Source organism: Dipodomys merriami, unplaced genomic scaffold (genome assembly GCF_024711535.1).
Source record: "Dipodomys merriami isolate MVZ:Mamm:240054 unplaced genomic scaffold, mDipMer1.0.p SCAF_17, whole genome shotgun sequence".
NCBI lineage: Eukaryota > Metazoa > Chordata > Mammalia > Rodentia > Heteromyidae > Dipodomys > Dipodomys merriami.
In genome coordinates, this window is record NW_027203048.1 from 31,245,973 (window position 1) to 31,489,765 (window position 243,793).

The 243,793-nt window shown below is 42.3% G+C and overlaps 1 protein-coding gene and 1 long non-coding RNA gene across 5 annotated transcripts; one reads left to right on the forward strand and one right to left on the reverse strand.

Annotated features, from left to right (window-relative positions):
- Positions 1-35,360: 35,360 nt before the first annotated feature.
- On the forward strand, positions 35,361-223,911 carry Sptbn1 (spectrin beta, non-erythrocytic 1). Of its 4 annotated transcripts, XM_070025627.1 has the most exons (36): positions 35,362-35,557; positions 85,504-85,698; positions 153,319-153,470; positions 164,951-165,124; positions 168,531-168,622; positions 170,093-170,173; positions 170,485-170,600; positions 173,870-173,982; positions 174,674-174,861; positions 176,851-176,968; positions 178,190-178,348; positions 178,991-179,293; positions 180,904-181,057; positions 181,723-182,593; positions 182,693-182,830; positions 183,874-184,630; positions 185,465-185,667; positions 191,368-191,458; positions 196,062-196,208; positions 197,307-197,570; positions 199,131-199,355; positions 200,144-200,233; positions 200,407-200,688; positions 201,526-201,656; positions 202,798-203,002; positions 203,333-203,707; positions 207,603-207,847; positions 209,332-209,470; positions 210,521-210,605; positions 212,450-212,646; positions 213,945-214,057; positions 214,703-214,766; positions 219,461-219,699; positions 220,691-220,864; positions 221,892-221,934; positions 222,580-223,911. In XM_070025627.1, exons 2-36 carry the CDS (start codon positions 85,551-85,553, stop codon positions 222,796-222,798), a joined length of 7,095 nt encoding a protein of 2,364 aa, XP_069881728.1. In that variant the 5' UTR covers positions 35,362-35,557; positions 85,504-85,550; the 3' UTR covers positions 222,799-223,911. The 4 variants fall into 4 exon arrangements, 3 of the variants coding, with proteins under 3 accessions (XP_069881730.1, XP_069881728.1, XP_069881729.1); XM_070025628.1 differs by lacking the exons at positions 35,362-35,557; positions 85,504-85,698 and adding an exon at positions 113,797-114,130; XM_070025629.1 differs by lacking the exons at positions 219,461-219,699; positions 220,691-220,864; positions 221,892-221,934; positions 222,580-223,911 and adding an exon at positions 216,231-217,096 and having other exon boundaries at positions 35,361-35,557.
- Positions 140,179-153,321, reverse strand: LOC138829289 (uncharacterized). Its single transcript, XR_011372529.1, has 4 exons — positions 153,236-153,321; positions 147,878-148,002; positions 142,843-142,987; positions 140,179-140,277 (listed from the first exon to the last, which is right to left on the reverse strand). It is a non-coding gene; the product is annotated as an uncharacterized lncRNA (long non-coding RNA).
- Positions 223,912-243,793: the final 19,882 nt, after the last annotated feature.

The window sequence follows — 243,793 nt, forward strand, 5'->3', positions numbered from 1 at the left end:
AGTTTTCTGGTGGTTAACTGGATATGAGTCTCATGGATTTTTCTTGCCTGGGCTGGCTTTAAACTCCATCCCCAGATAGCAGCCTCCTGAGTAGCTAAGTTTATAGGCATGAGCCACTAGTGCCTGGCAGAGTCAGTAGTTTTAATATCTTCACAAAGTTGTACAACTCTCACCAAGACCTAATTCCAGAATATTTTTGTCCCCCTAGAAAGAAATCAGTTAGCAGTCACTCTAAATCACCATAGCCTTTGATGTGAATCTATCTCTATAGAACTGTTTCTTTGTGGGGAGGTGTGCCTGGGTGGGAGTCCATTGGAACTCTGAGCCTTCTACTTGGTAGGCAAGTACTCTACCTCCATCCCTTTTCTGTACTGGTTATGTTTGAAATAGAGTCTAGCTTCTTTTTTCCAAGCATACATGTGAAACATGATCCTCCTCCTTTTCACTTCCTTCCATAGCTGACATGTCAGGTGTACTCCACCATGCCCAACTTCTTCCCTTGAGAAAGGGTCTTTTCTGTCCTTACTGGCCTGGCACTTTATCTCAGCACACCAGGTAGTTAGGAGCACAGGAATAAACCACCATCCCAGGCCAGAATTGTCTATTTTTCATTTTCCCCTTCCAACCTCCCCCAGCCTGGGGAAGCAAGGCTAATACCTTATTTATTGTTCTGGCCCCAGTAGGGAAGCTGGCCCTTGGCAGAGTGCAGCTGACAGAACCCTGTAAAAGGTATAGACATAACAAAGGGGAATTAAACACAGACTCTTGTGAAACTGGAGAATCCGCTTTGCAGCATGTGTAGCTTCTTGCTCTGTGGGGTTCTGCAGGCCCATCCATCCTAACTTGAGTCCTTCCTCCCCATGGTAAGGCAAATGTCAACTTGGCTCCCACTCCAGCTTCCCTCGTTGACGTCTAGGGGTCCTTCCACAGCAGGAAGGGAGGGGGCCGGAAGTATCCCCACTCAGTAACACGCACGGAGGAAATCTGGTGCTGCATTTAGTTTTTCCACTGAGGAACTTAGAGAAGCCATTGTTCCTGTGGCCGCCTTCGCTGGGCTCATTATTTCTCTTCCTCACAGGTCTTATCTCTGGCAGGACACCGTTTTGTTCTTTCCTAAGAACATTTAAGTATAAAAGCTGTGGTTCTCTGTGGAAATGACCACAGATGATTTTCCGTGCCATTTGCACTTGTGCTTTCTCTGACCAGCTAAGGTCTGTGCCCTTTCATTTTCTGCAACCACGACACATCCTTTTGAGCAGCCTGAGTGGTTACAGAATCTTACCTCACTGTTCAGGAACAAACTACAGAAATGATTCATCGAGGCATACTTCCAAGCGAAGATGAGGATGAACTCTAGCACTGTGCTGAAAGCACAGACATGGAGAAACTCCGTGACGCAGGAGGAGAGGCACAGGCCAGGAGGCAGGGTCTCAGCTTCTCTTTAACCTCTCTGGTTCCTCTCCTTGTTGAGGTTGGAATGGAAAGAAGTCACAGCAGTTCCTTCTAGATTTAATTTCTACAGTTGCTCTAAATTAATAAGGGGAGGGGCTGGGAAGGTGGCTCAGTGGTAGAGTGCTTGCCTTGCATGCATGAGGCCCTGGGTTCCATTCCTCAGCACCACATAAGCAGAAAAAGCCAGAAGTGGCGCTGTGGCTCAAGTGGTAGAGCTCTAGCCTTGAGCTGAAGAGCTGAGGGACAGTACCCAGGCCCAGAGTTCAAGCCCCATGACCGACAAAATTAATTAATTGATTAATTGAGGGGAGAAACATGGCCTTACTGTTACAGACATATTGGGTGTCAGAGTCCTGGTGAAGGGCCCAAAAAGCAGGGGAGGAAGGAAATGGAGGAAGACAAGGGATGGAGTGGAAAAGACTGAAGGAAAGCAAAGGGAGAGGAGGAAGGGTACAGAAGAGAGAGGAGGAAGGAAACAGGAGAGAAAGAGAGAAGAAAGGAAAGGGGAATAGGGGCCAGAAGAGGGGGCAAATGGACCGGAGAAGAGGGGAAGAGAATGAAGTAGAGGGCACAGGAGTGGGGAGGGGACAGGAGGATTGGCAAACTGGTGTGACTTCAGTGGAAAAAGGAAACAGGGCTCCCATGTCTGACATCCTACCACAGGGCTATTTCCATAGCCAAGGAAGGCTATGGGGTTTGTCTTCAATGAGAATCAGTAAGTTTCTGTGTCCTCCCTGTGTGCTGAATGAGTACGTTCCCTTTTCTTCAAGTCACTTTGAGGCTGGAGGCTTTGAGGGATGTGAGGAAAAGCCATTCACCCAACATCTTACACTAGCCAATCATGCACACAGTTCAGACTCAGCCCTGCTTCCAAGACCCATGTTCTGAGACTCTACTAGCCTGGGAAGAGACAATACAGAGAAGTGAGGGAAGGAAAGGTTTCAGAGTGGTTACCTTTCCACAAAGGTAATTTTAAAAAACCCACAGGTCATAAACTTGGTCAATGAAATCCACCTACTATTAAAAAAAAAGTGGAAAAAGTAGTCTGAGTGAAGTACAACTTGTTCAGTTCAAGTGAACAGACTTAAGATAAAGTCTCAGAAGCATTCTTGGCACAACAGGCCTCCCCGCCAGGGTGATACTTCTTCTGCACTGTGATGGCAGTTAACTCTTACTGTCTTACTTTTTAATAGTGACTTGGATTTAGCAACAATGCTTTATATTTTATAGCATATTCAAAGATTTGAAGCATGCTCACATTCATCCTTTTACTATGACAATAAAGAAGAGGAAAGAGGAGAAGGAGCTCAAGTAAGGTTTTTGTTTTGTTTTGTTTTTGTGTTAATCCTAGGGCTTGAACTCTAGGAGCTTTCCTTGTGCTTTGGTTGTTGGGGTTTTTTTTCCCCCTTCCAGACTAGCGATCTACCACTTGAGCCATAACTCCACTTCTGACTTTTTGGATAGTTAATTGGAGATACGAGTCTCAAAGGCTGTCCTGCACAGGATTGGCTTCAAACTGCAATCCTCAGATCTCAGCCTCCTGAGTAGGTAGAATTGCAGTCAATTAAAGATTTTTGAGCCATACCTCAGTTTGATTGCCACACTTGTCACTTAATAGTTTTATGACCTTTGACTGGCTACTTAACTAAGTCTCAATCTTCTCTCCTTTTAGATGAGGGTTAATAGAAATATGTATCTTGTAGGTAGTGGTAAGCATCCAAAGAGATAAAACATGTTAAGCCCTCCACATACTAAGTGCTCAAGAAATATTTAACAGATGTTTAACAATTTATATATATATATATATATGTATGTATATATGTAGAGAAAAGTTACTATAAGGCTTTTAGAGATTCTTAATGTGCTCAAATTCCAAAACAGATTCAACTAGGTTCTATCTACCTAATCAATGTAGACTAATTTAGTTTCTATAGAAGAGTTTTGATTTCCGATTGCTAAGGTTAGTAAATGATAGATTCCTTGCCCCCTTCCCCCGCTTTTTTTTTGTCAGTTGTGGGCCTGAACTCTGAGCCTGGGTGCTGTCCCTCAGCTCTTCAACTCAAGGCTAGCACTCTACCACTTGAGCCATAGCGCCACTTCCAGCTTTTTCTGCTTATGTGGTGCTGAGGAATCAAACCTAGGGCCTCGTGCATGCAAGCAAGCACTCTACCACTGAACCACCTTCCCAGCTCAGATATCAGAAAAACTATCCAATATTTGAAAACAGGCAGAAAAGACCACTAGCTCTTCCTTCAAAGCAGCAGTATTGAGCTTGTCTGTTGATTCTACAACTCTTATGGATGGGGAGATTGACTTGAAATTTTTCTCTATAAAACAATTTCTGTCCAATAGAGCAGATGAGCACAAAAATTATAGTTTAATGTCTTTTGTACAATATTCAGTTTTGTATCTAACTCATCAATCTTGTAATATTTCTTTATTAAATTTAACCCACATATACATATCTCAAATGCTCTTTGGACCAGTTTTAAAATCTTGATGTTCTCATCAATAAATAAGATATTCCTATTTTATTTGCCTGAAATCTGATTTTTCCCCTTTTGGAAATTACACTTTCATATATCACATGGTAATACAGGAAGAACTCTGAAATATCAAGAGATTTCCACTTGTTCAGAGCTCAGAACAGAATAAAATTATCTCAAATTCAAGTCCAATATCTTTGTTGTATCTTATACCTCTTATACAAAATAGAATAGCAACAATAATTTCTAATGTAATAAGAACAGAAGGCTACTCTTCTGGAAGGCTCTGGAAGTTTCCAGGCTATCTTCACATCAATCATTCAGTTGGAGAGGAATGTGAGAAATCTCCTATGGATCTCCTTTGCAAAGACCTGCTTCTCTAAATATGTTTCTCATAACCTTAGAGGAAAAGGAGGAACTCTTTAAAAATAGCAATGGTCTAAAAGGTGGGGGGGGGACAGCGGGGGGTGGGGAGGAAGGCTGGGTAGGTGTCTCTGTGGTAGAGTGCTTGCCTTGCATGCATGAGGCCCTGGGTTCCATTCCTCAGCACTACATAAGCAGAAAAAGCCGGAAGTGGTGCTGTGGCTCAAGTGGTAGAGTGCTAGCCTTGAGCTAAGAGCTGAGGAACAGCGCCCAGGCCCAGAGTTCAGGCCCACGACTGACAAAAAAGGGGGGGGGGGAGGGGGGTAAGGAATCTATCATTTACTAACCTTAGTAATGGGAAATCCAAACTAAATATAAAAATAAATTTAGTCTACATTGATTAGGTAGATGGAACCTGGGTTGAATCTGTTTTGGGATTTGAGCACACTAAGAATCTCTAAAAGCCTTATATTAACTTTTCTCTACATGAAAAGAAAGAGAATTTCTTCAGAGCTGCAGAGAGGTTAAGATAGAAACCTGTGCTACAAGGCTGAACTCACTGTTACGTTTTAAATGAGTCAAGTATCTAAAACTAGCATGTTGTTTAGAGTCCTGGGCACAGGCTATTCTAGAAAAAGAAAACTGAAGCACAGATCTGAGTCTACCTCAAACAATAAATATGGGTGTGGAACTAGGGTTTAGTTAGGCAGAGCTTGTAATTACGTTTGTACTTAACACAACTGTTATTATTGAAATAATAGCATAAATGAAGAGAGGGATTTGTGTTAAGAAACTACCAACACTTGGTTTTGGCATAGTTGGCTCTTCATTTTACATTTCCCTGGATTTCATTCATTCTTTCCACTTGCTTTTTCTCATCGCTTTTGCTGACTGCTTAAACTCAATTCCTCAGTGTATAAATGTTGGATTCACACAGAGTCCAACATTTCTTAGCCCTTTTTTTCTTGCCTTGTTTAAATGTCATCCATAGTCTGATGCTTCCCAAATTTTATCTATATCATCAGAAGTAATTGCATTTCCATTTGGATGTCAAGGATCAACTTAAATTTCATAGTCAAGACAAATGATTCTATCCCCTCATTCCAGGTCCTTAGTCCCTGAAGCTAAATTCTATATGTGGGCCTTTTCCCATACTGCTCTGGGGCCTCAACACTCTTCCTTATCTTTTCAGGGACAGCTCCCCTTAGTGATCCAGATCTCAGTTCAAACATCACTTTCTTCCAGGAGCCCAGCTATCTCTGGCCACCACCTGAAGTAACCCCCTCCCCTTCTCAGCCACCACCACTCATTCTAGCCATCATAGACATAACTCCAGGTTATCTGCTAAATATTACTGTAGTAATCATTGCTCACTATTAATCTTCCTCAAGCTCTATTCCATACTCCAATAGAAAAGGTGCCTCAAAGCACTGAGACTCATCTATTTTAATTAATATTTCTCCAACACCTAGGTATTCAACAAACTTACTGAATGTATATGAGCTTGCATGAACAAGCACATCTCTGGGAATCCTATTTTCTTATAAAGCCAGAGTGTCATCATCACAAAAACCATGCATGATAACTGGGAAGGGAGGAGACACATATGAAGCAAGACTGTGAATTTTAATTGGATGGGGAACTAGTCAATGCTGGAACAGAAAGGAGATGGTGGAAGAAGAGTTTTGTAAACAAAAATAGCACAAGAAAGTAAATGGTTTAGTATCCAGACTTTGAGATTCTAAAAATGCCCAGAAATCTCTAAATCTTCAGAAAAACTTCAGGAGACTAATACAAAGATTCATTTTATTCTTATTTTGCCAAGTAAAGATAAGAGGAATTTTTATCATCTATGATTACCATCATATCCTAAAGAACATTTAACATAATCAACTTTGATTTGTGGAAGCTCTTTAAATTGATCTTCTTTTTTTCATTCTACCACGGACATTGGGAAGTGTCACCCTGATATCATAAGAAACCACTGACTTAAGTGACTATCTCAGGGTCGAAGAGAAATCAATAGCAAGTTTCCCAACTTCTCAATATGTTGCCTATGGTTCCTTAAAGCTCTCTAAATACTCTCTACTAAAGTGTTGCAACATCCAGGTGAGCTCAGAAACCTGGCATTGGAATGTTTCTTAGAATTCTTCTCATGTGATAACCAATTATAAGGCATACAAGAAAGGTAAAATGTCTGATATGTGTGTTTCTGTTTTATTAAGGAAGAAATGGATGAATCAGGAGAGTCATAACATGTAAACAAGATTAGTAGCACCTACTGAAAATAATGGCCAAGACACCATTATTGTTGTATGTGATTGTGTCACATGCAACACAACATAGAATTTCCTTTCAATTTACTATAAATTGTTTTTTTTTAATTTTTTATTGTTAGTACAAAGTGAATGTACAGAAGGGTTACCATTACATGAATCAGGTAAAGGGGACATTTCTTTTTGGATACTTGGTAACCCCTTTCCTTGCACTCGCCCAGTTTTTCCCTCCTGTCCCCATAAATTGTTTTTAAAATAAATATTTTTAAAGAGTAAGATTAGATGGCACATATAATGAGAGGCAACTGAAAAAAAATGTTTAGTCTACTTGGGAAACTAAGAAACAAAACCAAATGAGCCCGAGGCTACCAAGGATTATTCACATTTACTGCTGAACCAATTTATTCAGGAATAACACCCACACGAGAAGGTAGATATTTTGAAATATGGAAAATGTGAATAATTTCCTTAGATGGCTTACTTCATTTGAAAAGAGGGAAATCTGCTCCTAGATGATCTGCAGAATGCAAGTGACAGTGATGAGAAACCAAATGTTAAAGGGCGAAGAGCCTTCATGTCAGTATCTAAAAGAAGCAAGGGTGGCTGGGCCATGTGTCACCACCTCTTAGATACTATTGTAAGAAATTAGTAAACCCCGGAGAACACTGGGAACCCTGGGTGGCCATCATCATATACAAGTGAAAAAACCAGCAGGACTAAATAGTGTGGTCATTTCACTATCTGATGGGCTCCTAGAGGGCAGTAAACTATCTAGGTGTCTGGCTCACTAGAGCAACAACAGGAATAAGGGGAATCATGGTGGTCCCCATTTGGAACTCTAGCTCAAGGGAGCATCAAGTCCTCACTCCAGTCATAAAGCCAGAGAACCCTCTCTCCCCACGTTCAGGTCAAATGGAAGGAAGTCAAATTTGATCCCACACACTTCTAAACTGTGGGCGAGCCTCTTGAGCTGATGAACAGCAGTCAGGAAATGGGGCTGCTCCATACACTGATTCTGTGAACCCAAGGTTCCTCTGGAGAGCTGAAGAAAGTCATAGTTAGGAGATAGATTTGACTTGCTCATACAACCCGAGATAGTCTTTGCATTCATTTCTAATAGTTTTTTTTCCATGAACACAGCTGGTCTTCAGCTGATTCATCTTCAGTTGGACTGATACCTGCCCCCAGCTCACTCTTTTCCAGACTTAGATCCACTTGAATGTCAAGTTTCAACCTCCTCAAGATTAAAGTGGTTACATGATCATCCTACAAACCTTGCTATGTAAACCTAGTTTATGGAGTAACTGTGGATAACAGTGGACATTAACCTTGTTTTGTAATTGCACCTTTTGAACAATGGAATAAGAGCATATGGTAGGAGAAGGAGTGAGTTTTTTTCCCCTGTAGAGAATGGATGTTTCTGTTGTCAATCACCCTCTAAAGTGGTTTCTTTGGAGACAAGGAATTGGAGGGTGAAATGCTTTGAACTAGAAGCAGACTGTGTCTGAATCTGAGGCATGGACCAGATTAGAGCCCTTCCATTGGTGGAATAACTGCTGTTGTCACATGTAAACAGATGATGACAATGCCAGGCATCCATTCAAAGTCAAGGCAAAAAGGGCGTCCCATTGTGTTGTGACTGAGGCAGCAATGGTAAATCTGGTTAGTCTCAAGAAGGTGCATCTGTTTCCAGGGTTGGAATGGTGATCCATCAACGCAGTCACCTAAGACTTCTGATCCTGCAGAGTGGATATCTCTAAAGGAGCAGCAGCAAGATGAGAAAGCTAGACCAGAAAAACGAAGGATTTTGTTGGGTTCAACTGAAAGACACTTGTAAGATATTCTCATTAACAACCGGTAAGATAGTGAAAAGTGAGATTTCTGGCGAACAGCTCCTGGGCAGGCTCTATGCCAGAATAATGTAAGTACACCAAGGAAGAATAATTGTTGAGAGTCACGGGCTAGTGGGGTAAGAGTATTCCTCTGATTACATCTACTTCCATCCATATTAGTTTATCTCATCAGTAGTCACTTAATCTCCCAAATGCTTGTCTGTATTCTCTGACAGTCACATCCTGCCATTTCTTTCAGTTGTTGCTGTGTCAAGGAAAGCAGATTCTGCATTGTGTTTAAAGTTAGATTTCAGTCTTTTTTTCTTCAGTACTGCAGTTGAATTCAGGGCCTCATACTCACTAGGTAAATGCTCTACCACTTGAGCCATTCTGCCACAGCTTTAGTTTAGTTTATTTTTCAGGTAGGGTCTCTTACTTTTGTTCTTTTTGGCTTCAGACCAAGATCCTTCTTTTTCCTCCTAAATACCTAGGATTACAGCTGTAGACCATATCTAGTTTGTTGTTGTTGTTGTCTCAATTACACTTATACGTGGGCTTGTCTTAAACCTAGATCCTTCTATCTGTACCTTTCAAGTATGTAGGATTACGGGTGTGGGTTACCACATTCAGCTTAAAGCTGGTTACTATAATTACTTTTTATTTTGTTTATCATTTGTTTCTGTTGAAACTTTACTTCCTGGCATAAAGGCAACTATCTCATATTCTGGGCTGGTATCTCTTCATATTATAAGGACACTAGTGCTGCTGGATTAGATCTGATGCTGATAGCATCATTTAGTCTTAATTACCTCCTTAAGGTCCCAGCCTCTAGAATAGTCACATTAGAAGTTAGAATCTCAGCATGATCAGACACAATTCAGTCTATAGCAACTATATATATATACCAGCATAGTTAACATGAAAAACGAACATTATCAATACTAGAAACCAGAATGACAGGAACTCTCAAATACTGTTGCTGGGACTTTACATTTTCGTTTAGCCGAATACTTCCTTAGATTATTAGCCATAGATTCTACCCCTAGTTATTTCATTCATACATACATCTACTTACTAAAATACCATACAAGAACATTTACAACAGTTCTATTCAAAATTGCCTTCAGCTGGAAAGAACTCAAATGTTTATACATAAGATAATAAAAGATAAATAAATTATGGTATGTTCATACAATGGGATATTATATAACCATGAGATTGAATGCACTATATCTCCCTCTACATGATAGTATGAATGAAGCTCATAAGCATAATGTTGATGGATAGAAGCTAGACACAAAAGACTATATACTTTAAAATTCCAGTTAAATAAACTTCAAGACGAATCTATGGTGCTAGAAGTCAGGCCAGTGGTCACACTTGGAGAGGGAAGTGGTGATGGAAGAAAACAAAAGAGGACTTCAAGGACACTGGATATGTTATGATCTAGCTTCTGGCTACACAGCTGTGTTCAGTTCATGAAAATTCATGGAGCTGAATACTTATCATATGTGCATATTTCTGCACATATTTTACACTTCAATAAAAGTTTTCTTTTCCCTAAAAAAAAAAAAAAGAAATACTCTACAAATTCCACATTGTTCTGAAATAAAGTCCCCAATACATCAGCCTGGCCTCTTTATGACCTGGCCCCTAGCCCATCCCTACAACTTCTGGCTTAAACCACAGCCAAAACAAGATATCTTTAATACCCATAATGCTTCAGTATCTTTCCTGCTCCCCTGCTCCCCACCCAAAGCCTGATTAGTCGTCTCACCTTATCTACTTGGTTCACTCTTTTAAACAGTAAAAGTCAGCCCAGATTGTATTCTCCACCAGCATGTTTTCCCTCCCTTAACACTCTCTGTGTGCTTACACTTACTACATTGCACTGTTGTTGCTGGTTTACAAATCTGTCCTCTCTGCTGGACTGAGTGTCATGAGGGCAAAGATTGGATCCTTTGTCCTGCATGTGTAGCGTCTAAGGCATGCTCAGCAGATAGCAAATGCCCTGCCAACTGCAAATAAATAGAGATGAATGTAATTTAGTTTACATCTTGATTTTGTTACAGAATTTTTCTTTGATCAGTCTAGCAAGAAAAAGAAAAAGGTTTAGTAATAAATGAAACTAATCTGGCAGCACAGACCATCCTATGCTCAAAATGTAGTTTTCAATGGGCATTTTGTCTTTCATGAGTCTATATAGCAGAGAAATCAAATACACATTTCTTAAAATACATTCTAGTAATATTGTCACTCCCTATAGGCTATCCAACTGTACAAAATGATCACATTCCTCCAGAATATGGGTGAAGTGTTAATGTTCTTGGCTGGCAAGAGACTCAAGAAATTCCTCTGACATCTAGATTGGCCATGTTTCTTGGTGGATCTGCCAGAAATTCCTCAGATATCCTAGCTGAGGATTTATAGACTGAGAGGTTTATGATATTTCAGAGGGTAGAATCAGCTATTGTTACACATATTAAACAAGTGAAGCAAATGCAGCGTAAGTTGTAATTGGGCTCAAAGCCCAAAAAGTGATCTAGCTTGACAACAGCCATTTTCTGTACAGATACAGAACAGCTTTAGTCAGGTGCAATAATAAGTAACAGGTATAATCATAATGGATTCTAAACAGTGTGTGTTCCCTACTTCTGATTTAGGGCTTCCCTTAGGACTTCATAATAAAGAGCCAGAAGACATTAATGATTGGTAGGTAGAAAAAAAAGTGCTTACCACCCAAATAGTTAAGACATAACTCTGTGTGTGTGTGTGTGTGTGTGTGTGTGTGTGTGTGTGTGTGTGTGTGTGTGTGTGTGTGTGTGTGTGTGTGTGTGTGTGTGTGTGTGTGTGTTTGGGTCAGTCCTAGGGCTTAAACTTACGACTTGGGCATTGTCCCTGAGCTTTTGTGCTCAAGGCTAGTAGTGTTTTCCCACTTGAGCCATGGCTCTACTTCTGGCTATTTGATAGTTAATTGGAGATACGATAAGCTTTTAAACTGAGCTGGCTCTAAACTGAAATCCTCAGATCTCAGCCTCCTGAGTAGCTAGGATTGCAGGTATGAGCCACTGGCACCTGGCTTGTATAACTTTTTTTTAAGGTGATAGAAAAGTTGATTAGAAGAGAAGTGTACAGAGAAAGAACTCATGTAGCATGGACATGCCACATGAAGATAGCACTTCAGCCTATCTCAACCATCTAGTGCTTTTTTCCTCTTTACAGAGCTTGGCCTTGGATTAAATAGGGAAAATTGGGGCCCTTGAAGATGGCTCTCTTTTCTGTTTCCTGTAAGGTTGTGACACCAGAGACTTACAGTCCCATTCTTATTTCCTCATTCTTTTGTGTATAGCCTTTAAATATATGTACATACAAATACTGACATACTGATAAGTGTCTAGACATACTAAGCTGTTCTTCAGAGAAGTGTTAGCAGTGGGCACTGCCATTTGGCTGAGGACTTCTTGGTCTCACCCTCTATGATAGAGGATGCAGGCTTATTGGTAGTGCCCTTGGCGCTGCCTAACCCCTTGAACACCTGATCAAGCTGAGCCAATCCCATGCTTTGCAGCTGAGTCCTCGTTAGACAGGCAGTCCAAGTGAGAAGATCCTTAGGGCTACTGTGGGTGGCCATATAGGGTCCAAGGAGTAGGCAAAGGTCAATACATGAAAAGGGAAAAAGAAGATAGATAGATAGATAGATAGATAGATAGATAGATAGATAGATAGATAGATAGATAGATCAAGTTGTAGTTGGAGAGAGAGAATGGTATGGTGGGAGGAAATCAGTTCCCAAAAGCTTTCTCATTTCAGATTCCAATTCCTTGGTTGAGAGCTGCGACATTCCCTGCCTAAATTGAGCCTGGTTTTTAGGACAAAGCACCAAGTTATTGTACTGGCTGATTTGGGAGGATTTCTGAGACCCTGAGCCTAAGATTCTCATGCTGTGGTATTCAGGCAGGAGATCTGTCTTCACCCCCCAGAAGTGAGGGAGAGTGGGGATTTAGTGCAGCTGGTCAGAGGGAGCCTGCCCTACACCAGTCCCTACCTCAGACCCAGGCTGAGCTTCCTGTCCTTCAGCCCTGGGCGCTGGTGTCTTGGGAGGAGTTGGTTAAGGGAGGGTGTTCATCTGATTCTTTACAACCGGAAACTGGACACTGTAAATGATGACATGGGAACGTCACCAATACAAAATTAAGCCCATGGAAAAATTTAATTACCATAGCTAGCACAGGAAATTGCATTTATATATGGAAACTAAATTTAGCAGCCTGGACAGATTGACAGGATCCCTTCTTAAGTCGGTGTAAATAGCCCGTGCCAGGTGCTAGAAAGTAGCGGGCAGTGGCAGAGGCTGGCTGAGCAGGCCCGGGTCCCTAGGCTGTCTGTCTTAGGGTCTCAAGGAAGAAAAAGGGTTTTCTTCGGCAAGCGCAGTAGTTTAGATGTCTTCTTTCCTAGGTTAGGAGAGACTGAACTGATTTTGCAAGAGTCATTTTGCAGGGCGGTTCCTATTCTCTCTCTGCTTCTAACAAGGAAAGGGTGTGGCTGACATGGATTCGCCCTGGCCAGTGTGTTTGGAAGCCCAGGGGACACATAAGAAAGAGGAAGTGTGGCTGTGGGGGAGGGGAAATGTCCCAGGCTCTTTCCCCTCACCCAAATTCCCTTTACTTTCAGGGTTCCCTCCTTCCCAAAGTGCTCCCTCTACCCACTGCAAGGCCCAGGGACATAGAAGACCTCCCTGGGGATCTAGCCTGGCCGTCCTCAAAGCTCCCTTTAGCTCATGAAGGAAAGTCCACCCAATCACAGAACCTCCCTTGCAGTCCATGTCACCCCCATCAAGACCATGGGCCAGATTCACAGTAAGCCTTTTCCCAGGGTCTGATTTCGGGGTGCAGTAGGGGCAGCTGATAGGAGATAGTGTGGGCAGGGTTGGGGGTGAAACTCGAATTCAGGGATGGGTAGAGAAGGACAGAAGCCAGGGCCTGACTTTCCCTCTCTTTGTGGAGTCTGAGAATTCTTCTTTTGAAGCTGTCCTTCCAGGTTGTTTTGAAAGTTTATCTGTCAATACAGGAGGAGAGGACACATTTCAACCGTTTAGCTTAATATCTATTTGGGCAGTATTGGGATTTGAATTCAGGGTCTTACACTTGTTAGGCAGGTGCTCTGCCACTTGAGCTACATCCCCAGTCCTTCTTGTCTTAGGTACTTTTTTGGACAGAGCCTTTCCTTTTCTGCTCTGGGACACCTTTGACCTCCACCTTCCTGCTTAGGTTGCCAGTGTAGGTGGGATCACAGTTGTACAGTACTATCCCTGGCTTATTGGTTGAGATGGGGGCTCGCTAACATTGTTTGGCTCTGGTCATCTCAAACTGTGATCTCTCAATCCTGAGTGGCTGGGATGACATGTGTATGTGTCTGTAGCAGCCTTGACATATACATAGACTATGGACCTTGGAATAGCCTTGTCCCTAATATTAGGGTTAGGCTGTTGCACAACTTCAACACTGGTTGAACGTGACATAAGTACCTTAGACCCCTGGACCTCAATTTCCTTATCTGCCAAATGAGGATAACAACAGTAATGCTTATTGGGAGGGCTTAAAGTATAATTAATTGCAGTTATTGTTGTGTGCCCTTGAGAAAGTTGGTTTCTCTGTGTCTCAGTTTTCTTACTTGTCAAATTGGGAGGACAATAATGATATCTATTTCTAAAACTTGTTATTACCATGTATGCCAAGGCCTTGAACTAGGCTCTGATACACAGTGAATGGTATGTGCATGTTAGTTGTTCTTACAGTTCACCATCTGGAACGCCTAGCCCCACTGGCTGACTGGATTAAAGGAACGCACAGTGCAATGTGTAGCTCACCTCTCCTACATCTCCGAGGTTATTTGAGATTTGCCTCATGCTCCACACTTATTACAAAATCCCTACCAGACTTCTAAGGAAGTGTAAGGCCTGTCCCTCCTTCCAACTGCAACTGTTACATTAGCCAAGTGTAATCTGATGAATACAAACTAGGCGTTTTGTCCTGGGATAACCCCCATTATTGTGGTAAAGGGCTTTGAGATCCACTCAGAAAGGTGCAAAATGAATCTTCCACCTCTGGGCAAAGATGTGGCGGTGGCAGAAAGTGAGGAATGGGAGGGAGGATGTTGGCTGCTCTCCTGAAATGCACTGCTTGCCATTCTTGACTGTAGAAGAGTTTCTGCAGCCCTGTGCATTTTGGCAGGCACTGTGGACAGGGCTGGGTTTGGGAATTGACTTGAAGTGTGGATTATGTGAGAGGTCTGAGCCTCTACAAGCAGTGAGTTGATCACACAGAAAGACCTAGACGCCATGAAGAGCTATAAAGTCTTTCCCAACAGCAAGCCCAATTTCCTCTGACTACATGACAGTCTCTGGGGATCAGAAACTCTGTTGAATGCTCCATATCCAAACAGCGCACTGGGCTATCCCACTGCTCTCTTTGGGAGTGAAACTTAAGAAGGATGGTGGGGGGGGGAGCTGAGAATGAGTAACAAAGGAGGTGAATGTAATCAAAGTGACTATATGCTTTTTGTGGCAAGATCACCATGAAACCTCTCTATATAATTAATATAGCTAATAAAAAGAAGAGGCCCTGGGGAGGCCACTGGCCAACTGGGACCCATCAAGCACCCAGATCCTCACCTGCAATAGGTCCCCAAGGATGCATTGCAGGCAGCCTCTTACTATGCCTCCTGCCTTGTAGACACATTTTATCTTAGGAACATTTTATTCCTTACCCATATTAAGGCATGAGTGAGAAAAGATCATACAGTATTATACCACTAAGATATTTTCATTTTTTTTAATGCTTAAGGAAGTCCTAGGCTGGAGAATATTAGCATCTACGTGTACAATTTCAGACAGCAATCTGAAGTTGGGTAGGATCTTTGTTGGGATATGGTTCTGGGGTATCAGGCCTTTTCCAAAGTCTTTCTCATCCTGGAATCCATTTCTTCAAGCTAAACAATTTTCTCTTGGTCCCTCCATGTATGATGTGAAGTTCAAGGACATCACTGTGTTTTGGAGTTGTTTGGAAGGTATTCCCCAGGGCTCATGAGCAGTGACCATTAAATCCCAGTGGCTGTGGTTTCTATCCAAACCTTTACTTTGGAGGCCCCATCCCTGATGGCCAACAGCTGAGTCCTGAAGACAGTCATGGAACAGCGTCCTCACCATCTTTTTGTTCCTGTTTGGAGGCTTCTGACCATGTACACATCAAAGGAATTGTACGGTTTTTACAAATAGGAAAATGCTAGAGTGTGGGAAAGCATGACATGCTGCTGCTTTATTGGTTTGAGCCATGACTTTGTTTTTAAGATCATGTTCAGTGCCGGATATTGATGTGTTAAGTCGGTTTGCATGCCATGTCGAACAAGCCCAGTGGTAAACTATAAACATCCCTGTGACTTTTCTTCAAGGGAGTATTTGCTGTGTGTGACTGGGTAACCATTTTTTCAAGAGTTAAACATCTGAGCTATTTAAATTCCTCTGCCAAGTATGAAAAGCAAATTAAGTAATCATGGCACAAGCTCTGAAATCAGAAGAATGAGGAGTGCAGTATTTTTTTTTTAAATAACTGGTGAGGGTATGGATATATGAAAGCTGATTGTCAGAAATTCACTCCAAATCACTGGCTGATGAAAGATTTCAGAGAATACAGATACCCCATACATGTATCTGTCCTGGTGGCAAATGAAGTTAACAAGTACTTGAATGCCTGCTGGGCACCACAGGGTGAGGATGTCAATCCAGGGCGTGGGGCTGAGCTCTGTAAGCATGTGTTCTGGGTGTGTCCATGAGGCAGCAGAACTATTTTTCTCAACTTTCTGTTTTTAAGGCTGTGTTTCTTGGACAGCTGCTGAAAAGTTGAACCAAGAGATGTGATAGTCAATTTGTGTTGCCCATGTGACCTAATTTAAATAAATGTATCAGTGATATACTAAGCCATAGTCTAGCCCGGCTCTTCTCTGCTCAGAGGAAAACAGAGATACTGTTTATTTCCCATGAAGGAAAAGTTTTGGTTCCACCCTGAATGTACCTTTGCTTGTTTGTAGAGCTGTTTCCTGTTTTTCCTTATCAAAATATTTCAGCTGTGACTTCACAGATTGAGGGGTCCTGTCCCAACTAAGTCAGAAAAGTGTGCTTAATCACTGTCTTGAAACAGATCTACTATGTTAGCAATTAGATGATTTTTTTTAAGAGAGGGAAATAGTTTTGTTCCATCCAATATCTTCTATTGAGGAAAATTCAGATAGGAAAACAGCAAATTGGAACAAAATTAATGTAACAATATTATATAACCATAACAGCTGCCTATGATATTTCTATTTCCTTTTATGAATAATGTACATATTTTCCTTTGAATATGCATTTATGCTTGAGTCTGGCAGCAGTCAAACCTTAAAGGAATGAGATAGATGATTGATTTCTGCCCATTAAAGAGACTTCACCCCTCACCACTCAATGCGTGCTGATTTCATCATTTCAAGCACAAAATGTGTTTATTTCCCTGTTTCCTATTTCTTGGCTGTGTTTGTTTCTTTAGGTCCTATTTCTGGGCTATGATGGGGGATGGGAGGAGTAGATATCTTCATTTTGCTCACATGAACACGTACACATGTGAGATAAAATTCTAAGGAAACATATCCTAACTCTCTGAAAGAATGTATTCTGATTTGCTGGCAAATGCAGCATTGAGGCATCAAAACCAGCTTTTTTTCCTATTTCTTCATATATATCCATCAGTATGTTGAACAAGAAAGAACTATCTCACTCTTTGAGCAGAAGATTGAGGAAAGTGCTTAGCTGGGTGAGAGAGTTAGTCATGTGTCCTAAGGCTGGCAGTGTTGTACCTAGGGCACCAGTTAACTAATCTTTAATTTTTGTACCAGGCACAGATCCAGCCCATCCAGTTAATCAGGATAAATGATTAAGAAGGACTTTCTAAAACTGCTGAACATAACTCACTCTTACCAAATATAGGAATCTCTGAAGCCAACTATCTTGGTCAGATGAAATGCAGTGACAAGATCTAAATTGCGCTTGTGGGGAAGAGGGATGAGAAGGGAAAGGTGGGAGACCATGAGGGAGGGGATAACACTGCTCAAAAAGAAGGAAAAAAGATCCAAATTGTGAGAAAAGGAAACTTCCTTGGTTAGGATAGGAAAGAAAAAATAAAAACAAAGAATCTTGGGTTTCTTTTTTTTTTTTTTTTAATACTTTTCTTATTAGAAAGATACTGTAAAGAGGGTTTACATTTACAGGAGTAAGGTTATGAGTACATTTCCTATTGAGCATTGTTACCTCCTCCTTTGTATTTCCCCCTACTCTCCCTACCCTTTGCACCTACCCAACTCCTCCCTTCCCCCACCTTGTTTATTGCTTTTTAAAGATTGAATTTAGACTCATTGTGCACCTAATGATACAACCTTCTGGCTGAGTAGCCACCAAAGTATACCTCAGAGTTCATGGTGAGAGAAAACCACAGGGCCAGTGTCTATCCACTGTAGAGGTCCCTATCAGCGCTTCCTGAGACCATCCAGAATGATGACTTCCAAATTCTGAACAGCTATAGGAAAAGAAAATATTTGGCCAGCTGTAGATGTTGGATTTTGCTTATCTGAAGTGGTTTTCAGCTTCAGAAAAAGTTTTGCTTTTACTTAACAACCCACCACAGCCCCGGAGTCTGAGCCTTATGTTAAGCTATCTTAATGTAGGTTTTTTACATCAGTTACCTCAGAGGAACCTTTTTTTTGTCTTTGCCAGTCCCAGAGCTTGAATTCTGGGCCTGAGCACTGTCCCTTCGATTTTGTGCTCAAGACTAGCACTCTACCACTTGAGCCACAGCTCCATTTCCAGCTTTTTGTGGTTAATTGGACACAAGAGTCTCAGGACTTTCCTGCCTAGGCTGGCTTCTAACCATGATCCTCAGATCAAAGCCTCCTGACTAGCTAGGATTACAGGCATGAGCCACTGATGCCTGGTAAAGGAAGCATTTAAAAACTTTTCTTGTTATTATAAAGGTAACATATAGAGGGGTTACAGTTACGTAGGTCAGGTAATGACTACATTTCTTTTGGGATAATGTCATCCCTTCCCTCATTCTCTCCCAGTTTTTCCCTTCCATCCTCACCCACAATTATATAGTTCATCTTCAACGTAGTGTCTGGTGAGTATCACTACTTCATTTATTCACTCAAGAATCATTTTTAAAAATCCTTTCTGATTATCCAGATAAGGTACACATGTATGTGTGTACAAGTGCATAATGTGGTCCCCTCTTCCAGAGACGCTCACATCCTGTAGGTGTTCTGGCCTGTTTCCTGTGTGGGCATTCACAGAACAGGATCTGAACATGGCTTTTCTGTAACTTTGATATATTCTTTGGAACATGTATCCCAGGATGTTCTTTAAGGCTCCAGTTAACTGGACAAAATCATTATTATACAAACAGGGAGGAAATGGTGAAATGCTATAACATAAAAATGAATCTTAGAACTCAATAAGAAACAAAGATAAACAACCCCATAGGAAAATAAGCGAAAGATATATACAGTCAGTTCAAGAAAAGGAACAAAATACAGAAATAGACACATGGAAATGTACTCCAGCTCACTCTTAGTTTAAAAAGTCATATTCAATTGATGATGACATAGCAGTTTCATTTCCAATTGCACAGATGAAAAAAGGAGTAGAAAGCACAGGATAAGGTACAAGGAAGCTGTCACTCATACTCATTGTTGGTGAGGGCATTGTTTGAGGGCAATGTTTTGTCTTAGCAGCTTTGTAATACCTACTACAATTGATCTGCATATTGTACTCCTATTAATGTAACCTAAGGAAACAAGTAAGCACACAAAGAAATGAATATGGACTGTTGTTGCAGCATAGACTCTAATAGAAAAAAACAAAACAAAACTAGAACCAAACCAGAAAAAGAATTTAATAGACCTCTACATGCTCTCACAGAAAGTGTTCCAAGATACAGCAAACAGTAAAAAGAGCAAGTTATAAAAAAGACATAGACATGATTTCCTTTTTGTTACATGCATGGGAAAAGCTAATGGCTTATTTAGTCAGATATAGGGGTTGGCATTTTGGAGAACCTTTCATTTATATCCTACATATTTCTATAATATTTGGGCATCTATTAAAAATAAAAATACAAGCAGTTTCAAAACCAACCAGTAGGAGCAAATTGTTAAGAAAACTGTCAGATAGTTTCCTTGCTAAACTTGTTAAATCTGAATCTAAACATGAGCAAATAATACTCATATAAATCCAGGTTCCTTGATGTTCTTTAAGATAAAACAGTTTGTCCTCCTAAAATTTATCAATGTTATAAAAAGTAAATGAATCAAAGAGATTGAGATTGTTTTTTAATAAATAAATAAAGTGACCTGATAACTGAGTACAACTTCTGACCTTTGCTTGAATCCTGAATTCACAATACAAGGAAACAGTCTGAGGGACTTTATTTGGACATGATTGCATGAGTGAATCTAGGTGACTGGGTAGTATTTCTGTGATTAAATTTGGGGACATGCTAGTATACAAAATTTTCTTTTAACTGAACATTTTGTGTATCTCCATAATAGATATTCCTGTGTGTATATTATCTCATTTTTGTTTTGAGTGTTTATAGGACAAGAAGATGTTTTCCTATTTTGGCCAAAAATATTTCTGTGATGGTTGGGGAAGATCATAAATTCATTTCTAGAATATCTTATCTGGCGTATAGATTTCCAATTAATGCTAGATATCAACTAGGCTATATCATAAAGTTGGGGGAATTCTGAGCGGGAGCAATTGTTAAAGATCACATGAGATCAGAAGTCAGAAAGTCTTCCAAGTGAGCAAAAGAATCTGGATGGACCAGAGAAGTTACACATAATTAATTAGGAAACATGTTTTGGAACTCTTGCCCCCATATTCAGTACTCTTACCAAAAACACAAGTAAGATTTATTTAACCCTTACAAAACATGAACAATGGGCCAGATCCCATTATGACCTGTCCTGAGAGAAGCTGCTTTTGTGTGTGTGTGTAGGGGAAAAAAAAAAAAGCTTAGCACTTGAGAAATTGTATGATAATCCTCCAAGGAACAAAGAACCTCCAACTCCTAGCACTTGTAATCATGCAGGCAGTTTGCCCAGTTCAAACTGAACTAAGACATGCCCTTTGCTTGACTTTTTTGTTACATAAGAAGCACTAGGTGTTCAAGCCAACATGTGTTTTTTTTTTTCTCTCTCTAAAAAAAAAAAAGAAAAGAAAAGAAAAAAGAAAAGTGGCTGCTTATGGAAAGTGAATAACAAAAGAATTCTAAATCCCGGGGCTGGGAAGGTGGCTCAGTGGTAGAGTGCTTGCCTTGCATGCATGAGGCCCTGGGTTTGATTCCTCAGTACCACAAAAGCAGAAAAGGCCGGGAGTGGTGCTGTGGCTCAAGTGGTGGAGCACTAGCCTTGAGCTGAAATGCTGGGGGACAGCGTCCAGGCCCTGAGTTCAGGCCCCACGACTGACCAAAAAAAAAAAAAAATTCTAAATCCCTTATCCTCCTAATAAACATTTCCTGCCCCATTCATTGCCAAGATGCTCAGTATTTTGTTCGTAGAGGGGTAGGGAGAGCTGATATCAACTGCCTTAAGAAATGTGTAAACCTCTTTCTTGACTGAATGAAGAAAGACTCCAGCTTTACTCAACCTCTGAGAATGATCTGGTGACTCACACAGTTGGTTGCCTGAAATCAAAAGGCCTTTCTTCCTAAAACAATATAAATGCCCACACCTTGGGGACCAATGGAATGCTCCCCAGTGTTAATGGAGAGAGGGTGACTTCTTGGAGCGGCAAATATACTTGGGAGTAGGTGGGCAAAGAACTCTAGACACACAGGGCAGCGCCAAGTTAGAGAATCTTTTAGAAAATAGTCCCAGATACTAGCTGGCATGTGAGACTCACCACTTCTGGCTGACAGGACCCAGTGTCTTTTTGTTTTGTTGTTTTTTTGAGACAGGATCTGACTATGTAGTCCGGTCTAGCCTCAAACCTGTGATCTTACTGCCTCCACCTCCCAATTTCTGGAATCACAGGTATGGAGCACCATGCCTGGCTTATTTTCAGGGAATACGTGGGTTATGTCTTGGATTCGATGAAGTAGCTAAGATCAGGTAGACCAAGAAGAACCACCAGGCAGAGAACTACAGCTGAGAGCACTGGGACTTGAGTTTGATTTGGAGTCAAAATTGGATTTTCACACCCAATGAGGGTAAAAAGGTTGTGAAGTCAAGGATAACACTGTTTTCCATCCAATAGTCAAGTTAAAACAATAGCAAGAATGAAGCCATGGAGAGCAGGCAGCCAAGCTGATCAAGGTCAGAGAAGTATAATAAAGTCCTGGGGGTGGAGATGGAGTGGTGCCAGGCCAAAGAATAGATGGTACAGCCACTCCATTCTGCTCCTGCTGCTCTGAATAGATTATGTATCTGGGCCATTAGAAGAAGTACCACCATAATTTTATTTACTCTGTTTCCTGGCAAATGAACTGAAACATAAGGCAGAAAGAAGTTTGCTTCTGGAGGAGTATGTCTATGTTAATACAAGAGACTTTTGGAGATCTCTAGAATTTCAAGCATCCAAGAACACTTAAGCTGAAGCAGGATAGGGGAAGAGATCTGGTCAAACAGACCACACCATGATCAGCCATATTGAGTTCTTCAACGGAGTGGTTAGGTTCCCATGGATCAGGTCAAGATGCTTAAATGTAGGGGAGGGTTTGTAATGTTAGCATGCAGAATAGCCCTAGCAGTTCAGGTCAGATATGTTTATGCTTAAACCCTCAGGGAATGGCATGAAGAAGCCCAGTGCAATAGTTTAGATCTGGAGTGTCCCCCAAAGGTCCCTATGCTAACGGCTTGCTCATTAGCCTGTGGAGGTACTGAGCAAGGGTAGAACCTTTAGGAGGTTAGGGCATTGGGAGCATGCTCTTGAAAGGGATGCTGGGACCCTTTTACCTTCTTCTCTCTTGACTTCCTGGCCACCATGCGGTGAGCAGCTTTGCTCCACCACATGCCTTTGTCAGGATGTGTTGCCTTACCCCTGGCCCAAAGCAACCAAACCAAATGATCATGGACTGCAGCCTCTGAAATGAGAAGGCAAAGTAACTTTTCCCTCTTTTCAGCTTGTGTATCTAAAGTATTTTGTCCTAGTGACTGAAAGCTGGTTAACATACTCAGGTATTAGAGAAGGGGAAAAGGTAAGTTCCCAGCAGAAATCCTGATAACTCAGGGTGCCAACAGGATAGGGGAGAAGGGAAGATAAACCCTACAGATGCTTTAGAGCCTACTCAGAGAGAAGGGTAGAGAGCGGGGCCCAGTTTATGAGATGCCAGTGTTTACCCCAGCCACTTGAAAACCACCACCCATTATGAGTGATGCCCAGTGCTGTCCATGTTCTTAGCTTTAAATCTGATGCTGTCATGTTTATCACGTAGGAATCCTTCCTCAAGGAATTTACAGTCTTTCTGGAAGACCCTATTATGTGGCCAAAAGAAGATGGGGAAGGATCTATTTTTGGAGGGGTGAGGGAGGAGCCAAAAAATACAGCAAGTTCTACCCTTTCCTCCCAAAGTGGGACCTGAGCTGAGCCTACAAGGAGGAGAGGATTTGAGGGAGTACATAGGAGAGCATGAACAAAGGTAGTGAGGCAGGGAGGCCAGTTTTGGAAACAGTAAATAGAGAAAACATATGGATGACTGACATTTTAAAAATCACTTATTCAAACTGTATCCTGAGCAAGAACAGTTTCCTGTGGTTTATAAATAGACTGTAGTTATTTTAGTAGAACTGTAACACTGATGATGATAATTCATGGAATGTTCCATGGAGTCTTCAGTTTTCTAAGAGCCAGGATGAAATGTATAAACATGTAAGAAATCGTCTAGAACATGAAACGCCACCTATAAAAGCTACTACAATGCTATTCAGAAACTCAGTGTTCTTCACCAAGTTCTGGCTTCCCTCTCCTTTTTCTTCTTCCTCCCTCTTGGGTTGGTCCTGAATTATGTTATAGAATGCCTAAGGTTTTTGAAAGATCTAGAAAGGTGTTGAGTGATACAAACACAAGAGATGAAGTTATTTTCCTGAACTCACAGTCAAGGTTACAATTTAGAAGGCCTATCATGTTTCCTTAAACTTACCTTGTTGAACATCCAATTCTGATCCATCTCCATAACCTAAGAAGCTACCAGAATTATACAAAATTTAAATCCTGGATTCCTAAGAGGAGAAATTTGTTCACTAGACTGGTATTTTTTATAGGCTGAGGATTCCAATTGCCTATACTCAAGAAATATTCCTATATGTCCAAAGGGGGAAATATTTATATTAGTAGTTAAGTACTGAACTTATAGGTGTTTTCTTCTTTCTTTCTCTCTTCTTTCCTCTCTTCCTTCCTTTCTCTCTTCCTTTCTTCCTTCCTTCCTTCCTTTCTTTCTTTCTTTCTTTCCTCTTTCCTTCTTTCTTTCTTTCCTCTTTCCTTCTTTCTTTCTTTCTTTCTTTCCCTCCTCTTCCTCCTCCTCCTTCTTCTTTGCTTCCTCCTTTTCTTTCTTCTTCTTCTGTCGTCTCCCTCTCCTCCTTCTCCCTCTCCTACCCCTTCTCATTTCCTTCCTCTTTATCTTCTTCTTGGTGGTTGTAGGGTTTGAACTCAGGACTTTATGCTTGCTATGCAGACCCTTTACCATTAGAGTCATGCCTCAGTTCCTAGATTCACATTTTGCTTACAAATAGCATATTTATCCATCTTTTATACTACTCTATTTCTCAATCTGTTGCTTAGCAGTCCTATTCTTTTGTTTTTTTTTTGGGGGGGGTGGACCAGTTGTGGGGCCTGAACTCTGGGCCTGGGTGCTGTCCCTCAGCTCTTCAGCTCAAGGCTAGCGTTCTACCACTTGAGCCACAGAGCCACGTCCAGCTTTTTTCTTTTTGCTTATGTGGTGCTGAGGAATCGAACCCAGGGCCTCATGCATGCAAGGCAAGTGCTCTACCACTGAGCCACCTTCCCAGCCCCAGCAGTCCTATTCTATAATTGCTCATTTTGACCTAAGAAAGATTACACACAAGAAAATCCCTTTTATTTGTATTTTCCCTTAGGGTTCCTATTTCTATAGACTTAGGGCAAAATGACTCCACAATATCCTACATATTCAGTCACAGTGCAGCTAGGCTTAGGTTTCAATCACATCTTTGAACAACTTTAGTTTTAGTAGTGACAGCAAAGTGCTACAAAATCTTTACTAGAGGAAACACTAACAGGCAGTCCTTTCTTTTATCTGAAGAGATTGCCATCAAACATCTCCAAAACTCTTCAATACTTCTTCTCTGAGCGGTTCTAGAAGACCTTGCAGTTATGGCTAAGGCTCCAACCATACTTGAACTCTCTAAATTAAATAAGAACAGGTGTTATATCACTCTCAGCCTTACCATGATGTCATTTGATGGTATAGAAAAGCCACCAGCAGCAGCACTTAAAGCAATTTTAATAATCCTCTTAAATACCCTCAAATTTTGAAGGTGCTCTAGGAGTTGAAAAGGAAGCTCCACCCCATTTTTTTTTATAACAACTCCTACAAAAAATCCCCTTTAATTCGTAGCCTGAGTATCATCTTCACACTTGATATTTGTAGAATCCTTTCTTAGTGACAAAGATTTTACTTGGTTCAGCCTACACCATATGTGTAAGTTTATATTTCAGGTCTTCCAGAGGAATTAGGGTAAAGGTAAGTTTGTGGATAAAAATCATTCATATTGACATGATGACAAATTGGGCAAATGTGCAGCTACATGAAGGACTGATTGTGCTTATCTTAGTCTTTTCCATGATTAGTGGATCCAGAGCCAGGGTACCCCCAGGCTGTGCATTAGGTATCCAGTGAGCTGCCTATGGGGCTTAGCACACTCTCTGCTACTTGACAGCTTTGAGGGCAGCTCAATGCCTTAATGCCACCTGTATAATGTAGACTATAGCATCTCTCACGTGGGTCATTGTTGTTTGTTATTTTTAATGCTGGGGTTTGAACCCAGGGTGTCTCACCTAGAGTGCTAGGCAAGTACTCTACCACTGAGCTTCGTCCTAGCACCACACATGACTGTTCTAATTTAATTTTTAATTATATCAAGGGGTTTCATTATGATGCTTAATACATGTATCTAATGTATTTGATAAAATCCATCCCATCTATATTACTCTTCTTGAACTCTTTCACTTTTAAACTTTTCACACACACAAATAGATCTATGTATATATTGTTAATATGTATATATACATATATATGTGTGTATGTATACATATTCTATAATATTCACCCTCCCATCACCTCTGTCTTCCTCCTGGTTCACCCCATCAAAGTATAAGACATAGTGGATACTTAATAATGTTCCTCATCCCCTTCTTTTTTTTCCTTTCTGGTACTGGGGCTTGAATTCAGGGTGTAGGCATTGTCCCCTATCTTTGTTTCTCAAGGTGGTACTCTACCACTTGAGCCACACCCCCAATTCTTGATTTTGGTGGCTAATTAGAGATAAAAGTCTCATGGACTTTTCTGCCTGGGCTGGCTTTGAACAAGGATCCTCAGATCTCAGATCCTCAGCCTCCTAAGTAGATAGGATTGCAAACAATAGCCAACAGCATCCAGCTTCCCCTTTGAATCTTTACAATCCATAGTAGTATAAATCTTTGCCTGTCTCGACATGCATTCCAAGATCCTCTAACCCACCCCAGTCTATCTCCCGCCTCATCTCCCAGGAACACAGAATTGTTAGACTCTTAGAATATAATCAGCATTCTACCTTCTCTGTGTATAGTGTCCCCACCTTAAAAGAGGAAGAAAATGGCGCCTTCATCACAGGGTTGTAAAAATCAGTGGTTACAAAACACACAGAAACATACTACATGGTCTCAATTTAGCCCTTAAATCCTAGCTACTCAGGAGGCTGAGATCTAAGGGTCACGGTTCAAAGCCAGACTGGGGAAGGACACCTTGAGCTAAGAGCTGAGGGACAGTGCCCAGGCCCAGAGTTCAAGCCCCACGACCGACCAAAAAAAAAAAAAGAAAGAAAGAAAAAGGAAGAAAGAAAGAAAGAAGGAAAGAAAGAAAGAAAGAAACAAAAGAGAGAGAGAGAGAAAGGAAGGAAGGAACGAACGAATGAAAGAAGGAAGGATGGAAGGAAGGAACGAAGGAAGAGAGGAAAGAAAGAAAAAGAAAGAAAGAAAGGCTAACTTTTGGGCACCTTTGGCTCACGCCTGTAATCCTAGCTACTCAGGAGGCTGCAATTTGAGGACAGACATTCAAAGCCAGTATAGACAAAAAAATCTTAGCGATTTCTTATCTCCAATTAACCAGAAAAATGTCAGAATTGAATGTGTGGCTCAAGTGGTAGACTGCCAGCATTAAGGGGAAAAGCTAAGCCCACAATACCAGCGCAAAAATAAAGAAGGCAAAACTGACAGTTGAAGTATTCCTGGGATTTTCTTCTCACACTAGCCACATTGACTCTCCAGTTCATACCACCTGATTCCAATGGCCACTACCTGTTTGGGGTGTAAATGGTGACTCCGTGACTCCGTGAGAAGCAGGAGTATCAGCACCCCTGTTCTTTCTGCAGGATTGGGGAGAATTCAATCAGTTAGGAGGCAAGGCACAGCTAGTAAACTCTCAAATGGCTTTGAGAAAACTAAAACAACAAAAGAAGAATATCTGGAGAGGCTGTAAGTCCTGTCTTATCGATAGTTGGTTTTGTTGCATTCTACATGATTCACTAAGACACAATTCAGAGAATGCTTTCTTAGCCTTCCCCTATGCTAGCTATACCTCAGATGATAGCATACATTTTCCCACCCAACGTATCTATTCCAGAGTCCATAGCAATTTGGAATCCACTGTATGATTTTCTTAGCCTGCTTGGGTCCAGAATCCTCTTGGAGCGAATTCTGGAAGTATAAATGACTTGCAGCTGAGCCCTGGCCTGGGCTACATTAAAGCCCAGCACTCCTGCTTGGCGACTCCTGGGAAGGCTTCAGAAGAACTCTTCAAAGCAGGCCTCATAAAAACAAACACCCCCACTGCCACCCCCACCTCCTGTCCCCTTCAGAAAACAAACAACAATACTGCTCTGTTCACCAAACACAAGGGAATTTTCTGTTGAAAGCTTTTTTTTTTTCTTTTCCTTATTCCATATTGGCAACACTTATTAAGGAACGGATGACTTTCAAGTTTGGTTATTTGAAACACAATCACGTAGGGAGCCAGGTGCTCAAAACTTCTCAAACTGCAGCCTTCACACACACACAGAATAGTTTTATAATTTGATTAAAATTGTCAGGTTTCTAAAGTGTCTTTGACCACACATTTTAAGTAATTATGTTTACATTAAAGCTAGTAAGTGGCTGGGTACAGTGGCTCATGCCTGTAATCCTAGTTACTTTGGAGGCTGAAATTGGGAGGATCATAATTCCAGGTCAGTTTGGGCATACACATGAGATTTTTTGTCAACCAATATCTGGGAATGGTAGTATACACCTGTCATCCCAGCTACAATGGAAGCTTTAAAGTAGGTGGATTAAAGTCCAGATATACACCCTGTCTCAAAAATAACCAGTGCAGCTGGGCACTGATGGCTCATGCATATGGTCCTAGTTATACAGAGGCTGGGATCTGAGAATCAAGTCTGGGCAAACTAATTTTTGAGACTCTTCAATCAATCAGCAAAATCTAGAACTGTAGATATAGCTCAAGTAGTAGAGTAGTGCTAGTTGTGAGTTTAAAAAAAAACACACAAAAAACAAAAAACTTAATGAGTGGACAAAGTTCTAGCCATAGTATAGTTAAAATTTAAATTTTAAAACATAGATAAATAAGTAAGTAAATAAATCCAGTGCAAAAAAGGACTGGAAGCATGTCTCAGCAGTCGAGCATGGCTGCCTAATAAGCTCATGTCCACAGTCTTGCTGAGTGCTTATTATCCCAGCTGTGGGTGGCCTTTGGTTAGGAGGGTCTCTGTCTGAGGTTGGCTGGGCAAAAACAAGAGACCCAACCTGAGAATTAAAGTTAAATGAGGCCAGGGGAATGGCTCAAATGGTAAAGCACATGCCTATTATGTATGAGGCTCTGAATTCAAACTTCACTACTGCAAAAGAAAAAAAATCCTAGTAAGAGCCGGGTGCTGGTGGCTCACGCCTGTAATCCTAGCTACTCAGGAGGCTGAGATCTGAGGATCGCGGTTCAAAGCCAGCCCAGGCAGGAAAGACTGTGAGACTCCTATCTCCAATAAACCACCAGAAAACTGGAAGTGGCGCTGTAGCTCAAGTGGTAGAGCGCTCACCTTGAGCTTAAGAGCTGAGGGACAGTGCTCAGGTCCAGAGTTCAAGCCCCATGACCGACAAAAAAAAAAAAAAAAAATCCTAGTAAGTAAAAGATCTGAGATTCTCTCTCCTTTTCTAAACTTTCCAAAACAGTTTTTGCATATATGGGGGCACACACCTGTAAATCCAAACCTTGGGAGCCTAAGGCAGGAGAATCTTAAATTCAAGGCCAGCTTGGGCTGCATAGTGACATGCTGTCTCAAAAAGAACAAGAAAAAGAACAAGAAGATAGAATGTAGGAAGCAGTGTTGGTGTCAGATGGACCAGTTTGAATTGTATTTTTCTCACTGTAAGACCTCAAGCAAATGTGTCTCAGTTTCCCAAATGCCCATATATATGTAGTGAGAAAAATAATATTTAAACTACAGTAAAAATGATTATAACTTATCTCTCACGTAGGAAAAAGGCTTATCAATAGAAAAATGTTTTCTCATTTTGTAATTCTTTAAGGTCTATTTCAATCTTGAAGAAAAGTTGATATGGTGACGCATGCCTATAATCCCAGCATTTGGAGGCTAAGACAAAAGAATTTGGAGTTTAATGTTATCCTGACCTCCATAGTTGTCTAAAAACAACAACAACAACAACAACAACAACAACAACAGTAACTCTTGCTTGTTCTAACTAATGTGGAAAAGGAACTCAAGAGAACAAAAACTAAACCTGGCACCAGTGGCTCAACCTGTAATCTTAACTACTCAGGAGGCTCAGTTCTAGAAGATTTATAAGTTCAAAGCTAGCCTGGGGCAGACAACATCTGCAAGACTTCATCTCCAATTAGCCAACAAAAAGTCAGGCTAGAGTTGTGGTTTAAGTGGAAGAGCACCAATGGAATAAGAGAGGAAGAGGAGGAGAGGGGAGGAAGAGGAGGAAGAGGAGAGAAAGAGGAGGGGGAAGAGTGGGAAGGGGAAGGGGAGTGGGGCGAGAAGAAATTAGCCTGCAAGCAAGTTAAGAATTTCAGTGTCTCTGTGACAAATAAGCTGATAGTGGGTTTGTGGGTTTTGGGCTCTAAGAGTGAGGTCAAACATTTGTACTGTGGCCATGTATCTAAACCCACATCTGAATGCATGGAATGGGAATGGAGAGGGTTACGCCAATACCAGAAGTATGATCAAGGGAAGAAGTGGTTAGAATCTAAGAATCAATCTTGACAGAGGTGTTTGCCCTCAAACAAGCTGCCTTTTAGACTCTCCACCCTTTGTGGGAAATGACTTCTTTCTTTATCACCCAGCAGCCTATGAATTTCTGCAGCTTCAATGAATTCAAGGCATGAATCTTGCCCACTTCTGGAATTCTGTCCATTGGCCAGCAAGTGCATCCAGCTGGGGGAAGGATGGGGTGGGAGGGGATGTGTTGAGACAGTGGCACTATGACATCGCCAGTCTTCTTTGGACTTCTGAAAGAATGACAACAGTCATGAAAATATTAGTCACAGAAAAGCATCATGACTCGCCACCTCCAGCTACTGAACCCTTTGTGTTGGGACACATGGCAAGCCTGGGCCCTGAAAACAATCTCACTTTGGAGCTCTTGCTTTGTGGCACTCTCCAAATTCTGGTTGCTTTTCTTCATTCTCCTGAAGCCTAAATAGTTGAGGATTTCAGTTACTGAGAACCTCATGGACAATGTCTAGAATAGCATTGTTCAAGAGAGACAGAATGCAAACCATATATATAGGGAAAAGTTTTTTCCAATAGCCATATTTTAAAAAGTAAAAACAGTGAAACTCATTTTAAAAGATTTTATTGCCAACTATAGTATGTATGCTGTGACAGTATATAGTATATAGGCTGTGACAGGAAGATCATGAACTAGCCTGAACTACACAGTGAGTACCTGTGTTGAAAAATAAATAAATAAATGTGTGTATATTTTTTCACTCATTATATGCAAGATAGTCTCATTATAATACATAAATATTTTAAAACGAGGTATTTTGCAAATTTTTACAATATGTCTCTAAAACCTGATGTATATATAGATTTCATAAAAAAACTTAAGCTAAACAAACCAATATTCGAGTTCTAAGCAGAAAAGTTTTCTAGTAACTGAGCCAATAATTCCTTTTTAAAATTAAGTTTAGCTTATTTGTGCTGGGGATTGAACCTGGAACTTCTTACATGCTAGGCAAAGATGCTGCCAGTGAGCTAGATTATCTAGCCCTAAATTTAAATTTTAATTGATTAAAATTTAGTAAAGTTAAAAATTCACTTCCTGTCATTGTAGTCACTTAGAAAGTAGGGTGAAGCCAGAAACTTCTCTATGAACTTATAAATACTATATATGAATATATAATATGTGAATATATAATACATAATATATTATACTATATAATGCATTGTTGCATTTATATATGTTCATATTATACATAATAAATATACTAATAAATATGTACTACTGGTGCCTTACTAGAATAAAACACGAAGGTTGTGTGTAACCCTTTTCTTTTTTTTTTTTTTTTGGGTCCGGTCGTGGGGCCTGAACTCTGGACCTGGGCACTGTCCCTCAGCTCTTCAGCTCAAGGCTAGCGCTCTACCACTTGAGCCACAGCGCCACTTCTGGCTTTTTTCTTTTTGCTTATGTGGCGCTGAGGAATCGAACCCAGGGCCTCATGCATGCAAGGCAAGTGCTCCACCACTGAGCCACCTTTCCAGCCCGTATGTGACCCTTTTTGAAGAAAAATTGAAAAGCAAGTGGTGGTGGAATGGGAGGGAGGTGAATCATCTACCAAATGATTTCTTGAAGTACTGTTATCTCTGATATATATTTATTGAATAAATCAAAGAATGAATTGCTCTACAAGCAGCAAATGTGTTATTAGTGCTTAAAAATTCATTTCATGATAATGATAGCTTAAGCATGTGTCTTTAGATTTCTCACTACAAAATGAATACTTGTAAATCCTTAAATTGAAACATTTTGATTTTGAGGAAACTTCTCAGACTAGTTCAGAGCTAAAGGGAAGACAAATTTAGGAGTAAACAAAAATCCTGGGTATGGTAGTAATTAGCTGTACTACCAGAACTAGGGAGACCAAGGTAGCAGTATCCTGTGTTTGAGGCCAGCCTGGGCTACAAAGCAAGTTGGAGAGTTGGGCATCAGTGGAGCCACTCCTGTAATCCTAGCTACTCAGAAGGCTGAGTTTAAAGGTAGGTTCCATCTTCAAGTAACCAGCCAAAAACATGTAGATTAGAGGCCTGGCTTAAGAGGTAGGGCACTAGCTGTGAGTGAAAAAGCTGAGCAAGAACACAAGGCCCTGAGTTCAAGCCCTGGTACTTACACAAAAAGAAGAAGAAAAAAAGAAGACCTTGTCTCAAACAACACAGAAACAAAAAAGTGAGTAAACAGAAACTAAGAGAATGCATTCAAGTTTTTAAAATCTGTTTTGGTTTTAACGTATGGAGCTATTATTATAATAATTGGGTTGATTGAACAAGGAAAAAATTTAAGATATTATTCTTTCTTTTCTAAATAAAACAGTCCTAGCAGACCATCCTATTGTTTACCAGGATCTGGTTTCAGGTGTAGACTCGTGACTTATTTCAAATGATCAGGGAGAGTGAACCACATCTTTCCTGAGTGGAAGATGCCCCACAGAGCTAACCAGAGTTGGCTTTACAAAGTAATAAATTATCCTTTGTTGATTTGGGAACCTGTGTGCTATACTTAGCTTCAGGGATTGTGCTTCATAGCCATAGTTTATAATTTCATATATATATATATATATATATGTTAGCGATATTGCCCCCTATATTTCTAATAGAAATTACAATGACAATTTATGTCTGGAAAATTTTTGTAACAAAGAACCACTTTTATGGATGACAAAACCATATAATCAGTGCTTTAAAAGGCGTCAGTTGCCAGGAGCTCACGCCTGTAATCCTAGCTACTCAGGAGGCTGAGATCTGAGGATCAGTTCAAAGCCAGCCCATGCAGGAAAGTCGTGAGACTCTTATCTCCAGTAAACCACCAGAAAACCAGAAGTGGCGCTGTGTCTCAAGTGATAGAGCACTGGCCTTGAGCTGAAGAGCTGAGGGACAGTGTTCAAGCCCCATGACCGACAAAAAAAAAAGAGAGAGAAAGAAAAAGCTTGCTTATGTAACTATAACCCCCCTGTTCGTCACCTTTACAATGAAGATTTAAAAAATAAAGGGAGGTAGGATATGTTTCATACATGATATTGATGAATTCCAGATTCCTTGAAATCAACCTCAATTCCAATGTGAAGATAAACTTCAACAAAGCTGCTTCTGAGATATTTGGGAACACTTCTGAGTCCCTGCCACCACGCAATTTTGCCTTTCACTGAGATGTCTCCTCTAATAAACTTTCCAGGTTTAGACCTGGACTCTAGGTCTTATTTCTTCCACCAAAGGAGAAGAATTTTATATAGTGAAGTGTGTGTGTGTGTGTGTGTGTGTGTGAGAGAGAGAGAGAGAGAGAGAGAGAGAGAGAGAGAGAGAGAGAGAAGTCTTAATCCTTTAACATTTTTGGAATAATTACTGATGCTTTACTAGAGTTGTGTGTGGCCCTCCTTATTAAGGAAAAATTGAAAAATTTAAGTGGGAGTGGAAGAGGGAGGTGAGTCATTTAGCAAATGAGGATTTATTTAAGCGCTGTTATCTGCAGTAAAGGAAGCAGTTAGTAGTCACCATTTCAGAATAGCATTGAAAGAATTTAAATGTGAGACATTTCCCAGTATTGAGGTTGTTTTCCTTGGTAATCTATTAACGTTGTGGGTGGAGAGGTGCTGGGGGCCACTGCAAAAAATAAACAAGGGAAAGGGAACAACTTTCGTTCCTAGTGGATTTCCTGCATTACCTAATGGGAACAGCAAGTTACCACGCTAGTTCTGTTCACTTCAACAAATAAATGTATTTTGAGAAGCCCTTAAGTGCCTGCTATACAGTGAACAAATAGACAAGAGAACAAATAAACCAAAGAACCCTTCGCCTGGAAATTTACCTTCTGGTTTGGTTCATCAACCTGAGAGAAAAAATGTTCAATTACTTAGCTTCCTCAATTTCATTGATAGGTATCAAAACTAAACCTTGGATAAGTATTTCAACGGATGGTGAAGGCTTAAGAAGAATCATTTTTTAATCTGTGACGACAACTTCATTTAATTTCTAGATATTTATTTGGAAAATTCAAAAATATAAATCCATCAGACCAGGTTCCATTCTGAAGCTTGATTTGCATGATTTAACTGTCCGTACTTCTCATCCCGGAGATCAGATCTTTAGAAGTCGTGGGATTTTTTTTTTTCCAACCAAGATGGGCCCCTGTGCCCGCTGCCAACGCACCCTGCTCGGATGGGCACTTCACAGAACTGGGAGAAAGTCAGTTTCTCCAGAGCCAGCCTTCTGAAGAGCGTTCTATTCCTAGTAGTAGCGGTGATTCACCATCTTTTCTCCCAGATAATGTGGGGTTCAGAATCTCCCTATCGCCCAAAATGGGAGTGGGGGGGGCTTGTCGGGTGGGCCAGCCCCTAGGGAGGTGGCACTGGCATTTGACAAAACTTGAGCAAACACCAGTACGGGTCCACGGGGGTTAGGGACAAGGGCAAACTCAAGTCCTCCCGTCAACCGGGGAGGGGGTGCGGCTGCGCCGCCGCCCGGACCCCACCCCCGTGTCGGTGGGGAGAGCACCTGGCCCCAGGTAAAGGCGGAGCCCGTGCCTGGAGTCGGTCAACCACTTGCCGGGTCTGTTCCCGGCTCCCCTGCAGGAAAAGGGTGAGCAGGGCTGTCACCATGGAAAAAGCCATCGTTCCTCTGGGAGGAAAACGCCCGAGCTTTCCGCGGGGCGGCCTCGGCCCTCCTTCCACACCGGGCTGGGTGAGACTTCCAGGCATCACCACCCAGACGGCAATCCGCAGCCGAGGACGCTCCCCGCCTGCCCTCCGCCCGCCCTCCGCCCGCTCTCCACCGCGCTCCGGGCGCAGACACCGCGGGCGCACCGAGCCTGCGCAAGTCACCGAGAAAATTAGGCTGCCCTTTTCCAGGGCGATAATCGAATTAGCCTCAAATTAAACGTGAAATTGGCCCTTGCTGGCGGTGGGGACAAAACCCCCATTGTTCCCCCCCCATCCTTATTTTTTCTTTCTGCTGGGGCGGCGCCGCTGCGGAGCCCTCCCCGCCCAGGCCTGGGAGTCCGGGCCCCGGGTAGGGCCGGAGCTCGGAGAGCGGGGACGCGCCCAGGGATCGGCTGTCCCGGCTAAGCAGGCGCGCGGTGGGCGGCTGCGGGGCTGCGCGCGGCGGCGGAGGGCGGGCGAAGAGGAGGAGGGGGAGGAACCGCGCCGGGAGGAGCGGAGGCGGGGAGGACGGTGCGGGAGAGCGGGGGGTGCGCGCGCCCGCAGCCCCAGCCCGCGCCGCGCCCGCGCGCTCCCGCCCTCTCCCCGCCCCTCGCCCCCTCCCGGCCCGCTTTCTCCTCCCCTGCTCCGCGCTCCCCCGCCCCCCGCGCCCGCCCAGCCCCCGGAATCAGTGCAGCTGTTGCCGTGCAGGCTGCGGATTCCTCCAGTCCCTCCCTCGGCCGCCTCTCCTCTCGGAGCGAGCGCGCAGCACCGCGCGGCAGCGCCCACCGGTCCCGTCCTGTGAGCCCCGGCCCCAGCCGCGGACAGCCCCGCGGAGTCGCGTCCCGGCCCACCCGCCCGGCCGCCGAGGAGCGGGAGGAGGACGGGACCCCGGCGCCCCCACCCCGTCCCTGGAGGTAGGCAGGCGGCGGGGCTGGGGTGGAGGTGTGGGGGGGCCCGAGGCTGGAAGATGCCAACTCACCGGGGCTGCCTCCCAGGCGGGCTCCGCGGCGGCGGGGGAGGGGCGCGAGCCCGAGGCCGGGGGACGCGGCGGCCCTGCGCCCGGGGGAGCGGCGTGGGGGCGGGGAGGCTGCAGAGCCCGGGCGGGGCGGCGCGGTGCGGGGAGCCCGGGGCGCCAGGGCTAATTTATTACGATCGGGGTGACGCGGGGCGAGCGGCGGCGGGCTCCGCAGTGAGGCTGCTTGCTGCAGACCCGCGCGCGCTCCCTGCCTCCTCCCGGGCCCCATCTGCCCTACGAGCGGGCGCCGCGGCGGCCCCCGACGCGGGGGTGGTGCGGGGTGGGCGGCCGAGCGGGGTGAGGGTCTTTCCAGGTCCCCCTTCCCGGGCCGGGCGGGTGGGGAGCGGGCGTGGCGTTGACAGGGCCGAGCTCCGCGCCTAACGGTACCGGGGATGCGGCCAGGCGTGGTCCGGGCTGTGCCGCGCTGCAGCTGAGCCCGAGGCGGTGGCCGCGGGCTCCCCTCCCGCTTCCCGCTCGGTTCTCGCGCTCGCCCCCCCCCGCACCCCCTGCCGGTCCCCGCCCTCACTGCTGTCCCCACTCTCCACGGGCTGGGCGTGAGCCGCCCCGGGGCGCCCACTGCCGCCGCGCCCGCCCTCCCGCCGCCCCTGGGCTCCTGCGGACACCCAGCCTTCAACAGGTTCGTGCCCGCGCGGGGACCCCCGGGGCCCGCCGAGGGGAGGTGGGCGCGGAGGCCCTGTCCCCGCACCCCGGACACCACGCCCGTGGCCCGGGGGGGGGGGCTTCCCTTTGTTTTTGTGGCCAGGAAGGTGCCAGGTGCGGCCCCGGACAGGGAGGGGGTGGAGATCGGTACCCACACCCTTGGCCAGTATTATTATTTTACATCCCAAAGCCCAACCCGCCCGCGGGGAGCGGGTGTTGGGGGAGGAAGGGTGCGCCATCGGAGGAGAAAAATGGATTCCCTGGTTTATTTGGGCGGGGATGTGCGTTTTTGGCAAGATGGATGGCTCGCGGTGCCCTGGTCGTGATGCAGCACAATGCCGCAGCCTGCCCTGGTCCTCGCTGGCGGGGCTTGGCACGGACACTCGGCGCCTGCGGGCCCCCGCGCGGCCCCACCCAGGCCCGGGGCTGCCCTTGGCCCGCGCCTGGAGCGGCTTCTACCCCGCCGCGCTGCTCCGGCTGGATGTGGCCTCCGGCAGCATCGGGTCACCTGGGTGTGCGGGAGTGGGAAGAGTCCTCTCCTTTCGGGGCGACCTCTCCATCCAGCCCCAGCTGTGCGCTTGTGCGAGGCGCAGGGGCGTGCGTCCTTCAGCACCGATGCAGGCCGAAGCCGCGGGCCTGCAGATGCGGGTGCGAGTCGCTCGCCCACCAGGGGACCCGAACCCGAGGGGGAGGGGCTGCAGAGGGACCCGGTGGGGTGCGGGGCTAGTGATGCAGTCAACACGAGTGTGGAAGCTTTTCCGTGCATCGACCATTAAGCAGCAACCACAGCCCAGATGTGCATTGATTTCATTTGTGAAAAGTTGGTGTTTATTATTAGACTTTCACAGCCGTGTTATTACAGTACCTTGTCTTTCTTTGGCCTATACTAAGAAAATGATTCAATCCTATAAGAAACCTTTTTTTAAAAAATGAGACGAATGGATTTTAGTTCTGTTGTTCCTGAGATTTATAAAAATGTTAACCGTCATTTGATTGTCTTAAAGGCATTTTGCATTGTTCATGGGTAGTAAGACTTTTAACCTGTTTTTGCTCTGTTTTTCACTGGCTTTTTCTGCAAGTCAAGTACGTCGACATATTTGGGTTCTTTTACTAGGGATTGTTAGGCAAATGAGTGCTTTGGTTGCTGGTAAATTGCCGTTCAGACTTCTTTTTATCCAGATAGTCAGGTCTCCAGTCATGACTGAGGGAGTATGAGACTTGCAAGCTGCATTTATGTTTGTTTATATGGACCCTCTGTAGACTCTTTTTTTTTCAGCTATGACTAAGTAGGGGATTGACAAAGGCAGACCCCAAGGCCTCTGTGGCTGATATCTGGTCAGTTCCCAGTGTTATCTACGTTTCCATTAGCACACAGGAAATGTCCCTTTACAATGCCATTTCTGTATTTCACTCAGTGTGGGATGGCAGATGGGTTATATTTCAAATGTCACTCCAGGCTCTTGTAAAAAGTGTAGGTGAAAAGGGAAATTTCAGTATGCTAGCTGGAAGGGAAGGTCAGTGATCAGAGCCAAGGGCGTGCCTGCTTTTATTTGTTTTAAATCTCTGAAGAATCCCAGCTAGTGCAGAGTAGAGCTGCCTGTAAAATGTGTGTGTGTGTGTGTGTGTGTGTGTGTGTGTGTGAGAGAGAGAGAGAGAGAGAGAGAGAGAGAGAGAGAGAGAGAGAGAGAGAGAGAGAGAGAGAGAGAGAAGGGGGAGGGAGAGGGAGGGAGAGAAAGATCTTGAGTTTCTCTAATAAAGGGTGGTTAAAATAGGGAAGCTTTTGGATTTGGATTTCACTGTTGTGCTGGGTGTATAAAGTTACGTTGTTAAAGATTTTTGGGAGCGTTGTCTGCATGGATTATCTAATCTTTTTGGATCGAAATATCCAATGTTGATGTCAGAAGTGTTTTAGCTGTTCTGGCTTACAGACCAGGTGCAGAACTCTGTTGGGCTAAGTTTATTGTAATTCCGTCCATCCCTTGAAAGACCAAAATCTTCATTGGAGACCATGAGTATTGGTGTCACTTTCCATTGTGGAGGCTTTTTGTGAGGAGGATCCTTGAGTGAGACTAGTAACAACCTCATGGTGTAGTTGCAAGTGAGCAGGGCCTGTCATTGACGATTTAGCAGAAGGGTTGTTTTGTCTTGATATATGAGAGTATGACTTGCCTTATGGAAGTACTGTTTTGACATGGAAGGATTTTACTACTCCTAATAAACAAACTTAGACATGTTTGAGTATAAATCGTTGGATGTGTGTTTTTTTTTAACTGAAATAATTATAAGGTTTTCATTTGAAGAGTTTGTTTGGTTTTGAGTCTTAGTTTTGCTGTGCTGCTTGGACTGGTTTCAAACTTAAAGGAGTTTAAGTCATCCTTCTACCTTAGCCTCATGACTACAGCTCCCACACCATGCCTGGCTAAGATATAATCAGGCATTATTTAATTTTCTGTGGATGTCCTTATGGTAGTTCTGCTTTCTCTTTACTAGATTATTGGGAATGCAAGCCATCCTTCCATAAAGAAAGAGCTACTTAATGCCCTTGCTAGGAAAGCTACTTCTATAGATTTGTGAAATTTCTCTTGTAAGTTTGGTCTTCACATTTTCTGGAAGTGCTTTGTGTTTGTAAAGACCTGGTTTAGGGACTCTGATTTCCCTGGAAGTTGTGCTGTAGTCAAATTTATGTAGTGTAGAATTCTCATCATCTTGTTATCTTCATGAGTAAAACTAAGTTACTTCAGTTAGATTCCTCCATATTTCTATTTTTAAGAATCTCTGGACCTTGGGGAAGGGAGGGAGGGAGGGGATGGTAGGGGGAAAACAATGGAGGGGGTAACAATGTTCAAGAGGAAGTGTACTCATTACCTCACTCATGTAACTGTAACCCTCTGTATAGTATCTTTACAATAAAAAAATTAAAAAAAAAAAAAGAATCTCTGGAGAAGGTATTTTGATACTGTCCCTTGCTGTCTTAGTGAGGTTCATGAACCACCAACATTAGAATCCTTTGAGAATTTGTTACTCTTAAGCCCTACTTTAGACCTTCCTGTCATCCTCTACATTTTAATATGATCCCTAAATGATGTACATGAAAGAAATTCTGCCCACTCTCTCAGCTAAGGCCCTCTAATATCAAATGCTTCCTCCTCTTCCTCCTCCTTTTTTTTTTTTTTTCCTAGTGTGTGCTGGTCCTGGGGCTTGAACTCAGGATCTGGGTTCCGCCCCTGAGCTTTTTTACTCAAGGCTAGCACTCTACCAACTTGAGCCACAGCTCAGTTTCTAAATGCTTCCTTCTTGTGTCTTTTTGTCTTCTCTTTTTGCTGAAGTAGTGACACTGATTTTTATTTCTATTTTCTCTTGAGTCACAGGATTATTTTAATCTTGAGTCTGAAGAGTCCTATTCACTAGTTTATTTAGGTTGATCAGTGTTTAGGGTTCTTTTCTAAAATACCTATAAAGCTAAAAAACAGCTTGACCCACTGAAGATAAGAAGGCCTCAGAGCTGGAGCCCAGGAAGCTGATTTTGACCTCAGAGTCCTCTGCTTTCTCTGGCATCTTGTTCTGTCCTTCTGGTCCATTGTTTCTTTTTTCTAGTTCTCTTTTATTGTTTTTTTTTCTTTTCCTTTCCCTTTCTTTTTGTGTACCTGTGCATAGGCTGGGGCTTGGGGCTTGAACACAGGGCTGGGCATTGTCCTCAAGCTTTTTTAAAAGCTCAAGGCTAGTACTCTACCACTTGAGCCTAAGCTCCAGTTTTGGCTTTTTTGGGGTGTTCAATTGGAGTCTCATGGACTTTCCTGCCTAGGCTGGTTTTGAACTCAGCCTCTTGAGTAGCTAGGATTACAGGCATGAGACACTGTCCCCCACCAGTTCATTGTTTTCTTCCAGCAGTGTTTTTGTTTTGTCAGTCCTGTGGCCTGAACTCTGGGCCTGGGCACTGTCCTTCAGCTCTTCAGCTCAAGGCTAGCACTCTACCACTTGAGCCACAGCTCCACTTCTGGCTTTTTCTGCTTATGTGGTGCTGAGGAATTGAACCCAGGGCCTCATGCATACAAGCAAGCACTCTACCACTGAGCCACCTTCCCAGCCCTGTTTTTGTTTTTTTAATTAAGTAATTAGTAGATACAGATAACTATATGTTAAAGAACCATAAACCAGTAGGCATTTAGGCAGCCACCACTTAAATTCAAAGAAGAGCCTTATTCTATGAGCCTTCTTATCCAGTCTGAAGCAACTCCCATCATGGATTTTTTCGGTTTCCTCTCTCTGGTTTAGCTTGCTTTAAGAAATCCTGATTTTGTGGGGTTTTTTTTCACTTTCTATTGGGAAAATACATCGTTTTCTTACTTGCATTTTTAGGTTAACATTATAATCCCTATTCATCTATTTTATTGCTGTAGTACATTCATTTTCACTGCTGTGTGGTATCCTATTACAGCCTATTCATTCATTTATAAAGACATTTTAATTGATTGCTATAAAAGGGCAGCAATAAAATGGTTCTAATACTTTTTTCTAGGTTTACATATAGGGGATTTTTTTTTTTTTGCATATAGGGGATATTTCTCACAGATTCTCTGTGAGGAATAAAATTTGCTGGATCACAGGACACATGTATCACTAACTGTACTCGATAATGCCAAAAAGTGGTTGCCCCAGTTGTCTTCCCATTAGCAGTGCATACATACATGTTTTATTTGTTCATGTACCAAATTTTAGAATCTTATGCAATTGAAATTTGTAAAATATTGCTTTCTGGTTTTTATTTGGGATTTTCCCAATAATGAGAGGCTAAGAATCTATTTACCATTTGGATTTCTTTTGTGAAGTACCCATTCAGTCCTTAGCCTGTTTTTCTTTTTGATTTTCTTTTTTTTTTTTGTTGGTCATGGGGCTTGAACTCTGGGCCTGAGTGCTGTCCTTGTGCTCTTCAGCGCAAGGTAAGAGTTCTACCACTTGAGCCACAGCGCCACTTCCAGTTTTCTAGTGGTTTATTGGAGATGAGAGTCTCATGGAGGAAGTAGCGCTGTGGCTCAAGTGGTAGAGCCCTCACCTTGAGCTGCAGAGCTGAGGGACAGTGCTCAGGCCCAGAGTTCAAGCACCACAACTGACAAAAAAAAAAAGTCTCATGGACTTTCCTGCCAGGGCTGGCTTTGAACTGCAGTCTTCAGATCTCAGCCTCCTGAGTAGCTAGGATTATAGGCATGAGCCACCAGTTCCTGGCTTTGATTTTATTTCTTAGTTTCTAATTTTTAAGGACTCATCAATGGAATTTATATATAAACACAGGCTGTAATGGCCACTTGTTGGGGCGGGGTAGGGGAGACCATTTCTTCTTATCCAGTAAACATTTATGCTACTGATATTCTCTATTTGTTGCTAGTCTTGAGATTAGTTGCAACATTATTTTTTTATCTGGAATATAATTAATTGGAGGTAGGCCCAATGGCTATGTCTGTAATCATAGCTATTCAGGAGGCTGAGATCTGATGATCTTGGTTCAAAGCAAGCCTAGAAAAGAAAGTCCTTGAGACTCTTTTGTCTAATTAACCACTATAAAGACAGAAGTGGAGCTGTGTTTCAAATGGTAGAGCACTAGCCTTGAGCAAAAAAGCTGATAGTGCCCAGGCACTGTCACGCCCAACATAGGCATACAACACACACACACACACACACACACACACACACACACACACACACACACACACACACACACACACACACACACACACACACACACACACACACACACACACACACACACACACACACACACACACATTCACTTCCCAGAATTTCAAGTTGCGGTGTGGTGTGGCTTGGAATTGGATAGGAATTAGGTCCTGTAGCCAAGGACTACAGAGTATATAGAATAGATTTCTCTATACTGTGTGTGACTTGGCATTATTAAACTTCTGTTTTTATAAAGCCATTGTGGAGGCCAAAATATGGTTCATCACAGCATTGACTTCTGTTTACGACAAATATGAATCACTCTGTCTTTCTACTGAACTAGAGATAGAGACTCAGTAACGTTCTTAACACAGCATCTTAGTCAATAAGTACTCAATGATCAAATCTGGCACTCAGTTTTTAAGATCATATATAATTTAGATTTTTTGAGTAGAAGATATTTTAATAACATGATAATTTAGAATACAGTGAAACAGGAAGGAATTAGGAAAAGGGAAAGAGGTGATCATGGAGTCCAAAGGTAGTCAAAATAATAGTAATGTTTAAGGGAATGACAGGAAGGGGGAGTAGGTGGAAAGAACATTGTCTAGGTGCAATCCTGAGCCACCTATTTAATGGATGGGAGATGAACCCAGAAGACCAGGAACTAAGGTGATAAAGGTTTCACATTCCAGTGATGGCAAAGAGTGTGGCAAAGTCAAGGGCATGAGTGGATACTTGGTTGGAAAGAGTTTTGCTTTACATGTTGAGTTGGAGGTTGCAGCTGAATCCTCAGTGGAAGGGGAAAGATGTCATACTGCCAGAATGTGATGGTGGCCTTTGGATTGCAGGGATCTTGATTCTCTCCAGTCCCACAGCTGGACACTTTGCTCAGTTACTCAGTCTCCTTGGGCAAAGATTTTAGACCTCTCTGATGCCTCAGAATCCTCACTGATAAAGTGGTGGTATGACAGCGCCTACTACATAGGACTTTATTCAGGCTGAGATAATCCAGGACCCTTTACAATACACTTTAGTGATTATAAAATGTGGAATTTTTTTGTCTCAATTTTTTTTTGCTGTCTTTCAAGTACGTTCTTTAATTTGTTCAGGAAGGATACATTCCAACAAAAAACACCATTCATTTAAATATTTCCAAGTTCAATTTATCTTAAACTTGTCCAAAGAAAAAGAAAGGCAAACCTAATTTAGTATATATTTACTTTTAAGTGATCAAGAAAACATTGCAACCCTTGTATGTGGGGAGAAGACACAGGAAGTTTATAAAAGAACAAATCAAAGAAGACAGTAATTATATTACATATTTTAAGAATAGTTTCTCAGCATTTTGGCAAGGCTAAGATTAGGAGGAACTACTTTTTTTTTTTTTAATTTAATGCCAGTCCTGGGGCTTGAACTCCAGTCCTGGGCTCTATCTGAGTTATTTTTGCTCAGGTCTAGCACTCTACCACTAGAGCCATAGCTCTAGGGGATGGGGGGTGGGGGGTGGTGGTGCTTAATTGGAGATAAGAATCTCACAGACTTACCTGCCAAGGCTGGCTTTGAACCAGGATCTTTAGATCTCAGCCTCTGAGTAGCTAGGATTACAGGCTTGAGCCAGCAGTGCCCAGCTGAGAGGAACTACTTTTAATGATAATCTTCCTTTTCTTCTTACGCAATGTTATATGTGATAGATGTGGCATATATGCCATAAATGATTTTTGTTGTTCTTTCTCTGCTTTTGTGTGACAGGATCTCACTGTGTAGCCCAGGCTGCCTTGAACTTGAGTTGTTCCTTCTTCAGCCTCTTGAGTGCTGAGATTTTAAGCAGGCACACACCTGCCTATCCTTTGTGTCTTTAAAACAATTGTGTGTGTGTGTGTGTGTGTGTGAGAGAGAGAGAGAGAGAGAGAGAGAGACAGAGACAGAGACAGAGACAGACAGACAGACAGACAGACAGACAGACAGACCTACCATGAAGGGACACAATAAGCTACTTTAACACTTTTTTTTTTTTTGGGTCCGGTCGAGGGGCCTGAACTCTGAGCCTGGGCACTGTCCCTCAGCTCTTCAGCTCAAGGCTAGCCCTCTACCACTTGAGCCACAGCACCACTTCCGGCTTTTTTCCTTTTGCTTATGTGGTGCTGAGGAATCAAACCCAGGGCCTCAGGCATGCAAGGCAAGCGCTCTACCACTGAGCCACCTTCCCAGCCCCTATTTTAACACTTTTTAAATGGAGGATTTTTATAGATAGTATTTTGAAGGTGAATTCCACCAATGAATCAAGTTGTCTTTCATACTGAAAAGAATAGTACTTTTCTGTCCAGAACTGGTAATTTAAATAAAAAGTCAACTTCAAACTTTAATTCCAGAAATTTTGTATTTTTTCTGCCACGTACTTTAACCAAATGGTTGTTTAAAGAGAGTTTTAGGGGTTATGATATGAGATATAAAAGTAAGACTGTTGAGCTAGCATGTGTGACCCCAATATTTGTTTATTTAAATTGGAATCAACTTTTATTTATAAATGTGTAAGTTTCAATGATTTTTATTTATAAATACATATAAAAAAGAAGAGATGTTATAATTTCAGGGTTGCTTTAAAATTGACCCTTAATTATAGACATCTTGATTTCATTCTCAGTAAAGTCTCAACTATGGGAGTAAGTGCTGAATGGGTTTTAGAAGCATTGTATGTTTCTGCTCTAGAATCTTGAGTTCACTGCTAGCTCTAGTCTTTCATATACAAACTCAAAACCACTAGTTAGGTAGTAAAACATATGCTAGATACATAGTTACTCTAGTAGGATTTTTACTTATGGGATCAACAGAATGACATGTAGAAAGGTATATAATAGAATTTATTCTTTTGAAGTATATGCATATTCAACATGTAGTTTATGCAATTAAATATGTTTATGCATAGCTAATTCATGAGCTTGTTAACACTATTTCTGGGTGAGGGGAATACAGGTTCCTACCTCTTCACCTTTTCTTTTTCCTGTTCTCCACAGCATGAGAAATACTTACTTGTGTTATTTATCAAAAATATCCTACACTTCAAGCCCAACACTGGTAGCTCATGCCTGTAATCCTAGTTGCTTCGGAGGCTGAGATCTGAGGATGTGGTTCAAAGCTAGCCTAGGCAGGAATATCTGTGAGACTCTTAATGCCAAAACCACCAGAAAACCAGAGCACTAACCTTGAGCAGTGTTACTCAGGGATAGCATCCAGGCCCTGAGTTCAGCTCCATGACCGACAAAAACCAAACAAAAATATCCTACACTTCAGAGCCAAACTCATGGATCAGAACTAATGAAAAAAAAAATGATCTACCAGCTAAGTATACTGTCTGTTGTTTAAATCTTTTTTTCTATCAGAAAAAAGTAATATTAATGAGGAAGGGGTAATAATACTGGAGTTTCAAAGAGATGTTTTCCATTCCTTGCATTTTGTTAGGGATTTAGCACTTCCTTCTTTACATGGAGTGTGGAAAAAGATACAGGAATTGGGCCACAGGGAGCCTGACCAAGGTGAATGCAAGAGGGGCTTGTCTCTAATGGCCATCGCCTTTCTTTTAGTTTCTCGACCTCTTGGGTAGCTCTTTCAGAGATAATTTTTTAGTGTGTGAACCTCAAGGTTAAATCTGAATGTTAAAAGGTTGCACATTTTTTTCTGGAATGTTCTTCCTCAGCTGTACAGAATATTGGAGTGGGAAAGGGAATTTTTTTGGGGGGTAGGGAGGAACCTTTCCCCTTTTTCTTCTTATTTATTTAAATGGGAAGGAAATCTAGGCTGCTCCTTAAAATAATATGTACTTGTTTTGCATTTGGAGAGCTTTTATTGTGAATTATAGAAGTCTTTATATATATATATATATATATATATATATATATATACACACACACACACACACACTAGTTTAGGCCTTGCATTTTGACTGTGTCTGCTAATTTACACAGTATATATAGGTTTATTTTTCTGAATAGTTTATATAGAATACCTTCATAAAGACATGGGTTAGCATAAAATCATTATAACAAAAATAGGAAAAAATGTTAAAATCTTTTTTGTTATCTAAGTAATAGATGTTTATTATATCATGTAGAAAATAAAGGCAAACACAAAAAGGAAAATTGAAAACATTTGGTTTTCCAACCCCAGAAATATAATCAACATTTTGGTATATAAGCCTTTTTCCCTCTATGCATATTTCCTATCCCGTCAATCTGTAATGAGGGCCAAAGGTGTAGCTTTTTACTGTATAATCACATGATGTTTATCACTCTTCTAGTTTATACATGTACCATGGCAAAACATGAAAGTTGATTATAGGTCATAGCCAGAGCTATCCCATGAACACTGTCTGATACCTAGAGCTGTTTTAGGAGTAGTGATACTCAAGAAAAATAATGAAGAAACAGAGAATCCAAAATTCATTTATTACAGACATTTCTCGTCTCTGAATTTTTTTTTTTTTTTTGCAGTGGAAAAATACTAGAAATCAAGTTCTCATTAGATAATACGTGCTTTCTGTTGTTTTGAAAGGGATTCCCATCAGAGTCACATTTATTCCCTTGAGAGATGCTCCATATACTTTGGGACAACATCTGATTTTATTTTTTGCCTTCAGATTTTAGTGTCTTTGAAACAGCTTACCCCATAATGAGTTATAAGTGGAATTGACCACTTTTAATCTTTTTTTTTTTTTCTTTCTGTAATCAGTTTTACTGAGCTGGGTTTGGGTATAGCTGTTGAAAGCATAGATTGGATTTTAGCTTTTTAATGGTCTTTATATTAACTGAATTCTTTAAGATTCTTTCTTTGGACATAGGATCTGTTTAAAGGAGAAAAGGCAATATGCATGCTTGATTATGCAAGCCATTTCTCTTATCCAGGACCCACTAGCTGGCTCCTCTTCATTCCCTGGGGTTTTACTTGGCCCCCTTTCTGAGACAGGCACTAAAATGGCTTCTCCATATGCTGAAGAGGACAGAAAGAACCCTTTGCTTGGAAGAGGAAGTAAGCCCTTTCCAGCAGTTTCATTAGGCACTTTGGGATAGGCCACCAAGACAAATGACAAATGATGTTCTTCTCAGTTTGACCACTAAAGGGCAGTAAGGGCTCCTTTCCTACTTGAGAGGGAGTGGTTTGGACTGGGTGATAGATGTGGACAGCCCAGGTAGACTTCCTTTCTCCAGACAAGGAATTCTTCAGAACCCCAATTCCTATGGGGGAGCATTCTCTACATGGGAGGCAGAAATCCATCGAGGGACTCTTCGATAGTTGTGCTTCTCAACTCCCTTGCTGACCCTTCTTTCTAGTCTTGGTTTGGTATCTGGTCCCTTTCTGAGGAAGAACCCTCAAACTGACTCCAGTAGCTGCACATGTTGGGTCTTAACACTTGGGGTGGCAGTGCGTGCCAGGTCCTGATGACCCAGGTTGAGGGTGGTCAGGGGACTGGAATGTGGCCTCAGCTGGACTTCTGGCCTGATGAGAATACCTGGCACTATTTTGGGAAGTGAGTGGTTGCCAGAGGACTCAGTCAGGTGGCCTCTCTGAGAGGGGCCTGGTCCTTCTCACAGTGGCTTGACAATTCTGGGCTGCCAGCTCCCCCAGATTCTCAACTTATCTCCTTGGTGGAGTGGGTGGAGAGGTAGGAGTGCCCTAATACTAGCACAAAGAGATTAGGGTGCCATTTGGAAAGGAAAGAAATAGGCACACACCTGTTTCATTCTTTGTGAAGGTATGTTTTTTTGTTTTTGTTTTTGTTTTGTTTTTGTTGTTGGTTTGCTTGTTTTTAAATTGTCTGCTGCTAAAGGGATTCCTCTGTTTCCCTGATCATAAAAATGGTTTGTGGACTGGGAAGGTGGCTCAATGGTAGAGTGCTTGCCTCGCATGCATGAGGCCCTGGGTTTGATTCCTCAGCACCACATAAACAGAAAAAGTCGGAAGTGGCGCTGTGGCTCAAGTGGTAGAGTGCTAGCCTTGAGCAAAAGAAGCTCAGAGACAGAGCACAAGCTGTGAGTTCAAGCCCCAGGACTGGCAAAAAAAAAAAAAATACTACTGCTAATAAAAATGGTTCGTTTCTGAAATTATGTTCCTGACATGAAAAATACCAATTTCATCCTAATGCTGAAAAACAAAACAAAACATTGGTCCTTGCAGGGTTGTAGTTTAGAGAATAGCTAGCTTTTGTTTCAAAGGAAGAAATTTTCCTTTTCTTTTTTTATTGTAAAGGTGGTATACAGAGGGGTTACATTTGGAGTTCATTTCTTTTTTAAAACAACCTCTTCCCTCATTTACTCCCAGTTTTTTCCCTTCTGTCCTCCGCCCCCACAAGTTGTATAGTTCATTTTCAACATAGTGTCTAGGGAGTACTACTGCCGAATTAGTTCACCCTTTGTCCCACCACTTGAAGATTTTTTTCTATCAGTTGAATTTTTCATAATGTATTTTTTGATTATGAAGAAATATTTTCTTTGTGTATATTTGCATGTATTTAAAGATGTTTATGGCAGTATATATTTCTGTTGGGCTATCCTCTTGTTAAAGGAAACTGAGTCACATGAAAAAAATAGGTTTTTAGTGGGTCATACTTGGAAATGGTTTCCCCATGTTTTCTACTTTAAAAATAACTAGATACTTAATGTAAAGAGTCTATCAATAGATGGCCTATCACTGGAATGTTGTGCAGCTGTGCTGAACCGGAGGCTCAAATGTGCTAATTAAATACAGAATGGAATGTTAGCAGCATGTGGTTAACCATTCCAGCTTTTTTTTCCGAAAAGGATTTTTTTTTTTTTTTGCCAAATATTAACAACTAGAGAGTATTCTGACTTTCAGATGATGTACTACTATGTTAAATTATTCTCTGCATGGAGGTAATGGAGCTCATTAAAAACTGGGATTAGCCTTTAAAATACACAGGTTTAATCATGTGTTTTAACATATGGGCAATGGTGGCCAGACAGGTTTAGCATCTGCAGTTCTGTCTTTATTGTGACTTGGTCTTTTTGTATGATTTGATCTTTCCTTAGTTTGTGAATGCCCAACTTTTCTTTGAGCAGTAAGGCCACAGCAAATCTTCTCTGTTTGAGTAATATTTTGACATTTTTTGAGGGAGACTAATATGACTTGTGTCTTTTGGATTAAGCTGGACCCACACAGATGGTGGTCTGAATTTTTCTAAGTCTAATGGCATTGTGCAGAGTGACCGAATGGGGGAAAATGGTAATGTGGTTAGGTAATGTGGTAACATCTTACTTGATGTGTCTTTTGAGATAAGTGGGATGTGAGGCCAGCAAAGCTGAGCATAAAATGTTGGAATTCATTGGAGAGCTGCCAAGAGATTGGGGAGCAAGCTATGTGACAAGCACTAATGCAGCCATGCCTCAAAATAGCTGCAGGTGAGAAAAGGGTCTTGAAATTTGCCATTTCCCTTGACCAGAGACTCTTCCTTTAAATAGACTACCAAGAAATGGAGACAATCACTTTCCTTTGGATTTTAGCAATGTCTGTTTATTAATTTTTGTTCCCATTGTCTTTTAAAAAATCTTGAAAGTTTGTATAGGAAATTATTCTTTATTTATTAATTTTTGTTTCTTTTTGTGCTGGTCCTGGGACTTGAACTTAGGGCCTGAGCACTGTCCTTGAGTTTTCTTGCTCAAGTGTAGTGCTCTACCACTTGGGCCACAGCTCCACTCCTGGCTTTTTTGGTGGTGAACTAGAGATAGGAATCTCATGGAATAGCCTTCCCTGGGCTGGCTTTGAACTGTGATCTTCAGGTCTCAGCTTCCTGAGTACTGGGATTACAGGCACAAGCCACCAGCACCTGGTAGCAATTACTTCTTAATAACATCTTACATGGTTTGATTGGGCTAATCAGTAATGTATTAGCCCAAATTTCACCTGGTGTTTCCTCTGCCCGCTCTTACTCTGCTCAGAGAAAAATGTTCAGTCTTTGTGATTTGAATAAAAATCAGGGCTCTGAAGATTTAAAACAAAAAAAAATCTTCTATTTTATGTATTTACTATGTATTGGACATGAAATACTGATGTTTGAACACTGAAATACTGTAGTGGCAAAGTAAGAGGCACTGGACACTATCCTGTGGAATCTTACCCATGTTTGTTTGTTTGTTTGTTTTATTCTTACTTAGGTCTATTGATGATTTATCTTCAGTACTCTTCTAATTGATTAACTTTCTTTCTTTCTTTTTTTTGTCCGTTGTGGGGCTTTGAACTCTGGGCCTGGGCGCTGTCCCTGAGCTCTTCAGCTCAAAGTGAGTACCACTTGAGCCACAGCACCACTTCTGGTTTTCTCATGGTTACTTGGAGATAAGAGTCTCACGGACTTTCTTATCCGGGCTGGCTTTGAACCGAGATCCTTAGATATCAGCCTCCTGAAGTAGTTAGGATTATAGGCTTGAGCCACCGGCACCTGGCTTGATTAACTTTCTAATTGAGGTCTCTCTGGCTTTCTCAGTAGAAAGACATGTTTTAAAGTTGCAGTGGTGAAAATAAAGCAAGCAAGGGAGTGGTCTTATACAGAAGAATTTTTTAATTCAATATTTGGGTTAATGAGGGGTAGAAATAAAGTATATGTAAAATAGCATATGGAATCAGTGAGTGACCTTTTGAGGGACTTAAACCCTATAAAGATTTCTTAAAAGAAAATTTATAAGATAACATTAATAGATATTGAAATTATCCTATAATTTTTTTTGTCACTTGTGGGGCTTGAACTTAGGGCCTGGGCACTGTCCCTAAGCTGTTTTTGCTCAAGGATAGTGCTCTGTCACTTTGAGCCACAACATCACCTCCAATGCTATAACTTTTGGTCCTTTAGAAATTTGGATTTAGACTTATTTTAATCATTTTATTACCTCCATGGAGTATTCTGAAGATGGTTGTTTCTTTTATATCGCTTCCGTTTTTTGTAGATCTTCCATTTTGTTTTGTCACTTCCAGTACTTTATATAAACCAAAGAGGTCTGTTCTTCTTTAGAAACATGGTTTCTAGCTCTATGTAAATATCCTACATGTAGATTTATCAGTTGTGATTACTGTGCCTTTTGGTCAATAAGTTGAAGCTATTTTAAGGATGTTTAGACTACATAAAAATATTTTGTGTTTTTACAAAATGAAAAATACTTTGTGGAAAACTTTTTTTTTTCATTTTTAGGTTGTAATTCCCTATAGTTCCCTATGGTATTGGCTATTGGAAATGTTTCCCTTATTGAGCCATATGATGTCATCTTTTTTTTTTTCTTTGCTTTTAAAACACATCCTTGAGCCTGGCTCTGGTGGCTTGTTCATACAATCTTAGCTACTCAGGAGGCTGGGATCTCAGGATCATGGTTTGAAGCCAGCCTGGGCAGGAAAGTCAATGAGACTCTTATCTCCAATTGACCACCCAAAAAGCTGGAAGTTGAGCTGTGGCTAGTTGAAGTGCTGCCTGTGGAAGTGGTAGAGTGATAGCTTTTGCGTGCGTGCATGCGTGTGTGTGTGTGTGTGTGTGTGTGTGTGTGTGTGTTTCCTGGGGCTTGAACTCAGGGCCTAGGCACTGAACACAGGTCCCTAGGCTCATGCTACCATTTGAGCCACAGCTGTACTTCCAGCTCTTTTGATGTTTAACTTGAGATAATTGTCTCACAGACTTTCCTGCCCAGGCTGGCTTTCAAAACAGGTCCTGAGATCTCAGCCTCCTGAGTAGCTAGGATTACAGGCATGAATCACCTGTTCTACCATTTCCCGTCACTTAGCATATTATTATTTGATCTGCTTATAGGAACCTGAGCAGAGAGTTGTGACCTCAGACAATCCAATGATTTAGAATATGCGTTCACTTAACTGTGCTAGAGAATCCACTCCTGAGACGAGTATGCAGAAAGTTCAATATTTGAATACTCCTTTTCTGAATTACTATCTAGACTAGAAAAATCATTTATTTAAAAAATTTTACAGGTTGAATATTTCTGTGTATGTGATTTGTATGTATATGATCTGTATTGGCACAAGCTTACTAAGACTGGGAACAAATAAGCTTCCATTTAAAATATTCCAGACCAAAAAATGTTTGGAATTTTTGCATATGGCTAGATGTTGGGGATTGCATGGACAGAGCCTGGCATTAGCTGGCTCCTCATGTAGTGGGCAGGCAAATGGCGGCTTTACTGAAATCTGCTACAAACGGCAGTGGCCTGGACAGGTGAGGACCACATGGAGGTCATTCCACTGGTAGGGGGAGTAATGACTTCGTTGACGAAATGCTAGCCAGTCTAGATGTTTCCACAGCTGTTGTCAGCTAGCCGAAAATAAATTGAAGTTGTTGGAATGGTAAGTTTTGCTGTGTGAATAGGCTTAGGTAAAATAGTGCTTTCTATACTTACAAGCATCTAACATAATAATAAATAAATAGTGTTGGTAATCACTGAAATGTCCACATTAGTAAGTTAGTAGACTGGATGGATATTATAGAGGCAGTAAGAAAGGTATAGTGGCTCTGAGAGCCGACTTCAGACACGAGCCGACTTCAGACACGGCCATTCTGAACTGTGATTTTACACTGTTCATACTGTGGAAAACTTTCCAGCAACATAGGAAGGTTTTTCTTTTTAACATAAAAGAAGATTATATAAATACTGAGACTTCAACTATGTAAAAAAAAGAAAATACACAAAGAAAGAGAAGTAAGGGCCTAGCACTGGTGGCTCATGCCTGCAATCCTAAACTATTCAGGATCCTAAATCCAGAAGATTGCAGTTGGAAGCCAACCTGGGCAGGACAGTCTGCTTAATCTCCAATTAAATAACCAAAATGCTGCCTAGTAGCATGACTCAAGTAGTAGATGCTGTCTATCAGTGAAAAAGATGGGAACCTAAGGTCCTGATTTTAGACCCCAATACCAGCATAAAAAGGAGGGAGGGAGGAAGGGAGAGAGAGACACACACAGAGAGATTGTCAATGTTAATTTTGGGGGAGGGGTGTCAGATAATGGGACAGTAGAACTCCTTGTGATTTTTTATTTTTTCTCAGTGCTTTTCGGAATTTTCTAGTATTCGACAATATGCATATGTTACTCTTAAAGTTTGAAAAAGTAAGCTTTGGTTTTAGAAATCCTCATATACCTTGAAAACAATTAGCATGTTGATTATAAGAATATTTCACTGTTCTTTAAACGCTCAAGGCCTCTATTTAGCAACAGCTTTCCTGCTTTCTGGTTCTGGACTGCTTTTATATTTTTACGAAGTACCCCAGAGTAATGAAACTCAAAATGTTTTTAGTTCAGAAATTTCATAATGTAGGTCTTTCCACTAATTCAAACTGATAAGATAGTAAGAGGAATGCAAATGTGAGTCACATGGCTGCCATTTATGATCTTTCTCTAGCAAATTTTGGAATTCGGTATGATCTGAGACAAGTTGTGTTCACAGTTTTGATTTTAGCACGTGGGGGGGAGATACCGTTGGTTATCACCTACCAGCTCGAGATGAAGCACAGCAAACTATGCTGAGTATTTCTCAGGGGTCTGGCACACTGTGGGAGATCAGTTAGTGATGTTCCTCCCCTCACTGCCCACCACCCCTTCCCCCAGATAAACTACAAATGAGATTGACCATGTGGAATTAGTCACTAAATATCATGGTGTTTAACTCATTGATCTTTAGTGCTCAGGTTAGGAATCCATAGATCAAATTGGCCTTATTGTTGTGTGCTCATTGTGTTCTCTATCTTCACATAGCTCTGTACATGTCATTGTATACATTTATTTAAGAAAAAGGCCCTCCCATGGTTTGCCATGCAATTGACCTGGGGCCGTAGTAGCACCATCATTTTTAGAAACTCAGTGGTACAAAACTCACACCAGTGTAATGTTCACTTGTGTCAAGTATCTTTCACTGAATGATGGGGTCCTTGTCTCTCAGGACTCCAGCTAATTGAATATCACATTTATCCAAGTTAGCCAGAACTAGTCATATGCCCTGCCTGCCTCACCGCAAGGACAGCAGGCAACAGTAATCCTCCTCCGTGACCACAATGAGACTGAATATATAGAAGTTTCTGGCTCCAAAACCCTGCAGATAAGATGGTCTAGCTTAGTGTTTCACATCAGCTTCTTTGCAGCACTAGTTCTGAAGTATGTTAACACATGTTATATATAGAAAGAATATTTTCTGGTCAAATAAATTGGGAATGCTGGGCTAACGTAAAACGTAACAAGTTTCTTCAGGAAGAACTTCTCACAGCCTTGGTATGTAGTTGGCTGTCCAGAAGAGAATGTGACTTAGGGTATTCCCCAAAGTTACCTGACCACGGAATTCATATTATTTTTTTGTAGCCTATCTTTGGCATGGAGTTCAATAGGATATGCTTGGATATATAAGTGTAGTCTCTTCTCAAAGAAATAATATTGAAATTGCATTTTAATAGTTAAAATTGTAAAAAACAAAAGGGGGGAATAAGAAAAAGCAGTAGAGAGGGTGAATTTGATTAGAGTTCGTTATATGTTCATATGGACACATTTCAATGAGCCCTTTTGTACCATTAATATAGACTAATATTGATATTAAAAAATTTTAAGTATTACTTACCTTGGGAAAGGACTTTGTTTTTATTAGTTGTTAGAAGAGATGACTGTTTGAAGAATCTTGATTTCTACTGTTACAAATCAAATTGCCTGTAATGTTTATAAATTTCAGTCACTTGATTATATGCTTATGTTGAATCTATAGAGTGTTTTTTCATTTGGTTGTTTTTGTGATCTAAACTTACCATTGATAAGAGGAAAGTAAACAAATCATGACAACTTACTGTAGTGGTTAGAAAACATTAATTGGTTTGAAGAGATGACCCAAACACAGACTTTTTTTTTTACTGACTTCAGTATTTTTCTTGGTTCTGTCTGACTCTGTAACAAGTTTTCTAGAAGTCTTGAAATGAGACACTTCTGGAATGGAGACTCAGAGACAGCTTTTGTCAAGAGAAGTGATTTCTTCACCAGAAGCCTTTGGGTTTAAACAGAGTTCGCTGCCAGGGATTTCATGCCTGCATATGTAAGGAATGCTATTGTGGAAGTTTTCCCTTAACTGGCTGAGAACCTCATCTAATAAAACTTAGGTAAGAAGGAGCTTCTGGTTTAGTTAACTAGATAGCCAAGACATGTAGTGACCAACTCCATAGACCTTAGAATTTGTGCCATTTTCTTTTCCCTCCTAATGATGAAATTATGTGGAACGTAGGCTGAGAATTCACTGTTTCTTTGGTTTAGTTATTTTTCCTTTGTGAGTGGACACTGTGAAGGGCAATTGTTGTTTTGTGACAGGACTTTGAAATCTCATCAGTTCACCCAGCAATGTCAGGACTGATTATTAGAAGACTTGCATTTCAACTACAGTATGAGAATTGGAGTCAGAAAATACCTTTAGAGCCACGGTTCCCAGTCTTTTCCTTTTTGTTGACTTTAGTAGTGGTGTGTTTTTGTTTGTTTGTTTGTTTTTACCAGTCCTGGGGCTTGAACTCAGGGCGTGGGATTTGTCCCTGAGCTTCTCTGTGCTCAAGGATAGTGCTCTATCACTTGAGTGAGCCCCAGCGCCACTACTGGCTTTTTCTGTTTATGTGGTACTAAGGAATCAAACTCAGGGCTTCATGCATGCTTATCAAGCACTCTACCACTAAGCCAATTTCCAGCTTGGCTTTACTACTGTTGTAGTAACACATTCATGATTCTTCACAAAAACATTTTTCACTTGGCCTATGGCTGATGAAAGTCAAGTTTATATATGAAGGAATATTACACACATGAGAGTGCTCATCTAGCTGCCCCAGGTCTCTTCCCAGGACGTTGGCCTAGAACATGAGGTGGGCAACAAAATTTCATGCTTATTTGAGGGAGCTGGTTTTGTCGACTTCAGATATAAATTTGATACAAATTTGTTCTTATTTGTTTATTTCCAGTACTAGGGCTTGAACACAGGGCCTCACATTCTTACTTATTGTATTACAATAATAATTGTAACAGGACAACAGGTGCAAATTAGGACTATCAAGGGCAAACCAGGTAATATGGTTATCCTGGTATTATCACATTACCTAATCTTGTTTTTTCTACATCATGAAATGGACCTGATAATAGTACTCACTTCTTATAGTCTTAGGGTTAAATGTAATAAAACCTTCACTTAAGTCTTTGGAATGTTGAAATGTTGTTTGGCCCATGATAAGTATTCAGATTCAGCTAGTGAAAATAAATTATTACTGAGGACACTTAATTCACATAGTACCCACTTACATATTCAGTTTGATTTCTATTGTCTTCATATTATTTCTCCAAAGCAAATCTTGTTTTCAATTTTATTGCATAAATGCCATCTTTTAATCACTTCTGTAGATGGTACCTTCTCGAATTATGTAAGTTTTTTTTTTTTTTAGTCCTTCCACAGGAAAGTAGAATTTGCTTTCAGTTTGTCAGCTACCTGTATATTTGCCACTTAGTTACATAATGTGCATCTGTGGTAGAGAGAAGATTGCCATTGGGACACTCATTTATCAAGTTGTGGCTAATTAGCATTCTCCATAGAGAACACGTTGCATAGCTGACCCTATGATACAGGAATGGTTGTGTGGTTGAGTGGGTAGAAAGTGACAAAATGAAGCCCTTTCTTTGCCTCTCTCAAAAGTTAAGGTTTTCCCAGTAGAAGTATATGTTGAATTGCCAAGTTTGGAGGGGAGAGGTGGGGGGGGGGATCAAAATACCTGGCTAAAATTACATGTCAGATAAAAACAACAACTTTTTTTTACTATGTCTCATGCAGCATTTTGGGCCGACCTAAACAAAAGTTTCACTTTTTAATATGAAATCTAGCTTTGACTTGATGTCTAATGTGTATCTGACAGTGAAGGGTTAATGTAATCTGAAGACAGTTTTTACACTATCACTCACATTCACTCAGATGTCCATAAGAAAGTATAGTTTGGATCCTATTGTATTGTACTTAGTTACTATTTTAAAAGTCTGCCCTCTATTGATAGGAACAGTTGAGGTAGCTATCTTGAGTGGCTGTGGCTGGGTGCATACTCAAGCCAAGATGGAAAGGAATTCATTCTGGTTTGCCACAGCCACAGGAATTGCATTGGCTCTGGAAGCACTTGGCTGTGAGTGTAGATAGATGGACAAAAGCCAGCTTTGTCCTTGGAGAGGGGAGTCCATTGGTTAAGGTGACTTGTAGAAGCTCTGGCCAACTCCGTGAATTCTCCATTTTGTGATTGAATTACTTTGGTAGTAATTTGGAGGAGGGAGGGTCTAATTTTGGATCTCTTGTATTTCGCTCATCCTTGTAGAGGGAACAACATTTATTGTCACTGTATGACCTTCCAATAACCTTCCCATTAAAACCTCTTCTTCCTGTTTTTGTAGTGCTGCCTAGAAAATGCTGGGGGAGCTTTTTGCTTTGGAACTCTGTCAGCAGTCAACCTGAAGGGCACTGCAACCTTTGGGAATTGCTGATTGGAAGGTCAGAGGCTGCAGAAACAGGAATGTCTGTTTGCCTTTTTTACACTGTCAATCTGATCGTGCCTTTGTTAAGTCAGGTCTCTGAGCTGAAGCTTCTCCAGGTTAATGATACACTTGGTGAAATCAGTAATGGTGAAGGTAAAGACTGCTTGCTGGAGAAGAGTGAGCCAGAGCAGATGGATTTTGGACCAGTACCTGCTTTTTAATTGCTGCCAATTCAAAAAATTGAATGTGCCCAATGAAAATGCACGGGTTTCAAGTTTCCTTTTGAAGAAAAAGGTACAGTGGTAAGAGCATACTATTAGGCACAGATAGTGTATGTGTGGCTTAACCAATGTGAAAAAGAAATTGAATTATAGGGGTTTGTTCAAAGCACTAGAATTGGAGAATCTACAACCATGGTTCCCCAGACATTCCCACTTTCCTTTGGTTTTGGAAGTTAAGCCTGATTAGTACTTGGATGGGAGATCTGGGAATACCAGATTCTGTAGGAGATTCTTGTCGGGGGGAGGGGGGACGAGAGATAACATCCAAAAAGAAATGTACTCATTTCCTGATTTATGAAACTATAACCCCACTATACATCACCTTTATAATAACAGTTAAAATTGGGGAAAAAAAGGGATGGCTCCACAAAATGAATTATTTTTCTATACTAATGTGATCTAGGCTTTGGATGCTAATGGTTATTTGAAAAGCTCAATTCTATCCTCCTTTTACCTTCTTCTGAGCGGTCTCCTTTTCACCTCATTGCTTCCTTTCTTTCCCCATTCCTTTTGGATGCTTTGCTCTTGACAAGACTGAGGTTTGTCTTAGTGTCACCTAGTTGATTTACATAATGCCTGCAGTATTTAGCCTTATTGCTCAACTTGCTTCTTGTATGTATGTGTCTGGTTGGATAGGAATTGGATAATAATGGTAGAAATGTTCACATTTTGGAGTAGATCTCATCCTTGGCAGCACATTGGCATTACCTAAGAGCCTTAAAAAATGTCAATGTCTGGGTCTCACTTCTGGAGAGTCAATTTAGTTGTCTGGGGTACAGGATGGATTCTGGGACTTGTAAGAGCTCCATGGATGATTAAAGTATAGTGCTAGGTTGCATCAAATCTTCTTTTTTTGGGGGGGGGTCCAGTTGTGGACCTGAACTCTGGGCCTAGGCGCTGTCCCTCAGCTCTTCAGCTCAAGGCTAGCACTCTACCACTTGAGCCACAGCGGCACTTCCGGCTTTTTTCCTTTTTGCTTATGTGGTGCTGGGGAATCGAACCCCAGGGCCTCATGTATTCAAAGCAAGCGCTCTACCACTGAGCCACCTTCCCAGCCTGCATCAAATCTTCTTATCTACTAGATTTGGGGCTTATGTTATGCTGTCCAATAAGATCACCACAAACACAAGGTAAATACTTACATTTAAATTTAGCAAAATTACGTAGAACTATAAATTCAGATTAGATTATACTCCATCAGATGTCCTCAGATGTTTGGTTAGGCACATATTGCGGCTCAAGTCTGCCATACTGGACAGTGCAGATATATACTTGCATTATGGTACTGTTGGGCAGCCTAGTTTATTAAGCTGGCTCAAAGATGGGAAAAGTTGTGAACATTTGAGAACTCTGACACAGGAAGAACAAACTTGGAATAGAGCTAATTCAACAGAGTCCTGTTAGAATCCTTGCCAGGCCTGAGTTACCACATGCTTTTTAAGGCAGCCTTTTTCTCAATGGCCTTTTTGGCACCAGCGGCTCAGGAGCAGTTGGTGTGATGGATTAAGTGTCACATCTCACAGAAAGGCCCCATTTAAAACAGGCTGGCCTTAGAGGTGTAGTAAGGACTGAGGGCAGGCAAATGTAAACCTGAGGAGGCTGGGGCTAGTGGAGAGAAAGAGATAGTAGCTTAATTCCTCCAGAGCCTAGGAATGCCCTTAAAGGAACTGAAACATGAGCATTTGGGGTAATACTGGGTGAGACAACATTTTATGCCTTCTGCTGAAGACAGATCTGCCTAGGCTGTTTGTCTTGCCTGATTTGTCTTCTCTGTGGAAACAAGGGCTGTGCATTGTGGGGCTTCTACCTTCTTGGGAAGTTGGGGCATAGGAGAGTTGAGAGAATAGAGTCACACTTAAATCATGCTTATTCAGATATGACAGAAGATTTGGTGAAGAGGACGGTTAGAAGAATAAAGTATGTGAATGGATGTGGTATGCTTGGAGACTGTCTCCTACAAGTGAGAAACCCTCTTGTGGAGAGGCATCCTTGAAGCCTGCAGCCCAGTCTGCATCCTTTTCTTGCTAGCTCTTTCCAGAAGCAGATTCCTATGGTTTTCTCTGAACTTATCAAAATGAAAATGCCAAGTGTTTATGGGCCCAGGAGTGAATAGGCCGAGAAGGCAGACAACAAATGGATACAGGTACAGGTTAGTCCAAGCATGTGAGCCCTACCAGGACCTCTGAGATCCACCTGAGAGAATTTTCCTATTTTATCTGTTCTTTACCCAGGTGGAGTCTTAAGACCCTGTTGGCAGATCTCATCTCCTTGGGTTGTGTTACTTGATGATTTTTTAATAGCGTCTGTAGTTGAAAGCCATCTTGGTTGAACTCTTGTGGATGCTGCTTTTATCAATTTTTTAGACTTTTAGAGGACTGAATTTAAAGGACAAGTAGAAACTCACTTCCAAAGCTTTTGAATATTTGTGTTCTGAAGTACAACCTTTCTGTTTTTAGAAGAGTGCACGGAGAAATCTAGAAATACGTAGACCAGTGTCTCAGCACTGAGATTCAATAGGATGAGGTGATTTCCAGATACACTGTCAGGACCACTGAAAGCATTAAAGATATTCCTGGTTCAAGGTCATAATACATTCCGATGGAGCCTTTTGAGCCTTTTGAGGCCTTTTGAGGCACTGGGCCCAGAAATCTATAGCTTTTAATTCCTAGGTGATTTTGGTGAACTGCTGAGTTGGGAACTATTCATCTTATGGCTGTCCTGCCGTTTTCACATGAGAAAACCAAAGGGCTAGGGAACTAAACTGATTTCCTTGCAGTTAGAGGCAGCCAAAGGTAAAACTAGACCAGGCATCTTTGTAAGGTCCCTGGTACCGTGGAGAAACAATGACTCTCCAATAGACTGCTGTGGTATCTGACCTGTACTGCAGTCTCCTTCCTAAACCCTGCTTCTTTTTGTTAGTTTCTTTTAAGATCTTGGCTGAGAGTTGAGTTCTCCTTTTTCACTCCCAGGGTGCTCTTTGTAAAGGGTGGTCCTTTGTGGTCATGCAAACTAGGTGTGAACTTTGGGACTCTTTTTTTGCCCCCTCCAGGCTCAGTGTCTTGCATTATCTCATCCTGGTGGCTGTTTTGTGAATTAGTTCACTCTATTCTCCTTCCTCCCCCCCCCCCCCCCCCCCGCCAAAAAAAAACCCAAAACAAAAAAACCTCCCGCCCTATCTTGATATATTTTTTTGGCTGCAGAATAACTCCAGATGGTTCATTTTGTACAGGGGGAAAAACAATAATTTTTCACACTTTTCCATGAGTTATTTTTCTACTTTCAGTTTTAATGAATCTATTAATCTTATGAAGAATGCTTTTTTTTAAAGGAGACTAATCTGAACAAACATACTTACAATTCCAATGTGGCAAGAATTAATAAGAGTATTGTTATCATGAGAAGCTAAAATAATAATCCAGTTTTTCTAGAGATGAAAGTTAAGGAAGAGAGCATTTAATATTTGGGTTTGGCATTGAAAAATGAGTGACAAAAAAGGGGATCAAATAAAATGACAAATTTGAAAGTACTTTGAAAAATACATGGCAATGTGCCTTAAAAAGCCATTGATGTTTAAAATACTTCTGATTTGAGAACTGAATTTTAGATTAAGAGCTTTTGTGAAGAGCATACATACAAAAATCTCTGGGGGGGGGGATGTTTTACAGAGTACTCCTCAGTGTTATTTATAGAAACGTCCTTTACTTTGAAATGATTCTTTTCATTATGGATTTTGTTTTCATAGTGGTGGGGATTCAACCCCAGGCCTCATGCATGCTAGACGAATGCTCTCCCACATTCCCTAGCCATAGCTTTTATCAGTTGGATATTTCTGGATCAAAGAGAGGACCTATACAAATCTTGAACAAGCCTAAAATGTTTCATCTTTGCCATGTTCTCATAAAAATATAAGATTCCCTCAGCATTTGCTGCTTATGCTGATTTCATAGAACCACCCCCCAAAATCTGCTGTTTTGTTGAGGCAGTTGATGCAGAGGATGGAGAACAAAGTTGTGAAGGTTTTATAAATAGTTATGTGTGTGTGTGTGTAGGTGCACACATCAATACTGGGACTTAAATCAGTGCTTCATGCTATCATTTAGGGTTTTTTTCCCCCCACTCAAGGCTGGTGCTCTTTGACTTGAGCTATACCTCTACTGATAGCTTTTTTTTGGAGGGGGGCTGGTCAAGAGTCTTAGGAACTTTTCCTGACTCTTTTGGCTTTGAACTGTAATCCTCAGATCTCTGCCTCCTGAGTAGCTAGGATTACAGGCTTGCGCCTCCTGCACCTGGCTGTTATTCTTCCTGATCTGTTTTTTCTTATACTTGCAGATATGCATCTACTCACACATTTTACCATCTTTGTGTTTTTATCTAATTCTGCTTCTTTTTGTTACATCATGAGTTGAATCTATATTAAGAAAACTGCTTAAAACTGCCTTTCATGACTAGATGAAGTATGCGGTCTTTATTACTGGACACATAGGTTGCTCCATTTTTTTCTACTATAAAAAGGTACAGTGATGATGAGCATCATGGCATATAAAATTTTATCCAACTCACCTTTCTCCTTAGAGTCCTCAGAGGAGAATTATTGGGTATAAGATCAATTTGACCCATGCTTCAAAGGCAGTGTGGTTTGTATGATCTCATTGCAGGTGTCTGACCCACTTCCTGCCCTCTGTGCTTGCTGATTTCTGACTGTGGTAGATGACTTCAGGTTTCAACAGAATGATAACATTTTATATGCAGTTGGTTTGTGTTGCTTAAAAGGTTTTGCTCTGCCACATTTATGTAAACAGCAGCTGTCTTCATGGTAAGGAGACATGAACACCTGTCTTATGTCGCAAGCCAGGATATCTCTAGCCTACAGTAGAAATGTAATCGACTACTGGGTGGATTTCCTTTCTTTTCATGTGGAATAAAAATAAACTTTATAGGCTTGTATAAACTAGACCAGAAAAGTTAATAGAAATAATAAAAACTGTCAGATTCTGTTGAGCTCTAGGATATTATTATACTCAGATTCTTCTAAAACTATGTTTAGAAAATTGTGTATATTATATAGTTTAATGTGTCTACAGAATATCAAGTATACTACTTAACCAGAAAATTCAGCCCTTTAAAGTTCAGCTAGAACCCAAGACATCTTGATGTTTTCAAATTTTTTCTAATTTTCTCTTGTGTTCTGAATTGCTTTTACATATGTATGTGAGATATATATATATATATATATATATATGTATGTATGTATAATAGCTGTAAACTGTATGCTCTTACATGCTTTAAATTTAACTAGGTGAGCTGGGCGCTGGTGGCTCACGCCTGTAATCCTAGCTACTCAGGAGGCTGAGATCTGAGGATCGCGGTTCAAAGCCAGCCCGGGCAGGAGAGACCGTGAGACTCCTATCTCCAATAAACGACCAGAAAACCGGAAGTGGCGCTGTAGCTCAAGTGGTAGAGCGCTCGCCTTGAGCTGAAGAGCTGAGGGACAGCGCCCAGGCCCAGAGTTCAAGCCCCACGACCGACAAAAAAAAAAAAAAAAAATTTAACTAGGTGAAAGTTGGAGGAAAGTTCCAAGACTTACAATGCCAAATATACATTTGCATCTGAATTACTTTTCTATCCATAGCACATGTTATATTTATTGTTCACTAGTGCCTTAAACAGAAGATGTTTGAAGCCTAACATCTAATTGTGAGTGATGACGGAATGGCTATGAAAGAACAAAGTTTATAGACCTTCCCCAAAGTCACAAGTGGGTTGCTTTCTTTACTTGGAACTCAAGACAAAGAAAGGATTCTTCATGAGACTGATCAAACCACAGTCCCACTGTAGAGAATGACAGAGAAAGAAGTGATTAATGGTGCCATTCAAACCCTGGAGCACAATGTCTTAGGATTGAACAGCATACAGTACAAGATTTTATACAACTCATTAATACAGGCTTACTCATTCACAACACTTCAAATGCGAAGAATGAGTTTTAAAATTTTAGGTGGTAACATACATTTAAAAATGACTCATCATCCCACATCCCATTCCCTGGATGTACTTCTGTTCATTGAGGGTTTTTTGTTTGTTTGTTTTGGGTTTTTTGTTTGTTTTTGTTGGTCTTGGGACTTGAACTCTGAGCCTGGGCACTGTCCCTGAGTTCTTCATTTCAAGGAAAGTGCTCTACCACTTGAGCCACAGTGCCACTTGTTATTTTCTAGTGTCTAATTGGAGATAAGAGTCTCATACTTTTCTGCCTGGGCTGGCTTTGAACCACAATCCTCAGATCTAAGCCTCCTGAGTAGATAGGATTACAGGCGTGAGCCACCAGAACTGGTCTCTTTTCTCTTCTCTTCTCTTCTCTTCTCTTCTCTTCTCTTCTCTTCTCTTCTCTTCTCTTCTCTTCTCTTCTCTTCTCTTCTCTTCTCTTCTCTTCTCTTCTCTTCTCTTCTCTTCTCTTCTCTTCTCTTCTCTTCTCTTCTCTTCTCTTCTCTTCTCTTCTCTTCTCTTCTCTTCTCTTCTCTGTCTGTCATGGGGCTTGAACTGTGGGCTTGGGCACTGTCCCTCAGCTCTTCAGCTCAAGGCAAGCTCTACCACTTGAGCTACAGCACCACTTACGGTTTCATAGTGGTTTATTGGAGATAAGGGTTTCACGGACTTTAGGGCCCAGGCTGGCTTTGAACCCCAAAAACAGCCCGGCTGTTTTTTGTTTTTTAAAGAAGAAAATAAAAAACCCTATAGAAAGAATGTCCTATAATGCAGTCTCTTAATTGAGGTATAACCTGTGCTAGGATTTGTCTTTCCATTTCTGAGTACTTGTCTGGAACAATTAAGAAAGAAATGAAAGCATGTATCCACATGAAAACATGTATCCACACAAAAACCTGTACACCAACACAAACGCAGCTTTATTTGTGTATCCCTAACCCTGGAAACCACACAAATGTACTGTTATAAATGAACAGCTAAACTGTTCTAGCTATATTGGAATACTATTCAGCAGTAAAAGGAACAAACTGTTGCTATATGAGGTCACATTGCTGAATCCCAAAATGATGATGCTGAGAGAAGTAGCCAAAGAAAGAGTTTAGACTGCATTATCTCACTCATGTGAACATGGAGATGAATCCATAGGGCAGAAAGTAGATCCATGGTTCCGTGACAGTGGGTGAACAGAAGGACAAGCTAGGAGAAATAGACCAAAAGGGACAGGAGAAGCTTTGTTCCCTCCCTTGGTTTCCTTCCTTCCTTTCCTTTCTTTTCCCTTCCTTTCCTCCTCCCTCCCTTTCTAACCCCCTCCCCATCCCTCCTTCCTCCCTCCCTTCCTTTCTTTCTTTCTTTTTTGGCGGTACTAGAGCTTACATTCAGGGCTCTTGCTTGATACGCTGGCACTCTCACTAGTGCCACACCTGCAGCCTCTTCTGGCATCGGTCATTTTCAAGGCCCATCTTGGGCTGCAGTCCTCCTACTTGTGCTTTTCTGTGCCACTTCGTTCAGCCAGTGGGCCTCCCTGATAGCTGAGGTAATGGATGTGTGCCATTGTTCTGTACCTAGCCATTGGTTGAAATGCAGTATCTTGGTCTGGTCTCTTACTCTTGACACCCCCTGATCTCTGCCTCCTAAGTAATTAGAATAATAGTATTGAAATACTGCACTTACCCTGATCATTTTGGTGATTGTGGCAATGGTTTTACAGATACAGAGAGTTCAAAACTTAATGTTGTATGTTTTATATGTTCACATAGTGTTACGTTTCAGAACAGGTAGGGATGGGCCAGCAGCTTCAGTAATGTGAATGCTGGGATGGAGAGGTGTTGAGTGAAGAACCCTGGAGGTGAGCTCTGTGACAGGGCCGGAGGGCATGGACCTGCTGGGCCTGGGAATCGTAGGGATGCAAGTGTTTATGACAGATGGAAGGGGAAACTGGGAAGGTGTGCCTCTCCTACAGTTTGCAGCTTTGCTTTGAAAGCTTTGGGTCCTCACTGATGGGTGGTAAGCAGAGACAAAATCTTTTCCATCTCTGGGAGGATGAGGAGGCAGAAATATCAGGTTCAGACCTTAAAGAGTCTTTCTGAGATGCCACCTCCCCCTAAATCTATCCAAAGAAATGTTCCTGTTGTGGAGAACCTTGTTATCCAAGAGGGGTCTGTCTTGCCAGGCAGCTCTGCTGTGTCCAAGAAACTGCACACCACATTGGAATTCCCACCTGGATAAATACTTAACATTGCTCATTGCAAAGATAAAGTGTTCTTTGTAGAAGAAACTAAGAAAAATAGAGTTGGGAAAAATAAGAAAATTTAAATTGTCTTTAAACTCATCACCTAGTGCTAGATGTTTTTTGATATTATGATGTGCACTTTTTGCATATGTGAATGCTTTCAAACAAAAATAAAATCTTAACACAATCATTTTGCTACTTGCTATTTTATGAATCTTCTTCATATTTTATGTTGAAATACAAATTGAATTGTCCAAATTATGTGTTGTCTACATATTATTAAATCAAACTCCCTTTTGTTTCTTGTTAAAAATTCTGGAACACAAATTACTTTATTAACAAGCAAGTAAATCAAAGAATGTAAGTGTATTATTTTTTTATTACAAGATGTCACTTCTTACCAGGCATTGGTGTCTCATGCCTATTATCCTAACCTCAGGAGGTTGAGATGTGAAGATCCTGGTTCAAAACCAGCCAAGGCAGACATCTCAGTTAAATATTAACAAAAAGTCAAAAGTAGAGCTGTGGTTCAAATGGTGCAACACTAGCACTGAGCCAAAAAGATAACTGAAAGTGTAAGGCCTTGGGTTCAAACCCCACTACCAGCCTAAAAGGAAAAAAAAAGATACAGTTTTAAAATTTATATTACAGAAAAATAGCCTGGGTCTAGTAAACATTTTAACTTAAGGGAAGAAGGGAAAATCCCTTTCTAGAAGTGTACATAGGCACATATAGTGGTCTTGCTACAACGTATTAATCTTTTTCATCCATCAGTTGACAAAAAACCACCAATGAGAACTCTGTTGTTCCCAAAGAAAGATTTTGTTCCCATGTCAGAAATAAATTAATAAGTATAAAGTGCCATAATAGTGAACATGTTTTTGAATGATCATGGCTAGTTAGGGGGACGTGAGAATTAAAATAACTAGGAGCTCTAATTTTAGAGACCTACAGGGATCTTAAAGAGCCCACTAGGAGGGAGTTGATAACTGTCAGGGCCTCCAGAACAGTGCTGACGGGAGGGTACCTATCTGCAAGGCAGTAGGGAATTTCTTCTAGAAATGTGTCTTAAATAATTGGAGAGGGAGCTGGGTGCTGGTGGCTCACATCTGTAATTCTAGCTACTCAGGAGGCTGAGATCCAAGGATCATGGTTCAAAGCCAAGCCAGGCAGGATTATTTATTTATTATTATTATACTTGATTATTATGTTCAGGGAAATGAGAATATTGAACATTTATATCATTAAATGGGCTCCTTCCCTTCATTTAGTTAAAATGTCTACTAGGCCAAGGCTGATTTTCTGTGACAAACTAAGAAACTATATCTTTTATTAAATTTAAATAAATTACACACTTTTGGGGGATAATCTCACTGTACAGCCCATTTTGGTCTTAAACTCATCGTTCTCCTGCCCTATTCTCCCAAGTGCTGTGATTATGTCTGGGCCATCACAGCTCAGATTCATAGCTCTCTGTTCTTTTATTTATCCATAGAATGCTATATCCCTTCTAAAAATGATGATGTGGGCCTATATTTATGGGAACATTTGTTCAGGAACTCATAAGTGGGTATAAGCATACATTATGCAATCTGAAGATCTGACCTTTATGCACACTGGGAGCTCCATCCCCCTTCCCCGCCTCCCCCCCCCCCCCCACCTGGTCTCTTCCATTGTTGAGTTGGTGCTAAATAAATGTCATCTCTTGGTCAATGGGATGTGTATCCACTCAGATCACCTAAAGTGATGTTCTATCCAGTAAGAACATCATTTAAAAAAATGCCTGGCTTAGAAGAGAGAAAGAGAAGGGATTCTTATTTATTTGGGGAGGGGGGGAATAGATTATATAACATCTGCTTAACAAGTGCAGAAACAGCTTCACACAAAAAAATCAAATCCTACCACCTAGTGCTAAATAAATACATTAGTATTTTCCTGTTAGACGTGATCACTTGCCTTCCTCTCTCCCTCCCTTTCTCATTCCTTTATCACACCTCACTTTATTAACTTGTTCTTCATTCCAGCAGCCTGCCTGCCTGCCTGCCTGCCTGCCTGCCTGCCTGCCAGCCTGCCTGCCTGCCTGCCTTCCTTCCTTCCTTCCTTCCTTCCTTCCTTCCTTCCTTCCGTCCTTCCTTCCGTCCTCCCTCCCTCCCTCCCTCCCTCCCTCACTTCCTTCCTTCCTCTTTTTTTTTTTTTTTTTTTTTTTGTCGGTCGTGGGGCTTGAACTCTGGGCCTGGGCGTTGTCCCTCAGCTCTTCAGCTCAAGGCAAGCGCTCTACCACTTGAGCTACAGCGCCACTTCCAGTTTTCTGGTGGTTTATTGGAGATAGGAGTCTCACGGTCTTTCTTGCCCGGGCTGGCTTTGAACCGCGATCCTCAGATCTCAGCCTCCTGAGTAGCTAGGATTACAGGCGTGAGCCACCAGCGCCCGGCTCCTTCCTTCCTCTTCCTTTGAGTATTAGAAGCTGGCCATTTGGAAACGATATTGTATCCAAATAGTGACTTGATGTGTTACCCTTAGGTAGTTGAACAGCCACCTTTTTCCTCAGTGGTATAACTAACTTGTTTGAGAATTGAGGAAATGATAGCTCCTCACTAACCCCAAAGGACAGTTCACCCTGAATCCTTTTCTAAGCCAGCGAATTTAAAGGCCACCTTGCTACCACCTACAACCTTTGTTCTTTGTGTTACAAAGAAAACTTTGATGTGCTTCTTATGTTTTGAAAAATACCTGCAGGTATTTGGGGGGACTAAATTTTGGGAAGGGCTACCTTCTAGCTGAACCCTACTGTGAAATTCATCAACATGGGACTTCAGCACCGCACAGCAGGGCAGGTACAAGTACAAAGCCTGTGACTTCACAGCTGGAGACCATTCTCTGAACTTCTGCCAGGAGAAGAGTAACAAATACCAAAGGGGAAAATGTTCTAGTTGGCCTCCCCCTCCTCCTCCTCCACCTCTTCCTCCTCCTCCTCCTCCTCCTTCTTTCTTCTTTCTTCTTTCTTCTTCTTTCTGTCCTGGGGCTTGAACTTTGGGCCTGGGCACTGTCCCTGAGATCTTCAGCTCAAGGCTAGCACTCTACCACTTGAGCCACAGCGCCACTTCCAGTTTTCTGGTGGTTCTTTTGGAGATAAGAGTCTCATGAACTTTCCTGTCTGGGCTGGCTTTGAACCACATCCTCAGATCTTAGCCTCCTTAGTAGCTAGGATTATAGGTGTGAGCCACCAATATCCAGCCTAGTTGGCATTCTTGTTGAGGAAGTCCACCAAGAATCAAGCTACAGTTAGCTTGTTTGTATAATTTTGGCTTAAAGAATACATGTTAGAGAGACCCACCTGAAAAATGGGATGCAACATGGTGATGGGACTTGAGGGTCTGGACCAAATACCGATCAAGAGACAGTAATAAATGAGTTGCAAGTAAGACCTAGTGCTTCCAGGGCACCTTTCTTGCTGCTAGATTGTGGGTGATCCACTATGGGCCACGTGTGGCTTCTGAAGACATATGGCTGATGAGATTGAGGAGCTACATTTTAAATTTTTATTTAAATTTAATTAGCTTTAATTTGAATACCCACACATGGCATCTGATGACCATATTGGACTGCATTGGTTGGGCTCCGAAGCTAGACGACTTGGGTTCAGATCCTAATTCCACTATCTTACCTCTTTGACCTTGGGCAGATTCCCTCTGAGCCTGAGCTTCTACTTTCCCTTTTGCACCTGTGGAGTCCAGGTACATCTTGACTTCTGCAGAATTCTTGGGTAGACCACAGAAAAACACGAATCAAGTAATGAACAATTAATAAAAATTGAAAAGGATTATAAAACCAAGATGCCAAAAATACTGATTACATTTCAGTTCTGGAAGGGATTGGGTCTTGGAATTCCCAGATGATGATGTTGATCCTTTGCCTATTTTGGCTCCTCTTTATAAAATAATGGTGATATTCGTTTTTGTGTATGTTTGTTTTAATCTTTGGTCCTTAAATAAATGAAAGTTGGAAAACCACATTGGCCCTCCATTTAAGTTTGTTTAATTTTACTGGTTTATAAAGTCAAAAAGACTGTACTTAATGCTGTACAAACATCATTTAGCTTATAATAATGTTTTTGGTGTTTGTGCTGGGGTTTGACCCCAAGGATTCAGTTTCTTGGTTTTTCACTCAGGGCTGGCACTCTGCCACTTAAGCCATACCTCCACTTCTGGCCATTTGCTGGCTAATTGGTGATAAGAGTTGTGTGGACTTTTCTGCCCCACCTGGCTTTGAACTTCCATCCTCAGATCTCAGCCTACTGAGTAGCTACGATTATAGAGCTATAAACTGAGTACTGGTGGCTCATGCCTATAATTCTAGTTACTCAGCAGGCTGAGATCTGAGGATCATGGTTTGAAGCCTAAGCAGGGAAGTCTGTGACCCTTTTTATCTCTAACAACACAAAAGCCAGAAGTGGAGCTATTGTATCAAGTAGTACAGCACTAACCTAGAGCGAAAAAAGGCCCTGAGTTCAAGTCCCAGGATGGCACCCCCCCCCCAAAAAAAAGGAAGAAGGAGAAGAAGAAAAAAAGAAAAAACAACAATGCTCATGAAGTACCAAAAGTGAGAGGTTTGTGAACTATAATTGGTTTGACAAAGGATGATGACTGGTTATTTGCCAGTTTGGTTTGTTTTCAGCATTTGATAAAGTGGAGAAGGAAGGAGAGACTCAAACCAATTTGCTGTTCTACAGCTGCAAAATATTAGAATGTTAGCATGGCCCAACAACTGACATAAGAAAAATTGTTTCACAGTTAAGTCTCTAAATGTTGTCCTAAAAAACACAACGTCTGCAATTATCTAATTAAATTAATAAAGGCTGCAGGTAATAGAAGTAATATGGAAGGCATTTTCTGGCAGATAAAGAAACCTTCCCATCTGCACATGATTACGAAGCCCCTGTTCTTACTTGGCTTTTCCCCTTCCTGTAGCCCCCATTTCTCACTAGGAACTAATAGTACATAATAATAAAACCTTGGATGGCAGCCAGTGCAATTTTGGCTAGCTTCTCCAGTGTTTGTGAAAGTTGAAAAAGCAATGCAGCTGTTACACTGGGTACTTTCCAGTAGAGGATATGTTTTCCAGATGAAATTGCAAATGGTAATTGAAATGTAATCAGTATTTTTGGCATCTTGGTATTATAATCCTTTTCACTTTTTGTTATGTTCATTGTTTATTTCTTAGGATTTGTTTGGTGTTTTCCTGCAGTCTATAATCCGCTAAAAGTAAGAGAATGAAAGAATGTTTTAGGCAGTTGTTTTTTTTTTTTTTAATGCAATGCAAATAGTTACATTTGCTGACTAGAGGCTTATTGTAAACAGCTACACAACTTATATTTAAGATAGCTTATTGTGAGTCTCCAAGCAGCAGAGGAAAGAAAATCTAAATTCCAACTAGAGTGTCCAAATTCTAGAGATTACTAGCAGTTTCTAGATTACTTAAGTAGGCTTACACTCAGTGGGCTCAGGCCCAGGCTGCTGGAGAGAGTCCTACTCGGTGATGAGCATACTCTTTCCATCCCCATCTAGATTGCTGAATTGGAGTTGGGGGCAGGGGGTTGCTCAGATGATTTCTTTGACATTTGGGGTATAGGAAGATTTTTGTCTGTGGAGCTCCAACTAAGTAGTAAGAAGCCTTTGGCTTCATGTTTTAAATACGTTTATAGTCCCTATCATACCAGGATGGTATAAGTCACTCTGTTCTGTTCCAGTCCTCCTTATAGACAAGAAAATTGGGGCCCCAAACAGCTAGAGGACTTCCCGACAAACCCCTGGGGACAGTTTTCTGGAAGGGATGTCTGGTGACCTTCCAAAAACGATTGTGGAGATTCAGTCCCTGCAGCTAAAGAGGGCAGGATCCTGGGCTCCCAGTACAGCCGTCACTTCCCTGGCTCTTCTACTGTGGTAGACACTGCCTGTTTTCTGCAGGAGCTACTGCCTCTCTGCTTCCTCTGAGAGAGAGAGGCTAAGAAACAACTGCCTTAGGTGCTTATGTTTTTTTAATTCTGAAAACAATAGGTTTGCAATTAACTAAATTTAGAGATAGCAACTTCCATACCCGTTGATGTGTATTACAAAAATGCTGCTCAGAATAGCTGGTCTCTCTCAGCCTGTTGTGGAAACCTCTTTTCCACTCCTGTTAGGGAACGGTACACAGTGTTTCATTTACCTGACCATTTCCATTGCCACACCTATTCATTAAGGATACTGGAATTAAACTCTAAGCTGGCTGGACAGCAAGGTGTAAGATTATGGTATCCAGAAGGAGGGGTGGGGCTTTATAGACTTGGGGCTGCTCTATTCCAGCCTGTCCTGCTTTAGAAGCTGCTTCCTCTATATCTGCCCTCTTTTCTGTGGGGCACTCCTGGGTACTGAGTTTAGGTTGATGGCAGGTTGATACGTACGTGGGTCTACCTTGCTGGCACTGGGTACTGGAGAATTCTCACCTCTAACTGGGGCTGGAGAGGGGACAGAGGAAGGACCCAAGGTGGCGTCTGGGGAGTTTTGGGAAATGGAAACTGAATAAGAAGCAGCTTCCGTCCTTGGAGACTGTGTTATGAGTGTGTTTGTGTATGTTTGTGTGAGTATGTGTGCATGTGCACATGTGTGCGTCAGTATTGGGGCTTGAATTTAGAGCCTGGGTTGTGGTCCCTTAGCTTTTTCTGCTCAAGACCACTGCTTTACCATTTGAGCCCCAGCTTCCTTTCCAGCTTTTGAGTGATTAATTGGAGATAAGAGTCTCACAGGCATTTTGCCTGGGCCAGCTCTGGAACCTTGATCCTCAGATCTCAGCCTCTGGAATAGCTAGGTTTACAAGTGTAAGCCACTGGCTCCTGGCAACATGGAGACTTTCTGTGAGAGAAATTTGATCATGGTTTTTGTTAACTATTAATAATTCTCTGAAAATTTATGCTGCAGATCATCATGAGCATAGTTTGGAATATTTGACACAACAACATTTTCCTTGTAAAGCAGGACTGCATTAAAGGGCTTTGGTTCATTTCCAGACTTGTCATTTATTCTTATGACAACATCTCTCTCCAAATGTTAAACACAGTAAGAGTATATATGTGTGTGTTTTATATATTTATATATACACACACACACACACATTATATGCACTATATATATAGTCAAATAATTCACTCATCCCTTATCCATACCACTCATTTCCCTCTGAAATGATTTCTTATATCTCAACATTCCTTCTAAAAGAGTTCTCGACTGTGGCCATGATGAGGAAGGTGGTAAGGTGGCGCTTTTTTCTTTTCCTTTTTAGCTTTCTTGTCACCTGGAAGCTGGTGGTGAAGGTTTGTTAGTCTTGTTACAGAAAAATAGACTGTAGTGGGCAGCTGATGTTAATTTAGCACTGTGGGACTGGCCAAGCTGTCAGCGGTCTGGCCTTACCTGCCTACCCCCTCCTCTCTGATGAATTAGTTTACATCAGAGAATCCTACTCCTGATATAGCTGTCTATTTCTGGTACAGCGACACAACAGAGATGGAAGACAGCTCCTGCCATTTAGACAAAGAGAAATATTCACTTTAAAGAATTCATTTTAAGGCTGTGTATGTCTAGGTGACAGCTCCCTGCTGCAATTCCTGCACGTTTCTCTACATAGAAAAAGATTAATGGACATACCCAGAACTCAGGCAGAGCTGTGTTAATGAAAAATCTATGTCAGTGCCAGACCAAGGACAAACTCTGGCCTTGCTGGGTTTTGTATTTCCCCTTTTGGAATGTGCACTGAAGCGATGGGGAGGGGAAGGGGGTTGGTTATACTGGTTTTGTAAAGCCCTTTGAGCTGTAGCCAGAACCCTCTGGAACATGTAATGGAGCTTCCTGGAGCAAGGTGAGCATCATGGCTGAAGAGTGCCAGTGCTTGCTGGCTTTGTCAGGAAAAAGCAGCTAGCCACCTCAGAGAGGAATGTCCTTGAGATTGCTGTCAGGGTTTTCCTGTGGCTGAGAGCTCTTACCTACCAGTGTCACTGGCCCCTTTCTTGGCACCCTGTTTTACACTAGGAGAGATCTTAACAATTGAGTGCATTGTTAGTCTTCAATTCTGTGATCCCTAGATCAAACAGACACACACACACACACACACACACACACACACACACACACACACACACACACACACACACACACACACACACACACACACACACACACACACACACACACACACACCAAGTGAAGATTATTCTGTTTAGCTTCTTACAAAAAATAAATAAAAGATAACATATTTGGATCTTGATGGCCCATTCTCACCTGCCCTTAAGACATAATGTCTCTATTCTGAGAGTTTATAATCTGCTTTGTTTGCTCTATTTGGAGATATGAGAAGAAATCATAGGAACTTGGCCAAAATTATGTACTCTGTCTAGCACCAATGGTTGCCTTCATGGAAGGCTTAGTGTCTGCCCATGTGGATAATTCCTTTGCAGTCAGAACTACAGCAACCGATTACCCTTCCTGTCTACCCTCCTTGCAGGCCCAGGCTAGGGAAGATGCTTTCAGAGGAATCTTTTGATACTGTCACCCATGCACTTGTGCACGCACGCATGCACACACCCTGAAAGATTCACAGACTTAGCGGAATTTAAAATAGCATCCAAGTTTAGATACAAGAGCTTTCTTTGGGGGCGGGGGGCGCCCGTCGTGGGGCCTGAACTCTGGGCCTGGGCACTGTCCCTCAGCTCTTCAGCTCAAAGCTAGCGCTCTACCACTTGAGCCACAGTGCCACTTCCGGCTTTTGTCTTTTTGCTTATGTGGTACTGAGGAATCGAACCCAGGGCCTCAGGCATGCAAGGCAAGCACTCTACCACTGAGCCACCTTCCCAGCCCCGATACAAGAGCTTTTTGAGCATGAAAGTGATCAGCATTACAGGTTACTGTCCTGATGCATGCTCTCATGACTCACAAATGGTCTCACAGATAGGCCTTTCCTATCTGGTCTTCAAATGTCCCAGCTGTTATTGAGCAACATAGCAATGTCAGAGACATACACCCAAAACAAAACCAGCCAGCTTCGGACTGAGGAGGCGTTCCCAAATGCCTGTCTTCACATCGCATGACTGGGTGTGGTTACAAAGAGTGGCTTTCTCATACTTTCTTGATGCTTCCAAGTGTATCCATTCAGTTTTCTCAAATATTTTGGTGCTATCACGATCTATCTATAGAAAATGAGTGAGATAAGGACACATCTGAGCATTAAAGAAGCCATAACAAAAAAAAAAAAACTGCAGCTTTTATGGTGCCTTGGTTGTCATCCCCTGACCATCTGAGTGTCCCGTTACTGTGTTGCTGCAGTACAATTAATATCAGGTATATGTGCAGTGATTTTTTTTAATGTGTATATGAGTACTGGCACTTGAACTCAGGGCCTAAGTACTATCCCTGCGCTTTTCCTCTCAAAGTTAGTGCTCTATCACTTGAACCACAACTCTACTTCTGGCTTTTTGGTGGTTAATTGGAGTTAAGAGTCCCATAGGCTTTCCTACCCAGTCTGGCTTTGAACCGTGATCCTCAGATCTCAGCCTCTTGAGTAACTAGGATTACAGGCATGAACCACCAGTTCCAATCCATAAGGGAGTTTTAAAAACAACAATAACAACAGTAACCCACAAACATTCAAAAAGGCCAAAGTGGAACTGTGGCTCCAAGTGATAGAGACTATCTTTGAGGGAAAAAAAAGCGCCCAGGACCTGAGTTCAAGCCCCAGTACTCGTGCGCGCGTGCACGTGCGCACACTCTCACACACACACACACACACACACACACAAATTGCCAATCATACAGAGGGGCAAAGCTTGCTGTTGAAGTGCTCAACCAAGGAATGACAGTTAACTACATGACTCTGAGAAAATTTAAGTAATAAAATTTAAACCTAGAAATCTAGTCGCCATTAAGCTCAGGATTTTGGTCATTTTATAAAGTGAATTGAGCCTTGTTTGTTTCATTTTGTTGAGATAGAGTCTGGCTATGTAACCCAGGTAGGCCTTGAACTCCGAATCGTCCTGCCTCTGCTCTCTGAGTAGGATGACAGATGTGCACTGCCATACTTGGCAAGGGAAGTGATCTTAAAGCAATCTATATAAAATGTGCTATAAAGCAAATCCAGTGAAGTTGTAAACCGAGTAATTTCTTCTGCCCTGTCACAACATGGCCCATCATGCTTTGTGCCAGGTGAACTAAATAATGAAAATTCCGCCTTTTGCTAAATGAACCTATGCAAAGAAGGTTGTCACATAAGAAAGAATTTTACTGGTGTCTAGATTGATAACATTTAAGCAGAAAGAAACATAATATTTTATATTACACTTAGCTGTCTGCATGGTGATACTGCTCCTGCTGTTTCATATCACAATTGTTTTTCAACATACGCTCTGGCTGGGTGCTGGTGGTCTAAAAGTGAGCAAAACAGGTAGGTCCTGGTGAGAAGAGCATGTATCATATAATACTTTGTTGTTATAGTGCTTTTTGGTCATTCATTCATTTTACATATTGCTTTTTATTTGATCCTTATTCCAGGTAATCAGGATGTGCATTTTCACTTGATAGATTTGCAGAGAATGTTGGCATCAGGAAGCTTTTACTTCTAAGTAAAAGCCAGCTTTCCAACAGAAGCGCATTTGTTTCCGCTGCTCTGTGGTTGAGGCACACACAATGCCAACTTAGGAAAATTCACAACAAACAGGCAGTGAAATGTCAAACTCACTGGAATTCAGAGTTGGTATTTTGGTAGGAGTGTCATGAGAACTATGCCCTGATGTTATTTAAAACTGGAAGTAAATGTAAGATTGAAGCAATTATTTAATTGCTTCAAAACCCCACATTGGCCCATAAAACTGGTGTGGTTAGTGAAGGATTTCAGTTTTAATTACTCCTATATACATGAAACAGAAAATGAGCTGTGTCAGGTGCCTTGTGGCTCATGCCTATAATCCTAGATATTCAGGAGACTGAGATCTGAGGATCGCAGTTCAAAGCTAGCCTGAGCAGGAAAGTCTGTGAGACTCTTATCTCCAAAAAAATCAGAAGACCAAAAGTGGTGCTGTGGCTCAAGTGGTAGAGTGCTAGCCTTGAGCTGAAGAGCTGAGGGACAGCGCCCAGGCTCCAGAGTTCAAGCCCCACAACTGACAAAAAAAGAAGAAGAAGAAGAGCTGTCGGTAGCTTTAACTGTTAATGTATGAAGATTGGAATGTATTTTGTGGGAATTTTTTTTGACAATTTTAGTTCATATTTTGTAACTTTAGAAGCTTATAACTGAGCATTGGTAAGGCTAATCTTTCTCCTAGTATCTACTTGGAGGGTATAGATGACTTTTTAAAAGGTTAGGACATATAATGTTATATTTAGAATTTAAGCAGTATCATATAAAGGCTGAAGAAAGGAATAAGGTACTTTGTTTAAAAATAATACACAAAGCCGGGCGCCGGTGGCTCACGCCTGTAATCCTAGCTACTCAGGAGGCTGAGATCTGAGGATCGCGGTTCAAAGCCAGCCCTGGCAGGAGAGACTGTGAGACTCCTATCTCCAATAAACCACCAGAAAACCGGAAGTGGCGCTGTAGCTCAAGTGGTAGAGCGCTCGCCTTGAGCTGAAGAGCTGAGGGACAGCGTCCAGGCCCAGAGTTCAAGCCCCACGACCGACAAAAAAAATAATAATAATAATAATAATACACAAATAGTAAATGAGAACAATATATATAGTATATCAAGATTTTTTTTTTTTTGGGTCCGGTCATGGGGCCTGAACTCTGGGCCTGGGCGCTGTCCCTCAGCTCTTCAGCTCAAGGCTAGCGCTCTACCACTTGAGCCACAGTGCCACTTCTGACTTTTTTCTTTTTGTTTACGTGGTGCTGAGGAATCGAACCCAGGGCCTCATCATGCAAGGCAAGCGCTCTACCACTAAGCCACCTTCCCAGCCCTATCAAGATTTTTCTTTGGCATCAGTAACTCAAATAATAAATCTACTTACGCTTTCAAAATTCCCTTACAGCCGGGCGCTGGTGGCTCACGCCTGTAATCCTAGCTACTCAGGAGGCTGAGATCTGAGGATCGCAGTTCAAAGCCAGCCCGGGCAGGAGAGACCGTGAGACTCCTATCTCCAATAAACCACCAGAAAACCGGAAGTGGCGCTGTAGCTCAAGTGTTAGAGTGCTCGCCTTGATCTGAAGAGCGGAGGGACAGCACCCAAGCCCAGAGTTCAAGCCCAACGACCGACAAAACAAAACAAAAAAAAATTCCCTTACATAGTGTGTATCCTACATAATGGAGGAGGTTGGGGTAATACTACCTCTGCACATACTGTATTCCTCCTTGTTGTAGATATGTGTTATAGCCATACACTATAAGGAAAAGTTCATAAACCATGATGACCAGATCTTTTTTTTTCTTTTGTGTATGTGTGCATATGTGTATGTGTATGTGCATATTCGCACCAGAACTTGAACTAAGAGCCTGGGCACTGTCCCTTGGTCCTTTTACTCAAGGCTGATGCTTTACCACTTGAGCTACACTTCCACTTCCAGCTTTTTTGTAGGTAATTGAAGATAATAAGAGTGTCCTAGATTTTCCTGCCCAGGCTGACTGCAAACTGAGATCCTAAGATGTTAGCCTCCTGAGCAGCTAGGTTTATGGTAGTTAGGCACCCATACTAGGCAACAAGATCTTTTTGGTAGACTGCTTTATAATTAGTAACTGTAGTCAGTGTATTTCCTGCTAGTGATGTCTTCTAATATAATTAATTTCAAACCAGGCACTGATGGCTCATGCCTGTAATCCTAGCTACTCAGGAGGCTGAGGATAGCAGTTCAAATCCAGTCTGGGCTGGAAGGGCATGAGACTCTTATCTCCAATTAACTAATTGAAAACTGGAAGTGGAGCTGTTGCTCAAAGAGGTAGAGTGCTAACTTGAGCAAAACAAACAAACAAACAAAAAAACTCAGAGACAGTGCCGAAGCCTTGAGTTCAAGCCCTGCTAGTGACAAAAAAAAAAAAATCTGTAATAAGGAAAAAGAGAGTCTAGCTGAGTTTGCCCAGTTTCAAAAACAAGGTTTATCTTCATACTTTGTGACCTCTAAAGCTATACCCCACTTGCCAGTGGCTTTAGGAAAGTGTTAGCGTTGAATGTGAATGTGGGAAATGAGGGCTTATAATGGGCATTTTATTCTTTGACTGTTGCACAGAGAAGACAACCAGCCCTGCAGCGGTTCTGCACGGTGCTCACTTCAGTGTTGGAGGGGAGAGTAGCCCATTGCAGGTTTTACCTCAGAGACATGATTGAATGGGACTCATATAGTATGTGAAATTCTAATTCTTTGGCATAAAGCAACATGCCCTTCATCTTCCTGCCTTCTGTGGCTTTCTTTATTATCTTCATTTACTTAAAGGAGATGAATTTTCTCTTTAGGGTGGCTAGTGTCTTCTGGCCTTTTTGAAAATTCTCAACCCCACCAGAAGTCTTGACTTATTTTCTCCTGAGTGTCTACCCATGGCATTTTTATACTGTAGATACAGTGAATATCTGTATATAAGAAGGAAGTTTTTTCCATCTACTCCCAAGATGAATTTTCAGCCCTTTGGGATCCATGTCATCTCTTTTCTAGAGGTACTTGCTAGGAGAACTGGCTGGGGGAGCTGTGTACAAGGCAGTAAGTAGACTTTGATAAGGTTCATCCAATGAGTCTCATCATTTAGTTCAGAGCCTTGAGGCCTTTAGATATTTTTCTAATCACTAACAAGGGTTTTACCTCCAGTGGAAGGCCAAACTGAGCATTGAAAGCTCGGGTTTTGAAGTCACTCACACTTGGTTTAGATCCTTCTGGCTTTCCTCATTCTCTTTTTAGCCATCATTGACAAAGTGTTAGTCTTTTCGTTAATTCAGTCTTTGATTAGAGAAATAGGGGTAACAATAGTAGCTACCTCAAAAGGTGGGAACCAAAAACACTAACCCCATATAAAATGAGCTGTTAAATCAGTGTTAGTTGTGTTAGAGTTTAGACTCTGCAGCTGTCCATTTTGGAGATTAGATTGTGTTCTTATGGCTCTGAATTCAAAGTGCTGAAGTATTACAATAAAGATAGAGCTGTATGACTTGATCTAGTTCTTTGACTCTCTAGAAGGTTTGAAATAATTGAGATGGAAACCTGCATACTAGGCAAATACAACTATCAACCCAAATAGAATTTGTGTATTAATAGGGATAAGTATTTCATAATGCTAATAACTTGATGAGGAAGATAAAATAATAATTATGTATACTCAGAAAAGTAGAAGGAAAATCTGTTAATCATACTTGGTAATTGATAAATAACATAGAAAAAAAGTGAATACATCTGTAGAATAAGTCTTCCTTTCCTCTAGATCCCCCCTCCCTTTTTTATGGTTTTGTGGTTTGAACTCAGGGACCCATGCTTGCTTGGGCAGTGTTCTTCCACTTGAGCCACACCTCCAGCTCAGCTTTTTGCTGGTTAATTGGAGATAGAGTCTCAGGGCTTTTCTCCCCTGGCTAGCTTCAAATCTTGGTTCTTCATATCTCAGCCTCCTGTGAGGCTGTGTGAGCCATTGGTACCCAGCTTAGCCACCATTTTATTAACAAGACTTCCTTAAATAAGTCTCTGAGAACCACTTCCTCTGAAAATGGTCCAATACTCTGATTTGGGGCTGTGGTGTGTACAGTGATTTCATACTTTTTTATACTAGTGGTTTCTGTGTTTCTGCAAAAATGCAAGCAAACATGATGGTGGATTGAATGAAGGACATTATATGTCGATGGTTCTGGCTTCTTGAAGTGCTTTGTGTACCATGTGGGACTTTTCATGTGTGTTATGTGTGCACAGAGAACTCTGAATGGGTTGAATGGCAGTTTGGGGTTCTTGGGGAGCACCAGCTCTTTGAGACTCAGTGACGGGAGGTAAGCAGGGGGATTCAGCACAGGGGCTTCACTCATGGTGTACAGAATGCTTTCACAGGTGCATGGGGAGCAGGGATCAACTCTCCTGCTTTTTGGCAACTGCATAGTTGAAGAGATGGAGTCAAAACCCACCCATGTCTGCCACCCAGAACCGGTGCCTTTCAAAGTTTTGATCAGAACTTATTTTTCTTTCTTTCTTTCTTTCTTTCTTTCTTTTTTTTTTTTTTTAAGAAGATAGCACACTATAGCAGTCCAGGATATTCTTGTGCAGGTCTTTTATAAGTAAGATAGGGATTTTTTTCAGTGTTTGCAGAACATTTAGGTCTGTGAATTCTGCCAAAGTAATTGTTAGCATCTGGTTTTCCTTCTGATAAAGGACTAGTAAACGTCGGCCACATTCTTCATTTTATTTAAATTTGTGTCAGCTCTTAAGAGGGAATATTAAAAAGTGTGTGCTTGTGCATATGTGTGTGCTCAATGTGTGTTATGCTAATGAAAATTCTATTTGTTGCTCTGTTGCCTAGTTTAGATAAGAAATGATAATAATTCTTACCATGGACAAAGCCTGCATTAAAAAGGAAAGCTAAATTTTCCTAATGTATGGAGAAGCATCTTATTAAGGATGTGTTCATGTTCACTAGCAGTCTGTTTTTTTAATGTGGCTCTGTTGAGAGCAGAATGTCCACTGCCTTAGGAAGCAGTTGTCAGCATAGGGTAGGAGTCAGACAGGGAAGTGTGGTCACCCAGGGAGATTCTGTACAGTGACAGGAGAGGGCGCTGGAAAGACACTTGGGGATGAACTCTTGTTCAAACAAATAAAATAACCTGTGGATTTAGCTGTGCCTGTGTGGCAGAAAATAAATGTAGCACCTTGGGCAGTAACATAATAAATAAACAGAAAATTTCTAAAACCTCACATGGGCATTTTGTAGTTACAGGAACATTTTTGCCTTTAAAAAAAAAAACAACTTTTCCACCTGAGGCTGATATTCTTACCACTTGAACTACACTTCCATTTCCAGGAATCTCTTTGCCTTGTATGTCTAGGATAATAGATAGTTTCCTTATCCATTTCTGTCTTGATCCACTGGTTTGAAGAAATAAAATTGGTGTCTGCTTATTGAGAAAGAACTGATAAAGAATTGAGAATTTCTATCTTTTGGAAAATTCCAATTCAAGCCAGGCGCCGGTGGCTCATGCCTATAAGCCTAGCTACTCAGGAGGCTGAGAGCTGAGGATTGCCGTTCAAAGCCAGCCCAAGCAGGAAAGACCGTGAGACTCTTATCTCCAATAAATCACCAAAAAACTGGAAGTGGTGCTATAACTCAAGTGGTAGAGCGCTCGCCTTGAGCTGAAGAGCTGAGGGACAGCATTCAGGCCCAGAGTTCAAGCCTCACAACCGACATAAAGAAAATTCCAATTCATGCAATTCATAAGGGGAGTGATCTGAGCAGAAACATACTCCTTATTTTTATGTGCTCACACACAGTAGAAATGAATAAGGAAGGAAGACAGACAAAGAACTTGGCTTGGATATTACCCATGTCACATCTAGGATAGTATTGATTTCTCCTCATGCTGAGGCTGTGTAATGACCTGCTTCTGTGGCCCTTGCTAGGAGAGGTGCTATCTCTCTGAAGGGAGAGTGTGCTGTCTTGTGCCAATCATACACAGTCCTCTCCATGGCAGAACTGGCAGAATTCCAGGGTGACCAAGCTTTCTGCCCTTCTGTGGTACTCGTCTTTCCACAGCCATTTCAGAAGTACAGATTACCTCACGGGCTCTGGGGAGGTGTGATTGATAGTACCTTGGGAAAATGTAACCTGTTTTAGATGACCTCCTGGGAATTCCTCTAGGTGTGATGTCAGTGGTTCTCATGGCTACTGAAGAGGGTTGAGGTCATGATGTGTGTGGCATGCTGACATCTGAGATCCCCATTCAGTGAACTCTTCCCTGGTCTCCTGACTAGTCTTCACTTGTAAGTCACTCTCTCTCCCTGCCATTGAGTGCTAGAAGCACCTTTTCATGGTAGCCCTGGTAGGGTGGAGAGAAAGAGAGCCTTGAAAAAGTGCCCTGAAAATCAGAAAAACTGAGAACCTAATTTCGATGAATGGTTTTGGATAGATGGAGGATATGGAAGAGAAAATTCTTGATGTCCAAATTCTAAGCTCATGAGTGCAACAATTGAATAAAAATAGTAATGAGGCCAGGTGCTAGAGGCACACGCCTAAGATTCTAGCTATTCAGGAGACTGAGATCTGAGGATCAGTTTGAAGCCACTGGGGCAGGAAAACCTATGAGACTCTTACCTCCAGTTAACTGCCAAAAAGCTGGCTCAAGTGGTAGAGTACTAGCCTTGAGCAGAAAAGCTCTGGGACGGCACCCAGACCCTGAGTTCAAGCCCCAGGACTAGAATACATACTACACACAAAAAGTAATATATAGCATCAGTGTTTCTTCTGTATACGAACTAGAGGTACTTTATATTCTCATTTACCACTTTAAGGAACAATCATTTTAAAAGAAGATCAATAATTATAAACCCACTTGGAAAATGTGCTTAAATTCTCTACATGTATATCGTACTATACACTCTGAATTTGTAGTTATTGTGCATCAGTTAAGATGAAACAAAGGATGAACACTTGTTCATTGAGAAACTTATGGAAAGTAATTGGTGACTAGGGAAGTCAGTAGTGAGAAGAGATTCAATCACAGGTAGGGATAGAGAAAGGATGAAGGTTGGGTGATTCCAGAGCAAGGGTGTGAAGAGGGGAGCTGGAACACAGACTGGTATTATTAGCTGCACTGGAGGCCGAAGTATGGCTTGTTATTCTTGGTCAGTAGGTGGCACCAAATAGCCAACTTATTTGGGAAGGTACATTGTGCTTGAGTTTCACCTTGAGTTGGATTAAATCTAATTTTCTGTACTTTCAGAATTTGGGACTAATCATACATACACACACACTAAGAACCCTCCAAGTTTTAATTTTGTAAAAGCCTTTGATTCTGATAGAGTTATGAAAATTAGCCATCTCCTAGGTCAAATGGCAGGTAACAACACATTCTTCCTCCTGGTCCCATTCAGTAGAATATATTTATTTAGTTTTCTGTAATTTTGTTTTTATGAAATTCCATAAGTATACTGCTAATATAGTTGTTAAAATTCTTTTGTATTGTTAAGTTGGTTGTCGGTAGTGGGAATTTTACTTCCATTAAAAGTTTTTTTCTGTTTGATGAGGGATCACTGTTTCTGGAACATTTCTGAGCATGAAATAAGTCTTCAGAATGTTTGGGTTCATTGAGTGGATAAGAGCTGTATTGAAGGGAGAAGCTACATGCGCAGCTAAACATTGCATCTCTCCCCAAGGGTAAGGTAGTAAAGTGAAGACAGCAGTGGGCAAAGAGTTGAAGCACAGGTCCTTATGTTCACAGGAAAACACTAACTCTTGGTAGGTTCCTCAGGAGTCAATGTTAGGGCGTTGCACATGAATTCATGATAATTGAAAATAATTGCAGACATCTATGCACCACCACTTATAAATAAGCAGTGCCACTTATTTGTATCTTAATCTTAGGCATTTTTTTCTTCTTCTTCTTCTTTTTTTTTGGTCGGTTGTGGGCCATGAACTCTGGGCCTGAGCGCTGTCCCTCAGCTCTTCAGCTCAAGGCTAGCACTCTACCACTTGAGCTACAGCGCCACTTCCGGTTTTCTAGTGGTTTATTGGAGATAGGAGTCTCACGGTCTCTCCTGCCCAGGCTGGCTTTGAACTGTGATCCTCAGATCTCAGCCTCCTGAGTAGCTAGGATTACAGGCATGAGCCACCGGCTCCCGGCTAGGCATTTTTTTTTCTTTCTTTTTTTGGGGGGGCGGGAAGGGGAGGTCCGGTCGTGGGACCTGAACTCTGGGCCTGGGCTCTGTCCCTCAGCTCTTCAGCTTAAGGCTAGTGCTCTACCACTTGAGCCACAGCGCCACTTCTGGCTTTTTTCTTTTTGCTTATGTGGTGCTGAGGAATGGAACCCAGGGCCTCATGCATGCAAGGCAAGTGCTCTACCACTGAGCCACCTTCCCAGCCCCTAGGCATTTTTTTTCTAATGGGTGAGTGAGGTAAACAGGAAGAATGGTTTGTTGAATGTCTTCTGTAACATTAGATGAATGAGAAGCTGAAAGATTCTTGTGGTGTAAACCAATGAAAATAAACAAGTTCATTCAGAAGACCCAAGTAGTGTTGATGCAGCTTGGACAAAACTTTTAAGCTTTCAGTTTAAACTTTTTTAAGAGTGATGAAGAACCATTTGTTGGGCATCTATCATCTCATAAATCCTTTCACATCCTGTAAATTATCTATTCATGGCTGGGGAAACTAAGGCTTAGATCCTGCGTAGCTTGGCCAACATCATATACCTGATAGGAAGCAGAGCTAAAGTTTAAAACCAGCTTTAAATTCCAAAGAACTGTTGTGGATAAGCCCTAATTGTTCTTCTTTCTTATTACCTTTAACCTATGGGGTTGTGTGGGGAATCTATGTACTTGACACACTAAATGTTTTCCCTTTTCTTCCTTCCTCATAGACTTCTAAGAAAGAGCTGATGTGGAGGAGCAGCTGAGACAGACCAAGATGACAACTACAGTAGCCACAGATTACGACAACATTGAGATCCAACAGCAGTACAGCGATGTGAACAACCGCTGGGATGTGGATGACTGGGACAATGAGAATAGCTCTGCACGGCTCTTCGAACGGTCCCGCATCAAGGCTCTGGCAGGTGAGTCTCCTTGCCCGTCACTGGGGCCCAGGATGCTCTGTGGTCATTTTAAAAGACATCTACCTTGTTTCTATTACAGCTGTTTCTGTTATGTCATCTCACCTCTATTTAAAGATGTCCCATGAGAGCAAGCTGACCATATTATAAGCAAGTTTTGTTGGAGAGCTGTCAATCTCAATGGCCAAAGTAATTCAGAAAAGAGTGGGGTTTTAAAGTACTTTAGAAAGAACTGTCCTAATATTGTAAGCTTTACCACTGAGCCACTTCTCCATTTCTGGATTTTGGGTGGGTAATTGGAGATAAGTGTCGCATGGATTTTTTTTACCTGTGATGGCTTTGAATCTCAATACTCAGATCTGTGCCTCCTGAGTAGCTAGGACTATAGGTGTGAGCCACCAGCAACTACCTTTTTTTTTGACACATAGTTCAAAATATTGAAGAATATATACACAAAACATCCAAGCTAACCTGTGTATATTTAATATGTGATATATTAAGTACTTGAGCTGTGTAAGGTTGGTCAGTGTCCTAGTCAGGGACTTTAGATGTGAAAAACTAATATGGTAAGAGCATATTTAATACTGCAATAAAGTCTGCCATTGCTTTATCAACATTGGGAGGAATATGACCTTGTATGATTCCTCATCCTTTGATGCTAGAACATACTTTGATATTGACTCTGGTTAGGGTAGAAAGTATGTTAAACTAAAATTGCCCTGGAAAGCTGGAAAATAATCCATCACTCAGAAAACTCAACAGTACCAAGTATATGTAAAACTAGTCAAAATAATGTATTCAAGCTTCTACCTTGTAATTTGAGATTTCAGAGGAAATTGTTTGTGAGTAAGAGAATTGTTTATGCTTTTTATTTTCACCCTCTTAATGTCTTTGATTATAATAAAGATTATGACTTGATCAGGTACATTTACTGTTGGTTATGAAAATACGTTACTTTTTTCTTTATAAAAGAATCTAATTATGAATCATGTACCATTTTTAAGCAAAAAGAAAATCCAAAGTGGCTTAAGTAACAAAGAAAATTTATTGAAGTAAAGGACTTGTTTCTTTCTCTCCACTTTTTGCTTTTTTTTTTTCCCTAGTATAGGTTCTATTCACAAGCAGGCTCTATTTTGTAATTCCAAGATGGCTGCCATAGATCCTAGAAATCCTACATTTTTGGGACAGTCCATGGAAAGAACAACTCTGTATTCCCATGGTTCTGAGATCTATCTCACTGGGCTTGATTAATTATGACTTGGGCTGGAGAATAAGATGCACTGGTGGGCTTCATGTAAAGAAGATGTACCCCTCTATTGGGAGAGTTTTGCCAATACTTCCCAAAACATTTGGATAGAAAATTTATAATATAAGAGGAAGGAAGAAGAAGGGAATGAATGTTAGAGATACACCAACAACATACCATAGGAAAAGTATTCAACTATCTTAAGATAATTTGTCTCTTATGTAGTAGTGATTTAAAGATATTTTTTGAGCTTGTCTAAATGGATGATTAATCACATAGTCATTGACTCCAGAACCGGTCTTTTTTATTTCCTAGTTCATTCATTACCATGAAACTTTAGCAAGTCATAGATCCTGGCTTGTACTAGTAGATTGATTGGTACTTTTATTCCTGGGCTGGCTTTGAACCATCATCCTCAGATTTTAGGCTCTGGAGTAGCTAGAGTTACAAGCAGGAAGGAGTCATCAGCATCTGCCAAACCTAGTCATTTTAAGAGGTGGAGTCTAGTAACTTGGAATAGTCTTGGAACTGGGAAGAAACAGACTAGGCCTTGAGCCTTGTAGTGACTGATTCAGTTGCAACCACAGCAAACCTGAAGAGGCTAGGCTGCAGGGACTATCTTCAGGGACTATCCCATGACCACAAAAATCTGCTCCTGAGCTACACAAGATGATAGGCCATCCACAAACATGCATTCATCATACCAAACTAGGCCTTTTCTTTCTAGCATCCCTACCTCTCTCTCTTCAGATGCAGCACATTTATGCCCAAGGGAAAGAAAACAGCTTCTTGCATGTTAGCATGGATTTTTAAGAGTCATGGTTAAGTATATCTATATACTTAATCACAATAAAGAATTTGAAAAATATATATATATATATATACTTTGTATTTAACTGATACAATTGTGCATGTTTATGAGGTACAATGTAATCTTTCAGTACTTGCATAGAATGTTACAATCAGGATTAATGAGGACTTAATAGCTGCACCTTATTTTCTTATCCACTGTTGAGGCTGTTTCCTAAAGCACATAGTAAATACCCCCACCATCTTTTCTGAAATCCAAATCTGAAATAACATTTCTTCCCCAGGAGGTTCATGAAAACTGGTGAGGAGGAAGTCTGTTTAGACCATTACATGTGGACCTTGACTTTCGTACTTTTGTGACTATAGGAATCAATGCAAGACTCTTCTGGGTTTTTTTTTTAATTTTCTTACCTTCCCTCCTATATCTTGTAGACCCAGTTTCTTCCTTGTTTTTGAACCCAGCTTGGATCCCATCCTTGGATTCCATCTTAAATTATGTTTTTTCCTTTTAATGTTGGCTGAAATCTTGTGGTAGCTGAGGCGAATGATCAGACTTGAGAGGACCAGAAAATACGCTGCCATGCTGCCACGGTTTCCTGGATTAAGCCTCTTAACTACACACCCAGCTCTTCTCCCCAGCCAGTTTCCATCTTGGTCCTTGCTATTCCAGAACTGGCTTCTCTTTCCTCAGTTTCCTTAGGCTCACTTTCCCTTAATCCTCCCTCCCTATTGCTTCCTTTCTCTTTTATCACACAATTATTTTTTCCTTTCAGAAAACCCAATTCAGTTATTTAAGAGCATCCAGCTGGGCTCTGGTGGCTCATGCCTGTAATCCTAGCTACTCAGGAGGCTGAGATCTGAGAATTGTGGTTCAGAGCCAGCCCTGGCAGGAACGTCCATGAGACTCTTATCTCCAATTAACCACTAGAAAACCAGAAGTGGTGCTATGGTTCAAATGGTAGAGCGCTTGCCTTGAGCTGGAGAGCTGAGGGATAGTGCCCAGACCCAGAGTTCAAGCCCCATGACCAAAAAAAAAAAAGAGCACCCAGAACTGTACAGCATTTGCCATTGTCTAATTCCAGAACATTTTTATGGCTCCTGAATGAAATCCCATATACATTGAGCCTTAGCTTCCCATTTTCCTTTCCTTACAGCCCCAGGTAATCATTAATCCACCTTTTGACTGAGATTTGTCTATTCTGAACTTTTCTCAGGAGCAAGGAGATAGGGGGAAAAAATGTGTATCTTTGTCAACATTAACCTACAATTTTATATAAATGGAATCATACAATGTGGCCTTTTGTGACTAGTTTCTTTCACTTAGAAAATTATTTTCAAGGCTCTTCCATGTTGTGGCATGTATGATTTCTCCCTCTGCCTGCTTATATAAGGAATGGAGGATTAGTGAAGAAGAGCAGCCAAGACTATAAAAACTACCAGTGAAAGCATCTGTCACATCCATCCCAGGGGACCACGCAGAGGAAGGTAGGCACAGAAGGAAGATTATTACAAGGTTTATTAGAGGAGCCATATTTGCCCAGAGAACGAATGGCAGCCTCCACTATCTAGGTAGAAGCAGGGTCTGAGAGGTAGAGGTGAGGTAGATGGGAGTTCAGGTGGGTCTGGGCAGAGATAGGGAAGGGCCAGATGTATGTAGGGAACTCCAGGGTAGGGAGGGGCTCAGGTCTGGGTGGAGCTGAGGACCAAAGGTGGGCATAATGCTTACAACCAGCACCAGAAATTGTGGCTTTGATTTGATGACTGCTTAGGAACAGATGGCAGATCTATGTAATACTATAGACCTAAGAGTACTGTGGTCATTAGAAAGCCTACTGGTGAATGCTGGGTGTCTCAGGTGGTCATGTTTGTTGCTTTCATTTAACTTCTGTAGTTTAGTTCTTTTGCCACTTTTCTACCTCAGTGCTGTCTATCCAAAGTGCATACGGCTAGAGATCAGGGGGATGTCAGACTTATCTTGCGAGGAATTATAGCATGATAGAGGAATGGAAAGAGACTGGGTGTGACTAAGGAGCGCCAAGTGTGAGCAGTGCCTGGACTAATGTCTCTGTCTCTAGACGTGGTTGTGCAAATGGCAGGAGCCATGGCTGCCATCGCTCCTGGGCTTCACTGCCTGTCCCTTCACTTTCACTGTCTTTCTCTTTCCAGTGGAAAGATGGTCAGTATTTGGGACTGAGGCAATAATTTACTAGGCTTTGGTCAAGTGGCTGCACCCGGGCCAGTGAATTGTGACGTAGAGTGTGGAGGGATGTCAGAACAAAGCAGCTCCCATCTAACCACATAGAGCTGTTTCCTCCAAAAGTAGCTGGGTGCTAGGAACATGACAGTAAATAATAGGTGTTCATAACAGTCGATCAGAAAATTGATGTTCTTGACTGATAGACATTTTACAAAATGGAAAACTGAATATTCGCATTCACACTTGACAAATTTCTATCTACCCATCCATCTGAGATGCTGGGTTTTGAACTCAGGATCTTGTGCTTGCTAGGCAAACTTTCTACCATTTAAGCCATGCCCTAGCCTTAAATACTTCCTTTTTAAAGTAAGGAACCAAGCCAGGTATGGTTACATACACCTGTAGTTCTGGAAGCTGAGGCAGATGGATTTTTGAGTTGGAGACCAGCCTAGGTTATTTAGCGAACACTACACCAGCCTGAACTGCATAGTGAAACTGTGTCTGTCACAAAAAGAAAAAAGAAAGGAGGAACAGATGCCTGAATGAAGAAAGATGAAAGGAAAAGAATGGAACCAGTACTGGACAACTTCCTTTCCAGTCATGGAAAAAATAACTTAAAAAGAGAAACAGAATTTCAGTTGGTTAGAATATGTCTCCTAAGTTTTAGTTTGCACCTAAGTTAATATTTTACTAATGTATGTGGTAATTTTGTGGGTTTCTTCTTTGAGGCCTCAGAGACCAACCTGTTTTTAAGAGTAGAACCAGTGCTCAATACTAGCATGCTATTCCAGGTTTTTCAGACTAGAGTGTTACAAGTACTACATTAGCCTATTTCTTACATGTATCAATTTTGGGGGAGAAAAGACAATTTACATGAAACAAGCAGTGAATACAGTAGCATTATATGAAAAGTGTTATCTCAATGCTTTCTGAACCTTAGCCTGTTCATCCTTTGCCTAGTAACCACATACATTTCCACAGTCCCTGTCTCCCCTGTAATCTTATTACTTTATGCTCAAGGGAATTTGCTGAGCTTTGAATTTTAGCCTGTGAATTTTCAGAACTCTAAAATAGTGACATAATTGAGTTCTAAGTATATATTACTGGGTGAGGCTGATAAGAATTTTGCCATACAGGTTTAAATTTCTTCATCCTCCTTCAGTATCTTGAACATGTATGTCAAGTTGCTTCATTAGTTACAAGATTGTCCCTGCAGGCATATTAAGAAACAGCTGGACTGAAGTCAGGGAGACGTGGGGCTCCCCTCTCAGCATGCCTTAAGGAAACCCATGCATTCTTCTTCACTTTCTAATCTGAGCCCTAGTTCCATTAGCAAACTATTTGGTCTGTGCTGCGTACACTGACCTTTTCTCTTTGGAAAACTTCTTTGGCCCTCATTATTCTCTGTCTTATTCCCTGTGCATTATTATTTTCATGTGTGTACTCAGGGCGGGTAAATCCATATTCTCTCCGTCTGCCAGTTAGTCACTTCCTGGAATCCAGTGACAATAGCTGTTTCTTTCAGCATTACCTGAGTAAGTCTTGAGTAGTTAGGAAAAACTCACATATGCTTAGAATGAGTTCTTACCATTTAGAGAATGTTTGTGATATCTATCTGACCATTTTATGTGTTTAAGAATTTTACATTAAAATGCACTATGAAATAGTGTATTGTATATCATACATTACAGTGTGCTCATTGAAAAGAAAGCAAAAACCCAAGCACTTCAGCAACAGACAATGGATTCTTTCTTTCCTAAACCCATCTTACTCTCGGCAGATAATTTCTTTTAAATGTTGAGCGCATTTCTTTTGGGATATCTAGTCATGTACACAATTGAAGACAAGTATAGAATATACATATTCCCCTTCATATATCTATATTGAAATCCTAGCCCCCAAAATGCTGGAGTTAATAAGAGGTGAAGCTTTGAGAGGAGACCTCAGAGTAAGATTAGAGCCCTTATCCAAGGAACACAGAGATGGCCTTTGTCCCAGGTGTGAGAAAATACACTAAGAGGCCTTCACCAAGAAACCAGGAGGAGGGCTTTCACCATGAGGCCAATCATGCTAGACTCTGACTTATAGTCCCTAGAGCTGTGAAAAACAAGTATGTATTGGTTAAACCTCTTCCCTTTTCTTTCTTGTTTGTGTTTTGTTTGGCCAGTACTCAGGGCCTAGTGCTCTCACTCACCTTTTTTGCTTAAAGTTGGTGCTCTACCACTTGAACCACAGCTCCACTTCCATTTTTTTTGGTGATTAATTGGAAATAAGAGTCTCTCATGTCGGGCACTGGTGGCTCACGCCTGTAATCCTAGCTACTCAGGAGGCTGACATCTGAGGATCGTGGTTCAAAGCCAGCCCGGGCAGGGGAGACTGTGAGACTCCTATCTCCAATAAACCACCAGAAAACCGGAAGTGGTGCTGTAGCTCAAGTTGTAGAGCGCTCGCCTTGAGCTGAAGAGCTGAGGGACAACGCCTAGGCCCAGAGTTCAAGCCCCACGACCAACAAAAAAAAAGTCTCTCATATTTGTCTACCTAGGCTGGCTCCAACCAATGACCCTTCTATATAGCTAGGATTACAGGTGTATGAACCACCAGTACCTGGTCTACCTTTTTTTTTTTTAAGGTAAAAACAGAAGCAGGTCTAGTTGATAAGAATCTTAACAGTTTAACCCTCCTCCCACCAAAAGTGTTTGCCTCAGATTTTTCATTCTTTCAGTGTCTGGCCTACCCATGACAGAGTCAACTTAGCAGAACTGCACTTTGAAGTTGGGGGCACTGTAATGATGTGTATGCAGTAGACTAGTTATCCTTCACACAAAGCTGTCTTTATGGCGTATGCCTCCTTTGGTACTGCAAGTCTTACCCTTATCTGTTTTAGTCATATGATCTAAGGCTACAGAGTCCTTTGTCTTTTCCTTCTTTAGGTCACAATGGTATTTTTGTACCTTTTCCATCTTTACCTTTTTAGCTTCCATATTTCCTGAGAAAAGGTGCTTTATGGAGGATGTGTAGAGTATTTGATAAGTCCAGTGGCCAAGGCGATGCAGGGAGTGGGGTGTTAGAGTGGTATTTACAGTAAGAGTGCCTCCATTTTGCTATACTAGCCAAGGCCATTCATCTGCCTTCTAGATAAGCAGAGTAGAGTGCTTATTTTAACTCATAAGTTAGCCTTTTTTTTCCTGTGACTGCCAACCAGAACATCTTAATATCCATGACACTAACAATGTCATTTGTCCAGTAATACCCGATAGCCAATATTTACCCTTTTGTTTGATATGTTTGATAATCTCATGGGTTGGTTTATGTATGATTTTGAAGTAACTTTACATACTCAACTCTTTTACCCTTTATATGTCTCTTGTTAGCAGTAAGTTTACATACCCAACTCTTTTATCCTTTATATGTCTCTTGTTAGCAGTAACTTTATATACCCAACTCTTTTACCCTTTATATGTCGCTTGTTAGCACATACAATTTTATGCCCAGAGCTGGTTACTCTGCCAAGGATTATTGTGTGCTTCCAGCTTCTGCTGAGGCCTTAAACACACCATCCATGGAATTGCACTCATTGTCTCTAAGCATTTGAAGGAAAGCCAGTGTTAGTGGGGATGCTTGTAAATAATGTAGAGGTATTCAAGACTGCCTGAGAAATACAGGATGCAGAGGAGGAAGGGCTTGAGGAGGATGCATCTGATACTGATGTGACACCTAAAACCCCAACACAGAATGAACAGGTGTGCTTGTGCAGCTTTCTTTGTGCATTTAATCAGCTGTAATCTTCAGGAATGCCCACATGTGGGTTGGCTTTTGAACTCTGGCACATTTAGGGGGCCATCTTAATTGGCACATTGAGCACAACTCTTGTCTGAGCTGAACTTTACTATGGAAGCTGATTCTCTATATTTTTAAAAAACTGAATGAAGGAATTCAGAGTAGTTGTGATGATTTAATCTATAACCAACTTGTGATTTTGAAAGAAATAGAAAAAAGTGAGAACCACATTTTTTAATGAGATTCTTTATTATGTGACCACATTTTTTATTAGAAGTGATCTTACATGAGTAATTTCACACATACATAATTATATTTATTTGGATATATTTGTGTATACTCCTACATATTTAAATTTCATAATGTAATGTTTAGTTAATTTGATGAAATGCACTGATGTTTTCTTTGTGTGTGTGTGTGTTGCATGAGTCATGGGGCTTGAACTCTACTACTTTGAGTCACAGTGCTACTTTTGGTTTTCTGATGTTAATTGAGATAAGTCTCATGGACTTTCCTGTCTGGGTTGGCTTCGAACTGTGATCCTCTGATCTCAGCCTCCTGAGTAGTTAGGATTACAGGTGTGAGTACTAGTGCCTAGCCTCTATTCAACTTTTTTAAATGACAATAATGTTCAACTAATTTTATTAATTTAATTTGTGTGTGTGTGTGAAAGAGAGAGGGAGGAGGGGCTTGGTTTGAACTCAGGGGCCTGGGCACTGTCCCTGAACTTGTTCTTTTGTATTTTATTTTTTTTTGCTCAATGCTAATCCTGTACTAGTTGAGCCACAGCTCCACTTCTGGCTTTTTTGCTGGTTAATTAGAGATTAGAGTCTCCCAGACTTCTCCAGGGCTGACTTTGAACCATGATCCTCATAACCATGATTCTCATATCTTGGTCTCCTGAGTAGCTAGGATTACCAGTGTAAGCCACTAGTACCTGGCCATTTGTTATTAATGGTATGGAATGCCATGTTCTAACAGGAATATATCCCAGTACAACAAAGTGGTCTCTATTTGTAAGCTTTACAAAATTAGACATATTAGGGTGAATTGTGACTGATTTTTTTTTGTTTTGGTCATTATTCATAAATGAGTGAAAAATATTTATTGATCATTTATTGTGTGTTAGACATTGTGATTGGTATTAGAAAGACAGAGAAAGGTTAGGTGTGATGATACATACCTGTAAAAAACATTACAGCATTCAAGAGGTCAAGATAGACTTGTGACTTTGAGGACAGCCTAGGCTACCTGTTGCAAAAATCAAAAAGAAATGCTCATTTTGGCAGCACATAAGCTAAGATAGGAACAATGCAGCAGAGAAGATTAGCAAGGAGGTTATACAAATTTGTGCAGCATCCACATTTTTACATGTAAATGTGTATATCTATCTATCTATCTATCTATCTATCTATCTATCTATCTATCTATCTATCTATCTATCTATCTATCTATCCAGGATCACACACACATAGAACATACCTGTAATTGTGGGATTGTTTGAGGGATTACAGGGAAAGGAGAGGAAAAGAGACCATGAGAGAGAGAACAATATGGAAATGCATTGCATCTGTGAATGAAGATGGAATTCACTAAAAACTACTGAATAATAGAGTGGCAGTGGACATAGGACAAGCAAGAGTAAGTGGGGAGGGGCTATTTTCATTAAAATACTGCATATGCATGTGTGGAATGCTGTGGTTATGTCTCTTTGAAAATTAACATACTGTTAAAAGTGACAGGATATGAATGAATGAATGAATAAATGAATGGACAGCAATATAAATGAAATAAATAAAACATGAATGAATGAATGACAGGACTATAAAATGTCTAGTGTGGGCTGGGAAGGTGGCTCAGTGGTAGAGCGCTTACCTTGCATGCATGAGGCCCTGGGTTCAATTCCTCAGCACCACATAAGCAAAAAGAAAAAAGCCGGAAGTGGCGCTGTGGCTTAAGTGGTAGAGCGCTAGCCTTGAGCTGAAGAGCTGAGGGACAGCGCCCAGGCCCAGAGTTCAGGCCCCATGACTGGACCCAAAAAAAAAATTAAATAAAATGTCCAGTGTGTGAATTCTAGGGGTGGGGGAGGATAAATGGGGAAAAATGTTTTCTGCACATGTGTAAAAATGGAACAGTAAAGCTTGTTGAGATTTTGGAAAGATTTCATAAGGGGAAGGTAATAAGGGTTTGAGTCTGATCAAGGTACATTGTATATGTCTATGGACATAGAATGAAACCCCCTAAAATGAAACCCCCCATTAAAAATACGGAAAAATATAAAACCAACGAAAAAGAAACGCAGAGATAGGTGATTAAATGTAAACCAGTCTTTTTGGTCAGCAACAGAGGAAATGATCTATTTTCACAGAATGGCTATATTAGTAGATGGAAGGGAATTTCAGCAGACCACGCTAACGGGAGCCACATGCTGAAGAGGCTGAAGTGGACAAGGAAGCCTTGAATGCCATGCCAAGGAGTTGTTTTACTAACTGGTTTGCACAACTCAGCTCAGAACATTTATTTTCAAATAGAAATTTTTTACTTCAACATGTAGTATAGAGATGCTGGCCCAGAGCTGACTTAGTATAATAGGACACCTGTTCCCCCTAGATTCCTGTGCTCAGGTGTCCTCAGGCCCCTACAGAGTTACCTTAAGGGTTTCAGGGACTTCTTGTTGGAAGGTAGAGATGAGAGGAAAGAGGCATTTGGGAAAATGGGAGAGGGGTTGTTGTCAGGGCTTGAGAGAAGAACTCAGACTGTTGAATTTGGCTCCCCAGGACTTGCTTTCCCACAGGTTGTAGAAGAGATAAGAATGCGTCAAAGACAAGGATTTTGGTTAAGGTTCTATCAAGTCTTTGTATGTCAGATGCTTGGGGCAAAGAGGATTGTATTGGTGGGTTTGATCACAAATCTGCAAAGCAGGCCACTGTTTTGATTTAGAGTGTGGTGGGGAGGCTGTACTATATGGCTTCCAGTTTTAGAATTCTATTTTCCTCAGGCCACATTTGGCTATATTTGTCTAACCTTCAGAAACTATAAGGCCCCTGAGGCTCTTTAAGTCTGACTGTCTCCGTGCACTGTAGCAATCTCCTTAAGGGCTAGAAGATCTGAAGCTTCCTGCCTTTGGATTCATGCATCTAGGACTATTCAGCCCATGGCTGATACTGAACTCAAGAATGGCCACAGAAGCCTATGCCCGGTCCTACATTGGATCCCTTCTCTGCTTCTTTCTGCCTGGGAAATGATAGGCAAGTTGTTCCAATAAAATGGGAACAGTGTTTTATGAGATTGTTATGAGAACTCAGAATATTGTGCAGGGTGCCTCCCTCTGGAAGGAGTTAATTGTAACATTTCATTATAAAAAGAATTTATTTTTATTTTTGCTGGTCATGGGGCCTGAACTCTGGGCCTGGGCACTGTCCCTCATCTCTTCAGCTCAAGGCTGTCCAATGAGAAGATTAGAGGTGGTGGTGGGAAAACAGGAACATTCAAAGGACACATGTGTGGATGGTCCAAAGACGCTGGTGACCTGTGGCTTGGTTTGCTGTGGTGTGCAGAAAGTATTTGTGACTTTCAGTCTTTCTCCCTGGAGGCCAGAAAAGCACTGAAAATGATTGTTTTTGAATTATAAGAATTAATATGGGATTCACATTTGTGTCTTCTCTTATTCTCTTTCTCTGTTTTAGATTTGCACTCAATACACATTAAAATCCTGCATAATCCCAGCTTTATTGAGAGAATGATTCAGGATGCAATAAAAATGCTTTAAAACTTTTTGATAAATTGACTTTTCCTCCCCTACCCCCAACCTCCCAACCAATTGAATGAGCCCCATTGGAGGGAGGCTGCATGCCAATGTAGAAAATTCCTGGTCAAGTGGGCTGCCTCCTCCCAGGCTGGCTGGCTCTTCCTGGAAAGGGCTGGTCCTTTGTGGAGTTATTTGGCTCTAGTGCTCTGCTCCTTTGTTGAGACAGCTGTAGTTTGACATGGGGGATAATAAAGAAGAACGATTATTAGATTTCCTTATAATACTTGAAATTTGTGTATCACTTTCATCGTAGAGAACATATATTAGTGCAGTGTTTGAGGGGTGTGATTTCCCATTTTACAGGTTTCAATCTAAGAGTATTCTGAATCAGGCTGTCATTTGCTTCAGCCTGTGTTAGTGGTCATATAAATTAGAGGCTCTGGCTTCATAGGCACTAATTGAAAACCTCTGATACCTTTGACTGTCCTTTTCCAGCCCTCTTGGACATTGCCTTCCTTTACACTAAGTATTTGTAGATTTCTAAATACCCTTTAATTCATGGAAGATAAAAAAAGAACCTTATACCTCTTCCTACAATTACTTCATTATAGAGAATTATGTGTAGGACTAGATAACTTGAATATCTTACTTGTAATGTTTGTGGTGATGGAGCTTATTAAAATCCTTTCCCAACCACTGGGTGCCAGTGGCTTACACCTATAAATCATAGCAACTAAGGAGGCTTAGATATGAAGATTGCAGTTCGATTCCAGCCCAAGCAGGAAGTCTTACCTCCAACTAACCACCAAAAAGCTGGAAGTAGAGCTATGGCTCAAGTGGTAGAGTGCTAGCCTTGAACAAAAAAGCTCAAGCATAGTGTCCAGGCTGATTCAAACTCCAGGACTGGCACCAAAATTTAAAAAAATAAAAAAAATTCCTAGTGAGGCACTGGTGGTGGCTTTGTAATCTTAGCTACTTAGGAGGCTGAGATCTGAGGATTATATGAGTTGAAGCCAGCTGGGACAAGAAAGTCTATGAAACTCTTTTGTCTAGTTAACCACCAAAAAAGCCAAAAGTCGAGTTGGGGCTCAAGTGACAGAGCAATAGCCTTGCATGAAAGAGCTAAGGAACCCAGGCCTTGAATTCAAATTCCAAGAAAAAAATAAAAACCTTTGCCAAGGAGTCAAACATTACCTGTATTAACAGAAAGACCGAGAGCTGAGAATCGGCTGCTTTACAGAATATTTTATGTTCCTGATTGTTAAGTACAAGACAAAAGAAGCATGGTCAATTTAAAAGGGGTCATAAATAATCTGTTTTTTTTTTTTTTTTTTTTTTTTTTTTGGGGTCCGGTTGTGGGGCCTGAACTCTGGGCCTGGGCAGCTCTTCAGCTCAAGGCTAGTGCTCTACCACTTGAGCCACAGCGCCACTTCCGGCTTTTTTCTTATGTGGTGCTAAGGAATCGAACCCAGGGCCTCAGGCATGCAAGGCAAGCACTCTACCACTGAGCCACCTTCCCAGCCCAATAATCTGTTATTTGAAAGAATCAAGCTGAGTGCCAGTGGCTCATGCCTATAATCCTAGCTACTCAGGAGACTGAGATCTGAGGATCATGGTTTGAAGCTAGCCTGGGCAGGAAAGTCCATGAGACTCTTACCTCCAATAAACTACTCAGAAAAAGCTAGAAGTGGCACTGTGGCTCAAGTGGTAGAGCACTAGCCTTGAGCACAGAGAGGCTCAGGGACAGAGCCCCAGGCCCTGAGTTTAAGCCCCAGGTCTGGCAAAAAAAAAAAAAAAAAAAAAAAAAAATCAAACATTTATCCTATCGATAGCATACTAACAAAACATAGCAGTATGAATTGTCTTAGAAGATATGGAGGGCTAGGGTTGTATCTTAGTAATAGAGTATTTACGAGGCCCTGGCTTTAGTCCTCAGAACTGGGGAAAAACATATCTGATAATATAAAATGTATCGGAAGGAGTTAGCAAGTTGACATTGTCTTGTTACTGAGGTGAGTTTTGTCCACTTTTCCGGGTGGTTTCTGTGTACATAGTGAGATGTACATGGTGTGTTGGTATAGAGATGATAGCAACCTTTGTCCTTCTCCAGGAAATAACAACTGCCCTATGATTCCAACTCAAGTCCCAGTCTTAAGTTTTTGCTAATGTTTTATGTTGATGAGTCAGAAATGTAGGCTCCTGTTGAGTGTAATTAACAAGAATTAGTGCAACTTTGATTATAATCACTTCCAATTACAGACTTCTTTCCTGTGTAATAGGTTTTGCTATTTGTCTTTCCATAATCTTTAACAGGCAGACACATACATTCTTTTTTTCATCAGTAAGAACCTTGGTCAATTGCTTCATGAACCTTAAATAGCCTAAAATTATCTTTAACAGCAAGCTATGTACATGCCCAGATTGACAGGTATTGTATATTGCTATTCTTTAGCTGGTTGGGCAAGTCTTGATATTTCAGGATACGTGAGAATTGGGGTTGTCACAAAACCTTCAGAGTAAGAAAAATTGGTCTAACACCTGCCAAGGTGATCCTGTGCATACACATGTATTGTATACATTCTTGTCAATGCACATGTGCCCTGAAATTGTGTAATCGTAAGCATACCTGAGACTATGATTAAAATACCATTAGTTTTCTCAATGCTTTGTATGTCTGTGTGTTTGCATGTTTATATTTTGGCAGTAGTGGGATTTGAACTCAGGGCCTCACATTTGCTGATTGGGTGCTCTACCATTTGAGCCACAAAACCTTACCGACATGTTTTGGATAATCAGCCTCCAAGATGCTGACTGAAAAATGTTTTGAACAACTTCATGAAGGTTGGCCTGAAGTAGAGATCACAAGCCTGCCACTGGCAGCAACTATGATGGGTTGAGGTTGCACCACCCACAAGCAAGTGTGAGCTTGGGGACAATAAGTAATTTATGAAGCTTTTTGTTACAAAAAAAGGAGAGTTGGCAGGATTCCCAGGTAAGTTCTAATTTCTTAAAGATGGAAGAGAAGACTTGGAGGATCACTATGTTGGTTGTTACTGCTTGGACCACTCCGTTTGAACTCCATTATCACAGACTCAGAACATGTGGCTGTGGATCTGTCTTCCTTGCCCATACTGCATTTTTCCTCTGTCTTACTAAAGCTTTCATCATTCACTCATTTACTCATTCCTTTTTGTGTCACTACTAGGGCTTGAACTCAGGGTCTGGTTTCTGTCCCTTAGTTTTTTTCATTCAAGGCTGGTGCCTTTTGATGTTGAATTGGAGATAAGAGTTTCACAGACTTTTCTGCCTGGGCTGAATTGGAATTGTGATCCTCAGATCCCAGCCTCCTATTTGAACGACAGGTGTAAGCCAAGTATGAGTCAACAGTGCCTAGTAATGCATTTTTTAATTTTGGTTAAGGAAAAAAAATAGTATAAATCTTACCATCTTAACTATTTTTAAGTGTATAGTCCTGTAGTGTTAACTGTATTTATATTGTTGTACAGTAGATATCTACAACCTTTTTATTGTGCAAAACTGAAACTCTATACTCATTAAACAATTACTCCCTATTTCTCCTACCCCTAGTTTCCAGCAACTGCTATTCTACTTTGTTTCCATGAGCTTGATGACTTTAGGTACTAACTGGAACTAGAAACAACAATATTTACTTTTTTTTAAAAAGTTTTTGTCAGTTATGGGGCTTGAACTCAGAGCCTGGAGGCTGTCTCTGAACTCTTTTTGCTCAAGGTTAGTTCTCTACCACTTTAAGCCACAGCTCCACTTCTGGTTTGCTGTTGGTTAATTGGAAATAAGAGTCTCACAGACTTTTTTTCTTGGCCTGGCTTTGAACTGTGGTTATCAGATCTCAGCCTCCTCAATACCTAGGATTACAAGCATGAGCCACCAGTGCTTGCTGTATATTTTCCTTTTTGTTTTTTTGGACTGGCTTAGTAAAAATAATCCTCAGGGTTCATCAGTGTTGAAGCAAGTGACTGGGTTTCCTTCTTATTTTTTTTAAGGTTGATAATATTCCATTGTTGGTATTTATCCCAATTTCTTTATATATTAATGGATACTGGGACAGCCATTACCTCTTTGCCCCTTTGAACAGTGAACAGGGGTGTGTAGAGTTTCTTTTTCAAATCCTGCTTTATTTCCCAGAAGTGGGGTTGTTGAATCATATGGTGTCCTAATTTTTAATATTCTGGAGAGCATCCATTCCACAGCTCCATCATTTTACATTCCCACTGATAGTACACAAAGATTCCAATTTCTCTATATCCTTTACTCTAAAGCTTTTATAAAGTTATTAAGATAACATATAGGACAGAAAAAGGCACTACAATGGTCCCAAGTTGTTTTTCTGGGTAATTGCTAACTGATTTCAAGAGTGATAGAAAGGATGAAAATGAGTGTGTAGACAGGGGATATAGGTGGTCAAAGGTCAAAGCCATTACAAAGACCTCAATCCCCTCTCTTTTTCCACTTTCTTCCTACCTGTCATTAGAATTCTAGTTGTAATGAATGGATCCATTTGCCAAATATATTGTTTTAAATGTTTTCTGAGAGGCTGTTCTACTAGACATTGTAAAAATAACGAAGGAAAAGTCAATGAAGAAAATGGAATGAATCATCTTTGAACAGCAAAGTTTTGGGGCTGCTAGTATGGCTGATGTTCTGTGCTACTCCAGGACAATGAGATGGGAGCTGATAGTATCACAGTCTGGGCTTTGCATCTCTCTGGGTTGACACAAGTTGGGCATCAGAGAACATGGAAAGATTTTGATCTTCTGCCACTTAGTATAGGCCTTTTGGCTCTCCTACGGTGTTAGATGGTAAAAGGAATGTGGGAGAGGTGATTAGAATCAAGTTCTGGAATTTTGTAGGTTTTTTTGTTTGTTTGTTTGTTTGTTTGTTTGCCAGATCTAGGCCCTGTTCCTGAGTTTCTATTATTCAGGGTGAGCGTGAGCACTCTTCTATCACCTGAGCCACAGTGCTACTTCCAGCTTTTTTTTAATAGTTTGTTAGAGATTAGAGTCTCAGGCAGTTTCCTGCCCCAGCTGGCTTTGAACTGTGATCCTCAGATCTCAGCCTCCTGAGCAGCTAGGATTATAGGCATGAGCTACCAGTGCCTGGCAACTTCTGGAATTTTGATCCCTGGAACCATGTCACTGACATAGGTATGAGAACAACAGACCAGTTTTTGTTGTTGTTGCTTATTCTGCTGGTGGTACTGAAGCTTGAACTCACGACCTCATGCTCTTGATTGGCTTTTTCGCCTAAGGCTGTACCACTTGCGTCACTGCTCTATTTCTGGCTTTTGATGGTTCATGGGAGATTAGAGTCTAACAGACTTTCCTACCCAGGCTAGCTTTGAGCTGCAGTCCTCAGATCTTAGCCTCCTGAGTAGCTAGGTTTATAGATATGAGCCACCTCCGCCCAGCCTTGCAGGCCACTTCTTTGTCCTTAGCTCCCTACACTTTGAGATTTGCCCTAGAAATCAAAGAGGTAGCCATGATTCAGAAAGCCTACTTTCAGATCTCTGGTATGCCAGTAACTTTGTATCTCTGGGCACATGTTCTTTTTCATGCTTCTTTCTTGTCTATAAATGAGATGGTTGACTTAGATACATGAGTTTGAAAGGGCACTTTTGACACCTGTTGAGAGTTGTAGCTGTCATCTTCTAAATACAAAGGACAGTCTGGGGGGTGTGGGGAGGTTTACATAAGGCTAAATAGGCTCTTCAGCTCACCATGTGGGGCCACCTATCTACAGAGAGTCTCTGCTGTGATCAGTGTTCAGGCTCTGAAATGGCTACACTGTTTCTCAGATGCTGTGCTAGGAGATAGGGGCAGAGGATTTTAGAGACTTGAATCTGTCTAAACTAGCTCATGATGTATTTCCAAGGAAAACTAGCTCATGATGTGTTTCCAAGGACATTCTACCCAAAGGACTTGAGACATTTTGTTGGGGAAGCCAAGGCACTGGCTCATGGTTACATAGCCAGTGTCCAAAACTGAAAATGGAGTCTATTTTACTTCTCTTGAGTCTGTAACTGGTGTGCTTCCATTATTTTAATTAAACAGATAAGACTGGTGTACAACAAGGGGTAAGCAATACTGTAAGACAGTGTGTAAGTGCCAGGTGAGGCAGGCTGATGGACTAGTTGGTGTAGGGTTTCTGAGAATGAGCAGTGATGCCAGCTGGGATAATCTGGGAAGACTTCTTGGAGGAGAGAAGGATTTTGTGCTGTCTTGAAGGATTGATGGATTACTGAAGGAGAATACAAGGGAGCTCCAAGAGCCCTAGACAGGTGGCAGGGCACTGGACAATGTGGTTAGAGCAGAGGAGAGGGAAGGGATGAGCATGGACATGTATTGTTTAGCCTGTGATACCTCAGCATCGTGAGCATGGAGAATGACCTCCTCATCATGTACTTGTTTGAGGACATGACTTTCTCTCTATTCCATTTCTGTACAATGGGACCCATCCTCCTTAAGTAAAAGTCATTTACACTTTGATCCAACAGGAACTTATCCGGCTCTTAAAGTGGGGAGGGGAAAAAAAAAGAGGAGCAGCTTATATGTTTCTGTAAAGGTCTCAGAGGTAGGTGATAGCTCCCGTTTTCAGTAAGTCTAGAGTCTGCCTCCCATCTAACAGGCAATAGGCAGCTGGCAGGCCTTGGCACTTCTGAGTGACAGGGAAGTCCATGAATTATTCAGATCCTGGGTTCAGTCAGTGGCTGCCTAGCAAAGTCCTGTGAGAAAAAGGCTGCGCTATCTCCTGGAGAGATCGGCAGGAGCTCAAGTACTGGGGTGGTGTGGAGTGGATAACCACACTCTAAAAGCATTTCACATGCTGCCATGGCGGGGCTGCACATCATTGTTGCTGCAACTGGGCCTGTTTTTTCACTTGGAACTGACATTCAGTCAATAAGTACAATAACCCACATTCATTTTAGCATGCCATATTCGTGTTGGTAGGGATTTGGTTAGAAGCAACATTAAAGTTACACATGAAAGGTGCCAGTGGCTCATGCCTGTAATCCTAGATACTCAGGAGGCTGAGATCTGAGAATGATAATTTGAAGTCAGCCCAGGCAGGAGAGCTTGTGAAACTTTACTTCCAATTAATCATCAAAAAGCCAGAAGTGGCTCTATGGCTCAAAGGGTAGAGTGCTAGCTTTGAACAGAAGCAGCTCAGGGACAGCACCCAGGACATGTGTTCTAGCCCTGGGACTGGCATGTGTACACATGTGCACAGACAGACACACACATACACTTTATACATTCATACTCACAGATACTGTGCTTCGGAACTCAGACCATTCATATCAAAGAGACCTCAGTGTTTTCTGCTCTATCCCAGCCAAGTATAGAAATTCACTTTTTGATACATTTGAAACAGTAGCTATTGTAACTATCACAATTACCATCACTGACCTGTCATTGGTTATGTGTGACCATCTTTGTAATTGTGTCTGAGACTCTCCCATGACCTGAGCTCCTGACTGGGGCTGAGAGCACATAGGATGGTTGGTGGGCCTGTGTGGTCAAGGTATTGTGCAGCCTGTCTGGAGGTTTGCACACACCCTGCTCCCTCCCTTTCTTTCCTTACAACCTCAGGTACCTGGGAGCTTGGTCTTTTTTTTTTTAACCTTTCCTTATTTCAGTTCTGAGAAAAGATAAGGTGGGTATGAATGCCTGAGGGCAGGGTCCAAAAGCTTATTTTCACAAATAATAATTCCTATTTCCTCCTTTTCCCCAATGCTGAGCTATGTGGAGAACAGCGTCTTCTTACTGCCCATTCAACTCTAGTCCTGTGGCTCTGAACATGAGTGTCTATCAGTCTATCAGCCTTTCCTCTCCATGTTGGAGGTAGAAAGAACTAAACATCCTGGGCAAGAGCAGGCCTGGCCCCAGTTGCATTCCTTGGATGTTCTTTTCCTTTAAACCTCTCTACCTGTGGGGGAGGAGCCAGGTCCTGGCTCTGGTTTCTGTTACTTTGAAGAGCTTAGCAACACCTGTTTGCCAAAGGTGGGGCCTCTGCTCTGGGATGTTGTTTTGCCCATATAGGGAAGCTTTGCCTGTGCAGTTAACTGATGCCATAAATGCAGGGGTAAGGCTTGACTGGGGTAGAAAGTTCAATAAACTGTATTTCTGACCCAGGACCTTGGGTGGTTGTTACAAGTATAACTTGCTAGATAGTTTTCTCTGCAGCAGTAGTGTCAGGACAAGAAATAGAAGAGAATATGGATGAAAATTAGATTTGCCCTGGTGTTTCAGATTCTTTATGTGACTAGATAGTTCTGTGTGTGTGTGTGTGTGTGTGTGAGAGAGAGAGAGAGAGAGAGAGAGAGAGAGAGAGAGAGAGAGAGAGAGAGAGAGAGAGAGAGAGAGAGAGAGAGAGAGAAACAGTTAATCACCATGGATTGAAAAGTGTCTTTAGTGGTCCCTTTAATTTTTCTTGTATATATATCTCCTTTCTCTTAAAACACCAAATCTGATTGCCCCCATAAAGAAATATTGATCCTTCTCAAAACACATGCCTTTGTAACCTGTTTCCTAGTGCATATTGCACTGGTGTTGTCTCTGAGGCATTACTGCATTCTGGCTGTAAAATGGGATTTTGAGTTTGCCTTTCCCCATGCATAATGAGGGAGTTAAAGAGTGAATACTTGCCAAACGGAGGACTGGTTCTGCCACCTAGAAATGTCCTTGCCCAGTCCCCAGTGAGCCTTCCTGGTGCTAGGAGCCACAGCTGTTCTTTGGAGAGCTGACCCTGAGCAAACAAGAGAGGCCAGAATGGGCAAGATGAAAGAAAGGTGTTTGTCCAAAAACTTAACAAGGCTGACCACTCTGGATCCCAGCTGAGGTCAGCATTTCCACAGGAAGCCTGTGCTATCACCCAGCCAGTAGCTTTTATGATGCAGTGAGACATGGCCACACATGGTGTAGAATTAAGTTTTGAAAAATCCTCTTTAAACTTCAAACTTTGAGCAGTTTAAATATTTATAATCATGACTGCTAGGATTATGCTGGGATCTTTATAGATATTTTAGCTCACTTAATTTATAGATAACTCTATGGAGATGGTCTCCTTGTTCTACCAGTTTTTCAGGCACAGACACTGACAAGGTTACAAAGTGCCATATGCTTTTATCCATCTTCCCTTCCTAAATGTGTCCAAACCCTGACTCAAAGGCCCTCATGGCTGGGCGCTGGTGGCTCACGCCTGTAATCCTAGCTACTCAGGAGGCTGAGATCTGAGGATCGCGGTTCAAAGCCAGCCCTGGCAGGAGAGACCGTGAGACTCCTATCTCCAATAAACCACCAGAAAACTGGAAGTGGCGCAGTAGCTCAAGTGGTAGAGTGCTCGCCTTGAGCTGAAGAGCTGAGGGACAGCGCCCAGGCCCAGAGTTCAAACCCCACGACCTACCAAAAAAAAAAAAAAAAAGGCCCTCATGGACAGTATTCTAGGAGCAAGTAAGAGGGTCTCATCTTTGATCTTCCAGGAGTGGTGTAGATTGAGGAAGGGAGCTTACAGGCTGTGTGCCTTAAGTGCAGGGTAAAACTGGGGAGCAAGGAGACATTTAGGAAGGTGGCAGGCAGGTAAGATGCCAATATCAAATGTTTTGCTACTGAGACTTTGAAAATTGTTAAAGGCGGGCAAAGAGGCATCATATATTTCTGTCTTACATTCTTGGTTCCTGCTAGATTTTATGGTGGTATACTTGGTTGGTTGAATTTCTGCTAAGTAGGGAAATTTCCTTTGAAGAAGCAATGGTTATTTATTTAATAGAAGACACGTAGTGAAGCTGACTTTGGGGGAGAAAATGGCAGCTAGGTAGGGGGATGAGACTTTCTGGACATTAGATACTAGAAAAACAAGAACTATCACAGGTAGGGGTTTCAGATTAGAGGAGGTGGAAATGTGTCTTCTAGCAAAGGAAGAAGTTGTGCAGAAAGGTGAGACAGAATGAGAATCAGAGATGAGACAGGAAGATCTAGAAACTAGTGCTATGATGTGGAGTGGGGTCTGCTTCTCTATCCTGCCATCCTAGGGGAAGAAGATTTTTTTTTTTCTGGTCATGGGGCTTGAACTCTGGGCCTGAGCGCTGTCCCTGTGCTCTTCAGCTCAAGGTGAGCGCCCTAACACTTGAGCCACAGCGCCACTTCTGGTTTTTTGAGTGGTATTTTGGAGATAAGAGTCTCACGGACTTTCCTGCCTGGTCTGGCTTTGAACCGAGATCCTCAGTTCTCAGCCTCCTGAGTAGCTAGGATTATAGGCCTGAGCCACCGGCGCCTGGCTTAGAAGGTTGTTTTTGTAGTAGTGCTATATTTTGGTTTCCTAAAAGGAATTGCTCAGGAGAAATTGGCTGTCGTCTTACATCTGTCAAGGGATTTGACAGTGATGAAGAATGGAAAGCAGTTCTGGAAAGGTCAGTGGAAAGCAGCAGCAAGAGATTCAGCAGAACAGTTTATATGTGAAACTTTGTTTTTCTGTTCTTTTCTGTTTCCATCACTTCTTTTCTAGCTCTTGGGTTTTTTCAAGTCCTGGGATTGAATGTGTACAAATCCCATCCGATTTTAACATTTTCTGGCCACCCTCTCCCGACATTTTCAGTCTTGATTATGTTTGGATGTTCAGGAAATGAACATTCCAAGTTTCCCCTTTCGGGCTTGCAGGATTTGGGGAAACATTCATCATCGCCTCCCTAACCCCACAAAGACTCCTAGAACAGAGGCTTCATCTCATCCCTTACGTTCTCATTCTCATCCACGTGTTAAATCTTACAGTGTACAGGTCCCAGTTGTAGATGTTCTTTGGAGGCTTATTTGGTTTTATGTTTGCCTTGCAGCACTTACCAAATTTTACAGCTTTTTGTTTTGTGTTTTTGACAAAATGAACCCTATTGCTTGAGCCATGTCCCCAGCAAGTTTTATAGTTTTTCTGACAAACCTAGAAGTCTTTAGTTAGTATGCTAGATATATCATTAGCACTCAGGAGAAATGGCAGAGATGGAGAGGTAGAAAGAGTACTGGACTTGGTCATCTGTGGTCTGCCTGTTGGCTGTGTCCAGCCAGGTGTCTCTAGCTAAAGAAGGTACTGTGTATCCCTGGCCCTCAGTGACCAAAACTGAGACAATACCTGCTTCTTAGAGTTACTAATTTTGTAAGCCATGGAGGGTGATGTTACAATCATCACGTCCATCCAGTTTATGTGGAGTCGATAATTATTGGGATTACAGTAATAATTGGGCAGGGGGCACCCAAGTCAGGGATAAATACATTTAGGACCAGAAGGAGTTTTCATGGCTATAGATTCCTGCTTATCTGTTTATGGACCAGGATTGTGAGGAGGCCTGGGAAAGTTAGGAACACATGCTTAGGATTATGTAACTTCTTGGTGGCACTCAGAAGTTAGGGTGAGCCTGAGTACTTGATGTTGAACTTGGGTCCTTCCTTCCACAGATCACCATAGAGACCTGGTTTTACCTTTCTGGTATCATAAGCTCGGCAAATACAAGGCTTTAGTTGCTTTGCTTCTGTAGCTGCCTTGCTTGTCAATCTTGGCTATACTTACTTCTTGGAGTTTGGATAGAAGGCTGCTGTATCTGAGTTAGCTCACTGATCTGGATGAGGGACACTGGTTTTTGGATTTAAAAAAAAAAAAAAAGGCCAAAATTGAAGGGTCTGTTTCTGCAGAAAGCTTAGTTGACTCAGCAGTCTGAGAACTATCTCCCCAGCTCTCCGCTTAACATTACTATTCACATGCCACATGTTTCCGCCTTAGCTGGCCTTCCAGAGTCTTCATGTAAAATCACAATTAATAAAACCGTGGGTAGAACCCATAGCCTTTTGCTTTACTAAGGCAAGACTGAGAAAGGCCTTCCTTCTGCTAATTATTCATTTGACAATGTATTGTCAAATCCTCAGGAAGCTATGTACCTGGATCTCAGTTGCCTAGCAATACACTAAAATGTTTTTAGAGTTAAAATGTAATGATGTTTCTTCATTTTCTGGGCAGTAATTACATAATAAAATCCAATTGATTGAAAAAAATTCTGCTTTCCTCTTTAGAATATCTATTCTTCCCCCTTCCACTGAAGTTAAGTATACTTCCTCTTGGCTAAGGCTGAATACTCTACCTACATACACTTTTGAGCCTCTTTGCCATGGGTCTTTTCCTGCCTATATCAACTCAGGGCTGAAATTTACCTTTCATTACCTCTTCTCTTTTACCTCTACTCTTTCTCCTTTTCAATAACTCCTGTATCCTGGCTTTTGCTGTATGAACCCATTAACTTTCTTTTTTTCTTTTTTTGGTGGGGCTTGAACTCAGTGCCTGGGTGCTGTACCTGAGCTTTTTCACTCAAGGCTAATGCTCCACTACTTTGAGCTACAGTGCTACTTCTGGTTTTGTTTTTTTTTTGTTTGTTTGTTTTTTGGTGGTTAAGATAAGAGTCCTACAGAGTTTACTGCCTGGGCCAGCTTTGAACTGCGATCCTCAGATCTCAGTCTTCTGAGTAGCTAGGATTACAAGTGTTGAGACACTGGTGCCCAGCTCCACTGACCTTCTGATTTGCATCCTGGCTCACCCTTTTTTCTCTACTTCTTTCTAATGTGTGATGCCATCTCTTTTGCCTCTCTTCCTTGAGTACCTTTCTTCTCCATTAGACTGTCATTCCCTAATTCCTTTGGGATTTCACTGGTTTTTCTTCTGCCTTCCATACCCAGGTCTTCCCAGGCTTCTGCTCAGTTCTTTGCCTTTGTTCTTCCCCTCCTAGATATAACCCCACTACTCTCTCCACTCACACTCCTCTCTGTCCTGGACTGTGTCTTCGGCTTTGAGCTGCACTTTCCATACCTTGAGTGCTGTGGACTTGTCACCTGGTGCTATTGCGGGTGACTCAGAGTCAGCCTGTTTAATCCTCTCCTATGCTCCCCAGCTAGCTCTAATGCCCAGTCTTTCCTGTTCCCATCCTTTGAACTTCCTACTTACAGTTGGTTACCAAAGTCCTATGGACTCTTACAACAGTCCCATTCCATTTTTTCATTCCTGTTGCTACACCCTGATTGATCCTTTGACCTGGAGAGTTAGTCACCACCCAACTACACTTGCTACCTTCAATCTCTCTCTCTCTCTCTCTTCTACCACATTAATCATTTCTAGAGCCTAGCTCAGATACTGTCCAGTGGCTCAAAAGTCTCCAACAGTTTGCGGCCTGTACTTACTTCTACCTTTCTCATGGCTTCTCTCCCAGCCTGACACTTCCTTATGCACCAGCCACACTGTAGCACCAGAGGGTCTTACATGGTGGTGGGAAGGCTTCTTCCTCCCTGAAGCTTACTGGTTATCTCTTTGTGTTTCAAGGTCAGGTCACAAGGCCATTTTGTCTGCTAGAGCTCTTCTTAGCAGATGTGGCCTCCTTGTTCCTCCTCTGAACGCTCATATTTTGGTATTTGGTTGTTTGCATCTAATTTTTCCTGTATCTTTCTCCCAGTCATCTTTGTCACACTTCCAAAAAAACACTCAGTAGTGTGCCTTGCACATGTTGAATACTGTAAATGTAGCCCAACAGACCCTGGAAAGGAAACCATGAGTGTCTTTGACTTGCCTTTACCTCCTCTCCACTGCTGAATTAGAAATGGTCAGATGGGCCCTCAGATGGGCCTTATCATACTAGATAAATAGTTCCTACTGTCCCTGTGGAGTTATTAAACCCTTTCTTAGTTTCAGAACCTTTTGAAGACATGGATATATTCACTCAGCCTGGTTTGTTCAACACCAGCTGCTTGGGATTGTTGGCTGCGCTGGTACCAGCTTCTGCCATCACTCTATGTACCCTGGCTACTTGGAAAGCTCATTCCATGTACTTCCCCATACCCGAGGGAGCCAAAGGGCGATGCTGGTTGGTGACTCATAGTCTGTTCACTAAATGGCTTAAAGATGAAAAATTAAATGGTATAAATTGGCAGAGCACTTTGAAATCTCATTTTTTGTGTTACATCTGGATGCTTAGACTCATTATCTCACCAGTATATTTAATAGTAAAGCAGTGCTTATTAAAAAGGTCTTCATTGAAGCAATTCCCATTTACTTCTCTTTGTAGTCTTTTTTTCTTTTTCTTTTTTTTTTTGGTCATGGGGCTTGAGCTCTGGGCCTGGTTGCTGTCCCTCAGCTCTTCAGCTCAAGGCTAGCGCTCTACCACTTGAGCCACAGCGCTACTTCTAGCCTTTTCTATTTATGTGGTGCTGAGGAATTGAGCCCAGGGCCTCATGCATGCGAGGCAAGCACTTTATCACTGAGCCACCTTCCCAAACTCTCTTTGTAGTCTTGATGTGGTATGAATGAGGAAAATGTAAAGAAAAATAAGGACCTTGAAAAATGTACTTTTTTTTTTGTCCGTTGTGGGGGCCTGAACTCGGCCTGGGCGCTATCCCTCAGCTCTTCAGCTCAAGGCTAGCACTCTACCACTTGAGCCACATCACCACTTCCGGCTTATGTGGTACTGAGGAATCGAACCCTGGGCCATGCATGCAAGGCAAGCACTCTGCCACTGAGCCACCTTCCCAGCCCCGAAAAATGTACTTTTAATTTTAAAAAGCATGAAGAAAGTTTAGAGCATGTTCTTAAGGGACTTTGTTGAGACTTTGTGTGCTATTGAGAAAAGCTGATAATTTGGAAAGAATCCAGGGTTTCTTTCAAGGTCATGGGATGATGAGGAGGTTTGACCAGGGTTAGAAACGCAGGTCCTGAGAATCCTAGGTAAGTGCTTCTTCCCAGACCCAATATTTTGTTTTGCTACCTTCCCACCTAGTTTAGGTCAGCATTTGTGAGTTGGTAAAGGTTAGAAGGCTTGAGTATATGCTCTACTTCTTGGATGATGAGAAATATCTTCTTTCTTATCTTGAGTGGACTTGTCTTGAAAGCCAAAGTTTGACGCTATGGATCTGTCTGGGTTATTGAACCAAGCGTTTTCTGGGCTCTTGAGTTTAGTTTTTAACTTTGCTCAGGACAGAATACAGCCCCCCTTGAATTACAAGTGCCCCGGCTTAAAGTGGACTTGGACTGGGGAAATGTTGGAATCCTTTAGGAATGGAAACACCTACTTTAAGTGAATTATCCCTGCAGGGCTCCAGGCTTGTAACTTGTGTGTCAGCTTTAGCTAGTGAGGGAGAAAAAAAAGGGTGGGAGGAGGAACAGGACTAGAGTCAGTTATTTCCCAAGGACACATTTGATCATGTTATTTTCTGCAGAACGTGTTTCTTTTCTTTTTTCTTTCTTGGTGGCAACGAGCGAACAACAGAACTTTAAGAACCAAAAGCTTTTTAACAAATCCTAGTCGGACTTGAGGGCTTCCCTCCCCCCCCTTAACCCCACCCCCACCCCCACCTGATCATAAATTCCTCCGGGGTCAGGGATCTGGGTGGTGTTTACCTGTGTACCTTTCTCCCATAATGCCTTGCTACGCGGTGCTCCCTGTAAGTCTTCCTCCCATGGAATTACCACGATAGAAAAGCCCCAGCTTAACCTCCCAGGTTGACAACACGTCTGCCGGGAAAGGCTCTCCAGTGGGCTTGAGCCTCGCCCTTCTCGGTCCGCGGCAGCGTCTCTGTAATGGGGCGCGCAGCCTGACTGCTTGGCTCTGGCTGGGGAAAGGCGGGCGCGCGCTTTTGGCGCCCGCGCGCACCCAGGTGTGTGTGTGTCCCGCGTTATCTCTGCTCTCCGCAGACGTTCCCAACGTGACGTGATCGTGGGGGGTGGCGGGACCCTGCGGGACCCTGTCCACTCTCCAGGCCTCGGGGTGGCCCTGCGTCCCTTGATGCGTGATAGCAATCGGACACTTTTCCGTTACGCGGGGCGCCCGACGGAAGCTGGTCCTTGCAGCAGCTTTGTTAGGGACCCCCCCCCGCCCCGCTCCGCCCCGCGGGGCCGGGGTGCGCCCAGGGAGCCCCGGGCTGCGTTGCTGCGGGCCCGGCCCGCCGCCTCCCGCGCCCCCTCCTCGTGGTCCCGCCTGCAGTTTCCTCCACAATGCTGTTATGCTAATCAGGTGACATCACCGCCCGGCCGGGCTCTGATTAAATTACAAACCGGCCGCCACCGGGAGGAGGTGTGTGCTGCCGGCCGGGCTGGGCGCCCGCGCGCGCCTACGATTGGCCATATTTAAACCTTTTTTTTTTTTTTTTTTAGGTAGGACTGTTTCTCCCTTCTCCTCTTCCTCCTCCTCCTCCTCTCTCCTCTCCTTGGCAATTTCTTTCAAGTTTCTAGGCCGGGGCCAAAGCAACCCAAAGGAAGGAGGGCCCCCCAGGAGTAGTGGGGATCCGCGCCCGGGCGTTGGGTGGACTCTGCAGCCGACCTGCGGTCCGTCGGAGCACCCCGCACCCATTTCCGACTGGAATGCGGCTCGTTTGAGGTCCAGCCCTTTTGGCCCGGACGGGAGGCGGGCCTCACGGAAGCTGCCGCGAGTTGGATGGGGGTAGGAGGGGACCCGAGCGGGATTTCCAGTGTGCAGCCCGCCGGGGCGCTAAGCCGGGCCTAATGGAATTGCAGAGGACCTCCAGCATCTCGGGGCCGCTGTCGCCGGCCTACACGGGGCAGGTGCCTTACAACTACAACCAGCTGGAAGGGAGATTCAAGCAGCTCCAAGGTGAGTCCCCTCCCAAGGCCTAAGCTGCCTCGGGAGGAGCTGGTGGGGGCTCGGAGACTCCAGTTCTGCCATATGGTAGGTAGGTCCCCACCCAGATGAAGTCTGTGGCCGCAAGGCCTGCCTTCCAGAACCCACGCTTGGTGGTGCACAGCCTTTTTCAGGAGGCCGTTGCTCACACTACACCACGACTGCTACCCCCTCCCTCGCCTTTCCTGTACTCTGAGTTGTCAGGTATCTACAGCTTTACTTCTCCCCTTTCTCCCTCTCTTTCTCCCCCCCCCCCCATTAAGTGCTAATAGAGCCATTAGTAGGCAAGTATTTGGTTCCTTAGTCACCTTTGCTTCCCAGCCCCCAGCCTCTTGCCTCTGGGAGCCTTCAAGGTGTAAAGTGCCCTGCTGAGATCCAGTCTTGTAGAACAATAACAAAGGGGTTTGGGGGGGAGTGGTCTTTTTTTGTTCCTAAGTCTTCAGTAAATTACAGTTTTGATTCTGAAGCTTAATTTTATCCCTTTTGATGTATTGTGTTGGGGGAGAGCTTTCCCATCCATTTAGTGGGCCATGTAATTTATAATAAAAGCCAGTAATTGTCATTCAATGCCATGGGCTGGATTAGTTGGATCAATTACAGGGTTTTTTTTGGAGTCTGTATCAGGTTCGGTTAATGAGATGCATCCAGGATCTTCCTGCCCATATTTTTAGGACACAAGGATCCTGCACGTACAGCGCTGTACTGGGTTTTCCTGCCTGCAACCCTGGGCTGTCACTAACCAGCCTGCAGGCCCTGGCAGCGCGTCTCAAGCAATCCTTGAAAAAAAGAGTTTGTAACTGAAAACAGAAGCACTTCCGTTTGGAAGCTCCAGGAATCAGGACTGGGCCAGGAATGGCTCTTACTACTACTGTAAAGAGTAGCATTGAAAAACTACGTGTTTCCTATTTTAAGTCTTCCCGGTGGCACGAACGCGGTTCCTGTGAGAAGGAGGAAGGAAGCAGCCCAGTCCTACTGTGTTTTTCTTGGGAAGGGGGAGTAGGGGAGGATGTATTTCATTCATGGGTTTGTGAAATAGTTGACAGTAATGACACTCTTGGAAAACAAGAAACAGAACAGGACGTGATTTTAAACATTTGCTAAACTGCTGCATTCCTGGGGCAGTTAGCTCAGGGGCAGTTCTCTTCACTCTAGGGAACAGTTAGGAGTCTTCAAAAGCAGAGTCTCCTTGTTTGAAAGTTTAGGTATGAGGAGTTGCAAGTGGTGAAATGGACGGGTATTCATTTTCTAGAGTGTGGCTCTTTGGGGCTCTGTTAGCAGCCAGGGAACTCAGAATGTGACCACGCTCCCTACTTCATTGTGTCATTTTTTTCAAGGAGAAAACACCCATGGGGGAGTCTGAGAAAAATACCATGGTCATGTTTCCAGGCTGCCCACACCTCAGGAAAAAGGCCAAAGCTGTTGAAAATGAAAAGGTGTGGGAAGCTCAGGCCCACCCATAACAAAAGGCTGAGATGACTCTAAACTGCTCACTGAACAGGGTGGAGCTTACACACAGGAAATATCTTAATTGTCCTCTCTGGATAAGGAAACATTTAAATTAAAAAAAGAATTATCAGTACCTCCTGATATTTTTACCTCAAATATTTTTTTATGGAAATTCTTTCCAAATGGGCAGGCTTTGTGTTGTATGGTCACTGTAAAAGTTCTTAACTGACCTCTGCCCTCCCAGTTTAGCTCCAGATAACTTTATTGTAAAACATTGTGGTCTGGAGTTAGTTGCACAAGTTTAGTGTTGGTATTTCTATAACAGAAAACCACCCAGTGTTGAGGAAGTGAGGACATTTGAATTAACTTTCAAGGGTGGTGGATCACATTAGGATCAATTTTGAGTGTCTTGGGTGAGAAATAAAACTGATTGCATTTTAAACACAACCATCTAAGAATTTTGATAAAAAGCCTCCTCCTTCCCACCTCTGCCCTGGTATTCTTTAGTATTCATAGTTGTGGTCATTACTTTTTTGTGTCTGCCAATACTAGGGTTTGAACTCAGGGCCTAGGCACTTTTCTTTCAAGGCTAGCACTCTACCGCTTGAGCCATAGCTCCATTTCTGACTTTTTGTTATTGGATAGAAGAGTCTCAGGGATTTGTTTACCTTGGCTAGCTTTGAACTGTGATCCTCACTTCTCATCCTCCTGAGTAGCAAGGGTTACAAGTGTGAGCCACTGGGTTCTGCCTCAACCTGCTTTTGATAACATGCACATTCTCTTTTATTTAATTTTATACCCACTTACAAGGCTACCTCTTTACTCTTCTGGGTATAATCTTTCCTAGCTCTTAACACCCAATGTTGGCAAAATACTACTCGGTATTGTTTGTTTTTTATACCTCCTATCTGAGTTTATTTGCTTAGAGTGCTATGATTCTCTGGGAGTTATTTTGCATTTTTGCTGCATCCTAAGAATTCCAAAGGCACAGAAAGGTTTGCCACTCTGGCTTAGGAAAGGATGATATTAAATGAGCTGGTCGATTTACATAAGTAGTAGTAGTGATTTGTGGATCAGTAAATAAGAGGGATAGAAACAAAACTACATTGACTTGGAGGGAGGGAGGGAGAGAGAGATAGGGAAAGACAGAGAGATTTATAGAGACATATATCACTAAGGCCTTTGGTCTAAGACAAGATCGTTTTTGATCCCCAGTGCATACCTTCTTTCTGTCTTTTTTTTTTTTTTTTTGGCAGTCATGGGGCTTGAACTCTGGGCCTGGACGCTGTCCCTCAGCTCTTCAGCTCAAGGCTAGTGCTGTACCACTTGAGCCACAGTAACACTTCCGGTTTTTCTGAATGTTTTGTTGGAGATAAGCGTCTCATGGACTTACCTGCCCCGGCTGGCTTTGAACTGTGATCCTCAGATCTCAGCCTCCTGAGTAGCTAGGATTACAGGCATGAGCCACCTGCGCCCAGCTGTCATTTTTTTTCACCTGCAAAATTAAGGCATCACTTTCTTCAGGTGAATCAGTTTGTGCATCTTATAAGTTGGGTTAATTTTTTTTTAATCAAAGTTAATTGAAAGAATTTAACTTAGTGTAACAAGTTTAGAAAAATCTGTATTATCAGAGGTTCATGATACTTTCTCCCCAGTTTCACCCTTACCAGATTAAGTCCTTATGAGAGAATACTAGGCTTGCTATCTGGATACTCTGAAACTGTTGCTTGTGCCTATTGTGCAAGTGAAATTCCGGCTCCAGCTTGGCATTCAAAGACTCCCCCCAACAACCCCACCTCCTATGCTTTCTCTTCTTCCAACCTTCCTGCCTTGCCCTCAAACCTTCTGGATCTGCAGCTCAAACCTGCTTCCCTCCAGCACCCCTCCCCCACTAGCACCCATCCCATTGGCCCCCTTAGCGTTATTAGTGAAGATGATACTGTAGTGAAAATGCGACCTAGTTGAAAAAGCATCACAATGAACTTTACCTTCTTTGCACCTTACCCTGCCACTTAGCAGCTGACATTCCTGAAAAATGAGCTCTTTTGGTTCAATGTATTTGCACTAGAAGGAGCTGAGCCATAGCTCCTCCCTGTCAGCTAAGAAGGTAGGGGTTGGGTGAAAAGCTTTAGACTATAGGAATGTATTACTCTTGTCACTCAGATTCCATGAATACAAGCTGCTGGCATAGGAAATCAGTCTGTGCAGAGAGCTCTGGTCAGATGTCTGGACATGGGCTGCCCTCCGGCTTGGTGAGCCAAAAAACACCAGTGCTTTCAGCTTAAATTCTTAAATCCAAACTGGATGCTGGTAGCTCATGCCTGTAATTCTAGCTACTTGGGAGGCAGACATTAAGGAGGGTCATGTGGGGCTTGAGGCCAACTCAGACCAAAAGTTTGTAAGATTCCATCTCAACAAATAGCTAAGTGCATCAGTAAGTACCTGCCATCCCAGATAAGCAAGAGACAGATGAGGAGGGTTGGGATTCCAGGCTAGACCAGGCCAAAACAAAACAAAAAACTTCATGAGATCCCAACTCAGCAGATATATCTGGGTATGGTGGTGTATATCTATCATTTTAGCTACTGTGTAAAGCTTAAATAGGCCAGCCTGGGCAAAAAGCAAGACCCTATCTAAAAAGTAACTAAAGAGTTGGGCACTGGTGACTTATGCCTGTAATCCTAGCTACTCAGAAGGCTAAGATCTGTGGATCGTGGTTCAAAGCCAGCCCAGGCAGCAAAGTCTGTGAGACTTATCTCCAGTTAACCATCAGAAAACTGGAAGTGGAGCTGTGGCTCAAGACCCTGAGTGCCCAGACCCTAAGTTCAGGTTTCACGGCCAACAGAAAAACAAAAACTAAAGCAACAGGGCTCAAGTATGGCCCGAGAGAGTAGAGTGCTTGCCTATCAAGTGGGAAGTCATGAGTTCAAACCTCAGTATTACACCTCCCCTCCTCATAACCCCCCCACCCCCAAATCCTTAAATCCAAATTGGAAAGACTCCAAGAGGCCAGTTATGCAGAAGAGGAGAGTGACAGATAAACAGCTTTTGAAGAAAAGATACCACTTTGGTGAGGAGAGTGAAGTCAAGGGATTATGATGGGAGCACTTCTGGATAACTTCTGGTATTGTCACCCATTTTCACATCTTATGGCTAAAAGGGTTCTAGTCACAGCCTTGCTCTTTCTTCCTTTGTTTTTGTCTCTTCCTGGCAAGTGCCTTCCTGCTGCTTAATCTATCCCTAAAGCCAGGCCCTGACAAGAGTTCTACTTGCAAAAAAGTTGGGGATTGACTTTGTTGGAATTTGAGTTGAGCCAACATTTCCAGTTGTTCATAGCTCCCAGTCTTGATTAATATCCTCAGTACAGCACATGATTCCTTATGTCTTTCCCTTACCCTTCTATCTCATTGGGAATCACTTCATGCATTTCAGATACCACTCTTCTGAGATTCTCAGAAGAAAGGAAAAGCTGAGAACCTCTGCTTTCTTTCCTTCCTATTAGAGATGAAGTTTAACCACTTGATTGTTTTCCTGTTACTTTCATGCATTGCCTTTTTGTTTCAGTCCCAGTATTTGTTTTTTGTATATTATTTGAATCTGAAAGCCTAAAGACCAAGGGAGCCCCAACATAACCTATCTTAACCACATAATTATTTGTTAAAGGACAAATAAAATGAATGGTACTGACTACCTACCTATCATAGAGGATTTCATATGAAGCTCTCAAAATTAAATCCCCAAATAGCATTAATATGACCTGGGAACTTGCTAGGAGTACTTCTCATCTCCATCAGAAACTGGGAATAAGTTTTAGCACCTGTCACATGGCCTCTATGCGCGAGGAAGTTTGAGAAACAACCCCTTCTTAGTTCCTGCTGCTTTTGAGAAAAAAAATGAGGGGGCACTGGTGACTCATGCCTGTAATCCTAGATACTCAGAAGGCTGAGATCTGAAGATCACAGTTCAGAGCAAGCCTGGGCAGAAAAGTCCATGAGACTCATCTCCAATTAACCACCAAAAAGCTGGAAGTAGAACTGTGGCTCAAGTGGTCGTGAGCTAGCGTTGAGTGAAAAAGATAAAGGATAGTGCCTGGGCTATAATAAAAAATTAAAAAATGGGGGGGGGGTAGTGGTAGAATATGGAAGAGTATATTCCTTGAGTTCCCTCCAAGTAGGAGCAGATACAATCTGACAAATGAATAGTTGGGGGAAAGCATATTTCAGAACAAAGTTGTGAAATAGGAGAAAGGCATGCAGGTAGTTAGGAATGGCTCTGCCCTGCTGTGTTAAGAGAAGTCATTTGACATCTGTGGGCCTCACACCACGTGTGCCTTGTGGGGTCAGTTACCCACTCTAGGCTCCCACTAGATGAATGGGAGAGCCATTACAGCAAGAGGTGCAAATTGCAAAAAACAGAATATGTCAGCTCTGAGGACAGTTCAATTAGATATCGAGTACAGCTTTTTTTTGTTGTTGTTGTTGTTAAAAAAACAAAAACAAAAACACCTTGTTGGGTTTAACCTTAAGAGCAAAAATCCCAGCAACTTGGCATCTGGAAAGGAAGTAGATGGTGCCTGGCCGCATCCTGTCCTGCACTGCACTGCTTTTTAACCTACACGTCTCTTACAGGCTGGTGTTAAACGTAAGCAAGTACTATACTCTCTGAAGTTTCTTTGAAAACTTGTCCATGTACTATTAAAATGTGAACTATGGCTTTAGTTCCCATGATTCTATTTCCTTATAAAGAAAACTTCTACATGTACTACAAATTCTAATGTTGTTGCTTATCAGAAAATAATGTAGGACAGTTCAGGTATGAACTTTATTTTAGTCCTCCCTTCTGGAAAGTGACAGAGCTAGAGGTAGAGCTTTTAAGTTTTCAGTGAAGGGGAGCTTCGCAGCCATATGTCTGTTCATGGCATATTTGCACTGTGCACCTTATCAAAATGAACCAGGAGAATTTAATAAGCCGCTCATCTTTAGATTCCAGTGCCTATTCTTCCTCTTTGCCTAACATGTTCTGTTGACATTGAGGCCCAGCTATTAGAAGTAATAATTACGATGAAGTAAATGATGAGGACATGATAAGCATTTTTCTAACTTGAAATTCTCTGCAGGATAAGCTGAATTAAAAATTTGGGCTGGGAAGGTGGCTCAGTGGTAGTGCTTGCCTTGCATGCATGAGGCCCTGGGTTTGATTCCTCAGCACCACATAAGCAAAAAGAAAAAAGCCGGAAGTGGCCCTGTGGATCAAGTGGTAGAGTGCTAGCCTTGAGCTGAAGAGCTGAGGGACAGTGCCCAGGCCCAGAGTTCAGGCCCCGTGACTGGACCCCCCCCCCAAAAAAATGTGGCAGTTGTTAATTATTTTATGAGTAGACAGGACCTCCCATTTAAAAGCTTGGTTGTAGGTTACTAAACTGCTTCCAAGCAGGAAGATGCTCAGAAATAAAATAGTAAAATAAAGCTGAAATTTTAAAATAGGGTCCTTTTTAGTTGATTCTTTTAATTAACAGGTATTCATTGTTTACCTGCTTTTCCATGAGCAATTGTCATCTGTTAGAACTTGTGTGGGTCAGCATGTTTCAGCAGTGTAAGAAATGCTGGCTGAGTTGACCAAACATAAAAGGAAATAGCAGCCTTGTGTCCAAGTGGGAGTGGGGGACTCAGGTAGAGGTAAGGGACCCAGGTAGGGGGGGTTCATGCATGTTTAGGGTGGCCAGAGCTTAAGAATACAGAGGGAAGTGGAGCGCTAGCCTTGAGCTGAAGAGCTGAGGGACAGCGCCCAGGCCCAGAGTTCAGGCCCCATGACCGGACCCCCCCCCCAAAAAAAAAAGAGTACAGAGGGAAGATGGTAGAAGGCATTTGGAAAGATAAGGAACTGTAAGGTTTAGAAGTTTTGGAAGTAAGTCAGACACTGAGAAACTACTAGAGAACTTCAAATAGAAGAATAACTTCATCTAGTTTTTAAAATTGTTTACTCATCTGAGCCCTGTGGAGGATGGTTGTTTTGGAGGGTCATGGTCACCGGAGGCAGGGAACATGTGTTGCATTCCTTGGTGTGTGACAAGCTTAGAAACAACATTAACTTCCTTGAATTTGGAATTTTGTTATTTAGTGTGATCTGCAGATGACTTGGAATATGTTAGAAATGCAGCCTCTTAGGTCTACCTCGGACTTAGGCATATGTCAGACTTACTGAGTCAGAAACTCATTTTAGCAAGATCTTTTTTTTTTTTTTTTGTCAGTCATGGGGCTCGAACTATGGGCCTAAGCGCTGTCCCTCAGCTCTTCAGCTCAAGGCTAGCGCTCTACCAACTTGAGCTACAGTGCCACTTCTGGTTTTCTGGTGGCTTATTGAGTCTCACGGACTTTCCTGCCCAGGCTGGCTTTGAACCGTGATCCTCACTCAGTTCTCAGCCTCCTGAGTAGCTAGGATTACAGGCGTGAGCCACTGGCGCCTGGCTTTAGCAAGGTCTTCAAGGGGCTTTTGTGCACATTCCATTTTTATTTTTATTTTGCCAGTCCTGGGACTTGATCTCAGAAACTGGGCACTGTCTTGGAGCCTGTTTGTGCCCAAGGCTAATGCTCTACCACTTGAGCCACAGTGCCACTACCAGCTTTTTCTGAGAGGTTTATTGGAGAGAAGAGTCTCAGGGGCTTTTCTGCCCAGGCTGGCTTCACACAGCCCTCCTGAGATCTCAGCTTCCTGAGTAGCTATGATTACAGGCCTGAACTCACCAATGGCTTGCATGTTCAAATTTAAGAGTAACTGCCTAGGTAATAGTTGCTACCTGTCACTTCTTCCCCTCTTCCACATGAATAGAAAAGGTCTAACCTTGACGTTTGTACCTTAGATATAGATCATGATAAACCTATGAGAATTGTTTACGTCTTGGGGTGTGTGCATGTGTGTAAGTAAACTGTCATTTTAACTATAAAAATCTTGAAAATCTGGGGCTGGGAAGGTGGCTCAGTGGTAGAGTGCTTGCCTTGCATGCATGAGACCCTGGGTTCGATTTCTCAGCACCACATAAGCAGAAAAAGCCAGAAGTGACGCTGTGGCTCAAGTGGTAGAGCACTAGCCTTGAGCTGAAGAGCTGAGGGACAGCACCCAGGCCCAGAGTTCAGGTCCCTGACTGGCAAAAAAAAAAAAAAAAAAAAAAAAAAAAAAAAAAAATCTTGAAAATCTGAATGTATAATCGTTAAAGTTTATTATTAGTCTAAGATATTATAAGGCTTTATATGTTGGCTGGCTAACTTCTAGCTTTGTAAGTCTTGGTAGAGCTTGGGATTTTCCTACTTGGTAATCATGCAGTTATAGAAATGTGTGAGGATAAAAAATTTTATTTTCATTTATCTGTTTAGTATTAATGGGGAATTAGAAAAATACTTTGAGCCAGTTTGTTTAAATTATTCTGGAATTTTAGCAAGATGTCTACATGAAGTGGCAGCATCCGTATCTCCTTTACAATTAAACCCTTCATATTCCTTTAAGCTGCTGTCATCATCATCATCATCATCATTGTGTGCCAGTTCTGGGGCTTGTCTCTGAGCTTTTTTGCTCAAGACTGGTATTATACCACTTGAGCCACACCTACTTTTGGCTTTTTGGTGGTTAATTGGAGATAAGAATCTCTTAGACTTTCCTGCCTGGGCTGGCTTCAAACCTCCATCCTCAGATCTTAGCCTCTTGAGTAGCTAGGATTACAGGTGTGGTACCAGGCTTAAGCAATTTTTTTTCAATGAAGCAAAATACCACATATTAATAGAGTGAGTCTATATTTAATGTTGTTGTTCTTCTGACTGGTTAGACTTCATTCCACTTTAATGCATATCTTGCAGTGTTTTCAGGTTTGGGGGCTAAAGGGGAAACAGTAAATGAAAGTATGTATTCTTTGATAAATGCTCACTTTGAGTTTGCAGATGAAGTTCTTAAGTGGTTGGTATTGATTAGGGAGGGGAGAAGAGCACTTGTTGAAACCTGTTGGCTTAGGGGAAAGGAAAGGACTAGAGAAAGGACTGCATTTACCCAACACCTTCCAGCTTCTCCCTGAAAGGAGGACCGGTTGGTTCTCCTGCTGGAGTAGAGGGGGGTTAGAGCAGTGACTCTGGTGATGGTTTGTTTCTCCAAGGCAGGGCTGACAGTCATTATTGAACAAAGTTTCATTTCTAGCTGTTTCTTTATAGTATCTAAACACGTTTTAATGTGTTTATTGTATCAGTTGTATTATGATATCGTCATGAGAAATAAAAATGAAAGTTCCTACAATCCCAGCCATCTAACTTTCCAATAGATGCTCATTATGTACATAAGGTTTAGCACTGTGATAATTATTATGTACATTGAGTTTTGTCTAAGTATCTTGTTTTTACATCTTAAGTACCTCAGCAAACATTGCCAGTATGCTTTGCAAATCAGAGTAGTTTATTTACAGTCTTATTTCTAGAATGAGGGTAATACAAATTTTGTATAATGAGATTCTCCTGAATTAAACAAGATTCTCTTCGGACACTGATTAGTTACATGGTCCATTGCATGCAATAAGTGACCAGTCCATGACAATTATGCTTATTTACAGGTCCTGGTTAAATAGGCAGACACAGCAAGGGTGAGCCTTCTGAACTTGAGCTGAGTGCCTTAACACCCACCCCACCCTTGAAACCTCTGGGTGTGGTTTCCTTCAGTGTGCTAGAAGAACATTTAGTTTGTCTGAAAATGCACCCCACTGAAACATCCTTTCTCCTTTAGAAAGGCTACCAGGCTGATGGCAGGTACTTGGGTTCTGTGACATTTGATGTAGGTTGAAGGTCACAGTGGTATTGCCTCTCCCAAGTTCTTAAAAAGCATCAGAAGCAGCTACTACTGAAGCCTGAACTTCCAGCTCTAGATCAGAGAGCCGCCTTTGTCAGAGACCACTACCATGTCCAGACTAATGTGACCGCCTTCCATGGAGATGTTGAATGCTTCTACTGTGTTTGCTTTTGAAAGGCCTTTCTTAGCCTTTCTTTCTCCTCCAACTCCATTTTCAAAAGGCACAAGACCTTTAAGTAGAAAATACAGTAATCACAGTAGCATGGAGACATAGGCTGGCCTATATTTGGTTTTACAAAGACCTTGTGAAAGAGTTAACCTTTTGGATGATGAAATGATGCAAGTGGAAAAGTTAATTTGAGGATCAATCACTGCAGCACATTCTGTTCATAAAGAATGAGCAAAACACAAATAGTCTGGAGGCTCTGTTCTTCTCTGGTGACAAAGATATTACATAAGCTGTGTCATTTTTTAGGTGAAAATCCCTTCACTCCCACCTTGGAGCAATTGTGAAATTTTTTTCTTTTTCTTTTTCTTCTTCTTCTTCTCCTTCTCCTTCTCCTTCGCCTTCTTCTTCCTCTTCTTTTTGCCACTTTCTGGGGCTTGAACTCAGAGCCTGCGTACTGTCCCTGAGCCTCTTTGTGCCCAAGGCTAGCACTCTGCCACTTGAGCCACGGAATGTCCTGCCTTTTCTGGCAGTTTGTTGGAGATAAGAGTCTCACAGACTTTTCTGCCTAGGCTGGCTTCGATCTGTGATCCTCAGATCGCAGCCTCCTGAGTAACTAGAATTACAGGTATGAGCCCCCAGCCTCCAGTTTGTACTGGAATTTTTGGAAGTAATCTAAGAACATATCATTTGCAAAGGGGTGTGTGTGTGTGTGTGTGTGTGTGTGTGTGTGTGTGTGTGTGTGTGTGTGTGTGTGTGTGTGTGTGTGTGTGTGTGTGTGTGTGTGTGTGTGTGTGTGTGTGTGTGTGTGTGTGTGTGTGTGTGTGTGTGTGTGTGTGTGTGTGTGTTCAGCCTGAAATCATTATATAAACCTTAAGACATTTTGATGGCATTGGTATATGGAATAGGAGGTTACAGCCAAAATGGTAGAAAACCAAATGATTTCATAAAATGTGGCCTTGACATTTCTCAATTAGGCTTCTTCATTTGGGTGCTGTGTAGCCTGAGCTATAGCTCATATTTCTTCCTCAGTCTTCCAAGTACTGGTATTACAGGACTGTGCCTGACTTGTTTTTGAAAGTCACTTGAACTGTTAAATGTTAAGTTTCTGTAGGTCAGCAGCTTGAATGTATAATATCTGAGACATGAATTTAAGACCTAATGCAAAGTGTGTTCCTGGTGCTTGAAAATGGTGCTCTGATTTCTATTGAGGGAGACATTTATACCTATAGAGGCTTAAACAATTTGCTATAAAATTCAGCCTTGCAGTAGTAGAGGGGTGATGTATCTTCAAACACCTGCTGAGCAGATGAAATCCCAGCTGTGCAGTCTTTGGGGAGGCCAAGGAAACAGATTGAGAACCTGGTGGTAGTTGTGGTTATGGTGAGGAGGGCGGCCAGCCAGGGCTTTATCTCTCCTTCCAGAAGCAGGGTGGAACATGGGCTCAGGACAGAAGCCAGCATTCAAATCCTGGCTTCAACCATGACTTTACCTCATTTTCTTCATCTAGGAAGAATTAAGTAGCCCATAGGCAGCTCTGGAGATTAAGTTACATATTAATAGTGTGCACATTTCACTCTGGTTTACCAGACAGCTTTGGATTTTAGCACTGAACATTCCATATTCAGGGAAATGAGTGGTGGGGCTCACCCTAATTAAGAAGGAAGGTACCTATTACCACAGAGATGATACTCAGGTAAAGATTGGTAAATTTTCAGGAGGATGTGTGTGTGTGTGTGTGTGTGTGTGTGTGTGTGTGTGTGTGTGTGTGTGTGTGTGTGTGTGTGTGTGTGTGTGTGTACACGTGTACATGGTAGATAAGTTTCATGAATGAGGGAATAAAGTAATGGAAGCACATAGGTAGCTGTTAAAATGAGTTCACTTTTCCCCTGAGAGGTGGCATCTCCTACTACTTAATAAACAAAATGTGTTGAATGAAAGAACAAATCACTCATAATGATTTTGTGTCTATGATGTTGTTATACTGAAACTATAGGAAAAAACTGAGCCTATTTACATTTTTTATATTTGCCCAGTGAACCTCTCCTTTTATAGCTCTTGTTTTAGGGGCCTTGTGTGAATGGATTCCTAAGACTGCTGGGTGTGAGGGAATTTTACTCTGTTGCTAGTTGAAGAGAAGGAAGTCCTCATACTATAAGAATTAAGGTGCTTAGAGAAATTGAAGTCATTCTCTAGAAGTTTTCTCTTTTATTTTTCTCCTTTGAGTAGAATGATCAGTAAGAGTATGTAATATGATGTAGCTACATTGCAAAAAAAATTTTTTTAATGTACCCAGTGCAACTGAGGTCCCCTTTCCTAGGTGTGGTAGTCGTTAACATATTTATATTGTGTTACAATAAAGCAAACACAACTTGTCTAACCACAAATGTGTTTTTGCTCTTGGAGGCATAACATGACTAATAGTTTTCTAGAAGCTCAGCAGGTAAATCACACTCTGATTAAATAGAGGCAAGGCCTCAGCTATTTAGATAATGTTAGTGTATGCATCCAGCCCATTCAACTGATGAAATAACAGAGAAAATGGAATTTTGGCCCAAGAACTACTTTCCAGCCTTTGGCGCCTCCCAATCACTCCCTTAAAAGAAAGTCTTTCTTTTTTCTTTTCCACATGTGTGTGTGTGTATGATTTCAGTTTATATGTATGATGTTAATTTTGAGGTTATTTCTTTTCACTTTAAACACAAGGAAGCAATTTTTAAAAGTCATATTCATTTAGCATTGGTCTTGACTGTAGCCTCATTACTGGGAGTTCTTGGCCACAGAACAATATACTATAATCAGCAGGATGATAAATTCATGTATTTTGGGGGTGGAGACAGGGAGAGTTGTGAGAGGCACTAGTGCAGTGGCCTGTTACACCAAATCCCCACAGCCATTATTGGTGTCTGCCACCAGTGTGACTGGAGTCCTGTGGGAAGCCAGGCCATAATCTGGCTGAGATCTCTCACCTGTGGTTGTCATTGGGTGATTCCAAAATGACCTTTCTTTATTTTCCTGTGAACTCATGAATTATGTCATGGTTCCCACTCCCTTTGTTTGATAAAGAACGGCTCTTTCTGTTCTGTTTCAACAAGAGGAGAAAGAGACACAGGCCACTTGGTGAGTCAGCATCTGCTTAGGGATCTTGTCATCGTCCATCCCCCGCGGGCCCCCTCCCCCCCACTCACAGTGTAACTTACTTAGGAAGATTCCTTGTACTAAAATCTAATTCCTGTTGGCCTAGGAGACCCAGTCATTAGAATAACTATGGTTTTTTGGCATACTTCAACCCCTGGTTAATCTTCTGCCTTGTCTGCCTCTGTCTACAGTTGGCCTAGGTACTTGGATCGCAGAAGCCCAGTTTCTTTCCCTGCCCTCAAGAAGCTCGTAGGACATAGATGGCATTTTGTTGTTGTTTGCTTTTTAAACAGGATCAGTGGGCATACATGGAAGTGGGGTGGGCTTCTTGAAGTGGAGAACACCCACCCTCCCCCATGAAAACTAAAAATTCAAATACAAAGACATTTTTTTGTGGGGAAAACATGTCAAGGCCATCTTTGTTCAGGCCCACTCAACTTGGCCATGGGCCTGCTGACAAGGGAAAAGACACCTTTCCATGACAATAGTCAACATTTATTTGTGGGCTAGACTTAGCTCATTTGCTTGTTTTTTTTTTTCTTTCCAATTTTTCATTGTGTAGCTCAGGCTGGCCTCACACATAATCCTCCTATCAGCCTCCTGCCTGCTGGGTCTACAGTTGTGGGGCACCATACTTGGCTTCTTTGCTACTTATTACATGCGTTATTATCTTACTTCACACTCAAGAACGCTAGCAATGGAGACAGAATTTATCTCTGTTTACAGAGGAGAAAACCCTGGCTAGGAGAGATGAGGTAATTTGCTCAGTGTAAGTGGTAGAGCTGGTCTTCCTCCCAAAGCCCTAGCATTAAACCTTTACTCCACACTGCCCCGGCTGAGATAGTTATCTTCTTTGGAGGATTTGGGTGTGGCTGGGTGTGGGTGCCGCATTTGAAGTCTAGTCTAGCTGTACCTGCTCACAGTTCCTTAAATCTCTGAAGCTACTTCCTTAGCTGGGGCTGCTCTGAAAGCATCCTGCCCTCTGAATGGTGGTATTTATGATGGGGTTTCCTTCCTCCTGCTGGTGGGGGCATCAGCTCTTCTCGCTCAGTGCTCCCCCTGCATTGATGATGGGTTGTGCTTGTGTGGGCAACATAGTAAACCAAGTGATACTATGAGAAACTCCATCAATGCTCTCTGGTTTGGGACAGGAGGTCATGCCCTTTCTACCACATTGCTCAGGAGTTGACTGAAGCCTGTGATGTAAACGTTAAACCAGAAGCTTCAACTGCTGAATGTGACTCGAAGAAAACATTTTTGGATGCCTTCCAGCACCAGCCAGGCACAAACTAGTACATCCTTTCAGTCACCCCTGTGAGCTGGCGTGTGCCACATCTGCTTCTTCAGACAGGTGAAATGTCCCCCAAGACAGGAAGTACCTGACAAGTGACAGAATGGAACCGTGGCAACCGGGATGTTAGCCACATTTCTTTGAACTTGAACTCTGTCTTCTAAATAAGTAGAGAGGCAAAGCCAGGCCTAGTGTACATAGCTGTCGGCCGAGGGATTGAAATTTTTAGTTTAAACCCAGAGCACTGTGTATTTTATTGTTCCTTTTATTAAGAGATTAGCCAAATTCACAGGTCTCCAGAAGATTTCCACTTAACCTAGCAACAGACTGAACACACAGCTGGGAAATGGAAAGCTCATCAGTTAGATTTCTCAAATAACCAATTTCTGATAAAGCTGTTGCTGTTGATGAGTAAATCCTCCCATTATAAACAATGCAGCCAGCTAATTTGCTTATCGTTGATATTGTAAGCACAGCTTTAGGGGGATGAGTAATGCCTTTGCATATCGCCAAGGGCAGAACTGACATCACTCACACATGGATAGAGTGTTTAGTGATACAAGTGAGGTATTTGGGAGATGGAATTTGAGCCATATGCTAGTTTCAGTTCAGTGACGGGGAGGATTGGTTTGTCAGCATCCTAGGGAACATTAGAGACATGGCTATAGATACAATGGCCATGATTGTCAGGGTTCTGGATTTGAGCTGCTAGATGAAATAACCGCAGCAGGAATATGTGTGGTAATACAATGAAACAGTGAGTTGATGGCAGCCAGACTGCATGACGGCGCTCCACTTCAAGGTATCAAGGGCTCATTTGAATCGGTCCACTAACTTTGAAGCAAAGAAGGGAAGTATGTCTACATACATTAGGAAAGTTTTGTCCCAACATGCCTCTGCTTGGATAGTCCTGAGAACTATATCTTTTCCCATTTTTTTCAATACAGGAAATAACCTATAGCCTAAAAGAAACATAAATGGGTGAGTGCTTAGGGCAGTGCCCAGAACTGAACCAGTTTGTTAGTTCATGGCACCAGCATTAAAAGGAAAGGTGGTGACGGTGGTAGTGTGTGTTACCCAGGTCCTGCTCCCCTTTCTGCTGTTACCTTGGCTCAGTTAATGACTTCTAAAGCTAACACGTCCATGGCAGGTGTATGTAGCTGTTGACTCTATTGCTTTAGTTTCACTCAGTATTTTGACCAAGTTTTCCTACTTTCTAAAGCATATCCTCAAAATCCAACTTGCAAAGTCTCAAAGTCAGATGTTTATTCTATAGTTGATACATTATTACAGACTGATAGTTGGAATAGAGTAGTGTTAGCCCAAAGAACTCCCTTCCCATAGCTTAGTACAATCCTTAGTACAATCCTTCCGATAGTATGCTCTTTCCCCTCTCCACAGCTTAGCATGCTCCCTTCTTAGGCAAATGCTAGGCCCAAGTAGTAAAGGCAGTAAATAATCAACCAGTAAATAATCAGCCTCCAAACCCCTTTACCTTGGGATGGCACTTCTCTGGGGCAGCTACCACCATATAAGGCAACAAGAGCCCCTTAGAGTGACCTTCAGGTCTGGGCAGTTGCAGGACCCCTTATCTACTATTTGGACAGCAGCCATAAATCCTAGTCTGCCATGATGAAGCCCCTGGCCCACACGTCCACACCAGGGTCTCTGCCTCCTAGCCCCTCCTAGTCCTTTCTAAACTTCTAGTTTATATGAGTCACCTCAGACAATAGCCCTCGCTTCTTCTTACTTCTCCCTTGTGAAAGGGGTCTTGATGGCTCCTTTCCCAGCAATAAACTTTTCTTTGTTCTCTGTACCTGCATGTCTGCGTGGTTTCCTGGCAAAGTCCAAATAATCTAACAAGTAGTATGCACTTCCTAATTAAGAATAAGTGTGGACAGGGAATGTGGCTTAGTCGTAGAGTGCTTGCCTAGCATGTATAAAGCCCTGGCTTCGATTCCTTAGTACCACATAAACAAAATAAAGCCAGAAGTAGTGCTGTGGCTCATGGCAGCTTTTAGAACACCTGTCATGTGAGTATCCATTTTGAGGATAAGGAGACTGAGGCCTAAAGACGCCTAAGTGTAGGGGGCAGCCACTGTCTGAAATGACATTCTAAAAGGGAATACTAGGTTAAAAAGTACCAAATGTTAGATGGGATTTTGCCTCCTCTTTGTTAGCAAAAAGCTGATCTTGGCGTAGGTTCAGACAATCAGCTGTTTAGCAGCTGACATTGGCAAAGTGACCTTGAATAACAAACTTGGTTTGGGTTCTCTGGGTTCCCGGAATTGAATCTGTGGAAGAAACTAAAGAGAAAGCAATAGGAAAAGTACATCCTCATGCAAAGAGCAGGAAGGCAGATAGATCCCTACATCAACTCCAGCCTTGTTCAGTGTTGGCAGCAATGGTGGTGATGGTCATGGTATTAAGTTGTAGCAGCTTGATGCTACAGTCTTAAGTATTTGCATCATTGATTCATATGTTCCTCACAACATCCTGTGGAGTTTTAGTACATTAGGAGGATGAAGAGACTGAGGCACCCAGGATGTTGTCCAAAGATGCTTAACTTTGTAAATACCAGAGCCAGAATCCCAACAGGCAGTCTGCTCCTATTTCTTAAACCTTTTTATTACTGCCTCTTGAGTATTCCCTACACGATAATTTCTAATAAACACCTGATCTCTAGGACCTCAGCAGCTTTGATTTGGGAAAAGCAATTACTGAGAGGTAGACATTCTTGATTCTGTTCCAACCTTAAAGGGCTTTTGTAGACTCGTTCTTGATTGGTGAAGGCACCAAAGGGCAGCATGGTAATCCTGTGTGTAATTCCAGCCTTCCCTGATCTTGGAACACTTTCTTTCCTGTTCCTTGATGGTAGTTAGCTCTGGTGATTCTGGCAGAATAAAAGGGACGCAGCTGACAGAACAGATTCTTACGGTCCAGATTTTGCCACTCTATAGCCAATGATTTACAAAGGACCTAGAGTCAAGAGTGCTAGTATTGAAGTCAAATTTTGGAGTTAAAAGTGTGTTATTCGCTCCTGAGGCACTGATTACACCGAAAGTGACTGGAGCAATTTTCAAAGGTGACAGTTATTACCTAGAAATATGGAATTGGGCCAAAAAAAACTAGTTTTTAGGGTTTTAAGTTCTAGAAGTTCACTAATATTTCTTGACTTTAACCATTTTCAGCTGCTGGATTGTTTATTGGCATGTTTAGGCCAAATGGTCTTTTGTTCTATGATGTCCACGTGTGAATAAAAGTAGATAATCCCTAGTTCTGGTTGAGCTGTTGCTGCATATCCTAAGTAAAGACTTCCAGCTGCTATTTGCATGTTTTTGTTTGTCATCCCCCCCCTCCCCCTCAGGCCATCTTTTGAGTCTCCCTGTAGCAAGAATAATACCAGTTTTTAAGAGAGGCATCAGTTCATTCACACCTCTGCTTAATACCCCAACACCACACCCTTTGTTTTTTCTTTCTGGCAGTTGTCTTCTAAATTTATTGCCTGAGAAGCAAGCTACTGATTTGTACTTAGTGTTTCTTTTACCATCTTCCAGAATTGGTGTAATTTGTCCTGAGCATGTGTCCACTGATGATTTTTTTTTGTGGGGTGGGAGTTGTGTATGTTCTGCTTGGAGAGTCTAGAATCATAAGACATATCATAGGATTATTGGGCTAGTAAATGCTGGGTTTGTTCTCTTTGGCCACTCTGTCCAGAAAAATGTCTTTCTTGGCTTCACATGGCTCACCCAAAAGTTGCCAGGTCACGGCTCTGTTTCTCTTTTCCAAGAAGTTTTATTTGGAGAATGTCATAGAGCAACCCCCTTGTGTCTATGTGTATGTTGTATATTCCTATTTTCTTCCCTTTTCTTTCTTTTTCTTTTCCTTCCTTCCTTCCTTCCTTCCTTCCTTCCTTCCTTCCTTCCTTCCTTCCTTCCTTCCTTCCTTCCTTCCTTCCTTCCTTCCTTCCTTCTTCCCTCCTTCCCTCCCTCCTTCCCTCCTTTCATTCTTTTTTTTTTTTTTTTGGTTTGGTTTTGGTTGTGGGGCTTGAACTCAGGGCCTGGGTGCTGTACCTCAGCCTCTTTGTGCTCAAGGCTATTGCTCTACTACTTGAGCAAAAGCACACTTTGGTTTTTGAGTTGTTAATTAGAGATAAGAATCTCACAGAGACTTTTCTGCCCAGGCTGGCTTTGAATGTCAGATCTTCAGATCTAAGCTTCCTGAGCAGCTATGTTTAACAGGCTTGAGCCACCAGCTCCCTGCTTTTCTCTTTTGAGAATAAAGCTTCTTGCAGATGTATGTGGTTATCTGTACTTTGATCTGTAGTATATTTAGAATACCAGAGTTGCCAGGTACCAATGACTCATGCCTGTAATCCTAGCTACTCAGGAGGCTGAGCTCTGAGGATCATGGTTCAAAGCCAGCCAGAGCAGGCAAGTCTGCTTATAAATAAACCACTCAGAAAACCGGAAGTGGCATTGTGGCTCAAGTGGTAAAGCACTCACCTTGAGCTGAAGAGCTGCGTGACAGCGCCTAGGCCCAGAGTTCAAGCCCCACGAACGACCAAAAAATAAATTAAAAAAAAATACCAGAGCCATGTCAGAGCCATAGAATAAAGTTTCACCTGTGGCATCCATTGGTATAAGAGTATCATTCCAAAATTTTTTGGTTGGTTGTGGGCTTGAACTTCCGGGCCTTGCTGTTGTCCCTGAGCTTTTTCACTCAAGGCTAGTGCGCTATCACTTTGAATCACAGCACCACTTCTGGATTTCTAGTAGTTCATTGGAGATAAATTTCACATACTTTCCTACCCAGGCTCGCTTTGAACCACAATCCTCAGATCTCAGCTTCTTAAATACCTAGGATGGGGCTGGGAAGGTGGCTCAGTGGTAGAGTGCTTGCCTTGCATGCATGAGGCCCTCGGTTCAATTCCTCAGTGCGACATAAGCAGAAAAAGTTGGAAGTGGTGCTGTGGCTCACATGGTAGAGCGCTAGCCTACAGCTGAAGAGTTGAGGGACAGTGCCCAGGCCCAGATTCAGGCCCCACAACTGACAAAAAAAAAAAATGACTTAAGTAGCTAGGATTACAGGTATGGAGCCACTAGCACCCAGCTAAAAAGATCTGTTTTTATTATTATCATTTTTTAAAAGATTGGTTCAACCAGTATGGTTCTTTTTTGGGGTGTGTGGGGGGGGGGCGACTGTAGGAACCACATAATACCATAAAGAAAAGTTTCTGGAAATACCCACTCCTTGTCTTTCATGCTCATCTGTAGGGACTTGGCCACTCACTGCGCAGCAGTTACCTGTTTGATAGGGCTAGTACACAAGCTATCTTCCCTGCTTACTCATGTACACTTCAAGGCTGCATGTGGAGCATATCATGGGAATCAAGCCTTGCTCTTTGTCCTGCTTTTGAATTTGGAAGATGTAGCTGCTGAATGGAATTCTGAAAAGAACCTTAAGTCCCAGAAACTCCTGACTTTTGATTGTTGGGATTGTATAGTGTCTTAGAAAATTGTTTAGTAAACATATTAACTGATTTTAGCCAATAACGCATTAGGACTAAAATGACTGTATTATATACATCAAGCTTTGGCAAAAAGTGCAGTGTGACACAGAGATCCCCAAAATGTGAAAGTAAAATAGCCTCCAGCAGTTAACTCTGTTGACTTTGGAAACAGGTTCAAAACCCAAATCTCTGCCCAACTTCATGTTTCCTTTCTCCTCCCAGGGCTAAGGCTGCTGCTGAGAGTTGCCCTTTGGTGTTGCTAGGACCAACCAACTGGTGTGACCTTAAGTAAATAATTGACAGGGGCCTACTTTCATTTACTTTACAGCTCTAGGTAAAAGAGGTTTGGGGCAGGTTCTGACAGCCTCTAGGCCCCTATGGGGAAGGTGGCCACTGACAAAAGGCAAGCTTCTGAAATGGTTAGAGGGAACCCAGAAATTTTTTCTTTAAGCTGGATGACAGAGGCTGGTTTTCTTCAGATAATTCCATCTGAGCCAGTTTGCTGGTGGATCACACTTATAATCCTCGTTACTCAGGAGGCTGAATTCTGAGAATCAAGGCTTGAAGACAGCCCAGGCAGACAAACCTGTTCAGTTTTTTTTTTTTTTAAATCAGCCTAAATCAGAAACTGAAGATAATGGCTCAGGCACAAAAGCCCCAGCTATAGGCAAAAGAGCTGAGCAAGAAGCAGGGCGCTGGTGGCTTATGCCTGAAATCCTAGCTACTCAGGAGGCAAGAGCTTGAGGGTTGATATTCAAAGCCAGCTCCTGCAGGAAAGTGTGAGACTCTTATCTCCACTTAACTAAAAGAAAACCGGAAGTGGCACTGTGGCTCAAAATGGTAGAAAACTAGCCTTGAGCTGAAGAGCTCAGGAAAAGTGCTCAGACCCTGAATTCAAGTCCCAGAATCCACCCCCCCACCCCCACCCCATGCAAAGAGAAAAAAAGCCAAGCAACAGCAAGATTGCAAGCCCTGGTTCAGAGCATGTATGTGCATGCACGCACACACGTCCCTTTTGCTTTTGTTTTTTTTTTAAGTAGGATCTCATGTTTTGGTCTGGTCTGGCTTTGGCTATTTATGCTTCCCATGTAGCTAAAATAAGAGGCATGTGGCACTGTGTCCAGTCTTTTCTGTTGAGGAAGGGTCTTGAGAACTTTTCTGCTCTGACTGGCCTATAACTGTCGATTCTCATAACCTCACCCTGCCAGCTTATAGCCTGTTTCCTAAATATACACTGAAAGAGCACAGTTGAAAGCACAGGCTGTAGGATTTGGATCAGCAGCGTTGCCCTCAGCTGCTTATCTGTGTGTATTAGTACAAGTGGAGAAGGGAGAGCCTGGCCTCATCCCCAACCTTCTCACTGTCCTCAGTGTTGGGGAGGAACAGATGCCTTGAATGGATACTTCTCCGTGAAAGCTGGCATGAGACGCAGGTGGAGACTCCTCCTCACTCACACAGACTATCCTCCCACGGTGAGGATGCTGAGTGGTGTGGGCAACCCTGGCTGAAACTGAGCCGCTGCTGCCTCTGCGCTAGTGCAGCTCCCCCTCCTGGGCTTCCAAGCCAACCGTGGGAAACCCCCCTTGGGGATGAAGGGGTGTTGATTGGTTGGGATCTTTGTTGTTGCTGTTGTTGTTGTCTGTCAAGGGGCTTTTAACTCAAGGCCTGGGCATTGTTCCTGAATTCTTTTTGCTCAAGGCTAGTGCTCTACCACTTAAGAGCCACAGAACCACTTTGGGTTTTCTGGCGGTTAATTGGAGATAAGAGTCTCATGAACTTTCCTGCCCCGACTGACTATGAACCATGATCCTCAGATCTCAACTTCTTGAGCCATCAGCTCCTGGCTTGGTATTTTTTATTTTATTTTTTAACTTTTTGTTTTTCCTGAGATCTCTTTGAAACTAAGGGTGCAGCCTACCATTTAAGAAAAAGTGTCCCACGGGGCTGGGAAGGTGGCTCAGTGGTAGAGTGCTTGCCTTGCATGCATGAGGCCCTGGGTTGATTCCTTAGCACCACGTAAGTAGAAAAAGCCAGAAGTGGCACTGTGGCTCAAATGGTAGAGTGCTAGCCTTGAGCTGAAGAGCTGAGGGACAGAGCCCAGGCCCAGAGTTCAGGCCCCACGACTGGCAAAAAAGAAAAAAAGAAAAAGTGTCCTACACCTTGAAGTAATGACAGAAGTGAAAACCTTTTCTCCTTTGTTATTACTGCTTCCTCCTCTGACTAATTAGCCAGCCACTGCTGGTATCGTTAACTTTGTTCATAATCCTGAGCATCTGTCTGTAGGAATTGCCTCAAGAGAAAGAAAAGGAAGCTCAACTAAACATTTGTGTTGCTCTTGCTAATTACCCTAAGCTATGCTTTTTATTATTATTATTAATTAATCACCCTACTTGCCTCCAAATCCCAACGAAGAACTTTTCCCTGTGCTAGAGAACAGACACTCCACTCTTCCCTGGCTGTAGACGTGCCGCTTCGCGGTTTGGTGTGTAGGCTACCTGTAATTAGCAGAGCAAGAACAGGGTGGCTCTGGAATCCACTGTACAGGAAAAACACATCTGGAAGCCTGATTGTATGTAACCTTGGCTTGCTCAAAGCTTTTTGTCTATGCTGATGCTGGGTGGAAGCAGATGCAGGAGTAAAATTCTTTGGTCTTTTTTTTAAAAAAAATGTGATAGTAAAATAGTTAAAGAAACTTGACTTTTTAAGTCACTAAGAAAGTCCAAGAAAAATGTATTTTAACAAAGATTGGGATGGGAGAGAGTGAGTTAAGGCATGTTTTGCCATGTATAAAGGTGGCGTTTAGAGGAGGGGGTCAGCCATGGGTCTAAATTAGTAGTGACTACAAGCCAGGGCTCTTGGACAGGGCCTGGGAATACACTTTTCCCAGATGCTGTGCATACCTGGAAATGAGAATGGCTTTTTTCCCTAGTAGACTTCAAACAAAAACAAAACCCACATGTGGAGGATTATTTCTGATGAGCACATCTGCATTGAATCATGTAAAACTCTCATACTGGGAATTGTTAGGAATTTAGGTTAGGATACCTTTAAGAGATTAACTCAAAGGGTTCTCATAGATGGGTTAAACTTTTCTCAGAACTCAAAACAACCTAATTTCACCGTAGGTACAGCCTAATGTCTTTGCTAGTGCAGAAGGCTCTAGTATAGTGGGGGCTCTAGAGTTAAATTTGCTTTGTGACTGGGTAAACCTTGGACCTCTCTAAGCTTTAGTTTGCTCTTACGCAAAGTATGTTTGATGGTGAGGACTCAGTTCATTCACACAATGGTTGTGACAATTAAATGAGTTTCAGTGAAGTGCTTACGAGAATGCCTGGCCCCTGTAATCACTCAATAAACCCTGACCATGGAGGTGTGGGTATGGGAGGTGCTGCTTTAAATTCTCTCCCATTTGGGACCATGTGCACAGGGCTTCCTGCTTGGCATAAATAACATCAACTGTGTTAGGCTCTGGTCTTCACCCTGAAGCTGGACGGTGATGTTGACTGACCACCTCTCTGTCAGTTGACTCCAGAGTACTTTGGTCCTACCTGACATCCACACCCTCTCCCCCCCCCTCATTCCATGCAGTAGAATCACTTGACAAGGCTGTCCTTTGTTCCCAATTCTTAGTGTAGCAACTTCCTAAGAATGGGATACTCTTTCCTTTAGTTGAAATCTGAAGTGGAACCAGAGTAAATAAAGGATCTAAAATGGGATTTTTTTTTTTTTCTGCCTGAAGTGCAGGTGAGAGGTCCTTGATCTTTGGGCTTTTGCTTTGCCCCTTTTGTGTTTTTTGTTGGAAACATGATTGGAAGCTACTCCTGACACTGACACAGTAGACCTCGGTATTTTGTCAGTGAATGATACTTTAAAAAATAAAAAATGTCCCAGGCCAGGTGCTGGTGGCTCACGCCTATAATCCTAGCTACTCTGGAGGCTGAGATCTGAGGATCATGAGGATCTGAGTCCATGAGACTCTTTATTTCCAATTAACCACCAGAAAACCGGAAATGGCGCTGTGGCTCAAGTTGTTGAGCACTTGCCTTGAGCTGAAAACCTGAGGGATAGTGCCCAGGACCAGAGTTCAAGCCCCTTGACCAACCACAAAAAAAAAAAAAAAAAAAAAAAAGTCCTGGGGCCCCTACCTATTAAAAGGAAGTTTTAATCATATTTGCTTGCTTTATTAAGCTTATAAATATTGTAAACAGTTAAATATTGATGTAGTATTCTTAGGAAGGAAGATATGAGAATTCAGGGTGGTATTTCATTTTAGACTATTCTTTGAAGATAGCAATTCACATATAGGACCTTTTATTGTACCCAGAGAGGATTTGTTTTTCTCCAGCTTTTGTATTCCTACTCATCAATCTCAGACCCATTGGAGAAACTTAGTTCTATTGTCAAACAAAAATTGCCTGTTCCCAAATGAAAATGACATTAAATTATTTTTCAAAATTGCTATGTTCTCAGAGATGGGAGGGAGGGAATGAGAAAGAATGAGGGAACAGCTGATACTAAGTAAAAGGAAAGAAGTGTACTTATCACCTGATGTATGTAAAGGTAACCCCGCTGTATATACCTCTAAAACAACAATTAAAAAATTGCTGTGTTCTTATTTTAAACATATATTTTATCTTTCCTAAGAAAGATACACAAGTGAAAATGCTTCTGATCTTTTCCTCTGCCCCCTTAGGTAATTACAATTAGTGATTTAGAAAATATCCTTCCATACCTTTCATGCAGCATCCTATTTAAGTATTTATAAGATCATGCTAAATATATACATAGTGCCCTAAGGGACTTCCCTGCATTTGGTAATGTATGTAGTAATCTTTCTGAGCTTGCATCCTGTACATTTTCTTTATTCTTTTTAATATGTATGCATATTATACTGATGGACCATACTTTAAGTTAGTTGATTGATTTAATTAATCAACCTATTAATCTATTAATGCAGATTTAGATGTTTCTGGTTCTTAGTCTTTCCTGTTTTGCTGTTTTTTGTATAATTATTTTAAAATAATATATATACATACTATGCATCTTTTTGTTCTTGCACAAGTATTTCTAGAAAGCAAATATAGGTAAATTTTTAAAAATTTTAAAAATTTACTACTACTGTTGTTAACTACTATTAGTGCTGATACCAGAGCTTGAATTCTTAGCTGTTTCACTCTTGGCTGAGCTCTTCTACTCTTTTTGTGTATGTACATGCATATGCTCATGTGTGTGCATGCATGTACCCATCCTAGGGCTTGAACTCAGGGTCTGGGCGCTGTCCCTGAGGTTTTTGTTGTTTTGTTTTGTTTTCCTGAAGGCTAGTTCTCTACCATGTGAGCCATAGCTCCACTTCCAGCTTTAATTGGATAAGAGTTTCAGGAACTTTCCTGCCTGAGCTGGCTTTAAACTGAGATCCTCAGATCTCAGCCTCCTGAGTGGAAGTCTTAAGAACTTTTCTTCCATGGCAGGTTTTGAACTCCAGTCCTCAACTCTTAGTCTCCTGAGTTGCTAAGATTCCTTGGAACCCTGCCAAAGAAGTATGCACTTTAATTGATATTGCTACTTACCTTCTACTGATCACATAAGAATGAGTGTTCCTGTTTATTCTACCTTTAGTGAATGAGTTTTCTTTCAAGTGTAAGGAATTGGGTTTACAGTTTTATTTTCATACTTCCACATAGTCTGCAGCTATAGCAGATTATCTCTGAGCCTCCAGTCCTTCCCATCCAGATCCAAGATGATTATCTTTATAGATGCTGTTGAGGAGAAATAGCAAAGGTATTCATTAAACAATAAAATGCTCCTGAAGAACAAATTGGTAGAACAATAGGCTTCCAAGGCTCTAGCTGAATAAACTAGTAGTAATACTTCTCCGATGACAGTGTTGTCACACTCCATCTCCAAATTGGCAAAATTGCAAATAGCCAGGTCCTCATACCTGTTGATAAATCCTGATTCACTAGAAATAAGCCTTGTGTGTAAGGATGGGGTAAATGGGAAGCAAGGATGTGAGTGTACCCTGGAATCGGACGTTATAAACACTTGTGTTGTCCTGTGAAAACAAATGTGTTCCAATTTAGCAATAACTTTCATGTGTCCAAGACACAACAGAAAGGCTACTTTCACCTTTGGTGTACCCATTTTACTTCAAAGCTTTTTGTCTTCCTTTGAAAAAAAAAATTAGAAGGTTTATACATTGTTTTCTATACGAATGGACTTAAAGCTTTGGTCAGTGTTCCTAATGAAAAACTGGTTTTGATTTTTTTTTTAAAGTCATTTAGTAAATACTGTAAATTGTTAATGGGTCTACCACTCTGCCAGTTGACTAAATTATTGCTGGTGGTTGAATCTGATGTTGAATTGAATCCAATGTTTCCATCCTCCTTTATTAAAACAAGGGAATGTACTTTGTGTACTTATGGGCTCTGTCTGCCAAACCTTTGTACTATTTGGCTTAGAAAGAAATCTTGTGTGACCATTTATCATATGGGTGAGGCTAAGGAAGGCCACACACACAGGAAGGCAATAGCTTTCTTTTCATTTGACAGTGTCTGAGAAGTAAGTGAATGAATGCTGTGAATTCTTAGGGACTTGGGAATTGGTTCTTAGTTGTTTTTTTTTGTTTTGTTTATTTGTTTGTTTTTGTCAGCCATGGGGCTTGAACTCTGGGCCTGGGTGCTCAAAGCTAGCGCTCTACCACTTGAGCCATAGCACCACTTCTGGCTTTCTGGTGGTTAATTGGAGATAAGAGTCTCAGGGCCCTTCCCACCCGAGCTGGCTTTGAGCCTCAATCCTCAGATCTCAGACTCCTGAGTAGCTAGGATTACAGGTGTAAGCCACCGGGCTTGGTCCTTAGTTTTTTTGAGGAAAAAAACTCTAGCTTTAATACATTTGGATGCTCTGAGTCATTTTTATAGTAGTCATTCATTGGTTAATTAACCTAAGATTTAAAAAATGACAGGAGGCCATTGTGGCTAGATGCTGACTATTATTGAGTAATACTATTATTATTGAGCATAACACTGAGTATTATTATACTGTTATTATACATTTATATATATATATATATATATTGCTATTCTACATGGAGTAATTTCTCAGGCAGTGAAGGCTGAGCTAAACATATATACTTATATTCAATAAACTACTTCCTGGGAGGAGACTACTCTGAGCAGTGAAATTTTGTGGTTTTGTTTTGTTTTTTTTCTGGTCGTGGGGGCTGAACTCGGCCTGGGTGCTGTCTCTAGCTCTTCAGCTCAAGGCTAGTGGCAAACCACTTGAGTCACAGTGCCACTTCCGGCTTCTTTCTGCTTATGTGGTGCTGAGGAATCGAACCCAGGGCCTCATGCATGTGAGGCAAGCAATCTACCACTGATTAACTTCCCAGCCCCTGAAATTTTGGTTTGATGCACTGGGGTATTACTTAAAAAATGATATTGACTCAGTACTGTAAAATTATGCTTTTTCTTTTTAAACTTTGTTACAGTCATTTCTGAAGTTCAAGTGCAATAGATAGTCCTCACATGCCTCCTCCCCTAATACAGTGGACAATTGTGTCAGTGTTGCTGTTGGGATAGCCTTACTTATTTATCAATGTCATCTTATCCCTGATAGTGTTTACTATAGGTCATGATCATTGGCTAAAAGGGATTTAGGTGACTAATTTGTAATGAACAGAGGGCAGTTATTACAATTCTCTTTTGTTCTTTTTCCCCCCCTCTTTTTCTTTTTGTGCCAGTCTTGGGGCTTCAACACAGTCTAGGAACTGTCATTGGACTTATTTGCTGGAGGCAAGCACTCTACCACTTGAGCCATAGTTCTACTTCTAGATATTTAGGTGGTTATTGGTATCTCAAAGACTTTCCTGCCCAGTCTAGCTTTGAACTGTGATTCTCAGATCTCAGCCTCCTGAGTTGCTAAGATTATAGGTATGAGCCACCAGTGCCTGGCTGTTAATGTTTGTTTTAAAATATAATCCTTATTGTTTTGTAAAACCTTGTCATAATTCCTGTGGTTATAGATTATGACTTGTCTTTCATTGTCTTTCAAAATGCTAATTCTCTCTGGGCAGTAAATTTTCACATATAACCTTAGAGAACTTCTTGATACTTCATTTAAGTATCTTAGATGAAAGCTTTCATAGTGAATTCATCCACCGAGAGATTATTTTGGTAAATGCTATATTGTGTGTGAGAAAAGCAGATATCTTTGACTTCCCCTTCCTGTGTTTCCTATTTAAGAAAAGAGCTTTTTGGATTCAATGACTGACAGTAAACAGCCATCAAGAAAGGGTCCCCAGTGGCTGTGGTTGGTGCAGTTACCTTACAGGCAGCATTGGCTCTAGACATCTGTGCAGCAGAATATCCTTGGGTCTTGAATGTCCTTGACTTTGATGTTTGTGAGAGAAATGGTTTTCATCCCTGTACTCTTAACCCTAATTATTTTGACCTCAAAAATTCTGGAGATCTAGAAAAGATTGAAAATCATTAGCAAGGACTAGGATATACACAATCTTTTTTTTTAAGAACATGAGCACATTATGCATAACAACAATATAATTTTGGGGGCAGGGAATGTGGCTTGGTGGTGGAGTGCTTGCCTAGCAAGCATGAGGCCCTGAGTTCTGTTCCTTGGTACCACATAAACACTAAATAAAACTAATAAAATAAAGGGGAAAATAACCATTAATTTTAAAAAATATAGATAATTTTTTTCTTTTCCTCTTCCCTCCCCTTTCCATTTTCCTTGTTACATGAAAAAAATAACATGGGTAAATTTGAGTTTTCTTTTACTACCTCCACTAATTTTAAAGCTCCTACAATAAAAAAAACCTACAATTTTTTGAAATGACGTATAGTCACATACTGCATGAAGACTTTTGAGTTCCATGATGGTCCACATACACAGACTCTGAACTGTCTCGTGAACTCTGTGCTGTTCATGAAATTGTCTATAGCATATTTCTTAGAATGTACCCTTGTCCTTAAACCATGCATGACTACAGATGATTTTAACTTCACTAGTGTATTTGTGTGCCCTGTGGTGGGCTGGTTTAGGATATTATATTTATTGCTTTTTAAAATAGTGCTGCTTAGGTTATAATATAAAATCACAGGATGACGTTTGCTGACTTCTGTTTTTAATTGATCTTGGAAATCATGAAGGATCTGACCTCAGGTGCATGGTCATTTTTATCCCTCTCATTTCAGGAAAGTAATATTTTGTTTTCCTTAGGCAATGAGGGATAATAGTGTGAGCAGGGCTTTGAGACTCAATTATTTTGGGGGTGGGGAGAGGCAGGCTGGTCCTGGGGCTGGATCAGGCCCTGGGCACTGTCCCTGAGCTTTTTTACTCAAGGATAGCACTCTACTACTTGAACCATAACTCTACATTCAGCATTTTGGTGGTTAATTGGAGATAAAAGTCTCATAGGCTTTCCTGCCTGGGCTGTCTTTGAACCATGATCCTAAGATCTGAGTAGCTAGGATTACAGGTATGAGCCATCAAAAGCCTAGTGGCTTTGAGACTCCTGAGGTTTAATGTGGAGATAGGTTCTAATCCTGGGTGCATCTTCGCTAGCAACATTTTCTCAGGTGAGTCACAGAAACCTTTCTGTACTGTTCTGTTAAAAAGAGGTAATAATAAACAAGATAAAGCTACATAGGAGCAGAATAGGGTTCATTCTGTCCCTTGCACTGATTGTTCCTTTCTGTAATCCCTAGCTATTTCCTTCTGTGTGTTGCAGAAGGAAAGCAGGCCCATGATCTGGCTACCTGTATGTGGAAGCAGTTTTGACACGTGTCACCCATTTTTTAGTCAATGGTTTCTGGTTATTTTTTAATGGAATCCTGAGAATGCTTACGGCTGAGGTTATGGCTCAAGTGTAGAACAAGCAAGCACAAGGCCCCAAGTTCAAACTCAGTACTGCTGAGAGAGACAACACATTTACTTTCCCCTCCTGTTTGTGGCACTTTGTTATTTCTAATTCTCACCCTAGCTTTCACAACAGAGGTTTACTTTAAAGACCATTTGAAAACTGGGCACTGGTGGCTCACGCCTGTAATCCTGGCTACTCAAGAGGCTGAGATCTGAGGATTGTGGTTCCAAGCCAGCCCAGGCTGGAAAGTCTGTGAGACTCTTCTCTCCAATTAACCACTAGAAAACGGAAGTAGTGCTGTGGCTACCCCCCCCCCCCCCCCGCAACCAACAAAAAGAAAAAAAGACTATTTGAATTTAATGGAAACCCTCACCTAGCCTCAGCGCCTCAGCCTCCTCTGGTCATAGCTGCTTATGGCTAGCTTTTTTTTTTTTTTTTTTTTTTTGGCGTCAGTTGTGGGACTTGAACTCTGGGCCTGTCAACCACTTTAAGCTGTAGTGCCACTTCTGGTTTTCCAGTGGTTAATTGAAAATGAGAGTCTCAGGGACTGAGACTGCCCGGGCTGGCTTTGAACTGCAACCCTCAGATCTCAGCCTCCTGAGTAGCTAGGATTAGAGGTGTGAGCCACTAGTGCCTGGCTGGATTGAGAGACATTAAGGAGATCACCTTGAGAAGACCCCAGAGTGTAGCATGACTTCTCAGTTCAGTATTGTAGCTCTTGGGAGGTTTCCTCACAGTGCTTTAGTTTCCATGCTGGCAAAAAAGCATGTTGCTCCTTGGCAAGTGGAGGTAGCCAGCCGATATATACACATAGGTGCAGTTATACAGGGTTTACAGTTGCTTTGTAGTTTGCACATCAGACTGTGTTAGCCAAGAATCACCTGCTGCATGTGCATTTAGGACAGATGTTGATGTTGATGTGTGTTTTGCTCGTGAAGCGGGTTAAACTGCTAAGGGAAACGTTTTAACTCAAATTCTATTTCTATTCAAACGAGCAAACATGAATTAAAGGCCCCTAGACCAATCTGCCACCCGAGGCCTTCAGTCAAAAGATTAGTTTCCTTCCTCTTGTTCCCTCAAGATAACAGTTTGATTCTCTGCTATCCATACAGTCAGTTGCCTGTTTCCGGTTTCCTGCTCTGTGTTATTTTGCATGTTTCTCCTGGGAAATGGCTTATTTATTTTTTTAAGCTAAAGCATACAAGAGAACTCTACCCTATCACATTCTTTTGTTTTAAATTGATTCTTCCTTATTTTTTTTTAAACAACTCAAGGATGGATAAGTCTTGTGATTGACCTGTTTAAGTCATGTTAAAATGATATAGGTATGCCCTTGTGTGTTTTTCAACTTTATAGTTACAGGTTTTCAGTGAACATTGCTCAGAAACAAAACACAGTAAAAATTGGGGGGAAAGAGTCTCATCTTTAAAGTTATTTTTGGACTTCATTTAATCTGAAAGATACTACCACACAGTTGCATTTTTATCATGGTTCAGACACTGAGAAACAGTTAGAAGAACATGCAGTCATAAGAGCTTGTTATATAATGAAAACATTTCCCTGTATATGGTCTGCCCATGTGATTGGGAATTTTCTCAATTTCTAGGGGATCATTAGCAGCAGCAGCAGCAGCAGCAAGATTTTACATATTGTTTGTTTCAGCATTTGTGTATTGTACACGCACTCTGCCAGGTATATGCTAATGCTCTAAACAGACATGAAATGGACCACCTTCCTTTGAGGATAATGAGGAGATAGGACACGGAATAAATGAAAAAATGAAAGATAGTCATCCATCAAATGATGATGCTGGCCCTCTTTTTGACCTGCATCTCAAAGAAAGACTGAGAGAAGAGACTGTCTTCTAGGTAGTAAGCAAAGATGGGCAAACAAGAGCATGTAGTGTAAGAGTACAGGGCAGGATGGGTAGAACACATAGGAAGCATATCAGCAAAGCTTCCTGGATGAAGCTGGTGCCTTAGGAGCGACCACTCAGGACCTTTGGACACAGGCACAGAGAACTGGATTCTAGTATTTAGCTTGGAGTCATTGAAGATGTTGGCATATTAGTACAGCTTTGAAAAATACTTGGGAAGTATGACAGTGGCAGTGATATTTAAAGTGGATTAGAAGGCAAAGACGCACAGGACAGGGAACCTCAGAAGTTGATGGTGGGTGGGACCTGAAGTCATCCTAATTGTGTCCAGAATTTTCTTGTAAATTTCCAAAAATACATTGCAAAGTCATTCTCTTTGCAGTTGATTCTGTCCTTTTTTTCTTTCTATTTTTAACTTTCTAGTTTGTGTTCTTAGCTAGACTTCTACTTCACCGAATATGAATATATATATATATATATATAATGTGTACTTCATAATATTGGCGTTTATTAATACTCTGAGCACACTTTCAAATTAGACAGCTTTAAATAGCAAGTCATGGGCATATGTTTGAAGAATGATTGCTTTATCATTTCCCTTTGACTGCTTCTCAGCTTCCATTCATACAGCTCTTTTCTTGCTTTAAACCCAAGTCTATATCCAACTTGATCATGTCTGTGCAAAGCAAAAATTGCACTGGGTCACCTTTTCTTCTTAGAGCAGCCCATTATTTTAGAAGAACTTTTTACTATGTATTTTTTCATTTACACCTATGAGTTCTAACCACTTGCAAAGTAAAAAGATTTCTTGAGCCAGGTGTAAATTCAGTCTGAGGAAAAGAGATAATGAATTAAGGTCATTTAACAATTACCATTTCTATTTTATTCTTACTTTCCCTCCAGATTGTTGCATACCTTTAAGCCTTCCTTCTTCCCTGACTCTTATTCCTTTCCAAAGCAGAAACGGTGGCATGTGTTGAAAATGATGTGTTCAGTGCGCTTTACAAAAGGCATTGCAGAAAGATACTGCTCATTCCATCCCATAACACAATGCCCTTCTGCTCACTGTAGCTATTGATGTGTCCTGTAACTTGATTCATGGTAACAGTGTTCATTTTTTTGTAAGTAAAAAACATTCTTCATAGTGAACAAAGACTCTTTTGCCTTCCAGCATTGACAGTGGTCATTACCTAAAAAGAAGTAGCCAAGTACCAGTGGCTCTGCCTGTAATTCTGGCTGCTTGGGAGGCTGAGATCTGAGAATTGTGGTTTGAAGCCAACTTAGGCAGGAAAGTCCCTAATACTTTTTCTCTTTCTCTCTCTCTCTTTCTCTAACTGGATCTGGGGCTTGAACTAGGTGCTGTCCTTCTTTGTGCTCAAGGTTTAGGGTGCTTTGAGAAAGTGCCAAGTGCAGGCACACCTGCAATAAAATTCCACTACCAAAAAGTATCTCTAATAGGATTTCACTTCCAGTTCACTCCTTCAGGAGTCAGAAGCTGATGTAAATGTTACCATTCACAGAAGCTGATGGATTTTCTTGTCTGCTTCTCATGGAACCTCTCTTCTTCCTGATTCCTAACCTCATTACCATGTAGACCACTTACCTGTTTCCCAAATAGAAAGCTTCTGGTTCTTTGTTGTTGTTGTTGTTTTCTCTTGCTTTTGCACTTTCACTCTCTGGATGTTTAAAGCTGCAGCTACCCTCAGCTGGGTTGTGTTGATGGCCAGGCTAAGGAGTGAGAATGTGCTTAAGTAAGGTCTTGGCTTTTATTCTACTCTCTTTTCAAAGACTGGGTGGTAAGCATGCCTTAAAGATGCCTTTACATCTGAAGAGTGAGAATGAGACCTTTTTCCCCCTGTATCATAAGCCTCAATAGACCAGAGACATATCTAGTCTTGATGGCAGTACCAGTCCTGACAATTGGAGTGTAATACAGGATACACTTTACAAAAGGATGGGGAGATGGAGGATTCTAAATCTTGCATCATGAAAATGTTTTTTTCCTCCCAGTGTTGTACAAGAGACATTTGTTACTCTCCAGTGATTGAGAAATTTGGCTGGAGCCAGCCTGGTTGGGCAATTGTGAGGATTGTGAAGTATCAGACCCACTGCGTTGGGCATAACAAGGGTTAAGTGAATGCTATTTTTTTCTTTTTTCTTTTTTTCTTTTTTTTTTTGGTCGGTCGTGGGGCTTGAACTCTGGGCTTGGGCGCTGTCCCTCAGCTCTTCAGCTCAAGGCGAGCACTCTACCACTTGAGCTACAGCGCCACTTCCGGTTTTCTGGTGGTTTATTGGAGATAAGAGTCTCATGGACTTTCCTGCCCGGGCTGGCTTTGAACCGCGATCCTCAGATCTCAGCCTCCTGAGTAGCTAGGATTACAGGTGTGAGCCACCAGCGCCCGGCGTGCTATTTTTTTCTTTTAAAGAGTGAATCGCTGTCTTTCTATGTATCTTTCTTACAACTTCCTGACTTTGCACTTGTAGTTTCACCCAATAGTTTGTGTGTGGGTTTTTGTTGTTGTTATGTTTTTTTTTTTTTTTTGATATATACTGACCCAGATGTTGAAGAAAAGTTTTTTTGCTTTTAAAAGAAAGCTGATTGAGATGACTTCTGAAGGCTTGCTCAGTCTGGAAATGGTATGATTTCCCCATCCCAGGTAGATCCCTCAAATGGTTTGAATTGATGAGAAAGCTTCTTTGTTGCACAGTGGGGTTCAATGAGCAGTTAGAATAATCTGGACACCTGACTGTATGATTTATATCCTTCCATTTGATATTGGGTGGTCTTTTGGTGAGTCCTTGTGATATATAATAGTATATAATCTGAAGAGGGTAGGGACAAACACAACCAAGAGGTATCCACAGAGAGCCTGAGACCAGTTCCTTGGAGTCAAGTATGAAGCAGCACTGACTAGGAACCTACAAAGCAGGGTTTGGCTGTGTCATCTTCCTGGGAGGAGATACAGGCATGCATTCACTTAACAGTAGCAATATAAGTCCCTGGAAAAGTAAGAGGGAAATGGAAATGGCACAGAGGCAGGAATGTTTCTCATCATACTGACCCAGACAGAGCCCCCAGCATTCCAGGATCTCTGCTGCTCCTCTGCTTGGCACCATGCCTTTTCCATGCCTTTTTGTAGCGTGAATAAGTCTGAAGACAGGGAGTTTTGGTGCCCTCGAGCCAACATGCAAACCATAAAGCCAAAAAGCCTTTCTTTGATGCCGTCTAAGCCGATGATGAACAATGACCTCCTAACTTGAGTTTCCCTCTCCAGGGCTTGTAGTCTAACCAGCTACTAATGCCAGCTCCCAACTCTATAAGCCTATGATTTTCAGTAAGGGTTCTCGGCCCCAGAATTGTTGGGGTTGGATAATGATTTGTTGTAGGGGGCTGTCCTATGTACTGTGGGACATAGCATCCCTGGTTTGTGTCCTCAAGATGCCATAAGCATATATCTCAGAAATTTCTTTAGACATTGTTAAATGTCCCCTGGGAGCAAAATCCCCCCCCCCTTTTATTGTTTGTTTTAAATCTCTGGTCTAAATAGTAAGATCACTGTGGATCTTGCAAGAACTACTTTTCCTCCCCACCACAATTGGCCTTATGTTCATAGAACTGGAAGCTGATCCTCTTCTTCCACCTTTCTGCCAGCGACAGCTGCTTGAGTCTGGAAACCTATGGATTGTCTTCCATCCTCTAAGCCAAGGGCCTTCTGTTTCTCCAGACCTATTTTCCCAGCCTCCCTGGGTGGGAAATGTAGGGGTGATGTCATTTTGCCTGGCCAGGGAGAGTAGAACAAAGGATTGGGTCTCCCAAGCCTAGAGCCTTATCTTCAGTTGGGCCACTGGGTGATGGACTTCCCCCTCCCCCCCCTCCTTCCAGCTTCAGAAGTGTTTGTTGACACCAAGTAGCTGTCTCTGCTGAGTTGGTTTCATGACCCCCTCCTCTGTCATCAAGGTATCAAGCCGGTCTGGTCCCTGGGCACAATCAATCTTCCTTTTAACTTCCTCTTAACTTTTCTAGCCAGAGCAGCTTCAGAGCGGGTGTGATTTTTCTAGCACTCTACTCTTTTGAAGCCAGTGGCGCACACAGCAGCCTCAGGGAGCCTTCCTTACACAGATCTGAGTCTGTTTTGTTTCAGCTCAGTCCTTCCAGCCCTGCCACTCCTCTCCACCTCACCCCCTGCCCTTAAGTTTGCTTTTATGTGGGGAGGAGGTTTGGAGTTGAACTGTAACTCTTTAGAGCAGGTTTGAAGCAAATCCTCAGAATTTTCTCATTTAAAAAAAACAAAAAAAAACAAAAAAAAACCCTGCTATGGCAGCTTGAAAGAAGCCGCCAGTGTTTCTTTATAATGGCAGATTCACCCAAAGGAAAGGAATCTATTTTGCTCATCCCTCTTGCGCCCCCCCACCTCACTCCCTGAAATGCTTCAATCCAAGCATACTTTCCTTTTGATCTTGCTCACTTGATAGGCTGGGTGTGGTAGTAACTTTGAGTCTCAAACCTTTCATTAAGAGCCTAAGATACCCATCAAGGACTTTATTAGATGTTTTCTAGCCCAGTATAGTACATAAAGGATATTAAATTTTTTTCCAATTAGTTGGCTCTAAATACCATCTGAATCAGGAGTTACTTGCCTCCTGGGTAGAGACCATCTGTGAAATGTCCCCAGCAGAAGCTTAATGTGTCTGTATTCTCCATCCTTGCTCTTTCAAAATAGCTAACCTTAGGCCAGAAAGTGCAGCTCCCTACACGACAGAGTAGTAAAGTTACCATTCATCACCATGATTGTGTGATTAATAATACATGTGGTCTTTTCCAAGCTACAGTGTACCTCTCGCTGTCTTTTTCTCCTTTCCTAATATGCCCGTTTGATCCTTTGTTTCTGGTTGGCCTTTGTCCCTCCATGACCATTCATCTGGATAGACCGTTTATTTAGGGAAGGAGAGGCTGGACTTCAAGGAGCTGCAGGTGACCAGGTGTCTGCGCCGGGCCTCACCGGCTCACTTGCCAGGTTGGCAGCAGTGGTAGTGAAGTCTCAGAATGTCCTCTGCCTCACTCCTTGTGGTGGGGTTGGTGGTGACCTCAGCAAAGTCCTCCCACAGACCTTTCTAGGACACTGGGCTGTTTGCTCTCTCTCTGGCCAGCAGTACTACCCTTAGGCCACTGGCACATGCCCCATTCACAGGATCAGCTATTTACATGCCACTCAGTGGTTTTGAAATCCATAAGAAATTGTTGGGCTCTCTGCTCCTTTTGTGAAGTCATGAAGTCATGCATCTTTCTGGGTGTCGATTTGCACTAGGAGTAGGGCTTGAGTTCTTGTGGGATTAGAAGAAGTATGATAACAAGTAAGATCCCACTTCTGTATTTCTATGGAGATATCTGCAGTTAAGAGGATCTAAGTAGATGCTGGGCGCTGGTGGCTCAATCCTTTAATCCTAGCTACTCAGGAAGCTGAGATCTGAGGATCACGGTTCAAAGCCAGCCCGGGCAGGAAAGACCGTGAGACTCCTGTCTCCAATAAACCACTAGAAAACCGGAAGTGGTGCTGTAGCTCAAGTGGTAGAGCGCTTGCCTTGAGCTGAAGAGCTGAGGGGACAGCACCCAGGGCCCAGAGTTCAAGCCCCACGACCGACAAAAACAAAAAAAAAGTATGATACCTAACTGGTAGGGGGTAGCTCTGTAGATAACAGTGTCAAGGAGTATTGGTGAGTGTTCCAGGGCATCCTGGATGTCTGTTGAAGGTATCTACCTGAAGTTAGAACATTCTGCAGAGGCAAGACTACGTGGATATGGAAGGCTAGTTCTGCCCTGAATGTTTGTAGAGTTTATGGTTCAAATTGGATATCACCTAGGCATCCCTGAGGTTTGAAAAACTTAATGCTAATTAGATGGCTCAAGTTACAACTACCATACTTTAGAGCATAAATCAGCAGCTGCCTTTTCAGTGAATGTATGAAGTTTAGAGATGACTATTTAGTCCACTTAGTTGGTAGAAGAGGGCACTGAAGCCCTGGTTCAAGACCCTGACCTCCTGATGACTTTGTACTCCAGATTACTTGGTATTCTGCCTTGTCTGCTATCGTTTTCTCTGTTATCCATAGCACATGTGACCTCAATGGCAAATGAAGGTCATGAGTGACTTTATTTTTTTATTTATTTTTGCCAGTCCTGGGGCTTGAACTCAGGGCCTGGGCACTGTCCCTAAGCTTCTTTTGCTCAAGGCTTGCACTGTACCACTTGAGCCATAGTGCCATTTTCAGCTTTTTCTGTTTATATAGTACTGAGGAATCAAACCCAGGGCTTCATGCATGTTAGTCAAGCATTCTACCACTTAGCCACATTCCCAATCTGTGACCTTTTTTTGGAGGTATCGCCCAAGTTTTTGTTCATGAAGATTGCAGTCTTCTAAGCATTTCTTTCCCACATCCTTTTGTGTACTGTGTGCTTTCTCATATTCACCTTTGAAGGAATAGTAGCTAAACATGTCTCAGACGCTGTACCAGTCAGATACTATTGTACTTGACAGAAGCACTGCAGAGCACTGCAGGGAGACGAGGAAAGGAAATAGAGTGAGGATCTTCTGGCCAACAGTAAATCTGGAGACTCCTTTGTTCAATAACTTATTCCACTTCTGTATTTCTATGGAGATAGCTGCAGTTAAGAGGATCTAAGTAGATGCTGGGCGCTGGTGGCTCACAACTATAATCCTAGTTACTCAGGAGGCTGAGATCTGAGGATTGTGGTTCAAAGCCAGCCTGGGCAGGAAAGACCATGAGATTCCTATCTCCAATAAACCACCAGAAAACTGGAAATGGTGCTGTAGCTCAAGTGGTAGAGCGCTCACCTTGAGCTGAAGAGCTGAGGGACAGTGCCCAAGCCCAGAGTTCAAGCCCCATGACTGACCAAAAAAAAAAAAAAAAAGAGGATCTAAGTGGAGATTTCATTGGAACTTACTTTTGCCAACTCCACTCCTATTGGTATACTCCTGCACTGCCAGTGCCAAGTTGGTGGTAAATTGAGTTCTTCTCTCCTTGCAGATGAGCGTGAAGCCGTGCAGAAGAAGACCTTCACGAAATGGGTCAACTCTCACCTTGCCCGAGTGTCCTGTCGGATCACAGATCTGTACACTGACCTTCGAGATGGACGGATGCTCATCAAGCTGCTGGAAGTACTCTCCGGAGAGAGGCTGGTAAGTGGAAAATGGTAGCTGACTGTCTTGTCTCAGATACAGAAAAATGTTTTTTGTTTTTTTCCCCAGAAATCAAATGTGAACTTGTTGAATTCTACAATTAGTAATTTTTGCAAAAGGGAATTGAGCTTTTGGGGAAAACTCCAGTGTCACATTCTGAGTCTGGGTGATAATTTTGAACTGTAATAAAGAAGCTTCATTCTGGTAATTTGTGAGGTTGCTGCTTTTCTGGCTAGTGTCCCTGTTAAACAAGGCACAGAAGTGGAAGGGCTGGGCTTGGACACAGATGAATCCATATCCTATATGAGATCATGGGATGATTTCTAAATTTGTGTCTTACTGGTTCGCTGGAAAATCTGAGCTGCCATCTCAAGGTGGCAAGAATTGAACTCAGTCGTGTCTGATTTTTTTTTTTTTCTTTCCTTCTCCCTTTTCGTTTTGGGGGAGGTGGTGGAGATTGGTATTTTGTTGTCTCCTTGGGAACTGAGCATCTGATGAATTTACCTCACCCTCTTGGGTAGGAAAAAATTCCAGTCTGCAGTGAAACTATCCCTGTTCTGTTTGCCAGAGTTACTTAGGCCTCTCTTACTGTGACTTCTGTTTATGCACCAGACCAGAGAAGCTTAAACCAGTCACTGACTGACCCAACAGGTTTTGTCTCACCTGGGCTTTTGAAGACTGATGCTGTATTTTCTACCAGAGCACATGCTAGGTAGTGGTGGGCCTGAGCCAAGAGCTCATTGCCCAGGGTTAGAGCCCACATCTGCACTGACCTCACCAGGAAACTATGATGCCAGTGGTTGGCAGGACTGCCAGAAAGCTGTATTTTTAACTTGATCTCCACCCTTTAACTTGACAGCCGCAGTGGGCTTTTGTGCAGGTTGACCCACACACCTCTGACCACAGGCAAAGGGGCCAAGGTTGTACCCTCCCCTATTATTTCCCACAGACACAATTGCCTCTCCGAACCTGAAGAAAAATAGAGTCAGCTTTTTCTATACCTTTGCCCTTTTGTTCAAGACTAGAGACCTGGCTTTGATGAAAGGCAGTGAAGTCCCCTGTTATAGGTACTGAGTTCTATCTGTGTTCTTGGTTCTTGGAGCCTGCAGATGTTACTGCCTGTTTTCTATCAGAGCTTATAGTTAAAACTAGACAAATAGAAAATCCCCTCAAATCACAGTGGCTGTGAGAAGGGAGTGGCTTATAAGGAGGTAGGAGCAAGTGGGCCTGCTCCAGGAGGGCATTATTTATTGCCTTTTGGTTTGTTTACTTGAAACAAGACTTGTTAGATAGTATAGGTTAGAATTGTAACAATATGCAGCTTAAAAAATACAATTTTGGTAACCAATAATTTTCTTCTCTTAACACTTTTCTTACTTAACCCCTTAACTTTCAATCTAGTATGATTGTTGGTTTTGTTTTTGAAAACTGAAAAAATTCATTAAGGTTATATGAGTAGAAATTAGTTGGGATATTTATTTATGTTCCAATGTGGTGTAGCCTTTCAGCCTGTAAGTAATAAATTGTTCACTTTTGAACAATAATAGATAATAGATGGCATCAGGCCCAATTCACTCTTTTTCTTTTTTTCTTTTTGGTTGGTTGTGGGACTTGAACTTGGGTCCTGGGCCCCTGTCCCTGAGCTCTTTTGCTCAGGGCTAGTAGTGATCTACCACCTTGAGCCACAGTGCCACTTCTGGTTTTCTGGTTGTTAATTGGAGATAAGAATCTCACCAACTTTACTGCCCGGGCTGCTTTGAACCATGATCCTCTGATCTCAGCCTCCTGAGTAGCTAGGATTACAAGAGTAAGCCACCGGCACCTGGCTTCCTTTTATTCTGAACAGGACAAAAAAAATTTTAGCAGGGGTGGGGGGGAAGCCATCAGGAAATTGTGAATACCTTCTACTCATATTTGCTGCTAGCAAGAATTTTTTATTTTTATTTTTATATTTGCAGTGACCCAGAGACCTAGGTCTAGAGGTGAAGAAAGGAAAATGTCTGCTATCTCTGGTCCTCTTAAGCAGCCAGCGTCAGGAATTTTGGTTATTGGTGATAGAGCAGTTTGTAAAACCCCAAGTGCATTAATTTCTTTTTATTTTATTTTATTTTATTTGTGAACATACTGTACAGAGGGGTTACAATTACATGGGCAGGATAATGCGTACATTTCTTACCAAGCATTGCAGCCTCCTCCTTTGTTTACCCTTCACATCCCTTCCCAGCCAAGTGCATTAATTTCTTTTGCTGTCCTTCTCTGGTAGTTGTCCTGGATTAGAAGCTAGATAGTACTGCTTGTATCCATGCATACTATAGATACAGTGAGCTAATTTGTTCATTTGAACTGGAGATTTTCATTGATTTGTTTATAAGGAACACAAATCACACTTTGCCCTCAGCTGCTAAGGTTGTTAGGCCTTAAATTAGAGACCCTCCTAGCTGAAACCAGAATCCCTCCCTGAGGCTTGGACTGAAGGATTCTTGCATATTCAGATTCCAAAACTAATTGAAGTGATTAGTGCTTCCAGGCCAGGGTAAATTAGTGTCCACAGCTAACTGTGCCATCAGATAACATTTAGCGCTAGGCTTTCTGCACCAGTGATCTGAAACTCTGGGTAACATAAACATTTGCACTCCATCTGGAGTCCCATCTTAGTAGACTGGTGTTTACCACCAGCTTGGCAGTAAATAATAGATAAATGTTTGAAGACCTAGATGATCCAAATTTTACTGTGTTAATTGATTGTTAGATTCCTTTACAGAGGTTTTGTGTGTGTGTGTGAGAGAGAGACAGAGACAGATTCAGAGAGACAGAGAGAGAGATTATTTCTCCACTAAATAAACTTTAAAAAAAAGTTTTCATTTAATGACCCAAAAAATTGCAGTGTAACCTCACCTTGTATATTGCCTCAGTACAATTCAAGTTTGAATGGCTTTTAGGATGTTATTTGTGTTGTCATGGAACTTGACTCAGATACACTAGAGAACAGAAATTCCCATGTGCCATTCTGGTCTGGGCAGGCTCTGTGTCCAGTGTCTTCCCTGTTTTGTTTTGGTTTTTTGGTCTCAGGAAAGTCAGCTTAAGGAGCAGTGAGAAATCTGTGGGGCCAAGTCAGGAAAAAAGCTGACTTTCTGAATTTACTATGATTTTCAGAATTCACTATGAACTGTAACTCTTCTTAAGGTCAGGCTTCAAAATTCTTCTAACAACATAGGCCTGTTCTTTCTTCAGTGTCACATTGGCAGGTAAAAGTGTGAGCACAGACCTGGTCCTAGTCACTCTATGGGTGCACCTTAGTCTCAGAACTAGATGAGAATGGGACTTGCAGGATGAAGACTGGCTCACAGCAGCATTGATATTTAAAGGGAAAGGAGCCCCTACCATAGTATCCACAGGCCTGCATCGTGGTGGTGAAGGTTGTACAAAGGTACTAACCTAGGGTAAGAGCTTGTCTGTGCCTGCTGTCTTCCTTTCATGGGGGTTCTGCAGGGAAGAATTCCAGGGAAGATGGCAAGTGTTCTGCCTTGCTCCTGTCATATTAAACTCACCTCTAAGATTGCTTTTCCAAAGGCCTCAGTTCTCTCCCCAAACCCTGCTATTTCCAACCACAGATGCTACTAGTTTTTGTTTCTCCCTTGTTTCCTAATATTCTATCTTTATGATGTTTTTGGTTCTTTATTCTATTAGTCTCTAAGAAGAAAACAACAACAACAAAACAGGCATTTGGTTTTCTTTTGTAATCATTAGTTTCAAAACAGGCTGAACTAGGTGGGGTTGGTTTACCATGAGATTTGTTAAGCCTTAAATCCACATTGAACTGCTCTGGGGAAGGTTTTTCATAAAGCCTATGTGGAGAGACCATACTGGCATGTATTATTTGTTGCAACAAGGTTTTGTGGACTGACCACAAAATCTAGCTGTTTTTTTTAAATACTATTTGTAAAAAAGGAGAATTTACTTTCGTTCTAAACAACTGGCCACCAACAACGTGCCTCACACATGGGTGAAGTCTTCTGCTCCACCATGTGTGACCTATGTTCTATGGCTAAAGACACTGTCACTCAGACTGCGGGACCATCCAGGCTAGGGAGTGGCATGTCCACTTTTCCAGGGCCAGTCTTCTATTTAGCAGTTCAGCCCTTGGAGAAGCATGGTTCTGGGTGGTTTTAGAGTTCCTTAGGATTTCAGGGGGAAATGGGAATTGCTAAGTGGGGCAGCCTGGTCTTACCGTCTTGGGGGGCAAAAATACACTGTTGGGAACGCTTCCTTGTGTCTTCTTCCGTTCTAAAGGAAGCCAAATGGGCTTCCTAGGGGAAAGTATTCTTTTTCCCACTTCTGGGTTCTGATTATTCCATAGTTCTGCAAGTCCGGAAGCCTGGCAGAGTATAGACCCACAGAACTTCATGAGTAGTTGGGAAAGACCCAGGATCTTGGAAGAACTTTCTCTCCCTCTACCCTCTAGGGACTTCCAGTCCATGCAAGAGAACTAATCAAGGCCACATTAACTTGAGGCAGGGCTTGTCAGGCTCTAGTAGCAATTAGAAGTATGTTTTCAGAATCTAAAGGTAGCTCCATAGCCTCACAGTTTCCTCTCCTTTGAAGTCAGAAGAGAGATGGGTCTGGGACAAAGGTGTTGGTAAAGATTCAGGACAAGAAAGGGACCTTGGAAAGGAAAAACAGGAAAATGTCTGCAAAAACACACATAGAACAAGGACTGTACGGGGAAGTAAAAGGAAGCTTGTTAAAGTGATTTAAAAGAGGATGAGTAAAAATAGGCATTTCCTTAGAATGTCCTCCCTGCCTTCAAAGCCCCTGGGTCTCAGGCACAAGAGCCTGCTATCCTATTGATCCTTGTCTCCATGTGAGTGGCAGTTCAGACTGTCCTATCACAAAGACACAGGATAGAAACACTCACGTTGCCATGGAAACGGGCCCATGCCACACTAGGAATCTGATGATAATTACTGGAGGCAAGGCACAAGATGCTGCTCTCCTTGACAGAATTAACCACTCCCTGGGTGAGGCTTCAGAAAGTGTTTATTATTGAGAGACGTACCCTCCCCCACCCCTCCCATTGTGTTCCATTTTCATCATTGTTATCTTCTTCTTCCTTTTGAGAAGATGAAGTTCAGTGATATAAATATAGTTCTTACAAAAAAGAAAACTATTTGCCAGATAGGAACTGAGTCTTTTCCTTCCTTTCACATGGAAATGCATACCACTCTTCCTTTTATTATGAGTTCTGTGCTCTTGGTATAATATAAAAAGAAGGCGCTTTAAAGTCTTAGGTCACCACATTAAAGAACTGGGCAGATGACTTCATCTCTCTGGGCCATCATATCCTCATCTATAAAATGACATGAATAGTGATTGTGAGGATTATATGAGACAGTATCTGTAAACCACCTAACAGAGAGATGTACACTGTAGTGCTCCATAAATGGCATCAAATTATTTTTGCAGCTTGGAAACTGTGCAGTTGATGGACATGTTTCTATGTGTAGTTTGTAAGATCATTATCACCTTTTGAAATTAATTTTTTTAATTATCACTTCCTGGACTGTACAAATAATGTGCTTTAGAAATTTGAGAAGCCCATTTAAGCAAATAAGACACAGATGAGGGAGCTTGGGTGTACTTGAGCTTTACTCTATTTTTTCTTCTTCTGGGATTGAGCCCAGGGCTTCATGCGCCAAGCAAGAGCTCTACCACTGAGCTTCATACTCAGAGCCTTCTCTTCATTGTTTTTATGATTTAATTTTGAGGGCAGGGTCTTGATAAATTGCCCAGGCTAGCCTCAAACTTCCGATCCTCTTGTATCAGCCTCTTGAGAAGCTAGGAGTTCTTGTGTGTGGTGTCATGTCCTGCTAGCTTTCATCTTGATATTCTCTCTCCCTTATGTTGTGCCAACAGTGCATCATCAAACCTTGCCAGCTATTTGTTCTGTTTGTGGTAAGTGGGTGGGTAATGGTCCACTGACCATGGGTGAGCTTCAATTATGAAAGTGGGGAGAGGGCTGGGAAGGTGGCTCAGAGGTAGAGTGCTTGCCTTGCATGTGTGAGGCCCTGGGTTCGATTCCTCAGCACTACATAAGCAAAAAGAAAAAAGCCGGAAGTGGCGCTGTGGCTCAAGGTGTAGAGTGCTAGCCTTGAGCTGAAGAGCTGAGGAACAGCGCCCAGGCCCAGAGTTCAGGCCCCATGACCAGACCCAAAAAAAGAAAGAAAGAAAGAAAGTGGGGAGAGCTCTTTGGAAATGTGAGGGTTTTGTAGTGAAGTATTAAGTAACTTTTATCAAACAATACTTAACTCAGTATAAATTCCTTACTGCTACGTAGCAGTATTAGCAGTTGTTTGAATCCTTGTTAAAAAGCATGCTTTTTAGTCTGGTTTTCTAATCTTTCAACTCCCAGGATCTCCATGTTTTTACATCTTCTTAGCACCATATTGTTTCTCTATTATCTTTCCCTTTCTCTCTTTCTTCTCTTTTTCCCTTGTCATTCCCCTTCCCTTTTCTTCCTTTCTTTAGAATTCAGAATTTAACATGGTCTTTCAGGATTGGGAGATAACATTGTTATCCCTATAATTGGGTACATTTCTCTGCCAGCTCTAAGTTTGCTTTTCCATTGATACACATCAGTGTTTCTGGTTCTTCCTGGGAGAGTTCTAGACTCTGAGGATTTTTGTTGTGGACAGAGAGATGTGTTATTGTTTGGTGAAAAGTGGCATAGCGAGAGAAGAGTCCCCTTTTTTAGGTAGAAGTTTTTGGTGAAAATGACTTGAGATGCCCTTTGCTAATGGAAAGACACTAGATTTAAGAATGTCACAAGGGTTGAGGGTATGACTCAGGCTGAGCACCTGCCAGGCAACACAAGCCCCTGGTTCAGACCAAAGTAACCATTAAAAACAGTAACAACAACAACCAGATGAGATAATTGTGCAGTCCCATTGTACAGATAAAGAATTAAGTGATTTACTAGAAACTGCAACTTTGGTATTTAAATCATTCATTACTTATACAGCATTATCCAGCAAAAACATAAAACATATAAATCTAGTTTACTCCTATTTAGTATTTTTTAAAGGTGTAAAGGCCAGGAACAGTAGGAAAATCACACATGTGCGTGCATCTACACAACACAAGTCAGTTCATGAGTACATCTCTTTTTGGACTGACACTCCTTCCCCCCTCTTCATTTCATTTTTGTTTTCACCATTTCTTCTGGTGTTATCTAATCATTGGTGAGAAAACGTTTGCATACCATTTTGATTTATGTTTCTTTGTCTCGTGCCATAATTCTTCTGATGGCTGGCCTTTGATGACTTGATTTGTGTCCAGATTTGGAGTGGGCAGTCTTTTTTTTATTGTGAAAATACCGTACAGAGGGTTACAATTACATGGGCAAGGTAATGAGTGCATTTCTTTCTTTTTTCTTTTTCTTTTTCTTTTTTTTTTTTTTTGGGTGGGGGGTCCAGTCGTGGACCTGAACTCTGGTCCTGGGTGCTGTCCCTCAGCTCTTCAGCTCAAGGCTAGTGCTCTACCACTTGAGCCACAGCGCCACTTCCGGCTTTTTTCCTTTTTGCTTATGTGGTGCTGGAGAATCAAACCCAGGGCCTCATGCATGCAAGGCAAGCGCTCTACCACTGAACCACCTTCCCAGCCCATGAGTGCATTTCTTACCAAGCATTATTGCCTCCTCCTTTGTTTCCCCTTCCCATCCCCCGCCACTCCTCCCCCCCGCGCCAAAATTGTAAAGTTCATTTTTGACATAACATCTTGTACATCTTATTGGTGCAATGGGTCCACCTGTATCCCTATTTAAACAATTTGTTTTTTTCCCCTTCCCCTCCACAAATTATATCAACATCAAATACAGTGAAAACAGGGGTTAATATCATGGGGGAGGGACATACAAAGCAACAAAGAAATATCTTATAAATATGTTAGACACAATAGCAAGAAAGAAAAAAAAACCTATGTCTGAGACAAGCAGAAATGGTCAGATAAGTTGATGTTAAGCAAAATGAACCCCAAGTTAAGGAGTGGACAATCTTTAGCTCATCTAGTATTGCCTGTTAGCACTACTGTGTTGTCCTAGAATATGCACCATACTGTGGGAAAGCTCCATCACTCCCTTCCTGTGTTCACGTGCAAGTGCATACACGTTCCACTGAGATTTTATACTTTGCTAGTGGTGTGAAGGAGATACTGAGAGGACTTTCTCTACTGCATTATCTGAATGTGAGCCAGACAAGTGCTTATTCGGGATCTGGGTTTTCTGAAAAAAAAAAAAAAAAAATAGTGTGGTGCTCTGCTATGCTGTGTAGAAACCAGGCCATCCGTCCCTATTAACTCCTTGTCTCCTCTCATGTCCTCCTACCACCTGTACAGTTGTGCTTATCTAGTTAGGAAATAACATTTGTGCTCTGGTGGAGGTGTGCTCATGGGAACACCTGCTACCCCAGCAGAATATTTCTGCCTTTGAGCTGGTGGAGCCCAGGGAGATGATCACTCACTGTCCTGCTCCAGGGTGCATAAACACTGGCAGAGAAGAGAAGGTGAAAGAAGGAGTCGGGAGGGGAGAGAGGAGTGAAGAGGAAAGACAAGGGGAGCAAAAGGAAGATAGGAGAAAAAACAGAAGGGCACCTAATCCTTCCCTTGCCTTTGAACAGACTTTACCAAGAAGCCTCATTCTACCATGAAGCCATCTAGGGTTGAGAGCAGGGGCTGCTGTGTATAGGTGCTGTCTTAGCCAGGAGAATTGATAGGTGATCCAGGAGATGATGGAGAGAAGCCAAAGAACATGTGTGAGCACCATGTGCAGAGTCATGTGTTTCTTACCCAGAGGAGCAGCCTTACCCACTTCACCAAGGCAGCATCGACCCTTGCACACATCTCCTCCCGAGAGGAGACCTGGTGTGATGGCAGGAGGCTGGTGGGTAGACCTTGGAAAGAGAGACCACCAGCATCAAGCAGAACTTGAGATTGAAGTCTCCCCTTTCTATTTCATTTCACATGTAATGGTTTTCCTGCCTTATTTGATTATTCAATTTTCATGTACGACATGTCACCTGGCATAGCAAATAACAATTTTTAATATTTCCCAAATACCTTAATTTTTTTTTAGTTTTGAAGTTTCCAAAAAGAAAATATTCTCCTTTATTCTTTTTTGGATGTGTTGAAGGCTGTTGTTATGTGCAAAACTTGATTTGTAGGAACATTTCTTTTTCCACTGCTATTGTTTGACAGTAGAATTTATGGAGTCTTTAATTCCTATTTCCTGCATGGGGAGCAGGAAATGTTTCTTTTTCTATTTCTCCCTTAACCCCGTGACATTAAAATAAATTCTTGCTAAAACTTACAAAAGAAGTGGAATTAACTAGTTGTTTAAGGCCTTAGCTTGTAACCTTATGTCCTCAATGTCAGAGTGAGTTCTTTCACTCTGTGTTCTTTTTCTGTAAGAAAAAAGCAAAAAATAACAGTTGTCTTGAGACTGGGCAGATTCGACATGGCTACTTGTAATCCAAGTAGCCTGCCTAAAGATGTTTTCTAGCTAGTGAATAACTGAGGCTCTTAACTACAGAGGGAAGGCAGGAAATGGACAAGATACTAGCACAGGGCTGGCTGCCACCTTTACTTTGGTGTGCATCTGACTGCTGCCCACCTGGTCTCCTTTCCTCCATGAGGCCAGCTGACTTGTAGGTGGGTTTTCAGGTCACAGTGCACATGCCTTATGTTCAGAACGGAACTAAACAACCATCAAGAGTAGTGTAGCAGAAGCCCAAGGCATTTTCTTTGCTCTCTTGTCAAAACTAGCAGTCCCATTGGAAGTTACTGGGGCAATAAAAGAAACAAGAATAAAAGAAACAAGTCTGGGCTTTGTGGTCTAGACCACCAATGTGTGGGGTTTTGAGGAAAGAGACGTGTGAGAGCAGGATGATTGGAAATGCCTCCAAGGAGGGAAAGATGTACCTTGGCTGGAGCCTTGGAAGGTGGGTGAGCCAAAGTGAGGTGGCTATGGAAAGGAGCTTCTGCGTAGCTAGGTTAAATGTGTTCTCATGCCAGGCAGGTCTTTGTGAGATGATGACATCAGCCCAAGGAGTAGCCTCTACCAAAGAGGGACAGATGGAAATAGAACAGTAGGGGAAGGAGACATGGGCTTGCTTTTGACATGGTAGATAATAATGAGTCATTGAAAAGTAAGTGTGTGTGTGTGTGTGTGTGTGTGTGTGTGTGTGTGTGTGTGTGTGTGTGTGTGTGTGTGTGTGTGTGTGTGTGTGTGTGTGTGTGTGTGTGTGTGTGTGTGTGGTGAATAAATATGTAAGAATAGCAAATTGGGTAGACAAGTAGTACATATAGTGGAGATACACTAATTGTAAGTATATCATTGTATGTGCTTATGTCCTTTGCTTTACTTAAACGATCATCTTTCAAAGACCTTGTTTAGGTTTTGGTATAACTGGGTAAAACAAAGGAACTTGGGCGGTATTCAAATTAGACTATTCTTGTTTCCTCCTCCCTTTTCCTTTCTTTTCAGTGAGTCATCCCTTTTTATTTAACCCTTCCCTGTCTTCACAAAAGCGTTATGAAAGTTCTTTTAATTTGGGCCAGGGGAAATGTCCCGTTTTCTTTTTCTTTGTTTCTTTGCCAGTCCTGAGGACTGAACTCAGGGCCTGGGCACTGACCCTAAGCTTCTTTTGCTCAAGGCTAACATTCTACCACTTGAGCCTTAGTGCTACTTCCAGCCTTTTCTGTTTATGTGATACTGAGGAATCGAACCCAGAGCTTCATGCATGCTAGGCAAGCACTCTACCACTAAGCCACATTCCCAGCCTGGAATGTCCCATTTTCATTGTGAGCCAACCTTAGGAAATGACCCAGGTCTACAGATGGCAAAACTATGTTCACATTTAAAACAATTAAAAAATCTGAAATAGCTGGGCGCCAGTGGCTCACGCCTGTAATCCTAGCTTCTCAGGAGGCTGAGATCTGAGGATCAAGGTTCAAAGCCAGCCCCAGCAGGAAAGTCTGAGAGACTTTTCTCCAGTAAACCACTAGAAAACCAGAAGTGGCACTGTGGCTCAAGTGGTAGAGCACTCACCTTGAGCTGAAGAGCTGAGGGACAGCACCCAAGCCCAGAGTTCAAGCCCCACAACCGATCCAAAAAACCAAACCAAAACAAAACAAAAAAACCTGAAGTAGTTGTGTGGATAGCAGTTGGTACTGCTGAACTTTCCTAAACTTCCCATTCCTGTGCTCAGTAGTAAGTTGTGTAACTTCCACGATTCAACAAACCTAAGGAGTAATTGGTTACCATTCCTTTAAGTGAATTTTTCTAAAGCTATGACATAAACACTGCTCTTGTAATAGATGAACTTGTGGTCTTTTTGGTTTGGGAAGCAGTGTGTGACAGACTTTGGTGGCCTGGGGCCCATCCCTAGACTGTTGTATGACCTGTTCCCCCTGTGTTCTCTCGTTTCCAGCCTAAACCCACCAAGGGAAGAATGCGCATCCACTGTCTGGAGAATGTGGACAAGGCCCTTCAGTTCCTGAAGGAACAGAGAGTCCATCTTGAGAACATGGGTTCCCACGACATTGTGGATGGGAACCACCGGCTGACCCTTGGCCTCATTTGGACCATCATCTTACGCTTCCAGGTAAGGAACTCAGCCCAGAGAAGTAAAGCCTGCCTCCCAGGTAGAAGCATCCTATCCTGGTGGAGTTGGCTTCCTCCAGAGGGATCAGGAAGTCCAGGTTGAAACCATACCACAGAACCAGAACTGCAGAGCAGATGTGGCATCTAGCCCTTAGGACTGGACTGACTGGCCTTGAAGGCATGTAGAAGCTACTGCTTCCTCCTGCGTATTACTACTCCTGACTCTTGCCAGTGATGCACACCTACAAGGCATCCCAGCCCACCACTTCTCCAACACCTCTAAAAGTCTGATCTTGGCCACTTGGTTTTCAGGAACAAAAGTTAAAGATGATAATAATAATATTAATACTAAGTTACTAGTACCAGACTGTCTTAACTTCTCCCAATTGTGCCATGCATTATGGAGTACTTTGGAGAGAAATTGTTAGGGTTCTGGCTCATGTGTGCTGTACCATTTTCATCTTACTCTCCTTGGGATGTGAGGAAGCTGTTTTCAGGGGAAAGAGAAAAGCCTTACATGTGTTTGACTCTGATCATTTTTATGGAAGTATATTAGTGAGAAGGTACCCTAAAGGGGAGAGAGGGAGCTCTGATGGTGGGAGGGGAAGAAGGAGAGACCAAGGACAGACCAAGACAGAGCACTCTGAGACTGTTAAGGATGAAGCTTCTTGAGTCCCGGTTCATTTTTTCAGTCTCCGGGGGCATTCTTCATGCTAATAACTTTTCAATTAAAAATTTGAAATAGAGGAGAAATTTCTTACTCTTAACTGTTTTCAGGTTACTCTGCAAACAGATGTCCTGGGTGACTGTATTCTGTGTGCCTTTCCTTCCTGCTTACCAACTTTCATCTCTGATAAAAATTGATTTTTTTTCTGGGTTAGTACAAACTTTGCAAAAAAAAAAAAAAGCAGAAGAAATATCAAATTATAGCTATCTTATTAAACCTCTGAAACCAGCCTGTGGCCAATCCTTTTTCCTTCTTCATTCCCTGAGAATGGAGTCTTGTGGGCAGGGGTGTGTGTTAAAGGGCAAGAGATTAAAGTGAAATTAACCGAAAGAGACACTGACCTGACTGGCTTGTTCCCAAACCTCAGCTGATTATCTGCCACCATTGGGAAAGCTTAGTAATTCAGATTCCCAGGGTCCAACTGCAGGGATTCTAATTACTTAAGTCTGTGAAAGATGCCATTGCTTATAGAGTTAATTGCAACAATCAAGGCCTTTTGGTTTCACACACACAAAACTTATAGGTACATTTTCTATGCACTCCTAAATGATTTGAAAATGTAGTGAATATCATTTACCAATTATTGTTCTTATGTCTTATGCCAGCAAAGTTGACAGGACAGTCACCAGTTTTGGAGAGTAAAGCACTGCACTGTGCTTGTATTGCTTTAGGCACGTGGTGATCCGAATATGGAAGGACATCATCCACTGTCACCTCTGATGGCAGATCAGTGCCCATGTCAGGAAGCCAGCACACACCCCCTTCCAGCTATGAATCTGAATTGGGATTCTCAGCACAGATTAGGTTGAGACCTTGGCAGTGTGCCTTTTCCTATACGTCAGTGTGTATATTCCAATGTGGATTTTCTCTGTTCTAGGTGAGAGGCATAGGGTGCCAATGTTAGTGCGTGACCTGCAGTGTTAGTGTCTGTCATGACTCAGCTTCTTCCAGTAGTTTTATTGGATGGTCACTTAGTCTACAGATATGTGTTGATTTCTATCTCATGTGAGACTTAACTCATCTTGTCTCCTCTGTGAATTTTCTCCACGTGTCCACAAATAGCTCTTCTCCCAACTCTTGAATATAGATACAGAAGTATTTCTCCTTTCGCCTGTGGAATGTGGAATTCTCAGCCCAAAAGTACACGTGTGTGTGTGTGTGTGTGTGTGTTCTCTTTAGCTTCTAGGACATACTATCCTATATATTCATAGTAGGAACCTATTAAATACTGACAGTAGCTAGAATTTATTTCTGTATGGACATATCTGGAAACAGATGGCTTTCTTCACAGAGAAGCTGACAGTAGTATTTAATGCATAAAGATCGAGCCTGCCTTTCCCTGTGAGTTTGCAACATTCTTTCACATTCATTTTCTGCTTAAGAGCTAATGAATCTAAGAAGAATTTAGGGTTTCTGTAGATTTGCACTTCATATTCTTGCCACAATTAGAAATGTGTTTTTTTAAAGTGGTTATTTGAATTCTTAGGTTTTTTAAAAATAGGTTTATAACTTTTTAACCTTAGATATTTTTTCCTCCTAGCTCTAGAAATCTCAGAAGGAATTCTGGGAGGTATTTGTAGCTTACATGGAGAGAGATCTGACAAGAGGAAGGGCAGCAAAACTTGGAATGGTTAGATCCAGAAGGTTAAAGAAGACTTCTTAAGCCAGGTGCTGGTGGCCTATTCCTGTAATCCTAGAAGCTCAGGAGGCTGAGATCTGAGGATTGCGGTTCAAAGCCAGCTAAGGGCAACAAAGTCTGTGAGACTCTTACCTCCAATAAACTACTCAGAAAAAGTTAGAAGTGGGGCTGTGGCTCAAATGGTAGAGTATTATTAGCCTTGAGCACAGAGACTCAGGGACAGCACCTAGGCCCTGAGTTCCAAGCCCCAGGACCAGCATTAAAGAAAAAAAAAAAAGGCCTCCTAGGCCACAACATCCGCTTCCAGTCCTATCTCAAGTTCAATTACATGATAAAAACTACAGACTAAAGGCTATTTAGAATATTAGTCTACAATCACATAACTGGATGCTGGCTCCTAATCCAAAAATGGAAATGTAGTCATTGTTACTGCCATGCCTAAGATGGAGATACTGAGGTAATCCAATGGTGGAGCCTCAGGTCAGGCCCAGGTTTTGGTACCCGTAGAGCAGGCTTCATGTATAATGTTGAACTTTGGCTTGTGCAGTACTTGAAATGTAGACCATAGAAGCACAGTATTTAAATACACTACCTTGGGAGTTTGGATCAGCTTTCGGGACATAGGGCACATAATATCTTCATCATTGGAGTCTAATCTTAGTGTGAAAATGGTTATGAAAAACCACAGCCAACGTTTCTCCAGGTGCTGACAAGGTTCCAGATGACTGTGGGCACCAGTGTGCTGCTAGCTTATCACAGGAAAGATGGGCTCTCTTGGGGACATGAACAACCTCTAGTAGGAAAATATGCAAGTAGATCATCTCCTCTTTAGCTGTATCTGTATGCAAAGTAGGAAACTCAGTTCTGGCTGGTGTTTCTAAGGTGATCTCGGACTTGAGGATACAGTTTTTATTGATAGACATAACATGTAATCTTCAGGGTGAGGTCTTTTTTACTCTGTATATAAATGCAGATCTGTTCTTCAGTGACTATTAAGCCGCTGATCCATCTGTTCATGTAATATCCCTTTGTACATCTTAGATCCAAGATATCAGTGTAGAAACTGAAGATAATAAAGAGAAGAAGTCTGCCAAGGATGCATTGCTGTTGTGGTGCCAGATGAAGACAGCTGGGTGAGTGGGAATGCAAAGGGCACTAGGGCTGTGTGTTCCAGGATTAAAGCCACTGCAGTCACTTATAAAGTGTTGACAGTATCTTCTCCTCGGCTTTCATTTAGTAGTCTTGTTAACACAGAAGCGGTTGCTATGTTGGCATTTCAGCTAGTTCTCGGAATGGAATAGAAGGAGTTTTGATTTATATTTTGGACCTGTCATTTTTCCTCAATCAGTTGCTCCGGAAGCTCCAGAGACCATTATATTTTGGATTTTTAAATCCTGGGGGTACTTTTAAGAGTCATACCCACCATGTTTTAAAAATGCAGTTTTCTCCTCCCCCTAATTTCTGCTGTTTTGGAGAGCTTTATGCAGTAAACTTAACAGTAATTGCTGCGTATCATCTGCCTCCTGCTTCCCTTCCTTTTATTCTCACACTAAAATTTAGTGAGGATATTTTTTAGAGAACTGCCTTATTTTGATTATCATTGAAGTTGTCTGAGTTCAGCTTATATTAAGCCTGCAAACTTCTCATCGAGTCTGTTTAGATCAAATTGGCTTAGGGTCATAAGTTCTTAATGAAAAGTGCTTTTATATCTGGTTAATTTGAGTTACTGTAAAAACTAGAGGTAGCTATAACTAATGAACGTGAAGTACATATTGCCTAATAAGCAGGTCAAGTCAGGCATGAGCCTTTAATCAACCACAAGTATAAATTATTAATAACTAGTATGACATACCCTAGCTGATTCATTGGGGGTTAAGTTACAAACCAAGGAACATTTTTAGGGAGGTACTGTATTTTCTAAAACTTTGTTCAATTAAATGAAGTAAGACAAAAAAAACTGTCATTCCTTGTCCCAGAGTGGCTTGTGAATTAAGATCCAGTGACTTGAAATCCCAGGGTCTTAGTAAGTAGACTAGAAAGCCAGCAGAAGCAAGAAAGTCTCAACCATGTCAAAGTTGTGGTCACTCTTTCCTAAATAAGTAGCAGTTTAAATCTAGGACATAGTTCACGACTTTTGTGAGATTGAATTAACGTACAGAAGAAGCTACACAGCTGTATATTTATTTTCATTGTATAAAAATCCTATTTGAAAAGATTCGTACCCTGTCATTATCTTAATTGATATTTGCTGCCTTGGATTTTACTATGCTTAGAAATATTTTTCTTGGGGCTGGGAAGTTGGCTTAGTGGTAGAGTGCTTGCCTTGCATGCCTGAGGCCCTGGGTTCGATTCCTCAGCACCACATAAGCAAAAAGAAAAAAGCCAGAAGTGGCGCTGTGGCTCAAGTGGTAGAGCGCTAGCCTTGAGCTGAAGAGCTGAGGGACAGTACCCAGGCCCAGAGTTCAGGCCCCATGACTGGACCCCCCCCCAAAAAAAAAAAAAAAAAAAGAAATATTTTTCTTTTTTAAGTACTGTATTGAGCAAAAGTATAAACTTTTATTTGGTAATTCTGTGGCTTTTCTCTTACACTTTGTCTTTGGCAGATACCCCAATGTCAACATTCACAATTTTACCACTAGCTGGAGAGATGGTATGGCGTTTAATGCACTAATACACAAGCACCGGTAAGTTGAAGAATTCAAGTTGACCACAATAGGGTAGAATATTTGCTGACATTCTTCTATAGCAAATAAGGGTGACCTTTGAGTCTCATATCCGTTGCCTCTGATTTTTGCATCACAGTGGAAATTTCTTCATTCCAGAAGGAGAAAATATTAGAGAATACATGAATTCTAATCTTGTAGTTTTTCACAACATAGTAGCTGTTTTAACATTAAAAATCATATCTCAGTATCAGCAATAATTACATCTCATTTAGTTATAGGATGTATTTCCAGGACATAATTTTTGTTGTTTCCTTTGTTGTTGTGTATAGGCCTGACCTGATAGATTTTGATAAACTGAAGAAATCCAATGCACACTACAATCTTCAGAATGCATTTAACCTGGCAGAACAGCACCTCGGCCTCACTAAACTGTTGGATCCTGAAGGTAAGAATTATATGAATGCTTGGTGGTTAGTGTCAAAGGGTTAATAACAAAATCTGATTTGTATTGGTGTGCAGTATGGCTTTGGGAATTAGCTAAAGAAGAGGAGCTTAAATATTTGGTTATAGGAACTAAGGATATAGGAGAAGGATGACATTGGACAAGGTTTTGGAAGTTGAGAATGACTTAAAACAGTGTGAAAAGGAACACGAAGCATCAGGTATAAAGGAAATGGACCAGGAAGGAGGAAAGCAAGTTTGAGGACCAAGGATTTAGTGGAAGTCCTATCCCAGTAAGAAATATACCAGGGAAGGACAAGGAAGTTAAGGGCCCCAAAGGTTAAAAACTTTTGAGGTTGTTCAGCAGGTAGTGGAGAGTTGTTGGTGGATCTTAGCACCAGCTCTAACAGTAGACAACCTATATAGGCACTCAATGAATGCTTGTTGATTGACATTCAATTGAGGGGAAGGGGATGCTTTGTAATAGGTGGAAATTGGGACATGAACCTCATTAGGAGGCTGTACTTTGCTTGTGAGCAACTGAGAGCTTACACTAGGAAGATGGTATTCGGGGAATGTATGATAGAAGAAGCAGTTCTCACAGTTTTATTTTCATGTATTTGACTACCTCCCATTCTCTGCCTGGAACTGATGGCTCTGCCTGTCACTCTCTGCAGCAGCTCACAGTCTGACGAGGTAGCACAGAGCTCACCTTTGTGGGGCAGCCCACTGGGTTCTCATCTAGGTTTCAGTGCAGTATGGGCTCTTAGGAATTTTTTCTAATGTTGAGAAGCATTTAAAATAGATTTGTTTGCAATGCTCGAGGTTTATAGTTCCTCTCAGTTATGAGCAAATATTAGAGGGAGAGTGGAGGGAGGGGGAGGAGTGTTTGAATGAAAGTTGAAAGTTGTGATAAATATAAAACAGGAAGCTTAGCTCCCCAAGGGCAGATGGAGGTCAGGGGACTGCCAAGCTGGTTTTTTTGCTACTCTCCAGTGTATCAGATGCACTGATATGTCTACTACAGGAAGCTGAGATAAAATTATCTTTGTGCTTACCCATTAAATGATTTCTCAATATAAACAGAAAGCTAAAATTACTTGAGTTACAGTAAATCTTTGTGTTTAACCCCTTCATTACTATGGGAAGGAGATTTTTCTGTGCCCTAGCACTTTGTGCTTTTACAAGTAACCTTTTTTTTTTTCTGTCACACTGACAAAAGTTTTTAATAACTTGCTCATATGTTCATCTTTCTAATATAAAAAGGGCATTGATGTTGCTCAGATGACAGTACAGGAGCTAACAACAGCAGCTGATGCCATATCCTGAGGGAGGGTTTATTCCTGATTCATAGTTATTCTTAGCCCCAAACACCCAAGTATTACTAGTTATTCACTTGTAGACAAGTTAGAAAACCAATTTTGGTTCCACAGTCTCTCCACTGTGTTGATGTTTCTGTTTATTAAATTGCATGAATGGCTTGCTCTCTTCTCCCCCCCCCCTCCCCCCCTGGCTGTCCTTCAGTTCTCTCCTTTGGACACATTTTGATGGGACCGAGGTGATAGAGTCCTTAGGTAGGAGCAGTAGCTGTGTTCTCGATCTCATTAGCACTGGCTGCCTTGGTGAACCTAGATTGGGATCCCTGCTCTGTGCCCTACTGTTCTCATGCTTAAAATAAGAAAAACTCTGTGTGTGTGTGTGTGTGTCTGTGTGTGTGTGTGTGTGTCTGTGTGTGTGTGTGTGTGTACGCGCACACACACGCACATGCACATGCCAATGTTAGGACTCGAACTCTGAGCCTGTACATTGTCACTTAGCTTTTTTACTCAAGGCTGGTTTGCTACCAATTGAGCCACAGCTCTGCTGCTAGCTTTTTTTTTTTGGTGGTTAATTGTGGATATGGTCTCATGGATTTTCCTGTCTGAGCTGGCTTCAAAGCAAGGTCTAGCCTCCTGAGTAGCTAGGACTATAGAAGTGAGCTTCCAGCACCCAACTGATAAAAAACAATCATCTCACTCAAGGTCTTTTGGAGAATAGGAATGCAGATATAGTTATGAATATATACTGAGAAAGAGCCTGATTCAACTATTGAGAACCATCATGTATGTCCTGTTGTCAATCTGTATGGGGCTTAGTGCTTCCTCAGTATTGCCTATTTGTCATTCATATTCATTCACCTACTCTCTCAATAAGTGTTTATTGATGATGACCCACTTTGTGCAGAAAGCACACTAGGAAAGTGGAATGGACTAAGGGACCAAGGCAAAGTTCTTTCCTTAGTAATTGACATGTGTAGGCAAATAAAACACAAATAAATAATGACAGTCAGAAAGTGGACTATGTGATCTCAAGCAGAATCCTAAGGGAACAAGGGAGGCAATAATTCCCAGCTATGAGAATGAAAAGAGGCTGTGTTGGGGTGTAACATTTGCTCTGTTGAGGGATGGAATGTAAAAGGCCCCTTTAAGCAAAGCAAGTTGTGAAGAAGGAAGGAGAGCCATCCATATTGGAAAATATGGGACATGCCTGGAAAATGGAGCGAATCATGTTTGGTTCAGGGATAAGGTATCGAAAGAGAAGTAGTAGGCTGTCAAATTAGGAATGCACATTACTTGGTATTTAGAAGCCTGATAAATATTTGAAGAATAGGTAAATGAAAAAGAGAAGAAAAGTTAGAGCCCAATTCTAGAACACTAAAGGGCTTACTCTTAATTCTTCAGACCGAAGGGCACTTTTGAATACTTTAGCGATAGGAAAATGTGTTTGTGCTGTGCTCTTAGGTCCGTCTGGGTACATTGTGTACAGTCAGGAGGACAGTACTCCCCAGAGAGGGAGCATTGTCCAGGTCTGGTTATGTGACTGGTTATGTCACTCAGTGTCGGAACCCTGAGAGACAATAAGAAATAGATGATAATCACTATCCCACAATACTGTGAAATTTGGGAAATTATGTAATCAATCACAATAAAGAAAAAAAAGAAATAGATGATAAGGAGAAATAGATGACTGAAGACTGAGGTTAGGCAGAGAGATTCTGGTGCCATGAGCAGAGATAGGGTATTAGAGATTTGGTGTTAAGGATTGAGATAAGACAGCAGGGAGATCAGCATGGTGTCTGTAGCAGGCATGTTGTATATATTCTAGGGTTCAGTGAATCAGTGATTTGCTTTCATTCTTATTATCCTCAAAATGAGTACAGTTATTTCAGCTTATTCCTGCTGCCTGGGTGGCATTGTGAGCACAGCCCTCAACAAATTCTTCTCTGCGTTTCAGATATCAGTGTGGACCACCCTGATGAGAAGTCTATTATCACTTACGTGGTGACTTACTACCACTACTTCTCTAAGATGAAGGCCTTGGCTGTTGAGGGAAAACGAATTGGAAAGGTGAGCTCACACCGATTTAGTGAGTTCTGTCTTCCTGTACTATAGCTGAGCCCCTTCTCATTCCATGCACCCAAATTTGCCAGTAGCAAACATAGTAGCTTGGGATGGCCTCATAAGTAGCAGAATACCAGGAGAAGCTGCTTCTTCCTCAGGGGTACTAAGAGGCAGATTGATGGATGAAATGTCTAGAGAGAGTTGAAGGGGATCTCAGATATAAAAACTTCTCTTCTCACCCTTTCCAGAAAATTGGGCGTTGCAGTCTGATTGGGGTGGTTAATGTCATGGCCATGAAACCCTACTCTCTCTAAATGAAAAAGCCTCCATCATATATTTTTTTACTTTGTGTGTTCACCTGTTATATTTTTCAAACCACTTTAGACTAGATTACATTGTCTTCCCTTGTGCAGTAGAAGGAAAAATTCATGAGATGGAATCAAGCTGAAAAAAAAGAGCCCTTTTACTTCTCTAAGAATTTGAGAGTTCAGCTGTCATTGCTCAAAATAATAGACTCAGGCTACATGCCTATTTGTAAATGGTTGAGTTAAAATGCTCTTCTGCCAAAGTGGCACAGAACTGTTTCAAAGCCAGTCATCTAAGTGCCTGTGTTCATATGGGTTTAACAGTCATGTTTTCTTTGTGTGGTGATGTTATTTGCATCTTGATGTTCAGTTTTTCTAACTGTTGTTTACAGGTGCTTGACAACGCCATTGAAACAGAAAAAATGATTGAAAAGTATGAATCACTTGCCTCTGACCTTTTGGAATGGATTGAACAAACCATCATTATTCTGAACAATCGCAAATTTGCCAATTCTCTGGTCGGGGTTCAACAGCAGCTTCAGGCATTCAACACTTACCGCACTGTGGAGAAACCACCCAAGTAAGATGCACATTGTTATAGAAGAGGGGAAAATAGCAGCCAGTGGCCCTCTGATTTCAGACATTTGTGATTTCATCTCTTGAGTGCCTCTCACCTGTGGCCTGTCCTGATTCTTTTTATCCTCTTAGTTCCGTGTTACTGTGTTACCATAAATCATGCTCTTCCAAGCCGTTTTCAGTAGGAATGTGCCAGTGAGGTAAGGAAAAGAGAGAAGCCTAAGGAATGATACAGGTCCCCAGTCCCTTCTCCAAAATCTTCGTGCTGACTGTCCATCAAAATACCATGTTTTCTTGAATTTAAGAAAGTCAGCAGAGAGAAACCAAGCACAATGGCACATGCCTGCAATCCTAGCACTCAGGAAGAGATAGGAGGATCCTGAGTTTGAAGCCAGGATGGGCTGCATAGGAAGACCCTATCTCAAAAAAGGGAGGAGAAAAAGGACGCAGAAAGTGTGCTATCCAGTGTTAGACTTCAAGTGAGTCTGCAACAGTACCTTAGAATCAAGCCCAGTAAATAGCCATAGCAAAATGTATACACATTAGTACTGTGTTAAAGACAGTAGCTCCTGATCAGTTCAGATCCGGTTTTATTGTCCAGCAAAGTGATTTTTTCATATAACTTTGACTCCTTTTCTAAGGGAGAGGGTGATACTAGTGTTTGATCAGGCTTTGTGCTTTATCACAAGGCAGGCACTTTATCACCTGAGCCATACTTTAGCCCTTTTTTTGCTCTTGTTATTTTTTGAGATAGGATCTCACTTTTGCCCAGAATAGCCTAGACCCTAATCTCTGTTTCCTAACTAATATTTTAGGCATGACCTACCAATGCCCAACCGTAATTCTTTTTAATTTTTTAATTGTTACAAAGATGATGTACAGAGTGTTACAGTTATAGAAGTTAGGTAAAGAGTACATTTCTTTTTGGACAGCGTCACCCCTTCCCAGGTTTTCCCTCCCATGCCTACCCACAAGTTGTATGTTTATTTTTAACAGTGTCCAGTGAGTACCATTGCTGCATTTGTTCACCTTTTGTCCCTCCATTTCTGTGCCTCACCTTACTTACGCTCCCAGAGGCATACAAACAAACAGGACAAAAGGGACAGAAAACAAAAAAACAGCAAAAAATAAAAAAACCTCTCGTTTCCATTTCCTGTAGTTCGTTTTGATAAATATTATTCTACATAATCAGATGCACATAGGCATTGTGCCTTTCTGTTCGTCTCCTAAGAGTATCCTCCTTTGGTCTCACTGTGTGTGAATGCCTAGCGAACTGGATAATTTATTTTGTCCCACCAACTATAATTCTTAAATAAAGACTGTGGACTTTACTTTGTTTACTATAATTCCAGAAGTATTCTTTATTTTATTTGAGAACTCAAATTGCATTTCTTGGTGAAGTCTCTGGAAACAACTGACAAATACACTAAGTAGACATTTGAAATAATTCTATTGAATACAGTGGCCCATACTCTCTAAATGAAAGAAGCCTATTGTCCCAGACGTATGGATTAAACCTTGCTTGTGACTAATTAAAAAAGTATCTTGTGGGGCTGGGAAGGTGGCTCAGTGGTAAAGCGCTTGCCTTGCATGCATGAGGCCCTGGGTTCAATTCCTCAGCACCACATAAGCAAAAAGAAAAAAGCCAGAAGTGGCACTGTGGCTCAAGTGGTAGAGCGCTAGCCTTGAGTTGAAGAGCTGAGGAACAGCGCCCAGGCCCAGAGTTCAGGCCCCACGACCGGACCCCCACCCCCCAAAAAAAAAAAAAAAAAAAGTTATCTTGTGCCTTTGACAACAACAAATGACTGCAAAAAATTCCTTTGGCATATTCCAAGGTTTGGAAGAACTGCCGTCTCTCTAATACACACAGCTGATAACATCACACCAGAGATAAATGGCTTTTAAAATTCTCTGCGTAGGTAAAAAAATTTTGTCCTCCAGTTGCAAATGAACACAGTAACTAATGCTTATGGCTGACTTCCTCTATGTTCAGATTTACTGAAAAGGGAAACTTGGAAGTGCTACTCTTCACTATTCAGAGCAAGATGAGGGCCAACAATCAGAAGGTCTACATGCCGAGAGAGGGCAAGCTCATCTCTGATATCAACAAGGTAACTGACACAAAAAGTCCTGTTTTGGCCCTGACCTACAGATTTTGGATTTTTCTTTTATAATTTCTTTATTTCATTTTACTCCTTAGTTGTTTTTTAGTAGAGTCTGTGGTGGGCGTGTTTTGTTTTGTTTTGTTTTTCCTGAGGCCATCCCCAGACAACAATTGTCATACCTTATCCTCCTACACGGCTAGGTGGTGTGCACCACCACACCCAACTTATTTATTAAGATGGGATCTTGCTAATTTTTTGTCTGGGCTAGCATCAAATTTTGAGTTCCCATTCTTCTCCCAAGTAGCTGGGATTGTAAGTATGAGTCACTATCAGTCTTGGCAGATCTTCATTGCTGAGAGGACAGGAGAATGAAAAGGTCATTCCCTGCCTCCTGAATTGGTGAATGCCAGCCATGGCAGAGGGTCCAGAAAATAGTATAATGGGCCAGTGGGTACTGGAGCCTTAGGGGCAATTTTAGATTTAATCAAGCCAACCCTAGCTCAGGCTACCTTGAAACTGTTTACTGTGTCTGGGGCAGTTAACTCAAACATCTTCAGAACTGGAAACCTTATTTCATGGGTTTGGAATCTCTAGACTTAGGTTGTGGGCTTTCGTGTCATGCCCCTCTGTCAGAGAAGCTGATTTTATCTGCAAGACTTTATAAAACTTCTCCTCGTAGACATTATTTCTAACTGGTCATTAGAAAAATCTGAAAATCTGGCCAGTTATATACACTTAGATTCGTTTGAGTTGAAGTGTTTGCGCTTACTTTTTTTACCGTGAAGTTTTACAGGAGTAAAGTTAGTGTAGGCAGGATTATGAAAGAAATTTTAAGATGCGGATTTTTGAAAAACAGCTCAGAGTAGAGTAAATGAGAAATTAATACTATTATTTCATCCTGAGAGAAATTATTTAGCCTCTTCAGGTGGTCAGCATTTAAATTAGTTATTTTGTTTCCTGTTAAAGAGATTTATAATTCAGTTTCATTGCTCCATATCTACACTGTTTTGCTTTCCTGGCACCGGGGAGAGGATTCCCTTGAGGCTACTCCAGGAGGAAAATTCTTGTTTTCTCAAGGCTTTCGAGTCCATGAGGGTAGGAATGGGATTTCCCTGTCAAGTTCTCAGGTCATCCTGAGAAACAGTAGCTGTTGGTGTAGCCACAGAAGGTTTCTTGAATGTCACAGGAAATGATTCTTTTTTTTTTTTTTTTTTTTAATTTCTCCAGGCCTGGGAAAGACTGGAAAAAGCGGAACATGAGCGAGAACTGGCCCTGCGTAATGAGCTTATAAGACAAGAGAAACTGGAACAGCTCGCCCGCAGATTCGATCGCAAGGCAGCTATGAGGGAGACTTGGCTAAGCGAAAACCAGCGCCTGGTATCCCAGGTCCTGTTCTCTCCATTCCTACAGAAATGTAGATGGGTGGTCTAGAAACAGCCTCTGTACTCAAGGGACCCTGAGCCACAAACAGCTGCTTATCAACATCCAGTGGTGGGAAGCTACTGTCTCCTCATCTCACCCACTTCCCATGAAGAGGATGTTTATAATTTCCAATGTACTTTCTCTTCTTAGCTAACTTGTCATTGACTTGGAAGTGGCTCAAACAGTTCAGAGCCAGTGAGTTTGTGAACCATTTATTTTAAAAACAAAACAAAAACTACCCTTTTTTGGACCAACAAACTCTTCAGAGCAGTGAGACTGGTTGTGAAATAAATAAAAGTGGCTTTCTTTTCCTTGGTTTGACATAAACTTCACTCATTCCAGTCTCTTAAGTTGAGTGCTAGATATGAGATGAGCCCCTCCAGACAGAAGAAGAAATTGCTAATGTCTTTTGGGGAGGGTATCGGAGCTTATTTCAAGGAGTCTAAAGGATCCTTTACTTAAAGAGACCAGTTATGGAGGGGGGACCAAGAGACGTATTTAACTCTTCTTTCCCTTCTCCCTCCTTTCTTTTTCTCTTTGCCTCTTTCCCATGTTTTAGATTGGATGACTTATTTTGTATTGCTTCTTATTCACATTTCTCTACAGGACAACTTTGGATTTGACCTTCCCGCAGTTGAAGCCGCCACAAAAAAGCACGAGGCCATTGAGACAGACATTGCCGCATACGAGGAACGTGTGCAGGCTGTGGTGGCCGTGGCCAGGGAGCTTGAGGCAGAGAACTACCATGACATCAAGCGCATCACCGCGAGGAAGGACAATGTCATCCGGCTCTGGGAGTACCTGCTGGAACTGCTCAGAGCTAGGAGACAGCGTCTCGAGATGAACTTAGGCTTGCAAAAAATATTCCAGGAAATGCTCTACATTATGGACTGGATGGATGAAATGAAGGTAGTGACTCTTAAGTAGGAGAGGCCTACTTAGTAATTCCTCAACTCTCACATTTTACCACTTGTCTAGCTTGCACTTTATAAAGCCAGAGGCCTACACTACCCAGGATCAGCTCATGAATCCAATGAGGTTTAATGTGCAAAAGTTGTAAGGAGCACCAGTGAAGACTCCTTTCATTGCTAGGTGTCTGGTACTGTGAGTTAGATTGAACTTGAATACATTCCACTATGGGGAATCAAGTTAATTGTGTGGGTTTTTAAAAAATTATTTGAAATGCAGTAGCTTTCAGTTGATAGAGGATCTTTTTTTAATGTATGGATGATAACGGCATTGGGAAGGCCTTGTGAACAGAGCACAGGCCAGGAGTTCGGATATGGAGTGCCTGCATTGCCTTATCTCTTTTGAACCTCCCTCCTTCATCTTCTTGCAGGATGGTGCTGGATGGTAATGGCTAGTTCTGCTTGCTAGTTCTGCTTTGTGCTTCCTCCTTCCATTAGCATAGAGTTCTTAGCTTTCCCGTACCCAGTACTGAGACCTACTATTGTGCCATAGCACCAGGCCTGGTTCTTTCCTGTAATACAGGCCATATTAAGCAGTTCTCCAGCTGGGAGATGTTGAGCCCTGTAGATACAGAACAGAAGAGAGCAGTTTCTACACAACCCTGTGAAGTATGCTATGTTCCCAAGCTGGACCTTACACAACAGATTCTTCGCAGGATGTCAGCCCTCATCTAAATAGCTTACCTCTTGAACTGCTTTGGCAGAAGGGCAAGGTTACCTGATACTGTCAGTTTTCTTTTAGTGTCCCAGATTTACAATGCTTTTAGGTATGATCCATCTTGACCTCTTAAAGTAGCAATGTTCATAAAATGTAGCAGAGAGGTGCTTTCTGTTGTATAATCAGGATGCACATAATTCATGTTAGATCAGAGACTTCCTTGGAAATGTTGAATGCAGTAGAAATTCCATCTGAGGAGGACATAGCATAGTTGATGGAAAAAATTGGCTGATTGATGAAAGAAAAAAAAATGTCATTGAGTTCAAAATTAAACCAAACATGTTGCTTTGAGTCTGCTAAACATGACAGTTACCTGATCCTGCTCTTACTGGGCTCAAGATATATCTTGTAAGCCTTTCAACTAGATTCTCCCATTGATTTTATAGCTGTCATAGAAGCATATCAGCTAGCCCTGGGAGGGAAGGCATTCACTCAAAACTTTGAAGGGAACAATAGATTACCTTTGTCTTTTACCTTCTTGAGTGGTATCGTTGCAGCATCTTCTTGAAACCTCTGTTTACATCTTGGAATCATTCACATAAGTCTCTTGTGCCCCACCCCTTATAGTTTCCTTTGTGTATATTTTAGTATAGATTTACCTTGTCTAGTCCAAAGTAAATGACCCTTAGTTTATTATGTCTCTTCTGATGCTGGCTTTCAGGTTTGTTTGCTTTACTCTAGCTTGTTCTTATCTTTCTTCAAAGGCATTGGGTCAGTTGTAAGCTAGAGAAAAGGTACCCCTCAGTTGCCAAATGTGCTTTTCCAAAGATTATGTGATGCTGAAGTCAAGGGTTGTCTTCACAGATGTCTTTTCTGTTGCCTCTTCTGAACAGGTGCTATTATTATCTCAAGACTATGGCAAACACTTGCTTGGTGTGGAGGACCTGTTACAGAAGCATGCTCTCGTTGAAGCAGACATTGGAATCCAGGCAGAGCGTGTTAGGGGTGTCAATGCCTCTGCCCAGAAATTTGCAACAGATGGGGAAGGTAAGGGTAGACCATCCCTTTCATGTACTCCTATAGAGCACATGAGCTTTGCGTTGTATGCGGCAGTGAGGCTTTTTAAACCACTACACCACTGATGGTTCCTGGTGGCTTTGCTTCTGAGTTGGGTGCAGTGGAGTGGTCTTTTGAACTCTTTAACTCCTGTCTCTTTTTTTCTGAAATAGATGTTTTCCTTTAACACTCAAAGGCTACTGGGTTTCGACTGGTGTAGTGTTTGGCCGTGGAACTCTGCCAGATCATGTTCCATGCATACATGTTCTAGTTGCTTAGTGTGGCCATCCTGTAGCTCATGACTTGGGCACCTATTTGCATTCTCTGGTTAGAGGAGGTTTAGAAGCATTTGGCATTGCTTCTTAACAGTTTTAGAAACAGAATGCAAACTACCTTCTTTTATATTTTTTATGTGTTTTCTTGGTTCATAAGTGATGATTTTATCTACAGTTGGGCCCAAAGAGTGATATGTGTCATTGCCCCTTCCTCCTGTTCCAGTCAAGATCCTAGGAGATACTCCCTGCCTCCTCACATAGCCCTGCTCTTAAGAATGAGCTGGTAATCAATAGTTAGATCATAGCTTACTGCCTGAAAATGAGGAGGAACCCATGCTAACCTCTGTCAAACACCCACATACCTGCCTTGGTGTTAAACAGGCTACAAGCCCTGTGACCCTCAAGTGATCCGAGACCGTGTGGCTCACATGGAGTTCTGCTATCAAGAGCTTTGCCAGCTAGCAGCTGAGCGCCGGGCCCGCCTGGAAGAGTCCCGCCGTCTCTGGAAGTTCTTCTGGGAGATGGCAGAAGAGGAAGGCTGGATCCGAGAGAAGGAGAAGATCCTGTCCTCTGATGATTATGGGAAAGACCTGACCAGTGTCATGCGCCTGCTCAGCAAGCACCGGGCATTTGAGGACGAGATGAGCGGCCGCAGCAGCCACTTCGAGCAGGCTATCAAAGAAGGTGAAGATATGATTGCGGAGGAGCACTTTGGATCAGAAAAGATCCGTGAGAGGATCATTTACATCCGGGAGCAATGGGCCAACCTGGAACAGCTCTCAGCTATTCGGAAGAAGCGGCTGGAGGAGGCCTCACTTCTACATCAGTTCCAGGCAGATGCCGATGACATTGATGCCTGGATGCTGGACATCCTCAAGATAGTCTCCAGCAACGATGTGGGCCACGACGAGTACTCCACACAGTCTCTGGTGAAAAAACACAAGGATGTGGCTGAAGAGATCACCAATTACAGGCCCACAATCGACACGCTGCATGAGCAAGCCAGCGCCCTCCCCCAGGCTCACGCAGAGTCTCCAGATGTGAGGGGACGGCTGGCGGGCATTGAAGAGCGCTACAAGGAAGTGGCAGAGCTCACGCGGCTGAGGAAACAGGCGCTGCAGGACACCCTGGCCCTGTACAAGATGTTCAGCGAGGCTGATGCCTGTGAGCTCTGGATTGATGAGAAGGAGCAGTGGCTCAATAATATGCAGATCCCAGAGAAACTGGAGGACCTAGAAGTCATCCAGCACAGGTAAGGGGGAATTGCTGCCCAGGGCCCGAGGGTGTTGACCAACTTCTGTGACTACCTGCGGCCATGTGAGTCACCCCTCTGTTGAACTGTTGTTTGCAGGTTTGAGAGCCTCGAACCAGAAATGAACAACCAGGCTTCCCGGGTTGCTGTAGTAAACCAGATTGCACGTCAGCTGATGCACAGTGGCCATCCCAGTGAGAAGGAAATCAAAGCCCAACAGGACAAACTCAATACAAGGTAAGCAAGACAGCAGTGCGCCAGCTGCCTGTGTGTGAGACTGGAGAGGGTGAGGTCAGTCTCCAAGCCTTGCTGTCAGGAAAACTTCCCACGTGTGGTCATTGCAGCACTGATATCAGAACCTTCACATATGCCTTTCCACACGGCCTCATCCTCCTTTTTCCAGAAGTAGTTCTGGAGGAGGGATGGCATCATTTAGCATAGGAGGATGAGCATTGTCAACCCAGTACCTCCCCCTTCCTCTACTGAAGTTGGAGCCCTAGTATGGCGTCTACCTAGTATGGTGAAAGAAACATGCACCTGTGCTGTCCCTTCTAAATGATTTCTGGAACAAGAGTCTATAATGTTTAGGATCTGATTTTCCAATGAAAGTCCCAATTGTTAGGGTAGACTTTGTCTCAATCTGAAGCTTTCTGTTGAACCATGTTTGAGCAGGCTGTGTAGGATAGTTGGCCTCAGTAATGAGGAATGCTGTCAACCTTTGGGCTTAAGAATTACTCCTTAGGGCCAGATGCTGGTGGCTCACACCTGTAATCCTAGCTACTCAGGAGGCTGAGATCTGAGGATCGTGGTTCAAAGCCAGCCCAGGCAGGAAAGACCGTGAAACTCTTATTTCTAGTAACCCACTAGAAAACCGGAAGTGGTGCTGTAGCTCTAGTGGTAGAATGCTTGCCTTGAGCTGAAGAGCTGAGGGACAGCATCCAGGCCCAGAGGTCAAGCCCCACGAACGACAAAAAAGAAAAGAATTACTCCTTAGGATGGGCTTGGAGCTGAGTAGGGTGTGTATAGCAGCTATGGATTAATAGATGTGGTACAACTGTTCGTGTTGGATCTCTTTACACATCCTTGTTAGGGTAATACATCCCCTAAACCAGTTCTATCACATTTGATGTCAGTTTACTGAGTGAGACGATTTTCCAGAAAGCATATAGTCCAAGTTAAGATGGAAGGGTAAAACTAGGTAACTTTAACCATCACTGTTCATTTTAGTATCCAGCCATGGATTCAGTCTCCCCTTACGATGTTTTTCTCTGTACTCACAGGTGGAGTCAGTTCAGAGAACTGGTTGACAGGAAGAAGGATGCTCTTCTGTCTGCCCTGAGCATCCAAAACTATCATCTTGAGTGCAATGAAACCAAATCTTGGATTCGAGAAAAGACCAAAGTTATTGAATCTACCCAGGACCTAGGCAACGACCTGGCTGGAGTCATGGCCCTACAGCGGAAGCTGACTGGCATGGAGCGAGACTTGGTTGCCATTGAAGCAAAGCTGAGTGACCTGCAGAAGGAGGCAGAGAAGCTGGAGTCTGAGCACCCCGACCAGGCTCAGGCAATCCTGTCTCGGCTGGCCGAGATCAGTGACGTGTGGGAGGAGATGAAGACCACCCTGAAGAACCGAGAGGCCTCCCTGGGAGAAGCCAGCAAGCTGCAGCAGTTCCTACGGGACTTGGATGACTTCCAGTCGTGGCTCTCCAGGACCCAGACAGCCATCGCCTCTGAGGACATGCCCAACACCCTGACTGAGGCAGAGAAGCTTCTCACACAGCATGAAAATATCAAAAATGAGATCGACAACTATGAGGAGGACTACCAGAAGATGAGGGACATGGGTGAGATGGTCACCCAGGGACAGACTGATGCCCAGTACATGTTTCTGCGCCAGCGGCTACAGGCCTTGGACACTGGATGGAATGAACTCCACAAAATGTGGGAGAACAGGCAAAATCTCCTCTCCCAGTCCCACGCCTACCAGCAGTTCCTGAGGGACACAAAGCAAGCCGAAGCCTTTCTTAACAACCAGGTAATGTGTCGCTGCCTTTGCTTCTTTCCTGTTGAAGCTGGCGAGGCCTGCCCTTGGCAGCCATACCAGTGTGAAGTTACTGTAGGGTCTGTTGTTTTTTTCCCTGACTCTTAAATCGCCAAACTCTTACCACAAAGTAAAAGATAAGAATTGAAGATTTCTGAAATTCCCATGTCAGCTACTGTTGAAGGCCTTTTATGTTCATGTTATTTCTTCATAATAGTTTAGTTGGAAACATTCTGTAAAGTATTAGTCTAATTCAAATGGTATAGTGGGTTTTTTTAATTTTTTTTAATTTAATTTTATTTTATTTGAGAACATACTGTACAGAGGGGCTACAATTACATGGGCAGGATAATGCATACATTTCTTACCAAGCATTGCAGCCTCCTCCTTTGTTTACCCTTCACCTCCCTTCCCAGCCTCCCCCCTCCCCCCACCCAATCCTTGCTTTAGGATCAAGGACACACAAGGCATAGAGTACAAAAAGAAGACAGTATATCTTATAAGACAAGAGTTTGCAGGGAGTACTGCCATTGTCTTCATGAGCAAAACAGGATCCAGGTGGCTGACATACAAAGGTTCCATTATTTTTCTTACTGTGAAAGATTAGATTATTTAACCACTTGGAGAAATTTAGTTAATTCAGACATGCCACTCGATTTTTTACATCTCTGCTTGCTTTTATGTGATTCAGTAGCTTTTTTCACATCAGTGCAACAAAACAAGTGTTATGAAATGTGTTACATGGAAACATACAGCACAAGAAATAAGAATTCTTTTGTTAATATACCATGATTCTTTTTTTTTTTTTTTCCTCTCCTTTAAAATCAGGAGTATGTTTTGGCTCATACTGAAATGCCCACTACCCTGGAAGGAGCTGAAGCAGCTATTAAAAAACAAGAGGACTTCATGACCACCATGGATGCCAACGAGGAGAAGATCAACGCTGTTGTGGAGACAGGACGGAGGTTGGTGAGCGATGGAAACATCAATTCTGATCGCATCCAAGAAAAAGTGGACTCCATTGATGACAGGTAAGGTTTTCTGAAGCTTTGAGGGGAATCTCACACTCCCCAGCTTGTGTGCTATTGGTGCTTAGACAGTAAAGACAGTGGTGTAAGTTTCCCAATTGGCAGAATATGGACACTAAGCAAATGGTCATCTACTTACACAGAAAATTAATGAGCAGTGCATGCCTGTCTTAGGATATGATTCTTAAAAGACATGCACTAGACTGAGCATCAGTGCCTCATGCCTATAATCCTAGCTACTCAGGAGGCTGAGATCTGAGGAGAGCCTAGACAGGAAAGTCTATAAGACTCTTAAATCCAGAAAAAGACAAGAAGTAGAGCTGTGGCTCAAGTGGTAGAGCACCAGCCTTCAGGTTAAAAGTTCAGGAACAATGTCCAGGCTCTGAGTTCAAGCCCCAGGATCTTCTCCCTCCCACAACCCTCCCTCACACACAAAAAAGAAGATATACTAAGAAATCCTGCAATGCCAAGCTAATCCTCAAGCAATGAATCCTAAGTAGAGATCTGGTTTAAGCCATGGGTACAGGTATCATTGATGAAAGCCAGATTTTTCCAGGCTCAAGCCACATTTGCCTTCAACCATGTGAGACTTTTCTGAAGCCTGCCAGGAAAGAGTAAAGGATGATGAGATTTGCTTGTTTTGAGTACTTGGCAGAGTCACAGAGAAACATTATCTTAGAAAATTGGCTTGTATAATGCTAGCACACTTCAGGATCGGATTTTTGTTATTTCCTTTTTATTTAAAATTTTCTTCTTTATTTTTATTGCTTTCTCTTCTGAAAGATTTCCTCCCTACCTTGAAGACCAGTGTACTCCATTTGACCCTAACTCTTACCCTATCCTGATTGCCTAACTCAGGTTGGTTCCGAGTTTTTATGCCCCAGTATGGACTAGCTCTGGGCCAGCCTCTCTTCTAACCAGTCCTCTTTGGTTACAGTTTAGGTTGGCTTTGAGCTCATTTGAAAACTAGTATCAGGTTTCTCTGGCCTTCACATTCAATTTGCTGGGAGCTTTCCCTGGCAAGCCACATCCTGAAAGTCTCCCCTTGTGCTCTAGAACAGATGAACTTAAAACAAAACGTAGGTTGAGAAGGAGAATTGCTCTTGTTCCCTTAAACATTGATTTCCCAGCATTTCTGGTCTTTCTTTTTTTTTTTTTTTTTTTTTTCATTAGTCCCATGGTTTCCTTTATTTGCAATAAATAGTATACAGCTAGGATAATCTTAGCAGATGAGCAAAATAGCTCAATAGCTACATACATATGACTATATAAGATTGTGCTTAACAAATTGAATTCCAAGACATAGACACAAGCGGTTTTTCTTTGTTGTTGTTGTTTTAATGTACTATGTACATTTCTGGTCTTTCTATATGCAATGATTCACAACCTAAATGATATGTTGTAAGGATAGTTCTGTAGACTATAGCATAACTTTTACTAACTTTAAATTTGTGCCTTTTTTTTTTTTTTGGCACCAGTCCTGGAGCTTGAACTCAGGGCCTAGATGCTGTCCCTCAGCTTGTTCTGCTCTACCATTTGAGCCACAAGTCCATTTCCAGCTTTTTTCTTTTTCTTTTTTTTTTCCTGCCTGGACTGGCTTTGACCCTCCATACTCAGATCTCAGTCTCCAGTATAGCTAACATTCTAGGCTTGAGCCACTGATGCCCAGCTTTTACCTTGCTTTTTAAGTAAGTGTGCAAAACCAGAATTGAGCATTTCCTTAGCCTAGAGAGAATTCCATCTTTCCTCATGTCTCTCATTGTTTTTGTGAATATGATACTTCTTGGTCCTCCATTTTAGTTACACACACAGCTGGTTTCCTCAACGTAGGGTTGGCGCTGAGACACATGCACTCAAGCCAGTGTGCAGCTGCTCTGTTGCTTCCTGGGTTTGTGTGTCTTCCAGTGCTGCAGCTGTGTGAGGATGTTGGGAACGATTGGAAAGCAGGTGGTGCTGTCAAGATGGTGACTACTGGATAGGAGAGCTTTTCAGCAGTCCTCAGTTGTGGCTTAACCTTTGTTTTGCCCTTGACTAAGAGCCTGGGATCTTGGAGTTCCAGGGCTTCCTTAAGAGCACTGAATTTTAAAAGGCAAATGAAAAGAGGATTCTAAACTATTGATAAACATGGATAGTCATCAGGATGGCTACTTTTTTTTTTTTAATCTTTCCTAGTATTAATCTCAATTCTGGTTTCACTTTAATATCCTCAGAGGCCTCCAGGTATATAACTAACCCTAGAGGATCCTTGTCTGTTATAAAAGCATACAAATCTGAGTTCCAGGTATTGGAAGAACCCAAGCTAACTAAACATCTAAACCTCCCATCTCTAATTTTCTAACCCAGAAACAGTTTGAATGCTGTAGTGAAGCTAGTTTCATAACATGTAGTTGTGACACACTCACATTCAGGAAATACCATGTTACCTCTGAGTTGGGGGGAGGGGGAAGGCGGAAAAGGGACCAAAATAAGAATACTACCTCTTAACTGTAGGCAGAGCACAAGCAGCCTTTAAAAACAAATCTGCCTTGGGGGTATGAATATGGGAAGAAACCTCTTGGCTAAAAGGAAAAGTCCAATCACAGCCCAGTCCATGGAGAGGCAAGAGTATTACCTACTTTCACAAGGCAAGGGTCTTTCCTCTTCTGAGGAAGCAGAATACTCAGTTTTTGATCTGCTTTTGTGTGATAAGGGAGCTTTTGTGTTTGGTTATGGGGACAAGAAGCGAGAGAATCTCATCCCAAAGAGCACTCTGGGCCTGTAAAAACAAGACATGTGTTTTAGAAAGTTCTTCTCAAGTCTTTTCCTGCAATTGAGTCAGTGATCAAAAATCTGAGAGACTTCCCCTTGAGTAATGGTTGCCACTGGCCAAGCATTTGGCCACACTCAGTCTTTTAGAGCATTCTCTAAGTCAGCAACAGTCTACTACCTACATGGCTGGCTGACTCGTAGAGCAGAGGCCAGCATCATGTCCACCCATTGAGTGGTGTCATTCAGGAGCTTCCCTTTTCCCCTTGTCAAGATCCTTCTATAAGAAAAAGATTTCATGCGCAGAGAAGGCCTACTGAGTATGCGTGAGACTTGATTAAACCAAGAAATAACATTGAGGTTCTGTCTGGTCATCTTCCTTAAGAAATGCTTTAGACTGTTTTTGAAGTTCTTTTCATTTCCATGATTTCCTCATATGCTAGGCTGCAGGTCTTGTTCTAACTGCTAGTATCTGGTTCTTCCTTGCCATTTGTAGCACTTTTGTGAGATGCCAGATGAAGGAAATGGAATCTTATTCTAGGCCTTTGACTAAAGGGAAGGTTCCTTCATTTTACCAATTATGTCTTCTGATGAAAGATAGTAGTGGTTCGAATCCCATCTCTAGTACCTATTGTGAGCATTTTTCTTCTAATCTATATCTTGAGGTTGCATAGCATTTAATATGTATAAAGACTTTTCATTTAGTATTATATAGTAAGGTTTTTTTTTCTACATTTGCATTTTGCCTAAGTGGCCTGAGGGTGTTAAGATTTCTTTTTTTTTGGGGGGGGGGTCCAGTTGTGGGGCCTGAACTCTGGGCCTGGACGCTGTCTCTCAGCTCTTCAGCTCAAGGCTAGCACTCTACCACTTGAGCCACAGCGCCACTTCCGGCTTTTTTTTTTTTCTTTTTGCTTACGTGGTGCTGAGGATTGAACCCAGGGCCTCATGCATACAAGGCAAGCGCTCTACCACTGAGCCACCTTCCCAGCCCCAAGATTCCTTTTTTTTATGGGAAGCTATGGAACCCCTTTCAACTTAAAACAATTGGGAAGTCATTTGTTTTTATTTTTTTATTTCTTCATTGAGAGTAAGTGATTACATAAATTTCACAATATTGTGGGGGATAGTGATACTTAGCTAAAATCACAAACACATTTTAATCTTTACAAGGTGAATTGTCATTATCATGGTCAAAGCTTGTGAACTCTACCAATTTTAACAATACAACTCTTTCTTCCAAATCAGATGATACGTACATTACTTTTGTTTAGTGTAAGCTGTGCCCTCTTTCTCATTCCCTCCCTCCACCCTTGAGTTGTTTAGTTCACTTTCATCAATGTCCAGTTCAGCTGATGGGCCCCTCTGCTGTGTTTTATCACCTGTTTCCTTCCGATTCTGTGCCCTCCTCCCAGCTTCCCTCAGATGTGCACATGTATATATCATATGTGGGGTCAAGAACATAGAATCATCTAAAAACAATATGACAAATGAAGAGGTTTGTGTCTTGAGTCCTGTTTACTTTGTCATATCTTGTTAGGTTTTGGGAAGGCCTTTTATGTATCTGATATGGACATGGCCATGTTGTTTCCATTTGTAACACGATAGTAGTTCTGCAGCATTGGCACCTGCAGGAGACATAAGAGCAGGGGCATTTCCTCTGCTTCCCCAGGCAGAGAGATGATGGACCACAGCCAGTTGGGCCTAGGTGACATGTGGCATCACTGCCAGACCTGTCTTCTGGGGAAGATTCCTCAGCCCTCCGTTAGCAGCAAGTTCCCTGAGCTGCTCTTTGGCAGCTTTGTGGAAATCCTAAGTTGTGCTTTTCCTCGCTCCTGCCTTAGGAGCTGGCAGGAGGCTCATTCTGCTTCCCTGCTTGACCACCACCCTGCTCCACTCCCCAAGCATCATCAGTGAGAAATTACTTTGAGAGAATCAGAATGAAAACCCAGCTCTACCACTTGAATTCTGCCTTTGCCCCTCTTGATACCCTGAACATACTGTACAGGTGACCAGGGATGTGTCTCCACGACAGTACCTCTTGGTCTTCTTGGTCTTCACTTTAGAACAGCTCCTCCCCCATTGCATTATGGTCCTTTTCCTACTACAGCACTGCTGCTCATCACTGTATCTAGGGATGGACCAGGAGGAAATTTCCCAGCGAGGACAGCAAGGAAATGTTTGGGCTAGGGAGCCAGAACCCCATTTTCCATTACTGTTCAGTAGGTTGAACATGAACCTTTAAATCTTACAAGTTTTTTTTTTTGGGGGGGGTTTGTTTGTTTGTTTTGTCATTCATGGGGCTTGAACTCTGGGGCTGGGCGCTGTCCCTTAGCTTTTCAGCTCAAAGCGAGTGCTCTACCCCTTGAGCCAGTGTGCCACTTCTGATTTTTTTTTTTTAATAAACTTTTTATTTTTATATTTTGGTGCCAGTCCTGGGGCCTGAACTCAAGGTCTGGGCACTGTTCCTGAGCTTCTTTTGCTCAAGGCTAGCACTCTTACCACTTGAGCCACAGTGCCACTTCCAGCTTTTTCTGTGTATGTGGTTCTGAGGAATCAAACTCAGGGTTTCATACATGCTAGGCAAGCACTCTACCACTAAGTCACATTCCCAGCCCATGATTTTGTATATATTTTGTTAGTCTTATTCCCAATTACAAGTTTCTTGATAATTTTCAAATACTTTAGAACTGAAAATGGGGACTTGAGTTCATGCTCAGATCATTTCCCCAGTACTAGCTTAGGAAGTTCCAGTTATATGCAGATTATATAGTTTGGACAGGTGTTTGAGTCTCTAGTACATGGCCTGTTTATTTGAAGGATGATAGAATCTCTTGTTCATCTTCTACATATGATTGAGAACTAACCAAATTCTTTTCAGCATATATAGAAACTCAGGAGAGATAGTGGCTTATAAGTTATGTGATTTAGAAATACGTATTTTGCTTACTACTTTCACAGACACAGGAAGAATCGTGAGTCAGCCAGTGAACTTCTAATGAGATTGAAGGACAACAGGGATCTTCAGAAATTCCTGCAAGATTGTCAAGAGGTATGCTGCCCTCTGTCCCTCCTTTTGTGGTTTCAATTTAGCATTGAAAATCTCTTGAATTATAAAATTAATAAGGCCAGAAGTTTTTATAACCCATTTGATCAAAGGTAGGAGATAGGAAACTTTGTCAGTTTTACCCTCTCAGCTGCCACTTAAAAGAAGTAGATTACTATAATCTAGAGTACAAGAGAATAGGACTGAAATTCCATTACAGCACCACTAGCCACTATTTTGAGATAATTAAAATTGAAAACATAGCTCCTCCATCACACAGCTGTATTTTAAGTGATCAGTTGCCAATATATGACATCTATAACCATATTAAACCACATAAACAAAGAACTCTTACATCTTTGCAGAAGTTTCTACTGTACAGTGATACCCCAAAATATTATGCAACCTAAAAATGTTTAGTGTTGTTTTAACATACAAGGTACATTTAAACTATGTAGGAGGAAAGCAATAGCAAGAATTGAAACTGGCTACCAGTTAGGAAGTAGAGATTTTAAAACTAAATTAGAATTTTATTCATGTAAGATCTTAAAATAGTCATCTTTCAACTTCTTACATATGTGTCTAATAGACCAAGAATGGGAATCTTGATTTCAAACACCAAGTTTTAACATGTGGTATTAATCTCATGATTCCCATACTATCTCATGTTTCCCTGATAACATGGATAAACAAACTTTGAAAACTAAAGTTGGCCAGAAAAGCAGTCTCTGCAAGCTAGTTGGAGAAAACATCTAGCCACTTGAACATGGTGTTGGTTCTTGAGCACATCGTATTTCTCTGTCTACCAGAGAAGTAGAATGCAACTTAGTCCTCTCTGGTTTATTAGAATCAATGCCGTTGGAGGCAAAAATGAAGTGGGAACATCCACAGGAAGCTGCAGGGACTTTGGGGATAAGGGGGATGGGGACAATTTGTCTACAAAGAATATGACTCAAATCATAAACACCTTGCACACAGACATGTGGCTGGATGCTAAAAGAAATATAGCTCTCATGGCAGCTATGTGAAATCTTCCATGACAAAAGAGCTATCTTGTGTGTCCATTAATATACTGTCTTATTGTGAATCTTGCCATATGCTCCAGTAAATAAAGCTTAAGAAGGAAGGCCCCTAACCATAGCTTAAGATCTATTAGCTTTAAGTGCCACACTGACATATCTTGTTCTCCAGGGGATTTTCCTGGAGCCAGACAGGCTAAAGGCCAGAGTACCTCTTCTGAATGTCATGTGGGCATGAATAAGCCATTTGAAAAGGAAGTTCACTTAAAAGAGATGATCGTGTCCCAAGACTGGGCTCAGAAGTAAGCCATAGAGATATGTTTTGCTATGCTGAGTACCAGTTGGTCCTGTGCACAGAGGGAAAGGTTACAGCACTTCTAGGCTGAGCAGTTCCTTCTACACATTGACAATTCCTGTGTCCTATGGAGGTTCCCTTGAAGTACCATTAGTGATGTATGTGTTCTAACCTCAGGCCATGTCCTTTGACCTAGAGGACTGATGGAATCTCGTGTTCCTAATTTTAAAGGGACAGTTAATAAGATGAAATCCATTCATCTAACCGTAATAAAGCCAAGGTGGAATTTGAGAAAATAAGCCAAGAACTGAACAGAGAGGGAAACAAGGAGGAAGCATTGGGAAATCTAGTTATTGCAGTTAATATTTCCAGGCCCAGCCCTCTGTTTCCAATCATGTAATTACAGATTCATAAATAGGGATGTGTGGGGAGAGTGAGTAGATGAAGTGATAGTCCTCCCCACTGCACTCACAGGAAATAATGGGTCTTAGTAGGCCTTTAGATCTTTTCCACTTGTCAAAAATTATAGTCAATTATACCCAGGGATTTGGGTCCTACATCATTTCCACTCAAAATATGAAAGAAAGTTTAGGCTAGGGGTTTTTGGTTTTGTTGGCTTTGGTTTTGGTATTGGTTTAGTTTGGTTTTGATTTGGGTTTTTTAAATACCCAGGAGATAATCTGCATCTATGACTGTACTGCCATGTCTCCCTACTTCTTTTCTTACCTTGTTATATATAACTACATGTGTGAATATATGTGTATGTACATGTGTGTATGTATATACATGTCCATACATAATCCTTTACTGTGAACTTTTTATCTTTCAGCTTCATGAATATGCACTCCTTTATAAGCCAGAGTCTGAGACAATGGAGTTTGTACAAAGCAGCTTCCCATTTGGTCATCTAGCTTTTATGCTGACGGTTATTTACATAGTACCTAGAAGTCAAATTTAATGCTATCATTGATGTGGGTGTTTACAGCCCAGGGAATCAGGAGTTTCTTTTTTCCCTACTCCCTTCCTCCTGGGTGCCTTGGCTGGAAACAGTGTGGACAGTGAGATTTGCCCTTGCTGCCAGCCCCATAAACACTGTCCAGATGGGAACAACGATTGCAAAAACAATATAGTACAAGTGAACAGGAACCCCCACCTGCTCCCACTTACAGATGTGGATACAAAGAGCATCTTAATCTTTCTAGTGTTATCTCAATGGGATGTCTTGAGAAAACTGACAAATGACTTAAAGGCTATCAATTTTTGTTTTATCCTCCTATTTTCTGAAACATACACTTTGATGTAGATAGACATTTGTGGCACAGAAGTGTGAGCTCAGAGCTTTGTTCTTGGCTTAATTCAGTGATGAAAAGCATTTGTTATCTTTTGCCATTCTGCACAGCAGTCTTCTCTTTAGAGAATGAATGTAGTCTTAAATGACCTTTTTGCCCACACTTAGTAACTATGGCTCTGGTTCCGAGTGCTGATGAAGGCTGGTGCTCTGGCAAGTCCTACAGACGACACCGTCTCCCCCCGCCCACCCCCCCGCCCCCACACACACATGCATTGTGTTGTATTGCATGTTGCTTTATCTGTAGGGTGTGGTGTTCAGCAAAGAGCAGATTTGTTTATAAGCCTCTGATTTTTATATAGTATTCTCTCTCTTTTAAAAAAAACCCTCTAGGATATTTATGAGTAGTGAATATGTGAGTGTCCCTGGCACTTTGAATAAATAGGTGTTTTTCTTATTGTGTGGAACCTCTGTGTTCAGGGGCAGATTTATTGTTTGGTTTCCTGTCAACTTCTTAGATTAGATGAATCACCCATAATATTTCAGATTTTAACCACTTAGATAAGTTGGAAAACAAGTAATTCTTTAAAATTGGATATTTCAGTATTTAGAGTTTTGTGTGAAAAATCAGTGACTTATTACAAAGGACATTTTAAGATTTATTAGCTTAAGTGCTCCAGTTTAAAAAAATGACATCAAAGGTCTTGCTACCTTTTCATTTCAAACCTTGCTCCCTGTGATTCTCCTTCATTTGAAGAGCATGAGAGGTGCCCAAGTTCACTTGCCCTTAAAGCTAGGAGTTCCCCCACCCCCGACATAATTTCTAAAGAATAGACCTATTGTTGAAGGGAATGTGATCATTCCCACCCCAGCAGTGACCAGAGTATAGGGCCAGCTAATAGCCTTTGAACGTTGAGACTACAGTAGTACTTCCTTTCCATTGGCCCTACTACCATTTGTAGATACTGGGAAGTAAAATGATGAAGATAGTCAAGTGTAAACTTAATGTCCTGAGTGGTATAAAAGTAGGCTTCCTCCTATTACCTGGGAGAGGGCAGGTAGTCCCTGGAGATTCCTGCTTCCGATCCAACTGAACCTGACAACTGAGGTTTCATGTATCTCCTGCCAAGGTGGAAAAAAAAAATGTTCTCTGGGCAGTACCCTGTGGGGGAGAACCAACTTGACACTAGTAGACTAGCTGGAAAAATGGACCACATGGAGAGAAAAGCAGCAGAAGATACGTTTTAGAGCCTGTCATTGGGCTGTCTCCTGCCCCAAACCTCTTAAAACTAACTTCTTCCCATCTATCTGTTAGCAGCTGGCAGACTTAACATGATTTTCAAGAATTCACTTCCAGGTAGACTTGTAGGATCTGAATAGAGGGTTCTACAGAGATAGAGGCAATGGAAAAAAAGAGAAGTGAAGTTGACTTATATTTGAATGAAATGTTGACAGGATATCGTTGTTGCTTTAGCCCTACCCACAGCAAGCAAATTGTTCATGCCTTTTTGGCATTCTCATCAAAAGGGAGGGAGTCAGTAAATGAGTAGATTGGTTTGTTAGAATTTTTTTCTTTACTAAAAAGAACCAAAAGAACATTATTGCCAAATGAATTAAAAGACAGCTAATCAGGATGAACATGGTTTAAGTGACACAGATATTTGGAAGGGAGAAAAGGTTTAGACTTGGACTAGTTAGAGCAGAATTTTAAATACAAGCCTTTGGGAAAAGCTGGTTGAAAGTGTCTTCTAGTTTGGAAATTGGCTCATTGTTTTTGTACTTACAGGTTTTATATTCCATGTACAGTTTAGACCTAGCTTGCGTACAGACTCCTTATAATGGATACTTGTGGCTCAGAGTTGGAAAGTTAAACATCTGGTTGTGTGTTGACATGGAAATGTACAGTATTCGTAGTCTAACACTACAATCCTTTCTAAGGAGGGGGAAAAGTTGATAGGTATAATGACAGTCTCTGAAAACTTTCTTATGTTTTTGTTGTTGTTTCAGCTTTCTCTCTGGATCAATGAAAAGATGCTTACAGCCCAGGACATGTCTTACGATGAAGCCAGAAATCTGCACAGTAAATGGTTGAAGCACCAAGCATTTATGGCAGAACTTGCATCTAACAAAGAATGGCTTGACAAAATTGAGAAGGTGGGTTAAAACGTTTGAGGAGGGCCCTGTTACCGTGTGGTGGCCCTGATGAGGAGAAGGAGCTGAAGGTGTGGATGCACTCATTTTTTTCCTTCAAAATACACCAGCATATTTGAGCCTATGTTGTCATTTATGAAAGTTCCATAGCCAGTGGCAATCTGCCTCTCACTTGCCAGTTGGTGACTTCACCCTACCAGAAGGGGAAACAGAAACCCAATCAAAAGTCTCAGAAAACCTGGCTCATCTTCAAGCAAATACTTGGTCTCTGTTATGCGTCTCTTCTGCTGCTACTGGTGGACCGTGGACCCCTCTGTCCTTCGATCTGGGTCATATTTGCCTGTGGTATACTGTGATAAGCTTTATCAGATATAGTTGCACAAGATTTTAAAATATTATGTGTTTGCTGGTCTCCAGTGGCTCACACCTCTTGGTCCTAGCTACTCAGCTACTGTGATCTGAAAATCACAGTTCAAAGCCAGCCCAGGCAGGAAAATCTGTGAGACCTCCAATTATAGTAAAAGCTGGAAGTGGTTCTGTGTGGCTCAAGTGGTAGAGTGCTATCTAGCCTTGAGCAAAAGGAGCTCATGAACAGCACCCAAGCCCAGGGTTCAAGCTCAAGATTGGCAAAAAGGAAAACAAAAAGAACTATGTGTTTAAATCTTCCACATGTGACTGCTGTGAACCATCAGGCACTTCAACTGAGTACCATAAGTTTCCCATCCTCCCTTCTCTCCCCTCATACTTGATATATTGCACCAGGCTCCTAAGAGTTAGAAAGATGTGATGGCTATGGTCTCTGGGGCATGAAGTGGAGGGGGGAAACCTTGGTTTATTAGCACTGAATATCCCATTGCTGCAGTTGATACTATTTCTGCATGTGGCAATTAGGAATGTACTCCCTGGAAATTTTGTGTTTAGCTGAGACCATTGTTGATTTTATTTGGTAGTAACTTCTAATGAGAAGAATTTGTGAATGTGAGCATGTGTGTGCTGAACGAATGGGTCAATCAGATCAAATGTTAGGTTTGTTTTACACGGTGACATTTACTTTCTTGCAAATTGTATTTAATTACAACCATACTGGTTTGTGTTTTCCAGGAAGGAATGCAGCTCATTTCAGAAAAGCCTGAGACGGAAGCTGTGGTGAAGGAGAAACTCACTGGTTTACATAAAATGTGGGAAGTCCTTGAATCCACCACCCAGACCAAGGCCCAGCGGCTCTTTGATGCAAACAAGGCTGAACTTTTTACCCAGAGCTGCGCAGATCTGGATAAATGGCTCCATGGCCTGGAGAGTCAGATTCAGTCTGACGATTATGGCAAAGACCTTACCAGCGTCAACATCCTGCTGAAAAAGCAACAGGCAAGTGGACAAGGCAGCAACCTCCTTGGGCTTTGCCTGTTTTCAGCCATCTGCTTTCCATGTGAAGGGATTTAATGCCCAGCAAAGTGCTTACCCTGACAGCATCATAGGGCATTTCCAGAGTCAGCTAGAAAAAGTGTCAGTAAAAGTGTTAGGTGTCAGCATGGAACACTTTGGAAAATATCTTTCTATAGTTAAGCTGTGCATCTCATGCAAATGAAAGTATCATATTTACATGGTTTGTTGTATAATGTGTAGATGCCTGTCAGCTATCCAAATTATTCAAGGTACTTAGAGACCATAGAAGAAAAATCTGGGTTTTTCCACATTTCTGTATCGCAGCAGAAGGCTCAAAAGGCAAGTGAATTTACTATTCAATGAGAAAACAGTTGCTTTGGGGTTGAGAGAAGTGCGTGTGTGGCTCCCCTGGCTAGCTCTGCAACCTGAGTCCTGGTCACTGCAGCTGTGAGGAGACCAGGCACTACAGGACAGTGGCTGAGTACTGAGGCTGGTTTCTTCATCAAAGTGACACTGACCTCGCCTTTAGTTAAGTGACTTGGTCACTGACTGTTCTGCAAGTTACTGTGCATGAAGTATTTTTCCCCCACAGGTAGTTTCCCTGTAGAGGAGCTGCTTTCCTCCTCTACCTGAGAATGGTGCCAGTCTATACACAAATGAAACACCTATTTTTCCTAAGCTGTCAGTATATGGCTTTCTCCTATGATAGGTCCTGAGCAAGAGGCCTCTACTTTCACCCATTTTCTTTCTTGCTCAAGGCTAGCATTCTACCACTTGAGCCACAGCACCTCTTCCGGTTTTCTAAGCCGTTTATTGGAGATAAGAGTCTCCGGGGCTTTCATGCTATGGCTGGCTTTGAACCATGATCTTCAGATCTCAGCCTCCTGAGTAGCTAGGATTGCAAACGTGAGCTACCAGCGCCCAGTTCATCCATTCTCTTTAAATGAAGAACTAGTATGTGTTCCACTGATTGTTCAGTATGACCTCCATCCGCTTTTTAACCAAGGAAATAAAGGCAGGTTAACATTACCTTCCTTAAATGAACTAGGGCTTCAAGACTAACATAACTCCTTTCTGAGGGTAAAGCTGGTTTCTGGACAAGCAAATAAAAGCTGACCTTTCCTTTATTAGGCTCATGGACAAGTTTGAATATTACTCAAACTTTAAAATCCTAGAAAGGGACATTTTGGTATCAGCTGATGAACTGGATTGCCAACTAGTAGATTGCTTGATGGTGGAGCCATTTCTTTTTTTTAAAATTTTTATTTTTTTATTGTGAAAATACTGTACAGAGGGGTTACAATTACATGGGCAAGATAATGAGTACATTTCTTATCAAGCATTGTAGCCTCCTCCTTTGTTTTCCCATCCCTTCCCATCCTCCCCCCGCCCCCAGTGGAGCCATTTCTTAGACTTTCTACTGTATAAGTTTATATTTATTCTTCAGTCTTCCTTTTTGTCCTGTACACCAAACAGATACTTGATAGGTCCATCTATGTTTCCCCTGCTCTGATGCAACGTCGCTGTGTCTTTCACTTTTAGATGCTGGAGAACCAGATGGAAGTACGGAAGAAGGAAATTGAGGAGCTTCAGAGCCAGGCCCAAGCTCTGAGTCAGGAAGGGAAGAGCACCGATGAGGTAGACAGCAAGCGCCTCACTGTGCAGACCAAATTCATGGAGCTGCTCGAACCCTTGAATGAAAGGAAGCATAATCTGCTGGCCTCCAAAGAGATCCATCAGTTCAACAGAGATGTGGAAGACGAGATCGTGAGTAGACACTGTCCCAGATAACCTTGCCTTTTCAGAAGCCCATGTTCTCACTGTTATGCTCACTTAGGCCACATTAGTGCGCTGAGCATTCACAGCCCAGGCTCTCCTCTTTTCTAGGGGTTCTTCCCCTTCCCACATGATACAACTCCATTCTCTGCTTTTCTGAAGATAAATCCAGGTTTTTTTCTTTCTCTCTCTCCTTTGGTGATACTGGGGTTTGAACTCAGCTTCACACTTAAAAATCAGGCATCTACAGCTGAGACATACCTTCAACCTTGTTTGTTTGTCTTTGCTTATTTTGACACAGGGTGTCACTTTTTGTCCGAGCATGTCATATGCATGAACCAGGGATGTAGTTGGTATGACAAGTGGATGTAGTTGGTATGACAAGTGGATGTAGTTGTGTCTAGCTTCTTCAGTTGAGCTGGAGTCTTGTGAACTTTTTTGCCTAAACTGGCCTGAAACCTGATCTCCCCCAATGTCAGCCTCCAGAGTTGCTAGGAATATAAGCATGCGCCACTGTGCCCTGCTCTACTTCTACTCCAGAATTTTAGTACCCCTTCAATGGTGCTTAAAAAAACAAAACAAAAAAAAACCTGTAAGGCTCTGACATTAAGGATGAGTTGGGATTTGAGATCCAAGCATTGCCCCATTGCCCGCCCTCTGGTGGCCCCTTAAAGAAGGATTTGGCACACTCTCTGCAGCTGGTCCTCCTGATACTCTTGTTTATGTCAAATATTTATCCTTCTATGCAGTCCTGACCACTTACTTGCAATTCTTTCCAGTTGTGGGTTGGTGAGAGGATGCCTTTGGCAACTTCCACAGATCACGGCCACAACCTCCAGACTGTTCAGCTGCTAATAAAGAAAAACCAGGTAAGCATTTCTGCTCTAGCTAGTTCAGCCTGGTAAATAATTGTTCCACATCTCAAGGCAGAAAAAATGAGAGAGCTTTGAAGGCTTGCAAGTTTATGGCTCTTAACAGTTTGACATAAGCAGCAGGCTATGGTCATTTAACGAGACTTGGGGTGTGTTCCGCTCCCACACAGACGCTCCAGAAAGAAATCCAGGGGCATCAGCCTCGCATTGATGACATCTTTGAGAGAAGCCAAAATATCGTCACTGACAGCAGCAGCCTCAATGCGGAGGCCATCAGACAGAGGCTCGCCGACCTGAAGCAGCTGTGGGGTCTCCTCATTGAGGAGACGGAGAAACGCCACCGACGCCTTGAGGAGGCGCACAAGGCCCAGCAATACTACTTTGACGCCGCTGAAGCCGAAGCATGGATGAGCGAGCAGGAGCTGTACATGATGTCTGAGGAGAAGGCCAAGGTGAGAGTGGCTCCCGCCCTCCCTAAGAGGAGCGCGAGGCCCATTCCTCACAAGGGCCTCAAACTCAGACCGTGCGCTTGGGCTTGCTGGGGGCTCTTCAGTGAGCCACCTTTTGCTTCTTCTTTTGAGTGTTACAGAGAGGCACCATAGTGTGCAGAGGTGGCTAAAATCTGACTTCTTTTTACCCTGGACACTTCATCTTCATGACTGAATTGTGCGTCATCATGGTGATTCATCCTGTTACTTCTTTTGTATAAAGAAATTTGCCAGAATCCTATATAGAGTGCCATAATCAAAATGGCTTTGATACCCTTAAAATATTTTAAGGTTCCCTAATGCTGTCATCTTCATGCTTGACCAGCTGTGGGGTTACGGCCAGCCTGGGACACTTGGCCTACCTATACTTGACTCAGGTTGTGGGGCCTGAACTCTGGGCCTGGCTGCTGTCCCTAAGCTCTTCAGCTCAAGGCTAGCGCTCTACCACTTGAGCCACAGCGCCAATTCCGGCTTTTTTCTTTTTGCTTATGTGGTGCTGAGGAATTGAACTCAGGGCCTCATGCATGCAAGGCAAGCGCTCTACCACTGAGCCACCTTCCCAACCCCTGTACTTGACTCTGTATCTCAGAAGGGCCTTGGTCACTCTGGGTTATCATGTTCCCCTATAGAGACCTCTGTCCAGTCCGTGATCCTCTCTGAACATTTCCTGCTTACAAGTCATACCACATTTGTAGTGTTTTTCTTTCTGATTGTCCTACCTCCTGTCCCACTGCACAGCTAGCCTGTGGTGGTATCAGACCAAAGGGGCCACTGTGGTTGTGACAGTCCCTCTCTTTGCAGGATGAGCAGAGTGCTGTCTCCATGTTGAAGAAACACCAAATTTTAGAACAAGCTGTGGAGGACTATGCAGAGACAGTACACCAGCTCTCCAAGACAAGCCGGGCATTGGTGGCTGACAGCCATCCTGAAAGGTGAGACTTTCTGTTCTTCAGTGAATCTTTTACTAAGCTGCCCAAGAAGAAAATGGCAGCATTCATCTTAACTTAGTGCCAAGGGGGATCTTTGGGAAGTGTTCTTACCATAGACTTAAACGGTATCTGGTGAACCAGAAGAATGAACAGTTTCATTGTCATCTAATTTATTAGGAGAACAGTTACTACTTTTAAGGTGAGTGGAAGACAGTGTAAGGATCTACAGGCTGGGGATATAGCTCAGATGTGGAATATGTACCTAGTATGCTCAAGGTCCTGGATCTCTTCCCAGACTACAAATAAATAAGTAAATCAATGGACCTATAGGGGGAAAAAAGAACAAAATTGTATCCTAACTTTTACATATCAAGTACTCAGAACATCTTAGAGGAAACATAGGTAGGTGTGTGGTACTCACTGACTATATATGGGGCAAGAGCATTAACTTCAAGAGCATACATTTCAGGCATTTTCTGTAATTGCTTTTTATGACTCAGAGTGGAAAAAAGATCAACTTTGTATGTTTAACCAAGGCAGATTAGAGGAGATGAAGTCAGGGAATATATTCATGATTAGATTCTCAAGAAAGTCACCCTTCCCCCCACCCCACCCCCCTCATCTCCAGGGATAGGCACCAGCAAGTTCTTGTCTCTCTAATTTCCTGTTGTGAGGAAAGAAGATTCAGCCCTTAAAAAAAGCACACTCAAGAGCCAGGAAATGTAGCCAGAGCCAGCTGCCCTAGCAAAGGCAAGCACACGCACACAGAGGAGATGGAGGCCATCGGGTGCCAGGCGGCAGCATCTTGTCTGTAACTGGTAGCGTTGTATCTGAGAATGGAAGGTAGCTTCAGAGTTTTGCGATAACTTCTTAAGGAAATACTGACTTACAGAGCCAGTAGTGCAGTTACAGGCCCCTCCTCCTCCCAATTGTTACGTTCAAGATGGTTTCTGGTCTTAATTAGTGTGTTTGGTTTACTTACTAGCTCTCTTTATCATTTGAAATTGAATTTTAGAGTTTTCTTTTTCAGGCTAAAAGGTATAAGCAGAAGCTTCCTTAGAGAAAATTTGTATTAACGTTCCCTCCTTTGTTTCTCCCCAGGAAGAAACTTGACATTTAAGGTGTCTTTCTCCCCCTTTTTCAGTGAGCGCATTAGCATGCGGCAGTCCAAAGTAGATAAGCTATATGCTGGCCTGAAGGACCTTGCTGAAGAGAGGAGAGGCAAGCTAGATGAGAGGCACAGGCTATTCCAGCTCAACCGGGAGGTGGATGACCTAGAGCAGTGGATTGCTGAGAGGGAGGTGGTCGCAGGGTCCCATGAGCTGGGGCAGGACTACGAGCACGTCACCGTAAGTACCTGGGCAGAGCTTGAGTGGTACGTAGTGAAGAAGTGTGTGGAAGTCCGATTGCATTCCTGAGCTGTGGGTGAATGCAATGTCCTGCATTCTAGTCAGAAGTCATGGGGTTCTGTTTCCACTTGGTTCCTAGAAGTGGTTTACTCTTTGCATTGTGCAAGACCGGATATGTTTTAGAGCACAGATCTGTTGTTCTTAAAGTCATGCATATTACTTGTTACCTCCCACTTAGAGGCAGTTTCTTTGCCAACGACATTCATGGGATCAGGAAGTAAAATGTTCCCAGTGGTCTCATTGATTTCTTTATACCCATCCTCCTTTCAGATGTTGCAAGAACGATTCCGGGAATTTGCTCGAGACACAGGGAACATTGGACAAGAACGTGTGGACACGGTCAATCACATGGCAGATGATCTCATCAACTCTGGACACTCGGATGCTGCCACCATCGCTGAATGGAAGGATGGCCTTAATGAAGCCTGGGCTGATCTGCTGGAGCTCATTGACACGAGAACACAGATTCTGGCTGCCTCCTATGAACTGCATAAGTTTTATCATGATGCCAAGGAAATCTTTGGGCGTATCCAGGATAAACACAAGAAACTCCCTGAGGAGCTTGGGAGAGATCAGAACACCGTGGAGACCTTACAGAGAATGCACACCACCTTTGAGCATGACATCCAAGCTCTGGGCACTCAGGTGGGTGGTGATGTACTAAAACACAATGTAGAAACTTTACATAGCATCTTAGTGAATCTCTGAGTGTCTCTCTGTTCCTCTCTGTTCCTTACGTCCTCCAAACATGCCTGAAAGATTAGCAGGATTAAATAATACATGCTCATGCACACACATTATGATAATACTCCCATTTTGTAAGAGCTTTTCAGTCCATCAGGTGCTGAGTTTGCCACATTTGCAAACATTGTTAAATACTCATGATTATAATAAATAAATGTCTGCACACACATACACACACACATTGCAAGGTATAGGCTTCAATAAGACTTTATGGTATGTTAACATTTCCATCCAGAATAGTTTCCAAAACAATACCTTGTTATTTTCCATGAACCATCCCAAAAGAAAAAAAATGAGATTCTAACATTTTAGTGTGCCTGGTGTTTTCCCCCTCAGTATTGATCAGCTAACACAAAGACTTTGTTTAAAAAATGGGGACTGGGAAGGTGGCTCAGTGGTAGAGCGCTTGCCTTGCATGCCTGAGACCCTGGGTTTGATTCCTCAGCACCACATAAGCAAAAAGAAAAAAGCCGGAAGTGGCGCTGTGGCTCAAGTGGTAGAGTGCTAGCCTTGAGCTGAAGAGCTGAGGGACAGCGCCCAGGCCCAGAGTTCAGGCCCCACTACCGGACCCCAAAAAAAAAATGTTTGACAAAGTAATAACAGTATAACAGAAAGAATCTAGTGTAAACATTCTCTAATTTCTAAACTCTGTGCAGTTTCCTGTTTAGTCATATCCCTTTTAGTTGAAAATTTACATTTAGTTGAAAAAGAAATGATATAGTTCATGGACCTAGAAGAGAAACCAATTTGATTACAAATACTAGTCTTGAGGGGTTTTGTTTTTGTCTATTGAAATGTATTTCCAGGCACCAGTGGCTTACACATGAAATTAGTCCCAACTACTCACGAGGTTGAGATCTGAGGATGGATATTTAAAGCCAGCCTGTGCAGACAAAACAGATTCTCATCTCCAGTTAACAAGCAAAAAGCTGCAGTGGAGGTGTGGCTCACTCAAGTGGTAGACCACCAGCCGTAGAGCAGAAACGTTCAGCAGGAACATAAGGAGCATAAGGCCCTTTATGAAGCCACATAGAAAAAAGAAAAAGGCGAACACTGATTAGTACCCTGGGTAGCAGACATTTTCTCCCAAAGACCAAATAGTAAATATTTATTGGTTTTATGTGGAACATTTAGTTTTTATTATAACTACTTGCCTTTGCCATCTTAGTATAAAGCAGCAATAGAAAATGTGGGATGAATAGGTATGGCTGTGTTCCAGTATATCTTTAGTTTAAAAAAAAAAAAAAGCTTAGAGCTGGCCAGGCCAGGCTCCATTGAAGGCATCATTCTTACTGTGTTTTGGTACCAGACTGCCATTGTCATCTCACTGATGTTAAATTCATAATTCTTGTCACTATATGGCTGAAAGTTAACTTACCTGTTTAGTTTTAATTCCCCAGTACTCTGAATATTGAGATGAAATTTAGGTATGTGAGAGTAAAAGTATTACGACTATTTTCTAATTGATTTCCTATGACAAAAGCCTAGGGAAACTTTTGGAGGCCTAGAGACAAAGCAGCAACAGCAAGTCTTCCCTATGCATCTTAAAATCATTACTTTAGAATTACAAGAGAACTAAGAGATGATGGAGTTGCTCTCTTGTTTTTCACTCAATGTCTTCAGACTTGGAGTAGTGAGAAAGCCCAAGAAGAGTTCAGTTCCATCCAGGTCAGGAACCATCCACCTCCTCGTGTCCGACGGTCTCTGCCTGTCTCACCATAACGTATGCCTAGGCACTTTATGACTGCAAGTGTTGCCAATCCTTGTGGTACAGGCTCCCTGAGTAGGAAGTATCTCCTGCTGGGCTGTGTCATCTTTTGCCAGCTTGACCTACTGCTGTCTACATAAGTGCCTGGGGGTGGAGCAGTGGGAGATGAGGGCATCATACAATATCTGCCCCAGGGGATGGTCTTGAGTAGCTGTGCAAAAAGCCAGTTAACTTCTGTGGGAATTTTCAGTTGTACATAGCCTCTTCCACTGCACTTTTTGTTGTATGAGTCCATTCAGAAGAGCAAGAGGCACAGGGAAAGATTTGGTTAGAATATAGCAAACTAGCCCTTTTCAGATAATTTCTTACAAATTTGCTCATGATAATGAGTTATACTTAAGCCTTAACTATTAAAAAAATATTTAATCCCAAAGTCTTTAAGATATGGAAATCAAATCACCATCGAAACCAAATCCCATCGGTGCTTTAGCAAAAGCTTTATTTTCTTACCACCATTTAAAAAGTCGTTATGCAGTTGAGGGGCAGTGACCCTCCCCTCCGGGCCCCTCCCCTGCTTCACATTGTCTGTTCCTATCCCATTATCCCTGTACAGCATTTCTCCAGATACTCTCCTCACAGATATCCATGAGGACGCCTGATGTGCAGAGCTGTTGTCCGTGGACTTTGTGAGAACGTCTTATCAGGAAATAATGATTGTCTCTTCCACTGTATTGTGTATATCTTGATTAGACATTGTGGGCATGGCACTGCTGAAATATAAAGTATAAAAACAAAGTTTGAAGGAAATATTAAGCATAAAATAGTCACAGTTACTGTTCCTATTTTAGACAACAAATCAGCTGTATTTTTTCCCTCATTTTGCACAAAAAGCAGAATATTATACATACCACCTGACCTTGCTTTTTCTACTTACTCCGAGCACTTACATGCGAGTACTTAGAGCATTTCCCCATTTTTCTCATAGCTACACAAGGGCTGCACTTTCAACCAGTCCATCACTAATGGAGATCCATCTTTTGCTTATATAGATCATGCTGTGGTAAAAAGTATGTATTTCCCTTCCTCAGTGTGCAAGGATATATATACATATACATATATATATGACAAATTCCCCAAATGGAATTATAAACAGAAGATACATGCAAATATTATTTTGATAGGTACTGTCCATCACCTTCTAGATGAGCTATAGCCTCTTATGAGTCAAGCAACAATGAATGATCTCACTGACAAATGCATCTTCAAAGCTGAATTTTGGCCAACAAATAGATAACAGTATTCATGTCATCACCTGGCATCTTTTCATGTTTAAGACCTATGTTAATTTCCTATGCTGACATTTCTTAGGGTGTCCAATTTTTGTTGACTTGTTAATATTTTACTTTTCTTTTGATGAATGTCATAGCTATAAAGATAGCTCAGCAAAATATTTAGCTGTAAGTAGAAGTGTATTTGTGGCTACATTTTACTAAGTCATCATTCTTGCTATTAATGTACAGTTTTACAGGGCTTTTGTTTGTTTGTTTGCTTTGTGCTGGTCCTGAGCTTTTTTGTTCAGAGCTACCACTTGAGCCATAAATCCATGTCCAGCTTTTTTGGTAGTTATTTGGAGATTAGAGTCTCATGGACTTTCCTGCCCATGCCTGGCCTTGAACCACAATCCTCAGATCTCGCCCTCAGGAGAAGCTAGGATTACAGATGGGAGTCACCAGCACCCAGCCAATAAAAATTACCTTAACCCCCAGTGAGTAGGGAAGGTGTTTATTTTTTGGGCTGTATCTAGAAGTGCCCCACTTTATATCCCCGGCCACTTCCAGAGCGCCTTTCCTCACCTTCCTGGCCTGTATGTCTGTAGCATTTTACTTTATTATTAGAGAGCTAACTATGCAGTTTCATAGGTTTATAGAAACCTGTGTCTTTCTGAGTTGGTGGTCCTCCGTGAAATCAGAACTCCTTGAGAGGCACCAGGCCCATTTTGACCTAGCGCTCCATTAGTAGCAGCGTTGTGAGGAAGGAGTGTGGGGAATCTGGGGTCAAACCTGACTCATCTTCCCCGTGGCTTTGCAGGTGAGGCAGCTGCAGGAGGATGCAGCTCGCCTCCAGGCAGCCTATGCGGGTGACAAGGCTGACGACATCCAGAAGCGTGAGAACGAGGTCCTGGAAGCCTGGAAGTCCCTCCTGGACGCCTGTGAGGGCCGCAGGGTGCGGCTGGTGGACACAGGGGACAAGTTCCGCTTCTTCAGCATGGTGCGGGACCTCATGCTTTGGATGGAGGATGTCATCCGGCAGATAGAAGCCCAGGAGAAGCCAAGGTAATACTCAGGGCGTCAGGAGAAGCCAAGGTAATACTCAGGGCGTCAGGATACAGAGATAGGTTCAGTTGTCTCTGACACACCATTGCCAGGGACCTGTGGACCCTCCTACGTTGTATTTCACACTCACCTGTGCCCTCCTGGTCATGTACCCTGGGCGCTCCTAACCACTTTATCTTGGGAATGAGATGGGTTTTTCTAAGATTTTGTTTTTCATTTTGTTGTGTGCTGGTCCTAAGTCCTGGGTACTATCCTTGAGCTTTTTTGCTTAAGGCTATCTTCTACTACTTTAGCCACAGCTCTACTTCTGTTTTTTTGGGGGGGGAGGGGGAGATTGATTAATTGGAGATAAGAATCTCAAGGACTTCCTGCCCAGACTGGCTTTGAACCGAGATCCCCAGATCTCAGCCTTCTGAGCAGTTAGGATGACAGACATGAGCCGTTAGAACCCAGCTCACTTTTCTCCTGTTGATTGGATTAAAAGCCCCTTTGTTCCTTCCATACACATTACCACAGGTATCACTCTCAACATCTGCTTTAGTGGTGTTGTAGGATGGTAAGTTAATGTTTATTCTATTTCTACCCTTTAACTTCTGTTTCATTCAAGGCAGTGAAAAGAATTCAGTAGTTGAACAAATAAGTACAGATAAAACCTGCTATTTACCCACTGTAATTGAGATAAAAATTATGCCACAATATAAGAAATAGTTCTGTCATTTAAAAAGCAGTCTTGCCAGGCACTAGTGGCTCACGTCTATAATCCTAGCTACTTAGGCTGAGATCTGAAGATCATAGTTCAAAGCCAGCCCAGGCAGGAAAGTCAGTGAGACTCTTACCTCTAATTAACCACCAGAAAACCAGAAGTAGCACTATGACTCAAAGTGGTAGAGCACTAGCCTTGAGCAAAAGAGCTCAGGGACAGTACCTAGATCCTGAGTTCAAGCCCCACAACCCAACAAAAATAAAATAAGAAATAAAAAGCAGTCTAATTCCCTGCGCCATGGTTAGTTCTCCCTGAGGAGCTCTCACTACAAAACCACTGGTTTCCCCTGTTTATCATTTTCTGTCTGAGTTCAGAGACTTCCCCAGCTATTCTGGGGTACATATCCTGAGCCTGTGGCAGCTAGTGCCTGGGGAACTTGTTACTGCCTCAGACCTTGTTGACAGAAAGCCTGTCCAAATTGCACTTAAGAGTAAAAGCTTAACAGAAAACAAGCAGTGTTCTTATACTTATCAAGTGACCATTTTAAATTATTCAGCACAAATAAAAGGAGCCAGCTTCTAAATGTGGAGCCTGTGCTGACGGAGCTGTTCTGAGCTACATCCCCTGGAATTTTGACCCCCATTGACCCAACCTGTAAATCAACCCTCAAAGGCCTATTTGGCCATCATTTTCCTTCAGATTGATAGCATGTTTGAAAGCCTACATGCTTTTATGGGAAAAGCTTGAGTTCCTAAAAGAGATGTTACTGGTCTAATTTTAGGGATGTGTCATCTGTTGAACTATTAATGAATAATCATCAAGGTATCAAAGCTGAAATTGATGCTCGCAACGACAGTTTCACAACCTGTATTGAACTTGGGAAATCCCTGCTGGCTAGGAAGCACTATGCATCTGAGGAGGTAATGCTGTTTCTTGGGGCTGTGGGATGGATCAGCTGGAGGAGTTGATGGAAACTGACTTGAGTATGCGTGCATGTGCACACATCATACACAGAAATGTGAACAGCTATGCCTTAGTACCCACAGGGGATTGTATCTAGGACCTCCCTGGATCTCTCCATAGCTGCTTATATAAAATGCCATAGTATTTGTAAATAACTAGCAACATCTTCCCGCATGCTTTAAATCATAACAGCTAACACAAGGTAAATGAAAGGTAATTATTATACTATGCTGCCTAAGGAATAACGTGAAAAATTTGTTCACAACTTCAGTTTCTTTTCCTAATGTTTGCGGTCTGCATTGGTTGAGTCCTTAGTTACAGAACCTGCAGATACCAAGTGAACCACATGTGTGCACACCCACATCCTCATATTTCAAAACCCCCTTTTCCTACCTGCCTAAAGTAAGACAGTTAGGCGATATTGTAGGCCAAAGCCAGTGATTCTGTGACACAGAAGGTAATTTTTTTAGGGGCCTCTGGTTAAAAAAAAAAATGACCTCTCTTTATTCCTCCATCAGTGCCTACTGGTTCCCAATGCTTCTCCATTGAATTTGCCCCATCATTTTGTCGCTTTGCTCAAAGAGGGATGATTGCAGATGCTTGTGAGGGTACTGGCATTGACAAGTTCATGACAGGTTCCCTTGGTGAGGGGGATGCCATCCTCTTACAGAGGCCAGGACTTGGCTCCTCTTGCTGTTCCTCTCTTTGTGAATGTATTACTGCAGGACTGTGATCACCCAGGGGTTAGGGACGCCCAGTGCATTGTTGGCCTCCTTACCACCAAGCAGCTTTAAGGAGAGCTCGTCCCTTCCCACAGTTCCTACTGAAAGCATGCTAGCCATGCTTTTCCCTCTGCTCCAGGATGTACATTAACAGAGCTGATGGTTCCTAGTTTAGTGGTAATCCCTGCAGAAAAGATGCTTTCCTTGTGTGAAGTGACCTCTCAGGAAAGATGAAAAGGACACAGTATATCCTACTAAGATGTCTGGAATCTTCTTTTCATACAGATCAAAGAAAAGTTACTACAGTTGACGGAAAAGAGAAAAGAAATGATTGACAAGTGGGAAGACAGATGGGAATGGTTAAGACTGAGTAAGGACATATTTCCTTTTCTACTCTTTTGGGGCGGGCATCCATGGAAAGCATGCAAGTTTTTTTCTCTGCTTTATTTAATGCATTATTATTACTTGATGATTTTTGGCATTCTTGCTTTTTCTTACTGGCATACGCATCATTTTTCACTCCATGATTGATCACAGTGTCGTGAGTGGGATTTGGGGCTTTGGTGTCCTTAGGTGCATGAATATGATAATGTGACATCGCTTTAGAGACCGAGCCCCTCCAATCATCTTCAACAAGACTTCTTTCCTCACAGTGAAGAAAGTGAAAAGCTAGCCTGCCTTATATTTGGTGGTTTTAGTGGAAGATTGATGACATTAACATCTCTTAAGGTTTTGCCTTGCCTTTAGCATTCTTCTGAGTGTTTTGTCATATGTATTACCTCTAATGATCTTGGGAGGTAAAGTCTATTCTATTTTATTTGCTTTTATTTTTATTTTGGTCGGTTATGGGACTTGAACTCTGGGCTTGGGCGCTGTCCCTGCATTCTTCAGCTCAAGGCAAGCGCTCTACTGCTTGAGCCACTTTCTGTTTTCTAGTGGTTTATTGGAGATAAGATTCTCATGGACTTTCCTGCCCGGGCTGGCTTTGAACTGCCATCCTCAGATCTCAGCCTCCTGAGTCTCTAGGATTATAGGCGCCCGGCTGTAAAGTCTATTTTTTAATCCTCATTTTATCAAGGAAGATGAGCCCTTGCAAGAATTATAGTGTATAGTATTAGAAATGGCATCTCAAAATTGCTCTGAACATTAAAAGTAGCTGAGTTATACTTTGACATTCTGTATTGGAACTCTGGGTGTGTCCTTAGGTTCTAAGCCTATTCATACACACATTGGGTGCTTGCTAGAAGTAAACTCCAAAGGAGCCCTTTCTAAAAGGTTTGTAGAAGACTCAGTGAATGCACATCCTATTGGGCTCAGAGCCCTGTTCTTTGAGAATATGGCTTGTAGTTTTTGAAAACTCCCAATTTCATTCAGTTGAGCAAAAGCCATGTTACACACTGCAGTAAACCAGATATCAGATTTGTACCTGAAACATGATGATCTATCTGCGTGGTCCCCACTTCAAGTCCCTAAGCAGAGATAGCATATTCTTTAATTGCTAAATTGATACTAAGGTGTCAAAAATAGACAGCCATCCCACTGCAGGGATACTGGTACCTCCCACAGTCCACTTGTTACCTGCCTAGCCCAAGAATAATTGCTGTTGGTGATGCAGTGAAAAGTAATGTTAGCTCAGTGTGAAGCAAGCTTCATTCAGTCCCACCTCCTCCTAAGTGCAGGGCTGGAGGAGTGTTCAGTGTTTTCGCATGGAGGGACAAGAAAGAGGCACAGTGCCACCTTGGTCCAAACTGTTGCTCCCCTCCAAGAAGAAACAGGATTCTGTGAATCCTGCCAGGTTCTGAGGGCCTGTTTCATGGAGATAGAGCTAAATGAGCAGAGTGCATTTTGGACCTGCACTTCTCAATCTGATGGCTACTGTCCTATATATGTCTCGTAGGGACTTGAAGTATTCTCAGATCGTTATGGAGGTATTCTCAGTATCAAATCTGCCCAGTGGCTATGTGTTAAATATGGTATTTTTTATATATTGGGCTAAAGTTAAAGTTAATTTACCAGTTAAAATTAATTTACCAGTTCTTAACCTAATAATGTGACTGCCTGAGAAGATAAAATGACATACATAAAGTGGTCCATAACATGTGGCATTTACACTGGAGCATGCTGTTCTTATAAACTGTGCACCCAGCTGCCACCAGAGGGCAGTGGTGCCAGGTGGTCTTGGGCCCACATTCATTCTTGGTATACCCTGTACAGTTTTGGAGGTCCATCAGTTCTCAAGGGACGCCAGTGTGGCCGAGGCTTGGCTGCTTGGACAGGAGCCCTACCTATCCAGCCGCGAAATTGGCCAGAGTGTGGATGAGGTGGAGAAGCTCATCAAGCGCCATGAGGCATTTGAAAAGTCTGCAGCGACCTGGGACGAGAGGTTCTCCGCCCTGGAAAGGCTAACAACAGTAAGTGATCTCTGAATACATGGCCTGGGCATGGATCTGGAAGTATGTGGATAGTCCCCAAATTGGTCTCACATGCCCGTGATCCTAACCCTTAGGAGGCTGAGGCAGAAAGACTGGGTAGTAAAGTTTGCTGCCAGCCTGGACTACATAGTAAGACCAACAGAAATCTCTCTCTGATAGCACCAGGGAAGCGGCTTAGGACTGCTAACCTCTCCATCACTTCCAGACACCTGGATTGAGACGTTTGTCTAGTAGTCTTCTGCCTGGTAACTGATGGCTGAGACTTGTTTTTCTTTGACTACTTCTCCTTCCAGAAATTCAGGATTTGAATTCTCCTCCATTAGTAGCTTCTCCCTGGACCACTATCAGACCTCCCATTCCCATTGGTCTCTTTCACCAGTACAGAAATCTTAGGAGAGGGATAGTGTGCTATTGTTTCTTCTAAGACTTTGGTACTTATGGTTCAAAAATTCATTCTTTGCAGTGTACAAAAATGACAGGGGTGGGGGTTCTCCAATTTCTACAATTCTGGGGATTTAACATGTACCTGCATCCTTCTGTGCTAAAACAGAACTTCCAAGTGTGTGCACATTGCTCATGAAATGGCTTTGGTACAGGTAGATGACTATCCTGAGGTTTTTCTTTTTCTTCTTTTTTCTTTTTTTGTGCCCATCTGGGGCTTGAACTTAGAACCTGGGTGCTCTTCCTGAATTTTTTGCTTAAGGCTAATGCTCTACTACCTGAGCCACAGCAGCTCACTTCTGGATTTTTAGTAGTTAATTGGAGGTGAATGGACTTTTCTGCTCACACTGGCCTCAAACCATAATCCTCTAATCTCAGCATCCTGAGTAACAAGTATTATAGGCATGAGCTCTGCTATTGTGATTTTTTATTCTTTTTTAATATATAATTTTTATTGTAAAGCTACTGTACAGAGGCGTTACAGTTACATAAGTAAGGTAAGGAGTACATTTCCTATCATGCATTTTTACCCCTTTCTTATGTTTTTGTTTTTGTTTTTTTAATATGTTCTGGAGATTTGGGCACTTTTCTTTTAGCAGAGTGGACTTAGAAATTAAATCCATGCTCCTAAGGGGACACACAAACCAGTGTGGGAAGGGGAGATCTTGCGGGCTCGGTTTAGCTGTAGTTGCCATGAACTCCCTGCCATTTTGCTGGGGATGGTAGAGCTTCGCGTTGTCCAGTGTGAGCTAGGGTAGAGACTAGATGCCAGGGCCTCCCTTTCCATAAAAGTGGCAAGTCCAAGCCCTGCTGAGCATGACTGTGTTCTCCCTCAGTTGGAGTTACTGGAAGTGCGCAGACAGCAAGAGGAAGAAGAGAGGAAGAGGCGGCCACCTTCTCCAGAGCCAAGCACAAAGGCTTCAGAGGAGGCCGAGTCCCAGCAGCAATGGTGAGTCACAGGCAGCAGGAGAGGCTGGAATCTTCATTACCATAGCAATCGTGAGGGTTTTTTTCCTTGCCTTGTGAGGTCTGGCCACATCCCTTCCTGCTCATTATTTCATTATGCCATTGAAAATCCACGTTACCCCCAAGTCACACCTGAGCACATGGACTGTCTATCGTGCAGTCACCTAAGCCATGTAGGTGGCAGAGCTGGAATGTAGGCAGTGCCTCTTGGACTGTGTGGGCACTGTGCTGTACATAGACGCACACACACGCACTCAGGAATTTCCATGGCATTCAGTGGGTGGGCTTCCCCACCCAGACTGCAGGCCAGCGATTTCGCAGTAGTTGCATGAAATTCTGGGTAATTTCACATAAAGGGAGAAAGTATTCTCAGTTTGCAAAAGGCTAGTTATGTTGGTACAGTATGAGCAGCCTGAACCTCTGGTGGGCATGTGGACAGGGCTGTCCCTTAAGCTTATTCCAGGTGAGATCTGTCTGAAACGTGGAGGTTACAGGGTTTTTTAAAAAGTTGCATTGTGTGAAAGAGTGTTGCTTATTTCCTTTTTCTCTTTTTCCCTCCTTGCCCTTCTCTCTCCCCTCCTTTCCTCCTCCTGCTTCTTTTCTCTTTCCCCTTCCCCTCACCTAACAGGGATACTTCAAAAGGAGAGCAAGTTTCCCAGAATGGTTTGCCGGCTGAGCAGGGATCGCCACGGGTTAGTTACCGCTCTCAAACCTACCAAAACTACAAAAACTTTAATAGCAGACGGACAGCCAGTGACCAGCCATGGTCTGGAATGTGAAGTTCACTACCACACTACCATTTGTCAAGAAACCACTTTTTCCAGATCCTGTTGGTTTTGACTTTTTTTTTTTTTTTTTGGCTTCCACTTCACCCAAAGTGTTAAAAATTTTACTTAATTCATAGCCTTTTGTGATTTCATATATGTTTGCATTTAATCCATGTTTATTTGAGTCTCCTAACTGATGGATTCTCGATGCCTGAAAGCAGCATACTTACTTTTTGTTTATTTATTGTGAGCTTTTTACTTTATTAAGATTTTACAGCAAAAGCCTTACATGAGTAATTGAAATTAAATGTGATTACAGCATTATGAAGAAGAAAACTAGAATCTTAACAGGTACGGCCCATTCAGTTATACTAACAGGTCACAGTACTGCGCTATATAGGTACTGTGCCATTTACAGATGCTATTAACCTGCTAGTTGCTAGGGCAACCAGGAAGCTGGTGCAAAAGGAAGGAGATGTTGAGTAGCGAGATTACAACTTAAAGTCAGCTGTGTAACATTCCAAGAAGGATGCATTATTTCATTTCATTGAAGATGATAAGGGGATGGGGGGGGAGAACTAAGATATTCTCAGGAAACTGTTTAACTTTTCAGTACAGGATTGTGATATTTGAGAGCCTGGGGTCATTTAGTTTTACAAACCAGTTTCACTCTGACCTTTTTTCTGCCAAGTCCCTAGTTGAGAACCATAGGCTTCCTTGCAGCCCACATTGCTGCCAGCCTTGGACGTAAATTGCCCACTGACTGCTGCCACCCCTGTCTTGGTCACTGTCAGCCCTGACCAGACATGGCAAGTGCCAGCAGCTCACAGAATTCTGGAAGCCTGCCTTAGCAACTTCCTGACCTCTGTTCAATGCTTTCGGGGTGTCAAACTGAATTTCCCAAACAAATGGAACAAAAGCCATTCTGGTTCATCCTGATTACTTGAATGACACACTGCAGGACCTGTGCCAGGGAGCACTTGGGAGCCTCCTGGTTTCAGAGGTGACTTAGGTGTCTGGGAATAGAAACTCAGTGGTACAGCTCGAGTGAATCTGGCTGATGCATTCGTTTTCTCAAGACTTTTTGTGGAGCTCTCTAGTGAAGAGTCTTCTAAGATGGCATGTTACCAGGCCACCAGCAAGAATTGAAAATGTTTTAACAGAAATCCTTTTCCTTAGGAATAAAAGCTGATGAAAGAGGTGATTTCCTGATCAAAACAAAACAAAATCCATATTGCATCAAAGCCTTGTGAGACATTCAGTTGCTCATTTGCCATATTTAGATGTGTTAGTGAAGTCAGAAACCTGTTTTGGTATGTGTTCTCCATGAGTTAAGTCTGATTTGTCTTTTCATTTCATGATGCATGTCTTTTTTTTTTCTTTTGTCAGGATAACATCATATAGCATCTTGTTTGTTTTTCCTTATCTCTATGTACATATCTATCTACTTGTGACTGTAGATGGGTATATAGATAGATGCCAAGCCTCTTAATGTTCTGGGGTAGTGTGCTCCATTATTGGGTCTCTGCCTTAAAACACATCCAAATTTATCATGGAGGAAAAAACAAAACAAAACAGAAAAACCCTTGCTTTGATCATTAAGGAGCCCTAAAACATGTGTTTCTGGCCCCAAGTTAGATTTGTGTGTCATTGACCTATACGTATATGTTACCATATATGTGTGTATGTGTATGTGTTTAAATTTTGTATCATCCAGACCAATACTCAAGTTTTAATGCTTTTTATATTCAGAAGACAAAATAGAACCCCACATACACACATAAGAAAAGAGTGCTATGATGCTTCTGTAGCCTTTGCTCCATGTCTATTTTTAATCTAGATTTTTAAATGGTAGCTTGCCAGAACAAAATTGTAATTAACAATTGGATTGCATTAGAAGAAAAAAAGGCCATTTCATTCTTTGGAGTGATGATGCAGAGACTCAAGTTAATGAACTTGAAAGTGGTGTTGCTTCATGCACTTTGAAAATCAAGCAGGAGTTTCCTGTGCTACTAGTTGTCACATTGCATTTCTGTTCACCTCCCGATTTAAGCATCTCAGATGTGGCCAACCACTAAAGCACTGTGGACTAATGCTGGAGAGGAGCACTGGGGTTGGTGAGGGGGGAGTGTGTCCACATGTACTGCTGTTTGATCATAGCATCATGATTTGCTTTTGATGTTTGTCTCTAGTGGTGTGTTGTCTGTTGGCATGCTTAAAGCACATGTCCATTAAAATTCATTTTGTTCCTTTTATTTTCCTTGTTTTCTTGGTTAGTGACTCATTTGCATAAACATTAATTAGCTCTTGCATACTGGTTTGGGGTTTTCTCTTTCCCTCTAATTCTAAAGAAAAAATTTTTGCTGCAGAATTTCCCTCCGAAGAGATTTCCCCGGACTCCCCTTACCTTGGAGTCGATCAGTCTGATAAACTAGCTTTTTTCAGATAAATGTCTGTCTCTCCAGGTCATCACTGGCTTTAGTGGCTTTCAAACCAACTCTGCAGCATGAAATTTTTTTTTTAACTTGGTTTCTGAACATCCTAACTAACCCCATGTCTCTCTGGACTCACACTTTGTACACCAAACTCATTTACTCCTCACCACAAGTTTCCTGAGGTCTCATGCTAGAAGAGATTTGTCAACTTTAAAATCCACTCCTTTTCTTTTAATTCAGTTTGCTTTTTAGTTGTTATTACTTCCTCTCCTACAATTCTCTCCTAAAAGTGAAAGAGAAGCCAGGCACAGTGGTATACACCTGCAATCCCAGCTATTTGAAAGGCTGAAGCAGGAACACTGGGAGCTTGAACCCAGCGTAGACTTACATAGTAAGACAGTTCTCTCTCCCTTTCCCCAAACAGTGTGAAGGGGGTGGGGGTGGGGGTTGTAATAGCATCTGGCTCATAAGCACAACTCTATAGGCTGACATACGTAAAGCCTCTCTCTCCCCCCTCATCCCCGAGTCTCTTTTTTCTCTTCTCCTCTCTCCCTCTCTCCCTCTCTCTGTCTCTCTGACACACACACACACGCGCGCACACACACACACGCGCACACACACACACACGCGCACACACACACACCTTTCTGCCCTAATAATACAGTTGTCCACATCACTATGACAGTAAAGAATTGAAACCACCTTAAATTGTACAGCCTCTAGTCACACTCTAAACCTTGATGTCAGGTACAATGGCTTGCATAAACTAGTAACGCTCCACCCCTTCCTAAGTTTTCACCAGCCCCTTTCCCAGAGAATGAATTTTGTTTAAAATGGAGCTTTTGGACTCAGCCAACTAGATAAGACCTAAGCAAGAAATCCAATCCCTGAGAGTTGACAGATCTGTGTTCCAGTGGTGGTGGCCAGTCTACCGCTTCTCCTGCCAAGGTTGTTGCTGCTAATTCGGTGTCACTCGGATTCTGGGCAGCAGTGGTGGGGGATGTAGCTAATGAGTATGCCATTGACACCTCCGTGTTTGTCTGTGTATGAGGGGTGCAGGTTGTCTGTAATCCACTAAAGCGTCAGCCACACCCAGCTTTAGTAACTCGCTAATCCGCGCCCTGGGTGTATCAGCCGGGGGCTGCTACAGTTCATGGTACACAGTTGATGGTACACAGGCTGAAAACGATAATGAATCAAGAGAGCCTACTCCATGTTCAAAGCCGAAAAGCCGTGAGGGTCACAGTTTAAGTGAGCTTGGGAAGGAACGCTCCCGAAGACGTCTCCAGCCTGCTGGGTCGGAGCCCTGGAAGCCTGGCTGTCTCTGGGCTTTCTCGTCTCAGTGCAGCAAGGCACCGTGATCAACCACCCGTGATGGGGAAGGCCCTGGTTCTGTCTGTGTTTGGGGGTAAATAGCTGTGTGGTGTTGAGTGACTGTGATTGGCTTTTCCAGCTCCTTTAACACCAACTACAACCCACTCACCATCCACCTTTCGGCAGATGTGACTCCATTGGTGTTTGTTGACCTGCCTTTTTTCCTTCCAGCCCTTAAGCTCCGAAGTCTAACGGGGAAGGGAGATGTGAAATGCATGACTGTCATCCTAATTCTGCATGTGTTTATGACAATGTGTTGGGGGTGGGGGGTAGGCAGGGAGGCAGAGCATTTTCAGAACCCTGAAGTCTCTCCTTGTCGCAGTGTGTGGGAATGCCGGGTAGTTCTGGTAGAGTTGTGTCTCCATCTGTTTGTGAATGCCCTTTTGCTTCAACCTCAGCCGCCCTCTGGTGGCACCCTTGGGTGTAAGGTGGCTGCTGTATAACGTCCATTCTCTCTCATATTTAATGTGTGATTGTTGCTGTTGTCCTTTTGTTTTAAAGTAACCCTAAGAGGAGATGGTCTAAGCTATGTCCAAGAAAACGGAGGTATCAGGGGAGCAGAGTGCAGTAAAACTCACCCTGGCATTTCGCTTTTCTCATTCTCCCCCGCAAGCGGGCGGCCCTTAATCCATTCCCACCTTCTAATGTCCTTGGTGTCCAGCTGGCTTTGTGGGGTATGCAAGGGTTTTACTGTACTGCCTCCATCTGTGCCAGGCATTTATACACAGCCACATGTGCGAGTCAGTCAGAGCGTATGCAGTTGCCTGATGGCTCCTGAGGTTAGCTAAATGGCCTCTCTGCTGTCCCTAGATGACAGATACGGTGGACACCAGCGAAATGGTCAATGGCGCTGCTGAACAGAGGACGAGCTCCAAAGAGTCCAGTCCTATCCCCTCCCCGACCTCTGACCGCAAGGCCAAGACTGCACTCCCAGCCCAGAGTGCCGCCACCCTGCCCGCCAGGACGCAGGAGACCCCCGCGGCCCAGATGGAAGGCTTCCTAAACCGGAAGCACGAGTGGGAGGCCCACAACAAAAAAGCCTCAAGCAGGTAAGGGCAGCGCAGGCGCAGCAGCCAGGGAGACACAGTATCCTGTGCAAGGACCGAGGACCACTGGCCGTGCCCGGCCTGGTGGAGGAGGCCGGGCTCCTGTGCTTTCACAGACGCAGTAACCACTGGGTTTTGCTTCTGCTTTGCTTCTACACTGTAATACAGTGTCATTCTCGGTTCATCCTAAGAAAGAATTTACTACATGGAGGAATCTTCCTTAAGTTTAATAATTCCTCTGTAGGATTCCTTGTGGGATCTACCTGTTACATTTCCTCTGGTCTTATCCACGTCAAATCAAACAGATTGTAAAGGGTGCTTTCAGTGGTCATCTATTAAATGGCAAAAGATGATGTAAAACTCATCTGACTCCAAAGTCTTTGTGCTTAACAAATAAACTACTGCCTAGGATCACAATTATAGGGTCGTGGCGGTTGCACACTACCTGGGGTCGTGCTATCTATATCTGTCCTTCACATTGACCGTGACATACATGCAAATTCATGCATTTGTTGTGAAAAATTAACATGACCATTTGCTGTACGTAGGGAAAAGGCCACCTTAGTCCAACAAAGGTACCCAGAAGTGTTCGTGGCTCTGGATCTGCCACCTTGTGAAGTGGCTGAACCACATACACAGTGCCACCAAGAGTGGAGGAGCTTCCACGTGAGACCAAGCATGTTTCAAACAAGTCCAGCCTGGCCCATCGCAGAGAGCCTGAGCACCAGCATTTCCCAGCAGAGCTGAACGTGCCTTTACCTAAGACAGGACCGCATTTCTCCCCCAAATTCAGAGATGGCGCCCTCAAAAGTTGCCACTGCAGCCCCAGGAGTCTGAAGGAATTTCATCCTGTTGTTTAGTGCCCAGTGCAGTATTTTTTAATGAGAGTATATTTGATGAGAGGTCATAGCGTAGTCACATGATAGTCATTTTCACGTCAAACAGATTCTTAATTCTTTACTGCCATTGACAGATCTTTCTTTACTATGTGTAGGTCCTGGCACAATGTATATTGTGTCATAAATAACCAAGAAATGGGTTTCTACAAAGACGCCAAGACCGCTGCTTCCGGCATCCCTTACCACAGCGAGGTCCCTGTGAGTTTGAAGGAAGCCGTCTGTGAAGTGGCCCTTGACTACAAGAAGAAGAAACACGTGTTCAAGCTCAGGTGAGGGCTGATGTGTTTTATGGTTACTGAGAATGACTGTAGATTTACCTTTCCCTTGGGTTTTTATTTTTTTATTTATTGTGTGTGCATAAGTTATTTTTTTCCTTCTTTTTTCCAGTACTGGGGTTGAACTTGGGTCACTGAACTTGCTAGGCAAAGCTCTACCACACCTCCAGCCCTGGGTGTGGTTTTCTTTCACCAACACTGTGATGGGTTGGTTGGGCGCATTTGGCAGTTTGTCAGGCGGGGTGCAGGCAGCATGATCCCTCAGGGGCTCGTCCTGCCGCTGCACCAGCAGTAGCCCTTCCTTAATCCAGCCCAGGCTTCACTGGGTGTCATGAGGAAGTTCCTCCCATGGATGACCTTGTTCTGAGACATACGAGGGGAGATCTAGAAGGGTTTTTGTAGGTAAAACAGACTCAGGAACAGGATTCCCAAAGGGCTATTGTTTTTGAAGAGCTTTCACTTGAATTCAGTTTAGACCAACAATCAAGGATGCCAGTACTCTTTGTTCTACAACAAAGGTACATACAAAGGTAAATTTTGTTTGGGACTTTTTTTTTTTAATTGGTGCCAGTCCTGGGGCTTGAACTCAGGGCCTAGATGCTATCCCTAAGCTTTTATGTTCAAGGTTAGGACTCTCCCACTTGAGCTACAAATCTACTGATGGCTTTTTGGTGGTTAATTGGAGATAAGAGTCTCGCAGGGTTTCCTGCCCAAGCTGGCTTTGAATCATTCTCAGATCTCAGCCTCCTGAGTAGCTAAGATTACAGGCATGAGCCAACTGGTGCCTGGCTTATGGTTAAAGTACCAAGCAGCTATGGATTGGCCTAGGGTATTATATGACTTCTCAATGTCCAGGGGCTGTTGCTGGACTTGCGTGCATCTCCAGGCATGCTTGATGTTACAGGTGAAATTCTTGCTAATGTTTCTCATGTCAATCTGTTGCCTGCTCAGATCCCACATAGAATATGGAAATTAGGGTACTTACATTAGTAACTTACTTTTTTTTCCCTTGTGATTACAGACTAAATGATGGCAATGAGTACCTCTTCCAAGCCAAAGATGATGTAAGTTACTAGCTTTTGTTTTTCTCAGATATGTAGGCGCAAGTAAGTTTATGTAATGTTGTTCGTCTAAGTAATGATCAGTAGCCACATGTCACGTGGTCTGCACAGTCTCTAGCACTGGACGCTTCTCTCCATGTCCCTGGAAGGCGGCACTTGTCATCCTGTGTCCCTCTGTGATGGAGAAGAGCTAGTACTTACACTGGAGTTGAGGGAGGAAGCCTTGCCTGCCCTTCCCAGTGCTGGAGAGCACAGAGAGGCGGCCCAGGCCCAGTCAGGAGCCTTCTGCACCACACACCTCCACCGCAGTCCAGCTGTTGCATGGGTATCTTCCACTCGAAGAAAAGACAGGCAACAATGTGCATTTGAAAAGGAAAGGCACTGGCTTGGGTGAGACCTGATTCCCTACAGTCTGTGCCCAGTCTTGTGTGGTTCGTATGACAGCACCCTGAATTTCAGCTTAGCTCTTCTGAAAGGCAGAGGCGCCTTTAGGAACCATGAATGGAAGCGAATCTGCTCAGCCCTGCTTAGCCGCTCCATTCCACGGTCTTTGTGTTGGCAGGCCTAGAGGGTCAGGTCAGTGGGGCTGGGGCTCTTCCCACTCCTGCCTCTGGGCCAAGTCTCACCCGTTTCCCCTGCTCTGTCCAGGAGGAAATGAACACGTGGATCCAGGCCATCTCCTCCGCTATCTCCTCTGACAAACATGACCTGTCTGCCAGCACCCAGAGCACACCAGCCTCGAGCCGGGCGCAGACCTTACCCACCAGCGTGGTCACCATCACCAGCGAGTCCAGTCCCGGCAAACGGGAGAAGGACAAAGAGAAAGACAAAGAGAAGCGCTTCAGCCTTTTTGGCAAAAAGAAGTGAACTCTTCTGTGTCATTTCCTGTCCTCCTCTTACCTTTTCAGTGAGATCCAGCATGCAAGCTCAGACCAACACATTACTCTGTGCCTAACGTTCCCTCCATGTGGTCAAGTTTTTTTTTTAATTTATAGAGCAGTTCTGGGGGGTTGGGGAATACACCTAAAACACTTTTATCTCCAAGTTACAAAAGTTTGAGGTGCAGAGGGAAGGCCAGGTTTGTTTTTTGGTTTTGTTTTTTTTTTTGTAATGAAATTATATAGATTAGATCTCAATATTTAAACTGTTCCTCAATTTTGTGAGGCTGTGTTGGAAATAACCTGCCTCCAGTGCTGTTGGTTTGCAAGGCAGCGGTGCTTAAACAATATTTCCTGTGCTCACCAGAGACAAGATGTACCAATTTCCTGGTTCCATCCTCTTCCACTTCCTGTGGTGACCCTGAGTCTTGACTATTAGAAATGCCCACGATGGGTGTACCTTTTACTTAAGCAGATCATGTATTATGATCTCGCCGCAGCCCTAGGGCAGTTCCATGTTGAAACCTACAGACCAAACCATTTGTATCTGGCTTCACTTACTAACACACAACATGCAGCTTTCCTGCATCAACCGCGACAAGCGTTCAGAATGTCGACACACACGAAGGAATAGAAAACTGATACTGTTTTAAATAATCTGTAATTTCAATCCTTTTTTTTTTGCTGAAATACATTATATTGTATGTTTGAGATAATTCTAGTACAAAGTATAATAAAATTAGATGTATAATAAACCCTTTAAATCATTGGTAAGTGTACAAGTGGAACGGAAGCATTTACTGGACAAAGTAATGTTACTCTAATGGTTACTTGCTCGTGCGTTGCCACACTGTGTTATAATTTGCTTCATTACCTTGCTGTTTGATACATAGTGTGCATTTCTCTGTCACTGTAACTATTGTAATGACAAATTTTCATCCTACTGCACAATCAAAATGGCATTGATAGGAATGAACTCCAGAGGCTGGGCCTGAACAAGGAGTGGTCGCTCAGGCCTGGTGCTCCGTCGTACGACCTGTACCTCTCAACTTTTGCCCTATCTGTTAAATATATGCTATGTCATTAAATGCTTTTAAATCTAGCATGGTGACTAATGGTGGTCTTTCCTGTCCTGGGAAATCACAAAGGAAGATATGGTGAGTGGAAAAGCATCATACCTTCTGAATTCTTGACATATTTTTGCACGTCTGGTGCACCAGTTTAGAATACCCCAGCAAAGAGAATAATAGATGGTATGAAGTAAAAAGACATCCAGATTTGATCTTTTACTTATAACAGTTACTAGACACAGGTGGCCAACTTTTCCTATAGAAGGTCAGAGAGAGTAAATGTTTTAGATCTTGCCATTCACACTCCACTCTTCTAGAACAAAGGCCATAGGTGGTGGTGTACAAAGCTCAGTGTGACTGTGTTCCAGTAAAACTACTACAGGAAGCATACTGGAATCTTATTATTACATGCCACATAATTTTACTTTGGTTTGTTTTTGAAATGTTTAAGGTTTAAAGTCCATTTTGCAGTTGATACAAAACAGGCAAGAGCCAACTTTGGCTCTTGGCTATGGTTTGCTGGCGCCAGCATAAAATCATTAGTGATAGACTCATCCCCCTTCATCTGGGTCATACCACTTGTATTCAAGATGCCATTGACACCAGTCACACACACACACAGTAACACTAGAACTTTCTTGTAGCTCTAGGTAAATGGTCATCACCGTCTTGTCCCTTTGTGGCACAGCGATCCAAGGTTTCCCTCTCATCTCACTATGACAGCCCTTACCTTACTCAAGATTGGAGTAGAATTGTTCAGTTTTCAGCAGACCAAAATGTGAAGAGAAAGCATGTTGAAAAAAAAAAATAGTTGTGATTAATTACAGCCTACTCCAGATACAGCCACACAGGTAGCCCAAATGCCCTGTCACATCTAATCTCATTAAAATGCTGTGTGCAGTTCTCAGATCTCTGGGTTTTGGACTTTGGGTGTGTTGTCCTTGCTTTCTGGATGGATGCACTGGTGGAAAATCCACTGGCACCTGAAAGTAGATGATGGGTGGCAAGAACATGAGCAGTGCCAGAAGACCCCAGACATGACACATTCCCTGCCAAGAGGCATAGCCCAACAGGATCCTGATCTTCAGTCCTATTTGGGTACGTCATAGGTTCTTAGCAAGGTCTTCCATTGTCTATAATATTTTGAGGATTGTGTACACACGTGTTAGTGGCTCTGATGTATTGTTAAATAATTTTCTAGAGCTATAGGATGGATGGTAACATGGGCTTCAGTATAAATCTGAAGAGAAACAATAAAGGTAAAGTGGTCAGGAAATGAAGTGGCATCCTTGATTGAGTCAGACCTTTTATCACACTATAATGTCTTCACCTGATGGCACCTGGGTGCTGTGCTCTGGTTGAATTTGGGTATACTTAGAGGCTATAGTTTTCTTGAGTGATGTTTCTACAATCTGCTGTATCCTGAATAGATGAAACAACCGTACATCAACCTCTACAGTGGGCACAAGTAGTTTACATTATTTATAGTGAAAATGGATTCATCCTCTGAAAATAATGAGCATGTGATTTTTAAAGTCTTTGTTATAAAGTCATGGTTTTAAGAATATTTAGTGAATTTTATTTAAGTGAAGCTACCTTTTCCTCTCACTAAATAGATGAGTTTTGAGCCGATCTTTTGAAGTATTGCTTTATAACCCCAAAAGCCATTAAAAGAAAAAGAAACATTGTGTCCATAATGCTCAGATTTTCCTCACCATTGAAGGTCCCAGTGAAATCCTTTACTTTCCATCTCTCAACACTATTCATTGATGAAGAGACCTCCTTGAAACTTTGAAACTGTCCCGTCTTTAGCTAGTAAAAGTATTTTGAGGTTGGATGAGAGACCGTTTAACACAAGCTTAGTGCTGGCAACTGCCTGTCTTGGATCACCAGATGTCCCCGGCTCTTCTAGTATATTCTCTAGGCCTGCAGTAAGTTACTTGTCTGAGAAAGCCTGGTTCCTTCGATGGCAAAGTAATGATTGCAAGGACACAGGTTGACTGCAGAAAGCTCTTGGCCCCCTGTTGGTCCTGTGTCTAGGCCATATTAGTAGACTGCTAAATAAAAAAGCCTATATTCAAATTTAGTATTGCAGGGTTTCCCCTTAACATCACTATATTGTATGAGAATCAACTTTTTTCCCCCTTTGTGCTCATGTCTCTAATTCTAACTACTCAGGAGGCTGAGATCTAAGGATCCCAGTTCAAAGAAAACCCAAGCAGACAAATCTGAGAGCCTCATCTTCAATAAACCAGCAACAAGCTGAACATAGAGGTGTGGCTGAAGAAGTAGAACACCAGCTTTGAAAAACAGCTGAGCAAGATTGTGAGACCCAGAGTTTAAGCCCCACTAGTGGCATCAAAAAAAATAATAATATTTTTAGTTCTCTACAATACAAGAGGAAGATTAGGATATTTTGTAATTTCTTGTTTGCTTTATCTCATGCTATACACAGGACATTCAGGACAGCTATACCAATACTCTACTGCCACTGGTATACTTAATGAGAGCAGTCTTTGCTTTGCTTTGCGATGGGGTCTCATTATGTTGCCCAGGCTTTCTCAAACTCCTGGATTCTTCTGCTTCAGGCTCCCAAGTGCTGAGACTACAGACACAACGTGTCACCATACCCAGGTATCTTCTTGACTAAACCTTACATTTTGTAATACTTAGAGATGCACGTGCAGTAGTAAGAAATAATAGGGCCCTCATTTTCCCTAGTGGAAGGTTCTTGCAACATTAGTGCTGTATCACATCCAGAATATGGTTATTGAATGTGAAGTATGTAGCTCACACCTGTAATCCTAGCTATTCAGGAGGTGAAGATTGGGAGGATCTCAGTTCAACATCAGTCAGGGCAAAATGTTTGTGTGATAACCTCCTTCCCCTGTCTCAACCAGTAGTTGGGTATGGTGGTACATACCTGTCAGCCCAGGTACACAAGAGTAAGTAGAAGGGCTACAGTTCAGTCTAGCCCTGACATAGACCCAAGACTATTCAAAGAATAAAGCTAAAGTGGCTGAGGGTGTGGCCAAGTTATAAATGGCATCATACAAGATGAAGTTGGTATGATTTAGAATTGTTTTAACAATTCTGTGCAGAGTCATCCGGGTAATATTCCTTGTGTCAAGACTTGATTTCTGTTGCTGAATAATATGCCCTGGTAAGGTTGTGCACAGTTCAGCCACTCACTGGAGGGTATCTGGTTCCAGTTTGGCCATTAAAAATAGGGCTACTGGACTGGGAATGTGGCTTAGTGGTAGAGTGCTTGCCTACCATGCATGAAGCCCGGGGTTCAATTCCTCAGTAACACAGAAAAGGCTGGAAGTGGTGCTGTGGCTCAAGTGGTAGAGTGGCTAGCCTTGAGGAAAAGCAGTTCAGGGATAGTGCCTATACCCTGAGTTCAAGCTCCAGGACTGGGGGGGGGGGGGGGGGGGGAAAGAATAGAGCTACTGTAAGGTTTGATATGAACATAGATTATTTTCCTTGGTAAAGAAATGCCTAAGAGCGCTGGGTGCTGGTGGCTCATGCCCGTAATCCTAGCTACTCAGGAGGCTGAGATCTGAGGATTACGGTTCAAAGCCAGCCGGGGAAGGAAAGACTGAAACTCTTACCTCCAATAATCCACTCAGAAAACCAGAAGTGATGCTGTGGTTCAAGTGGTAGAGCGCTCGCCCTTGAGCTGAAGAGCTGAGGGACAGTGCCCAGGCCCAGAGTTCAAGCTCCATGACTGGCCAAAAAAAATAAAAAATGCCTAAGAGCTGGGTACAGCCCCTCCCTTATCTGGCCAGTTCACTTAAAGCAGAATGCTCTTCTGTTACTTTCAGAACTGAATTAAAAGCTCCCAGAAGAGAAATAAATATGCATTTCACTACTTTTCAAGGCTTAGATCCAACTTCAAGGACACTGGCCACCCTAGAAATTATAAATGAAATGTGCAACTGGCCTGACTAGATGAAGAATATTGCAACTTGCTTGAAACGTTTTTTTGGTAAAAGGTTGGCCTTCTAAGAGTGTTAAGAAATGGAATTGGAGATTAAGTGGAAGTATGACTCAAGTGGTAGTGCACCAGCCGTGAGGGCATGGGGGTAGAATGGAATTGGAGGAACCTGGCTTTTTATGGTTGGTTTATAATTGGTTGAGACAGTGTTTTACTTAGCCCAGGCTGACCTTGAACTTGGGTGATCCTCCTACCACAGTGCTGGGCCTATAGGTATTCACTACCATACCTGGCTCCCTTTGGTTGAAATTAGGGATCAAGATAAGTGAGAAAGATATGTCTCTCCTATGTTATCTAGTACATTTCCATTCATGCTGATAATTCGCCATCAATCCCTCCTACTGGGGAGATTGAAAGAGGGAGAATCATTATTAGAATTCGTGTTGTTCCTAGGTAACAGCTCATTTTGACTCTTGTCCTGAGGCATGCCCTGGCTTCCTCAGTCACCTGGGGTTCTTTGCCTTTGTAGCACTGCTTGCTGTGTTTGCCTGGAATCTGCTTCAAACTGTCACTGTTTGTTTTTCTTGTGGCCAGGGTGGTTCACAGCAGGAATGGAATGCTAGAGACTGCTTTTGCTAAAGAGCACAGATTTGTCACTTGGGCCTGCAGAAGCCTGATGGGTAATTAAAAGTAGCATAAAAGTTTAGCCATCTTCTCTGAGCCCTTGGATTCTAGAATAGTATGTCTGATGGGTAATCATCGTGGGATAAAAATAGTAAATGCAGACACCAATGGCATTTTTTGTTGAGACGGTGGCTGAGGATTGAATGTAGGGTCTCATATGTGTTAGACAGCACTCAACGCTTTGAGCTATACCTCCCTTTTTGCAGATAAGGTTTCACTTTCTGCCTGGACTGGCCTGAGCTTTAATTTTTCTTTTCTTTTCTTTTTTTTTCTGAGCTTTAATTTTTCTACTTGTGCTTTCTCTTGCTGGTGATGACAGGCACAGCCCCTGTGCCCAGCTATTGGTTGTGATGGAGTCTCACAAACTTAATGACTGCTGGCCTCAAACCTCCATCCTTCAATCCCTGCCTCCTAAGTAGCTAGCATTACAGGTTTGAGCCACTGTCCCTGACCACTCGTGACTCTTTCAGCATAGCATGACCCCACCTGACCAGATAAAGAATGATTAGTGCTTTCTCCTTGCCCCTTCCCTGTAGAAGCTCACATCTGTGCAGTACTCTAAAGAAAGACTTGAAGTGGGGTCGAGTGAAAAAGCTCAGGGACAGTGCCCATGCTCCAAGTGAGCCCCACAACTGACAAAAAAAAAAAAAAAAAGACTCGAGCCCACTGAGCCCCGTTATCAGACCTTCCCAGTGTGGCCAATGTTCAATTCCATCTCCTTCCTCTGCCCTTCTCTGCTTGTCTCTTTAATTAACAGGGACGCCTGGAGTTGGGGCTTAGGCTCTGAAACTCCAGTAACAGGAAGAGGAACATGAGCATAAGACCCTTAAATTGAGACTCAAACTGGAAGGACCCCCTCACCCTTGCCCACGCTGTGCTGCGCCCACAAGGCCTGCAAGCAGCTCCTTGGGTACAGGCCTTGTTCAGGGCTTTCTAGTCCCAGCACTGACATCCTGGAGGGAGGCCATGTTGGGGCCACCAGAGGCCAGTAGGCTTGTGCAACTTGCCCTGTGGCCTTCGCTTGTCCCTTTCAGCTATTTATCACTCTTGGGAGGCCCATTGTGTTTCGGAGTGGGAATGAAGGAGGCAGAACATGAGAAGTTTCTGAGACAGACTAAAGAGAAAGGGAGTTTTCTCTTTCACAAGCCTACAGGGACTTTCTCCACTGGGTGGAGCATTTTGCATTCCAGAGTCTGGGCTTGGGCGGAACCCGGATCTTGCTCAAGTCCTGGCTCCCAGCATTTCCCCCAGGAAATCTGCTCAGCTTTCAGACTCCATTTTAGTCTTTCTGTCAGTGAATTATTTCCAGTGTGGCTGGGCTCCAAGCTTAATTTTGTGAGGGAAATAGTCACTGTCGGTCTCAATCTCCCAGCCAAGGTCTCCATCTAAGGAGTCTAATGTGGAACCATTGCCTGCTGATAGGCAAGCCAGGCCCTCTCTTGCTTCCCCTCAGCCATCGGTTGCACACGTCTGCTTCAGTTCTCCTCTTGTGATTTGATGGCTTTGGCCTGCTTGTTTAGCTTCTGCTTTTCTAAGGAACGACCATGGGCTTTTAGGATAAGCAGACTCAAGGGTGGCTTTTCACCTGCCACCTGCACAGTGTGCCCTTGTCACTTCTGCAAGCACCCACTCAGAGAAACAATCCCAGTGCCACACTACCAGCTGCGTCCTCTGAGCCTTGCTGTTCTTGAAAAGGGGATGGAAATCTGTGATGATCCGTAAGCCGCTTTCACCTCCCCTTGGTATTCTTCCGGATGAGAGACTTTAAAGCATGTTTGCTAATGTGCTCCCAGCTGCCCCCTGACTTTGTACATCTTAAAAATGCTCCTTTGTTTTTCCTTCAAAGGTACTTTGGGGACGTAGCTGGCTTTGGAGAGCAGAGGAAGCAGGTAGGAAGGGTCTCTGGGATCCTGCACCGCCGGAACCCTCACCAAGCTCCCACCCCAGTGGTCCCTGGGGTAACTTCCCACACTCTACATTTCTTGACATACTCTACATTTCTAAATTAACCAAAACCCTGCCAGAGGAATTCGGTTATTATCTTTGAAAATAAGGCCCTGCATCCATATGCTTAAAAACTAAAAGTGGATCCCTGTTTGTCACTGTTGTAAGGTGAGAAAATAAAAGAAGCTGCATTTTGAAGTCTTTACTGGGGCGCAAGCGGTCTGCAAGCAGCCAGTTAACAAAGAGCTGCACCTGCAAAGACACTTAACACAGCAAACAGGCCAGGGAAGAAAGGAAGGACAAAAACATACCCACAAACCAATTCAGCTCCAGTGGAGAGCCAAAATGGGATGCCATGTTGGCCGGAGAAGAAACGGGAGACAGGACAGGAACACAGAGACTCGTGGCATGGTGTAATGGCTCCTGTGCTGGTCCTGGCCTAAATAGGGTCAGGTCAGGGGACAGGGTCACAGGAAGCTCACAGTCCTAAGCACTGGATTGACAGGTTCAGTAACCTATTAGCGGAGTGCCCACCCCAGAGATTCAACTGGGGCAGGAGGGGCTTTACCTCCTACCATGAAGACAAGATGCCAGACCCTACCATCTATCATGTCACTAAAACGGCACCAGCCAAACCTGTTCTCCCAACTTCATCATCATGTACTACTATTCAAAGTGGGTCAAACACCTCAACCTCAGACCTGAAACTTTGAAACTATTGCAAGAGAGAGTAGGAGAAACATTAGAACTTCTAGGTATAGGTAGAAACTTCTTGAAAAGAGTCCCAGGGCACAATAGATAGGAGAGACACTTGACAAGAGGGACTACATCAAAATAAAAAGTTTCTGAACAGCTAAGGATATTGTTGCTAAACTAGAAAGACAGCCAACAGACTGGGAGAAGTTCTTTGATCAATGTATCAGACAAAGACCTAATATTCAATATATGAGCAAGGAGCTCAAGAAACTAACCCCTCCCAATAATAATAAAGCAATCACTAAATGAGCAAGAGAAGAGATAAGAATGGCAAAGAAGGGCTGGGAAGGTGGTTCAGTGGTAGAGCACTTGCCTTGCATGCATGAGGCCCTGGGTTCGATTCCTCAGCACCACATAAGCAAAAAGAAAAAAGCCGGAAGTGGCTCTGTGGCTCAAGTGGTAGAGCGCTAGCCTTGAGCTGAAGAGCTGAGAGACAGCGTTCAGGCCCCACAACCGGACCCAAAAAAAAAAAAAAAAAAGAATGGCAAAGAAATACATGAGGAAATGCTCATCATCCCTGGCTGTAAAAGAAATGCAAATCAAAACAATGCTGAGATTCCGTCTCACTCCAGTTAGATTAGCCAATATTGTGAATTCAAACAACAAATGTTGGCAGGATTATAGGGGAAAAGGAACCCTTCTGCACTGTTGGGTGGGAATGTAAACTAGTACAACCACTCTGGACAGCATTCTGGAGGTTCCTCAAACAACTAAACATAGACCAGCCATACCACTCCTAGAAACCTGCACAATGTTCATTACCATGTTATTCATAATAGCCAACATATGGAAACAGCTCGGATGCTCCACAATAGATGAGTAGGTCCAAAAATGTATCTATACACAACGGAGTTTTACACAGCCATTAGAATAAAATAATGTAATTGGCAGAGAAATGAATGGAACTGGCAAAACAAAGTCATGTTACGTGAGCTAAGCCAAGTTCAGAGAGACAAATGGCATGTGCCTCTGACATGTAGAAATAGATCTTAAAATACACTAGGATATGATAAATTGTACAGAGTTCTATATACTCACACTCAGTGAGACTAAAAGAGGATACTCTTAAGATTGAGAAACACAAAGGCACAATGCCTACATACCTCTTCATATATATACATATATATATATATATGAAGATATGGAAATGCTTCTCTAAGATATTGAAATGCTTCTCCCTTTTTTCTTGTATTTTTTTTGTATTTTTATTTTTTGATGATTCTGTCCTTATGTATGGTGTATTCAAGTGTATATCTTCAGGAAGGTTGAGGGAAGGGTATAGAACTCAAGGAAAAAAGGCTGAAACAGCATAACAATGGAACTCACTGGACACTGGTAAGAGTGAACTATACAACTCGTGGATAGAGATGGGAGGGAGGGACTGGGAGAGAGTAAGGGAACAGAAGACACTGTATAAAAGGCAATGTACTATTACCTGAATCATGTAATTGTAGTCCTGCCATACCTCACCTCTATAATAATAATAAAGTAAATTTAATTTTTTTTACAAAAAAGAAGGCCCTCCCAAAATGTGAATTATCTGCTCTTGAGGAGGTTATTTGTTTGTTTGTTTGGTTGGTTGGTTTTTCGGTTGATCATGGGACTTGACCTCAGGGCCTGGACACTGTCCCTGAGCTCTTTTTGCTCAAGACTAGCACTCTCCCAATTTGAGTCACAGTGTTACTTCTGGTTTTCTGGCTGTTAATTGGAAATAAGAGTCTCACTGCCTTTCCTGCATGGACTGCCTTTGAACTGTGAGCCTCAGACTTCAGACTCCTGAGTAGCTAGAATTACAGGCATGAACCACCAGTGCCAAGCTGTTTTGTTTTTAATGTGGTAATAGTACTTGAATTCAGGGCCTGAACATGATTCCTTAGCTTTTTCACTCTAGGTTGGCACAACTTTACTTTCAGATTTTTTTTCCTGGCTAATTACAGATAAGAGTCTCATAGACTTTCTGCCCAGGCTGTCTTCAAACTGCAATCCTCAGAACTCACTAGGGTTAGAGGTATGAGCCACCAGCTCTCAAATCTCTTCTAGAAGTTCTTAGTGCCTCAGTTAATAAACTGAGGCATCACTTGGCCAAGAGACAATCCACGAGCTTTCCTTGTTCCTGGGTGCCGCACCTCCTAACTGAAGTGCAGCTTTCTCCTCAGTCAACACCCTGTTTCTTAACAATGTTGGCATTCCTGAATAGATAAAGTTGTACTCAGAGCTCCAGATCAAAGGCCTGACACTGCGGTTCCAATATGCAGTAGTGAAGGACAGAGGGAGATGAATTATACCAGGACAGGAAGAAGCAAAGCAAGCAAGCATTTCAGCCTGTCTTTGAAGACATAGACATGAACTTTAGGTTTAAATGAAAGAATTAGGGAAGGGGGATTTTGTTTGTTTGTATAATTAAACAGTCCCTGTGGAGGTAGTAAAAGGTGTGGTCCAGTCGCTTATTATCTCTGATTGGTCAGGCAGCCTTGTCTTTGATGCTTGGGGAGGCTGCTTTGACTCCTGCCACAGGATGTGAATCCAAGATGGTTAACTGCACGCCCCCTGTAGGAAAGAACAGCTCAGAGCAAGAGCATGTGCAAAATAAAGACAGAGCATCTTCAAGCCCACATGAAAAGTCAGTACTTTGAGCAAAGGCAATTATAAAATCACCTAAGTACCTGTTATAAAATTACCAAGGAAACTGATGACTCAAGGCCAAGCATGTGTCATGTGCCTGAGTGTGAAACTGGATTTTTAGAACCCAGGCCTAAAGCCCAGGAGCCTCAGATTAGGTCTTCCATTCACCCCCATGCCAAATAAAGAAGCATGGTGAAAGGCAGAGAAAGAAAGGAGAGTTATTACACCAGAGCCATGGGAAGACAACACTTCAGCATATCTTCAGCCATCTTTCAAAATACAGACATTGGCTGCAGGTTCAATTTTCCCTATTGAAAGGTATGCCTTAGTTAAAACAGTCCCAAAGCCAGTGCCAGTGGCTCACACCTGTAATCTAGCTACTCAGGAGGCTGAGATCTAAAGATTGCGGTTCAAAGCCAGTCTGGGCAGGAAAGTTCATTAAGACTCTTATCTCCAATTAACCAACAGAAAACTGGAAGTGGCGCTGTAGCTCAAGTGGTAGAGCACTAGCCTTGAGCTGAAGAGCTGAGGGACAGTGCCCAGGCCCAGAGTTCAAACCCACTACTGTGCCGGGCGCTGGTGGCTCACGCCTGTAATCTTAGCTACTCAGGAGGCTGAGATCTGAGGATCGCGGTTCAAAGCCAGCCCTGGCAGGAGAGACCATGAGACTCCTATCTCCAATAAACCACCAGAAAACTGGAAGTGGCGCTGTAGCTCAAGTGGTAGAGCGCTCGCCTTGAGCTGAAGAGCTGAAGGACAGCGCTCAGGCCCAGAGTTCAAGCCCCACAACCGACCAAAAAAAAAAAAAAAAACCCACTACTGACAAAAAAAAAAAAAAAAAAAAAACAGTCCCAAGTGGCAGGTATGGTCTGGTTGACCATTAGCTTAGTCTTTGACTTTGGAGCTCTGGAGGAATTTTTACTTTAGTACTGGAACAGACCAAGAATAAGCCTGTCTCCTGAAGTTTGTGTTTTTGCTTTAAGATGATAAGAAGGAAATGTCACCTGTTTGATAGGCAGTTTGCCTTCTACACAAAGTTGACATCTGTGAATCAGGTCTTTCTTAGAGTCTGGTGATTGTGAAGAAAATAGCTCAGATGAAAGGGAACAGATAGCTGGGCACCGGTGGCTCACGCCTGTAATCCTAGCTACTGAGGAGGCTGAGATCTGAGGATCACGGTTCAAAGACAGCCCAGGCAGAAAAGTCCATGAGACTCTTATCTCCAATAAACCACCAGAAAACTGGAAGTGGTGCTGTGGCTCAAGCGGTAGAGCACTGCTCGCCTTGAGCTGAAGAGCTGAGGGATAGTGCCCAAGCCTAGAGTTCAAGCCCCATGACCCAAAAAAAAAAAAAAAAAAGAAAGAAAGAAAGAAAGAAAAAGAAAGGGCACAGATACAATGTTAGGGGACTTTTCCATTTACAAGTGCATCATGGGAGATGGGAGCGAGACAGGGCTTGTAGGTGTTGGGCATGGAGGTGGTGGGGGAAGCCATTATTCAGAGTGAGACCTGTGGAAGAAGATGCTGTCAGGGTTTAGGAAAGGATAGAGGGAGGGATGGCTGACACTACTCTAGAGGGGTGAAGAATTTAACTTCCCTAGACAGCTTGTAAGGCTGACCCTGTCCTTCCTTGTGCTACCTCACTTAATTGTGATACTTGATATTTGTGGGCTCTGGGAAGGGGACTAAGGAGAGCATCTCTGCTGTGGGAACATAATATGAGCCCCATATGGCCAGGACTCCTGGGTGCCAGGACTTGGGGGACCAATGTGTCCCCATTCCCCCATGAGTGTCCTTGTACTTGCAACCCAATCAAGAGTTAAATACACTGGCTGTGCATTTACAAACACTTGCTGCATGCTGCAAGTGCCCCTGTCCCTTCTTCACAGTGCCTGGAAGGTAGACACTAGCTACAGAGATGCTGTTAGAACTGTGACCAGAGCTATCACCAGGGAATGGAAGACAGTGAGCCAACTCAGAGCTGATAGAAATGAGCCCGGAGTATCTGAAGCTTTGACAAGGGCTTCATGAACCCATAACCAACCTGTCTCCCTACCTCATTCCCACTCAGCTCTTCTGATATCTCGAGGTTAAGAGAGTGTGTGTCCAGGATCTCATTGGAATTGCCAGGCCAGGCCCCTTGTCTATGTAAGTGGAGGTAAGTGAACACCCCACAGAAAAAGAGAGGGAGCTTTGCTGATCTAGACAAGCAGAATGCCTGACTAGACATAGTGACTTAGATAGGTGACTTGGAAGATCTGGTTTTACCTGTTTCCACCTTTTGTTTTTCTCCAGACAGAATGACTTTATCTCACTGATAATAACAGAGAACAGATAGCAGAATTCTGTGTCTGGCTCTATGCCTAGCTTATGTTGCCTAATATCATACCCTCACAGCCACTCTGATATTAAAAGTCTTGATTATACTGAGATGGAAACTAAGGCTCAGAGATTTGAATAATTATGCAACTAGCATCTAGAGGTCCAAATTCTGATTCATCTCTCCAGAGGTCTGACTGCTCTTGACTGCACTCACTGCCCAATGTGCTGTTCTCCACAGAATCCTATCCTGTCCTTCTCTGTGGGATAAGACCCAATGGCCATATCTCAGAATAGCCAGGAGGGAGTTTCTGTGTAAACCATTGCTCTAATGATGGGCTTCAGGGAAGGAACTACTCAATATCCATGTAACTTCAGATGTGTAAAGTCACAGTTCTTTAATAACTTCTCCAGCTCCCATGTCACTCTAGAATTTAGATATGCAAGTGCAGGTTTGGCTCTCAAAATCTTATACAGTGTAACTGATTCACTATGTTGTAAGACTGTCCAGACCTGAGCTGCCAGTATTTGCTCAAGTCTTAATAGGCCAAATTAAGAGTGCATGATGGATACATGGTAACTGTTAAGGAAAAGGAGAAAGAAGGGAAGGGTGGGAGTAAAAGTGTTCTCTAACTCGCTGGGTTCCTAGTTGCCTCCGAAAGATGGCAAAACAAGTCATGGCTAGACCAAAATCCATGGCTGTGTGGGGCATTTTTAAAGGTGTCTGAGCCCAAAACCTACATGGATACTTTCCTTCTGTCTCCATCACAGCCAGAAGATGTTGAGGACAAGCTTTAGGAACTGATGGGCTCCCGCTAAGACAGGCCAAATTTCCATTCTTGCTCCCTGAACTGGGCCACAGGCCTCCTTGTTTTCTACCTTCCATCACAGTCCTTTTTTGGGGGGTGGAGGGGTGTTGGGTGGGTTATGGAGCTTGAACTCTAGGCTTCGGCACTGTCCCTCTTAAGCTCTTCAGCTTAAGGCAAATGCTCTACCACTTGAGCCACAGCACCACTTTTGGTTTTCTGGTGGTTAATTGGAGATGAGCCCCACAGATTTTCCTGCTCAGGCTGGCTTTGAACCACAGTCTTCCCGTCTCAGCCTCCTGAGCAGCTAGGATTACAGGCGTGAGCCACTGGCCCAGCCCATCACAGTGCTTTTATACGATTTCCGATTCTCTCCACTGTATGTGTGTCTGACTCTTTTCCTCACACCTGTGGCTCCATCTCCTCCAATGTCTAAACCACACAGCAACTTCTAAGACTCAGCCAAACTCCAGTGGCCAGGTGGTTCCTTGTACATTTTCTTTAAAAAATACAACTGTTTTCCCTTACAACCTTTTATTTCTGCCACACCATGAAATGATTTTCTCCTCTTCCTCCCCTTCCTCCCTCTCCTCCTCTTCTTTTTCTCTACCTCCTCCTCTTCCTCTTCCTCCTCCTTATTTTTCCTCTTTCTTTTCCTCTTCTTCTTATGTAGTATTGGGTTTTGAACTCAGGGCTTTGCACTTGCAAACACTCTACCATTTGAGCCATACCTCGGCCTTTGTTATAGTTATTTTTCAGGCAGAACCTCGCACTTTTTGCCAGGGGCCCGCCATGAGCTGTGATCCTCCTACCAATACCTCCCACATAGCTGGGATTGCAGGTCTGATCCACTATGCCCAGCTCTAGTGCTGACTTTTGAACTCTAAACCTCATACATGCCAAGCAGATGTTCTACCACTGACCTATACGCCAAAAGTCCATTTTAACTGAGAATGGAGACTGAGCCCTGGTGCTTGTGCTTAGTCATCATTTTCAGGACTGCAGGTTCTTGGATTTCAAAATTGTGTGTGTGTGTGTGTGTGTGTGTGTGTGTGTGTGTGTGTGTGTGTGTGTGTGTGTGTGTGTGTGTGTGTGTGTGTGTGTGTGTGTGTGTGTGTGTGTGTGTGTGTGTGTGCTGGTATTGGGAGAGCCTGAACTCAGTGGCTTTACACTGTCCCTTAGCTTTTTCACTATTATTGATGCTCTAGCACTTGAATCACACCTCCACCTCAGGCTTTCTGCTGTTTAATTGGAGATACACATCTCATTGACTTTCCTGCCTGTGCTGGCTTGAACTTCAGATCTTGGCTTCCTGAGTAACAAGGATTAAAGGCATGAACTACCAGCACCTGACACATTTCAAAAGTCTTGTTGAAAATGGAGATGTAAGAAACTAAGCTACTGAATGGTGAGCAGTCTGTACCCCAAGAAAGATTTGTACCCCCACAGGTTGTTTTCCAGCCAAATGATGTTCTGGCTATGAATTCAGCCACTTGGGACTCCTCCAAATACAGGTAAGTAGCACTTGGGGTGAAGATTTTTTTAAATCAAATTTCTTAAATAGGTACTTGGTTAATTCAGTTTTTAAAATGTTGGATAAAACACAGCATTTAATTTAATTTTTTAAGCACAATAAAAGGCAGTCTAATTTTTTTTTGGGGGGGGGCGGGAATACCAGTCCTAGGGCTCAAACTCAGGGCTGGGGTGCTGTCCCTGAACTTTGGGCTCAAGACTAGTGCTATACCACTTGAGCCACCATTCCACTTTTATAATTTTTGTTTTTTTGTTTGTTTTTTTAAGTTCTTAACTCTTAAGTGCTTAATTGGTTTTTCCTTCCCCAGGCTGGCTTCAAATTATGATCTTCAGATCTCAACCTCCTGAATAGCAAGGGTTATAGGCATAAGCCACCATGCCTAAGTAATTTAATGCTAATAATTCTTCTGTCCTGCCTGCACAAATTGTACTGTTAATCATGTGTCCTACTGTACTTTATCAGGGTGGTTTATATAAATGAGTACAAAAAGCAGAAATCACTCTAAAAGAATTGGGTGTATTTTCCTTTAACATTACTTTATTACTTTATTTATTTATTTATTTATTTTTGGTCAGTCGTGGGGCATGAACTCTGGGCCTGGGCACTGTCCCTCAGCTCTTCAGCTCAAGGCTAGAGCTCTACCACTTGAGCCACAGTGCCACTTCAGGCTCTTTCTGCTTATGTGGTGCTGAGGAATGGAACCCAGGGCCTCATGCATGCAATGCAAGCACTCTACCACTGAGCCACCTTCCCCACCCTGATTTGTGGATTTTAACCATTATTATATAATTCTGTAATTTAAATTGTTCAGCCTAGCCCTGTGATGTAAGCATGCACAGTTGCCTTAATCTATCTACCCTTTTTGAGTGTTCATTTCTCCTAACTCAGGAAAATGCACTTCAGGTTCACTAAAAATTCTTGAGCTGGTTTTTTTTTTTTAATTTCTGATTAGCAGTAGAAGCTGTTAATTAGCAAAATGGAACTCATCAGTCCAAACAAATGATAGACAAGATGTGGGTTGGAAAGGGGAGGCCCTCCCACTCTCTCCTAAACAGAATTGAAAGTTTTAGTGAGAGTGCATCATAAATAAAATAAAATATGTCATGAATTTATATAGGATGAATAAATGGACAAGAGCAAATCCTTTCCTTATAATAGAAATTCAACAACAAACATAAAAGAAATGATGGGGCTAGAAAAATCATCAATGCCAGCCAGGCATGGTGCTCAATCTTGTAAATCTAGCTACTTGAGCATTGGAGGATTATAGTTTGAGGCCAGCCCAGGCAATGTTTCACAAAACAAAACAAAAATTCATGTGATTTTATCTCAACCACTGGCTGTGTGCAAAGTGGCGTATCTGTCATTCCAGCCTCACAAGGGGGCATCACGAGGAGGATCACAGTCCAAGTAGACCTGGAGAAGCAACTGAAAAGTTCTGCTAGAAGGATTTGAGTGGTAGAGTACACCTGCCTAGCAAGCAGGAGGCCCTGACTTCAGCCCCAGCACTACCACATTTAAAGAAAAGAAAAAAGAACAGAAACAAAGTCATCAGTGTTGACCAAAATTGTGAGAATTTTATGTCAAATTGGATATTTACATCTTCTCAAAGCAATATCTTCTAGATATTGCTGCTTATTGATTACCAAGTGAAGAATATTAGAGGGCCTTACCTTAACTAGACATCAAAATTAGCATCACAAATATAGGAAAATCTCAATTTCATATGTCTCCTATTACAAATGTACTGAGAAGAGCATCATTTCTATGACATTCTTTCCAAAATAAAACAATAACAAGGTAACTTAGTCTAATCAAATAAAACAATGAGGAACATCTCTTAGACAAGCTAGTCCTTCATTTAAAAAAATTTAAGGTCAAGAAAGGCAAGGGAAAAAAGAACAAGATGTAGACATTGTTATAGATTACAGGACAGTGCTCTCAGGCGGTCAGGAAACAGTAGACTATAGACATAGTGGTAGTAAATATGGCGGTGGGGGAGAATCGGCAACTGCGAAATCCAGATGAAGAATGTACAGGATTTCTTTGTACCAAAACTTAACATTATATCAGAATTAAAAGTTATCTTCCCAAAGCTACGCAATGGAAGTAGTGAAGTTAATGAGTCTAAGAAGCTGCTCAGTGAGCTGCTTCCATGGCAACCTGTGTTTGGCTAACCGGCAGGAATGACTACTGTATCTGACCACCTGCCTGCGTCCTGCCACTAGAACACTGTCACAATTGCCTGAGTTCATCCATCTTCCATGCACAGAGCTGGCATTTCAAAGTCTCCAGAGACGGTTGTGGGACTGTGATGTGTTTACTAATGAACCTTTATATGTGGGGTGGAACTGCATTTAGGAGTTGTTTTCATTATAACCTGATTGCATTAGAAGTCATAGACCCAATTTGCTGTGAATAACCAAATTCTTGTAGATGAGTTTATGACTCTCCAGCCCTCTAGGGGTGTGACTGTCTTGGGGCAGTCCCCAGCCTACACAGAGTCCTGTTCTCATATTTATGGAAGGGCCTTCGTTTCTTTGGGAATCCCCCTGCTGGCCAGTTGAGGCGGACTGTTCACAAAACAAGCTTCATGATCCCTTCTCTGCTCAAGCCCCTTTCGAGGCCTTACACCTGATTTTTGTGTTTCATTTCATGTTCTTTTTTCCTTCAGCCACCCCTTTGCTGGAAATTATGTGTCAGGCTCCTTAAAATCTACTGAGTATGCTGGTACTAGTGGCTCACACCTGCAATCTTATCTATGTAGGAGGCTAGGATTAGGAGTATTGCAGCTTAAGGTCAGCTTGGGCAACACGTGAGACTCCTTGTCAACCAATATCTAGGTATGTTAGTGTGTACCTGTTATTGTTACTATCTGGGAGGCTGAGATCAGGAGGATCATGGTTTCAGGCCAGCTTTGGCAGAAATGTCAGTGAGACTGTATCTCAATGAAAGAAGATGGTTATGGTGGCATACCCATCGTCCCAGCTATGACAAGAAGAGTAAAATAGGTGGACTACAGTCCAGGAACAGGATTAGACAAAAAAAAAATAGACTGTCTCAAAAAATAACCAGAACAAAAAAGGGTGGAGGTATGGACTATAGTAGAGCCTTCCTAACAAAAATGAGGCCTTTAGTTTCAAACCCTAGTATTCCCTCCCCCCTCCCCACCAAATCTACTGGTTTTATCTCAGAAGTTTCTGGAATGAACTAGAACAGTACATTAAGCTCCATGGTCACTGTTACACAATGCTGAAAGTTTTCTCCTTCTCCTGTTTCCTATCCCCATTTAGGTCCAGTTACATAGAATATGTGAAATCATACACCCAGAGGCAATTACTGTCAATGTTTTAATTCATGTCTTTCAAGACTTGAACAATATACTTTGTATTTTGAACAGTAGTGCATTCTCATGGTTTAAAAACAAAGTATATAGTAAAAAGTCTTTTTATGCTTATTCCCCGTGCCAATTTGCTCAATTTGCTTCTTGTTCTTAGATTTCTAAACTTATATGCACATACAGATTCAAAGATAAAAAATTTCTCATTTGGTCTGAAAAGGAGTACTGTTTAAAAGTCTTTTTTTTTTTTTTTTTTTAACAATACTTCCTAGGCTTTTGAAGCTGGCCTTGCATTTGCTAGGCAGGCTCTCAGCCACATGAGACACACCCTTAGGCCTTTTTTTCCTTTTGTTATTTTTCAGATAGGGTCTCTTGATTTTCTCTTAGCCCATCTCCAACTGTGATCCTCCTCCCAATCTGCCTTCCAAATAGATGAGATTACAGACATGTGCTACCATGCCTGGCTGAATTTGCTTATCTTTAAAAAACATAGGAATATATTTCCATATCAGTAGATGGAAATCTTGCTGATTTTTGTAGTTACATAGTACTCCATTATAGGACTGTACTGTAATTTATTTAAATAATTCAGTGTTTACTTGTCCTCCATTTCTGTGCCCCCTTTTTACTCCCACTAAAAAGACAAAAACAAAACAAAACTAAAACAAAACTAAAAATGCCTACAAAAGACAGTCCAGTGTTGATGTTCTTCCTTTCTGGAGGTAAATTGTTTCCGTATCATTTTCTGAAGTCTCATAATTACCTTAGCCTATTTGCATTTTAAGAAAAACACTTTTAATGAATAATTTAAATGGTTGATTAAGCTATGAAGATTGTCAAAACCTGTAGATGTTAATTGTACTTCAGAAAATTGGATTTCTAATTCCTTGGGTTAAAAAAATAAAGACAGAGGCACAGAACGCTAAAAAGATAAGTCTGTGAAAATGTACTCCCTGTCTGGTAGGCAACCACAGAATCCGAGCGAGAGAAGATATTACGACCATAGTCTGTCAGCATTTTCAGAAATATGACTCCCGTCCCCACGCGCCAGCCAGGCAGGCTCCCTGCTAGACATGGTGATGAGGACAGGGCTGCCCTGGGGTGACATTTGTTTTGAAGGAGATCAGAGGCCAGAGCACATTGCAGGGTATCAGGAATCCTTCTGACCTTAGTGCTGAATCTTTATTAAGATGAAATGTGTACCTAGTAATGCTTTCCTCATCGAAAACCTATTGTAGACAACATGTGTCATTAAGAATAGAACTTAAGGCCACGTGTTTCAGCTATTTGTAATAGTTGAAATAGTTGGTGCCTTATGTGTAATAAGGCATCTCAAGGGGTGGTTAAGCTAAGGATTTAGTTTTTCTTCTGATTGGGGGGGTCCCAACAAGCTCCTCCCAGGGGAAGGGCTTCTGCCTGGCACATGCTTATTCTGTCGATTGTTCTCAGTTCACAGATGAGGAAATTAAGACAATGTTAAGCAATCCACAACTTTATCCAACACTATTCACTCAAATAAGAAATGAAAGCCACTAATTTACTTAAACATAGACTGGCGCAGGCAAACTGTAGCTCTCACATCCATGTGTTTGGGAGCTATGTTTGAACCAGGTCTGAGACAAACATGGCAGAGAGTAGCTGTAACATCAAAGGAAGGGTCCCTAAAGAATTGCCTACCCGCTCAGCTCCATATATAATCCATGCCAATTTTCCTGTTTCCAGTCACAATCCTCACTCTTTTTTCCTGTTACTACTATGACAAAGCATACAAAGCTATCCAGACAGCCCATTCCTTAAACTCATGGGAATCTAGAAATACCACTTATTTATGGCTTTAAAAACTATGGCTATAATAAGGAAGCACTTTGGTATTTTCCACTTGGTCAGAAAGGGCTGGTCTCGGGGCTGGGAAGGTAGCTCAGCGGTAGAGTGCATGCCTTGCAAGCATGAGGCCCTGGGTTCGATTCCTC

Excerpts from the sequence above, each read along its gene's own strand:
- Sptbn1 (XM_070025627.1), top strand. The coding sequence starts at position 85,551 with ATGACAACTACAGTAGCCACAGATTACGACAACATTGAGATCCAACAG. Across the intron at positions 184,631-185,464 it reads AAGCCTTTCTTAACAACCAG|GAGTATGTTTTGGCTCATAC; the intron begins GTAATGTGTCGC and ends CTTTAAAATCAG. Across the intron at positions 212,647-213,944 it reads CCCTGGAAAGGCTAACAACA|TTGGAGTTACTGGAAGTGCG; the intron begins GTAAGTGATCTC and ends GTTCTCCCTCAG.